The 225,114-nt window shown below is 42.2% G+C and overlaps 21 protein-coding genes and 1 non-coding gene across 45 annotated transcripts; 12 read left to right on the plus strand and 10 right to left on the minus strand.

Moving 5' to 3' along the window:
- The first annotated feature begins 2,275 nt into the window (after positions 1-2,275).
- Positions 2,276-6,497, plus strand: psmg1 (proteasome (prosome, macropain) assembly chaperone 1). Its single transcript, XM_029174377.3, has 7 exons — positions 2,276-2,489; positions 3,219-3,322; positions 3,890-4,035; positions 4,795-4,857; positions 5,167-5,365; positions 5,963-6,093; positions 6,317-6,497. The coding sequence occupies exons 1-7, from the start codon at positions 2,365-2,367 to the stop codon at positions 6,392-6,394; spliced, it is 846 nt and encodes a 281-aa protein (XP_029030210.1). The 5' UTR covers positions 2,276-2,364; the 3' UTR covers positions 6,395-6,497.
- A 142-nt stretch (positions 6,498-6,639) lies between these two features.
- On the plus strand, positions 6,640-10,850 carry ccdc15 (coiled-coil domain containing 15). The gene is made up of 10 exons (XM_029174376.2): positions 6,640-7,239; positions 7,562-7,711; positions 7,966-8,094; positions 8,436-8,552; positions 8,684-8,797; positions 9,124-9,243; positions 9,316-9,419; positions 9,776-9,970; positions 10,058-10,206; positions 10,309-10,850. The coding sequence occupies exons 1-10, from the start codon at positions 7,069-7,071 to the stop codon at positions 10,350-10,352; spliced, it is 1,293 nt and encodes a 430-aa protein (XP_029030209.1). The 5' UTR covers positions 6,640-7,068; the 3' UTR covers positions 10,353-10,850.
- A 351-nt stretch (positions 10,851-11,201) lies between these two features.
- Positions 11,202-18,341, plus strand: slc37a2 (solute carrier family 37 member 2). Its single transcript, XM_029174522.3, has 18 exons — positions 11,202-11,759; positions 12,379-12,460; positions 12,765-12,855; positions 12,941-13,019; positions 13,092-13,227; positions 14,407-14,483; positions 15,395-15,561; positions 15,849-15,886; positions 15,970-16,119; positions 16,380-16,470; positions 16,580-16,642; positions 16,782-16,867; positions 16,948-16,996; positions 17,147-17,220; positions 17,309-17,387; positions 17,500-17,597; positions 17,778-17,877; positions 18,096-18,341. Exons 1-17 carry the CDS (start codon positions 11,701-11,703, stop codon positions 17,838-17,840), a joined length of 1,482 nt encoding a protein of 493 aa, XP_029030355.1. The 5' UTR covers positions 11,202-11,700; the 3' UTR covers positions 17,841-17,877; positions 18,096-18,341.
- Positions 18,342-18,889: 548 nt separating this feature from the next.
- pou2f3 (POU class 2 homeobox 3) lies at positions 18,890-28,679 on the minus strand. 2 transcript variants are annotated; one of them, XM_029174513.3, is made up of 13 exons: positions 28,333-28,679; positions 27,968-28,024; positions 25,030-25,058; positions 24,224-24,325; positions 23,984-24,089; positions 23,296-23,384; positions 23,032-23,208; positions 22,796-22,937; positions 22,486-22,619; positions 22,163-22,327; positions 21,764-21,806; positions 21,452-21,566; positions 18,890-21,293 (listed from the first exon to the last, which is right to left on the minus strand). In XM_029174513.3, the coding sequence occupies exons 2-13, from the start codon at positions 28,014-28,016 to the stop codon at positions 21,254-21,256; spliced, it is 1,191 nt and encodes a 396-aa protein (XP_029030346.1). In that variant the 5' UTR covers positions 28,017-28,024; positions 28,333-28,679; the 3' UTR covers positions 18,890-21,253. The 2 variants fall into 2 exon arrangements, with proteins under 2 accessions (XP_029030346.1, XP_029030347.1); XM_029174514.3 differs by having other exon boundaries at positions 18,891-21,293; positions 22,205-22,327; positions 28,333-28,671.
- A 1,695-nt stretch (positions 28,680-30,374) lies between these two features.
- Positions 30,375-42,385, plus strand: trim37 (tripartite motif containing 37). Of its 5 annotated transcripts, none has more exons than XR_008696622.1 (25): positions 30,375-30,635; positions 31,162-31,232; positions 31,422-31,523; positions 31,727-31,767; positions 31,850-31,966; positions 32,068-32,155; positions 32,284-32,406; positions 32,634-32,757; positions 33,661-33,728; positions 33,875-34,014; positions 34,106-34,156; positions 34,497-34,578; positions 34,919-34,995; positions 35,272-35,451; positions 35,534-35,648; positions 35,736-35,927; positions 36,065-36,198; positions 36,282-36,364; positions 36,961-37,185; positions 37,450-37,752; positions 38,183-38,320; positions 38,456-38,627; positions 38,717-38,802; positions 39,008-39,131; positions 39,206-39,319. XR_008696622.1 is itself a non-coding variant. In XM_029173988.2 (25 exons), exons 2-25 carry the CDS (start codon positions 31,212-31,214, stop codon positions 39,944-39,946), a joined length of 2,820 nt encoding a protein of 939 aa, XP_029029821.1. In that variant the 5' UTR covers positions 30,375-30,635; positions 31,162-31,211; the 3' UTR covers positions 39,947-42,385. The 5 variants fall into 5 exon arrangements, 4 of the variants coding, with proteins under 4 accessions (XP_029029821.1, XP_029029822.1, XP_029029823.1 ...); XM_029173988.2 differs by lacking the exon at positions 39,008-39,131 and adding an exon at positions 39,903-42,385; XM_029173989.2 differs by lacking the exon at positions 39,008-39,131 and adding an exon at positions 39,903-42,385 and having other exon boundaries at positions 39,209-39,319.
- Positions 42,386-47,085: 4,700 nt separating this feature from the next.
- Positions 47,086-70,498, minus strand: ppm1e (protein phosphatase, Mg2+/Mn2+ dependent, 1E). 3 transcript variants are annotated; one of them, XM_029172949.3, is made up of 8 exons: positions 70,163-70,498; positions 69,838-70,031; positions 51,571-51,692; positions 50,052-50,251; positions 49,781-49,969; positions 49,563-49,706; positions 49,385-49,478; positions 47,086-49,296 (listed from the first exon to the last, which is right to left on the minus strand). In XM_029172949.3, the coding sequence occupies exons 2-8, from the start codon at positions 70,020-70,022 to the stop codon at positions 48,368-48,370; spliced, it is 1,863 nt and encodes a 620-aa protein (XP_029028782.1). In that variant the 5' UTR covers positions 70,023-70,031; positions 70,163-70,498; the 3' UTR covers positions 47,086-48,367. The 3 variants fall into 3 exon arrangements, with proteins under 3 accessions (XP_029028782.1, XP_029028783.1, XP_029028781.1); XM_029172950.3 differs by having other exon boundaries at positions 70,144-70,498; XM_029172948.3 differs by having other exon boundaries at positions 69,838-70,498.
- Positions 70,499-71,122: 624 nt separating this feature from the next.
- Positions 71,123-75,580, plus strand: smg8 (SMG8 nonsense mediated mRNA decay factor). The gene is made up of 5 exons (XM_029172947.3): positions 71,123-71,981; positions 72,276-73,179; positions 73,484-73,629; positions 74,139-75,029; positions 75,147-75,580. The coding sequence occupies exons 1-5, from the start codon at positions 71,277-71,279 to the stop codon at positions 75,357-75,359; spliced, it is 2,859 nt and encodes a 952-aa protein (XP_029028780.1). The 5' UTR covers positions 71,123-71,276; the 3' UTR covers positions 75,360-75,580.
- A 1,513-nt stretch (positions 75,581-77,093) lies between these two features.
- On the plus strand, positions 77,094-79,804 carry kcnj15 (potassium inwardly rectifying channel subfamily J member 15). 2 transcript variants are annotated; one of them, XM_029174634.3, is made up of 2 exons: positions 77,094-77,264; positions 77,930-79,804. In XM_029174634.3, exon 2 carries the CDS (start codon positions 77,986-77,988, stop codon positions 79,006-79,008), a length of 1,023 nt encoding a protein of 340 aa, XP_029030467.1. In that variant the 5' UTR covers positions 77,094-77,264; positions 77,930-77,985; the 3' UTR covers positions 79,009-79,804. The 2 variants fall into 2 exon arrangements, with proteins under 2 accessions (XP_029030467.1, XP_029030466.1); XM_029174633.3 differs by having other exon boundaries at positions 77,095-77,264; positions 77,926-79,804.
- A 723-nt stretch (positions 79,805-80,527) lies between these two features.
- vps26c (VPS26 endosomal protein sorting factor C) lies at positions 80,528-84,978 on the plus strand. 5 transcript variants are annotated; one of them, XR_003788145.3, is made up of 9 exons: positions 80,528-80,749; positions 81,215-81,358; positions 81,688-81,837; positions 82,011-82,091; positions 82,614-82,688; positions 82,771-82,921; positions 83,007-83,159; positions 83,297-83,492; positions 84,043-84,978. XR_003788145.3 is itself a non-coding variant. In XM_029173617.3 (9 exons), the coding sequence occupies exons 1-8, from the start codon at positions 80,693-80,695 to the stop codon at positions 83,377-83,379; spliced, it is 894 nt and encodes a 297-aa protein (XP_029029450.1). In that variant the 5' UTR covers positions 80,528-80,692; the 3' UTR covers positions 83,380-83,423; positions 84,043-84,978. The 5 variants fall into 5 exon arrangements, 3 of the variants coding, with proteins under 3 accessions (XP_029029450.1, XP_029029451.1, XP_029029449.1); XR_003788146.3 differs by having other exon boundaries at positions 84,097-84,978; XM_029173617.3 differs by having other exon boundaries at positions 83,297-83,423.
- Positions 83,761-98,496, minus strand: ttc3 (tetratricopeptide repeat domain 3). 3 transcript variants are annotated; one of them, XM_029173614.3, is made up of 46 exons: positions 98,357-98,496; positions 97,481-97,548; positions 97,368-97,386; positions 96,943-97,099; positions 96,750-96,831; positions 95,740-95,793; positions 95,423-95,561; positions 95,226-95,311; positions 94,741-94,835; positions 94,451-94,513; positions 94,289-94,343; positions 94,017-94,179; positions 93,694-93,721; positions 93,513-93,606; positions 93,379-93,409; positions 93,170-93,230; positions 92,771-92,855; positions 92,535-92,678; positions 92,310-92,390; positions 91,798-91,907; positions 91,395-91,521; positions 90,919-91,041; positions 90,733-90,834; positions 90,545-90,637; positions 90,387-90,451; positions 90,126-90,268; positions 89,549-89,869; positions 89,160-89,435; positions 89,031-89,074; positions 88,666-88,722; positions 88,499-88,578; positions 88,253-88,408; positions 87,499-88,048; positions 87,345-87,413; positions 86,965-87,114; positions 86,734-86,873; positions 86,575-86,643; positions 86,402-86,498; positions 85,971-86,074; positions 85,793-85,877; positions 85,568-85,669; positions 85,255-85,463; positions 85,028-85,142; positions 84,760-84,891; positions 84,122-84,214; positions 83,761-83,962 (listed from the first exon to the last, which is right to left on the minus strand). In XM_029173614.3, exons 2-46 carry the CDS (start codon positions 97,535-97,537, stop codon positions 83,852-83,854), a joined length of 5,217 nt encoding a protein of 1,738 aa, XP_029029447.1. In that variant the 5' UTR covers positions 97,538-97,548; positions 98,357-98,496; the 3' UTR covers positions 83,761-83,851. The 3 variants fall into 3 exon arrangements, with proteins under 3 accessions (XP_029029447.1, XP_029029448.1, XP_055370636.1); XM_029173615.3 differs by having other exon boundaries at positions 98,397-98,494; XM_055514661.1 differs by having other exon boundaries at positions 83,761-84,214.
- Positions 98,497-99,341: 845 nt separating this feature from the next.
- Positions 99,342-101,641, minus strand: LOC114869336 (uncharacterized). Its single transcript, XM_029173492.3, has 3 exons — positions 100,867-101,641; positions 100,409-100,711; positions 99,342-100,052 (listed from the first exon to the last, which is right to left on the minus strand). Exons 1-3 carry the CDS (start codon positions 101,176-101,178, stop codon positions 99,468-99,470), a joined length of 1,200 nt encoding a protein of 399 aa, XP_029029325.1. The 5' UTR covers positions 101,179-101,641; the 3' UTR covers positions 99,342-99,467.
- A 245-nt stretch (positions 101,642-101,886) lies between these two features.
- Positions 101,887-106,381, plus strand: rabgef1 (RAB guanine nucleotide exchange factor (GEF) 1). Its single transcript, XM_029173487.2, has 9 exons — positions 101,887-102,228; positions 102,973-103,167; positions 103,388-103,593; positions 103,711-103,877; positions 104,160-104,241; positions 104,453-104,585; positions 104,931-105,022; positions 105,321-105,577; positions 105,662-106,381. The coding sequence occupies exons 2-9, from the start codon at positions 102,986-102,988 to the stop codon at positions 106,079-106,081; spliced, it is 1,539 nt and encodes a 512-aa protein (XP_029029320.1). The 5' UTR covers positions 101,887-102,228; positions 102,973-102,985; the 3' UTR covers positions 106,082-106,381.
- Positions 106,382-107,604: 1,223 nt separating this feature from the next.
- On the minus strand, positions 107,605-119,180 carry kcnj6 (potassium inwardly rectifying channel subfamily J member 6). Of its 3 annotated transcripts, none has more exons than XM_029173490.3 (4): positions 118,930-119,180; positions 112,826-112,907; positions 110,626-111,546; positions 107,605-109,055 (listed from the first exon to the last, which is right to left on the minus strand). In XM_029173490.3, the coding sequence occupies exons 3-4, from the start codon at positions 111,521-111,523 to the stop codon at positions 108,703-108,705; spliced, it is 1,251 nt and encodes a 416-aa protein (XP_029029323.1). In that variant the 5' UTR covers positions 111,524-111,546; positions 112,826-112,907; positions 118,930-119,180; the 3' UTR covers positions 107,605-108,702. The 3 variants fall into 3 exon arrangements, with proteins under 3 accessions (XP_029029323.1, XP_055370650.1, XP_029029321.1); XM_055514675.1 differs by lacking the exon at positions 112,826-112,907 and adding an exon at positions 116,113-116,334; XM_029173488.3 differs by lacking the exon at positions 112,826-112,907 and having other exon boundaries at positions 118,930-119,178.
- Positions 119,181-120,619: 1,439 nt separating this feature from the next.
- kctd7 (potassium channel tetramerization domain containing 7) lies at positions 120,620-129,572 on the minus strand. Of its 2 annotated transcripts, XM_055514627.1 has the most exons (7): positions 129,497-129,572; positions 128,229-128,280; positions 127,621-128,114; positions 125,979-126,148; positions 123,856-124,034; positions 123,064-123,137; positions 120,620-122,315 (listed from the first exon to the last, which is right to left on the minus strand). In XM_055514627.1, the coding sequence occupies exons 2-7, from the start codon at positions 128,257-128,259 to the stop codon at positions 122,208-122,210; spliced, it is 1,056 nt and encodes a 351-aa protein (XP_055370602.1). In that variant the 5' UTR covers positions 128,260-128,280; positions 129,497-129,572; the 3' UTR covers positions 120,620-122,207. The 2 variants fall into 2 exon arrangements, with proteins under 2 accessions (XP_055370602.1, XP_029029892.2); XM_029174059.3 differs by having other exon boundaries at positions 120,620-123,137; positions 129,497-129,565.
- Positions 129,573-134,863: 5,291 nt separating this feature from the next.
- si:dkey-183i3.6 (LAT2 domain-containing protein) lies at positions 134,864-138,477 on the plus strand. Its single transcript, XM_041073762.2, has 12 exons — positions 134,864-134,887; positions 134,976-135,080; positions 135,868-135,910; positions 136,046-136,089; positions 136,180-136,213; positions 136,817-136,845; positions 136,951-136,992; positions 137,122-137,158; positions 137,270-137,325; positions 137,425-137,484; positions 137,568-137,642; positions 137,922-138,477. Exons 2-12 carry the CDS (start codon positions 134,978-134,980, stop codon positions 137,960-137,962), a joined length of 564 nt encoding a protein of 187 aa, XP_040929696.1. The 5' UTR covers positions 134,864-134,887; positions 134,976-134,977; the 3' UTR covers positions 137,963-138,477.
- Positions 138,478-138,667: 190 nt separating this feature from the next.
- On the minus strand, positions 138,668-146,391 carry pgk1 (phosphoglycerate kinase 1). The gene is made up of 11 exons (XM_029173781.3): positions 146,233-146,391; positions 144,200-144,250; positions 143,836-143,991; positions 143,528-143,672; positions 142,424-142,527; positions 142,196-142,315; positions 141,159-141,273; positions 140,057-140,236; positions 139,775-139,952; positions 139,497-139,595; positions 138,668-139,409 (listed from the first exon to the last, which is right to left on the minus strand). The coding sequence occupies exons 1-11, from the start codon at positions 146,295-146,297 to the stop codon at positions 139,369-139,371; spliced, it is 1,254 nt and encodes a 417-aa protein (XP_029029614.1). The 5' UTR covers positions 146,298-146,391; the 3' UTR covers positions 138,668-139,368.
- Positions 146,392-146,950: 559 nt separating this feature from the next.
- On the minus strand, positions 146,951-148,479 carry LOC114869504 (cytochrome c oxidase subunit 7B, mitochondrial). The gene is made up of 3 exons (XM_029173782.3): positions 148,357-148,479; positions 147,697-147,815; positions 146,951-147,164 (listed from the first exon to the last, which is right to left on the minus strand). Exons 1-3 carry the CDS (start codon positions 148,391-148,393, stop codon positions 147,081-147,083), a joined length of 240 nt encoding a protein of 79 aa, XP_029029615.1. The 5' UTR covers positions 148,394-148,479; the 3' UTR covers positions 146,951-147,080.
- Positions 148,480-148,673: 194 nt separating this feature from the next.
- trnal-caa (transfer RNA leucine (anticodon CAA)) lies at positions 148,674-148,784 on the plus strand. The gene is made up of 2 exons: positions 148,674-148,711; positions 148,739-148,784. It is a non-coding gene; the product is annotated as a tRNA-Leu (tRNA).
- A 667-nt stretch (positions 148,785-149,451) lies between these two features.
- On the minus strand, positions 149,452-152,582 carry pgrmc1 (progesterone receptor membrane component 1). The gene is made up of 3 exons (XM_029172773.3): positions 152,190-152,582; positions 151,027-151,182; positions 149,452-150,724 (listed from the first exon to the last, which is right to left on the minus strand). Exons 1-3 carry the CDS (start codon positions 152,482-152,484, stop codon positions 150,630-150,632), a joined length of 546 nt encoding a protein of 181 aa, XP_029028606.1. The 5' UTR covers positions 152,485-152,582; the 3' UTR covers positions 149,452-150,629.
- Positions 152,583-153,072: 490 nt separating this feature from the next.
- On the plus strand, positions 153,073-158,259 carry rab24 (RAB24, member RAS oncogene family). Of its 3 annotated transcripts, XR_008696635.1 has the most exons (10): positions 153,073-153,604; positions 153,820-153,994; positions 154,088-154,156; positions 154,361-154,439; positions 154,759-154,826; positions 155,010-155,109; positions 155,701-155,751; positions 156,052-156,111; positions 156,252-156,401; positions 156,596-158,259. XR_008696635.1 is itself a non-coding variant. In XM_029172770.3 (9 exons), exons 2-9 carry the CDS (start codon positions 153,878-153,880, stop codon positions 156,320-156,322), a joined length of 615 nt encoding a protein of 204 aa, XP_029028603.1. In that variant the 5' UTR covers positions 153,076-153,604; positions 153,820-153,877; the 3' UTR covers positions 156,323-158,259. The 3 variants fall into 3 exon arrangements, 2 of the variants coding, with proteins under 2 accessions (XP_029028603.1, XP_029028604.1); XM_029172770.3 differs by having other exon boundaries at positions 153,076-153,604; positions 156,252-158,259; XM_029172771.3 differs by having other exon boundaries at positions 153,088-153,604; positions 156,255-158,259.
- Positions 158,260-158,959: 700 nt separating this feature from the next.
- Positions 158,960-177,190, minus strand: nsd1b (nuclear receptor binding SET domain protein 1b). Of its 4 annotated transcripts, XM_055514538.1 has the most exons (25): positions 177,176-177,190; positions 175,756-175,846; positions 173,110-174,005; positions 172,227-172,365; positions 171,492-171,664; positions 168,315-171,318; positions 167,246-167,358; positions 166,855-167,110; positions 166,591-166,691; positions 166,375-166,417; positions 165,953-166,248; positions 165,719-165,856; positions 165,452-165,575; positions 165,165-165,365; positions 164,911-165,090; positions 164,636-164,792; positions 164,171-164,376; positions 163,944-164,056; positions 163,510-163,656; positions 163,196-163,318; positions 162,921-163,037; positions 162,517-162,658; positions 162,243-162,349; positions 161,525-161,726; positions 158,960-161,163 (listed from the first exon to the last, which is right to left on the minus strand). In XM_055514538.1, the coding sequence occupies exons 3-25, from the start codon at positions 173,986-173,988 to the stop codon at positions 160,472-160,474; spliced, it is 7,653 nt and encodes a 2,550-aa protein (XP_055370513.1). In that variant the 5' UTR covers positions 173,989-174,005; positions 175,756-175,846; positions 177,176-177,190; the 3' UTR covers positions 158,960-160,471. The 4 variants fall into 4 exon arrangements, with proteins under 4 accessions (XP_055370513.1, XP_055370511.1, XP_029028601.1 ...); XM_055514536.1 differs by lacking the exon at positions 177,176-177,190 and having other exon boundaries at positions 175,756-176,077; XM_029172768.2 differs by lacking the exons at positions 175,756-175,846; positions 177,176-177,190 and adding an exon at positions 174,927-175,444.
- Positions 177,191-209,418: 32,228 nt separating this feature from the next.
- Positions 209,419-223,047, plus strand: fgfr4 (fibroblast growth factor receptor 4). 2 transcript variants are annotated; one of them, XM_029174011.3, is made up of 21 exons: positions 209,419-210,054; positions 211,616-211,821; positions 213,585-213,772; positions 213,861-214,011; positions 214,098-214,148; positions 214,712-214,981; positions 215,074-215,163; positions 215,248-215,414; positions 215,503-215,626; positions 216,240-216,430; positions 216,513-216,651; positions 216,775-216,968; positions 217,052-217,197; positions 217,526-217,647; positions 217,743-217,853; positions 218,108-218,298; positions 219,281-219,403; positions 219,796-219,866; positions 219,945-220,082; positions 220,200-220,305; positions 220,592-223,047. In XM_029174011.3, exons 2-21 carry the CDS (start codon positions 211,737-211,739, stop codon positions 220,766-220,768), a joined length of 2,835 nt encoding a protein of 944 aa, XP_029029844.1. In that variant the 5' UTR covers positions 209,419-210,054; positions 211,616-211,736; the 3' UTR covers positions 220,769-223,047. The 2 variants fall into 2 exon arrangements, with proteins under 2 accessions (XP_029029844.1, XP_055370676.1); XM_055514701.1 differs by lacking the exon at positions 209,419-210,054 and adding an exon at positions 210,303-210,326.
- Positions 223,048-225,114: the final 2,067 nt, after the last annotated feature.

A 225,114-nucleotide genomic window follows, 5' to 3' on the forward strand; every position in this document is an offset into this window, starting at 1 on the left:
TTTCTCTGACGCACCTCAACAGCCTGTTAAAGACTGAAACTACAATTAGCTTTTTACAACACAGAGTGATAATACTAGGCTGTAATTTAATGAGTGGCTTGTCTTGAATTTAAGAACACAAGGCTGTTAAAGCCATCTTTCCCAAACATCAGTATCGTTTCCATGTACTGTACTGTAGATACCATGTAATTACAAAAATACTACCAGTTTGACTAATTGTTTATATTTGTGGTTTATTTTTATATTTACTGAAATAAATCATTTGAACTTTACATTGGAAGATTAAAACTTTATGCTAAGATTGTTAGGGGCAGTAATGCACACAAAAAGCTCTTATTCTAATTGTTAATCATGTTCAGGCAGCATTGCATTGTAGAACTATAGAACATGTGAACCCAGATCTGCCTTAAACCTTAAATCATTTATTTGTTTAAGTGAACAGCTCAGGCAGAAATATATTGGACAGGCAGCAGTCATGCATGTAGTGTCTGACTGATGCTGCACTTCTCTGGCACTTCTCTGTTGGTTTGCGTGTGTGTGTGTGTGTGTGTGTTGCATTTTGCAGCTTAAACCAGTACTCACTTGCCCACATGATATATGATATAGTATTATGATAAATAATACTATAAAACCTACCACATAAGTGCTAGGTTTTATAGTATTATTTCACACATAATTATTGAAAATCTAAATAATCTTGTCTTTCATGCTGTGTGTAAAGTACCTTAATGCATGAAACATATTTACTTTTTACAACGAATAGCTTCATGTTTATGCAAAGCAGGACAGGTGTTGTGGGGAAAAAAAATATTTGGGTACACAAGTTAGTAATGAATGTGCTCAAATTTTAAATGTGCATGCACGAATTAGTAATTACCAGATGTGATGTGCTGTTAATTATTTGAGCGGCCATTAAAATGTCTGCATATCACTGCCAACCACCATGGCGGCCTGGGCTCCAAAGTGTAGGACAGACAGACAGATGGAGGTAGCGTCTCGTCTCACTCCAGCTGCAGACGCTGCTGTTATCAGGGCAGAGCAAAGCTAGACATCCTCAGTCTGAATGCTTTTGTCCTCTGACTGTCCCGCACCCTTTTAACAGTCATATTACAGGATGTGGTGACATCACTTGTTTGTCCTGTTGTTGACATTTCTCCCTTGTTGTATTGAGTCTGGAGGCGTTCCCTCCCTGTCTTGCTCCCTTTCTCCCTCCCTCTACTATCAATTACATTAACAGCAGCCTGAAGCATCCTCCTAGCATGTTGCTCCATTTTGTGACAGGAAACCTTTCTGCTGTTACTTTATGGCTTCTTGCTACATTATTGCACTGCGATGGTAATGGAGCTTACTCTCCATTCTACTCCAGGCTCGACTCTACAATCCAATTTCTATTTCCAACACTAGACACTTTCTGGTGACTATGAAGTATTTTTATGGCTAAGCTGATGTCATCACATTTCCGTTTGTCCCTCATCTCCCAGGGCACAGCTTACAGGAAAATGAATTATACAACACAATGGAAAGGATGGATGCTTTGCAGTCAACTTGAAGCCAATTTGGGCTAACATGACTTGGCTTATGTTCCCAACTATCTATACAACTAAACATGCACTGACTGCCAGGATCTTTTTAAAGTTTTTGCTTTTTTCATTTATTTCAATTATGTATTAAGAAGCAGACAAGTTGACCCTTGATTGGCACAGGGGCCTAAACAGTGCATCAAGTACTCCCGTGCTAATTGTTTGTAATGTTCAAGCTCCTTTGTATTGTTTAACAGCATACCGTGACAATCCACTGGAGAACTGCAGATTTGAATCATTCATTCAGTTATGCAAACAGCTGAGGCAGAAATACATTGGACAGGCGTGTAGTTCTGTGCCTTGAGTTTCTCAGAGACTGCGTTGCATTTTAAATATTTAGTCAGCCTTGATTTGTTTGAATTCTTGTCTTACTAAATTCTGTTTACTGAGAGATTTACGTGTGGTAATCCGCACCATTAATGTCTATAATTAGGAAATTTAAAACGATATCATACATTTCTGTAAATGATGTAACATTACTGAGCTGCAGTGTGGAAATATGAATAGCAGAAGACATGAAGAGCAAGTGGTGCTGTCCTACTTTTACACAATACATGTGGGTGATTATTGAGCTTGCACCAAACAATCTTTAAAGCTATTTAAGTTCATCAATAAATGTCAGCATTTAATATAAAAACGCCAATATTGTCAGATACGAACACACGTTCCCTCAAGTTGATGTTGACTTTTATTCTGAAAGGGTTTTACTGCCGGCGGAAGTAGGACACGGTAACAGCTCTGAATCGTTAGCTGAACTTTCATTTCCCAAGCTAGTACATTGGTTATGGCGACGTTTTTTGGTGAGGTTTTGTCCGTATATTCTCGGGCTGTTGAGGACGATGATGAGGAGGAGGAACTTGATGAAAACGAAGAAGATAAACAAATCCGAAGGGAACTAGAGGAAAAGAGGTAAGTATGACCGATTAGCTTAAAGCAGGAAGTGATAAATCAGAACGCATGGACGTATAGCGGTAGATGAATGAGTTATTATTAAGTTATGCTTATGTTCATGTAAAATTGCGTTTCTGAAGCATTTCTGTAACGTTAATACACACTTTGTTAATGACTGTCTGTTCTTGCTAGCTAACATGACGCATGACATTTCGGAGAGTAACAGCAGCAATGCCCAGCATGACTCTCATACTTTCGTTTTTGCAAGTAGTGGGACGTCAAGCTGAAGCGTTAGGCAGCTCGCCACCTAAATTATGCAGCGGGTTTTAAAATAAACATAGTTTATCAATCAAGCAAAACTGTCCGCTTTTTGTCTTTATTGGGTCGTATATTGAGTTTTGAATCATATTGAAATCAGGATACCTAAACGGTTATGGATTACTTGGAAAAATAGTCAAACTATTACGCTCTGATGAAAATAATTATTAGACTAACGGGATACATTTCCAAACAGATGGAAATTTCATCACAAAACATTTATCACAGAGCATTTGTTAGTGTTAAAAGCTTAAAATTGATCAGTTAGCAGTAAAGGAAAGTAAGAGCACTTAGTTTATTCTTCATAATGATTGAGTTACTATGCTGCTTTCTTTTGCTGCAAGATGATAACAGGAATGTGCAGATTTGCAAATCTTCAAACAATAGTAATGAATTGTGCTCCTCATCTGAAACATCACTCTTCATCAGGGAGGTTCATCTGAACTGGACACCTGAAGTCTCTGAGGTGCTGAGGTCTGGGAACAAGTTGCAGTGTGCAGACTTTATTCTCGCCGTGGGGCACAACGCTGCCAGTAAGTGGCTTCTGTTTGATACATTACCTGTGATTATTCCTTCTGACAGCCAACTCTATATTATTACACATCAAATCAAACTTTAATGATCTTCGTGAAGAACTTTGAGACCTATTGGAGTTCACTAACAGTAGCTGTGCTCAGGAGTAACTGCTTTAAAATCAGATCTTTATATATCGTTTTCTTTGGAGGTGTTGAATGTAGATCACATGATGCGCCCTTGCAACTTCGACTTTCTGTAATTTATTAATGTATCAATGACTTTGTTCTTGAATAAATTCTGAATAGATTAGTTGCCTTTAAAAATCTTCTTTTACATTTCTAGTACAGCAGTTAACATACACTGGTACCTTTCCTTTACTTGTGATATTCTCATGCCTGTTTTTGTCACATGTGCCTTTTCAAATGCATTTCTTTGGATTCTGATTGTTGTTCAGACAAAGTCAAACGTATTAAACCCCTTAAAAATGGGGGGCTTTATATGAGGCATTTGTTTGACTGTGTTTAATATCATCATGTCGAATAAGTTCAGTTTGTAAAAGGTCCTAACAGGTTTGGTCTTTACAGGGTTTTTGTCAGTGTATGTTCTCACCTCTGAAAACTGGGATGTGGTGGGTCGGGCATCATTGTGGAATGAGAGAAGTCGGCCTGCAGCTGGGAAAAGCAGTGAGGACTCAATATGTGTTTTTTACAGAAATAAGGACAACCCTTCAGTGAGTAATGCACACTTTTGGCATTTCACAAACAGCAGTGCAGTAATGATAATTTACTTTAATGGCTTTAAACGTAATCTTATTAATGCTACTAGATGAAGTGATAATAGTATTATCTAGGTTATACTTGGGGTACAAACACATGACAGAATAAAGGAAGTAATGTGGATGGCTCCGCTGACTGATACAGAATAGCTTAAATCTTACCAAAAAAAGCAATGTTTGCTTCTTAATACGTTTCAGGAATAGAACATGCAGACACAGGATTTATGAGTGCTGGTAATCTGACATGTCTTGTGTGAACTATCAGAATACAGAGTTATGTGCAATGTGTCAGTGTGCAAAGCTGTGTGAGGTTAATTTCAGCCTGGTGTCATTTGGGTGTGATTTAATCAAGATAAACATAGTAAATGGCTGTGAGCGATGGCACTTTGGAGTTTGGGACTCGGCACATTTATCACATATTTGTGCCCAGCTTTCTTTAGATGGTTGCAGGAATTTAAAAACTAAATGAAAAGCCTTTTCACTGTGCAAATTCTTGTAGAATATGGATGCTGTGAAGTCATTAAGTTCTTTATAGATTAAAGTTCACAAAAATCACTTACAACAATTATTGAGTTTCATAGGAACATATTTTTAAGCACATCATTGTATCAGTCCGACCCTCTTTTTTACATTTGTGAGCTATGTTTCAGATCAATAGATGTATCACTAACCTTTATTGTATGTCTTCTATTCCTTCCTTTTCTTTCCTTTAAGGTTTTGATTTGCCAAGTCACTTGCTACATTGCAGAAGATCAGCTTTTTCAGTGGGCACAAAAGGTAGATTCTATACACCCAATTGTAATTAAGATATGTTAAATAGCAGATTTATAATTTTTCACACACTTGCTTTCACTTGTTCATGGACCACAAAATTGTAGCCACAGCCTTTGTTGGTTGGCGGACATGCGGTTTTTGACTTGATAACCAAGTTACAACCAAGTGTTATGCAGAATCCAAGTGTTCAAACTACATCTTCCCTATGTTAAAAATGTGTGACAATATAAAGTCCCAATTCAGTCAAACAAACAGGTAGTTTTGTCAGGGTGTCAACATTATAGATGTGTTGTGTGTTTCTCTGTCACATAGGTTTTTGACTGTCTGCAGCACAGAGGGCTGAATGTGACTGTGCTGTCAGACGCCTCTGTGGCTGATTATAAGACAGCAGACTATCTGTGCAGCAGCACAGCTCCGTTCCTTCGCTCTCTGCACACCACTGCTTTCAGTGGGCAGCCTGTCTGCCAGTCTCTGGAGCAACCCAACATAATTACTGGACTTTCAGCTGCAGGTAATACTTTTGTTCAATCATTAATTCAGGCGTCTCAAACTCGCATTACTAAATTTGAACATTTTCAAATTTTTTAAATGGCATCTTCTTTATTTCATCTGTTGACATTCATTGCATGAAAATGTTGCCTATTTCTCATAAGTCTGTGCTCCAGGCTGACTTTGCCTGCGTTTACAGAGTTTTCTGGTGTGACCTTCATTAACCCCTTTTTTTTGGCTGTAAATCTAGCTTTAGATGGGTTTTGATCCTTTGCTCTTTCTGTTGAAATGTCCTTGACAGGGACACTAAATCCCTGATGTGTATGTACGTGTAGAACAACTTGCTTTGGACGAATACATTTGCCAACCTAATGAAATGTAGTGCCATTAGGCGACTCTCCACTTACTCAGCATACATGGTCTTGCATTCTGATTTGGTTTTTAGGTGCATTTCCACTCAAATACATTAAAAGTCAAAATAAACAACAACACGGAGATCTTTATCAGTGAGGGCTGGCAGGGCACACGCCTCATGTAAAACTGAAATCACTGATTCTAATTGTTTCATTATATGGTTGTAAATGACTTTCCATGTTTCTGCCTTGTGCTTTTTCATTAGTACTGAATCACTGCCAGGTCCACCGTATTGCCGCTATTGCTTACAATTGCTACAGTGATATAATTGGCCCCGACTCTGTCACCATGGAGACCTATAAACCCGCACTAACCAGGATTGGCAAGTCCATACAGGTGAGCTGCTTTTCTTTTTATACTTGACAGGCTTTTTTTTATGAGTCAGAGTGGGGAAAGAAAGAACAAGCACTTAAGCAAAATCTGGAATTTTAATCGCAGTGTAAAAGTAAAGAAGGTGATATTAGTGGGGGCTTGATAAATGTCTTATTAATTACTATTATTAATTATTTCCCCTCATTTTTTTAAATTTCATTTCAATCCTCTGCATCTCTTTCTTCAGCTGGACTCATCTCCGAGCACAGACATCCTCCGCAAGTTTGTCAAAACCACTGACATCCAGAGTAATCTTTACATCTGAAAAGACCAGGTTGCACAATGTGCAGTGCAATTTTACTGTATTTTCCTGTGGTAAAATACTCTAGTCATTTTGTATAATAAAGATATTAAACAAATTCCCTGTATAGATTTCTAGAAATCTAATTTGTATTGCGATTTTCATATTGTCTGCATCACACCCTTTATAAAGCTCTGTTCGGATGTGTCTTTCCAGATTTATTTGCTGATGATGTTTACATCCTCTGTCTAATATCATGTGGTCCGAATTCTTGATAAAGAGAATGGAAAGTATGAACTTTTCAGAAAGTTAAACTCTCAACAACTTGTCATACAAGTGACATTCAGAGACACTTGCCTTGTATTAGTTGATTGCCCATCCTTTAGAAATATTCATAAATATACAATCCCATACCCCACAGTTATTTTTGCATGTGTAATGATTTTCCACAATGCCTCCGCTTGTCCAGCTGGGGTCGCTAATGCGCCACTGAGCTGTTTGACAACACCACAAAGTAAAAGAAGATGAAGGGAACCTGAAACAAACCTGTTGCGGGAAAATAACATTCTATATTATTTGGACCATTTTACTTTATACGCCGAAATTATTGCAAGAACTTTATAATATTAGCTAACCACATCAACTGGATATTTTTTCCGTGAGTTAGCAGCGGTTTAGCCTGTTCAACAAGGCTAGCTATGAGCGTTAACAGGGGTAGAACTTGGGCAAACTGCACAAACAAAGCCTCAGCCAGTCGGAGAGCGCACCGAACCTCCAGAGCCCACAAGGTGCTGGCTGAGAGGAACCCGCCCGTGGTGTCGGTCGGTGCCTGGGTGGAGGACGGTCCAGACTTCCTGGAGCACCCGTTTGTGAGTTTAGCATTTACCCAAAGCGAACAGTATTAGCTTGCTCTACGTTGCCTGGCTACTGAAAGACCGTTATTGGATACCAGACAGCTGCAGGGATCGTATTATAAAATAAATGCATAAATAAAGTGCATCACAAAAGCACTCAATTACAGTAGTGTGTTAATGTACTTTCTAATAACAGTTACATATTTTATCGATTCTATTCGTTGGTGTGTCTAAAGTTTGTGTCAAACCTAGCTTATATTCGTACTGCATTGTCACATGGCATTAACTGCTGATTATGCCTCTAGCGAATAAACACGGTTTGTATTTCTTGGTCTAGACTCTTGCTTTGCTAACGGAGGAGCTTCAGACAGAAAGGAGGAGGGAGACTGAAGAGAGCCTGCGACGGTTTCAAGATGAAGTGCGTCACCGTGTGGCGAAGCAAGCTCAAGCCTTTAAGAAGACGCAGCTGCCTCCATCAGAACGAACGGTACAAGACTCCAATGATTAGCTGAGAAACAACTCACTTTAAATTTTGAATTGCTGGGTCTAGTCTGTGCCATTTAATGTTTACTATGATAATGATAATGATTGATGAATAATCATCCAGGTTTTTACACGAAATAAGCCTTTTTTAAGCCTTTTTAATCAGGTTCTGCATGTCCACCAGTGACTGAACCCTCTCCTTTCATTCAGGCTGCTGCTGTTGCTTGATTGTCACTGTGAAACTGTGTTTATGTTTAGGAGAAATGTAACAGGAAAATCCCACAACCACAGTATAGGATCTGGACCCAGCAGATTTCTGCTGGGGAGAAGTTGATGTCTGCTGGACGTGGCACAGAACAGAGGTTAATGGAGGGGAGTTCTCAGGAGGTGAGGGAGTATTACATAGTATTGCATCGCTGGAGAAGCATTCGAACAAAGCTTACTTTTGTTCCATGCAATGCCTTTTTTTGTGCCTGTTTCTGGCAACTGTACTAAAAAATACTTGCTGATCTGGATCTAATTTTTGTTGGTGTGTAACCCAGGATTGTGGTGCTGTCTCAAGCATGTCATTAAATTATATCATGGTCCTTTTTTCAGTTGATAGTGTCAAAATTTCGCCGTAAGTGATGGTTTTGACAGTCAGAATGATTGGATTGTTTCCTTTGTGAGTGATAAAAAATGTGACTGTGATTAATCTGAAAGATTATTTTAATTCCATTATTTTCCAGTCTGGTGATGGCATGAGGCAGGTTCGACTCAGACTGGCAGCCTGTCAGACGATAGCCCATGGGGAAATGATGTCAGACCTTCCTGGAGGTCCATGGAACAACTCTTTAACTAAACATGTGAGCGTCTGTCACATTTGTTCCTCTTTTTCTTGCACACGGTTCCTATTATTGCTTGGCTGTTTTCACATTCTGAACACAAATACGCATATATAAGGTATAATAATTCTATTTTCCTCTACACCCACCAGAAAGATGGAACTCTGATGCTGAGAAGAAAGCATGATATGGAGGAGCCGGAAGACGTTCAAGAAGTAGAGGACGATTACATTTTCACCAGCCAAAACAAATGTCCTTTCATTAAGGTTAATGAGTACCCTATAGCAGTGGCAGCTTTAATCAGTCAGTGTTCCACATTATTATTAATAGTTTTCTTTATATATAGGACATAGGACATTCACAGATTAACCACTACCATGTTAATATATTATCTATGATCATCTTAGTCATTTCACAACAGGTACACATTTTATGTACTGTCTTAACTGTTATATTATTACTGTATAAATTATTTGAATCCACACTGCACAAATCAGAGACTGTGCCACAGTCTCTGATTTGTTTAGATCTAGTTAAAGCAAATTGGGAGGCATTGATTGCAACCTCAAATCTAGTGGTATCCATGTTTCAGGCGAGTGAACATGAGCTGTGGGAAAGTAGCAAATCACAACCTGATGCTGGTTTCAAGTCCATAGTCAGAGTCCCACAGAATCTGTGGCCGCTGACTGACCAAGAAGAGTTAAAAAGACAGGTACACATTAGTTATTTTATATGCATGAAGCTCAGATGTACTTGTTAGATCACATAACAACTCTTTGTGCAGCGCCAGTCTGAGTTCCTGATGCAGCGCCGCCTGTTCATGAACACTGAAAGAGAGCAGGTCAAGGAGAACAATCAACACAGGAGACACCTGAAGAAGACCACAAGGTGACAAGTGCAATTACTCCTAGAGCATTTTTGTTTTTGGCGTGACTGATGTAAGTGATTTTCTGCCTGATTTGTCATTGCAGATATGAAAAACCACTTCTTTCAGTTTCCTAAAATTGATTTAGTTTGTCTTGCAAAGGCTCAGAGAGGAATATTAAATATTACAAAGTAGTAGTAGTATTTTACCAAGAGGTTCAATGCTGCTTTTGTGTGATGCCATCATCTATCTTTGTATTCATGGCTTAAATTAGCTAAACATTTATTTTGTGTTTGGAATAAATTAACCATACCACAGACACAACTGTGTCATTTTTTAACCTTGGCCTTTTTGAAAATCTCTCTGCTACCTCTCACAGGATCAAAGCAGAGAAGGAAAGGATTCGTCTGGAGGAAGAAAGGAAGTTAGAAAGAGCTCGGCAGCTTGCAGAGGCCCAACAGAGGCTGGAGGAGCGAGAACTTCTGATTTTGGAGCGACTTAAACTTGAGAAGGAAGAGAGAGTCGTAGAACTGCAGAGAAGAAAAAGAGAAGAGAAGGGCAAAGAAACTGAAAGGTAATATGAATGGGAAAAAAGGCAGATCAAACAGCAAAATAAAATAATAAGGACAAATAGTAATTCTGTTATCATAACTTTTGTCAGGTTCATTGATGCTCTGAGAGCTCAAATAAAGGAGCGCCTGTGTCAGGAAAAGATGGAGATCCCTCCTCTTTGCTGTTGTGCAGCATCTTTTTGGGACACCCACCCTGACACCTGTGCTAATAACTGCATTTTCCATAACAATCCTAAAGGTATTTGCTGCACAAACACTCTCTACAGGTGCCACTGTTGGGCTTTATTGGATCAATAAAGTATAAATGTCCTGTTAACAGCCCCATTTGTCTTTTCCACAGCCTATTCCCAGGCACTACATTCAGTGATGTTGAGTTTGGATTAGGTGTAACCGAAGCTCGTCAACTACAGTGAGAATTAGCTGTTGAAAAGCGCTTCTTTCTGTCCTTTTAAGGCAGCAACATTTAGGGCGATGCCCAAAGTCGTGAAACTTTCTGCTTTTGTTTTTGTGGAGAATATTTTTGATTTGTTTACCTGTTCATTTAATATATTTAAATCTGTACAACATCAATGTTCTCTGTAATACTTTGCTACTGATTATGAGATTGTATTTTAGGATACTCAATACATGCAAAGGGTGAAGACAGGTTACTCAGTTAGCCAAACATCAGGGAAGTCAGTATGTGTGAAGAGCACAGAAAATTTTATTTTAGGGGTTTGCTGTTTGTGTGTGATATATAAGAATCTGCTGTAATGTGATAAATAACACAACCTGTTATTTGCATCTTACACTGATTTTATTAGGTGCAGGGATGATAATATACAGTCTGTTGAACAACTGTACCTCATTTTCAATAAACCGCTTAAATGCATTTATTTTTAACCCCTGGTCTCCTGTTCATATCTTTGACTTGTGAGTAACTTAGAAAAAACAGCGTTTTACTTGCACTCACCTTCATCTCAATAAACCATGGCTGAATTAAATGAAGATCAGAATAATTATTAACAATAATTTTGATGTAAAATCTATGAAAATGTGTAATAACAAACAAGTATACTCGTAATATAAACACAAAAAATATTCACCAACGAACAATATATTTTACTAATTTTCTGTAACTCGTACTTTTTAAAGTTAGACTACAGTGTAATACACTGCAGTCATGAAACTGAGCGCATAGAAGGTTGCGGCCTCCATTTTGGGAACCCCAGCATCCGCCGCTCCCGTCCAGCTGTTTCCGCCGCCGTCACATTTACAGGGGAGCGGCTCGTTCGGTCGGCACGGCGCTCCGTCTGGAAAGGCGCGTGGAAAAACACGCTTAGTCTAATAATAAGCACGCGTTTGTGCCCGTGACGGACGGTTTGCGCGGCGTTTGGAGGTAGGCTGGCTCCGCTCACCGGCGCGTATATATAAACTCCGCCGTACATAATGGAGAACTCCTGCGCCTTTACGCACCGTAAACCGCTGGCGCGGCTGCTCGTTTACGCTTATAGTAGCTAGCGTTTACTTTTCACGCGTGTCTCCAGTTGGTTTCTCTGCTCCAATACCGGACGAGCGTGTTTTTGCCCGGGGCTGACCGGCTCCCCGTGACTCGCTTACTGTCGTTAATACCGCCTTATAAGCAGCCGGTTATCTCCCGGCGTTACTTCACTGCTCCATTGAAGACATGTCTGCCAACAAGTTGTGAGCCTTTGTTTTGTTTTTGTTACGTGTGGCGAACTTTCCGTCGAAAATGAAATCGTCCCTGGCTCCCGGCATACGACTCATAACATCGTTCTCAAGAGACACCGGGTAAGTTTTCATCGTGGTCTGTTCCCATTGTTTCCACGTATTCAGACGTAAGTGGAGCCTCCGGGTCCAAACAGCGCGTTGGTGTCTCCTTATCTGCGTCTAACAAATGATTAACCGCATCGACGGACACGGATTCTGTGAATGTGGGCCACTTTTCCATGTGCGACAACATGCTGTGGACTGATTTACAGCATGTTGTCGCACGTTTACAGTACTTTATGTTTACTTCTTACTACTGTAGGAATCGACGCACGATAAGCTTTTTAGAGAAAAGGTTTTTTCAATAGCAAGGTATTACAGTGTGATAACGCATCCCCAGTACAGTACCTGACAAATGTTGGGGGGCACAAATTAAGACCCTGGTGATCAAAAAATTTAGTCAGTGATTACGTTTGTAGAACATTATTCACGTAGAACTAAGACACAGCACATCTGTCAGTGGCAAGTGTAGGTTGTTATTAGAAACTCATTCTCACAGAGGCGTGTCTTGTCTCATGTCTGTGTGATAAAAGCTCAGCGAGGACGTATTGTTTCTAGAATTTTCTACTTTTTGGTGAAATAAACACACAAACGCCTGGTTGCTTTCCCGCCTCATGTTTATCTCGACTTTCCTCTGCAGGTTTCGTTATTTCACCCTCTTCCTCACCTTCCTCTTCTACACGGCTTACCATCTCTCTCGGAAACCCATCAGCATCGTTAAGGTGACTCGGACGCTTTCATTCGTCAGACAGTTACTTTCATGGACAAAACACTGATCATAGTGTCATATTTAGAGGGTCATTTTATGTTAACCCATCTGAGCCATTTGTTATGACTCACAGACAAACAGAACACCAACAGCACACATTCACTGGGATCAAATCCTTTGACTTCTGCACTGGGCTGCAGTGACCGAATGACAAATGAATTTGCCACTTTCACTTATTTGTTTGCATCTTATCGTGTGATGTTTGGCTTCATGCATGGCTTCATCCGCTCCCGTCTCTGTTTCGCTTTTCTTTTCAGAGTCAGCTGCACAGAAACTGCTCCAACGTCATTCAACCATCAGGCCTGAACATAACCAATAATGACACGTGGTGTGACTGGGCGCCCTTTGGTAAAACCATTAACGTCTCCTAAAATATATAGAAATAATTCAGTTTCATCTGGGGTACCATAACATTTCTATCTCACGTCTGCAGACAAGGAGAACTACCAGACATTGTTTGGGGTCCTGGATAACTGCTTCCTGGTCGCCTACGCCATTGGCATGTTCATCAGGTGTGTGTTGGTCCTTATGCCTTCAGTTTTTTGTGCCATAGTGAGCCATCATCACTTTCTCATGTTTTCCAGTGGGATGTTTGGGGAGCGCCTGCCTCTCCGGTACTACCTGACTGTCGGGATGCTGAGCAGCGGATTATTTACAGCTCTGTTTGGCCTCGGCTTTTATTGGAACATCCACTCGTTAGGTTACTACGCCTTCATCCAGGTAAACACACAGCACTAGAACCTTTTGATGGGTTGGACTGGTCATGTTGTGGTTGAGAGTAATGTCAAATGATCAGTTAGCCCCTTGGATTTGGAGCAAAAGTCACCAAATTCCACACACACTAATTTAACAGCAGTAGGCTGTAAGTGTTAGCAGTTAGTGTTCCAGCTAAGTAGACAGATCCCGTTTGTTTGAACTGTTATATATTATTTTACACATGAAGTCCAGACAGCGTTGAATCAGGCCCGGACATTGTGCTGAAGCATGAGATTGTCCAAGTCACATGTGATCAAACTCTGCTCGACACATGACACAGTGGAGCCCCCCTCACACACACACACACACACACACACACACACACACACACACACACACACACACACACACACACACACACACACACACACACACACACACACACACACACACACACACACACACACACACACATAACCTCCGGTCTCTGACTTGGCTATCACTCAGGTTGTTGGCAGAGTTATTCAGGCAGAAACGCAGCAGAAACTGCTGCGTCCAAGAGGATAAACAGGGAAGCACAAATAGGGAAGATGAAATGAGCTGACCTGCAGCTTTACACAAATGCATTTGTTTACAGTTTGTTTATTCAGACGCTGTTGCTTTTGAAGTTGTTTCACTGTGTTTCACTCGTTTCTAACTGCGTCAGTGTCACTGGAGCGTCTTCCTCCACGTGACTCACGTGATTTTGCAATGAGATACGCCTATGAGAAACTACTATTGCACCTTACTGAACTTGCTCTCTCTAAATCTGTGAAGAGCCATAATGTCAAGACAGAGATCAAGACCAAAATTTGAATAATTTGTTTTCTAGAAGTCACTGATTTCTTATGTTTGTTAACCATTTTACTCCATTGCGAGATGATTTGGTTCCCATAGTATCGAAACCACTGATTGACTTCTCCCTGTAAAAATGTAGACGCCTCTCCAGGGCTTATTCAGGCTTGACTTACACACATGACTCACAGCTTATTCACAGCTGCATCATATGACTGCTGCTGGCATGTGCAGGATCCTACACAGCTTTCGTGTGGGAATGTTGACAAGGACAAGTCTTTGTTTCTCTTTCTCTTTTATCTGTTATTGCGTAATATATGAATACAGTTATTTAACGTTCTGTTTCCCCGTGTCTGCTTCGCTCTGCAGGTCATGAACGGACTCATGCAGACCACCGGCTGGCCGGCCGTGGTGGCTTGCGTCGGTAATTGGTTTGGAAAGGGGAAGTGAGTACAGATGCTGCTGACGGAGCGGTATCGCATGCCTTTATTTGTACGACTCCTTCACACACCATGCTCCTGATTTGACAGCTCTGTGAAACCAAGCTCCGATTTGTCTTCAAATCCACACTGCAAATCTAAGCCTCCTCTTTGTTTCGTGCCATGGGTTCTTGCAGTCTACAAGTAGCCAAAGTACAAGCTCATCACCCAGACAAAGCTAAGAACATATGCATTAAAACAGCGTCCACGCCCGTCTCAGTGGGTGGCTGCTATTCAGACAGCTCCTAAATTAATCAGGCCTCTCACAGGAATCCGACATATTTTTAAGCCTGTGTTTACATGGAGCTGATCAATACAAAAGTACGAACAGTGATCTTTTTTTAAAGCCGTAAATAGTCAGTTATTGATTGATTGTTAGTGAATAGTTGTGAAATCCATGTCTCTATGAAGAGACAATCATCAGTGTCGTGTTTGTGGGTAACGTGTAGAGCTGAACTCAGGATGTGGTTGAAGAGCTGAAAATCTATGTCAGGAGAAAAGGGCTAACAAACACCCCAGTAATTTAATTTAATGCTTCACAATCAACATGTCATATTTTATACACAACAGAAACAGAAAGTGGTTTCAGGAGGAAGTATGTACTCAAACTATTTCTTGATTAACAGCCAGGTCCAGTGACTGAGCTCAGTCTTGTGAGTCTTGTGCTGAGGTTGCCAGGTTTGCTACTGACTCCAGCTCTAGTTTCACACATATGCCAAACAGCCCAAAAGCTTCTCCTTCACTGTTAATGCTGATGAATTAAAGGAGCTGCTTAGGATTTGCATTTCCATGCATGCTGTCGTAAAATGCAAACACGCTTCTTAGGCAATTGTTGTTCACCGCTTTCTGCCTTTGTCTGCTTGTGTTTTGTCCATCAGGCGTGGCTTCATCATGGGCGTGTGGAACTCCCACACCTCAGTGGGAAACATCTTAGGCTCCCTCATTGCAGGAATCTTTGTCTCGTCAGCCTGGGGGATGTCCTTCATCGTCCCTGGTCTCATCATCGCCTCCACTGGGGTTCTGTGCTTCTTCTTCCTCGTTGAGAGTTAGTTTCTGTTTAATAAAATACACAGTTTCATCTTGAACAAGTTTAGTGTAGTGTCTGATTGATTTTACTTGAACTTAGAACATGTGCGAAATGGTGCAACATCAGTGAGCAGTTGTCTATTGGCTATTAAAGAGAAGTGATAGCGGAAGACAATTTGCAAGAGAAAGTTAGAAAAGCTGGAAGTGAAAGGATTTTGTTTAATGTGCTAAATGTCTTGTAGATGATCGACCTTTTAGATTGCCTGACAAACCTGAATGTGTTTTTTTTCTCTTTCTCATATACAGAACCTGAAGATGTTAACTGCGGCCTTCCTCAGCACCATGTGAGTTGTTACCAGAACAAACATCTGTTTGATGCCTGCATAACAGACCCGCTTGATCCCATGCACATGTGTTCTCGTGTTAGAGTGATGTGGAGAGTAGTGAGACGCAGCCACTCCTGCACAACTCACCCGCTGTTGACCGAACCATCAATGGTTCCATCATCAACGAGCCGCCAGAGATTGTTGAGGAGCATGCTGAGGCAATCAGCTTCTGTGGGGCCCTCAGGATACCTGTGAGTGAAAACTTTATTCATGCTATAAGGTGGGGAATTTAAAACAGTTTCTAAATTGTATAAAAAAGTAGAAGATTTAAATCTATGTAGAGTTTATGATTGGTGACTTTGCACCCTCTGGTGGTCATACCAGGAATGACATGATGGCGCCAACATCACAGTTTGACAGTATAATAAAAACAGTGTCTATTATGAACTTTGTTTGTTAAGTGACATTTAGTCCCAGACATGGTGATCAGGGTGCTTTGTGTTTCACACAGGGAGTGGTGGAATTCTCTCTCTGTCTGCTGTTTGCCAAGCTGGTCAGCTACACCTTCCTGTACTGGCTTCCTCTCTACATTTCAAATGTTGGTCAGTATTTATACAAGTCAAGTCAAAAGGGAAATCATATCTATAAGTATATCTAAGTAAAATGAATTAATTGATAAATATTTTGGTTTAATTTGTTTGTCATATTTAGCACATTTTGAGGCAAAGCAGGCAGGAGACATGTCAACTCTATTTGATGCTGGAGGCATTGTGGGTACGTTTTCATACTGTTGAGCCATTTTACAGCATGTTTTGGATGGATATGGTGTTCCTTTATGTCCTTTGGTAATGTATATAGTATCACATTGTCCTTAGGACACTGTAAACTGACTGAATAGGTTTTGTGCACACAGGAGGCATTTTGGCAGGTCTTGTATCTGACTACACTGGTGGAAGAGCAACAACTTGCTTCATCATGCTGGTTGGTGCTGCCCCCATGGTGAGTGCCACCTCATGAGAAGAGATATGAAGTTAAATGTACAACGTTTCCCTGTACTGATTGTTTTGTTCCTTTTTCAGCTTTTTGTCTACAACAGCATTGGGCAACGGAGCCTTGGTACTACCATCGGTGAGACATCACTACAGATTCACCTTTGTAATTAAAAGCCTGATATGAGTCCCAGGAGTAAACGCTTCACATTCTACTTGACTATTGCAAAACTATGCAAAACACAAGTGGTTTCATCCTCCAGCTGAAGATGTTTTCCTCCACTTGTAGGAATGCTGCTGCTGTGTGGAGGCCTGGTGAATGGACCGTACGCCCTCATTACCACTGCTGTATCTGCTGACCTGGTATGACCTGAAGCATCATGGGAATTTGGCAAACTCGTGTGATGATTGTGCGATGAACAGTAGACGCTGATCTGTTCTTATGTAACAGGGAACTCATGAGAGTCTGAGAGGAAACTCCAGGGCACTGTCAACAGTGACAGCGATTATTGACGGGACTGGCTCAATAGGTGAGCGTGGCCAGCACAGCCTGACAGTTTCATCTGGAATTTATCAATAAATGTGGCTTTTCGGTGGTGTGTAGAGGCGGCCGTCAGTGTGTTTATGCTGCTTTGTGTGCAGGAGCTGCACTGGGTCCTCTGCTAGCTGGTCTCATCTCTCCCACCGGGTGGAACAATGTCTTCTACATGCTCATCTCTGCCGACGTCTTGGCCTGTCTGGTCAGAAACCACTTCACCTTTCGCTCCTTAGTACCTCGTTATACATCAGTCTCAGAATTAACTTTCTATCGTTGCTGAATATTTCTGTGATGTCATGGTCGATTGAACCCTCAGGACTGATGATGCTGATGAAGACGATGCTTTGACATCCTGACTCACATATCGCATGTTTGTCCTCAGTTTCTGTTCAGGCTTGTTTACAAGGAAGCTCAGGGTTGGTGTCGACGGGTCCCCAGAGATTGAATATCACCCTCAGCTGTGAATTTGATTCAACATAAAAGTAAAAAGTGTTTTTTTGTCATTTGCATTTAGATTAAAAGGTTAAGTCAGTTGATCGTTGAACTGTAATCTGCAAACCACTACAATAACCTTCAAACCTAACACAATTTTGGGAACTATTTCTGTCAGTTAACATGGTTAAGTCTCATCCAGCGATCAGCAAGTCAGAAAATAAACTGTTATAAGCAGTGTACTAATAAACTGTAACATTTTTTGCAGGTTGAGAGGAAGCTGAAATACTCACACAATCAAGCTAAAAGAAGGAAACCACTGACCTCACTGTACCGTGGACCACGAAGCTGAAGATCAGAAAAGTTCAAGGCACTAATAAACCTTCTAGCCTTCTACTTATTATACAACACAGAGAAATATGTCTTATAGAATTTTTTTATGACTAATCTACTAATTCTTACACATTGAAATATTCTTATTTCATTAAACTGTATATACTGTCCATTTTCTTAATTTGGTGTTTTTCTGTCTTTTTTATTATAACATTCACACATTTGCCACTATTATTATCATTTAGTAATAATCTAGCCTGTTGTCACCAGATTTGGGTTTCTCCAGTAGAGGACAGTCAAACGTACGTGTTAATACGTTGGACATACTTTTGTTGCGTGAGCCGTCGTCATCGCTCATTAACAGCTGTCTTCTGTCTGAACAAAGCCTTAAGGAGTATTTACTTACTTAACTGACACTTACGCCTGACAGAAAACCATCACATAAATTCTGCAAATGTGACATGTTCACACTCTTAAAGGACCAAAGATTGTTCTGCACTGTTTATATCCAGTTCAGCTTAATTGAACCTTCCGTTTTCACGTGAGAAAGAATGCAACTTACTTCTACATCACTACATACAAAAATATTTTACATTTTATGTGACTTGTTACATGATTTCTTTTACATGACCTTTAAATTCTATTATTGCTATAAAATATTTACACATTATTAGAATAATACCTATATGTGCTGTACAAATATAAATGAAATTCAAACTGACATTCATTTATATCTATTTATCTAAATATCTATTTTAATAGAAGTTTTCAAGTCTCGCTTAAAATGCTGAACAAGTAACCCATCTAAATTATCAAACATGATTATGTGCTTGAACCTGAATAAGGCAGGTGGTTTTTTGTGCTGTGTGCTTCACCTTCCACCTCACAAGTGTCATCTAATCAGGCTGGAGCAGCAGGTATGAACCCGGTGGCGTCATTGGTTCGTTGATTCTTAGATGGGCATCTATGCACAGTGGAGGGTGCTCTAGGTCCTGTTCTGCTGAGGGACATGTCTGTCGTCTAAGGATGAAATGTCTTCAAGACCCAAAAGGTGTTTACTTTCAGTGAACAAAAAAAAAAGGCAAATTATAACTGCATTTAATATGAGAACCAGATGCATTTTCAGAAAGAACAAGTTTAATTTGGTGTGAATTTTAAACTAAGAATCAATTAAGCTTCTCATCTCTTTTCATGGTACATTTACAGGAAAAATACAGTCATTTTTGAATAACACAGAACTTTGAGGTTTTCTGCAGCAGAGCCAAACCCAGGAAATAAATCATCTGCGTATGAGGTTATATACAAGTAAACAACCATCTCTGGAGGTAGAGGTGAATCCCCTCAATCGTTTTAAGCTACGCCAATACAAACTTTAGTTTTTACTTTAAAACGTACCTACTGTACCAAACATTCAGTGACATCATCATGATAGTGGTGATTTTTATTTGCTAAAGACAAGTTACTTACAGTTTTGAACCACTGCAAAGCATTTCTCTAAAATAAAAATAAATGTACAATGAACCTTAAAAACAGAAACAAAATAAGTCCTCAGAAACCAAACAACACTTGAGGTCCGACAGACAGTTTTATAAGTGTTTCTACCACACAGGAGGGCAGCCAGCATAGGAACAAACCACAGCTCGTGGCAACGCTCCAGGTCGGATCGTCAGAGGGCAACGTGTCCCCCAAGGAACAAAGGTCTAAGCTTAGTCTAACATAGTGATTTAGGTGGAATCAGCAGCTTATAGTCATTTGGCTGGAAAAGAATCTTATTGATAAAGTTCAGCCATCAACCAACCAGACCGAGTCTGAGTTTCCATTCACAGTGACACAACTGGTCTCAGCTCCAGTCTTCAATTTTTGCAGATCTACTCAGTTCATTTTGTGCGTAAAGGTGCAAACGTGCCCAGGACAGGTTTCCAAATGTAATGTCCCAGCGCGTGACCCTGCTCACAAGAATAAACAAATGAAATAATGGACACGTTTCTAAATGTTTAACGAAGCATAATGTCGCAGATAAAGACAGTTTACTCTAAGTCAAAAAAACAATTTGATTCGTCACAGAGATCAAAACAAGAAGAGTGTTTCAGGCTTTGGTTTATAGTTGCGTCATTTCCTTTGGTAAATGCCACATTAGAATCCAGATTAATTGCTGAGATTTTGGGACACAACAATATTAATATGAGGAATGAACAATAATGGCATAAAACAAAACTTATGGGAACATTATTATTATTTTTATTATGTACAAACAAGTTTCTGGGTCAATTTCAACAAAATCCTACATTTTTATTATATGAATTATAATTATCCTTCTTTTGGTTTTTAAATTTAAATCTTTTCAATGTTTTTTTTCAACCTGTGTTTTTCTTATGACATTTCTGTTTTGTTGGAATGTCACCACAAGCGACAACTGAACGCTCACTTTGTCTAGTGTTAGAACTGTAGCATTAAAAGAAGTTGTAATAATTCAAAAAGGTAAATGAAACTAAAGCTGGCTGTTTGACTGCTGGTGTAGCCATGAACAGTATGAAATGTATTTTCTTTAGACAGACTAGCAGTATCATCAGCATCACATCACTAAGTATACACACAAGTACAACATGAACATGAAAGCGTAACAGAACATTGCAGCCAACCATGATGATGGCATAAATAACAGCTGGGCACACAATGGGAGTGAATCTGGACTCGGATCCTTCATCATTTAAATACAACATTAGAGTCTTGACATATAAATCCCCCCTAATATCATGGAGGCTTCAACATTAGAATTCCTACCAGTGTTTTTATTAGTGTATTCTTCATCTTTGTAGCTGATCTAAGCAGGATAAAGAGCACATGAAGCCAAATCCCGCAGCTCGAGTCTGCTACGAGTCTGCACGTGAGTCTGAGGGGCGACGGCACTGGTGTGTTGCAGTCCTGGGCTTCTTTCTCTTATGGGTCCGTCTGAATTTCGCCTGTAGCTGCACCCCAGCTCATAACAGGAACATTGTGATACTCTGTCATGTCTTTAGTGTACATCCTTCTAAAAAAAATAATAAAAATAAAAAATTAAATATAAAACCCTTCATGTGACACAGTTCATGTTTCTCAGTGATGGTATGCAGCAGGATTCCATGTGCGGTACCACCTGAAAGAGGAACAGAGGATAACTATTTAATTAACAATAAAGTTCTATGGACCCACATTGATTTAAATCTATCAGCAGCAACAAGACCAAATCAGATAAGGAAGGTGGTTTTAATGGAGCAAGACAGTGTCCAGTGGGTGCAGTTGACTCCATCTCACCCCGGTGTGGTGTAGGAGGCTGGGTTGACCTGAGATGCTAAGGACACAGAGGCTGAAGACAGGCCGTTGGGAGAAGCTTCACGGCTCACGCTGTTCGGGGAGGAATTTGATGAAACTGGAAGAAATCAGATAAAGATCGTATTGGTCACACACCACAAGACCTTTGTATTGTTTGCAGTTAACCTCAAATAATAAAACCGTATTTTCAAAGTCAAATGTTTCCCACTATCTAATGCAAAATGCTAAAACAGACTCATATTGCCACCAGTACAAACAGAAATATGCCAATCCCACAACATCATCAGAACTTGCCTCCGCCTGAAGCCAGAGGACTGTAGGACCTGGATGCAGAGGCCTGAAACAGAGCGAAGAGGGGTGAGATGACAGTTAATTCACATCAGCACCTCAAACTATGACTGTAACCTAAAATTCATAGGTTTTATCACTGCCTTCACGATACATGGATGCTCTAGCACATCTGGCTTGGCCACATGTGATTACTTTTTGGACCGAGGATTGTACATTTTGACTTCCCATCACTTCAGACATTCAACGCCTCTGTCAAACACAAGCTGATTCACAGCAGGTCTAAAACCTGGCCTGTTTGAGCTTCAGCTTCTAAAGCAGTGTTCCTCTTTAGGCCACAGTAGAACCGTGCTGTACGGAACATTAGCATATTTAAAACAAATTAATAAGAGGAAGACAGCTAACCACTCTGGAGTTGTAGCTGTGTGATTTGACAGGTAAACTTGCCACCGGGCAGTAGATCCTCTTCTCCTTCTGACGCCGGTTACAGAACCAAACTCGAACCACCTCTTTTTCCATAGAGAGCTGCTCTGAGATCAGGGTGATCTCCTCAGAGTTGGGCTTTGGGTTCTGAAAACATAAAGGTTCCCAAATTAAATCTAATAAAAATGAAGTCTCAGCAGTAGCTCTGTGTTTTTCTAATTAGTTTTCTATAAAAAAATCTAGAACAAGAAGCACTTTGTTAAAAGTAAAAATCTCATTAAATGTTCATTCAGGTTTGAACTCACATCGAGGAAGCGCTTCTCCAGAGTCAGCTTGATGTTTGTCTCGATGCTCGTCCTCTTTTTCCTTTTGCGCCCGTAGCCCTCCATCAGCGGTGGCAGTGAGGTCGGGTTGCTCATCGAGTCAGACGGAGAGTTCTCTGACGCCAAGTAAACACAACACGGGCGTTCATCAGCACCACTGAACCAAACAGCACAGCTGCAGGCCTCGACTCACTCATGATGATGATGATGATGATGTCAATATCAACATTATTACATTCAATATTTGTTAAGGAACGAGACTAAAATAAAAATGGAGGTCGCTCAGTTGTACCTGCATCACTGAGCCATTTCTCCAGCAGAGGTTTGAGCTTGCACATGTTTTTGAAGCTGAGGTTCAGAGCCTCGAAGCGAGAGATGGTCGTCTGGCTGAAGTCGTTCCCGTACAGTTTCCCCATTGCGAGGCCCACGTCCCCCTGCAATGGAACACGCACACGGCGCTCTAGATAACGCTAGGAGCTAGAACACTCAGCATCGAATCCAAAGCGACTTATTTGTGAATGCTTTTACCTGAGTAAAGCCCAGTTTGATGCGCCGCTGCTTGAAGGCTTTAGCGAACTGCTCCAGCTCCTCCAGGTCACTGGGTTCCTCCTGTGACGGCACCGTCATGTGTTTGGGCATCTGTAGGTGGGACATGTCCATGTGGTTCTCCATAGGCGGTCCTGTCAGACCCGAGCGGCTCATTGCCTGCATGGGGGCAAATGCGATTCAGCTTCAGAGTGGAGAATCGATGGCGTGACAGTTTTGGTGTGTTATTGAGCTGCTTGGCTTCACCTGCGGAGTCAGCGCCAGGCCGGGCTGGTGCTGGAGGAGACCGGTCTGACTCTGGCTGGGAAGCGACAGCAGGTTCTGCTGCAGGAGGGCTGCAAAGACAACCAGCAGGGTTCGGATCGCGTTTTTATGTTTCCATTACTGTTAATGGACAGATTAACCAAAAAGTTTAGATTCATTGTTTTGTCTGTCACAACAATCTCAGGTCTTCTAATGTCTGACAATCAGTGTATAATCAGTAAATATGCTCGGTTTTAGTGTAATAATACTTAAGTACATTCAATATTTACTACTACTTACTACTTGAGTACATGTGCACTAATCTTTGCTCCCACTTCCTAATGATTTTAACTGAGCTGTCTGTGATGTTTCCACGAGCTGTTCAGTCCAGCAGATGTTGTTTGTGGAAGGCAAACAAGAACCTTGCATCAGGTTTGTAAACTCCACCTTTTATCATTAGCCCAAGGGAACAAACACTTTTTCCAACTTGCACTGTGTTTGAGCCATCTATTCAACATTTTCATTAAGCAAAATACAATAGTGGATGATGTTAGCATTTAAATGAAGATGATTTGTTTTGGATTCATTCTATTCACATAAATAACACCTCTGATTCTAGTTTTTTTAGGTTCAAGGACTCTTGAACATAGTTTTAAATCAGTGAAATGCATCACACAGCTCGAGACTCCACCTTGGTGGCTGGTTGGGCTCTGGGACAGCAGGAAGGGGGACGGAGACGACAGGTGGGACGGCGGCATCAGAACCAGCTGCTGCATGGTGTGCAGGGAGGTGAGCTCCTGGAGCGAGACACAGCAAGGCCAGGATGAAGAAAGACACTCTCACGCGGCACAGCAGCCGACGAGTGGTCGTTCGGGTTCCGGGCCTCGGGAGCCCGGACTCATGCGCTGCGCGACGACGTGTTACAACCCACCCCGCTCAGCTGACCTCCGGGCCCCGGGGAGCTCTGCGCCAGGTGGCATGTCTTCAGTGCGGAGGCTGAATGCGGGGACTCGCTGAGGGCTTCTGTTTTTATCTAAGGCGTCGACAGCACAAACAACAATAACTTCACATAAACCTCACAGAGATAAGATGGAAAACACTGATCGCTACATGTCTGTTTTTCTGAGGATGAGCTGAGCAGAGACAGACTCGTGACACACGCACTGCCTCCAGGACCAGTTTGGTCACTGAGCATTAGACAAAGACTCACACACCTTCTCCCTCCTCTTGGGTAAGTCAGTATGCAAATACACCCCCCCCCCCCCAAACCCTTTAGGCCACGGCACTTCCTGAAAGCATGGGAACAAAAACAACACAAAAAATAGATGCCTCCTCTGCCAAAATGAATGTTTGAAGAAGTATCAAAATAGCTTCAAACTATTTGAGTTTGAGTTTTTTAAAGCGATTATAGAGCAGGTCGTTAATCCTCAGGGTGTCAGTCGTCGTCTTAGAGCCATTAAAACAGTGCGTCTTGGGTAAAGGCAGGATCAGAGACATTCACGTGGTTCTGGGCTATTTAAATTCCAACTTAGCGCCGTCAAACAAAGGCCTCAGATATTGTTTTGTGAAGAAACACCGACCAGTTCAGTTTAAGGGACGTTTGCTTGTGACTGTCAGTCAAGTGTTTTGTGTCTCGACGCAAACCTTCTTGCATCTCATGGTGGAAATCTAAGTGCGATGACTGCAACAAACCTCATTCAACAAGCAGCAGGTGTCATGAAGTAATCAGATACTCACTTGTCGGCTGAAGTCGATTCCGTTTTGCTCTATAGGTTGAAAGAGAGAAGGTTCAGGTTAGAACAATAAATTCTATAACGCAAGATAAAAATTTAATTCTAAGTATCACTACATTTTAGAAGTAGCTATGGTACTTTTTTATAGCCTTTATGCATTAAACTACTAATTATAAGTGCAATAAAAGATCATTATTAGTTGAACAGTTTTAACTATTGATTATGTGCCGTTTTTTTGCTTTTTCTTGCTGACAGCTGAACCTATCTGTTCAAGAAGATGCTTTGTTTATCATCTGAATCATTATCGCCCCAGTCGACCCTCATATAACCTATCAAATGCTGGTGGTGTTGACAATTTAACAACTTCTGAGATTAAATTACTTAACTATCAGAGTTAAAACGCAAACGGTAATAAGTTGCTTGTAAATACTGAATGATGTGAATGCCCACAAGCAGAAGAGAAGCATCAGTGATGACACTGACGTCTGAAGTGGCATTTTAATGTAGTCGTGTTTTCCAGGGGGATTAGTACTTTTACTTAGGCAATCTGGACACTTCCTCCAGGACTCCTGACTGTTTACACACAAAGCTGTGTGTACATAAACACACACTTTGGACGGGTACAATACTGTATATATTCAACAAGTGCACTTTCCCTCCTGAATCCTACAGCTGACGGAAAGCTGGTAGGTGAGTCCAAAGGTGTGTTATAGCGAATGGCACATTATTTGAATGTCAAATTGGACTTCTGGGGCTGAGCGTGTGTGTGTGTGTCTGCGTTCGTATGTGTGCGTGTGTGTGTGCGCTTGAGAGCGATTGGCAGTGATCTGTAAGCTGCTGGAGACACACAATGCAAATAGGCCTTTAACCCCCACCCCCCATTCCCCTCACACACACACACACACACACACACACACACACACACACACACACACACACACACACACACACACACACACACACACACACACACACACGCACACTAGCCCTCACTCAGTTAAGCTACTGCCCCCCAGCACAACCAGCTCCGCAGTAAAACTTCCAGTATGGAAATGATCACGACATGCAAATCAGCTCGGAGCACAGGAAGCCTGTATTAGAGCTCTGTGTGTTACTAGACACAAACGTCAGTTGCAGCACACCAGATGTTAACCCTCACATTCAGTAAAGTAAAAATAATTCATCATAATGAATTATGAGCTAACAATGAGTTAGTTCATTCCAACATGTTTTGACTTCCCTTCTCTGTAGTTCCTAGTGAAGCCAGATTTTTTAAAACTGAGCCCCAATATACAGTATATAGTTTTATTTTATAAGCCTCAGCCAGGTGTTGGTCCAACAGGAGTGATGTAGGTTACCCATTGCAGAGTATTTTTAGATTTGATTATTAAGTGTTTGATGTATTAGTGTGTGGGATTCTACCATTACACTCTGTGTGTGTCACAGTGCATTGGTGTGTCAGTGATTAGCATTAAGACACTGGAGCTCAGTGGTTAGAAATAATGTATCAGGGAACCCCTGAAAACCCCCGAACAACGCATTGTCAAACTAAAATACCAGATATTGCTGACATCAATGCACACAACATGTTACTGTTACTATCCCTGAACTTCATCTGCATAATTTCAAGGGAAACACGTTCACATGAAGTGCACAGGTGCAGAACCACCTAAACAGCAGCTGATCCAACTCTGCTGCTTCTAACCGGTATCACCTCAGTAACTGAAGAGGTAAAGTTTCAGTTCAGTGAATAATGAGCCTCCAGATGTCTGCTCACACACGAAGCATCAATGACAACAGTTAAATTGTACAATTATACGTGCATGTCGTTGTAGGTTTTTATTTAGGGACTATTTCTTCAGAGGAAGACAGGTGTGATGTGAAGTGAGGCAAAAACATCTATATAACTGCTTGTATAAATGAAGGTACAAACATCCATGTTATTTAGTTAAACCAAAAAAAACTTTCTCTTTAAGATGAACAACAACATGACCAGTGAAAAAAAACAGAAGCACCAGCACATCCAGTCACAAACGCATAGTGGTCACATATGGACAAAAATACAGACTAAATACAGAGCACTTCCATGAAACAAAGCTGTTTACTTCTCTCACAGCTATTGTCTAAATAAAAGTTCCACATTTTGTGTTGCTGGTTCCTGGTTTTGTTTCATGGCCGGTTGCCGTCCTCAGCCCCCAGGTAGCATTTCTCAGCAAACAGCCTCAGGTGCATCCTGGTACCTCAACCAACTGCCAGTTCGCGAAACGCGCTCACACATTTGGTTTGATCACTTACGAGGACTTTACAGGAAGTCATTTCCCGGGGACTTACCCCAATCCTAAACATAACCTATCTCACCTAATTCACACTTTAAACCAAGTGATCACTGAGAAATGTAATAATCCACATGCTGGGATCAGCTTCTTGTTTCCACCGTGCACACAAACACACTCAATCCAAACATAAAAAAGAAAGCAAAAATATCACAGGGACGGACAAGTATGAGGGATACTTTTGTAATTTAAAGCATGTGTGATGTTAGATGAAGCTGCTGTGAAATGTTTAACGCTGCAGCAACAGGGATGAAAGCAGGAGCCAAAAAGTCAGTATGAACCTAAAATTAAAAAAAAACTAAAAGTTCACTATGATATAGAAAAAATATTTGAGTTAAGTTAAAAACTTAAGACACAGCCTTAAGATAATTATTACATCATTGTAATATTTCTACCGAGGTAATAAAATATGACCATTTAGCAAGAAACCAAACCCCAACAACTGCAGAACTGTTCACCTTCCAGACGCGGAGACAATTCTTTCTGTTGAACTCTATCACCGGCAGTGACAGAGAATAAACACGGCGCAATTTTCTACTGAACTGCTCTGTGTGCTCAGATGATTCAACCGTGTTTACGTGCGCCAAGAGGTAGGTGAAATTTCCTTACCTGTCTGTTCAGCCTGAGTCTCCGACTGCTCCACCGCGTCTGCGCTCATCTTAATATCTGTAATGATAAATATAGCTGATTTTCCTACAGGATTGTAACTTTACCAGGACAATGAAACACTCAGGCCACCCAGGAAAATGATCTTGAGTTTATTCTAATGGGCCCTCCCCTCCACACCACCACACAAACTCCACACACTCCTGTGTGAGCCCTAGTTATAATATTCATAAGCACGGCGCACACATTGCCACAAAGCACGGTGAGCTCTATTCACAGAAACATCTAAACTGTGGTCAGGAGTGCAACATTAAATAGTGCAGGTTTAAAAGAGACACTGAGCAGCCAGTGTTGGAGGAGTGACTCACCTCAGGTAAATAGCTTGTGCTGCTGTGTCTTCTGTATCCTAGATTACTCAACGGAAAGTAGTGCTGTGGGATAAAAAGTTTTTGAAAATTGACGGCTGCCCATTGGCATTTTCCTAAGTGAAGAAACGTTCACCTCTGCAGTACACCCTGCACTGCCTGATTTGCATATGTCTCTCTGTGTCCTATCCAGCTTCAGACTGTTTGCATAAAACAACAATGGGGTTACTGCAAATTGACAGCGTGTGTCCTACAGACGGCCCTCTGAAGATAACAAGATGATGTTTCTAATAGTCCTGCCACCTGATAAAGCTCAGCGTCTGTTGTGATATTCAAGCCTCTGTTGTTCTTCACACTTGCTTTTGCTGAGTTTTTTGCTGAGAAGTAGAGATGACTCTGTATTTAGGATAAACAGCTTAAAACACAAAAAAATGACACATAATGATTCACATATATTTGTAAAATTCATATTTCATTTTTTTTTTCCAGGCAAATATTCAAAGGTTCACATTTGTCCAAGTGTGTCTTATTATAGGCGTAAAATGTTTAACTTGCTTTAATTCATTCCTTCACCAGCCATGAAGAGATAACGTCCTGAAGCCCTTTCAGTGGAAGACACAGGGTCAATATCCATAGTTGTCCTGTGCGAAAACATATTCAAATGTGTATTTAAAACTCATATTGTGAAGTTTCCTCTTTGTGGTTCCCTGGACAGTGTTTTCCTGTTGAGCAGTGACACCATGGTAACGAGACTACAGGATAAATGTATAAACAGGATAAATGTATGCCTTGTATTGACGTTGGATAAACTATATCATGATATCATTGACTCTTAAGCCAAATTTATAATTTAGGGTGATATTGATTCGATTAAATCGATTGGATTACCAATTTTCCATCTCGTTTAGATGCAACCATGTTTTTGGGATTCTGAGCCATTGCCCAATCACAGACCTAGCCTTTATATCATGTTTTTGGTCTAAACTGCCGGCTCCAGTCAACTGGGTCACTTTATTGTTCTGCTGTTCTGTGTGTTTTTTTCATTTTAGTTATTTTTCTCTGTGTCTGTATTACTTTTCATTTACTTGTGTGTGGGAATGCAGACAGGGCTTCTGCTCCGAGGCCCCTCGGTCTTAGGGGTCTTGGGCCACGCCAGCAGCAGCTTTCAACGTGCATGGTGTACAATTCAAGGACATCTAGTGGTAATGTTGCAGACTGCATCCATCTCAATGCCCCAGCCATCCTTTTCAAGCATCAGAATTAACCTTAGAATAAAATCACAAGAATATAGGCACGGATTCTGTCTCACCAGAGACCACACTCAGTCCGTATGCAGGGGTCTCCTCCTGAGCCTTTACCTCTGATTGGTGAAACACACCTGACACAGGTAATCATATCTGTCCAATGCAATTCATTCTGTTACTGGTATGAAATCTATTTTTTTACAATATAATTTTTCAGTGGTTGAGTTGAAACTGTCAGAAAGGTGATAATTCTTCCAAATGAAAATGGTCGCCTTTGATGATATTTTATTACTGAAGTCATTATCATAATGGATGTTAAGACATGGCTGCTTCACTCTCATTAAATGAGAGTAAATGAGAGAAACCTTATAATAATGTAAACTCTAAATATAAAAACTGGAACCATACACAGTGCATCTGTTTATTTTTAAAAATGAATAAAAAAAATACGTTATTACATTTTAGTGATAATTATATTTTGGGTACATTATATGCTTTTACGTGCTTTCCAATGCTAAAATACTTCTCTGATGATGTTTTAGAAAAATTATACACCATGGACGTAGGCTTATATAATTTAGTGCTTTAGAATTCATTCTACATTTTTTGAGAAATGAACTGGTGTATTGTCAACAATCCTAAAATATCACAAAATGCATGTTGGAGTTTTAAGATAACAAAATAGCAAAATTAAGAATAATGTTTTTCACTTCGACAAATACCCTCATCCAGACGGTGGCAGTGTTGCTACCTAAGCTGCGCTGGAACATTAATATCCACAGAAGAAGAAATGGAGCCATTTGATTGGTGATTGCTAGGGGACAAACAGTCTCAGAGGAAGCTCTACCGTTACACCTTAAATTTAGGGCAAATGCTGCCCTTTTCTTGCTGCGTTGACCACAGTGTCAATTCGTTGTGGACGCAGTTGAACCGATCTGTTTTTTTCGTCTCTTTATATAGTTAAACCAGCGGCGAAAACGCAAGTTTGTCCATTACGCTATATGATGTAGCATCCAGCCGTGTGGTTATCAGGTGTGACAGACGAAGCCGAGGCTCTGGAAGGTAAATGAGCTAGAGGGTCCTGCTCGTGGCAGCGTGCTTGCTAGCCTCTCATTTCATTATTTCCAAATGCCATTGTCATTTATGATAAGCATCCCAGCAAATACAACAACTGTCATGACTGCCTGCGGTCAGAGTCGCTGTCAGTGCTGACGCCGGGCCTTTTATCTCAGCTTGCACTGGTTATAAGCTAGCGATGATGACAACACCGCTTTCCAAGCGAAACTGTTCTTTCTGGCTTTTGTGTACATTTGCGTTTTTCTTTAAGTGCCATAGAAATGTTGCAACCTTTCTCCAACTCATTCTATTTACTTAATTTTACCGTCATCGTTGTTTGAGTATTTTAACACCTATTCCTTCATATTATGGTTTTCAAATATTGTTAATAGCAAAGTTTTCTAGTTTCATAGTTTTTTTTTCTGTATCCAAACATGTTACTAATACTTTAGGAAATTGTAAAACACATGATTTATGATGATGCTCAAGGTCAATGCACAGTTAAAAGCAATTAATGTTATTTTTCATTTAGATTACTGGGTACGACTTCTGTGGCTTATCCCTGAGATCAAACTGGCTGAAATGGATGAACAAAGCGTTGAGGTATGTATTACAAATGCCAAATCATTAATTATATATCCACATGTCTTTATTGTTCCAAGTGTTACTAATAAGATTAATTATTATTACACCAACACATCCTCAGCAGGGTAACGCTAGTCATGTTCATGTTTCATGTTGTGGTGATTTCTGCAACTGTATTAAGTCAGTAATGTTTTGTTTCCTGCGCAGAGTATTGCAGAGGTATTTCGCTGCTTTATTTGTATGGAGAAACTGAGGGATGCTCGTCTTTGCCCACACTGCTCAAAACTGTGCTGCTTCAGCTGCATACGAGTAAGTTTGAGTTTGAGGCACTCAATTTATTTGTTGTTGTTTATACATACTTACATACATACGTAAATGCCCTTTTTCACAACTAATATAAACTTTTTTGAGAGTAGAATTAGGTAAAGGTGGAAATAAAATGTCATACTGTGGTAAAGGTTTGTCAGAAGCATTTTGGTTAAAATATTAAATTAAAATCTCTTGTTTGGCAGCGATGGTTGACAGAGCAGAGAGCTCAGTGTCCACATTGTCGGTAAGCCCCCGCTAACACTTGATGTTATGTTGTATCTTTTAAGTTGTATGCAGAAAATGTGTGAATATTCTCCAATATACAGGGCTCCTCTCCAACTAAGGGAGCTGGTCAACTGTCGCTGGGCAGAGGAGGTCACTCAGCAGCTGGACACACTACAGCTCTGCAGCCTCACCAAGCATGAGGACAATGACAAAGACAAGTACGCACCTCTTATTACCTTATGTCCTCACTGTCTCCTGTTATCTAATATCTATTTCTTTAAATTATTCCATTCCATTCCATTTGTCTATTTCCCTGCAGATGTGAGAACCACCATGAAAAGCTGAGTGTTTTCTGTTGGACTTGTAAGAAATGCATCTGTCACCAGTGTGCCTTGTGGGGAGGCATGGTAACTTTACACATTTATATTCTATAACAATTAATGTTCTGACTTAATCTGACTTGCCTTAAATGATTGTCCAAAATAGCCATTTTATGGTCAAAAAGGAGTGTAATGGGTGTTTTTGTTTTATCAAGCATGGAGGCCACACTTTCAAGCCTCTAGTGGAGATCTACGAGCAGCATGTGACCAAGGTGAAGGAGGAGGTTGCCAAGCTCCGTCGCCGCCTTATGGAGCTTATCAGCCTGGTGCAGGAAGTGGTAAGGACTGCTCCGAGGATGAAACCTTTCTATTTTTTACCCTCTTAAGCATTCCTGTAGTGCAGCCCTTTGGCACGCTTGCCGCCTGTGTTTACAGTGTACCTCATTCTATAACAGTTTGTAATTCTGTAGACATCCACTAGATGGCAGTGACATGCTAACTCAACAGTGAGTATAATAAAAAGGTTCAACAATTGTTAATCACTTTGTGTGTTTGTGACTGTTAGGAGAGGAACGTAGAAGCTGTCAGAGGAGCAAAAGACGAGAGGGTGAGAGAGATCAGAAACGCGGTGGAAATGATGATTGCTCGGCTGGACAACCAGCTCAAGAACAAGCTCATCACACTCATGGGTAGGACCCCAGGACACACACTGACAATTTGCAGCTGTGGTGATTCAATTAGCAACACACAAACATGTGTACAGTAATGGTTATATTAAACATTTATTTTGTCACTGGTGACCTTGATGGTATTTTTTATAAAAGATTCACTTACTTCAAAGGTAGATTTGACTGAATAAAAGTTAAGTGGAAAATAACTGATGTACTAGAAGCTGTATCCAATCAATTCAGTAAAAGTGGTCTTGCTTCTTTTTATCAGGTTTTATCATCAATGTTTCAGGACATTGGCAAAGTAACGTTAGAGCTGCAACAGCACAAGGTCAAATACAGAGAATGAGATTGAATGCGCGCCTTGTTTGTCTCATCTCGTTATTAATTTGGCACTCACACTGAGTACTGTCTCATATCTGTATAGGAAAGAGAAGAAATCATTTGCAGTTTTCATTATAGCAAAAGCACTGGATGAACAACCTTGTTCGCACTGTGTCATTAATTAAACTTTACTATCACCGTATTTATTAAAATTCATTGCATTTGCCAGATGTTGTACAAACATCGACCCCATTAACGTAACGTCTGACTGAAGGAATGTTCTTTTAAAAGACATCTATACAAAGAGTGAATGACAAAAAGCCCTTTTTTGTGGAAGACATTCTTACTGGTAAAGATGTGTTTAAGGTTGAGACCTTAGCCAAAAATTTTCAGACTCTCCTCTGAAAACAGTTATTGGCCCCTTTTAAGCCTGTATAAATGTAATGTCCATATAAAATATTAATCTGGACTCAGTGAATGCACGCACTCAGCTCCAATATACACATCCTGCACACCCACCCACTCAAGCTCACCAGCCTCCATCAGGGTTGACCTTCAGCATAAGTACACTGAAAATAGAAATCTGTTCCTCCTTACCAGGCCAGAAGACGTCCTTGACGCAGGAGACAGAGCTGCTGGAGTCTCTTCTGCAGGAAGTGGAGCATCAGGTTGGTCATTCTACTGTGTTGTTATCTTGTTGTGCAATATAACAAGAGAGTTTTGTGCTGCCATGTTTTTGATGAAGTGGTGTGCCATTCTGATATATTAACAATAGCCACACGATTCTGATACTTTGAGTCTGTTTGTTCAACAGCTTCACTCCTGCAGTAAGAGTGAGCTCATCTCAAAGAGCCCAGAGATCCTGCTCATGTTCCAGCAGGTCCATCGTAAACCCATGCAGTCCTTTGTCACTACACCTGTCCCTCCAGACTTCACCAGGTACACTTGTCAGCTGTAAGAAATATCTAATAAGATCTGACTATCACTACAAAGTTCACCTTTTAGTTAGTTTGTGTGTGATCATCTTTCCTCTATGTCCTTGCAGTGAGCTGGTTCCTGCGTATGACTCCAGCACTTTTGTTCTTGTTAACTTCAGGTAAATGCTCATTTGCATTTAGCTATAGCAGATGATAGAGACAATAAGGTTTTTTGACTTCCGCTGGCATCATCTTTTTATGACTAATACTTGTTAAACAGCACTACTTGATCTGATTAGTTTAAGAAACGGTGTAACCGTGTCTCTAGTCAGTGTAAACCTATTTTAAAGGTATTTTCAATTTCAATAAAGGTTGAGACTTGCTAAATAGGGAAGCCCCCAGTTACACATCAAGGTTATATGTGTATAAGCCAAACTTCACAAATAGCAACTTTGACAGTAGTCTAATGTTGTTGCAGCTGCTTGGCTGAATGCAGGATTTGTGTTTTTGTGTTTGTAGCACACTGAGACAGAGGGCTGATCCAGTGTACAGCCCTCCTCTGCAGATATCTGGGCTCTGCTGGAGGCTCAAAGTCTACCCTGTGAGTTCAAAATCATTTCTTGTTCCCTTCCCATAAAAAAATGGGTTGACATTATGAAGTACAAGCACTAACAGATGAGCAGTAAATGTGAAGATCAATATCTTTTTTACACCTGTCTGTTAAATATATGGATACTGCTATTTGAAAAGGCTGTGTAATTCACTTACTTTTCAGTGGTCAGAATGGTGTACACAATAGACAATTTGTATCAAAATACACTTATAGGTGTATTTTGATACAAATTATCTATTGTGTTCTATCAATTCTCTTACTAGTTTGTTCATAGATGTATAAAAGAGTTGCGCAATTCCTTTAAAACACCCGTTATGTGTTTTCTCAGGATGGTAATGGTGTGGTCCGTGGAAACTATTTGTCTGTGTTTTTGGAACTGTCTGCTGGGCTTCCTGAAACATCAAAGTATGAATTATTTATCATTTTATTATTTCTTTACCGCCTCTTTCAGTGAATCATCACGTGTTTGCTGTTCACTTTTTACCTTTTAATTCATTTTTCAAAGTGTTTCTATATAGACAGAGCTCAAATCACATTTAAAACTTTGTATTTGCATGCTTTGAAAACATTTATATGAAAAAGAAAGTCATTACTGTCTGTGTAATCATATCATTGCTATTTTGTTCCTGCATCATCACTGTATATTTTCCTGCATATTGAAGTTATCATGCTTCTGTATAGGTATGAGTATCGTGTAGAAATGGTCCATCAGGCCTCAAGTGACCCGACGAAGAACATTATTCGGGAGTTTGCCTCAGACTTTGAGGTTGGTGAATGCTGGGGTTACAACCGCTTCTTTAGACTGGACCTTCTGGCCAGCGAGGGCTATCTGAACATGCAGACAGACACGCTGGTCCTTCGGTAAGCCCACACACATGCCGGCAGCACAGCAGGTCTGCTGTTGTACAGTGGGGTAATGTTTGTGGTTTTCATGTCTACTCAGCTACCAGGTTCGGTCACCCACGTTCTTCCAGAAGTGCAGAGATCAGTACTGGTACATCAGCCAGCTGGAATCAGCCCAAAGTGGCTACATACAGCAGATCAACAACCTCAAAGAGGTGCTTGTGTGCGCATATAGTGTATAAGTCACTTGTCATTTGTAAAACACACACTAAATGTTACTATTGTATGTATTATTATTCCAGAGACTGGCTATTGAGCTGTTTAGGCGTCAGACCTCACGTAGCTCTTCACCCCCGGACCTGAGGCTTTCTACAGCAACCACATCCTCAGAAAGAGAGCCTCGCTCTGTAAAGAGTGATGATGACATCCAGACGTCTTTGAACAGCATTAAAAAAGGCGAAGAAGAAGAAAGGACACAACATGATGACTCTAATGTAAGACAAATATATATGGATATGTTGTGCTGACTGATGCATGGTTTATTTGTCAAACTGGTTGGAATGTCGTTGGCATGTATCATTACCACAAACTAATTAGCCTGTCGTGGTCCTATTATCACTGCTCTTTCCAGGAGTTATCAGACGGAGACCTGGAGGTGGATTGTCTGACGGAGGAGGAGGTGAACCCACTGGATGGCAGCAGCACTTCAGGGAGCTCAACAGCCACTAGCAACACTGAAGAGAACGATATTGATGAGGAGACAATGTGCGTAACAAATGGAGTGAAGTTCTTGTTCGAAAAGCTGCTGAATACTGTACATCACAATGCCCTCGTCTTTATTTGTACAGGTCAGGAGAGAATGATGTGGATTTCATTGGAAACCTGGAAACGGATGAAGGAGAGCTTCCTGATGACTTGCCTGGAGCCATAGGTATCTAATATCTTTTCATGATTTGTTCCATATAGATTTTTTTGGTGATCTAGTGCTGCTATATGTATTGATGTTTATGTACTGTTCATTATTAATATTTTGTATCTCAAAGTGCTCTCAACAGAATGTATCGATCAGAGGAAATTATGACTTAAATATTTTTCCTAGCTTATAAAGTCAGACTAAACAAGTAAAATAAGGACACCTGAATCTGCAGCTTGTTCTGCCTTCAGTTAAGGTGAATAAAGTCAGATTTGCTATTTGAGCATTTGCTGGCTCAAATATACTGGTGTTGTTTGAGGTCCATCATCAAAGCACATGTAGTTGTACCGCTTCAGGGTGTGTTGGTGTTCATAGGCATAAAGAGGATGAGTCATTGTTGGTGCACTGGACCCCTTGCAGTGTACTGTTACAGAAACACTTGTGTGTGTGCGTGTGTGTGCGCGCATATCTGCTCAGTAAGGGTCAAAGTCCATAAAATGTTGCTTGGTACATTGCTTTATTTTTAACATTTAGAGTTTCTTTATTGTTTTCATGAAACAAATATATAGTCAATGTAGTAAAATATGCATTGTTGTCATCTACCCAATCTGCAGGTGGTCCTAGTTCCAGTGCACGTTCCATACATCGCAGTGCTGGTGCAGCCCGTGCTACAAATAGTAGCGGAGCTGCTGGTGGTGCTGTTGGGCCAGGCAGTAACAGCCTCCTGGAGATTGACCCTGTTATTTTAATCCAGCTGTTGGATCTGAAGGAGCGGAGCAGCGTGGAGTCTCTGTGGGGCCTCCAGCCTCGGCCACCTGTATCTATTCTGCATAGCCAAGGTGTGTAAACACAGCTGCCAACTTGCAAACAACAAGTAGTTTGAGCTAAATTGAGAATCGATACTACTACTCAGACACAGGACAGCATCCAAAACAAAGTGTCTCTGTAGGATCACAGTTCTACAGCAGCTACTATTGAGTATACATCACTCCTACATTTTGATTTATTTCTCACTGGTGGTATTGTCTCACTTTTTGTGTTTTGCTGCCTTTTGTAGTTGCTGATCCACATAAAACTATGCTCTCATTGTTCTTGTTCTTCAGCACATTCCCACTCCAGGAAAGAACGAGAGCGGCGGCCTCAGGTAGTTCGACGGTCAGCTCCAGACTCAGGTGTCCTGATCCGCCTCAAGGCTCAGATGGCTGAGGTCCGCAGCAAAATGTCTGACGTAAAGAGTCAGGTGCTGGAGGCCCGGGGATCTGCGGAGCCCCGACCAGGCCCGTCAGGGACCTTCAGTGTGGAGGAGATACCCTCTCACCATGCTGATTCGGATTCTTGTCGTAAGCCCAGTGAGCTGGACCTGCTGGGCAGAGCAGCTGCATCTCGCTCTAGATCCTGCCGCCCTGGTGAGAGACTGTTATTCCTTTTTGAAAAAGGAAATGTATAAATACATGTATTGAATTCCAGATAATGCTGAACACATACAAGGTCTAGCAGTGTGTGCTGATGAAAGAAGGTCGTCTGCAAAGGCAGCAGAACCAAAGCAGTAACTGAAAAGAGTAGATATTTAAAAATAGAGGTTTGTGTGGGCTGACTTCTTAACAGTCACCTCAGACACTGACGCGCCAAACTTTATTAGTTAGGCAGAACTTTATGTAATAAACTTTAGTTTACCAGTGAGAGCCGTCAGCATCCAGACATCCACACATTTACTGTAGCTCCAGCTGCAGAATAACCCTAACGTGCATTCAGAAAACAGCTGTTTTAATAATTTTAACAGACTTTGTGCAGACTTGAATGCTTGTGTTTGGAATGTTTTCTTGTATGTGTGCACAGCGCGGAAGTCTCTGTCCCCTGTCATGGACATGGTTGTCAAGAGGAGGAGTCCAGAAGAGATGGAGAAAGATCTAAGAGGAGCAGATGCAGCCACAGAGCTCAGTTTGCATCCTAAAGATGGACTAGGAGGTGCAGAGGGTCAGTTTTAACAAATGTTACTATATTAACAAACGTGTAAATTAATGATGATAATGATGTTGTTGGGTTTATTTTGTGGTTTCCAGCTTAACCATGTATTTCTATATTATCACCTTGCTTGTGTCTTTGCTGCAGGAGGGCTGAAGGAAGGCTTACAGGGTCCCCTCCTCTCTCTTGTTAACTCATCACTGGAGCAGGCCTCAGCCTCCAAGCAGTATGGTGCCTCGGGGCCCAGGGATGATGTCTTCTCCTTGGGAGGATCAAGCTACATGTCTGCTAGCAAGAACTGTGGCAGTAGGACCCTAGGGTGCGACTTAGAGACTCGTCTGACACAGGACGAATGTAGCCACAACAAATTTGCTTGTCTTATGTGTTTGCCATTTCTTCCCACCCCAGGGCAGCCATGCTGGACTGTGAATCTGAAGGCCCAGGGAACTCCCATCAGGCCTTGTTGGATGGAGCCTCTGCACAGTCAATAGAGGGTCAGTTCACTCGCTGCTGCGTCTATAGTCTATGTCTATAGTGCTTGTTTAGCAAGAGCAGCAGTAGACACCTGCAAAAAATTGTGGTTAATACTATAATCTTCAAAACAGCACACACTGGTTTTGAGTGCAGCTGTTTGACTGTCTGTGAAGTGTGAGTCACTGGAAGGATATCGCTCTAATTTGAATTTTCTTCTTTCTTTAGAATCCCATCTGTTATATAAAGCTGTCAGTGGACGTTATTAGAATAACACTTGTTACAACCTAGGGTTCACATTCGGTTATGACTGGTACCTACACGACAACACTGCTGCTTCTAGCCGTGGCATGTAGGGTATATTTTTAATCTTTAATGCTTGATGAAAGAATGTTTTTACAGTCTTATCCTGTGTTGCTTGTACAGTAGATCCGCCGTCATCTGTCCTGGTGGCAGCAACGAGCAGTGACAGTGACACAGAGGATGAGGCTCTGCAGAGCAACAACTCTCGCTACGACAATCAAACCCCTCCGTGCACAGGTATCAAACACATATCATGACACACTCTTCTAGCTGAACATGTTCTGAATGCAGTTTTTATCAGACATGAAACCGGAGGTGTAAAAGATTCGGAAGTAATGGAGCTCTAGATTTTGTTTGAATCAAAGTGTTAAGTCGTCTTTGTAAAATTTGCAAAGCAAAGTGCAAATTAATGCGTGTTTATATCATCTACTGTTATATGAACATTGGTTCATCAAGAGATCAGTTGTTACTGGCACAAATTCTCCAATTGAATGATGTAAAATACTGCAGGAGAAAAAGGTGCAATAAGATGATGTAACTAAAGCAGTACCAATATTTATGTTTCATGTAATAATTTTGGGAACGCTACAGTTTCACAGAATGGACATTAAAGCCTTATTTTTTATGATTTATTCAGAGTTTGTGTCCATTTTCACCTCAGCATTTCCACTGAGGGTTGCTTAACCTCTGATGGTGGGGAAATTCAGCCACCAAATGTCACAAACTATTTGATGTAATTGTCTACTAGTGTTTTTATCCATTTACTGGTTTTACTGGTGTTTGTTTGTCAGATGACTGCTTCTTCCCTTGGTTCTTGCAGGAGAGCAGCTCCTGTCCGACGACAGCGTGCCCACTGACAGGTGAATCTGTTTGCTCCTGTCAGACCAGGAAAGCCCTGTTTTCCCCTCAGTGGCTATACAGTGATGCAATAACAGCCAGACACATGCTAGTTACACAGATCTGTAGAATAGAAACTGCTTGTTATGCATGAACTCAAGTAGAAGACAATGCAGCGGCTTACCTGATCTCCAGGAACACTTGTATTTGTGTTAAGATTGTTTAGGAGTTCAGGCAACCAGATGATTAACATACGTCCTCTGTAGAAGAATCACTTCTGCAGTTTGTTACGTTTTGTCTACTAATTACCTGAACAGTTAGATGTTTTTACCCTGACTGCTGCCTTTTACTGGTCAGATGGCAACTATTTCTACTTTCACTTCATTCATAGTTTAGCATGGAGGAAAACATAAATAACACATAAAATACAAACTACTACATTTTACATTTTACTTCTTACTTTATCCAGTCAGTGAGGAATTCACTTAGACTTAATCTGTTACCATTCAGTGTATAAATGCTTTTGTAAATATATATAAAAACAAGTTTACAACATGCTTACAAGCAGTTTGAGATAAACTACAGGAACTGTAGCCTGTTAATTAGGACTGTATTGTTTTATAACTGTGTCTCATCTTCCATTAGTAATGACAGTGCCCCTTCCAGTGGTGGTGCCTGAATAACTAAAAAGTATTCATTCCTCTCAGAATTTATCCAGCTGACAAACAGCATAATGTTACAAACTAAAAGCTGTGTTTCTATTCCTGAATCTGAGCTATGTCTCTATAGGTGAAGCTGTCTCTGTTTGCACTCACAGCATTAACTGCACTATCTTTGTTAATATTTGAGGCTAAACACAATCCCAGAACTTGTAGAATCGTTTTCTGTGGGCTTAAACTTTGAAGCACACTGCAGATCTGTGCATGTCCTCAACATCTACTTAGACACCACTGACAAAATGCTCAAAAGCATCCACCCACACAGAACTTCTGCACTACACAACTGAGAATCCAGCCATTATTACTCATTCTAAGGGCTGATTTAACCACCGCTGTCATATCTGCACTTTAAATTTACAAAAACTGCAGCTTGTATTCGGTTAAGAAATAATTTTGACATGTCCTAATTTAAAACATCTGCTTTCTCAGTCCTTGCATTGTTTACATGAAGGTAGATTTTCTAATAGTGCTGCTCTCCACAGTTAAGAATTTTGGCCCTAGGTGGCAGCTGTCGAATGCAAACTTACATAAATGGCCTTTTCACAGCATTTCACTGTAGGAAAGGCCTTCCTAATGCTGTTAACAGTTGCTCTGGTACGTATGGGCCGGTGTGACCAAAATAGACAACATGCAGCTAATAAATGTTATAAGAAACACCACTGTTTCCCCACTGGGAGCTTTAGTGTGACTAAGACACTCTACGTTGTGTCTAGTGCTTTAAAAAGGCACTGCAAAGTTTCTGTAACTGAAATTGAGGAAAACCATTTTCGCTCTGCTGTAGTCGTGTCTGTCCACACAGTCGTGCATGGAGTCCTGTTTGTGATAAGCTGTGCTTCCTGACCAGCTGTGCAAATCCAAAGGCTTTCTACTCTACTAAGTTTAGAAAGTACTACAATATTTTTGTTTTTTATCAATATCAAAATCATCAAACCCTTTTTTTGGTCTGGTTTGTGGAGTTTGTAAATGTAATATCGTTTAAAAAAGACATTTGGCTTTTAAAAAAAACTTAGTTGTTCTGTGGATTTCCAAAATGCATTTTTTAGTTTTTTCCTTAAACATCACTTTTCAAATGTTTTAAATAACTATGACTGCATAAACTCTTGAAACCCAGTCAAGAACAAACTATGCATGCTAAGCTACCATTCGAGCAGGAAGTCCTTGTTTTTGCTGCTTGTGTGAGGCAGAACCTGACAGCATATCTTAGAAAATGCTTGCACCAAATCAAACAGCAACGGCTGCTGCAATGTTAGAAATTACTGGGAGGGATCAAGTGGGAAACCTCACACTGACATGTTTTCTAGCTGATGTGAACATAGACACTTTCTGCACATTGCAGGACTGATTCACTTGTAAGTGGACCATTTGTTCATCATTCATCTTATTTTGAGCACTATTTTAGATTAGAGCCCTTGATTTCACATTCTACTTGTCATTAGTTTACTTTGTAAATATCCTGACGCAACATCAGAGCTCGCTGTACATATGCAGTGCATGGCTTTAGTGGATGAGTTAGGATGAATGACACTATGAACAAGGTCACACAAAGTTAAACTTTATCCACCCACCAAAGTGAACCTGTTTGTCCTTTTGTTGATTCATTTATGTGTTGTCTATCAGGCTGTCACTGTTGAACTTTTCCCTCTGAGTGCTTGTGTGAAAAGCTGCTTTTATTTTTAATGTTCCAACAATGCACTGTTATGTGACATCTTCCTTTTCCCTAATAATAAAATGTTTATAAAACTGGAAATGATCACATGCTTGTGTCTGTATGATTGTCGAGCATTTGGGTCACATGATCAGACACTAATAGACCTCGGTCTTGAGCCTGGGCCCAGTTCCTCATAATGAGCCCAAGGCTGTGTGACTGAATAAACTATGTACACTAACCATTAACTATTCACACTTAGCTACTGCCAAGAACTGAGACATGTTTGACTCCAGTCTTTTTTTTTTCCAGTTCCTTGTTTCTATAAAAACTCTTCAGCCTTTCCGTCTCTGGAATTTATCAACCTGTCCATTTGCACAAGTCCAAACTGCTGGAAAGCGGAGAATAAAGCCAGATTACGAGTGGGGTGAAATGATCAGTCTTTTTATAGAAAGAATGTGGAGGACTGCTCACTTTTGTAAAGCTGTTTATGTAACTGTAGATAGCACTGTTAATATGAAAGCACTGTTACAGCATCACACGGTGTGGCCACTGGCAATTTAGGCTGCTACATGACAATTTGCTTGTTCATATTTCCTATTATTCAAACCAATCCATTTTCTACCGCTTAGTCCCATGCAGGGTCGCGGGGGTACTGGCGCCTATCCCAGCTATGTATGGGCGAGAGGCGGGGTACACCCTGGACCGATCGCCAGTCCATTGACCGTAGGTGTGAGTGTGTGTTGCCCACTACACACACTCACACCTACGGGCAAGCTACAGTGACCAATGAACCTAATACATGTTTTTGGACTGTGGGAGGAAGCCGGTGAACCCAGGCCCTTCTTGCTGTGAGGCAACATTGCTACCCACTGCATCACCGTGTTGCTTATTCAAATCCATAATAAAAAATACGACTTGTTGATTGTTTCCCTGGAGCCTGCGTGACCAGTGACCTGCAGCTCAGCCCAGAGTACTGTACTGTATGTGTTTCTTCCTGTTAAACAGCACCACTGGGCTGAGACATAAAGTCACTTATGAGCACACTGACGCCTACGAGCAATCAGAGTTACCGATTCATCTTAACTGCATGTCTTTGGACTGAGATGTAGGAGGGAATCAGATCATGCAGGTGCAGGGAGAGCCTGCAGACGTCTCAGCTGGTTTGAACACTGGACTTGCGTGGTTTGAGGCGATAGGTCAAAAAAGGGAAGTCGCATAGTTCACTAAAATAAATAAGTCTCTATTAGCAGACTAAATAAACAGTGTAGTGTTAATAATACACTTTATTACTGCCAGAAAGCCTTTATTTTGAAACTGCTCAAGTCTGACCTCACCACTCAGACGTATCTGAACCCACTTGTGTGTGACTTCATGTAGATGCAGTGATGTCACATGAAAGAAAAGTCATCAATGCAGGACTTGGTCTAATCTTTATATACATTATAATTAGTCACCAGTTACAAGACATATATTTATATACTACAGGAACACAGATAATACAGGTACGCAACAAGTGTTTTACCGTTTGTTGTAGTTTTTTTCTATCTAACCTGCATGTTGAAGAAGAGCCAGTCATGGGGTTTGTCTTCAGGCCTGGAGGGAAAGCAGGGGGCTGCTGGCCTGGACCAAGCCCAGCTCTCTGTGATCATTACCACTCTCATGTTCAAACAGACTGCATAGGATACAACTCAAATGTCCTGCCTTTTTTTATCACTGCTTTTCTTAAGAAGAAACCTTCACATTTATTTTCCCATCAACATGCAGATTGTTTGAGTTTTGGCATTTTATGACTAAGCGAGTCATAACGATCAGGTGAAAATCAGCCTGACGACTTCTTGCAGGAGGCGTAGGAGTGCGTTAGGTGCGCCTCGACCACTGGCAGTGCATTGTGACTCACAATCCTCTCTATGGGGAAAAATGGATGTGAAATTGACTTCACAAACTCAGCATTTATGCTCTGTGACCTTTCAAGTATGGCTGGCAGAACTTCGTCTTGATGCATCCTTCAGCAGAAGACAAACCCTCAGAGAGCCTTTTATGCAACGTCATTATTGCTTACATAGAGAAGGAAAAAGCTTTTTTGTGTACATACTGTAGACACAGTGCAGATTCATGGAGGGCCCTATAGCTAGAGACTATGTGAGAGTGGACCTGAACTTCTGCCTGATGTCATCATCAAGAGAGGAACACATGACTCAGAGGAGCCTTTAGTGCAAGCGGCGGAGCGAGAGCACGGGGGCATGTGTGAGTTTTTCAGGATTAGGTTGAGGATTTACCACAAGTAATGATGGTTTAGCGTTTTTTATTGCTTATACAGCGACAGCTTCTGGAGTAATATCGTACTGTTTCACGAATGGAACCCTGGATCCTTGTTACTAAACACAGTGAATCTCATGACTTAATTCTATGAGATGTTGTTATAGTCTTGCTGAAATAAGCAAAGCTTCCCCATTAAACTATCTGATGCTCAGTATTTTGTGGACTCTACTCCTAACTTCCTGTTTGATATGTCATCATCCTCATTGCATTCAGTTTTTATGTTTGTAATAGTAATCTGTCTCCTTGTAGTCACACTATATTAAGAGCATCCAATTCGATGTCATTATAACAAGATCTGATGAAATATTTGTCCTCTCACAGTTGCACCTCTCTGGAGTCTGAGCAGCTCCGCTTACTCACGCGCCTCATGTTTAATTAACGCCACGCTATCGTTTTACACCGTCAGAGTTGGAGTGAAAACCTACACGCTACTAAGTAATGTCATTGGCAAGATGTCTGTTAAGGCATCGTACACTCATACACTTTTAAATCAAAGCTGCAGATACATTAGGAGATGTTATTCGAAGCGGATAATTAACATATTTATATGCGTTTTACCAAGTTTTTTATTAATGTTGGGTAAGAAAGCAAGGTGAGCCACAATGGGACTTTACGATTCACTGCCACACTGGCTCAGCGCTGGTTTAGCAACTCTTATAGAGTGTTATAGAGACATACTGTGGGGAGCCTCCATGTCAGTGGTGCTGGGACATTTGGACAGTTCTTTATCTCACTGCTAACCATTCATACAGTATCTGATCCATCTGACAGGTTTTATAGAGCATGGATCAAAAACTATTGTTTATGTATGTACACTCCTCCAGCCATCACAAGTCACACACACACACACACACACACACACACACTCATGATCCTGGCCTATGATGGCTTCTATCCACCCAGTGCCCATGGACAGCTGTAAGACTTTTACTTTGCTCGTCCCCTTTGTTATTGACCAACGCTTCTAGAGGCAATGACAATAGTTATGCCATCACATTGAGATCCAGTGGCTTTAGTTTGTTGTGTCTCCGTGGTACATTCCCCATAGCTAGATGCCACCCCCGAAAAAATATAGAAATAAAGTCTGAGGACATTCAGGGACATGAGGTACATTCTGCTCCAGTCTGAAAGATGAAGTGGTGCCAGGGATGACAAACCCGTACCAGTAGCTGGACAAGTCCTCTCTCATTATATCACAGTTGCTGAATGGCTCGGTCAATGCACACTGGGTCTCACTAAGTTTCTGATTTGGAAATTCATTTTGTCACCCAACGAATGGAAAATGTTGGAGCTGTTCAGTAAACCCTGTAACGGATCCGTCTTTGACTCGATGACTAGAACTAGGTGGAACAGTAATGAACCAATGCTGGCAGGTCCAGCCCGATCTATTCCTGAGATAGCATTTGCCAAACACATCGGCTCGTCTTCATCTTCAGTGTCTTAACTCTTGTAACATTCAAGTCAAATACACAAAGCGTAATCTCTGTCCTGCTTTTTAAGGTGTTTTTACACTTCCAGCAAGAAGTAATGGTCTGATCTTACAGTTTCCCTTGTTTCACTATACTGTATGTAACAGTGGTGCTGAGCTCTGCCTCAGTACAGAACCACCAGGCTCCTGTACCACCAGACTCTACGCCTTTCACAAGGCAAAATCACCAACGTGGATGTTCAAAAATGACATTTGTCATTTGCCACTGCATTCATCATCTGCTTCTTAAAATGGACATAAGCATCAGGCTTGTTGCTGGATAAACAATGTGTAACTAAAAAGGGAGCCAGGCATGATAGCATTGACTGGGGGGATGAGGACTTAGCAAACTATTCAACAGATTAAAAGTGAAGCAATATGAGGGTGAGGAGAGTTTGAGTGTGTTAATGGGAACTGGGTCATTTTGCTACTGTGAAAGTGACAGAGTTTTAAAGTGGGTCAGGGTTTACCTATCTTTTTAATAGCCGACTTAATAAATGTCATTTACAGTTATCTAATATGGTTACATACATTATTACTATACTGCAAACAGCACATTCAATGCAACGTGACAGTAGAGTCATTGTACATTCCACCAAGTTAAACTGGATATGAGTGATATTAGCCTTAGTTTAATAGGAATCCAATATGAGGGTTATTATTGAATAGTTATATAGTTGTTGGTTAATTGTGACTATGGGGTTTTTGTTACACACATATACATATATTAAAATCAAGAATAGCAATGGAAAGTGAGTTTTACGTCTTAGACAGATGGATAAAGAGTTTCCTAGCGTGTGTAATCGGGGCAGCTCTAGAAGCGACGCGTTAGGTAGTAGAGGAAGGTGTCTCGGAGTTGTTGATGATGGTGATAATCGCTGTTGTTATTAGCTGAACTCAAAAGAAAGTGCACTAATTCACGTCGTCCTCAGACTCTATAAGTCTTTCCAGTGTATTTCTTAAACTGTCAAAGTGTTTATTTACTATAAATAAGACATGTGGAAGGCACATGTTCTGCATATCCTGACTTTAATATTCATCTGGATGAACATTTTCTTCTGTAAAAGTACTTTAAATACACCTGAAATACTTGCAGTAACTTCGTGGCCCAACAATTTACTTTTAAATGCACAATGACCCTCCCCCCACAAAAAGCCATTAGCTCAGTGTACTCCTTCCCTACATTAAGCATTTATTCAGGTAGTGTGTGTGACTACTTATCTCCTATAATCCACTGTTAAGTGCTTTTATCTGTAAACTATGGCTGGATGACGGCAGACAGCATCCTTTCAGTCCCACAAACCAGGAGCCGCCATTGTTCCGGCCTCCTCTAACTTTTTTTTTTCATCTGTCACTGAAGGATTTTCCAGGGGCACAGAAAGGCAGCCTGAGCCATTAGAGCATAATTTAATGCTCAGCCGCTTGACATTCTCGACAGCTGTCTCAAGATAATTTGTCAGCTCACATTGCATTTCTACCAACATTAAACCGAAGGAAAGACAAAAGGCGCAACTAAGTGACCAAAGTCGGCCTCATTTTTCCGGTGTGGCTGGATTCACAGAAAAATAGGTTTGTATAGGTTGATGATGCACAGCTAATAAGTATACTGTTGGTTTCATTTTGAATGGAGGGGAATCGTACTGCTAATGTACAGCTACAATGGCTTTTTAGACAGAAACCTTTTCCGTTCCAACCTTGTGGAGGCCATTATTTTCAGTGTGTACCTTCGAACAAGTTTGACCTTCAACGCTTCTTCTTCAAAACACGTTTCTGTCTAATGGCACTGCCAAGCGTGTGAAGCGACCAAGCATATAAATTAAAAGTTAAGTGAGTGTTCAGACGGGATTCAAGTGAACCTTTGTCTCGAGAGCTTTGGCTCCAAAACAGAATATTGAACTGTGCATGTGACAGCTTAGAGTCAGTCAGACGGTGCCGTCTGCACGATTCACTTCACGTTCAGTCTGAACTCATCTCATTTTCCTGCCTTCATGTGCAGCTCTGCCTTGTGAATGATTAATGGTCACAATGTAGAGGATGCACTTTTGCGCTTTACCTACAGCATTAACGAGCCGGGCTGTTTAAGGGGCCAGCTCGCATCGGGAAACATTTCGGCTTAGGACGGAAAGCACCACTCTTCTGACAGATTCAACAGTCACATAACAACCGCAGGAGCCACAACTATCTACTATCAAAGAAAGACATGTTGTTGAAGGCAGATGTGGGTGGGAGGGTGGCCTTGGGGGGCAGGATGCGGGGCTGAAGGAATGTAGGTGGTTTGGTTTAGGTTTACTACTTCAGATGGCGGCATCGCGGGGAAGTTGAGGCACTGCCGCTCCGGGCCATTGGTTGGCGTGGCGCTGCATGTGGGGCAGCAAGTGGCCAGATGGCAACAGGCCCAGCATCTCCTTAGATCTTCCAGGCCACCTCCGAACCCTCCGGCGGCTGCCGTAACCAGGCCTGCAGCTTGGCCTCGCTGCCGGGCCCAGCAGCGTGGCTGTCTGCGGCCACAGGGGGTCCGTGAAGCCGGAGATGACGTCCTGACAGGGGACGCGAGCCCGGCGCCGCAGCGGGCGCTCCTCTCGGTAGATGTAGGAGGCCGCAAAGGCGTCGGGGCTCCAGCCGGAGAAGGACGGGGATCCCTGGGTCAGGGAGATGCGATCCTCCAGCGACGGGCCCAGCAGGCTGAGGCTAGTTCTGTCCGTAAACGAGTCTGTTCGGTCTTCATAGGCCAGGTCAGCGGGAGCCGAGCACTGCTGCAGGGGCCAGCCTCCCCGGCCCTTCCCCCCAATGTCCGCAGTGCTGCCTCCCTCGCCGCCCTCGCGCTCCACCCTGACCGCCTCGTCTTCCTCTTCCTCATCCTCCTGCTCCTCCTCATCCACCTCGGCTGCCTCCTCCTCCTCCACCTCTCCCTCCACCACGCCCTCCTCCTCGTCCTCGTTGCTGGTGGGCGGCGGGGAGCGGGGGTCCCGCAAGAAGACCACTATGACAGTGATGTTATCACTCGAGCCTGCGTCACGGGCCGAGGCTACCAGCTTGTGGGCTACCATGGTAGTGTCTCCAGTGTTTTCCTGAAGGTGGTCGCTGACCACTCGCACTGCCTCATCTGGACTCACTGTGTCCCAGAAGCCGTCGCAGGCCAGAATCAAGTAGTCTTCTGAACCATCCAATGGAAAGATACTATGGTCTGCATCTCCACAGATGTAGGGCTTGTGCTCCGAGTCACCTGTCAACACCGATAACAGCTGTCTGTTACAGGTCATATTTTCAAAGGAAACACAGGAAACACAGCAAATACTGAACTTGTGGCTCACCTATTGCTCTGGATACAGAGAGACTACCATTGACCCTCCATGTGCCAAACCAGATCACGCATCCTCCCAGAGCCTCGATCCTCTGCTTTTCATCCTGTAGAAGAAGCACAGCTGGCTTTAGTGGTGGACAGGGCTTGGAGATCTTTCTAGATCATTGTTCAATATGGCGTTGCGTTACCTCTCTGTCTGGTTTATGTGGCTTCATGAGCTCCACAACCTGCCCTCTCCTCACCAGAATGACCTGGGAGTCCCCCAGCCAGGCCACATGTAGCGTCCGGCCTCGTAGGAACGTCACCACACCTGTTGTGCCACAACGCAGGTTCTGCCAAAGACCAGTCACGCGTTACAACATGAACTGAACTGTTCACTCGTACGGATGTCGGGCCGGTTGTTTACCTCACGCGAGGCCTTCTTCACGAAGCGCTCATCGGTGAGTTTGAAGGCTCTGCAGAGGGCCTCGTTGGGGTCCTGGTTGAAGGATTCCTGGCGAACCAAGTTGACGTGAAGGTGGTTGGCTGCGTAGATGGCAGCGTCGACGCCTCCGTGACCATCGAACACGGCAAAGAAGGCCTGTTCCTCTTGATCCTTGAGGCACATATAACACAGTGGTCAGGAAGCAACATTGTGACAATGTTCCTAACCGTGACTTGAAATGAGCTGTATTCACCTGAATCTTGAAGAGTGTGTTGAAGTCAGGGATAATGACATGCTTGTCCTCCATCTTGCGCCTCATGTTTTTAATGGCATGGATAGACGTTTCATAGTATGGCTGTGGGCGACGGCGAAAGGGAAGCTCCTTCAGCCAGAGGCAGCACATCTCAAAGAGCCTGTTGAACACCAGCCGGGCCAACTTTACAGACTCGATCTCTAAAATGCACACAAAGACACATCGACTATGACGCGCAAACACAGGTTCGTCTTCCTCAGTTCACCTTTACTGATTGGCTCCTTGTTTTGAAAGTTTTAAATTCATTTTTCTGTTGTTTTATGTTGAAAAGTCTCCATCCCCAGGAGGAACCCGTGTCCTTGTGCCTAGATAAACTCCCAGGGACCCGTTTTACTTTTTCAGAGAGGCAGATGAAAGAAACCCTCTTTGAGAGACTGCACTGAGTTACAAAAGTTAGTGGAACAGCAGAGAGCCTGGAGGTGGCATCAAAGCCTTGGTTCACTGTAAGACGCAAGCTGTGAGAGTAAATGGGCTTGACCTACTAATGTTAGCTGCAGGTAACAAAGTCCTCACTATATTTGCCTTTGTATTCTCTCTAAGTCTGCTTTTAAATAGGAGGCACAGAGGTTGGAAGACGCTGCGTCCCATTTCCTCACTTCACCCCTCCACCTTCCGAAAGTGCGAGCGCATCACAACAATGTCCCAGTACTAAACTTCACTTCGCGCCCTTTCTCCTCTTGCTCCACATGCGGATGTTTCAGCACTGCTTCTGGAACCGGGGGCCACGCTTGGTGCAGTGCCAAACAGCTGTTTGACACAAGCAGTTGAAGAAGGATTCAGGGATTCAGATTCAAGTCTGTCAGAAAGACAACGATTTTTAAATTCCCACAAGTGAATAGATGATGATGCATTAGCCCTGAAAAGAGACGCCATGCAAGCTGATATGATGAGCGAAGCAGTGGATTGAGGAAAGGTTAGAGTTGAGCCAAAACCAACCTGGACTCCAGCAAGTTAGTGTCTGTTAGGGAGATTTATTTTCTGCACAGACTAAACTTAAACCTCGTGAAGCTCTTCTATTCCTTTGCTACTGCAAATGAAACACATGAAGAAAACAACAGCAACTGCTGCTCGATAACCTCCTCTGTCTTGGTGCCACTGGGCATGGAGTGTTGAGTGGGCACAAAGCGCTTCTACTGTACTCTTGAGTTAGATTACATCTATACTAAAAGTATAGCAGACGTCAATTGCAATAAAACTGTCGGCCATAATGGATGTAGTATATCCTGGCTTTTAGCTGTGAGTTGATTTCCTGCCCTCTAGCGGTCAAATACCACTTAATGCAGCTTTGCGGGGGAGAACTGGGACAAAGCCCTGGTGGTTACATGTATGTGTGTGGGACGACGTGAGAGAGAGACCTAATTTGACTCTGCATCTAAGTATGTGCATGTGTGTGTGTGACAGAGAGAGAGAGCGAGAGGTAGTGAGAAAGTGTGGTCTCGTGGGCTCCCTGAGGACTCACGTGGTAATGGGTCAGCTCCATCTTCTACGGTCTTATTGAGGTGGTGGATGGAGAGGTCAGTCTGCAGGATGCTGTCTGCTGTGGCTCTGGCCAAGGCTGCAGCCAAGGAGCATGGACAGTTACTATGGGGAGAAGAGATGATGCATTTAGGAATGGGTCAGGAATTACAATCATGTCACAGTACTGTAATCCACTAAGGGAATGAAGGGGCTGTTACATTATTTGTCCAGTTCATGAGAATCACAGTGAACTCTGAGGATAAGCAGGAGCTCTAACATCAGCACTATGGATGGATTAGACACCTAACTGATGCTCATGCTATTCTTAGACTAGAAGCACGTTTGTCTTTGCCAGTACAGAACAGACTGTGGCGTTGGCTTGGCAAAAACGATCGTCTGATTTCTGCCGATCACAGATATTGGTATCGTCAAACTACATATGCCTGCTGACATTGTAATGACAAATTCTTCCTGAGGTACACATTAACAGATGACACATTAACAGCGTGGACCAAATAGCGGCTCCACGCGTGGCACAAGCCGGCGCAGGGGAAGCAGCCCCTCGGGGCAGGGAGCAGCAGCCCACCTGCATCTGAAGGACAAATTAGACCCGACTCTGAGGACAGAAGGCTACACATTATGGCCACAGAAGACAAATCCAGCAGGAGGAAAGGAGGCCGGCTACAGCACTTACAAAACAGGGCGACAACCGCCCGGTCGTTTCAAAGAGGACGGTAAATATTTTGGACAAGCCATCAGTCACTTAGACCTGATGGAGACTCTTAGAAGAAAAAACCTCAAGCATGTTGTGTTGCCGTCACCAGCTTGTCAGAGTCCTGAATAAACATCTCATTATCGGCCTTGAAACGTGATACCTGTCACGCTATAATGCACAACTGGTCATCGAATCATCGAAGTCACGAAGCGCCAGTCAGACTTAATAGAGATGGGATGAGATGACTGCATTATACAACAGCATTATCTTAAAAACACCCTGAACTTTCAGACAAAACGTTCCTCTGACATTTCAAGAGAAAACAGCCCTTTATATACAAGCATCAATAACTACTGACAGACCCAAAAAGTAACTTCCTAATTAAGCTTTGTACCTTGAAGAACCTTACAATGATGTAACAGCTCTGTTTGAGTGCAGGCGTGCATCTGGCTGCCACATCTGGCCAGAGTTTTGCTGGAGGAGGTGTGTCTCCACTTAAGGTTAAGGACAGAGAAGCGAAGAGGAGGGGGTCATTTGAAGGACTAAAGACTTGCAGTACATGAATCACTAAGTTAACTAGGCCACCTCCAGATGGAGGTAACCATGGTAACCTAACTTCAGCATACTCTTCGTCACGCTCAAGTTGGAAATAAACTGAACTGACATTATTTTAACAGCTCATTAATTAAGGGGTGAAGGCCAAGACTTGCTTCAGCGCCGTGGAAGAGGATGATTAACGCAAGTATCAATTTTATTTTTATTCAAATAATTTATATATTCAACTGATTAACTGCACCGACAAATAAGAAAACCGCAGCAAGAAGTGATGACGACTTTGGGAGTCTGGCAGTGTGGGAACACCAGAGCCAGATTTAAGTAGTGGTCTGAAGAGCAGAACAGAAGAACAGGCATTCAGAGCCTCATCACCATGTTCTGAGCTGAGTTCAGCCCACATGAACAAAAAGGATACGCACATGTTAGTTAGTTTAGCACTTTACCATAGTAGTATCTTTGGACTACATTTATTCAATTCTGCAGTTATTTTCATACATGGAGAGAAAATTGTCTAATTACTAAGTTATGTGTAAAGTCAAATCATTACTATTGATTACAATACACAATTAAAAGCGGACATAAACATTTAAGCCAAATCTCATTAGAAGCCACCCAACAATTACAGAGACGTCTCACAAATGTCAGACTTGTAGTTAGAGTAGAGGAAATGTCAGAGAATCTCCACAGTCATTAGCATTAAGAATCTGGAAACCATAACTGTCTGTGACTACACGGCATGACATGTCAGCCTGTAGGACAGCGCCCATGTATTGAACTAAACATTCTCTAAAAGTTGTTCTGGTTTTAGTGTTGTCATTCAGACAAGAATAAATGGACTGCATTTTATTACACAAAGTGGAGACTTATTCTACACTGAACTGTTTCTACTAATTGTGATAAGGTGTCTGTGGCTGATGACAGGTTTATGAGGGCAACCCCGAGTCTCAAGATCTCTTCACTAACACAACAGCTATGCAAGCTCACTTTAATGTATACGTACAACAAATCTGTCTAAATTCTAAAACTACAAACTTCAAGTTCATAAACCTACAGTTTTGTGTTGCATAGAGAATGAGTCTTCATGCAGAAGAACTGCATTGCATGTCACCATTAACTTGTGCATTGGACAAATCATGTAAATCTGTAGTTTCCCAGAAAGAAGAGTTTTTCTCCTCAGTACATTTTAGTTCAGGCAATTTTTTAAATGTAAAAGTTAAACACAAAGAAGACTATCTTTTCTCCATGGCAACCAAAGAAGCTAGAAATAACTTCACTGACATTCAACAAAAAAATGCCACATGAATTACTCACTTCAATCCTGTTACTGGACAGAATATACTCAGACAAAAAGCAAAACTTTTTCCCATTTTTCTCTGAATATTGTAACAATAAAAAGTCAGACATTGGATGACGATACTGAAATAAAACTTGATATCTATAAACATGTGTGGTGGAAACTCACACATGAAAAGGCAGATGAAAAGGCAGATGAGAGAGGTGTCCTTTTGTCTAATTTATTGAAATAATAAAGAAAATAAAAATAATGAGGGAAGCAAATTCAAAAGCCAGCTGGGGAGATCAGAAAGTACACTGCGGTGGTATAATCCTGAAATCACAGCCGTTCTCAGGTTGCCTTTTAACCGTTCTCCCTGGTTCCGGTGGAATGTCTCTCTAGACCAATCAAATTGCTCGCGTCACCTTATCTCGCCGTGAGTGAGAATGTTTGCATTCTCACTTCTGCATCATTGGTGTTTTGTTATCAGGAAGGAAGGAATACCAAGCTTCAAAGACAAGATGCACTAGGTTCTACGGCCTTGGGTCTGGTGGGAGCCAGAGACCGGGGTGTAAAAGGCAGAAGCAGACCATAAACAACTAGTCAGTCAAAAAGAACATCAGATGTCAACACTTGATGTACGACAGGGCAATTGAGGGTGAGATTCTTTGTATAAGAATGTTCAGAGCTGAGCCTAATCAGTTACAGAGCACATGATTAATGTGCAGAATAAGAAAAGCACAAGAAAAGCACAAAGGCACAATGTTTCCCAATTACACAAGTAAGTGAGATGGAAGTTGGTGGAGCCAGCTTTGAGCTAGTCACGGAGAGAAAGTGGTGGGATGCATACACTGGAGTCTCCAGGAAGGTGGAGGGCAGCTTTGGTGGACGGAACAGAAGCAAGTGAAGCCTTTTGATGGTTTATGGCTTTGGGTTGACACTGTATCCAATTCTGAGATCATGTAACACTACTCAACAGCCACTTCTGCAAAGTGTGTCCTACAGGTGCTATTTACTTGTTTTTCTGACTCAGTTACTGTAAGTGCTAATTGTTCTATTATGTACAGTAGCTGCTGTTGACTGGGTTTAAAGGTGAAAGGTGTTCTATGGTCTAAAACTGTAATGTGCTTCCATTACTTAAAATCGTCTTTCATTTTGTTCTCAAACTGGGTCAAGGGCTAGAAACACCAGTAACAGTAACAGTGGTTAAAGAATGTCCCCATAAAGAAGTAACCATAGGAACCTCTTCGGTAAGAACCTCTCCTTGAAAATGTGGCCGCTGTATCTGTGACTTGTCCTGCTCTCCTTTTTAAAGGGCATAACAACTTCCGTCAACAGCGGCTATTTATAAAATCCAGCTAATAACTCACAGTTTCCGTTTCTTTGTTGTCAGTCTGCTGCGTCCATCGGGTCAGAGTTAGGCCTCAAAAGAGCTGATGTAGTACTGGCTTAACTGCATTGCTGCTGGAAGTCTACATACAACAAGCTCAAGCTTTAACGCCACAATTACATTATGTTCAACAGCTGTTCAATCAGCTGAGATTTTTATTATTACCTATGCATGTTCTGAATATATACATGTATATACCACTATATCCCAGTTTCATTTTTAATTACATGCTTTAATGATGAGGTGGCACGGCCTTGATAATTTTATTCAGAGGAGAACAGATGAGCTGAACATGCAAAGTGTGAAACGCGTCTGCAAACAAGTCTGAAAAATTACATTAATGAGTAGTAAATATACTGAGGAGTTCAATTTTAAAATGTAAAATCGCCTGTAAGTGTAGAGTTTCTTATTTGTTGAAGATTTTGTGAGATAAATCTGCTCAAATTGGAATGTGCTCCAGATTTTGTTACGTTCCACCGGTGGCTACTACTGTGGATTCAGCTACATGCTATTAAAGAACTAAGGATGAATGTTGAACAGCTGTGCACTAGATAAAAGGAGAAATAAAGAAATAGAGGTCAAGAGAAGAGAACTGTATTTAGGTTGATTCATCACCAGCGTCCTCTCCTTCATGTTTCAATTCATAGAAACCCACTCCATTTCCCCCCGTCTCTCCCCTCTTGTTCCACCACTGGCTGCCCTGTGGGGGTGGATGCTGAGCTCAGGAGCCCTGATTGGCTGCAGGTTGCACAGGAGAACACCCGTGCACCAATGATGGCTCCAGGTGGCTTTTGCATCACAGTGAGGTCATGTGGAGCGGAGGAGGATTAAAGGAGAGTTTAATCCCAGTTCACACCATCGCACTGCAACAACACGACTGATTCCATACACTACTGTTGAACTGGTTAAACTGGTAAGACTGGCCAGCTATAAATGCAGAGTAATGTGGGAGCAATACTACTTCCACACATCATTCAGTCTATGTGTAAATGCATTTTACAGTGCGTTTTGGGAATTTTGCTGCAAAGTTTAAATATGAAAATAACACATACTGTATGGTGAGAGACACCCACATGAACACAACATTTAGCTAATCAACTCCCCACTGACTTGCCACAAACTGAGCAATAGTTGCTTTGTTAAGGAGGCATTAAGGTTGAAATGTTATCGGTTTATTATAACAAGAAACACAAGTGTGGTGGTGAACCAGCCGGTTGGAATTTAGAAAGCACCGTATGTTTACCAGCAACAAAGAAAAGTTCAATAATCTGGAGCAAACTCACCAAAGGAACATATACTGTAGGAACAAATTTACAGTATGTTACAGGACTCACAACCATTGAGTGCCAGAACGCAGGAAGCAATAAAAACAAAAATCTTCTCATTCTCTGCAGAAACTATGCTTTTTTGCATTTGGTTAAAAGCTGACTGAAGATTAACACAACAGCTGACAATTAAGTGACTTTTTGTTTCAGCTTTATTTGTAACATCATCCCTTGTCTTCTTACAGGCTAACCCCCACACCTGCTGTTGGACCTCAGTTAAGACATTTTCATAGCATAGGCATCAGGCTCAAGGCACAGGTGATTACGGCCTCATGCTGCTTTTGTTCTTTGCGGTGGTCTTCTTCTGCGGCCGTGCTTAGCCTCAATCATGCGGGGAGCTCTGACAGGCTGCCTGCAGTGATAAAGCTGGATAGCCCTGAGTGTATGTGTTAGCAGATGACTCATGCATGCAGCCATGTTTTTTTTTTTGTTACCAATGCTTTCTACAAGCTTGTTCTATTCTACAGAATTAGCCCCGGAGTCGAGCAACAAGGTTGTTTCCATGGCAACACAGAAGCGAGTGACTGACAGTCTGTGGTGTCAGTCGTCCTGCTGCCAATTCCACAGAACAAGCTCCCACTTCATTCTTTTAAATATTGAGCCTTTCTGTGCCAAGTGGAGGTGAGAGCGTGCATCCACTCTGTTGATATGCTCTGTTTCCACCAGGCATTCCTCATAGCAAACCTGGAAGACAGCACAGGCTTTTCTGGGAACACAGAAAATCCTCCGCCTATTTCCAGCCAAACGTTTTTACTCAGTCTTCCAAAATGTGGTAAAAAACTGGTCTGTTTCTAGCAACTACAGTTATGTGAACACTGTATCCTCAAGAGATTCTAACAAGATTACATAACCCTTAAATCTCAGTGATTTACTGCTCTGTCTCCCTTAAGATGGCTTTCAAATGACTTTGATGAATTAATTTGTCTCCTCAGTCCACACACACCATGTGGTGCTTTAGTCTGTTGCCGGGCTCTCTGGCATCAAATGCTAAGAGGCAGGAATCCACTGATGTGGCATCTACACTACTGGAAATCAAAGAGTGAGCCTTCATTACATCTTTTACCACAGGACCAGGGGGGTAATTGTATTGTTCTGTTTCCACCCAGACTGTGTTACTGTCTGAGCAAAAGAAAAATAAAAGAACCTGTGGATCGAAATATGTAGAGTTACTTTGACTATATGTTGACTATAGGCACATCTTTGTCACATTTTACATATTCAATAAGCAGCTTTGGGCAGATGTACTGGGGACTACTGGATCTTAAACACCATTATTTCAATGTTTCCAAAAAAAGACAGCTGTTATTCTGCATTTTCATTATTGTCAAACAAATCCCATAAAAATCCTAAACTATCGTTAGTGTGAGTTCGTCTCTAATCCTGTCTGTGGCTCTCAGCATAAACCCATTGGTTCCTGCGGGGGATGGAAATCTTTGAAAACAGGTCAAAAATATTTAGACGTATTCGCTACAGAATTTTACAGAAACAGCTGGTTGCTTTCATTTATAGCAAATGTAAATCTGAGTAAATGCAGAATTGTTTGGAGATTATTCTCAGCCATGGATAAAATGGGTGCATGAGCATTTACAGCAGCAGTCTATTAGCGATGCACACACCAGTTCCCATATGTGTTGTTAGGCCTCTGTATACATATTAATGTTTTCTGATGCTGAAACAGTTTGCCTGAGGTTCTGAGTTAAAAGCTTGTTCTTTATTCCTACATGGATTAAAATGTTTGGCCACCATCTAAATCATTCATTTCACTTTGAAGTCAGTACATGTTGCATGTTCATTATTATGCACAATAATCTGATTTAGTTTTGCGACATTCATTACTTAATAGTTTGATAGATAGAGCAATTAAAAGATAACATGGTGATTATACAGTATGTGCTTTGTGATCCAATAATGCTATTAAGAGGATGATTCCATTCACCAGAACAATTGATCTGCATCACACAAGCTCCTGACTTTGCTAAAGACAACAATCATAGCTATTGAAGCTGCTAGAGGGTATTGTGCCTCATTTCAGTCCATTAAAAGCAATGTGGTCATTACTGCCCGAGTGGGGACAGCAGGGAGAGAGAGATATATGGGGAGATAGAGAGAGAGAGAGAGAGAGATAGAGAGAGAGATAGAGAGAGAGAGAGAGAGAGAGAGAGGAGAAGGAAGAGAGAGATAGAGAGAGAGAGAGATATATACACACACACACACACACACACACACACACACACACACACACACACACACACACCACACACACACACACACACACACACACACACACACACACACACACACACACTTATATCAGAACAATGAGACAAAACAACTTCACTAGCTATCTGATGACACATCAGTGATCATTTTGTGAGCTTTAACTATGTGGCAGCAGTAATGATTTAGAATAAAGCAGAGTGTGTGTCAAGGAGAATGAACGGGCAACAGTACATCAATGTGATTTTGGCACAGAGGAATCAGGTTTTGGCTGAGACATTGAGACATTGTCATTAATTCATTGTTAAATTTATTCTTACTTAAATATCCTTTTGTGAGAACATCTACAATAACCTCAGTAGAGCTGTAGTTGTTTAAGGAAAAACACTCTGTGAGTAATCATGAAACCATAACCATGATGAGCCTTAATGACTCTTAGGGTTTGACTGTGGGATAACAGTCGGTTCTATACAGATGTGTTGTCTTACTCTCAGGCCATCTGTAGTAAACAGTTAAATCTTGAGAGTGCAGCAGTGCAAAAGAAGCAGATGTCAACAGAACCTGTGCTGTGTTTTGCCCTCTCAGCAGTTCTACCTAAAGTACACCTCTGGATGATTTCTGCTCTCTGCTGATGTAACGCCGTGCACTTCAAACAGCGTGGAAATGATGGAGCAACTGTGACTACAGACGTCACTGAGTGCCGCTCTACGCACTTGCAGTGCCGCGTTCTACTTACGTTGAAGTGCACAATGCTGGCTGCGGAGAGGCGTGTCTAATCTGTCATAAAATTAGAAAAACCGCCACGGCTTACAGTACATATGGGACTGTGTGTAGGCAGCGTGTGTGCTCTCTCAATACGATATGACAGTAACTGGAGACTTAAAGGTGACGCAAGGCAACGGGGAGAACGAGGCGTGAAGCTTTGCATGTGTCATGCATTTGAAGTGGCTGTGTATTTGTTGTCGCTAAGTGTAGTCAGTTTCCAGATAAGCCCCCGGCCTCTGACCAGCCTCCCGAGATGCACGGGGAAACAGGCATGTAATTCCCTGTGAGGTCTGAGCAGGCCCAGTGCTTCTCTGCACAAAGCCTTAAGGCAGTATTATGTAATGCACCAGCTGGATCATTGGTAGATTGGTGAAGGCCTGGGGGAACCACATCGTGTCCTGACCTGAACTATCTCTGGAAGCTCCTTTTAGTAGAATTTCACAAGTATTGTTTCGGTTGTTTCTATGACAGTGTCATCACTGCAGTCTGCAACTGTCATCTTTAAACCTGACAGTGAACTAGTACATTGGTGATCGTTGCTGTCATCTATGAAAACATTGGTCTGTTTTCCATTTTGCTACATATTTGCTTTTCTTCCTGGCGACACAGGTTAACTTTGGACAATAACGTGAGCTGTGCTCGTGGCATCAGGTTCATCTGCCAAAACTGTAAACACCTGGCGCAGCAGCAGACTGGGAAAGTGTCTGTGCTTACAGCTTGTAAGCAGCGAAAAGAGGACGCTGAACACTTTTGAAGGTCACTGCGCGTCCAAAAATGGGGCCTCTCCAGAGCTGAAATTAATTAAGGAGCCTGTTTTAGAGATGCCAGTGGGTGGTTCTCCATTCCTTACAGTCCACAACTCAGGAACCAACAATGTGGTAAAACAGTAACATTACAATAGGTAACAGGTTATCAAGACGGTTCTTTGTTTTATTAATGTTGACTAAGTTATTTTTATTATTTTTCAGCCTATTAGTTGATTTTTGAAGACATCTTTGATATTTCTAGGCTGCTGCTTATTCATCTGTCACACAGAGATGACTGGACACTGTGGACAAATGTCTTTACATGCTGACGTGAATATAAACTCAGAGGTGTGTCTGTCCCTTACTGAAAAAAGCCACGCGCATCTTGTTGTAGCAACAGAATGGCCTTTGGCACATGACAAAGGGGCTGTAGTTCCCAGCCAATGTGTTCCCTGTGTGGAGTTTGCATATTCTCTCAGTATTTGCATGGTTTCCCTTTGGGTGCTCGGCTTTCCTCCCACAGCTCTGGTGAAGAGGAGACGCCGGTTTTGCCTTACGGCCATTCAGCACAGTATTATGTATGTGTGTCTATGTGTATGTGTTTCACATCTCACCCTTTGATAGTTGTTGAAATATTTCAGTCTAGCTTATAATGGACAAACCACAAATCTGGCTAAAACATACCTCTACACAAAAAGCTGAACATGTCAAGTGAGAAAAAAAGAGCTACTGTAGTCATGGACAATGAACACCTTTAGCCCAAAAGAACAGAAATGTAAAACAAACAAGCAAAAAGACAATGAATTGTGAAAAATAATGCTCATTTATGCTTTGGTCAAGTTTAACAATAGATGCCGCAAAACCTAATTCATTTAAATGATAATTATGTTAAAATACTTTAAACTGAAGATGGCTAGAAATGCTGAACCTGTTTTAGTTCAAAAACAGCAAATATTTAGTGATGAGGAAGAAATGTAGACAATCCATATAATAGAAAAGCTGAAACAAACAAATAAATACAAATAATAATAAATAAATCATTGATTAAAAAATAAATATTTTATGAGTGATTGATTACTTGGATTGAATATTCGCCCCCGCGACCCCGCATGGGACTAAGCGGTACAAAATGGATGGATGGATTGAATATTCTTCAGTGAACACAATTATTTGACATTACAAGTGCATGATTTATTCTAAAGCATTTGGGGCACAATGTTCACGTTATTACTGCTGAAGAGAGAAAGATCACATTGGCACATACTGTATGTCCTGTTTGCATCTCTTCTTCTAGTTGGGAGAATGCTGGGTGAATCAAATAAAGCAGGCGCCTCAATTGCCAGTGGTGGTGGACAGCAGTAATCTCAGCGAGACACTCTGATTAAGGGATTACTCCTGCAACAAATTTTAAAGACTGGGATAGACCAGACCAGATCTCCGAGGCACCGAGGAGAGTGAATTGTATGGATGACAGATTGAGCACACAGCCAAGGTCTGTTCCATGAGAATGGATGACGATATAGAGATAGAGACGAAGACACACAATCTCATTCTGCTTTACTTACGCTGTGACAGAATACCTCAAAAGTCACAGAAAAAAATCTTTTGAGGAGAAACAGAGGCTGATGAAGAGAGGGAGATGAAATGAAAGAGAGAGAGAGAGAGAGAGAGAGAGAGAGAGACAGAGGCCTGAAACAGTTTCAATTTTCAGAAGTGCTCTAGAAAGCCACACAGTTACTTCCCAGGAGCCCCAGAGGAGGTATGTCTCCAGAGAGATCAAATCTCCTGGCTTTACATTGCTCTGATTAAACAGTGAACAGCCAGATGGTAGCAAATGCACTTTCTGTGCTTGAGCGTATGTTGACTTTCATTGAAAGCTCAGTCTGCTCACATTAATGCTCCTTCATGGGGAAAGGCAGCTATCACACGAGACCGGCCGTCTGACGCTGTTGTTTCATATACATCGGATGTGATGAAAGCCGCATTCATCGTCTTTGAAACTAGTTCAGCTCAAAAGGAGGTCGCTTCATTCTGAGACAGTCCATGTGGGACTTCGGTGGATGGTCTGATTCGTCTGCGGTAAAAGTGAGGAAATCATCCAACATTTGCTCACAGCGGTTCCCTGAGCGCTGGAGTGCAGCTTCATTGTGTGTTCATTGCTGTGGTAACACACAGTGCATTCCTCTATCACATAACACCTTGCTATTGAAGGCTCTGCTGAGGGTCTGACCTATGCTGTTCTAATTAAGCAAAAAGAGGAACATATTGCCAGAAGTGGGTTCTTCACAAATGCAGCTTTTACCAAACGTTTGAAGCATAAAAGAGCTCCTTAATGAAACAAAAACTAATATCAATGCCTAATTATTTTTAATATAAAATCGATCCATCCAACATCTCCATTTGGAAGTCTGGAGTTGAAACGGGGACTAACTTCTGTCCAGAGACCGCAAAATCCACCATCTAGGAATAAAGCTCCCCACCAACACTGTATCTAGTTAATGACATTCATACATAATTATGCTGCTTCCTCGTCTTTGTGCTAAACTGAGTTCCTCACGGTAACATAGCATTTAGCAGACAAATATGACAGCAGTATCACTCTTGGTTAGCTCAGATGTGGGCAGCAGGACAGACTGTGGGTGTTGCACAGCTCTTTTCACACTTCATTTGGTGCTGCCATAAGTGCATGCTTTTAACACATAACTGCCACACTTGTCAACACCACATAGTCCTAATTGTGTGTAGGCCCCGTGCAGTCGAGACATTTGTACAGATATATAAGGGATATATCTGTACAGATACCTACACATATATCCCGTCCACAGTCACTTAGTAGATTAGTGCTCTGTACAACTGCAGTGGCCATTTGTGATCACAACACAATCATAAATAATGGCAATTTTAAGTGGGACATGGGGCGTGATTAGAATTCCAGTGGGATGTGAGTGATAAAACGCATTCCTCTTCAAGTGAGGCATGTTGGCCAACTTCACACTACAGAAGATGGTTCATAAGAGGCGGTGCTCAGCATATTACCAAACCAAAACCAAGAAATTGAGGTAACCTCCACCAAACCACCTGACAACATATCAAGATAAAGGGAGAAAAACCATAAATAATAATTTAAATTGTATCCAAATTCCCTTAATTATTAGTCATCTGTCAGCATTAACATTAACTAAAATAACATTGTCATTTGTCATCATTCCACATTACTGCTTACATTGATTTTATTACCTATTAATTAAACTCTCTCTATTCTGTACAAATTGCTCCATTTTACTACAGCAGAAAAGGTCACAAATTTCTGATAAGTACTATTTGCATGTGAAACCAGCCCCTGGAGAGTGGAAGCGATAAGAGCGCGTGGGCGGGCGGACATTAGCGCTGCTATACTCTTCTGCATCGGCCGTGTTTCCTCTCTCCTGTGCAGCATCCTACTTCTGCTTGATGGCCTGAGGGAAGTCCTGGTTAATAAAGCCCCTGAGAGGTTTGCTTGTTCCCAACAAAGCAAGCCCGTCCTTGAACCAGAGTAGACGACGTGACTCATAATTGTGGAGGTCTGTCCCGCCAAGAGCGGGGAAAACCACCGAATGTGATAGGGTGGTGGAACCAGCCTCAACCCATGATCACCTAGTGTATCAGTCAAACATGCTGTCGAGGTGATTTAAACTTAAATTATTATTACATTTTATGGCGGGGCTGGAACTTTTTTTAAATGATGCATAACAAATGCTCCTAGATTTAGTTTGAACTGGCGCTAACTGGTTCTAATAACTAGAAGTTCCTGTGCTCCACTGTTCAGTTTCAGCTGTGTAACGCTCACAGGTCCAGACGATCAACGCCGATTTTGTCACATTGCGATCTGTTCTGCGAGGCGCATGAAGTTGCACAGCTCAGCGGTCTTTTTTTATGAATACAATCGTCTCTGTGGCTTTCACAGCGTTTTCATGCTTTTACCGAGGAAGTAGCACGCTGTGAATGTTAGCTGATCTTACTCAGCGCTGAGCTACGCTGCTAAAAGCTACTGATTCAGTCACTGACACCGCTGACTTTGTATGATTAGTCCACTGGGCATTTGACATTAGTGAAGTCCTTTTGCTTATTTATCTAACAGGCTCTGTTGCAACATTAAACATGCTTTTTAATAAGAAGGAAACACAGTATAAGTATATACTATACCACAGTATAAGTCCACTTATACTGTATAAGTCCACTTATACTGTCATAAATTCACATCTAACTGAGGCTTTTCACCAGAAAATACCTGGACAATAAGACGAAACCACCCTAATAAAAACAAGTGTAGGAGTACATGCAAAACCAGAGGCAATGATGCTGCTGCAGTTGTCCAGTCTGTGGTTTATCCTATAATACACCTGTCACAAGCAGCTCCTCTAGGACAGCCCACTCTTCTAATGGTGCCTGTGTGTGTGTACATACTTGAGCTGTGGGAGACATCTCTGTTTAATGAGGTCTAGGAAGGCTCTCCCCTCAATTACTATCTATCAGCCCTCAGTGTGTGTGTGTGTGTGTGTGTGTGTGTGTGTGTGTGTGTGTGTGTGTGTGTGTGTGTGTGTGTGTGTGTGTGTGTGTGTGGGTGTGGTGGGTGTGGGTGTGTGTGTGTGTGTGTGTGTGTGTGTGTGTGTGTGTGTGTGTGTGTGTGTGTGTGTGTGTGTGTGTGTGTGTACTCCTCTTCAAGTCATGATCAGTTCATCAGCAGTCAGTACCACAGTGATATCAGACGACTGCCAGGTTTAAGCCATTGCAGTAACACTGTCCAAAATTAACTTTTACTTCGATGTGTCTCACAAAAACATGTTGTGTCTATTGCCTAACAACACAGTGACTGTTGTTGATTGACCGCTTTTGTTGGCACATCAATGCCACTAATGGTCAATACAGAAATAGCTGACACCCTCTGTTCTGACATGTCCTACTGTAGCTCCAAAGCGTTTAGCTTTGGTGCTACTGTAACTTTGTAATCTCACCAGATAAAGACTTACAAACAGTATACGGCTCCTACACTCATTTAAACACATCAAATTGTATTGGTGTTAGTGAAAACTGTAGTTTTGAAGTAGCTGCCAGCAGAGGTGAATTCGCAGCTATGTTGTTCTGCCAACATTTGGCGACAGTACTTCTCTCTTCAGGTGGAACTAACTGGAGATTTCTCACTGGCGTGAGCATTTTTCCCACTCATCTGCTCATCAGAGGTTAAGGTCATATTTGTTAAGCTTAAATGTTAAAGCTATTCCACACTGTGGTACTATGGAAACTCCTATATGTCATCTTGTTTGAGTTCAACAGCGACATCAATTTAAATCACATGGTCCTTTGGTGTAAACCCTCCACACACTCACACCAAATCACAGTGTTTAGGAGGGAGTAGACCGAATCCTCTTCTTTTCAGATGTGACTCCCAGCTGCCTGGGGGAAAATGGATTAAAACCTAATTGGTGTAATATTAACACACACACACACACACACACACACACACACACACACACACACACACACACACACACACACACACACACACACACACACAAACCTTGTCCACACCCCCAAACTCGTTCTAGCACACCAAGTGCTTCACCCACCCCCTATTAACAAACACTCACACACAGAGGGGATCTCTCCTCTTGCAGAAGTCTATTATTAGCTGTTCAACCCAGAGACAAACTAATGACACGTTGGGATGAATCACCAGAGCTGCAGCCTCCAACTATCATTACACTCACAGCACAGCTACAGTAGACAGACATGTAGGATGTTGGCTACCACACTAACACGCACACATCAGGCTGCCTCAAGACCTGCAGCAAGGGTTCTCCTCCAGGGAGCAGTCAGGTCCTGGCGTCTGTAGGTGTGTGTGTGTGTGTGTGTGTGTGTGTGTGTGTGTGTGTGTGTGTGTGTGTGTGTGTGTGTGTGTGTGTGTGTGTGTGTGTGTGCGTGTTTATAAAAAAAGTCTGACTGAAAGATTCCTGCTGTATTCAGACCGATTATAAAAACCAATTATTACTTCGTGCAAGGACGCCTGGCTTGTTACCATGACGACTGATGTATATGATGCAAGGACGTGTCAAACAACACATCAGATCTCCTTAGACTGTACAGTTTAACTAGGTCCTGTGTGCCTGCATGCACGGCAGGCAGCAGTACTGTTAATGTAGGAATAAGTGATACATTAGACTTTTTCTGCTCTGAATGAGAGTAAATGCATGATCTGTGTCCCCTGTAACTGTTATAGCAGAGAAGGAGTCTGCAAGCTTCTCTCAGATACTGTAGCAGCTCCTTTTACACAGTAAAACACTTGAAACACGACACAAATCTGTCCGTCTGACAGATCAGCTGCTAAAGCGATGATATCAAATACTGCAGATTTTTTCATAAAAGTAGTTCTTTGACTGTTAATGTCAACTGTAGGCTAGATGGTTAAATTAAATGTACAGTGAACACATCAGAACAGTTCTCCAATTAGTTACTGCAGATTTAGGGAAACGAAACAGAATATATATATATAAACGGTATATATATATATATATATATACCCAACATTTGCTTACTGCTAACTATGTTGACTAGCTTCTGCAGAGAAAACATGTGTATGCTGTGACAAAGCCTCTGCTATGACAGTGAGAGAGTGAATTAAACAGTCAAAAGCAATCAAACAATGGGCTGTTTTCATAATTTCATACATTGAAATACCACAAAAAATAAATATAGCCACTAATAATAATTACCTTACCTTACGATAATTAACACCTTACTCAGTATGTATGGTTCAAAGAAACTCTTACCCGGGTTTGTTTTCCATTTGGCTGCAAATGGAAAATAATGGCCTCCCATTTTGACACTTGAGGCTTTGCTGACGAATCCGTTCACCTTGAACTGTGCACATACTCAACACACATACATGTGACTCATAACATTTATCGTATTTGTTCTCTTTTGCTCTCAACAAGTCAGAAATTCTGCCGCTTGCTCACACGCACCTACATATGCTTTACACCCTTTACTGAAATAGCCGTCTGGAATATTCATGTTGCCAAGAAGATGATCCCTTGTGGGTTTGATGACACGCTGACCTCTACTAGCACATCACAATTCACCAGCTAGAAACGCTGTTGGCGCTGCACATAGAGAAACAAAATGTGTGAACCGATGGGAGACGAGCTCCTTTGCATGGTTTCATTTTGTATGATAAACTGCTACATGTAGAGTAGAGGAGCCAATGTGATTCATCAGCTCCAACAAGTCAAATGTACTGTATAAGACACCACCTCAGCCAGAAAACAGAGACAGAGGGATCATTTACAAAGCAAGCTTTGGCGGCGAACTGCAGATATTTTGGTTCGTTCGGCTAATGGCTGTTTCACGAAGCCAGATTGGATGGACTCCATCTGAGCGACTGTGGCAACTTCAGTATCTGGCCAAACTTGGTCACACTAGCAATAGGAATCACACACCAACATGGCTGGTCTCATGTGCTTTGGAAAGCAGGCCACTAATAATTTGCAAACACCCCATCGTTGTGCACGTCGGCGGCTTGTTTTAGCTTTGTTCAACATCAGAAGGCGTGTAGTTGTCAGGAAGCCCAGAGAGTTGTTAAAAACTCTATTTTTGAACTTCTTGTATTTTCCAGTCACAAGAGAAATACTGAGATCTGTTACTAGTGTAAAAGCAGAACACAGAAAATGTACACTTCATTACAAGTACAGATCTAGCATGCAAATTTTACTTCAAGTATTAGCAGTATCAGTATCAGAGCGAAAGTATTTACTGTGGTATTATCATACTAATTGATTAATGTCCATACTTTAACATGTGCACATATGCCTTTTACTGTTACAGTCATGGGGCGGATGCAACATTACAATCAGTAACTATAAATGTTGGATAACTGCATAGTATCTATCCAACATTTATACTTATAGAAGCACAAATTGAGACAGAAACTCTTTGACTTTTAATGATGAAAAAAACATGAAATCAGTGAAATGTAAGATGTAATAAATGTGGTCTGTGGCATTGTTATATGTGTATTATTTGCTATTAAGGCCACAGTTTTTGTCATGGGAGGACAAGATTGATATAATTTATTCTCTCACGAATAACTATTTCCCCTTTACCCTTCACAGCTTCATTATTCAGACACTCTGTCCGCAAATGCGTGAACACTTACAATAGCAGTCATCGTGTTCTCCAGCTTAGCACAACCACTGGCTGCTGTATCACTGCTGGAGGGCACCCTGACCTTCTGAGAACTACAGAGCCTATAGGGTCTCTGTGCGAAGTCAGTTACAGACGTATGCATGCAGCAGTCCCCTTGCTACTCAGTGCCCTAGATGAGTCCTTCCACTAAGTTCTTCCCAGCACAGTTTCTGCACCTATTTTGGATTCAAAACCAGGGCAGGCAGCAGAGCTCAGGGCAGAGCTCATCTCAGTTCTAGCGTTTCTGCCAAGTTTTTCTATGCCTCAAAACCAGAGTTTGGGGAATCTAATGTGTGTCTATTAAATTAATGTAATTACTTGTGATTACTGTGTACGTTCTTCGGCGGTGAACGCGCATATAGCGTCTGGTTTTCGAATAAATAAATAAAATAAAGTAGGAGAAGCACAGCCTTGATCTGCGAAATGCCATTATAAGGTTTGCGTAATTCCATAAAGTGACACAAAACTGATTTTGCCTCTGTGCGGACTGACGGGTTATCATGGATTTTGCACTGTAAAGACCGGTCCAACGATCGAGGCTAATAACGTAACCGGTGAGGCTATTTTTAGCCTGCATGGAGACGCGCTCAGCAGTGATGGCGTCCTCCTCCTCCTACACCATCGTGACGTCGTGCTGTTACGCAAACCAGGGGTTCACCTTTTGTAGACCTCCAGCTCCGTCACCGCTGGGGTGAACGTGTGGCACGAAATGCCAGCGACCGGCCGCGCGCGTGTACATTCACATACGTAGGTATAACACAGTGTAATACGTGCGTAATACGCGCGCCCGCGTTTAACTTCTCCTTTTGCTTCAGTTTCACATAAGCCGTGAATAAAGACTCTGTGCTGGACACACCCAGCGCGGCGTGGGGCAGGTTGCAGGCATCCCGGTACTGAACGGACCCGGACCCGGTTAGGGTCGCAGTGCGCGCACCTCCGCTCCCCGCAACACACTGGCGATCAAACACGACAATTTAACCGCTACAGTTGCTTCGAGCGAAGCGGTGGCCGTGGGTACACGGAAATAACAACATGCCATGACAAAAAAAAAAGTGGACACTTAACTATTTGTAGAGGTGCTGGAGACACAGGTCGAGGCATTCCCCCTCCACCTCCTCCTCAGACACCAGGTCCGTCAAGGGGCGCATCGGGAGCGGGTCGCTCTCCTGCAGAGGCATCCTCATCTCCCGAACAAAGAGCTCCAGGAACCGTCGGAAGGTTTTCTCCTCTGCTGCAGAGCCGGCCATCATTTCTCATTCCTGGACAGACAGAGACAGCTCCGCCCGTCAGAACACTAAGTTGCCGGGCTAAGAAGAGAAGAGTCAGAACACTAACGGAACTAGTTGGACTGTCAGCACGCTACCAGACTACCTGAATAAATGTGTACTACCGGAGGAGCGGGGCCGTTGGCTACTGAGTGTGAACGCAGCGGACCCGACCGGGTGAGTGGACCGTGGCGCCTATGATAATACTACTGGACGAGCTGTCAGAAGCTGGACTGAGCCCCCCCATTCAGTGCCGACAGGGAGCGCGCGGAGCGTTATCAGGGATTTCAGGTGATAAGAGGGCGGTGACGTCAGAGAGAACGTAGCGCAACGAGCGCGCACGTAGCACTGCGCCCCGTCGTCTGACGTCTAAGACCTTTGTAGAAAGGTTAATATTAGATCCCAGGACTTTTTCCTTTTAGCAAAATAAGGCTCCCCGAACTTAACGCTGTTGTAGAGATGCAGTAGAATTTGCTCCAACCAATGTTCTATTTCAACAAGCAATGCCTTTATTGTAGACTATATTTATCATCTGGCTTTTCTAAAAAATGATTAACATATTTGTGTATATTAAAATGTATATTCTGTATTGGTAAACGACTAGTCTACTTCATTGTATTGTATTACGTTATTGCAGTGATTGTATTTAGATGTAAGGTTATAGTATATCATTTTTAGCAATATACACAGTCAAATTTTTATCTGATATGCCAGTATATAACGATATTGTAAACTCTGCTTGTCTGCGAATAATATTTCTGAGTGTATTTCTATATTCTTAGAACAACAAACCCTGTATATGATGTCAACTGTTCTGGTGTCATTGTACAATGGATAAATCTTTCATAGTCTTGCCATACTCCCTGTCCTTAAAAAAGAGTTTGCCAACCACATTAAGATCAATCTCATTAAATAAATATTATTGATCGTAGAGTTGTAGATGGTGTCTGCATTTTGTATTTTTCTCTTCTCTCAAATCGGTTTTGTTACTTACATTGTGTGAGCTGTATGTATCACTTAATCAGTTAACATATTAATTGATTATTATTAAAGCACCAACTGAAAGGCACAGACTGTGCTTTTTTGCAAACACATTTATTTGACAGCAATAATTAATATTAGGTCACAAAAAAAAACATTTTAATAAATATGATACATTAATGTAGAACAATTCTTAACATAGCACCAAATACGACAGCATTTACCAACAAAAAAACAAAAAAACAAAAAGGAACTTTAATGCGAATGTTGTGCCTACTCGGACATAGTTCAAAAACCGGATATTGGTGTATCGTTGTTAGTAGTCCCCTGAGTTCCACCATGAAGGAAGCAAACATGGCTCTCCCTGTGAGTATGGGGGTTTTGCTTCAGTCAGATATTATCGAGGACGCTGCCTACCGGGACGAAGGTTTATGTGTTGTCGGTATTTTCGGCAAAAGCATTATGCAGTCGGCGCCGCTAAAGGAGTCGCTCATCAACACGCTGGCGGACAAACACATCTTCCCGCTGTTCGGGGAATCGGAGGACGGCGACACAGCGGACAGCCACATCCAGTCGTTCTACAACCAGGAGAATCGAGTTCTTTACCTGGTCCTGTCCTCCGTCTGCGACAGCCGACAGCTGCTGCGGGCCTGTCAGTCCCTGAGCTCCAGCACCAGTCACTCCGACGCCCACGACTTCTGGAAAGGCCTCGACAGACAACACTGTCTGCACCTTCTCTACATGTTCTCCGTGTGCCACGTTCTCCTGCTCGTCCACCCCAACCAGACCTTCGACGTGACTTACGACCGGCTTTTCCGAGCTCTGGACGCCTTGCGGCAGAAGCTCCTGCCGCTGATCCGAGCTGCCATCAAAGAGTGCTCGGTGTCCAAAGAGTGGAAGGTGAACTGTCGGCCGTGTCCTCCACGCCTGCTCTTCGTCTTCCAGATGAACGACACTCTCAAGGTTTTGTATTTTTTATTATAACCAGCTGCTTTTAATGTGACGTTATATATTAAATAAAATGACAAAACAATAAAACAACTGCATGTGATAAACACAGATGCTACAAATGCAGAGCGAACCCAAATTATAATATTATAGTTATTCCCATTACAGACTAGTGGTATTTGAGGGCCATTTACATATCTCTGTCTCCCATAAATATTATGGCATGAACTGAGTTGAGTGCTGTAATAATAACAAATCCCATGATTTTTGTATGTGTTTTATTTACACATTGTTCGATTTTATTCCAAGGTTTCTGGAAACACCTCAGACTCTGGAGCAAATGCTGACAAACCCAAAAAGCACTCTCCCAGGAGACGGCTGCAGCATGCCCTGGAGGACCAAATTTACCGCATCTTCCGTAAAAGTAGGGTCCTGACCAACCAAAGCAGCAACTGCTTATTCACGGTGCCTGCCAACCAAGCATTTGTCTACGTGATACCCGCAGCAGACGAGGACCCTGTGGGGACCTTGCTTGCTCAGTTGCGATCCAACTGCGTCCTGTGCGATCAAGACTCCACCCCTGTAGTGTCAGGGCCAAGGCGTTATCAGCAGATAAGACGTTCAGCTCGGCGGTCAAGCTGCAGTAGGGACTCGAGCAGTTTCTCCATGAGCGGTCAACTTGTGGACTGTAATTTAAAAGAATTTCTCTGGCAGCATGTAGAGCTGGTGCTAACTAAGAAAGGCTTTGACGACAGCGTCGGACGCAACCCACAACCTTCACACTTTGAGCTGCCGACCTACTCGAAATGGGTCCAGGTCGCCTCCCGACTTTACCAAGTTTTAATTACTAACACAGAAGAAGAAATAGCTGAGTTAGCCACTAAAGCGCAAAGCCAGCTGAAGGTTTTGGAAGGATTTCTTGAGGCAGATGCTAAGTTCTCTGAGAACAGGTGTCAGAAAGCCCTGCCACTGGCTCACAGTGCTTACCAGTCCAACCTTCCCCATAACTACACCACCACGGTACACAAAAATCAGCTGGCGCAGGGTCTGCGGGTGTACAGCCAGCATGCTCGCGGTGTGGCTTTCCAGCGCTACGCACTGCAGCTTCATGAGGACTGCTATAAGTTCTGGAGCAACGGCCATCAGCTGTGTGAGGAGCGAAGCCTGACAGACCAACACTGTGTTCACAAGTTCCACCTGCTGCCACAGCCCGGTGAGCCCGCTCTTCTACTTTCTTGTCCTTCGCTACACCTCATCTGGGTTACAGACAGTTACACAGCATAATCCACCATGGAGTTTATATTAAGAGTGACGTTTCAGTCAGCTTCACACACATGCTAAGTGACCAGGGACAAGAGGAAGACATTTTTTGAGTAGCTGCAAAAAATTGTAACATCTTTAGAAACACGTTTTGTCTGTGTTATTATACATGTATTTACCTGTGTATTTGTTTATTTAATTTGTGTATATTTTAGAGGAATCTGTTCAAAACCAGTTACACAACATTCTTGTTGTAGGAGAGAAGTCTGACATGGATCACAACCCACCCATCATGAATCACAACAGCAGGGGGCGCTCCACCAGCTCCTGCAACTGTGGCAGGAAACAGGCTCCCCGCGAGGATCCCTTCGACATCCAAGCTGCCAATTATGATTTCTATCAGGTCAGGATGCTCTTCACACCCCGTTTCTCTCAGCTAGTTGTCAAATATTACAACTGCAGCTCTGATTGTGCTTATCTGTATTTAGTGTGCTGGTAACGATCTTATGTGGGTTGTCTTATTCTGTACTTTATAGGGATCAGCTGTCAGTCAAACTGCCTGATGTGTTTCTTCTTGATTAAGTGCTTTTCTGTGGGTGGAATTATTCTCTTTGTCCCACAGACTCTCACTCCCATTGATGCAAAATCATCGCTGTGATTTGCAATGTTGCCTACACTGACTTACTATTACACTAAATAGTGTTTAAATAATCCAAAGGCCTATTGTGTCAAAAGAAATGTGATATTGACAGTGAAATAGTTTGTTAAATTTTAATTGACAAAGGGAAAGTTTCACTGTATGGATGTTAGTGTTGTTCCAAGATTCAAATGTAAATTTCACTCTAAGTCAAATATTAGAATAGTCATAACTTCTCTTTTACAAGTATTTGATATTTCTGTTTTTATCAACAGATCCTGGACGAGAAATGCTGTGGGAAGCTGGAGAGGATTGAGTTTCCTGTTTTCCAGGCCAGCACTCCAGACCCAGCCCCAGCCCCAGCTTCTAACCAACCTCAGCGACAGCAATGTGAGACCTCGGGTTCTGGTGAGCCAGAGAGGCTGAAGGAACCAAGTACTGCACAGAGCCACACTCCTGGAGACACCAGCCTCAGTCTGGCTCTTAGTCTGGGCCAGTCCACAGACAGTTTGGGGCCCTATGGCGATGGAGACGGCACAGAAGCCCAAGTCCAGCAAAAGAGGCCAAGCCTTGTAGATCGCCAGCCCTCCACAGTGGAATACCTCCCTGGTATGATGCACTCTGGCTGCCCTAAAGGCCTGTTACCCAAATTCTCCAGTTGGTCACTGGTCAAACTGGGCCCAGCAAAGTCATACAACTGTCACACGGGCTTGGAACAGCCAGGCTTTCTCCCCGGCTCCTCCTTCCTTTTGCCGTGGGAGTTGGTAATTCGTTCTCGATCAGAGGACGATACAGGACTGACAGAGCCTTTGAACGGTAGCAACTCCTCGTGGCCAGTCCCTAACAAGACACTGGTGGGAAAGAGAGGGAGCACTGGAGGATTGGGTAGAAGTCGCCGGAGGGATGACATGGCTCGGGTTTTTGTGGGGTTTGAGTATGAAGACAGCAGGGGAAGACGTTTCATTAGCTCTGGGCCTGATAAAATAGTAAAGGTGATGGGACCAGGAGGCGCCAAAGATCCTGCCACCAGGGTGCTCAACACAGACATGCCCCTTTATATCGCTTCCCCGTCCCAGGGCCGTGGCCTGAAGCCTCACTTTGCCCAGCTAGCTCGCCTTTTCATTGTGGTGCCTGATGGCCCTCTGGAAGTTACCCTCAACCCACAGGTAAAGTCCTGCTCTCTCCAGAACACTTTGTATATGTTAAATTCTGTTGATAGTTCATGTGTTTAATATATTTTTGACACAAATGTCATTAATGGCCTTTTTTCTGTGGGCTTTTAGGTGCAGCCTGGTCCTCCTCCATGTCCAGTTTTTCATCCAGAGCAGACAGACATCGTGTTGCCCCCTGATGGTCTTTGGGTCCTGAGGTTCCCTTATTCATACTCAACGGATCGCGGACCCTGTTACCCCCCTAAAGAAAACCAACCACTTAACAATTACAAGGTGCTACGAGGCATCCTGAAAGCCACCACTGCAAACACTGCACCACAGTGAACATCAGACTTCTCCTAAACTTTTTCAGGTTCGGAACTTGAACTAATTTATACACGCAGTTCGGGGAAAATGACCCGATCAACATGAAATGAGCTGTGCACATGTTATTCACTGGCCTGAAAGATACTTCTATTACCATGCTCCTTGTATACCTAGGTAAACATTGTCTAAAACACTGGGTACTGGAGAGTTGTTTTTGTAAATAAAAGCAATTACTGGTCTTTTTTGTGTCAGATGTTATTCTGTGAAACTGTATCATGGGTATTGAAGAAGATATGAACTCTGGGTGCAGCGATTTAAACATTGGTCACTAGATGGCGCTGGGCTGTTTGGCCTTTGTCTAATTTATATTTGAGAGTAACACTGCTTTTATTTTTTAATAACAACATACCTGCCTGCAAAAACACTAATTTTTAGATCTAGTGATTCCTTAATGTACTTGTTGTAACATGTTTGCACTCAGACCTGTTTGCTCAGGCACAACATCCACAGGCAAACAGAGTGACAGGAGAAGTGCAGCCAGAACTGACCACCTTTTGTACAGGTTATCAGCTCCTGTAATGGAAAAGGGGTTTTATTAACGCACGTCTACCGTTCAGGAATGTGGGCAATAATAATGTTAATAACAAATCTCTGGAGTGTGATTCAAGGTCATAACGTAATTGCAGAGACTTAACAAAACAGCATATGACAAACTGGAGACAGATTCAACTTAGTGACTAAGTGACCAGTGCACTTTAAATGATGTTTGCTTCATTCAATACTTACATTTATTGTATTATTCATTTCCATTTTAACTTAATTGGATTATTGTATTTTACAGGTCAGTGAATTTGCTGAGTGTTTTCACTACAGCTGACCTTTCAGGCTTTGTTTAGCTATCACACTTTATGTATTACTTTCTCTCCACTATCTCCTTTCACCTTTTTACATTCTAGATGCATTATCCCTTGTGGAACTTCACATTTGTCCCTTCAGACTTGGGTCGACTTCCAGCCTATTTGCCGTTACACTAATTTTTTACACTCTACTTTTACTCTGCATTAAAAAAACTGCTAGGCATCAAAAATTAAAATTACATGTTGACTGAGCATCCAAAGAATGGTAATTTTTTTACTGTTTGCCCCCACATGATACATTTCGTAAGACATTAAATCCCCTCTGTTAACCCCAGTTGTATAAGTCTGCGTTTAAATATTAAAAACATTTTGTTACCAGATAAGATAATAAACATATTACAGGCTTCCTGTTTGTCATTGTCTCATTGGCACTGAGTAATAAAGAAAAGTGCTTCTACTGAGCCAAGTCCAGCCTCCACACGTGGGTTACAAGTCTGCTCATTTATTTCTTCCCCCAGGCCTTTTCAACCACACTAGGTCAAAGTTAAAATCTGTTCTCAATAAAAACTTCAAAACATAAATTACATTTAAGCCTTATTTGTTTGAATTAAAACACATAATGCTCATGTTTCAATTGCACATTTTCCGCTGAATGCACACTTTTGTAACTTTTGTAGTTATGATTTCCAATATTGGACCGGAATAGAGACGAAACACCACTTATTTGTATGACACCAAGAAGTTCCTAGGAATTCATGATGCCCTTCAAAGAATTATTGGTAGATCTGAGGCAGTGTCTGAAGCAATAGCAAACACAAAAGGAGCTGCTGTCCTCACCTGTCCACAGGTAGGGGAGGTGGCACATAAAGGCCAACCCACATGTAGAACGGCATTTACAGCTTAGCTTTGTCTTTCATCTCGGTTTTAGCCTGAATAGAGCTGTGCCAAAGTTCAGCCCGCAAATCTCAGAACCACAGAAGGAAACAAGACACTGAACTATCTTCAATTTACACACTGCGTGACAAGTGAAGGCATTTGAGATTAATCAACAACCCTGCAACAGAACGTGAGTATAATCCATCCTGCATAATTATTAATGAAGCAACAATTGATTTTACACCAGATGAAGTTATGTCTTGCTCTTCGAACAGTTTGCTAAAAAGTTAACTTTCAGCTTGTTTTAAATGTAAGGCGTTAACGTAATCTGTGACAGTGATGTGTCATTAAGACACTTTGTTCTGTTTACATGAAATACTGTAAAGTATTTTACCATTCATTGCCATCTGTTCCTCTTTTTATCTTTATGTTTACTCTTCATGACTTTTAGATCAAAAATCAATTAATTACAAATGCCTGATTAAATTCCGTTTACTGGGGCCTTTATGTTTTCGACGAAATATGATTTTGTGATGGCTTGAATAATAGCGTGACGTGGTGAATCTGTGGGAGCAGCTCAGCTGAACAATGTGAACTGTTTCCCGAGGGACAATTCTGTTGTTAGTAAGTAACTATTTCACTGTTCCTGGAACGTTCAGCGCTGCATATTATATTTCATGCTATTATACTGGGGTCAAGGATAACTAAACAATCAGGTGGATCTATTTTAAGGCGTTGTTTTGATTTCTAATACAATGTAGTTCAGTTTTATGTGTAAAAAGATCATATTATTAGAATGTGCAATTAATAAAGCTAAGTTATTAATTCAGTCTGTTTTGGTGTTTTGTCAGTCAGGCAATGCAAAAATAAACCCTCAGAAGAGACAAAGCTTTAGTCAGCTCCACCAGATCATGGCCAACAGGAAGGCGGCGGTCAAGCGAAGGATCATCTCCAAAGACGGCCACAACAATGTGCGAATTGACAACGTCGAAGGTATGGTCCGGCTGTACCTGCACGACATCTGGACCACCGTGGTGGACATGAAATGGCGCTACAAACTCACTCTGTTCGCCTCCACCTTCGTCATGACTTGGTTCCTCTTCGGAGTCATCTTCTACTTCATTAGCTTGGGCAACGGAGACTTTGAGACCGGCTCAAACTCCAGCCACACGCCGTGCTTGATGAACGTGCAGAGCCTCACTGGGGCCTTCCTCTTCTCCCTGGAGTCCCAGACCACCATTGGCTACGGCTTCCGCTACATCACAGAGGAGTGTCCTCTGGCCATCTTCACTCTGGTGGCTCAGCTCGTCATCACCGGCCTGGCTGAAATCTTTGTCACGGGGGCCTTTTTAGCCAAACTGGCTCGGCCGAAGAAGCGAGCAGAGACCATCAAGTTCAGCCAGTTGGCAGTGATCTGCCGGCACCATGGCAAGCTGTGTCTGATGGTGAGGGTGGCGAACATGAGGAAAAGCCCCCTGATCCAGTGCCAGCTGACTGGAAAGCTCCTCCACTCCAATGTGACGGAGGAGGGCGAGAAGACACAAGTATATCAGCGCTCTGTTGATTTCCACGTGGACTCCAGCAGCGAGTGCCCCTTCCTCATCCTGCCCATCACCTTCTACCATATCCTGGATGAGCACAGCCCGCTGGCAGGGCTGAACGTGGAGAACCTTCACACAAGAGAGTTCGAGCTGCTGGTCACCCTCAATGCCACGATGGAGTCGACAGCGGCCATGTGTCAGAGCCGCACCTCCTACACGCCTCAGGAGATCCTCTGGGGCTACGACTTCCAGCCGGTGCTGTTCAGCAGCACGGGTGGACGTTATGTTGCAGACTTCAAGTTCTTTGACAAGGTCCAAGTCATAAACAACCCAGCCCTGGTCAGTAGCAACACAGAGAAGCAAAAACTCGAGGAGAACTATAAAAATGAATAGACGACAGATGCTCCTGTTTCATGAAAATGTCATATGTTGGTCATCAGTTATTCTCTCAGCTCTGACCAAACACGACCTATATGAGCATTATAATATACCTAAAACTCAGAAAAACTCTTTCAATCCAATTTTTCACAACAATACTTGTGACATTTTGTTGTTGTTCATCACATTTCACTGCAAACTACATTTTAATACATTCTTTAGATACATTTTTCACTTTGTAAAAAAGCTTTTTTTAATCAGTGGTTACTAAATTTGTGATCAGGCAATTGTCATTTAACCTTAACTAAAAAAGTTATAATAACCTTTAGCATTATTGTTCCTTCTAGGTATGACACACTGTAACATTATTAATAGAAAATAGATTTACCTTGTTTTCTGAATTGATCTAGTAATCGATATTGGGCATGGTGATATATATTTAATGGTATCTAATGGTGGAATATTTGCATGTGATGTAGAGGTTAATAGAAACTAGTACTACATTGTAAGTGAATAACTGTGATGTTTAAAGTTTTATGGAAGTTGAGATAAATGTAGAACACGTGGTGGTGGAGAACAATGTACAATGTTGTGTACAATGTACTCAGATACTAGAATTAGTACAATTGGGTTTTTGTAAATTAACTTAAAACATCTGTAATAATAAATTAATATGTCATTTATTGTAGTATAATACCCTGTATGGACACAGTCTGGGATGATACATTTGATACTTTTACTACAGTTTGCTGATACATTTATTTAAGTGTTAATTACGAATTGAATAAAGGAGAAAAGATGAATGAATCAAGGCCTTTGATGGATAAAATATGTTCAGCCAACAGACCGACTGTCTCTCTGGCTTCCCAGGTCGTGTTATGGCAACACTGAGGAGCTTGATCTGGCTGCCGGTGATTGTATCTGGGCAAAACAATCAAACCAAAGCACTGATCTTTTACTTTCAGAGACACATCAGTAAAAGTGTTCTCTACACAAGCAAGCTACTTATAATAAAAATATTATTTTCTTAAAATTAGAAAACATATATGTCATAGATGTGAGTTAACACAACATCAGTTAGCATCAAAGTGTCACCACTTAGACAACAAAATGCTGTCTTACGTTTTTGGGTAAGGAGCACTTTGACATTTAGGTGGTTTATTAACAAACAATGAGAATTTATGGAGTAAATATTTTGATAATTAAGTGTCACCATTGCATATTATGTGTTTTTTTTTATTCTGGTCTAAAAATACAAAACACACCAACACAATTACTTTGTCTTTAATCATTTGAATTTTTTCCACAAACAAACAATTTTACCTCTGAAATCAGAACTCCTAAAGATACTGTACCCAAATGTGTGATCTGTTTGTTCTACTGCATAAAAGGTAAGTTGGATATATATTTAGTATATACTACTTATAATGTTAAAATAAAATGTGATTACTTTTCTTGTTTAATTTGTAAAGTGCTCCTTTCATCTGTAACTGAAATGAAGCGTTTACTTTGAAGGATTTGGACCGGAAGCTTGTTTGACTTCCTGTTTTTTTACAGGAAGTTGTGGCGTTTCTGCTGCTATCGACATACAGAGCAATGCTGGCAAATTCAAACATTTTAAGCAATTTTTCTGTTGTTTTACCAAGGACGAGTCCGGAACCAGTTCTCTAAATATCTGTCTTCTGGTCCATGTGCAGCCATGAGCGCCACTTTGGACATACGACTAAAAAGAGCCAATAAAGTTTATCGTGAAGGGGTAAGTATCTAACTATGTTGAGCACAATTAGCTTGTGTGAACTAACAAACCTCATCTGTAACATGTTTAGCTCAAGTGTGCCTTTCTGTCTTTAATTTCATAGTAACATTAAGTATCAGCAAAGTGTTGGTACTAAGGTGTCACATGACCAGCAGCTCACGAGCTACAGCTAAAAGCTGTGACCCGTCACACTACAGGAAAACACTGACATATATTCACAAGAGAACGTGTTGGTGCTGTAGAAAAGTAAATCTATAACCTGGCTGTCACTTGTAATGTAATCACCCCCCTCCTCGCTTAATTTAACCAAATTGGTAACAACAGATGCTAGTTTACGTGGATTGCTGCTGTACTAAACGAATCTCCAAACGAACATAAACATGCAAAGGCGATGGCATCCGTGCTTAATGGTCTGTTTTAGCAGACTTTTCGCGATTAAAGCCATGGCTGTAATCGAATCCACAGGAGGTGGTGGCCGGTGTCATCGTGCTGGCGTCTAAAGAGCCGCTGCAGCATCATGGCATCACTCTCAGCATGGAGGGACTGGTGAACCTGCAGCTGAGCTCCAAGAGCGTCGGCGTCTTTGAGGCGTTCTACAACTCTGTCAAGGTGAACTACGAGCCTCATGGTGTTTCTGTCTTCATGATAATTCAAACGTCACTGATTCCTGTAGGCCGGTAGGATTAGTGAATAATGAATACAGGTAAAGATTACTGGTATAAGCCCGTCCTGTCTGGTTCTGCAACTTTGTATTCATCCAGGTTCATACAAACCTTTGTTTGTTGCTTGGCAAGTGGTCAACAGAATATTTACGATTATTATTAAAAATATGTGTTGCATTACCCTGCTTAAACTGAGGGGAAGGATCAGATTGATGTTTTTATGTTTAGAGTTAGCTTAACATGAAATGTTATTGACATTCCTGTTTTATGTTACAGCCCATCCAGCTGATCAGCACCAACATTGAGGTGGCCAAGGCAGGAAAGATCCCAGGAGGCAAGACTGAGATCCCGTTCGAGTTCCCTCTGCACGCAAAAGGCAACAAGGTCCTGTACGAGACCTACCACGGGGTGTTCGTCAACATTCAGGTGAGAGAGAATCGAAAACAGGATATATAATAGCACCTAAAGGGCTGCTTTTATTTGCCTACATTAAATTAAAATACAGACTGCAAAATCCTATACAGTAAAAAAGAAAAACGTTAATCTGTGTTTTAGTAGGTTATTATTCTTTTTACACCATCTTGCCTGTGTCTCCTCAGTACACGCTCCGCTGTGACTTGAAGCGCTCCCTGCTGGCCAAGGACCTGAGCAGGAACTGTGAGTTCATTGTGCACTGTCAGGTCAGTGTGACAGATTTGATGTCTGTAAACTACCATGATGTGGTTAATGTGACATCTGTTAATTTATTGTCAAATAGGCTGCAGGATTTTAAGTCTGTGACCATATTTAAAACCAGACCATTGTCAGTTATTTCTATAAAGATGTGGTTAGCTTGATTATTTTCATCCAGCTGTGTTCTCCTTTTGCTTATGACACCAATTTATTTTAAAGTGTGTAAACTAGATCCAACTTATTGTTAACCATTAACTAGCTAACTGTAATCCAAATCATGTCTTTTTTTTAATACAATCATTAAGTATTTGGGACACAATGCTCTTACCTTTTATAGTGATGTCTCCTATGATCTCAAAATATCACATTTACTTGATTCAGTCTTGAAATAATCATTTTAAATGACATGTATAGTATATGAAATGGTCAATAAAACAGCAGTTGTTACCAAAAATGTCTTTAAAGTAGCTTTATAGCTGACGCTTTCTAAACTCTGATGTCAGCCCTTTATTATTTGTGTTTATGTTTAGCCACAGAAATCCAGAGTTGTCCCAACACCAGTAAACTTTACCATCACACCAGACACCCTGCAAAACACCCGTGAGGTGAGGAAACCAAGTCATGTCCTAAATTCATTTCACAGCTGCATGTTGATACTTGACCACTATGAACTTCCTTTGTTTTCAGAGGAGTTTACTGCCAAAGTTTCTAATCAGAGGTCACTTAGACGCCACCAACTGTGTGATCAGCCAGCCTCTAACTGGAGAGGTGGTGGTGGAGCACTCAGACGTTCCCATCAAGAGTATCGAGCTGCAGCTTGTGCGAGTGGAGACCTGCGGTAAGTTGCTGCTGTGATGTTCCTGGACCCCTCTTGGCTTTGCAGCAGCAAAGCCTCTTGTTTTCTAAACGCCTGCCGTGTTCAGGTTGTGCTGAAGGCTACGCCAGAGATGCCACAGAGATCCAGAACATCCAGATCGCTGAAGGAGACGTCTGCCATGGCCTCTCTATTCCCATCTATATGATCTTCCCCAGACTGTTCACCTGCCCCACATTAGAGACCACCAACTTTAAAGTCGGTGAGTAAATAAAAAAATTATATGTATATACATGGAGTAGAAATGGAGTTCGAGAAAACTATCTAGATAAGCCTAAAAGTTATGCATACCTTTAAAATCTAAAGAAAATTAAAAATTATTGCTCTCATGTCTTTCAGAGTTTGAAGTCAACATTGTGGTTGTGCTTCATGATGACCATCTGATCACAGAGAACTTCCCTCTGAAGCTGTGCAGAATCTGAACCTATAGAAGACCCATCAGCACACAGGCCTGCTGCCGCTCTCGGTAGACAACCCACTACACTATTTTTCCCCAAACACCAACATGTCCACTGCAGAAGACATGATGCCCCAGGTTTGTTTAGAAATGTAAGCAAAATAAATGCAGACAGGTTCTTCTGATAATGAGTTGTGACTTTAATAGGACAGTTGCCTTTCTAAATATAACCTAAATAGACACTATACGGACTTGTGTGATGTCATAATTAGTGAAGTTCAAATCTCTTACTGTACCACAATGTTTAGTAAACTTGAACAGCATTAGATGCTTAAACAAACATGACTGGTTTAGTGACATTTAATGGTGAAATTTTTGCTGAAGAGCAGTAGAAATGGCAACATGCTACAGACATATTTTGAAGAGTTTAATAAAACAATTAGTAATAAAAAAAACAAGCCATTTAGGTAGTATAGAAGAGGATGCAAATCTAGGCATTATGGGACTTGCCGTCTCCTGCCAGTCAGCACAGGGAAATCTTCAGGCAGCAAGGCATGATCTCTGCAAGTGGGACAAGTGCTCTGCTCCTTGAGCCACGACCTGATACACTGAACACAAGTGGTACACATTAAAACCAGCTGATGCTGAATGCACATTCATGTTTTTATGGTTAATTCTGTTTTGCTAGTGTGAATGTCCTGTGAAGGTAGGAAGATCTAATAAAAAATCCTCCACTGCTCAGCCACCAGTTGAAACTTCGTCCTCACCTCGTTGTGGAAGCTGTGTCTGCACTCAAGCACACAGATGTCGTCTGCAGTCATGTCTTCATGGCAGATGATGCAGGGATCCTCCATGTTTAGCTGCAATAAAGACAGACATTGATTACTGACTGGTAACCCAGAAGAACTGTAGGATGATAATTCTGCTCTGTGTTCTTTTTTCTTCAGGTTATTCTTTAATGAGTGAAGGATTATGTTATGTTTAATGTATTATCAGGTCAATAATGAGTGTAAATTGCTGTGGTAATACATTACACCTGCTACATATTGGCATAACAAAGGCTCCCTTTGTTTACATTTACTTAAACTAAATTAACAGTTTGCTAATTTGTCCTAAGGCAGTTCCGGCTTATAAAAAGACAACAGTAAATATTTAATATAGAATTTCTGCCTTAAATACACATTCCCTCCTTAATTATGCATTTATGGATTAAATTTTTTTTAATTGAAGCATTCAGCTGTTTAAAATGTGGAATTAAAACAATTTGTAAATATTAATTTTATTTATCTATTTTTTTCATTGTAACAAAATGTGAAAAATCTAAGAGTGTGTGAGACCAACACGGTTACCTCGCAGAGTTTTGTAATGTCAGTCCACTTAATAGCTTTAGATAGTTTAGACTTACTGCACTGGAATGTGTTGTTCTTTGGTGTCCAACTGACTGCCAGACTGGAGCTGGGGTCACCAAAGGAGGAGTAGCGCTGTGAGCAGGATCCCCATTTCCTGCAGCGTTGGAGCTGCTGGAATTAATATTGTCCTGAAAGAGAGGATAAGACCATCAGTGGAATTACTCTTAGCAAACACATTGGTTTTCACAACTGCAAATAAAGAACCTTGGCCACAATGTTCTAGGTAATTTTGCATCTGCTAAAACCTTTAAAAAGTAGAGTTACCTGATGATCCAGGATTAGCTGGGTTACTCCACTAACGACACTCTCCACTGTCATGTTGGTAAGACTTCCACCACAGAAAGAACGGAACTCCTGAACAAACCTCATCAAATCTGATCTGTGAAAGAAAAAAAAAGGTACATTGTACCCAGGACATTTGTGGAAACTGCTGCCAGGCTTCTTTAGGTCACTTCTAGTCTGGAAGTGTTTGACTTAGTGGTTCATGTTACCTTTTGTAGCCAGGGAAAATGGTAGCAAGGCGCTCCATCGCTTTGTCAAACACGGTGGCATGTGCAGGCGCCAGTGGCCTATTGGGTTTGTGCTGTGGCTGAGCTGCAGCAACCGGTGCCTCTGCTGCAGAGAGATGCACGGGTGATGGAGCTTTGTGTGGCATCTGGCCTGAAGCCTGAGAAGTAAATTCTTTGGCTGCTACAGAGAGCTGCAACACACAGAACAGGAAACTTAACACTTAAATCAGATTTTTCCTATTTACTTACATGTTAAGTGTAAAAAGGAAGTTCATTAACATGTGAGGAGACTTACTGGTGCTGCTGAAGGTTCGGGCTGGTTTTTGATATTGACTGGAATCAACCCACTGAGTCTTATCCCGTTCTTCACTTGGTCGATCCGCTGCTGATACTGTGTCTGCCCAACAGAACAAACAGGAACAGTGGCTTCAGCAAATACATTATAGGTTCTTTTCCACAATGCAAATGCAGACATACTACATAAAAATGAAACACTTATTTAAGGATATAAGTCATCTACCTGAGCAACAGAGATTTTCTCTTCAACTTCCTGGACAGTGGCCCTCCAGATGCTTTTAGTCTTTTCCAAGTCTGGGTTTGTGTATCTGAAAATATGAAGGCATCACTCAGAAACCATCTGGTCCAGTTTTAGTCCATTCGGTACAGAGTAATGTACATCTGTGGTTTGTCTCCTTTACCTATTAGTGACATCATTGAGTTTGCTCAGCAAAGCCTTGGCATCTGCCAGCTCTGTGTGGAAGCCGTACAAAGTCTGATCCCGGGTGCTCTCCAACAACGACAACTAAAAGAACAAATCAAACAGGATTTTGATATTGTTGTTATTGAATAAAAAGTAACCTGCAACAGATATACCATGCACAGGAACCTCACAATGCTCAATAATGAGCAACCTACCTATTATAAAACAAAACCTCCTTTGTACAATACTTTTCAATTAATATGCTGCTGAACTCTCAAATAGGCATCAGTCAAAGTTATGTCTATTAGGTGGCCAAGCCTTTCTCCTTCCGTCTCCAGCACAAACTCAACAGCAAGCATTTTCTACACTAGTCAGGGCCATTTAAACAGATTTATAGCAACATCCTTATTATATTGACTTAGATGTTACCTGAGCAGTGTGTGACCTCCTTTTAGCTGAGGCCAACAAGGCCTTACAGCGCTTGATCTCATCTTCCAGACTCATCTTCTCAGCCGCTGACTGATTTCTGTGTAACAAGAAGTGAATAAATGTCTGGTACATTTGAGTTTAGGCGTCGTCATTTCTGCCATCTCTGGTCTTACCCCAGCTCCAGGAAATCATTCAGCATTGCTTGATATTGTTTCTTCTTCTCTCGGATGTTTCTGACCAGGCTAAACAAATACACAATCAATGTAAACATGGCATTGCTAAAATAAACTAAAGAACAGCCCAGAAGCCTCACCGCAATCCTTCAGTCTTACCTTCCCTGTTCCTCCACCAACTTTTCTGTGTCCAGCTTGAGGGATTTCAGGGCTTCCTGGTTGGCCTTCTTCTCCTTCTGATCTTTCTTTACCTCCTCTTCCAGCTTCTGCTGGAACAGCATCAGCTCTGTATTGGTCACCTTGAGAGAAATGAAAGCCAATGCTTATAGTCCTTCAAATTCATCGCCTTCACTTAGAATTCAATTTCACGGCAACTGGTCATCCAATCACTTGTATATTGGTGGTGATGTTCTGTATTTCTTCCTCAAGGCTGGCAGTTTCTTCTTTTTGCTTTACATTGATTTCGTCACAGCCGTTCGCCATCATCTTCATCTGCTGCTCCAACTCCTGGTTGTGTTTTGCCTTTTTGTTGAGGTCTCCCTGGAAGAAGGTCAAAAGAATAAATCAACAAGAAATCCAGTTAAACACACCCTCTGTAATAAATAAATAAATAGACATACAGTAGACATATTGTATGTGTTTGTTTCACGTAATGCCAGTTGGGCAACTGTGCAATTTGGCCTCTAATGTTAACAGATTTGTTTTACATTCTAAAAGGTAGGAAGAAAATGCAGTACCTGCTAAGCTCTATTTAAAAATAATCAACTCACCGAGCAGATTTCAAAAGGCTCATAAAGTTCTGTATTCACTGCTACACTCCTCATTGTATCTTGACATGTCTGTGAAGAATAAAAACGAACTGAAATAATGTATTTTTACATTACATCTATTTTTATTAAAAGACAGCAAAATGTTGGCATTAACCTGAACTGCTGCATGTTTGAACAAAATGTTTTCCTCAGGCATCAAGGAGTCTTTTTGCCAGCCATCTTCACATGTATAAAGATCCATAAGATCCGAAAAATCAATGTTCCCATAGTCAATATTGGAAAAGTAAGGCTCTTGCAGTTGATCGTCACCATTGCTCCAGTGAGAGTAAAGATTGGGCCCAGACTCATACGCATATAGATGAGGATTTGGGAGATACACTTCAGCCTCTGCAGATAAATAATTGTCCAGACAGTTTGAATAAGCAGCTTTAGTAAATTCAGGGTTTGTGTCAGGATCCTCTAGATCATCCAGCTCATCGAGAAGGCTTCCATGTCCAGCCTGCTGCAGTGACACAGCATGCTTAGCCAGACCAATACACCTCCCCATCTTTATGAATCGAAGGGAATTCAGGAGGAAGGCCTCAATGCCGCCTGCCTCCTGGATGTTCAACTGGGCCACCGAAGGAAAATGTTCCAATTCACCCACCAACAGAGGGTCCTCAGCAACCAGAGGGCCATGCTCTTCCAAGATTTGGGCAAAGTAGCTGCAGTAGTAGAAAGGTAATCATTTCAACTTATATGAAGAAGAGTAAGGGTTATGTGTAGATACATCATGAATTAATGATTTTAGGAAAGAACATTATACATGTTTGGATTTAAACGTGTAAATCATCATAGGGCAGCGCGTTACTCAGGCCTATCAAAACACTTATCTACCACATGAATGACCTGATATATTTTGCACTTACTCATACAAAGTCTCTTTTGTTGGGTCGGGGTTGTTGTCCAAAATGTTATTACACTGACTTCTGCTTCTGGCGCCGTTGTACTGGCGCTCAAAATCAGCCACTTGATCTCGAAGGTGGCTCGGCACACTGAAAGGTTCAGCAGGATCTAGGAATAATCTGTTAATAACAAGGAGGCTGATTAGAACCAGTTACAAAATTATAACTGCAGCAACAATCTATGTACAATATGTTGTTTGTGCTACTTACAAAGAATCATCTTCAAAATAGTCTTGGTCCCAGTCATCTCTTGGAGTTACACCCCTCCCCCCAGATAAAATAATAACACCCTAAAGAGAGAACCGGAAATGTGTCAATGTGATGCTACACTACTGCGTTTCTCTCTGCAGCCAACAACTACTAATCCAGCCCCTCACCTTTGGCTCTTTCTGTTTCTTTTTTCGGCCTCGATTCTTAGTTTTCATAAGAGAATTCTGAAACACAAACAAACACATTGTACTGTTAAAAAGATTCCGACAAATCTATATAATCATATTAAGCAGAGCATTAAGCTGTGTCAACATTTTTAGAAGCTGCACCACTTTGCCAAAGTGTAGAAGAAGAAGTAGTGATTAACAGGAGGGTGAGTTTGATTTGTAGCCATTTTTACATTATCATTAAGATACCATGATTTTATCACTAAACACTGGACCTGTGCAGGGGACAGTGTACAAAACTACTGCTGGTTAAGTCCAATTATTTATCAGTATAGCTACATAACTACTACACTAAATAGACTCACGTTATCACTTTCATCAGACTTTTTTAAGACTGAACAATGTCCATCTGAAAAACAAAAGTTAACATGTGAGGTCAGGGCAAAGATTATACAGGTCTTAATAGCAAATATTGATTAAATGAACATGCTCACCCATCATATCAAAATATTCATCGAGTATAGTGTGGCAGGAAGGATACTGATCCCTGTGCTCCTCCAAAGCCCAGATAAAAAGTCTTGTGTCATGCGGCGGGGCCCGTTTCAGGTATTCAGTCACAGTCAAGCTGATGTTTGATAAAAGCTCGGGCGTAGTACTAAGTTTCTCCATTATTAAATCCTCCACTGGACCAAATCTGAGCAGAAGATTCAAGTCCAGCTGCTCCAAGTGCTCTGCATATCGCTCAATGAAAGATTTTGCAGCAGTCAGGCCTGAGTAAAAAAAGTAAATCAAAATTGAGGTTAAACCTGACCAATAATGTTTAGGCACATATTTGGGTGTGTTTTCTATCACAGCTCGGAACAACATCATGCTAAATAATGACCTGCATTGTTGAGCTTGCACGCCCAGGTGTTCAGTTTGGGGTTCACATCCTCACAGCTACTGAGCTCCTGGATGAAGACGCGAGCCCAGACCCGGTTCTTCCTCTCTAGAAGCAGCTCGAACACCTGACCAACAGTCTGCAGAGCCTCCTGCTGCCAGTTCAGCATCCTCTGAGCCAACCGGTTCCCTCGTGACAAGTCCAGCTCCAGCCAGGGTTTGAGACTGGTGGTCAGGGCAGACACCTGGAGGCCCTTCTCCTCCCTCAGGAGCTCCATGTTCTGGCTGATCTGAAGAAGAACCCGATCCCTGTACAACAACCAAGCTAAAACAGAGGGGAGGGAACAATAAGAACCAAAAACAAAGTTAGCATGCAGCTCTAAGCAATAGATACTCTAAATTAATTTTTAAAACTGCAGATGTCAACATCATACCACAAACTGATTACACCAAGATATTAGATGTAAGAGATTACGAAAACCAAAAAATGAAAAAAGAGAAACACCATAAATGCAGAAATGTTTGAAATCACTAATGCCTCTGACAGTTGTGTGTTTCAGACGTGTCGGTAGATATATCACCTTTTTGCTGAATCTGACTTGCCGTGTCTTCTTTTTTTGGCAGAATGTCATCATGATTGACAACCGTCTCCTTTTCTTGAAATGACAACTTATGCTGCTTTCTCTTATGCCTGCGTTCTTCTTTTGATTTCAATTTCTTTAGACTAAAACAGAGAAAAGATGAAATTTTAATTTTTTTTTTAACTGAGAATGGGTTTGGTTTGTATTTAATTTCAGTTTAAAGCATGTGGGTAATTTCTTCAAGCATTATTGCCGTCTTACCTTGTACATTTCTGATTTACTTTTGGCTTCTTCTCAGTCTGTGGTCTGACAATGCCAGCTTCAAACTAAGAGAAAGAAAGATCAGGTCAACATTAATCCTGTAACGTATAAATTGGCATTGACTCATTTCTCATTTTACCTCCAAATAATTTCCCTACCTTGCACTTCAGGAGGCCTGTTTGACCATAGATTTGGATATTACAGATTTTGCCAACACAGTCAGGAGTCAAACACATTTCTAGAAGAAAATCCTGCAAGACATTTACCAGAGTTTAGACTTGAAGCATGGAGCAACCAGCCTGGATGGGTCCTAGGAATTCTAGAAAATTGCAAGATCTTAACTTACCTTATCATTCTTATCAGACGAAGATGATGTCTTAAATGTCTTCCAACAGGTGATGTGATACTCAACAATGCAGTTGTGACAGCAACTTAGTCGAATGAAGCCCTGCATAAAAAGGAATCACAAATCTTTGAAAATCGACCATTTTTATGGTTTACACATTTTAAATGATAATATTAGGCCAGTTACCTTAAAATCTGGATCAGTGAAGTAGATTTCAGCTTTGAACGGGACCAGGCAGTTCTCTAGTCGGCAAATAGCATCGGGAATAGGAGGAAATTTGCACAGTTCTATAGCGCTTTCTAAAATTTCCTGAACAGAAAACACACACCAAAAACAATCTGATGATAATTTGTAACCTGCACTCCTAAATTACAAGATAAAAACTCTTTAATCAAATGTGAGCCATTGATTCACACATTATACACACTTTCCAAGATCCAAAGCGCTTTACAGTAGTTTCTCATTCACCCATGCACTCTCACATTTATACACAGATATAATGCATGGCGCTCGCTTGAAACAACAACAACAACTTGGGGTTCAATGTTTTGCCCAACACTTCGACATATTCTCTAACCACAGGTCCTCCCTACCAACCATGCCATAAAAAGATATTTTCTATATACACACACTGAAGAACAACACTCTTCCAACACACTTACCTTAAAATAGTCTAATTCTGTTTCTTTGACAATCTCTTTTGTTAAAGGCCAGGTGAGTTTGCCAGGAGTTATTTTGTTTTTGACCATCTGCAATGAATCTAAAAACCGCTGCAGAGCAACTGCAAACCTGTTAGAGGAAGAGGAAATTTTGCATGTGCATTAGTAAATATTAGTATTGACATGTGTATATATAATTAACTTGTAGGGAATGTGTGTGTATATTTTTATATATGCTGGTTGTGTCTGCTATTCTGTTGTTTTTTCCTTTCTTTTCTATCTGTGAGAGCAATCAAGTCTGGACAAAGCAATTTCCCTCTAAGATCAGTAAAGTGATATGAATAGTTTGACACAGGAGATGGTGGGAATCAGTGACATCACATTGTTGTAACTGGAGGTACAGTACCTGTTCTCTTTGAGATACACCCTGCCAGTGGCATAGTACACCAGACAATGAAAGGTCCTCTCCTCAGCTGATTTGATCTTCTCCAGATGGAAGTGTGCTTTTGCCAACTCCTGTTTCATATGTTACATATATGTTAAAACTGCAACCATGAAATTTACTCAGTGCTCCAAGCTTCTGAGTTGATCTAATTTGTATGATCACTTACACATGAAACATTGAGCTTATACTGAATGTAGGGGAAATGTAACACTATACAGTATGCACTTACGACGCAGCTTTGGAGCATTAACTACTTATATCATGTATTTATGTTTAATTGGGGTCTCAGAAAAAAAACATCCTATTACATACAGAACATGTGAAGCTTTCCTTTTCTGTAATGCTACTCAAATACTCTACAACACAATGATGGAAGCAAAAACGTTACTTCCCCAAAATCTGATATAGTGCATGTAAATGATGTGATGTAATGTGATGTCTCTATTGAAACTCAGCTATCAGTCAGTAGTTACCTCAGGCTGGCCGACGTCTGTTAAAGCACATACAAGACCATAAGATAACAGCAGTACATCCACTGTGGAAAGTCCAAGTTCCTGAAAGGAAACAAGTATTTTTTTCACCACAAATTCACTAATTTGACTTAAAAGTTAAACTTTATTTGGCTAAGAAACATTTTAGAAAGGAAAGATATCAGTTTTGTTGTTAGGTTGCAGCACTGTTTCCAGAGGTGTGATTACCTCAGGTGTATTGCTTTCCACTATAAACACTGCCTGGGTGAAGGCTTGAACTGCATTCCGGCTGCGGAGGTCTGTCAGGGCAGTGTGAGCATCCTGCACTATGGATCGCAACTCTTTACACACTGCTTTACTATCGACCACTTTCTGGTTTTAAACAGAGCACAGATACACAAAGATGCTGACAAAAATCTAGCAGTGTTTGCAGCTGCAGACATGACACATGTGCACAGTCTTACCTCTTCTTTGGACTGAAAACATGCGTTCTTTTTCTTTCTCACCGCAGTACTAGACTCGTCTTTTCCATTCTTTGATGAAAAATCACTGGAAGTGCATGATTAAAAAAATGTACTTATTGTTAATGATGATTATATCATAAATTTACATACTGCTACTTATTTTTTTGCTCATTTTCTTTGTCTTTTTTTTTAGACATTTTGAGCTGTTTCTTTTTATTGTGGTCACTGTTAAAACTGATGTATAGACACTGACTATAAAATTAAGAGGAATCAACTAATTTAACTGTCACTGAAGTTTTGAATACAGCCCCTCACCTGAGTCATGTTTTTCCTCAATGGACTAAATTGGAAGTGGACACCATGGAGCAAAATCGAAGAGATAAGAGCAACATTACTAACCTTTTTGACGGTTTAGAGTCTTTGGTGCTGCTGTCTGCCTGTGTGGATCGTTCACTTTTCACTGGACAGAGAATATATGTGAGAGATGTATACATTGTTTTGTTTTTAAATATGATTTGTTAATAGCTGCAAAGAAAAACACATGCAAGCAATTTATTACTAAATTGATATAAAAAACCCTGGTTAAAAAGAGTAGGGTTTAAACTCACCGGGTTGTTTGCTTTGTTTAACAGCTGAGACCTGCCAACACACAATTCGTGTTATCCCTGAAATGGATCTAACAAGGCTTCATTGTGCAAACTTTTATGGTCCCAAGAGTAAATAACTAGAACCATATACTGACCTTAGTCTGTGGCGCTTTGCTTGCATCACCAGCTTTATAATTAGCTTTTGCAGACTGTGACTCCACTGTGCCTGGTCTGTTAGCACTGCCCGATCTACATAAACCCAAAAAATATCATCCTCCATAAGTTTAAGAGAACTTGTTATCCATGTTTGTACAATATGTATAGGTTCATACACACCTTTTATTCTTACTCTTCAGTTGACCAGCTAAAATCAAAACAAACAGTTTAGAGAGACACCAACTACAAAAACTAATCAGGACCTAATTAGACCTGAAAAAAATGTAAATTTATGTGCATTTTATTGTAACATGTAAGTGCAAATAAAAAAGGTTTTGAAATTGGGCAGAAATTGTAGTGTGACAGTGTAGTACACATATAAAGTATCTAGAGTGTTTGACATTTTATAATCCTTACAAACCAAGATAAGCATTTCAGGCATATTTATAGTTTCAGGTGGATGAAAAAATCCAAATGTGATTAAATGTCTGGAGGAAAAACACCTTTGGGATTTGAGGTTTCAATGATGAACTTTTGTTGCTGCTGTTCCAGGTCTTTCAGTCCATCATGGTCACTCTTACACTCTTTCTGCGCCATTAGGTTGGCTTTAACAGCCATTTTTACCTCACCCAGTAAAAACAAAGCTTCACAGTAGCGGTAGTGACCCTGCAAACAAACAATGACCAATTAGCAATGAGTTTAAACCATTTTACTCATGTAATAAAAATCAAAGCTAAGGAAGAATTGGTGCAGTACGTGTCTAGTGTAGCAGTACCTTTGCCCAGTGTGGTTTTATTAGAGTAGCACGTTTTCCATCAACAACTGCTTTTCTGTAATCATCAAAACAGGGTAGTGATGATGATTGCAATAGCGAACATCATTCATTTTGATGATGTCAAACAACCTTAGTACTTACACCAGAATGAATAGTACTTACAAATAGTTTTTGCATCTGATATAACACAAGGCTCTGTTCCCATAAATTATGTGGTTTTCAGGGCTGCATGAGAAGCAGGTACAAAAAGACAGCAGTTACAGGATTATACAGATTTACCAAGTTATTACCGTATCCAATGTTATTAACTCTACTGCCACTATCAAGGAGGCAAGCTGTTAGTCTTGTATGTTGGGATGCTGCTGTTACAATATTCACCTATTTCATGTGTATGTTAAACATCTAAATAAACTAGAAAAAAGACAAGAATTCTGACGCAAGATGTTACTTACTAATGACGGATGGCTCTGGAATAATACTTTAAAGCATCTTCATACTCCTGTTTCTGATACTTCTCATTTCCTCTCCTTTTCATTTCTTCGCATTTCTGAATAAGGAACAAGGCAAAGCCAGTTTGTATTTGGAGTAAACAGGGTTCAAGCTTGCAAAGACTGTAGTGAAAAGTCACTAATGTCAAGCTTGGAGCCAACTGCCTCCAACAGATAAGTTTAGGCTTAGCTTAAACTTGACAAATACATGTATGTTCCTCTGAAGTACCTCAAGGAGATGATCTTAGTTGTATAGTATGCAAGTATAGTATCTACTGAGAACAATACATCACACAAGTAATACAGATGACCACCTTTAGATGGCCATGGTCCCTGTCAAAGTGTTGGTAAATACACAGCAATGTATTTATTCAAAAACACGATTGACCAACATGTTTAATTATACAACAGGGACAGGGACAGAGACAGTAAGTGCTGTTGTTTCTTACCTCCATGAGATATTCTTGTGGTCGGGCCATCAGTGCTTTCATAGTCCTTTCTGTGTTGCTAGCCATTTCCTGAATGTACTTTGCAACTGATCAAAAGCAAAAGACGTACAATGTGAAAAAACGATCCAATGCACACAACTGCTGTAAAGTGTCCAATATGTTTAATTTAAAAATGATAAATGTTTCTGTACTCTTACACTCTGTGAAGACAACCTGTAGAATTGCCACGGTTGTAGCTCTGTCGCCAAGTTCCGCTATCTGCTGGACAATGCCAGATCCTTCTATTCTTGCCAACCAGTCTACTGCCACACGCAGAACCCCATAGTGATCTGGATCCTGACACAATGACATATGCATATACAGTAAAAGCAGGCAACCCTTTGCTGACTACATTTGCTGACTACATGTCCACCTTCTTTTTTTGTATGTTGCATTATCTTTTTAGTAGTCTGTATCTTGGCATTTAGATTATTTCTGCTACATATACACAAACATACACAGTATTAGTACTCACAGAGGTTAGCCCATTGCTTAACAGGAAGATTTGTCTTGTTGGCTCGATTTTTAACTGCAACAAAAGAAGTAGACATCAGTTTCAGATTTTGTTCTGCAGAGCTAAATAAAGTATGTGCTATGCACCATCTCAGGTAACATGTAAACGACCATTGAATACATGGACCACTACAGATAAAGTGTAATGGGAAAAATTGTGCCTTTGTGCTTTTTCTTTTTTTTTCAGTCATTATGTGCTGGTTAGGTGCAATACTGAACATTTTTACACAAACAACTAATCTCTTCTACCCTGTCATACATCAAGTTTAAACATCTGATGTTCTGTTTGACTGACTAATAGTTTATTGTCTGTGTTTGTCTTTTACACCCTGGTCTCTGGCTCCATCTTATCTGACTCCCCACCAGACCCAATGCTGTAAAACCTAATGCATCTTGTCTTTGAAGCTTGATGTTACTTCCTTTTGATAACAAGACACCAATGCACCAATGCAAAAGTGAGAATGTAAACATTCTCACTCACAGCCGGATTAGGTGGCACAAACAATTCTATTGGTCCAGAGAGACATTCCACCAGAGCCAGAGAAAGGGGTTAAAGGCAGAGACAACCTAAAGATTACTGGCTCTTCGTATCACACCTTCGTGGTGTGTGCACTGATCTCCCCAGCTGGTTTTTGGTTTGTTGATGTGCATGATCAGCAACCATGTTTTTTATTTATTTTTATGTTTCTTTTATTTTTATAATAAATCACACAAGACAAAATCTCTCATCTGCCTCTTAATGAGAGCTTTCCACCGAATTGGAGTCACTGTATAAAATATGTTAAATTAGTAAAAGTGTCTGTGGCCTTAAATCAATTAATCTAGTCAGATCAAGTCATGTATTTGTTTACACAAATGTGACAGCAAACTAACAAATGATGTCTGTAGGTTTGATACAGTTAAATCATTTTATTTTCTTTCTACAGTTTAGCATTATGACAAACTGAACAAATGTATTACTCAATGACTTACACTTCCTTTCTCCATGGCTTTAAGGATCGTTTCCAAAATTTCTATCTTGCACAGATGCTTTAGGCTTAGATCATCGTTGCCCCTATGAGAACAAAATTTTAAACTTTCAGATTCTAAACAATGAAGGATAAAATGTGTATTTATTATGTGGTGTAAATAAATATGCTTAAATTGCAATCATAACTGAAATTACCTGTGGCTGATGAGTCCTACATCTGCAGCCCAGAAAGCAATATTGCTGGACTCTGGCTGCAGCAGAATGGGATGCCAGAAAGCACAAACTTTCATTCGCTCTGCAGCATCTTTTTTGGTTTCAACAGGAATGCGACCCCATTGCTCAAACATCTCAGCTTAATGACATAAAATTAAAATACAGGGTTTAACTCGACTGACTTACTCAATTTCAACTGTCAGCATGTTTAGGGCTTATTACATGTAATCTCTAGGTGTGTAAATTCAGAAATCTCTGGTTTCCCAAAAAAAGGTCAGTTACAACTGTGATTGTAGGCAATCTGTAATGTCATAAAAATGACATTGACAAAAATTTGCTTTACTGGTGTGCAGCATTGTAATGAGTATTAATCTGAATGTAAAAATGAAAAATTAATTACACCTTACCTGGTGGACAGCGGGGCAGCTAAGGGTAAAAAGGAAAGAGAACAGTTGAAGTAACATACAAAAAACAACGTGATTAAATCCTACCCTTTTTATTATTTATTTTAGAAACTTACATATGAATAGGTGTCATCTTCAAAGTCATACCCGTATTCAGGACCTGAATCAAACATTTTGTCCAAAGCTGTAAAAATACAAAACAGGCATATACAGTTTTCAAAGACTGCTTGATGTGCATAACCTTTCATTTGTCCTTTCTGTCTATAAGATATAGTCACAAACAGATTTTCAGTTTTCTATTAGCAACAATGTTTGCTAATACATTTTTAAAACTAGTCGAACTTAAACTAAAACAGTAAAATACAATTTTGAAAGAGGTAAATCACAACCCACAAAACATATAAATAAGTAGTTTGTTTTAATGAATTACATTTCAGAGAGAAGCTCTTAATATACATATGTTTCGGTGTGACAGAGCGCCAGTTTTACACACCCTTCTTCGGTTTTCTTTTTCCTGTTTCTTTTCCGTGTAAACTAAAGGTCACATAAGCAGCTTTTAAAACAATCTAACCACTGGCGAACCGGGAAGGTCACAGTGTAGTTACTTTTCCACGGGCGCGCCTATTTTTAATAATTTAAAAGCATTTTATGCACTCTCGGAAATTAGATCACCTTTATGTGGCTAACGTGGCACTCCCAAACGTTAGCATGGAGCCACCCAATAATTACAGTAATGTTGTTGTTTGCCAGAGAACAAAGAGGTCAACTGGAAAACTACAGTTTTACAGACACCACATTTACGGTCGCTGTTCGATAATAAAGTGGCTGAGCGTATTTGGTATTAAATAACACTAGAAACAGTAGGATTCATTCTTCCTACTTTTGTTTATTTAGTGCGACACAGCAACACGAAAAATGTTAGGATAATAATGTAAGCAGAGGAACTGAGCCTAAACCACGATATATTACACTAATGACCCAAACATACTTACCTTGAAATAACTATCGTGTAAATGATTACCAGTAACTTGCCTAGATCATATTAGTGTCCAGAAGCAAAACTGAAGCGCTGTACACATCCGTAATTCGTCAACACGAATGGGACTGGTTCTTCTTCTTCTTCGTGGTCTATATCTTGCCTTGTTCTTCTTCTACGTCTGCACAACACGGTGCTTTAGCGCCGCCTACCGCGTGGAGTGTGCCGTGTCACGTGGGGCTGACTGACCCCAGAGCGCATGACTAAAAAGCTGTGCGGCTCAAACAAACTTGAATTACGAAAAATGAAATTCAATTGTGTTTACTTAATTTTTCGAGCTTGTAATATTCAACTTGAATACTGTCTTAATTATCACATCTTAGAATTTCATTGGTGAATGTTACTTTTATGCTAGTTTCTTTATGTTTTGTGTCTTTTAATTATTTTACATTTATTGTTGGGATTTTTCCACCAAAGATAATAAAAGTGAATACAGGACCTTTAACTTTACATTATTGCAGTTGAACCACTAGAGGGTAATGTTACACAGTTTTATCACTGAGGCAGCAGACGTCATTATTGTTGTAACATACTGTATCTGCCACTGTTCCTCTCTCCATTCAGCTACTAGGTGATATCTTACTTCTGATTCACTTTTAAATTTCAGTTAGGTTGAATAAAAAATTAGGTTGACCCGGTTTTCTGTTACAGTTAGTTCAGTTATTTATTATAACCATATGTATATTCAAGAAAGACCTAATAATTTACAAATTGAGAAAACTTCTATTATCTTTCATAATTCAGTGCTAATGTCTCTCTTGTCTCCGTCTGATGTGGTGCTGTCATAGCTGCTCTTCAGTCCCTGTGTGTGTCTTAGTTTTATGCAAATACAGTATAAAATAAATTAGCCTGGTAATATGCTGTGGTTTTCTCCTTTACAAGCACTTTTATACCAGGTATACAGTCTACAGCTCTATACAATCTGAAAATAAACATTCCTCCATGTTCATTTCAGTTTAATTCAACTTCATATTTAATCCACAGACACAGTCTTTCAAATAGAAATGAAAAAAAAATCGATACAAATAAAGTTTAAAAAGATTTATTTGCATACTATTCATGTCAGTCTAATTCCTTTTCAACTCAAAGTCATCCCTCTGTCTGAGCAGGCTGTGGAAGACTCTCTCAGGGTACAGGAAAAACTTTCTGCTCTGATCCAGGTCCTGAGAATTTATAATCCGGGCCACCAGAGCTTGCTGTATGGCTGGAGACTCACAGGGACGATGCTGCACACTGTGACTCACATTGCTCCATGGCTCAATGATTAACAGACCCAGTGCCCCAGCTTCCTCCTCTGTGCTATTCCTCGTTGAATTGTTGAGTGTGTTTCTGTTGATCAAACCTTTACAACAAATTTCAGCAGCTGAATTGGGTGCAGGGGTCTCATTATATCTCTCAGTTGAGTTCTTAGAACTAAGCAGGCTAATGTTAAAAGGGTGGTAGCTCATGGGATTGCTGATCCTAGATGTGTTTGTTTGTCTTATTAGTCCACCGGCTGTGCTGGTCTTGGCCTTATTTGGACCTGGAGCTTCAGTTTCCCTAATGTGTTTGCGTAGATAGGCTTTGTAGCCCTGAACCAGCCGATTTAACCCGCTTTTATAAGAGAGACGCAATGACTCAACAGATCCTGGTGGCACTGAATGCAACCGGACCTGGAACAAATAAAAAATATGACATCACTCTTTTATGCTTGGCAGACACGCCTCATGATTAGTGGATGGATTTGTACTTGCATGTTTTGAGAAAGGAAACTGAAACTAGTGTAAAAGCTCTTTTGCACACTCAGCAAACACAACTTGTGAACACCAAACTGACATAATTTAGTTAATATTGTTCATTTGCTTGCAAAAACAGCTGCCTCATGCTGTGAAAGCAGCAAGAGTGAGCTAATCAGCTACTGTTACTTGCCAGATTTTCAATAATTGGCAAAAAAAAAAAAATTGTTTGGCTAAAATTCATTTTCATTATCAAAGAATGATGTTGATGTTGAAACAATGAATTTCCTGACCTGATGGATTCTCATGTGCAGATGAATTGCAGCTCCGGCCAGCCACTGCTGCATGGCCACCGAACTCATTCTCTTCTTCGTGGTCATTCTCTCGTAATGGTCAAGAAGCTCGAGTTTCAGCCACTGGTCATAGAGCTCTGTGGTCTCAGCCATTTTCTCCTCATCGTTGGCAATGCCAGGGATTACCTGGAGGTAGCTCATAATGATCCACCCAATTCTAGAGGAAGTGCTGATGCCAAACATCTTTTTAGGCTGGGATCTGTGGGTTGAAAGCCAAACCTGCGCTGATCCTTGCGCCCGAACCTGGTGAGGAATGAACAAGTTAACAATTCATTTACCATCAGGTAAAGATGAGGGATAAGAGATCAGATAGCTAAGGACATATTTATATTGTTTATGTTGAAGCACTAAGCTTAAAGATCCTAGTTAATTAGTTGGTGACCTAAAGTTATTCCTACCTGTTGAGCGACCTGATCGAACAGCACAGACAAAGCCAGAGCAATAACCCCGACCCCTCCATAGGTGACACTGCTGCCTCCCAGCTCTTCAGTCAGATTGAAGCTGAATTTATCCTGCTGCTCGCTGCTCATGCTCCGCTGTAAGAAAGCATACTGATGCTGCAGAGCTGCAGAGGAGTCCAGCGAGAGGAAGGTGGTGAGGACCGGATCCAAGGAAATATCAGGTATGATGTTGGCATCTCGAGCCACGGAGAACAATTCCTGAACAGTGGATGGAGAGGGAATGCACAGACTCTGACCCACCAGGATCATGGCTGTGTATGTGTGTGTGTGTGTACGTGCGCATGAAACAGCTTTGCTTGTTATCTGTGCTTCTGACCCACTGTGTTTATTTGCCCTCGCGAGAATGACGTTATCAGCATGTCCTGTCCACTAAGTATAGAAATAAAAATCCTAAATAGGTTTATTAATAATTCTTCAATTGTCCAACGCCTAGTTTGGTTTAACAAATTTTCCTAAATTGTTCCTCATGTCATTTTACTTGTCTCTTGTCTGCAGAATCACGACAGAAGATCTGAAAGTCTGTTTACATTATAAAAACAAATTCACTTTCGCCTGCCAAATGTTGAAAGTTCAGGATTTATTTGATGTGTGGTTAAAGGTATAAAACCCGGTCTCATGTCTTCAGAAGGACTCTACATCTTATACTTTCAGGTCAATAAAGACAAAAAACCACTAATATTACTACTGTGAAAAAGCACCATCTCCATTATTAAAAACGTTAGCTTCTTTGTGTATTAAAATTAAAATTAATACATAAATAAACATTATTCTCAATGCCAGTAAAACAGGTTCGTCTAATGAAGAGATTTACTCAACGCGTTCACACAGTCTGGTATAAAGAGTCAAGACCATTTAAGAAAAAACAAAATAATTTATTTGTTAAATCTGATTTGTTATGAAAGTCTGATCATAGTTCATGAATCCGCGTGAGAGAACACCAGACTACTTAGTATCTGATTACTGTACGTCGTGAATTTTGTTTTTGAATCTATTTCCGCGTTTGTCACGTGACTCTTGCCTCCGCTCATGACAACATGTGGCGATCCTCGTAGCCTAGTCCCAGATGCGGAAGTACACAAACCACTAACCTAATGAGCAGTCCCGGAAAATATCTCACAGCTCTTGAAACAGCTAGTTCTTCTTTTGTGATCAGAAGTGGAATCCGCCTGTCACGTCATTGTAATCGTGTTTAATCGCCAGGTGAAGGCGCGTCACTGTCTTCACCTCCACAGCCTGGCCGCCACACACGGAGGAGGCAGCAGGTCTGTTTCTGCACCATCATCGGTGAAAACACAACAGGTAGGTCCCCAGCCTACCAGCGTTATGACACGTTAGAGTGAAACGTCAGTGATCAGACTAGGACACCGATTTTTAGACTAACGTCCCTTCTGTTACAGCCACATGAACTGTGGCTATAGCTTCGGCTAGCTGACCTGTAGGCGACCAAACAAACACGGAATAGAGACACAGCAGTAAGAGAGAAAAGGCGTCACTGAGCGATCTGATGGTTCCTTACATTATGTCAGTTATACAGTCATATTCTGATCATTGCAGCACAGCATGAGGAAGCATCTCCCATAGGAACTGATTATGTAAACAGCTTTCAGCTAAATATGTGTGTTAGGTTTGTATTAGTGATTGTTATGATCAATGTACAATTACATTATTATTACATTACAACACAATGTTGGTGTTGTGGAGTAAACAAATCTAGGTTTAAGCACCTCACAGAAAACATTGTGATCATGCAAGAATTTCTGCAGCCAGTAATAAATGGAGATCATCATGGTTTGCAGATGCCTTGACATGTTCACATAGCTTTTGTTGTCTATGGTGGTGTTTATTTTAAATTTTGATCAACCCATTACTTTTTTAAGTGTGTTACTGTCCTGAAAAACATCTAAGGTTTGTTTGTGTAAAACTTACATCATAATCACAGTGCATGTCAAGTATGTAATAATTACTGTGGAGACTGGGGAGATCAGTTTGTACAGCAGCACATGCAAATCCACTAATCAATCAGTGACAAAATTTTGATTCCAGCTGGCCGAGCGTCATGAGTCAGCGGACAGAGCGACGGCGGGGGATCCATGTGGACCAATCAGACCTGCTGTGCAAAAAGGGATGCGGTTACTACGGCAACGCAGCATGGCAGGGTTTGTGCTCCAAGTGCTGGAGGGAGGAGTACCAGCGGGTACGACAGAAGCAGATCCAGGACGACTGGGCCTTGGCTGAGAAGTGAGGCCATTACTATTTAACACATTCATGAGCTTGTCTCTCAGATTTTTGTGGAAGTGAAACAAAGTTACTCACAGTTTACTATGAAATACTCACATTTACCTCTTCTTGTAATTAATGCTTATCAGCTGTACTTGTAACTTCATACTGTAACTAAACTATGATTTTTGCTGATATAATCAATTGCTGCCGTATCCCGTTCTAACATCCTTGACCTCAGGTTGCAACGAGAGGAGGAGGCAGCGTATGCCAGTAGTCAGGGAGCGCAGACCCAGTCCCACTCCCAGTCCACTCCACCCCAGACAGGACATGCGTCTCTGGGGCCTTTTTCCAAGTTTGAGGAGAAGAAGACTAATGAGAAGACACGGAAAGTAACCACTGTTAAAAAGTTTTTCAGCCCGTCGTCACGTACTCCTCCCAAGAAAGGTAGAACGTTAAAACAGCCTGCAAAACAGTGCTCAGGTTCTTTTATCTTGTAAATGTGTTGGAACTTTATGCAATTTGGCTTTTTTTCCTTTAATGTTTCTCTCTTTGTTTAATCAGAAACTCAGGAGGCCAAGACACCCAGTCCTTCCGTCAGCCGTCACGCCAGCTTCGAAACAGAACAAGTGTCCAAGGACTTTGTGGACTTCCTGAAAAATCTTCAGAAGCCTGGTCGGGAGATCCACAAGCAGTGCCGAGCGTTCATCGTAAACATGTCCAGCAAGAAGGTCTGTGGTGCTCTGATATAGGCTTTAATTGGATGATTCCAAAATGCATTGTGATTAAATGTACATGATCATGAAGATGCTTATCGTTGGTCAAAGAAGAAGTGCATTTGTGAAACTTAAATCAACCACTGATTGATTTTAGCTTCAATGTTAGTTTAGAATGTTCTGCACTGATAAAAAGCAGATTCAGGAAACTTTACCTCAAATTTCAGAGAAAGATTTAAATTGATCATTTTAAGAATTGCTGATTGCATATGTATGTATATAAACTTGTCTTGACAGGAACTTGGTGCCGATGAACTGTCAGAGTGTGTCCAAGATTTCTACCAGAACATGTCTGATCGACTGATGAGTCATTTTAAAGGTTAGTTCAGAAAATATACACACTTAAATATAATCTTCAATTTAAGGGAATAGGGCTCAAATTAGGCATCTACACCACCACAACACTTGATTAGTGGGGTGGCATGATTCGGGGCTTGTGATAGAATGAAACTCAATGAAACATCAGATTAAACGTTGTCTCTGAATCTCCTCTGCAGCTCTAAATGATGTTTCTAATCATTGTTAACCAGGTTCTTCGGACTCTGTGGAGCAGGTGATGGATCAAGTGGAAAAATACATTATGACTCGTCTGTATAAGAGCGTGTTCTGCCCAGAAATCACCGATGATGAGAAGAAGGACTTGGCCACACAGGACAGGATAAGGTGGGCATCACACAGAGCAGCTGCTGTTCGGAGGAGAGGTTGCCAGTTTTAGACGTATCATGGATTTAAGGCCCCTCTTTAGTTTTGAACTCTCTGTTAAAACTGCATGACTCCCGTCAGTCTGTTTGTGTAGCCGATTACACAATAGCCACCATTTAGCAGTGTTCTCTGAGCCTTTTCTTACATGTGAATGCACAGTGGCAGCTGTTGTCTGCTTGTTGTGTTCTTGTGTTTGTCACCTACGGAGGAACTGACTGTAACAAATGTGCTGGGTTACGTCATAGCCAAAAAAACAAAGCTTTTTGCCTACTCTAACAGACACGACTGTGGTCTTGTGTGTTGCAGGGCCCTACACTGGGTGACCATCCAGATGCTGTGTGTGTCTATGGATGAAGAAATCCCTGAAGTCTCTGATAATGTGCTCAAAGCAATAACAAGTCAGAGACTTTGCTTGAAGTACTCACATTAAAATGGAAAGAAAAGTGGTTTTATTATGTTTTGGTTTCATTAGATTATGTTACTGATGAGTTTCTAGAATTTATTACTGTGGTTCATTATAAATGGCTCAATCAATTAAAATGCTTTGGTTTGTTCAAATCTCCAAGGTCAATTAAAATATTAAAATGAAGGCAAATCCTCATTTAACCATTTCAGATGATTTTATCTTTACTTGTCCTTCTACTTCCTCATTGATACATTTGTAAGTGATCAGTCTATAAACTATGTCTGTTCCAGATATTATTGAGATGGACTCGAAGAGGGTTCCTCGGGACAAACTTGCCTGCATCACGCGCTGCAGCAAACACATCTTCAGTGCCATCAGGATCACCAAGAAGGAGCCGGCTTCTGCTGACGACTTCCTCCCGTCGCTCATTTACATTGTGCTCAAGGCTAACCCTCCACGAATCCAGTCCAACATCCAGTACATCACCCGGTTCTGCAACCCCAGCAGACTGATGACCGGAGAGGACGGATACTACTTCACCAACCTGGTACTGTGCATCTATATTCTATGTCACAGAAATGCATTCTGGGGCTTTTATACCAAATCTGTGTTGTGTGTCACCTGTTTTCAGTGCTGTGCAGTGGCCTTCATAGAAAAGCTGGACGCCCAGTCTCTCAACCTGTCTGCAGAGGAGTTTGAGCGCTACATGTCAGGCCAAGCTTCACCACGAATCAGCAGCTCGGAGGCAGACTGGCCCCACGCTGGCCCCACGCCTGCCGTGACGGCCACCAACCCCGTGCTGACTCAGCTCAACCACAACCTGGAGCTGTTGTCGGGCCTCAGCAGTCGGCAGGAGTCGCTGATGGCGGCCGCGCGGAGCCTGCAGGCCGACCTCCAGGCGTGGCCGGAGCGGGTGCAGAGGGAGGTGCACAGTATCCTGGAAAAGTACCCACTGGAGGTGATGTCATGCACAGCGTCTGCCATTGATGCCAACAACATGGACAATGACAACCTGCCATCACCCCTCACGCCTCAGGTGTTTGCCGGGTAGTGGAGTCTACGAAGGGAGGAGAAACACGTCAAACCCAGCCGCGGCACTCCTGCTTTTAAAAGTCAGCCTGTATCTGTGTCTTGAGCTCGGTGGTAACGTACTAAACGCACAAATCTCACCTGTCTTACTGCACCTTAAAGGTCCAGGTCACTAAATTTTGTGCACATTGCTGCACACTCCATTATCCTGAGCCTCCACATCAACCCCACAACAGAACAGAAATGTAGTAGTAGCAATATATGTTCAATACAACAGTCACTGAGTGAATTCTCATTTATCCAGTCAAGTGCTTTTATTTATCCTGCTGAATAATCTAATAATATAAACTCTAAAATAATGAAAATTAAGTTCCAAGGTTATGGTTAAATATTAGTACTAACTTGGTCCTAAATGTTAAATTACTAATGCTCTGAACATCATGGAGACATAGTTTTAGAATTCTGTCTATTTAAATATTTATGACATGTGAAGGTTCAGCTGCCATTGCTCACGTTTTAAAATAAAACTTCTATTGTAGCTGGTTTTACTTAACTTTTAAGGTACTGTAGCTCACATCTGGCATTAAATCTAAGACTGTGATGTACTGTGTAATATTACTGTAAGTAAAACCTGTCTGCCGTTAACTACTTCCTGTTGAACATTGCTTTAACACTGTTAAACTGAGCGATGTCATCATACTATTTACTAGAGCTGGAAACGTCATGTGCATTTAAACACAGCTTGATGCTGTATTCTGCAATTTCAAAATGAATTGATCTGAAAGACCATTTCATTCATACAATAATTCAAACAATCAATAGTCAATTTGTTTTCTGTTTTAAAGACAAACTAAATAAAATTTCCTAAAATTTCAGTCTACTGAAGAAATGTGAACAATTAAATTTCATATAAATTTGTATAAGGTGCTTTTAATTATAAATCTATAACATTTCATGAAAAGTCCATTAAATTGTTGTGATTTTTTTTAAATTTTGATGTGATCACCAAATTATTTTTTTGTTTACTGCAAGAAAACAAATAAAACTATTCATTGCATTAATTCATCCTCACTTTACTTTTATTGGCTCACACCTTTGGACACTATTGTCTCTGTTTTATCATATTCACTCAATGAGGACGTTGCTGGAGACCATAGAAAAACAAAATGACACAGTTGCTGATTTTCCCACAGTTGCCTACACTGTGTTTCAAAAGCTAGGTGCCACTTAATACGTCGTTGTTTTCAGTGCAGCTGAATTGATAACATCAGACTGATCAGAAATACCACAATGGCATCGATAATGTTGTAATGTATTATGGGATGTCTACACAAAAAGAGATTCAGTTCTCTTTTGTTCAGTAATAGGTTGCATTTAATCTGCTGATCAGCCCTTTTGTAATTATGTTGGCACAGCTGGAAACAAGATATCGTGAGGCTCATGTAAGTTAACATTTCACATAAAATAAGGTTTTTAACAAGCACAATTACAAAGAGACGTGAGTGACACTCAAACTGATTTGATAGACATGATCCTTTATCGTGATAAATGGGACTTTAGTGTTTATTAAAAATGAATTGTTTACAAACTTGAAAAGAAAAATGTAATATGGCTCTCAACCTTTTAAAGATCCCATAAAAGGCCTTTATTTAATCCTCTGATGGCATTTGATTTGAATGGCTTGTCAAGTATTATACCATGTAAATACTGAAACTTAAATAAAGGGTCTAACTTCATGTGCCATAAAAATATTTTCAATCTAATAATGCTTTAAAAAAATTCTACATGCACAAAGAAGAAAACGTCATAATCTGCAATTTACTGTTTGTTTATTTATTGTCGATACTGTTAGGTGACATGTGAGGGATATCTGGAGAGTGAAATAGGAACTACTTTTCTCCAGCAGAGGCCTCCAATGTGCAAAAGTGACAAAATGCAGTTTTAAAGGGCCATTGTCTGAAGTCACTCAGCTTTAAACAGCAAGTCATGGCTTCTCGAGGAAATGTACGGTACCGCCTCAAACAAACAAACATCATGGGGAAGAATTTGTCATTGGTTTAAACTAGAGTTTGCATCCATTGAGACGTTTATCTTACATTATCATCGTACAGTATATACACAATACAAGATAAATGAATTGCTGATAATGTTTATACATGCTTATATATTTCTGAAAAACAAATAATGAAAGCTTTATACAAACAGTAAGGCATAGAATATATATATACAGAACTAACCTAAAGGAATTAGTATCAAACATCTGTCAAGTATTCACACCGCAACAAAACCAAAAACATTTTATAGTATATACAAAAATACTTATGCAAATGCCCCTAGGAATATTTTAATAGAAAAAATAATAGGAATCTCATCGGGAGGACATCACATTATATTTGAAACATGCACTGGCCGCCAAGGGTTTTCAGTCCTGCGATGTCTAGATGTTTAGTTGTCGTTTTTGGGGTAACTGTGACTCACTGAGAAAAGTGGTTCTTGGTGCAGGGATACTTGGTCTACTGTGCTGATAGATCCTTGTTCACTACCTCGGGTTCTCGTGTGGTCGTCTCCAGGGGGGGAGAGGCACAGGACAGTTCAGTAATCTCATACGGACCTCGAACGTCTCTCCCTACGCGGCCGCACTCGCTACACTTTGGACTCACTCTCCAAGTTGGCGATGTCCCCGTTCCTCTCGGTCTGCTGGCTCTTCCCTTCGTCGTCCGGGCTGGTCTTGCTCTCCTGACCTTCCTGCTCGGACTCCGGGAGGCCCTGCTGACTCAGCTTGCTGGCCAGGGACCAGGTCAGGGGCAAGCGGGCACGGTTGGTCATGTCAGCGAGCTCTTTGGCACTGCAGGTGGGAGTGTTGGTTTCGTAGATGTCGTGGAAACTGTTGTAGTCCACCTCGTAGAAGCCGTCCTCCAGAGTCAGGACCGGTGTGAAGCGGTAGCCCCACTTGATCTCGCTGCTGATGTATGAACTCCGGGCCTGGCACGTCATCCCTGCAGACACAGTCAACGGTCAGCGAGCTCTGCTGCTGGACCTCAGCCCTGTTTGTTCTCATTAAGGCCAACTGGCTCCGTTAAAACCACACAGGAAAGATGGATTCACTTCTTACAGGGTGCATCTGTTTTTCTGTGAGTGCTAATTGTTTTTATGGGCGTTCACTCGGAGATTAGAGATAATGATGACCCCGGGGAGTGGAATTTAAAAAAAAAATCTGTGAATCATGAGTGTGTGATGTAACTGAAATGTGCTTCTGACAGAAGGATTGTTGACGCTAATTGCAACAGTTGGTTGATAATGGTTCAAATTTGCCTTGATGAGGTACGTGTCAATCAGCGGCTCAGGCTGTCTCCAGAACAGCTGGACCGATCACTCTGCTCACCACATTTGCCTCACGGAGCTACAACCTATGACTGTTTTGATTATGGATCATTTTGGTCAACAGTTTCTTAATATAATTTCAGCTACCATTGAGTTTACTGTATTCTAAAACACTGTTTGATAACCAGGCATTATAGCTAATAGTACAATACTCACTAGATTGTGATGGAGTGTGAAACATGAAAAGAAAAGGCATTTAAGACCCTCCACAGTATGTGAGCGTATGCACTCGTTTCCACTCCTTCAGCTCCGTACGTCTCGCTGTGCTCTTCGGCTCAGCTGTCTGCGGCGTCCTCTGAGCTTCCAGCAGCTGCTTCAGAACACGCCACGCAGGCGTTATGCAATCGCTTCATTTTATTATAGCGAACGGTGAGACAAATGATCACACACCAGTTCGGCAGCCATCAGGCGCCTTCGCGTACTCACACGCGTCTTGACGTGGGTATTTTAGGGGCTCTGTGAGGTAGCCGGTGTAGTCAGGCACCGGAACCTGCAGCTGCTGGAGTCTCAACACGAGGAGTTACATCTTTCTTTATGATTATGTTCAGGTATTGCTCAAACAGTAACTACAGTATATGCATTTAACCAGTGAAAGCTTTCCTTATTGTACTGCTTTATTCTTTTAAAGACTACACTCAAAATGTTCCAATACTACAAAAACCCTCAGGAGGTAAAACGCTCCCACAGTACGACAGGGACGCCTGTTGACAATGTGAACGTGATGCTGGAAACCTAGTGGACATAGTAGCAAGCTGATGAAACCCAGTGTGTGAAGTAAAATAAACTGAATTAAACGATTGGAGTGGTGTTATGCAATAAGAAGTGGCACCACACAGTGAAGCAGGAGACGGCGAAACGCACTGCACCATGATATCATCTGACAGTGTATCCGTGTTTTGGCCGACTGGAACCTCATACAGTTGCTGCTTTAGTGACTTCATGAAAACTGTAACTGGATTATACAACCTTGTCTCTGAATATTACAAACCACTGTGCAGGGCTTGGGCATCTAACCCTAATCTAATATTTTACTCATATAACCCGTGCCATTGAATTAGTCTGATCATATTCCCCATCTCCCTTATACTGTATGTGAAGCCTCCTCCTCTGTCTGAACGGTGCTGACTCGGTTCTAGTGGTGGTGATTGAGTGGAACCTGCTGCTGTGACCTGACTCGCGACTCACCTGTGGCCTCGACCATCCCCTCCAGGATCACAACAATTTCCAGCTCCTCCTTGGCCAGGTGGGCTTGCGAGATCTCCCAGAAGGGGCTGTTCTGGTTGATCTCATGGCAGATGATGAGGGGCGACACGAGGAAGAGCCGGTCGTCTCCCGTGTTGTAACCCACATTTATGTCCGTCTGGTTCAAGGGGATGAACTCCCCCTCCTTGGTCTGCTTAGACTTGATAAGCTTGGCTCTGATTGAAGCCTCCACAATGTGCGAGTTTCTGAGGTCTCCAACTCTGAACATCAGGCACAGGCGCCCATCTCTCATGGAGATGACGGCATTGGTGGAAAACACTAGTGTCTCAGCTCGTTTCTTGGGCTGTGAGATTTTAACAAACATGCAACCCACCATGAAAGCATTCACGATAGATCCCAGCACTGACTGCACTAAAAGCAGAACTATCCCCTCGGGACATTTGTCTGTGATGACTCTGTATCCGTAGCCAATAGTGGTCTCTGTCTCAATGGAGAACAGGAACGCCGATACAAACCCGTTGAGGTTATTGACACATGGAGTCCAGTGGCCGTCTGCTATATGGTCCAGATCACCTCGCAGGTACGCGATAAGCCACCACATGAAGCCGAAGAAGAGCCACGTCACCGTGTAGACCAGGACGAAGATGAAGAGGTTGAACCTCCACTTGAGATCCACCAGCGTGGTGAAAATGTCCGTCAGGTAGCGGTACGTCTCCCGCACGTTCCCGTGGTGGACGTTGCACTTCCCGTCCTTCTGCACGTAGCGCTGGACCTTCTTGGCCCGGTCGGTCTCCGCCAGCTGTTTGGGCAGGTCCTCGCGGGCCTGCTTGGGCAACTTGGGCTGTCTGACGATGGCTGGGCTCTCCACATCCTGCTCCATGGGGTTTCTAGGTGGATTCAAACCTGGAAGAGAGGACAAGCGCTCGTACAGGTCACGGAGGCAGTTTTGGAGGTACTTCTACTTCACCCAAGTACTTGCATTCACCCTAGATGTCAGAGGAAATATTGAACTTTTCACTGTATATTTATCTGACAGCCAATCACCAGTCATTTTCCAGCCGCTGCGCTTCAGAGACACAATCGTTATTTAAATGCACGGTCCGCTGAGTTCAGCCCTGCTGCGCACGACTGGCATTTCACACGCCTAATCGCCGAGGAAATGATGATTCTGCAGCCGCGCAGTTTCCCAAACTTACCGGGCGTTTCGCGTCACGATCGTTTTGCTAAAGGTCAGTTTACGCGGAAACACTAAAGGGATGTTTTCCGTTTTCTGAAGGTCAAATTGCAGAAGCCCCGTTTCAGGAGGAAAAGGCTGCTTCGCCTCCATCGCAAGGCTGAAACAGAAGACGCTATTACAAACGGAGACTGCCTTGTGTGGACATGATTGAGTGGCAGCTACACAAACAAGACGTGCACGCTAATCATATCAACCACACTAGGCCTCCTACTCCGCCATCATTCCCAGCAACAGCACAACGTGAGCTGAAGGGAGTCCGGGGTGCACGTTCGCCACTAGCACTGAACTGTTGCAGCATGAAAGTAGGTGCATCGAGGCCGAGGGAACGCGTGCCACCACCCACTCTGCCAAAAGCAAGCAACACTTTGTCACAGCAACTCCAGCAGTGTGGAGCGAGTAACACTGAATTAAGTTTGTGTTAGTTTGCGCGCGTTTGGGAGCTTCTCAGCAACCACAGGGAAATCACACCCGTCTGATCAAAATAAGATAATTACCAAGTGAAGGTAAATAGATGAATAAATGTCCGTTTCAGCTTTCTCTGTATCCTGACGGGCAATTTTGCATTCAGACTATTTTATTCTGAAGTGCTAACAAAAGCCCAGCGTCATTAGTTTTATGTTTTCCTTCACGCTCTATGTGAAGGATTTACATCCTTCTTTCACACCTTCTGCATCTTTTCCTCTCCACTTCCAAACCCAGTGAACTGAACTAACTTCTTCAAAAATAAATACATTTCAACCACCCCTGCACTTTAACTGGCTGAACAAGTGACTGAAGTGACAGACTGAATGACTTGGTCACTGACCTGGAGATTCGCTGTTGTTTGTTACCCTGTAATCCCCAAAACAAGAGATCAGCTCAGCCTCACACCTCCCCAGTCACATTAAAGTGGTTACTTGATGTAAACCGCTGATGTATTGATGTATAACAGTAAAGGTTTCTAACTTAGGCTGGAGCGAAGGAATTCATTCTGTTGATTCACGACTTTAAATCCTCATGTCCACCCGGCTTCACACTCAATCAGCACCTGAAGATTACAGATACCAAGGTGTTAGTGAGTGAGTTACAGCAGCTTCCTTCTATGTTGTTATGGTTGCTGGAACTAGTTTCTGTGATAAGTAGACTTTTTCCATGCAGGATTTGTTTATTCCTGGGTCTGGTTTAAACCTTCATCAGCCTGACTTACGCCAACGAGGAGAGGCTATGACCTCATTACAAGAAACTCTTATTTAGATGAAATAAAGGAGAGGAAGCTGTTACTTTAACTGTAAAGTTGTGTTTTTATTCGGCAAAAAGCAAAAGCAACACTAAATGATAAAAATGAATAAATCAAAACTCAATTAAATTTTCAAAATCACAATGTAATCATTAAAAATCATCTAATTTAGATCTGAACTGGTGCTTCCTGAGTATGAAGAGGCTGAGCTGCCCTGAGTAGCCGTCTTTCCTATTGAAAGCATCTTTCTTTCTCCGTTCTCCAGTTTCCGTCCAGACTGACAGATGTTTCCCCGGTCTGGGCGTCTTCTCCCCAACCAGCCAAAACCTGGGGTGTTTATATTCATATGTTATGCTCAATTTGGTCTCTAGCATTAGCATACATGTATATCAGCATTCTCATTGGTCCGTTTACAGCGTGATCAGCTTGTTTCAACCAATAACTGCACAGCATGTACACGTAAACAGGCATGATCTAAGTCTTGCTTCACCCCGATTAAAAATGCAGCTCGTTGGCAATTTCAATTTGTGTATTTCCCAGCTGGCCGCTTTGGCGCTTTCTACTTGTCCCTCTAGTTTTTCCAAAAATTTAGCTTGAGTGTATAGAATTAGAATTAGAATAGACCTGCAGACGACTCGCCCTGGACATTTAACTTTATTTCACCCTAATCACAAGTTTCACAATGTGAATTAGAGGACATATTATATTATTATAACTCATCATTAAACATAATCATTGAAATACATGAAAATCAACATACCACTAAGGTAAAGACAATAATGACATAGACAATTTATACCACACATACATTTTAGCATTAAGAGCTTTGGCCATTTGCGTTCTGTGGGTCCTAAAAACTCTAGCACAAAAAAATAGAGTAACCCCTTATTCATGTAAACACACAGAACCAGACTAAATGATACAGGCATCTAATCTTTGAACAAATGTGCATTCAGTCTCATCTCGAGAATGAAGATTGAAGATGTAGTAAGTAGAAAAGCAGCAAGTGCAAACAAAAAGCTGGCGACCTCAGAAGTGACCTGCGCCTCAATGCTGACCATCCAGCCATAAGTACAGCTGCCTGCTGTTTCACCTGCAACCAAGACAAACACGATTTAAACATGAAACATTTACGGATTAGTCCTAAATAATCATATTCATAATATGTTATTATACAGTAAAGTGGAAGAAGGACAAGGTTCAAGACGTGAGTTTAAACTTGTCGTATAATTTGCAAAATGACCAGAAAAAAAGTCAGTGCCAGTTTGCAATGTCACAATGTCCTCCCTAAAGTGCTTTTGCCTTTTAGCAGTTGTAAAGATCTGAACCTGTCATGCAAAATACGACTTGCTTGGTAATGTCATGTTCTGGTATGTTACTAATGCCAGCAAGCAGAAGAAAAGCCACTTACCTTCAAACTGACAGATGAAAGATGGTTTGAAGTTCAAACTGCATGTGGGCTCACCAGTTGCTTATGTTCCCATGATGCATTGCAAAAAATATTGTAAAGGGTTTTCTCTCCTCAAAGTAGCAATACTGTACAAATACAGTATTACTACTCTAGTACGGAAGTATACTGTGAAGTAAGTAAGTTAAAAGTAAAATCTAAGACTGTCTATATGTATAGAGTATAAAAATTAACATTTACTTATATAGCATCTTCAGTTCAGGCCTTTTATTATTTTTTAAGCACTGTATTACTACTTTTATTTAAGAAAGCATCGGAACTCTTGCTCTAAACTGCTCGGATCACGTTCCTCCAGGAGCTAAGTCAGACACCACAAGGATAAAAATAAATCCTTGCAGCGCTTGTGAGTAGAATTACGACGTGATCCCTCTGATGTTGCTGTCACATCAAGAGCATTTTTTCTTCTGCTGTGCTGTGGACTGTCAGATCAGAGCATCCTAAGCCACCATCAGTGTTTTTACCACTGGAACAAATGGCTGCGTTGAAGACGATCTGCTCTCCATTCACATGGGAATATTATGAGCTTGAGCCGCGCTGGTTTCCGTGGCAACACACAGCTCGCTCTACCAAGTGCTCACAATACAGCAGGAATGTAGTGGATGAGGCCACGGCGTTGGATAACATTTGTCTGTTTCATCGTGTTTCACAGGGCCTGAGGAAGAACAATGCTCTGCAGCTGCTTCGTACATAAAACCGTCAGTCAAGTGATGTCTGTTGTTTCAGATCTAACATATGAATATCTGGGATCAAAACGTGATGGTACGTGTTTAAAATGCAGATTTTAGTGAAGTGACATGAGAAAACTATAGTTTACTGTTACTAGTGATAAAGTGTACTGTAAAGTAATGTTTTTTTTTTATTTTCTAGTACTTATTTATATTTGTAAATTAAATTGAATTAATAATAAGTCGTGCACAGATAAAGTTGTAGTCAAAACATCGTCTTCCTCTTGGTTTCTGTATGAGCGTTTATCTAATGAATGTTTCATTGTTTATTATTATCTTCATAAAAGATGCAACACTGTTGCTGCAAATTTTCACCTGCTGAATTGTTAAACTGAATGATGACACATAGCTTCAAGCAGACGAGTTGCCAGACAGATCACATCAGGAAGGCATTTCACAGAATACATTTACAAAATAAAAATGGTTTAATGACGCAGTTTGAGTCTCTACCATCAACCTGACCTTTAGATCTTGGTTGGAACTGGCCCTGTTTTCAGGGTTATGTTGCTAATCACTAGAGCTGAAGGATGCAGAATTGGAACCAGCCCAACAATCACTATATGCTCATGTCTGGGAACATCAACTATGTTTGGAAGGAGCTGAGCTGAACAGTGAGACTTAAATGTTCATGGCTTGTGAGCCATGTAAGTTACACTGACATCAAAACATTAAAAAAAAATTAAAAGAAATAGCACAAAATGACCCTTTCATTGTTTAGAAAGTTTAGGTTTTAATTTCTGAATTCATGAATTGAAATTATTTAATTTGACCTTGTTTAAAGGCTAGCATGCATACTTTTTGGCTTGAACCAGAAAGAACTTACTTTCGCTGGAGTGGCTGCTGTGTTGTAGTCTGGTGTCAGTTCTTCCTATTAACAGCTTTGGTCTAAATACAGCAGAACAGACTGTTCATAGGCCCAAACCAGAACGAACCGTAGTCAAATCACCAGGCTGCAGCTTTTCTAGTTTTCTCAACACTGTCATCTTTGCCTTCAGCAGTTACAGAATAAAACAGGATTTAAAGTCTCATTCACATCATGGTCCTGCTGCAGAAAGGAAGGGAAAAACAAGCAAACATGGATATATCCTGTCAGTCCCTTGTTAAAGGTAGCAGTAATTGAACTGTAAAGGTTACTGCAACGTAACAGAGACTGTAAATCCATATATTGAACAAGCACATTTGAAGGTGTGGTACATGGGGAAGTGTGTCAACATGAAGACACGGCGACAACACATCAGACATGTTTTCCAATTATCGTTCCTTTTTCTCTCCTTTTCATTATCTCTGCTAACCATATATCCAAATCCAGATGTGGCCAAAATCGAGCTGGGGCCACTTGGGGACACGAGCTATTTTTAGACGTAGAAACAGCTGAGCACAAGCTGTATAGACGTCACAAATCATTTTCAAATCTCACCACACTTTTCCTACGCTTTACTACGATGCATGAAGCCCAACGGCCCCTCCAGCTAGCTGCAGTTCATGCGAGATCCTAAAATACAGTAGAGGTAACCCAGCACAGTCTGCCACGAAAGCTGAAATAAATCCAGTGTTTAATCTTGGGGAGTCCTGCTGCGTTTTACCAGCCTACATGTTAAGGCAGGTTCTATTAGCTTCTATCAGGATTCAGTCATTAAACTTCAGTCGTAGAAAGCTACAGATTAACTGGACTTGCAGCCGAGTTATATGGATTTTATTAGGGATCTATCTGTAATTATACAGAGAGGTAAATACCAACAGCAAATAGGGCTAAACGTTAGTTACACTCACCACCTTCCTATTCACATAATATTTTTTGTGATTTTAAAACTGCTATTAGTTATTACGTTTAGGTAACTGTACAGGATACAGCTCGTCTCTCAAAAGATACATAGAAAGTACATAATTACTTGTGTACTGGTTTCAGGTATATGCATCTAATCTGATGTCTGATCAGCAAAGTGGCTTTAAAAAAGATTCTCTCTTTCACACTTGAGAGTTGAAAGCCTTATTTTCTGAGGTTTAACATAATTCTTGGTTGGCCATGGCTGACAAACTGAATTATGAGTAAATAAATTATAATTCATTAAATTTGTTTATGCTCTAAAGTATAAATCAAATAAACATTTGTCAAAATCATAAAATACTTGAGGGCTACTCTGTCTGTGTTGTTTTTATGCAAAAAGTTTATGCGTTGTAATTAATGCTTCTGAAGCTGTTAATAAGTAATTGCTTTATGTATTAGTTCCTCGTTGCCAGGTTGTGGAAAATCCTCCTCCAGCATAATATGTATTTTTAGCTCTTTAATTCATCAGGGAGACTCCTCCAATGGACTGTGTGACCTCCTATGTTCTGGAGAAGAGCTCCAGGACATCTGGATCGAAATCCATTTATGAAATGCTTATTGTAATAATGTTTTACAGTACAGTAAACATATACAGGTACACAGTGTTGGGTTTGCTGTTTATGTGTAAGCTAAGAGGATACCAATACCCTAAATGTGAAATACTGATGCTGCTTTTAACAACAAGTTCACAGTCGTGTGGCCTTTTAAAATATTTTGATCACTGTGTTTGTCATTTTTTTTACAACACATTGCTAAATGTCAATCAGCAGCTTTCAATCTAAAAACATGATTGAAATCCTCTGTTCTACCATCCACAATCGATATTTGCATCTTAATTAGCAGGTAACAAATGTATTTTGGTGCAGATGTGCTGCGGCTCTTTTCCACATGATGGGCTGTTAACAGTGCACAGCACCAGCCTCTACAATGAATTAAGCAGCTCGCTCAGAAGACAAGTAAAGCATGATGCTTTACTTGTGTTAAGTATATGTATAACATTAAGTATAATGTTAAGTATATATAGTAAATAGTATACAATAATAGCATCTTGTAAACGTTTTGTAATCTTACATATTAGAAAGTGGAAACAATAGATCTACAGTTTGCAGTGATTATTAATCTATAATTTTTTCATGCAATGCAGATCTAGTAAAATACCAATGACTTCTCCCATTAGCTATATATCAAAAGTTATTTTTAGGTTAATAGAACCCACTGCCATAAGCGGAATCTCTTTATGAACGTTAACTGTTACTTGTGGTCACAATAAGAGTTAAAGTCCTGTTGAGCTTAGCACGAGATTCATATTGCACGACAGGCTAAAAGATTTCCGCAGGTGTATCGGCAGGAAGCAGAGAGCAAACTAGCAGGCTGGAGATTTCGTGTTGTCATGGAGATGAAGGGGATCCAGAAAATAATAATAGCCTCCTAATGTTGGTTCGTTGTGTGTCTGTGTATGATCCGGTAGGGCTCTATCTGTGCTGTAGTCCTGGGGTGATGTGAGGCCCGGGCCTGCAGGCGTCCACAGCCTGGAACATTTTCTTCAACACCTTCCAGTTTCTTCCATCTAACGGGCTGCTTTGCCTTCACCATGTCAGGGGAGAAAGCCGCTATCGAGATGCTTCATACTTAATATTGCTACGCAGACGCGCGGCAATACTGATACTGCATACTGATACATAGTGATTATTCCTTTAATTAATCTATGATTCGTCTTGCACTGTTATGTAACTATCCACCCCCCACCGTCCCCCTTATAACAGACATTTAACAAGCTATCATCGCTACAAGAGACAGCGGAGGGCAGGTGCATACCTTGTGCAGCAGATCAATGTTCACTCCCCGGGTCATTTTAAATCGTTTTGTTCCCATAAGATGCTCCGCTGAGGCAGTGGTCGTTGATTATCAAGTCGCTGTGCGAAAACCGACTGAAGAATAGCTACTACTTCCCCCTTTCCTCCATCCTCTCCACAGAAAAAGGCATCGGCCGTCAGCCCCCACCCCTCAGCTGGGAGAGAGACATAGGTGGACGACGAGGGAGAGAGAGAGCGAGAGAGAGGCAGGGAAACACCGAGGAGAGCGAGCGGCGAGAGAGAGACAGAGAGAGAGAGAGTGCGAGAGAGAGAGAGAGAGAGAAAGCGAGAGAGAGCGAGCGAGCGAGAGAGAGAGAGAGAGAGAGAGAGCGAGCGAGCGAGCGAGAGAGAGAGAGAGAGAGAGCGAGAGCGAGAGCGAGAGAGAGAGAGAGAGAGAGAGAGAGAGAGAGAGCGAGAGAGCGAGAGCGAGAGAGAGAGAGAGAGAGAGAGAGAGAGAGAGAGAGGGAGAGAGAGGGAGAGAGAAAGAGAGCGAGAGGCGGAGAAACAGCAATAAGCAAGGATGAATTACCTAAAGGCAATGCGGGTACCGGCCTCGAGATCCGCCTCCTGAGGGGGGCTCAGAAACCTCAGGTGGTCCAATTCGAATCGTTTAGGTCTAATTAATGTTGCGTTTACAGTAAAAGAAACACAGAGACTCTAAATAAATCTTATAGAGGTTCCAGTGATTTTGAACCAATGTGGCTTAGAAATATTGAAATAATTGCTGTAATAGTGAAGTAAAACCATTAACAACAAAAACACAAAAAATCTCAAAATGACATTAATTGGCTAAATAACAGCAATCTAATTTACATCTGTGATCAAACGCTCTTCATATTTACTCAGGCTTGTGCGATATTAAACTACATTTATCCACTTAGTCACTTCAGTCTCTACTCTGCTACAGCTGCAATGAGCAACATAATTTTATTTGCAACTAAATAATGTAACAGCTTTAAAAAACGTATTCATTTCATGTTTGAATACAAGACACATGAGGGGTTTATAAAATGTGGTTGTTAGACTAGGCTACAATACACTACTTAGTCATAGGGAGCTGTCCATGGTGCTGATCCTGGGCTCGCTCATGTCACTCCACTGAAAACCAAAAATATCATGCCGCTCGTGGGATGACAGCACAAGACAGAGGATCCCCTGGTAGGAGTCATCCTGTCAAAGGTGACTTGTAAAGTGTCATGACTGATGACTTAGTCTAGAGAAGTTGACCAATCATAAATAACACTTCATATTTAAACCCCATTGTTTAATAACTATTAATAGATCAGCAATCAATTCTCCACTGGAAGTGGTCTGATTAGGATGTGATGGTCACAATCATTAAAGCATCAGAGCTTTTACTTTGCATTTACTCAAGATCTCACCACCAGTGTGTGGAGCCAAAATCTACTGATTCAGTACCCTTGGAGCCCTGGGTGACATCACATGACACAGGAATCCACAAGTAGCACATGACGGGTCAGGGGACCTGGTGCAATTACATTCAGTAGCTGTCACAGTTTGTAGCCGTGAAGGTGTTTGCAGACTCCTCCACAGAAAGCATGTCACATGTAGTTCATTACTCAGGTAATGATTCAGTAACATCATGAAGCTGTAATGTCTTGTTTTATTTTCAAGACATATAATTAACACTGTTGTAAATAAGAGGGAAACAGTTTTTTATTTTTTATTTTATGACAATTTATCAACTTCAGTACACACAAACGTAATCAGAATAGAACTACACTGTGGAACAATAGCTTCCTAGAAGCTAACAGAAATAGTAAATAATACATTAAGACAATGCAAACACCCAATAGTATAAATCAACATTAGTGCCCAAAATGATGAATGTACTGTAGCAGCTCTCCCACATCATCAGAACAACATCAACTAAATAAATAAGCATGTTGGCTCACTTATATAAGTAAGATAAGTAACCTGCTGCGTTTTAGAGCTGTTCACTGTTGTCAGTTGGCTGATACTGTACCGTCAACAGAGTTAGAAAAATATGTGTACATCACACATTTTATCAAGAACAGCACGAGATCCCTTTAGCAAACATCTGATGCTGTATGTGTTGCACAATTAGCATGGAAGTTGACAACAAACAGCTGAAATTTAGATTCTTTCTGTACCGATTACAACTGGTTACATTTTTCATTCAGAGACTTGTGTTACATATTTGCAATTTTGCATTAGTGTGGGAATAATTAACTTCTTTCAGCCATGTGAAACATCAATAGAAAGCCAACTAAAATATGAAGACTATTGAGAAACATAACACAAAGACAAAATCGAAACCACTCAACTCTGTAAAACTTTAAAAAACACTCATCTGAAAGTTGCATAATTAAAATATACTGTTTATCAAAAAGGAACAGTTCATTTGTATTCTTAAATAAAATGTAGTGCTAAAATACATATATGTCTTAAGTTTACTTACATTGCTTACAATATTAATAATCATTTCTTTCAATATTAGCTCTGGAAATATGACAACAGGTCCTGAACCCAATCACTTAACAATTGGGGCAAAGCTACAAATACAATAATGAGTAATTCACAAATAAACACCATAATAAACACATAAGAATTTAACTCAAAAAGGGCAGAACTGCCTATAAAATGAAACGTCATTACACCTTGTGACGCACAAGGTCAGGCTTCACGTCTTTACACCTTGTCAACATCGGCTGCACAAGGAGAGGAGCTTGACAGCTACAGCTTCAGTCCTTCGTCAGAGTCTACACTGGATCAATCATGTGAAAGGGGAAGACCTCATAGCCCTACAGAGTCACTTAACTAGGCTGAATGAAAATAAATTGAAAACTCTATGGGTCTCAAAGCAGTACTGGTTTACTTCAATTCACATTTTAAAAAATATGCAACAGAATTTCACAGCTACATCCAAACATAGTCTGACATTGTGGTCAGCTTATGATAGTTTAATATTAGACGGTTACCAATTTACATCACTTTGAGCTGCAGTGGATAGTGTTTTTCCGTTGCATCGCAAACCGACGTAAATGCTTAACATTAGTGTACACTGATCCACTAACCATATCACATAGAAGTTAATCTGGTGGCAAACACATTCTTATAATATTTTAAGAACAAAAGCATCCTGGCTCAAAATAAAAATGTGTCCTAAAAGTCAAATAAATTAATGGCCAATAGTCCTTTAAATGTTATTTAATGAAGAAATGGACAACAGCGTTTCTGTCCTATCCAATAAAAGCCTTATTTCTGGTCCACGTCTGGTGTGACTCTGACACACGTAGCCCTGGAGGTAACCTGCAGATCTGCACTGGAAGTCTGCCACACCAGGACTTTAGAGGTTGTTACATCCTGCAGCAGTAGTAAGGTTTTTATTAAACTAGATTTCACTGACAGGATCACGTTCACAGTCAGTGAGAAAGTTTATTACACAGCCCAAGCTAAAGCTACAAGAACAGTCCAGTTATTAACACTTCCCCGATAAAGGTGTTAATGTTCAGTTGTATGTTCAGCTTAATGTTAAATTTAAAGATACAGGTTGTGGTTCTGTTCAATTGCTTTGTTTATGCACTGTGTTTATTACTTTGACCTTTGATGAGGCCAAACAACAACCTCTCTGCACTGTGATACAGCAAGGAAAAATATTTTACATAGATTTCCTTATGCTGTGAGTTTAAGACGTCAGCACAAAATATTGGCAAATTACAAAATCCAATATTCGCTGAGTTACAGTAAAACTAGAGCAACCACCCTTCGTCTTTCTGGTCCATTCAGCCACGACTGTCTCCCTGCAGCTTCACCACCACGTGATCTTAAACTCATAGATGGGCCTCTTGCAGTAGTAATGGTTAATAAGGTGCTTGTCACAAACACCGATGCACTGCTGCTCAGCAGCAATGCCTCGCTCTGCCAGGTCACTGACAATGCAGTGAAGAAGGTCATACACATCTGCCACTGCCTCCCAAGGTCCAAAGGAAACATCCACCTCGCAGTGGTGCTCAAAGAGCTTGGCCTCACTGTCTGAGCGTTCAAAGCGCAGAGAGTTAAAAAGCGGACGCTCATATGGCGTGATAGGCATCTCTTCTTTGTAGACACAGACCTTCAACTTGGCAAAGCGTGCTTTTTTCTGCATGGCCCTGAGTTTGGCAATTTCCACAATACGCTCCAGATTGTCTGAAATGATACCAGTTAAATTATGAATGTCATTTAAAAAATTCAAACACATATTGCAACATATGTGAATTAATATATATTGCAATTTTTACGTTATTTCACTTTCGAACAAAAGTATCAAAAAATGCTTGTCTTGTCTTATGAGACCACAGTTAAGGAATCAAGATAATCTCATCTCAGAACATTGTCATATCATTGTTGTTGTTTTCTCTGTACTGTAACTTCCGTCCCTAAGTCATAGTGATGAACAGTGTGTATGTATTGTGTAGGTGGTCAAACCACACCTCAATCAGATCATTGCTTGCCTGCAGTACATTACGTGTGCCTCTCATCGTCACTTAAGGTCACAACACATTTCAACCAATCCTGTTGTTACCAAACTTAAATGTTTGTTGCTGTTTTTAAAGGCAATTTGATTGGATGGACGTTGGTTATGTTTTTCTCCACATCAACGTCTTTGCAGTTCATCAGTGTCAAGAGTTTTGAATCTACCTGAGACAACAGCAATTAGTTTGCCACTCGTGTGGCAGCCTAATAATCCATGTATGGAGTGAACATCATAGGCTAAATTACATGTACTGCTAAAAAATAAAATAAAAAAACAGTCTGCTCATCACTGGCTGTGAAGAATGGCTTGTATGGACAGGTTAACATTTTATCATTATTTATTTTCTAAAATGTAAATAAATTATCTTAAGCATTAGTATACTAAAATTACCTTTGTAGTAGGGCATCAGATCCAGGAAAGCTTGTCTGACTTTCTCTCCTGTGAGAGGCTGAATGTCCTCTAGGCTGTCCAGCAGCGGGCCGATGGAGTAGTACTGAGCCTCTCTATGCACCGCTCGCACACGGTCTCTCTGAGGAAGCTCACCTTCTCTGAGGAAATTCAGGATGTCCCTTGGGATGGAAACCGTATAATTACAACATGCCCACAAAAAACATATTCTGAATTCTTCCAAGAGCTGTTTTTTTCTCAACCAAGTGGGCAATATAAAACAAATAAAAGGTAGTACATTGGCTATTATACTACCTGGTAGAAAACAGTTTCAGTTTAGAAACAGCTCGCTCACATCACTGTGTTTAAAAATGTTTTAGGATACCAGTAATTGGTTTAACACAGAATAATAATAATAATACTTGCACAATAAAGGTAATTTAAATTCTGCTCCTCTGCAGCAGAATGTGGCAGCTTTGTGAACAGTGACTACAAAAAAATGCAGAGCAAAGAAGGTAAAGGTGCCGCAGTGTACAACATCAGGAGGATTGGGAATTTATTTTCCAATAAAACCATAGCCCCAGAAACGCCAGTATGTTCCAAATTAAAAGACTCCTTTTACAAGTGTCCATCCACGTGTACATCTGCAGGGAGCTGCATCCTCTACATGTTTAATTTTTTATATCCTTATGTAGTCCCACATCAATCATCTTGCATTTTGCTAGCTCCTTGTCTTTAAATCTTTAATACACACCTCCTCACACAGACACACACTGGGGCATTTCAGCAGAACTGACCTTACTCAACTCACTACTTACACAAGTCCAACATCTTGCCTCTGCTTGTTATCACATCCATATTTAAAGTAATTTGTTTTTCCTTTTTAGTCATGCTGGTGGTGTGGCTCTAGGGATGCCGGTCCACTTTGGTCCAGACTAAAATATCTTGTTAAATTCTGTGCACACTTTTTGGTCCCCAGAGTATGAATCCAACTGAATTTGATAAACTTTCCAGCTTCTATAAAGCACCACCATAAACTCAGCATCTGTGGCTGATGCATTTATATCAGTTACTGGTGGGCAGATAACATTTTTTGTACAAAATAGACCTTCATGACTTTCATGATTCTCTTGGAGGCATGACAGGCCGACCCCTGTAATAATTTTTTAAACTTTGCACCCTGAATATTTATGCCTGTTAATCTCTAATCCTTACACTTGACATTGTGGCAAATTCAAGTCTTTTCTGTTTATTTATGTATTGTGTAATATGTTACATCTGTTTATATGTCCTGCTGCTGATGCTGAGCTATACTGACAAAATGTTCCACTCACTAGGGCTGCTTGATTGTATTCAGAGACAGGCTCTGGATCTAGAACCTTAATTTCTAAACGTATTGTCTGTTTTAATGTATTTTTATCACTGTACAAATTTTGCTGTGTCATTGCCTCAGTTGAAAATAATATAATTTGTTTTGTCAGGAGACTACTATGGATCTAAAAGCTAAATAAAAAAATTACAGCTGTAAGTTAAGATTTGTCAACAGGCACAACCCACACAATATTTTATCACCCGTAAGTTCTCAAACATATTCTACTGGTTGTGCTTACGCTCAATCTTTACTCCTCCACAGTGCAGAACAACCTGTTACTAAAGGCCAAAGGGCATTGTAGCCTTTATTGCTTTCTTTGCAAGCAGATTAAACACTTAAGACGCAGTATAGACTTTTCACAACCGGTAGGAACAGCAGCACAGACCAGACATGTAAAGCAGTCTAAACCTTTTGATCTAACAAACACTCTGGTGTTGCCATTACAGTGCCTCTCGGTTGCTGTATGCACTCTTCTAGCATGACCTGTTTCAGTTTAAGGTTTGATGTTTGATGTGGTGAGAGAAATGTCAGTCACTGCTGACGTTTGTGTATTTTCACATTTTAATAATACAATCAAAATTAAATATTGTTGCATTTAGTAAACACATTCATATTATTAAAATATGCCTAAAAGATAAATCGTCTATATAAAGTAACATAATAGTAATCATTTTGTAACAATTGTTGTATCTTCAGTGAATCTATTGGACTTAACAACCAGGTTACAACACAGTCACAGTGCAGTGCAACTCACCCAAAATATGTTCCATCCCGATCAATGAAGAAGCGTCCCTCTGAATCACGGGGAATGTAGTGACGCCCACTGAACATTGCAGCTAACATGTTGTCCTCATATCGCCGCAGTGTAGAAAGCCGCGTGGTGAAGTGCATTCCCCCAACGTTCAGACAGATGACTTCTGGAAACTTCAGATGAAAATGGGTAAAAAAACAGGTAAAGGACAAATGTCTAAGGACACTATACTGGCTTTTGAGAAACTTAAAACTATTTTTCTATTAATATTATTTGAGGTGAAGACAAAAAATCTTGACAAACAAGAATGTTCAAAAGGATACTGTCTAAATCTTTGCTAATAAGATAAAATATATCATGTAATTATATTTGTTTGTACCAGATTTATTTATATATTACTTTATATTGCATTCAACATTTATAGAATTAAAAACGCCATTTACTAAATGTCAGCAATACAATCCACACTACATTTATTTTGTGATGAAAATTTGAAAAAATTTGAAAAATTAATATACATTTACGCATAAGCCTGAGACTGATTAATATACATTAATCTTACTGTAAGGCTAAATAAACTCAAATATACAGGACTGCAGGGTTTGAATGTGCTAGTTGCTATTGACACTATGACTGAAAACACTGAGGTTGCATCCATGATAGTGCCTGTTCAAACTTGTATGGTTGTCTACAAGAATTTAGTTGTTTAGTACATGCTGTATTTGTATCCATTTACAGGTAGTATTAACCTGTCTAATATGTTCAACCCATTTCACTTCAAAAATATATTTTAGCCATTAACTTTAAGTGAGTGTGAGCCTGTCTCTCACTCAGTGCTTCCACAACTTCCACAGCTGGAATTGGCTCCAGAACCCCCTTGCCTCTTAGGGACAAAAGTAGTTATACACGCTTTTATAATTTTAGTCAAAGCTCCTCTATAACAACCCCTGCTGAACAGTATCTAATGTATCTGCCTGGCTTTTAAGATAGTTTGTTTACAGCTGGAAGATGCAACTAACTTCAACCTGAAGGTAAGCCAGGCCAGTAACAGTGGATTAGCATGAACACAGATTTGCACAGTGTTCTGACTGCATATGGAATCTTAATAAAAACAGTGTTTAATACCTGTTTAAACAGCTGTGGATAGTGTGTGTGACGAGCTACTGTACAAGCTCTAAGCATCAAGCTACATAAGAGGATTATTGTGCTGTAGCCATGTTTAGATCCATCAGAAGTGTTGCACAGTCCAAGCAGGTCATGAGATAACAGAGCAACTAAGTCACGTGACAACTTCAGCCAACCGAACCCAAACAATAATGTGTTGATAATATAAGCTACTATACCATATATACTATTACCACGGTATATACAGTATATTGTGTAAATTATTCATATGTTACAACTTGGTTGTAACCCTATATATTTGAGTTGCTTTCTTATTGTTGTTTTATTTCAAAGTAAAAGTTTGACAAGGTAAACGTTCATTACTTACACTATATCAGCCGTAATTTAACATATACTCTACGTACGGGCCACACGGTATTTACACTTATGTGGCTTTCCGTGCTGGGCGTGTTTCCTCTCTTGCTAGTACTTCAGTGTTTTACGAGCAGCTCAACGTGGGCTTCCCCGTGAAGCGGCCTACCTCCTGGCAGGAGTCCTGCTCCTGGCTGTCCAGTGGGGCGCGGAGCGGTTTGCTAACGGTGAGGGTCGGTGTGGGGCAGGCCGACTTTCGGAAGTCTTCCTCCGCAGCGTCCGAGCTGGACATGGCATCGCTCGGTTTGTCAGTGTCCCCTGCGGCCGAGAACACCACCATCACTCTGGGCAAAGGCAGAGTCCGCCTCTCCTGAATGAAGCGTCTCACCCGCGTAGTAGCGGCGGCTGGCAACGGGCTGAAGGACAGAGTCTGTCGCTCCCTACTGCCGCCATCAGAACCGTTGGAGCCGCTCGAGCCATTCTGCTGCATGCGCGCGACGAGCCAGGTCTCGGCGGTAATCAGAGGACGATGGCACGAGCCACGGCGCGCGACTGCTGGAGAAAATGACAACAACAACAGCGCGCGGGCAGTGGGTGGGGCCGCAGCAGCTGCAGGGACACAGCCCGCCGTTGAGCAGAGCTCCAGCAGTTGTAGGGGAATTCCTGCAATCAAACGATGAAAGCGACAAGGAGGAAATGTGGGATATTTAGTCTGAAGTGGTAACGGCCAGGAATGGGCCCGTGCTGCCTGTCATACGTGAAAATGTGATGTCTTACGTGGTGGGACGTGCCAGGTGGATGTCGTCATTACGCACAGTCAGTGGGCGCTCTGTAGAACAAGGGACGAAGTCAACCAACTCTGTTCCCAGTTTAAGCGAATCAACGTCCCCTGCGTACTAATGAAATAAATCAGTTGTTCAACAAAAAATAAAATAAAATTAGGTGTTTAATTTAGCTAAATCTTTTTATAGCCTTTTCCCACGGGACAGATGTGGCTGGTATCAGTTGCCTAGCTTTTGCTGCATGTACAGTATGGCAAAATAGTTTCAAAATCATTTTTTACAGTTACAAGCTTTAAATAATAACTCAAATACATTGTTATTTCCATATTCCTGTTGCTTAAATGACTGCATGTAGGCCATAGGCAGTTATTATACGCACCTCACTGATGCTACCTGTACTTTGCACCAGTTTGGACACACCTGAGTCACTCGTTTATATAATAATATTCCCTATAGGCCATAACAATGGAACATATGTTTTTTTGTCTGCTGGCTTTCAATGTATATTTCTATATCTTTCAATATATCTTTTAAGTCAAAGGACCTATGTTGGGTCTCCAAAAAGAGCAGGACTACTATTAATTAGAATTCATAAACATCAATTTGGCCAAATTAGATTAATAAAATTTTAAAATAAATAGCACGTGAGAGCAGGCGAAATGTCAGAGTGTGAGACACTGCAGGTTTGTCGCGAGAGCATGACAAGATGGATGACTTTGTTACTGTCAAGCTCAGGGGCTAAAAGCTGGCACCTCTGTCGCTGAGTCACACATCTGACAAAATGGTGGTTACAGTTAATGTTAGTAGACTGTTCAACTGAAACAAGATAAACCATGCAAAAAGGTCACCCTAAATGATGACACACTTGAACAACACACAACAAAGCTTGAGAACTGTGATGGACAAAGCACATACAAGTTCTGAATTGTATTTTACTTGAACAGGAAGTGTTCAAGACGTGCATGATGCAAAACCCAATAATGTTTATATACAATACATACGCATATAACACATATATGGTGCCCAAAAAACATCAATGCAGCACTGATAAATAAGATGTAGACTGCACCTCTAAAGCATGTGTTCTTGGCTTGTCATTAAACCAAAATTTGCCCCTGCTGCGTATTATTCTGTATTTTTTAATAAAATAAGAAAACCAGTATTTCTCATTATGTTTTTCTTTGCAGATTAAAGTAAATCAGTCCTAAAATTACCTGTCAATCATGTGGCTTCCACACTCTTTACGTTGTTTTAACAGCTTACCTTTCACGCTGTAAGCATCCCGTGGGTTGAGCTGGTTGGTATTGTATGATCTGTGTCTCCTGCCCACTGGTTTGAAAGACTGACACACATTTGCCTGATGCTCTATTATCAGATATAATCTGCTGCATTAGGGGAAACAACCAGGTACACAGTGAGAGGTACATCTTGACCCAAACACACAGACAGAGCTGTGACAGATATATTAGCTATAGCTCAGTTTAAATTGACATTGTCCCCTGTCAGTAGTGGACACAGTATTCAGAACCACTGTGGAGTTGAAAGTGCAAGAGATAATAATTAGTTACAATTACATGTCATTTAAAATCTTACTTATTTGTTTTTAAAAAATAAAACAAACAAAATATAAACAGCACATTTCAATATTCTATGAAACATTTATGTTGTGAATGGTAGTTTATACAATGTAATGTTAAACCTTTAATGAAGTAACAATATTAACCATATAAGAGAAGGATAAGCTGTCTGGCTATTTTCACTTTAGATTAGAACATAGTTACTGTACTATTATTGTAGTCAGTGACTAGAAATTGTGTACAAAAATTATACCCTTTAGGTTTTGCCTTTTTTTTTAACTACAAACTGCTTTTAGTTTTTTTTTGGAGAGATAAGAGACACAACAGGTAAAAATTAACTAGAATACACTGGTTACAGTATTCAGGCTTTTTAAGTCATTTCGACACTAAACCTACACCAGCATGAAAGAGGCAAGCAGCTTATCAGTGTCCACCTCAGACGCCCGCCGACAGCAGATGTGCACCTGCAGGAGGTCGCGTCTGTCTAGAGCATGACGGATGTGGGGAGACATTGAAAGAGGAAGCAGTTGCTGTTCCGTTGCCACTGCAGAATGAAGGCAGCCGGACCACTGAAGGTAAAATGCCAACATAACTCATAAAAAATCTGAGGTTTGGTATTTGTCTTTAGAGCATTGTGTTCACTGGCAGTTAGGTGAAAGTGAAATGTGTTTGTGTTTGAATGGACTTGATTTGCTAATAATAGGTTTAAAGTGATCTAATGCAAATTCATGAGCGGACCACTTTTGGAAGTTAGCATAGCACATTAGCATCTGTCCATGAACCAAAAAGAAATGATTTTAAACCATAAACACAGAGACTCAGTGTACAAACTAGCTAACTTATATGTATGAACTTTTAGATGTTACTCTACACTTTCATCTACTACATGTCAGAAGCTGATACAGCTTCATTATACGTTTCTACATGTGACAGCTGCAGGTATTCTGAAAAGGTAAATATTTTACACTTAAAACATCCAGCATGTCATCAATGTAATAGGTTAGCAATCTACTTAATTTATAAGATGATAAGATGGTAATTAGCAGCTTTAATATAACAAATAGATCATTGAGTACTTTTGTTATTATTGTTGTAGTAGTTGTAGTGATTGACAAATTACAAAAATGAACATAATGCTGTAATATGCTGACTCAGATCTTAAAATGATTACAAAGCACAGACAGACAGGACAACAACAACAAGGAGAAAGCATTAATAACATAATTAATTTGCAAACATGATGTGTAAAATGGGCTGCACATACTGTAAGAAAGAAAAGAATAATACCTAAGTACAATAAATGCAGTGTCATTTTTTTCACACAGGACGTTCATCAAAATTGTGCTTTTATCGTTTGATCATTCGCAAGTTGGTGGATTGTGAACTGAGTAATGTAAAAAGAGTGAGCCTACATTATAGCTCATGTTTGGGAAACATTTACTTTCATATCCCATGTTTTATTCCCGCGTCAGCTTTTAGTTTAAGCATGAGCTCAGGCCTTTTGCATTTCTCCTTTTCGCTGCTCGACCGTTTCTTTAGTGTAGTTATTATCAGATATGTTTCATCAAGATCCTACCCTAACATAAACCGTACTGTTGTTGTTTATGCAAAACCGGTTATTTTACTACGCATAATTAAGGACTTTACAGTTGTTATAGTTAATATCTCTCGCTTTTATAGCTATAGTTATAGTTGTGCAACTGGTCGTCTGGCCTGTCTGTCAGAAGCTCAGGCTTTTCGAATCTCAACAACATGTGGGAGTGAGGTTGAACTTTTCAGCCATGTTGTGAGTATAGCACGAATTCAGCATGACACACAAGGGTCATGGAAACCTGCAAACCACTGGAAACAGTTGTTTTCTTGTTTGAAACATTTACTTTCCAGTGTTACACTCCAACCACAAACAACAACGATATTGTCCTGAAGCGGCCAATCAGCGTCCGCTCTAACCAGAAAATGTCTGATTATACTTTGGTGGTTATTTGTCATGGCTAAATTTACAACCAACATAAGTGGCAGAAGACCTGAATCAAATGCATGAATTACTGTGGCAACAGTAACGCTTACATTTTTATATTCAACTAAGACGTGTCAAAGTATCGTTATATATGCAGATGTTTAGACCTACAATATGTGACTAGTTAGTTGACATCGTCCAGGATTATTGCAGATTTGATCTTAACTCATATATAACTACATATAACAAACATTTCCAGTCCAGGTCTACCGATATTTCAGGTACAACTAGAGAAACGGACCATGTGGGGAACGTAATTATTCATTTAACCCGTTAATCCACCCTGCCTCATTTTTTGTACATTTTCGGCGTTGTGTTTTTTAAGTCACCAGTAACTAGTTTTGGCCCTAGAAGACCGTGTGTTGATCAGGGTGTGTGTTGTGTTTTTTGGAACAGTACGTCTCCATTTTTGGTTACTCCAGCTCTCTGAACATAAGGAGTACTGGTATATTTTACTAGTAGGTTTTCCAGTCAACCTCAGCAGTGTTAGAAATTGGTGGTGAGGCTGCTGAGCATACTGCAGGCGAAACTGACTGTAGAGTGAATTGAGGGTAGAGTGTTCAGGTAGGAAGGCGCCCCTGACCTCAACGTTCTGTGGACACGTGTCAGAGCTCTGAACGTGATGCACACGGCGTCTCAAAGAGGGCATAGATACAGACGTTGTGTGATGTCTTCTTTTTCCTTCGCTTACATTAGTGTAGTTACCTACTACACTAATGTGTTTACTACTGTATAAGAATAAACCCTTAGAGTAGTTGCTCCTGTGCTGTGGCCAATGGGATCAAAACAAAACAAACTGCTTCAGCACTTATGCACTTATCTCAAATAAAGGATTGTTTGTAGAAGACACATGTACGCACAACACGGCATCTTTTCCTCATCCTTCAAAAGACAGTTCAACCTCGTCTTACCTCCATCTTTTACATATTTAACTGTAGTTTGGATTCCTGATTCTACACGAGGATTTTGCATCACTTAAGTTGCTTTCTTGTAGCAATATTTATAATAATTTAGTTTAACTCCTATGCCGTCCTCCGAAAATCTCCTTTTTGAGACCCTCATGGTAAAGGAGGTCATGAGGGTGAAATTCTGCAATGTCAGCATTTCATCCTGACATCTGTGTGTGTGTGTGTGTGTGTGTGTGTGTGTGTGTGTGTGTGTGTGTGTGTGTGTGTGTGTGTGTGTGTGTGTGTGTGTGAGAGAGAGAGAGAGAGAGAGACAGAGACAGAGACAGAGAGAAACTGTGTGTGAATCAATAAGAAATCACTGATCATTTCAGGGGTCATAAAAAAAAGTAAATAAATGGTCTCTTGACTTTGTTGTACACGTATACAGATATAACTGTTAGTGTTTGCATATGCAAACCTGGACATTTTTGTTTCAAAATGTTTCGTATATTTCATATGTTCTTTTGTGTTCTCTTTTTTGGTGATGTTGCAGTTTGCACAATTCTCACTTATGAATCAGTTGTTTTAAAAATTATTCAACACGTACACCCAAACAAAATACTTAGATTGATAGGTAGTCACACTTCTTCATAATATAACAAATACAAGAATTTCATGCATCACCCAACAATAGGAAAGGTGCTGAATATGGTGAAATAAGGTCAAAATGTCAAATATCACTACTTTTATACAAATACACAAAGACCATTTATTTACAGTACTCAAGCACCTTGTGATCAGACATCAGACAAAATATATTGATTTTTATGACCCTTGAAAGATTAATTGCTTACCAGGTAGTCAAACACTTCATAATATAACAGGCGAAAAGTTCACAAATTTCATGTATCAACCTACATGAATGTCAAAAAATGTCAAATATAACTACTTTTCTTCAAGATAAAATGCTGACATTGCAGAATGTGTGGTTCTATGATGTAAGTGAGACTTTATTGATTCCCTTGGGGAAATTATTTCCCTGCATTGAACTCATACACACACAAGGAGTAGCAGCGAGCAGCCACATGCTCGGAGAGCTAGTGTGATGTGACTTGCTGAAGGCCACATCTGGTGGGATCAGCTAGGTTTGAACAGGAAGCCTCCTGCTTCCCAGAACAACACTCTACTCCCTGAGCCACCAGGTCACAAATAGTAATGAGAGAGATTAAAACAGATTGTTTACATTGAGGTCTATGGGGCACCTTTGGCCATGAGGGTCTCCAGAGGGGGTATCTAAAAATTCTAATGCAATCAAATCAATTTTGATGTTAATCTTTGACATATCCAAGTCTCTAATCACCACCAAAACTCCACAATGTCAACAATGAGTTTATTTTGGAATAATCTACTGGTGTAGTGTTAAGGTAATGGAGTGCTTGACAGAACTTGTATAACTTACTGCCTTAATTAAACCAATAATAAGATGCCTGTGGAATACAGTCTAAAAGATTATGTGCACTTAATGATCAGCGTCTGTACTGTTTGTTTTCAAAAATGACTGCCTCCATATGTTTAATGGTATAAGTTGTACTAGAAACGAACTAAACCTGATCCACTTCATTTATCTAACTCATATATAATGCGGATTATGTGTCCTTCTTCCCGATCGCTTACATTGGCAGCGAGTTATGAGGGACGGGTGTTTTATTGGCCACAATAATAATGAGATGATTGCAGTGAATTGCATCAGAGCTTCGATGGGCATCTTTCAAGGCAGACCACACAGAGGAAGGCTATTTACTGCCTTTTGCATCAAGTCCATCACAAAAACATATGAGATGTTCAAGAGTATTTAACTGAATTGAGTGAACTAAAAAGCCAGCGTGTGAGAAACAGGTAATTCAGCACGTGGTCTGAGGAATATGAGCGTTCTTCTTCTGGTGTGTGGTGCTTCTTAAACAGCAGCTTATGTGGGTGTAATACAAGACGCAAACTTGTGTTTCAGTTTTGTTTCGGCCAACCACATCCTGTGATTCACACTGCCTTGTTAACAGGAAACCAGTAGCTACTTTAACCATGAAAGAGTGAACGCTTGCCGATTGCTGACCAGGGATGACCAGGTTGATTTAATCTGCACAGAAACGCCACTTAAAAACAAATGAGACAGGAGCTGGTTGGTACTCATCAGCCAAGCACTACGACAACTGTTGTTACCGCTGAGACTCACTGTCGTGTAACACATGGTCATTTGTGTTGTTTAGGCATGATTGGAAACTCCAGTCTGCTGGCTGCAGTCCTGACTGTTGCATCAGTGGTGTCAATAAGTCTGCTGTCGCTTCTGTGTCTACGCTGCAAACGGAAATCCAGTAAGTCTATCGGGGAGATAAGAACAACTGAGGCGTGTGTTTTCTTTTGTGATCTTAGCTACTACAGTGTTTTTAAATCTTAGCATGAGAAATACAGTTAGTCGCGGAAGAAACCCAAAAGGACCAGTTCCACCTTTCTCTTATTTCACTCACCAGTAGTTTGATGCCACATGTCTGACCTAAATATGAAAACACCATCAGCAGCCGTCTAAGTTAGCACAAGGAGAGTTTTCCCTATTACACATGGCTTTCTACATTTTAAATAGATAATATAGTACCACTCGTGATTTTACTATGATTTTATGTAATTCCAAATAGTCATAAATGAATAGGACGTTGCAGGGCTGTGACATCAGTCCCCATAAATGATTTTCTCTGGATAACTGGTTGGATTAAAATGGTTTTACCTAATGATCAGTGTCTGTACTGCGTTCAACCACATTTATGCTTGAAATCACTATAAATATGGTTATATTATAGTTAATGTATTTTAAATGATTATTTATCAAGTAATTATTGAAGAAGCCTGTTCATCACATACAGTGACAATAATCATGGCTGGCAGCATTATAGGAAAACCTGTCTGAAGCTTGGAAACAATAAAGCTTGAGGAATCGTAATACGGATAATGATTATGTACATGTGAAAGATGAATCATGCAGAGAGTAACAGGAGCATGGATGATGCTTATCAACTCTTAAGTTTGTCATCATTGTGAACCAAAACTTTTCAATGTGATAAACTGGTCGTTTCGGACAATATATAAAGCTCTGTTTCTTTCTTGCAGAGATCATACATGAGGAAACTCAGATATACGACCCTCAGACATTGTGAGTACTCTACTACTACTACACCTCTGTTTGAGAGGACAACACTGTACTCCTCGATTTGCTGTAACTCCCGAACTCTGTGACAAAGGTGAAATATGCAAATAAATAAATAACAGCGCACCATTCTGTTGACAGCCAACGTGGGGGAAGTGTGTTTGCTGTGATGCAATCAAAAACAGGTAAAATAAGACCCCATCTTTTGTTCATCACAGGCTTAGTACATTCAGCATTTACTTTATATTTAACTAACTTGGAACCTTTATTTTCAGTCACCAGATCCAATCACATAACTTCAACCACAATGTATGTATATAACATTAAACATTCGTTTGTCTTATGTAATTTCATCCTAGAATTACAGTACAGTACAATTAACTGTACTGTACTAAAGAGGAAGGAAGGAATTTCTGGTAGAAAACATAAACTATAAAATGAATCATCTTTATTTATTTATGAGGCCTTTAAGACTTTTACCAGGGCAGAAACAAATAATTCTTCTTTAATTGCATAGTGGTACAGAGAGAGAGGATCACTACTAATTAACCCTCATTTAGATGCTCAGTAGCTATAAAATGTAAATTAGCTTCTAGTCTCTGGGTCATCTTCATATAATGACAGGCAGTGGAACAGTTCTTATTAAAATATATTAGTGGCTAAGTTAATATAAAGATACATCATAGGTCATACACAATGTGAATATGGAGTTCAGGAACCAGAGTAAACCTTAAATATAAGTCCACAGTGTAGTTCTCATGAGTCATTGTTGCTAATACTGATATGTGTGTATGTATGTCTCAAACTATTTTCGAGGTGTTAATTTCATAGTCAGAACAGAGCAAGTTACTGACAACCCATACACAAACAAATACAAACTAAATAATACTGCTATAATACTGTGTTTTACAGTGAAACATATGAGGAGGAATTTTCACCAAGTAAGCGCTTTTTATTTCTTGCAGGTTTTCAGTCAGAATAAAAGATGACGTATTAAACAGCAAAGGTTCCTGTTAGGGTTTATATTTAACCACCATGTGTTACAGGTCCCACTGATGAGCAGTCAGATTATGAAAATATCACAGATGGTGGGTATATGCATAACACACATCCAAAAATATGAATTACATTATTTAATAACTTTTGGCGAAATATATTTGAAAAGTACAAAGAACTGCATGAATTCTGTCACTGGTCTTTCACATCCTGTGTTGCAGCAGCTGAAATAGAAACAAATGCAGAACATACATATGTGTAAGTGTTACTGCCCTCCTTGTTCTTTTCCTCACGACATATCATCAAATAAAAAGCCATGTAATCATCCGTTCATTTACATCTAGCTAACAAACGTGTACTGTTTTACAGAGACCCACTGCCTGCTCAACTGTATGTAAATGAAGAAACCCCAGAGAGAATAACTGGTGAGCATTTTACTGGTTCATCTCTACTATGTTTACTATATTTTATTGATCTCTCCCGCTTTATCTGGTTTGATCTTAATTCATTGTGTTTTTACATAGGTGATGAACAGAATACAGACGTCTATGCCAATATTTTCACGTCACTGTCAATAAAAGAAGGTATGTCTGGCGATTTGTATCAAAGCAACTCATGTTTATGATGCATCACACACTGATGCTGAAATCACTGTTTCACCAAACAGATGACGACGACTATGAGAACTCAGAGTTCTGGGAACAGTGTGTACAGAAGCCAGAAAAAGAACAAGACGAGGATGGTTAGTGACTGTTCACGATGGATCTATCTGTTAAAAAACATGTTGAGAGTGCATTCTTATAGGTTAGTTATAGGGTGGTTGGTTGTATAACAAGATGTTGGTCTGTGGTCAAGTGTTTGGTTTAACAAGGCGCTTCCTTCTGTGTGTGCACTGAGCAGAAGAAAATGTAGAGCTGTTCAGGAGCCACGGTTTATCAGAGCAGTGCAGCGTATCCATACTATACCACTGATTTATAACCTGTTCTGCATGTGTCTAATCATCTGCATTGTTTGTCTACAGATGAGCCAGATTACGTGAATGAGAATGGGGAGTGCGCCTGACGAGGCCCAACAGAGAACATCAGTGAACGGCCAGGACACTGTGGCATCGGTTGTGCTGAACTGAAGTACCAACGGTTTATTTCTGTTATGTGTGATGTGCAAATGATGTGGACAGCTGCGTGAATAAATACTGGTAGACCTTGAATGTGTTGTATCTATGATGCCATCTAGTGGTAAAATGTGCAGGACAATTGCAGCAGTTGTGTTAGCGCTTGGGAGAAATACTAGAAAATGTTGAGATTTAAGCAATCAGATATTCTCTAATTTAAATACTGTGCAAAAGGTATTGGTGGCATCTACCAGAGATCTTCTACAGCTTACACACAGACATATTATTGTAGTGCAGTATAAAATCTTATGCATCAATAGCCACTAAATCCATTCCCACTTCTGGATCTCTGTACTTTGCAACTCTGGAGATGTAACAGGTCATTTTGACTCTGTCTACTAGACACAGATCAGCAGTAAGTGGGTGATTTTGTTGTCTGAATAAATGCATGTGAATGAGTTTAAAACTGATGTGAATATATAACTGATTACATTCATACTTCATTAATTTATTCTACACACCTCAGCACCTGCGCAAACATTGAGTAATTAAAATGGTTCATTTAAAGCGTGTCCTGTGATTTGATAGGGGACTACTTTATTACACAAAATGAGTAATACAAACTCCAAACAACATAAAAACTGTAAGAGAAACAGTTTACACTGGAAGAATTTTATTAACCTGAACAGATCAACTGACGCCGACTTGTCAGTCTGACGCTGCTCAGAGTCCACCAGCCAGAGAACACAGATGACCAGTCGATGTAAGTGTGGACAGACAAAACATAAACCGTTACACACACACACACACCACGTTAACCGTTTCTAAATATATATATATATTTAATATGTACTGTATGTAGACACATTATCGAGGGTTGTGTAGTAACATTCCCAGGATAGTTATGCAAAGAGGACAACACAAATTCACCCACATCCACACGAGCCAGCGCTTAAATTTTTTCAGAGGTTGATGCCAACGACTGCTCTTACATAAAAGGGAGAAAACAAGAAAGTGAATGACAGCATTTACACTTGCAGCTCGCGGTTAGGAGATGTTAAGGCTGTAACTTTGGCCGTGTACCAACCATCCAGTGAAAGAAATGCATGATTTGCGCCAAAAATCACCTCCACAAAGCATTTCGTCTTTGCTTGTTGTCAAGTAACGTGTCCCATTGTCAGCACTTCGACCTGACTGGTTTCATCTGCATGTTGAAATAAGGCAGAAGGCTCCATGTTGCACAGACATGTCTGATAAGCAGGTGTGTTTCTTTGCAGGTAAAACAGGGGTCTGGTTGCGATGCTACCCTCCTCCTCTCATACTCTCACACACAGACAAACAGAAGCTGATGGGAGGTTTAGACACTGCTGAGAGCATCCACGCCAGGCAGGACTTTACCTATGGACACAAATGGAAGCATGAAGTCAGCCTTGAAATAAATTGATGAATTTTTTTATCTGTCGTTTTTCTTTTTCTGTCACTCACCCTCCAGCAGCTCCAGGCTGGCACCACCCCCTGTGCTAACATGGCTGACTTTGTCTTCTGTGTCCCACTTGGCGCAGCAGGTGGCAGTGTCACCTCCACCTAGTTACAAACAGGCGCCAATGATACATGATTAGAGGATTAAAAAAAAAAAAAAAAAAAAAAAAAGGTGTCTGTGTTACTGAAATTTAAACAAGAAAGTCTTAAGCATCCCAACAGTAACACACTTGACTGAATCATAGGAAAACAAATTTAGTTCCTCTCCATCCTGTTTTTCTTACCAATGATTGTAATGCAGCCTGACTTGGTCACCTCCACCACTTTATCCATCAGGGTCTTTGTCCCTTTGGCAAAGTTGTCCCATTCAAACACACCAACTGGACCGTTCCATACGATCTGCTTGGCCCTAGCCACCGCATCTGTGTTGGCCTTAGAGCTTTCTGGTCCGCAGTCCAAGCCCTGCAGGAAAGGTTAATGAAAAATTCTAAACAACAGAGGCAACAATTCAAGAAACCTTCACGTTAGTGTGTTCATTTGATGATTTATTCAGTGTCTTTTCTCACCATCCAGCCAGAGGGGATTCCATCAGCAACGGTTGCAGTGCCAGTAGCAGCTTTCTCATCAAACTTTTCAGCAGTGATAAAGTCGACAGGCAGTGTGATCTTGACGCCGTTCTTCTCAGCTTTGGCCATCAGGTCTTTGACGATGCCTGCTCCCTCCTCGTCAAACAGGGAGTTACCGATCTAAAACAAGGGAAAAGTGAAACTACTGTAAATGGATGTTCAAACCTACACAGCAAAGCACAGAAATGTTCAACCTATTCTTTCGCAATATACTGTGACTGAGATCAATTGTATCACGCCAAGCTCCTGCTTCCACTTGTTCTAGAATGTTCACAATGTGAAGTGATGCAAAAACATATTTTGCCTGGCTCTTCAAATGTATCTTAGTTCCAACATCCACCAGCTAAATCTAAATCAGACAGATGAACACTTTGTGTGATGAGGCAACTGAGAGTTACTGAATGTCGGTGCTGTTCAAACAAACTTGCAAAACAGATTGAGAAGAATAGGCACGACCAAAGATTGACCCTGGATAAATTTTTGTGAGTAACAGCCTAGTCTACTAACGTCAGGTAGAGATATCTGTGTCCACAAAGAATAGTGGATTTAGTCTGGATACTCACACGCTTAAAGATTCATAGTTAAATATTATTTAAAAAGGAAGGCTTCGTCCGCTTTTCTCCAGCCCCAACTCTGAGCTAAGGTACCTCAAGCCGTTCACATTTAACCTGTTATTCATGTACAATTTGAAAACTCTTGATCCAGACTAGTGAAAAAGTTAAAGAGGAAAAAAAACAGATTTAGTGTTGTGTGTCCAGTGTTTCAAATCATAGCACGAGTTCAGACTCCGTTTAAACTTTTGGTCATGAACTTGATTCTGAATCTTGGGGCTGTGACGCAAAACAAAGCAGTTTCACAAGTATTTAAACAGCGTCCTCATTCAACAAAAAGTCTAGCAGCTCGATGAGGAGAACACACAGAGCAGCAACTACAATGAACTTGTGAAACACTTGAAATTCAATACTACAGTCTACTGGTTATGCATAAGTTACTATAAGATGATTAATTCATTAGGTGCATTAAGTTCTGTCATCTTCCTCACCTCCATGTTGTTGAGGACTTTGAGGAAGGTGAAGGCCATGCCGCCACCAATGATCATCTCATCGACCTTATCCAGCAGGTTGTTGATCAACTGGATCTTATCTTTCACCTTTGCTCTGAAGCACAGACAGAGAAAAACTACTCAGGGGAGACACAAAGAAGTGGGCTCGCACACGATAGAACAGAAGGGTTTAGCGATATAATTCTAAATCACATTTTGGCTCAAGCATTTCTGATACTTTGCCCTTATTGAGGCTGCATGTAAAGGTAACAATGTCCTGTGTAAAATGCCACAGCTCCTTTGTTCTTCTGATTCCATCAACACAGACAGTACAACAAGACAGTGTGGAAAGAAAAAGCAAACGTGAAAAATTATTTACCACAGTTCCTTAGGATCAAAAGGTGTCAAATTATTAGTCCATTTGAATATAAAGCTATAGTCTTCAGATGTGATTTAGGAGTTTCACAGCTGTCTGAACTCAATCATATTTTTAATACTTATATTTTAGACGCTTCAGCCTTGGTTATCTTTTTATTCTTCCAACTGTGGTGCCAGAGTGTAAATCACTCAGGAAACGATTTGGTGAGCGTCTTATCTACTCTGGCACCAGCTTATTACTCCTATGTCCTGCATCATTACCATAAAACAAACTTTATTTTTTCCATGTAACTCCAGGTATAAAGGCAATACTTCTCTATTTAGATTAAACCAAACAGGTTTACGTGTATGATGATGATTTAAAAAAAAAAAAAAAAAACAATCAACAAACTTGAAAATCTGAAAATGTTCAGGTAATTATTTACTAGGCGGTGGACTAACACCAGATGACATAAGGAGCTTATCTTCTCTCTTCTTTGATTATCAGCTGAATATTTTTAAAAGATGCTCCAGTCTGATGACATGTAAACAATTTTCTAGCCTAATTTCATCTGGAAACCGAGCACTATCCTCTTGTTTTGAATGGTGAAGTATTCAATCAGGTTTTAGTATGGTATATAGCATCAGCTCATACAATTAATGTGATAATTGGTCCTCACCCTCCAAGGATTGCCAAGAAGGGCCTCTGAGGTTTCTCCAGAGCCATGGCAAAGTAGTCAAGTTCCTTCTTCATGAGGAAACCAGCTGCCTTCTGAGGCAGGTTCACGCCCACCATGGAGCTAGGAGAAAGGGATAGGAGGATACACATTAACAAAATCTTGCCACCTGTGAAGGGCTTAGAGATATTTAAGTTCATAACCACCATTGTGTCAGGATGTCCTACTCACCTGTGAGCTCTGTGAGCTGTCCCAAAGGCATCATTTACATATATATCACCCAGTTTGGACAAAGACGCCCTGAAGGAGTCAATCTCTTGCTGGGAGGCCTTGGTCTAAGAGGATAATAAACAAGTAATAGATCAGTGGCTATAATCTACTGTATACAGTATTTTTCTCCTAAATCCTCACATCAAGCTTTTCTGGTTTAGCATTAGTTTGTTGTGAATTAGTTAATAACATAAGAGTCAAAGGTTGTGACTGAGAGACCTAAGTGCAGTAAAAGGTTAAAGTTTATTGTAATCTAAATGTCAGCGACAAGGAGGCTCAGGTTACAGTTTCCTACATTTAGTCTTTGTCCTTTCTGACTTTTTCTATTTGTGCCATCTGTCATGTAGCTTTAGTGTGTTTGTGTTTCTACTACATCTACTAATAAAACATCATTTAATGTCCCTTGCACACTTGGAACTGAAACATTGTTTTTGATTAAACTAAAATAAAGTTGCATGTGTGATATGGTACAGTAAAAAAACCTACACAGGCTGCATACCAAGCAGGGCTCCCAGGACAGGAAAAGAAACAAGTACAGCCTGGGCACCCACTGACCTTCAGGGTAAATGTCAAGCAGGGTCAAAGTAGCAGATCCACTGCAGGCCCCATGACTATTTAGTTGTAAGGAGAAGGATTGGGTGACCTGAATATCAGTGGATAAGTCACACACTGACAACAGACAAAGCCAAATAAAACTAAGTTTGATCCAGCATGCTGAAATGCTTTATATTGTATCATAGTATTTGCAATAGACTGTGTCTATCACAGAACCCACTGCTATGCCATGCCCCTAGTGTTAAACGTTCAGCATGCTGCAACAGTATGCAAAAAGTTCATAAGCGTCCTCTAAAAAGGTGGTGTATGTTAATAATGGCATATTGTAGGACACAGTAATGCTGCGTTACTACTGCACTACTTGACCATGATGTCATACAGTAGGACAGTGATGCAGCTTCTTCAGTGAATGCTGCAGCAGGAGTGACTCTGCATTTTCCAACTCATTACAGGGTGGTTCAACAAAGACGAAGCCCTGACAATGAGTGTCCTCTATTAAAACAGACTCACTTTGTTTCCAGATAGGTCTTTGCCCTTTCCCTCCTCAGCAACATGGAAACGGAGATTCTCCAGCAGGATGACAGATCCAGCAGCAGGGTCGGCACAGGCAGCTTCCACCTCTGCACCCACACAGTCCTTCAAGAAGGTGACTGGCCTAAAGATAATCAGTGAGGAGGTTTATTGATGCTTTGAAATCCTGAGCAATATCCACAGGTATAACTAAATCAACAAGGACACCCTATTACATATTTGAATTTGTAGAAAAAAAAACAACAGGTTAACAGAAAACAAACCAGTCCCTCAGTTCACAAACTCACTTTCCCAAGAGGGTTTGGAGCTCAGCAGCGACAGGCTCTAGGGAATATTTCTCAGGCATGGCATTTCCATCAGGGCGGCCCAGGTGGCTCATCAGAACAACAGCCTTGGCTCCGTTGTCCAGACAGTACTGGATGGTGGGAACTGCTGCCTTAATCCTGAAGAAGAGCAAGCAAGAAGCTGTATATTGAATCCATTTTACCGCAGAGACTACTTTTGAGGACACTAAATACTAAATCATTAGAATATATTACCAATTTGGCTTATTAAAAACATGAAGGTTTTTAGATTATTTATTAATTAATTTATTTATTAGATTATTTTATAACAAACAGAAAATATGGAAATAAAAGAGAGACAGTTTACCTCTGGTTGTTTGTGATCTGCTTGCCCTTCATTGGAACATTGAAGTCAACCCTAAAAAAGGAAAAACTTAATTATTGCAAAAAATAATTACCTAAATAATAAAAAAGAAAAGGTATCTTGTTCATTATCAAGGGTTTTATTGACTTTTCAACCCACATCTACTCCGCAGATGTGAATAAGGTTGACAGCATCCGTGTATAATGATATTATTATTCAAATGTAAAAAGTAAAGCTACATTTCAAATTGATTGTTCTTGCGTCATGGTGTCTGTATGATTACTGGACATCCAGCACATAAGGAGAGAAAATAAAAACAGCCTGCATATGCCTCATACAGTAAACTTGCAAATACGTAAAACAGCTACAGCCATGCGATGAATATTCCTTGATCATTGAAACGCTCAGGTTTGTCTGGTGACTGGTTCTTTCAATAATTAAACTGTTCAACTCATTCAGACCACAGCCCTTTGTGTGTGTGCACCCCGGCAGCTTATAGGTCCACACTGCATCCCTCTTATCAGTTACATAATACCTCCTCTCTCTGTCTGAACACCTGGCAAGACACGTGGTTACATGCTACAACAGCAACAATCCACTGTCCCATTATAGCCCAGCTGTCAGCATTTCACAGGATCACTGAGGGATGTTGATAAAGTAGAAACAAAACTGCAGCACAAAAATATGAATAATAAAAAAGGTCAGCTCACTTACACTGAGGGTCAGGATACTAATGAAGATTACCGAGTGTGGCTAGACCACGTGGCGAGCTTACACAATCTTCCTCCTGTCATTTTCACCATTTCATTTTCAACCTTAAAATAAACTAAGCAACTTCTGTCTTTAGAAAGTGTTTGCAATACTTTAAGGTTGCAACAGTGAGTAACTAAACAATTAAAAGTCTAACTATGGAAGCTGCCACTACAGGAAGTCAGTTTGTGGTCTCTTCTGAACTTGATTTCAGAGGCGAAGTACTGCTCTGGGTCCTCCCCTTTTTCTAGGTTCCGGCAAGCAGGGTCTACCCTGCATGCTGCTTTCATATGGAAGTTTGCAGTCACTAAATGGCATGCTATGACAAGCCCTGGGTATGATAAAAGTAGGCCTCATATCAGTTGTAACAGCTTAGCTCACTTATAGTTTATACTGAAATTAAAATGTGACCTTTTAACAATCAGAAATGCAGGCTAGTGGCTCCTGCAACAGATGAACCTTGTCCTTAGCTGCCTGCTGTGGCACCACTAGGCAGAGCAAACCAAAATGGCCCTCTGACATTTCCAGAGGGTGTCAGTTTCATGCGTACGTCTGTCTCCAGTGGTCTTTGGTCAGTTTGCAGAAAAATCTGGTGAGTAAATTGCACAATTGCAACAGCACTGTTGAAAAAATTAAAACCTGAATTTCTTTGGGTCAAAATGAGCCTTTTATTAATGAAAAATGTCCCAAAGCATTGTCATCCATCTTCTAGTTTTATAAGCTTTATTGTTTTACTATATATTCGCAGGGTTTGGGCATATACTACTTTTTAAACCTTGGTCAAGGTCGCTTTATTCCATCACAGGAGAGCAATTATTATTATTATAATTTCTACGTTTATTGTCATTAAAACCCATTAATTGACACATAAAAATATTAATTCAAACGATGATTTTGTTAAAATGGCCATTTATTAGATTTTTACTTACTTACTCGCTTACTTGTTACTGTAATATATTCTAACGGAGTCATTTCAACATCATGCTATGATGCAGAGGGCTTCATCCATGTAGCATCGCCTCACAGGCACGTACTGTAACAGGGATGGGGGAACGTGACTAACATTTCACTTCCTGCTCTCATTTCAGTGCTCTGAACTGATTGAAACACCGTTAACCACCACTTCAATGCCTCTATATTGGTACAGCTGTCCTACCTGACATTTTGTTACGACTGAAAGGACATAGGGGCCATAAAACGTCACAGAGCCAGCTGACGAAAAATACTCCGATTTCCGATTAGCTGTCTACGACGAGCGATGCTAATGTTAGGCGATAAACGCTCACCTCATAATTACCCGCTTCCCCTTGACGTCCACCTTGTCCAGGGTAAGTTTGTTAGACAGAGACATGTTGCTGGGTTTGCTGCTTGGTTCTTGCGCCTTCCTGGATGAATCTCCTCCGCCTCCTCTGGCTGACGGCTAGTGAATGTCAGCAGTGACCTTAGCGCAGCACTGAATGACAGCCTATGGGCGGGGTCAAAAGCACTTACCCGCTGTTGATTGGCTAAAGCTGCACACGAACATTTTTTTAATTGGGTTGTTATACTGTCTGTTCATTGACGTCACCAGCTTTAATAAAACTTTATTCAAACTAACCAAAGAAAACAACCATTACATCCTATATTGTAGCGCGTTTTTTCAGACGTAGGATTCTGTTATAAATGGAATACCAGTATACTTCCAGCGTAGATGCTGAAAGTATTTATTATACATCGATTTCATCTTACTTACTACAGTACAAGCACCAGAAAGTAAGTCACCTAACAGATTTATTTACGTTTTAGTTAGAAGTAAAATTTGATATTGACATTTACTCTGTGCATAAGAGGTAAAAAATCAAAAATAAGCTTCAATACTTGTAGAAAGCAACTTAAAATGTAAATGTGTAGCAGAGGTTACGACTCTTAAATTAAAATTTATTTTTTTAATTGATGTGATAATCATCCCATCATACACATCCATTTCTGATAATTTATTGTAAAATAAAAAAAGAAAAGTAAAAGTCAGTGGAATCACTTAATTTATTTGGACAAAGTAACACAGGCATTCGCTGTCTGAACACATGGATATGCACTGATCCGTACAACCAGAGGGTTTATTAGATGCAATGGTGGGGTCTGTCATGGAAGCTCTTTACTCATCATCCTGTCTCCACGGTTTGGGCATGACCCTACCAACTGGTGACAGATTCCAGGTAATGCCAGTCTGAGTCACTACCTGCAGGTTTGGGAGAATTACCAGAATTTAAACATTTACATCAACATTAACCTTACTGACTTAATTTAAAACAAGCCTGAAAAAATTCTTTTGGCAAAAAAGGCACCTAAAACTTAAAATTCATTATCAAGGAAATGTAATTAATAGCAATTACATTTTTTGAACCAGATATTGTTCTTTTTGTCTTTATTGCTTTGGTATTTACTGTTGTAACTAACAACCACTAGCAATAACAAACCAATGAAAACAAACCTTGCGCATGAAAAACTTAAAAGGTGCTGCACAATAGAAGAGTTCATTGCCCTCCAGTGGTTATAACTAGTAGATACTATTTGGCATTTGTTATTTACTTACAAAATCAAGATTCTGTCCTACAGGCAAATATAGAGGCAATATAGAGGCACAATTCATGGAAGCAAAGCAATTATAGGCATTTGTCTTAATATGTTGCCTGGTTTTGGAAAGCAAGTCACTTATTGTTTATTGTAAGATGTACCCTATTCAGTGGGAAATGAAAGATTTGTACACTTACATATGCCCACACAACTGTGCAGAAGGCCGCTCCACCTAGCAACAAACCAGTACCGTACTTAGCGTGGAAGTCCTCTTGGCGGGCAGACGATCCATGCCTCACCTGCCGCATGGCCTGACCTACAAATAAACAAAACTTAAATGTCTGGCAATACAAAATTATGCACCAATTGATGCAAGTTTAAATTCAGGGCCAAAAAACAACACTAATATTTATCTCACGCTAGGGAGAAGATTCATTGAAATCATTGTGTCCCGGTGGTTCGTGTTAGTAATATCACAAATAATAGTGTTGGAATATAAACAATACACATCACTTTACACGGAAACAATCACAAGCAGGTGAGGTACGTGACTTAACATAGGTCAACGCGTTAAACACAGACATCAGGGAAAACATTGCATTTAATAGAGGACCTTTAAATTCAATAGGCCTATTGCTATAGAAAACGACTTACTGCCAAGTTACTATATAAGTTGTACTATAACGCGTTCTTTGAGATATCCTAATGCTAGAGGGATAGCAGGGAACTGCTAGCATGCTGAACACGGTCATCGACTAGAAAAGCTTGTCAAACATGCAGACAACTTATATTAATTGGTCCTTAGACTTGAACAAATACAAACAAGACACATATATGTAAAAAAGCATTTTGCTCACCAGTAACGCTCACTGCAGCTTTAGCAAAGCGGTACATGTTGACTAGCCTGATATCTTCAGATACCCTTGAAGCGCGGAAGTGTAATATGGCCGCTGCACGTACACACACCGGAAATGACGACACTTAAATGCGCATGCTTTAATAAAACGTGAAATTTGAAATGTTCGCAAAATACAAATTTTCCATTGTATTTTCAGAAAAGCATAGGGACCTTTTGCTTTTTTGATATATTTGTGATTATTCTAGAAAATTACTATTTCTATTACTATGTAAAGACGTCTATAAAAGAAACGTCTTCGCCGCTGCTCAATGCCGTGTCAGGATGGCCGAGTGGTCTAAGGCGCCAGACTCAAGGATAAACTCCTTCCGCTGAAACGGGACTTCTGGTCTCCGAATGGAGGCGTGGGTTCGAATCCCACTTCTGACACATGTACTTTTTAAATCAATCACATACGAACACGTTTCTGATTTTATGTATTGCTACTTACGGAAATACCACCTACACAACTGGCAGCATGTATATACTTTGATATTATAATGTCAGTTTTTATATTGCACACTTGTAATACCAGATATATTAACCTATAATTATACATGTATAATCAAAACCATTAGCTTTTTCAAACGTTAAATAAATTAAAAGGTTTGTAATTAGTTTTTTTAAAATTGAGTTAGCCTTTTTCTTGGCCTAACTATTTGCACATAATCATCAATTTTTCCTTCCTCTGTCAAATGTAATTTTACAGTATACAAAAATCTTCTGAACATAATAAAATAAACAGACTGTAAGCATTTGTTTTAGAACTTCCTTTATTTAATCCAAAATATTTAGGATCATAATCATATGACAGTAAGATAACATTATATTTTTATACTGTACATAATGATAAACTGAAATATTTCCCACACTGAATGTGTTTTTGAGGCATGGGGTCTAGTCTTCATAACAATAACGGTTACTGAAATCAGCAAATTTCCAAATATAAGAAGAAAACACTAATTTCAAGATTAAAAATTAACAGTAATAGTTATAATAATGTTTCTGTAGGAATACACACATTTATAAAAAAAATTACAGGTTAACAGTCAGGAGATTAAGATAAGAAAACCTTTAATAGACCCACAGTGGGGAAATTACTTCACACAACAGCAAAGTACAGAGCAGAGAATACCGTGACAGAATAAAAGACAGTTAAAAAATAAAAATAAAAAAGAAATCTGGAATTTAAATCAATGCTTTTCATCTTCACCTGAAATCATTCACTTCTTTCTTTAGCGGAGATTGGAAACAAATCATCAGACTGTTCAGAAAAAAAATCTGTTGTTTCCTTAGCTCGGCAATATTCAAAAATCACGGACTGTGTAGGGGAATTAACAAAGCACTGTCAGAAGGACTGCTATTCAATAATAGAATATGATTTTGCCATGAGCGGTTTAGTGTCCAAGAAAAAGACATTAATTTTCTAAAACTGCCTTTCCTAGAGTTTTAAGTGCAGCAATGGTTTTTGCATCACATAATAAACGATATTTAACCTACATTTTAGATGTATCAAATTAAATGATCTTAACTCTTGTAAGTGTTTGTGATGATAAAAAAATGTTAATTAGCTCATCAGTGCTTGGTCCAGAAAACCATGAGCTTATGTCTTTTCCACCTTCGTGTCCCACCCCTGGTCTTGGTTTGCCGCGGTTGGAAGAGCTTAACAAATTGAACAGAAACCATCTGAGGCCGTTTAATATGTCTGGTTCAAAAAAAGCTCTTAACAGCACATTTTTCACATTAGTTTACGCTTAAAGCATATTTTCCACAAAGATAGCTGAAAAACTTATATAATGTAGCTTTTCATTTTGAATTAATGCGAGGTAATCAATGGTGTCTAAAAGGAATGTGTACAGCCTGTAATAAAACAGCAATAGGGGAATATTTTGATAACAAGCCTATAAGACAATTAGTCAAAAACATTTTTGTAAAGAGATGGAACTAAAGTGTTTTTACAACTTTCACATCATTGTCACATAACTGCCCTATACCCCCACCTACAGCTGCTGTCACTGCTACTCACACTACATTTTTACTTAATATATAACCGTGTGGTTGAATCCAAGGGTGTTGTGCCCTATTTAAGTCACATCCAAGATCGTGATGATTCAAACATACTAGAATGTGTACAGAATATGGTAATGTTGTCTCCTAACAGTCATTGAATTGGCATTGAAATGCAAACAAATATTAAGGCATCTATTATTTTCCATCTTGGTCAGTTTTCACTCTCTAGTCTGTCTTCTTGTCCTTTCCCTCATCATCGTCTGTGTACTCTGTGGGCTCTTCTCCTGGCTTCAGAAGCTTGCCGATGTAGTCATACTTCACTGTGAAAATAGAAAATCAAATCTCACATTGCTGAAACAGACATTCTCAGATAACTTTAATCGTTTACCAATTGAGTCCAATCAAAAAGTTAGGCAATTTTACTACAGCTTTGATAACAGTGCTTCAGAAAGTTACATTATCATAACTGATAAAAACTTTACCATAATTTACAGTTATGTTCAATCAATCAAATACTTTATTGATTGAAATTACTTTCGTCGCCGATGCTCCATGCAAAGATTAAAAAAAAATCAAACCATACAAAAAAATCTGACATACACATACTCTCTACTCTACTCACAAGTAAACTGGGACTCCCACTCAGAGAGGCTCTCCTGCTGCATGGCGTTCAGGTCAGACAGGTCGTCATATTCGTCTTTCAGGGCCTCCTTCTCTAGACAGAACGTAGCCAAACCTCTGGACGCATCTCTGCCGGCAAACACTCCATACGGCCCACCTTCCAGAGGGGAAAATGCAGCAAGCACACTGTGAGGTGACTGTTCAACAAGGGTGAAACCTGATCGCTGAGAGTTCAATTTACACTTCATTCTAGCAAGCTCCAGCTGGACAAGAAGCAGTGAATGGTGGCCACTGGCAACGTCATCCTTCATGAACATGAATCTGGTTATTTTAGTGCATTTTGTGGTCCATGGCCCCTGAAGATCCTAGTTCTGGACTCATTTTTAATGAGCCCTATCAGATTTTCTCTAACTGTAACGCTGAGTGTATGATGCAGGGAAAAGTTTGCATGATTGCATGTTGGTCAGAGGTTACACGCAACAGAGGTTACCATTTGGGATAAGATAATAGCAGCGAGGTCTAACTCTGAGCACTATTTTATTCCAGAGACGTGGATAAACTGTACAACACTGTGAAATCCTATTACTGTAATTAGTACTATTGTTAACACAGTTCGCTATACAGTATTTACTGCTCATTTCATTTTACTCTTATTTGCAAAGAATTGAGAAACTAATACAAATGTTTTACCAGCAGGTGTCACTCAAGTTGTATGATGTTTATTATTGTATTAATGCATGCTTTTCTTTGGGGATGAGTTGCATTAAAAGAGAAGTCGCTTTCTCTATTACGAATAATAAATAAATTCCCTATTATGGACGATCACCTAACGTCGCCTTCTTGCTGCACTTTGGAAACATGGCGGCTGTGTCGGTAACGTTTTCCTTTGGAGAGTAACTCAAGTCCTTCATAGACGATCTCTGTTTTCAAGGCTACAGCAGTTTTACCAATGTGAAAGGCGAGCTCAGTTAACCAACTACTGGGGGACGTTAGCTCCAGTAATAGAAGTTAACTTTTACACTCAAAGTACTTCTTATATTCTGTAATTGTGTCCAGTGAGTGGAATCCACGTAAATGCAGCGGCTACTGGGCGCTAGCTACCGTTAGCGACGGGAGTTAGCCAGAGTTTAAGGTCCCGATCACCGTGGAGCTCGCTGACCTCACCTGGTCCGTAAAACTTCTTTCCTCGGGTCACGTCGAACACTTTGCCGTTCACGCCCATCAGGATCCTGGGATCCTGTTCCCCATCGTAGAGCTTCAAGTCTGCGAGGGTGAAGTCCCTCTTTTTCATCTTGGGCAGCGGCTTTTCGACCTCGCCGAAATCTGGTTGTTTGTCCCCGCGGAAGATTTTGTAGAGGAGGAACAGGCAGAGGCTGAGCAGGGTCAGGTTGAGCGGAGACGTGAAGATCTCCTGAAAGATTCCGCCAGAAGTTACCTCGCTTGCCTCGGACTCAGCCATGTTGGTCTGTACTGCCTGTGGCTCGTGTGTGTGTATGTGAGTGCAGGGTGGGACGGGTGGATGACAGGGAGCCTGCACCAATCACTGCTGCGGCCTCGCACACTAAAACCAAGTGCCCGCACCAATCACGCTTTTATAACAGTGTCCAAAGCTAATGTAGCGTCCCAGTTTACTCCCAGTTAGCTGCAGACTGAGGAAAAGATTGCTTACGGATAGATTCACAACAGTGTTCAGACTCCCACATAATCAGTTAACCGCATTGTTCAAACTTTCATTAAAACATCTCTTTCCCATAAGTGATAAAGAACACATTCATTTTATTGCAATTTTTCTAAAGTCAGCTTTATTGTCAGTACAACCCTATGTTCCAGACATACAGTGTACCGAAATTACGTTACTGTCAAACCCGTAACAGATTATATTGTATAAGTCTATTTGTGACTGTTATTATTTATTTACACAAACGCGTCATCAGGATTTACAATGCGTCAAAATATAATTTATATAATTTTTTATTTGTTTTTTTAATATTTAAGAACTCTATGTTTATGTATATTTGCTATATGCTTATAGTTGCTATATGCTGTTGATGAACTAACACAGAAACACGTGCGGCTCGGTAACCAACCTGTGAACGTGTAGTGACGTCAGATGGAACTTCTAGTCCCCTGCGGCTCGTGCCAGTTTTCTCAACATCCGGTCATTGTCTCCGGCAATTCGGGCACTTCCTCCTCCTGGAAACCGCCTCTGCCGCCTATTTGGTTCCCACCCAGCAAACAAAGCTCAGCTGGTTGTTTTGCGCCAGAGCCGCTGGCTAGTCCTTCCCTGCCGGAGGTCTGGGCTTGTTTTCACGCAGCCGAGGTGATGACAGACGTCCAGTGTCTGCGGCTGTAACGTGTGACCCGACGACCCGTTGTGATTGCAACCATTGCGCCACAGTCAGTAACCGAGCTAGCGGCCGTTAGCTAGTGTACAAACAGCGAGGCTGGCCAGAGATGACAAGCGGTTTGGCTGTGACTGACATCGAGCCTGCTGCAGTAGACACGGGGCGCCCGAGGAAGCTGCTGATCGGGAAGGATCCGGCGGTGACAAGGATTTGTTGAGTCAAGCTAGCTTCCAGGTGAGTTCCACTGTGATGTGCTGTAGTAGCTAGGTTAGCGATCCAACCTGTCCACCGGGGCTTTAATAGCCGTTTGTACACAACCAATGCACACGTTCGGTTTATCGAGCAGCCTTAGATTAAAAACATCAATATATTTCAAGTAGGTATAAATATGCTTATGAACTCACGGTTACGGTCAGTAATGGGTCATGTTTTGTTTTGGTCTTCCACAGCACTGTAAATTAGCACGCCTGTTTACTCAGCACCCTTCCTTTTCCAAACCCTGGTACTATGAGCGCAATGCGTGTGGATGCTAAGGTGGTGATGCTAGGAAAGGAGAGTGTCGGGAAGACCAGCCTGGTGGAAAGATACGTTCATCATCGGTTCTTGGTCGGCCCGTACCAGAACGTGAGTGTTTTCATCATTTCCCTTGATGGTTTGTTGCTTATTGCCTTTGTGCCTGCTGTCATTGTGAAAGGCAAGGTTTTTTCTCACACACAGACAATCGGTGCTGCTTTTGTTGCCAAACCAATCCAGTTGGGAGACAAAGTGATCACCCTGGGGATATGGGTGAGTTAGCGGCTACTTCAGGCAACAGGATCCTTCCTATTATTTAAATTTTCCTTAGCTCAATCAAATGAGCTGTGTAGGTTTTCATGCTAAGGATTGCATAAGGGTTCAAGCCTGCACGTGGATTGTAGGAATGTTAACTGTATACTTTTGTAACATCACATCTGACTATACAACAGTCAACAGTCTCACTTATTCCCCCAGGACACAGCTGGATCAGAGCGCTACGAAGCTATGAGCAGAATATACTACAGAGGAGCCCGAGCAGCCATAGTTTGCTATGGTAAATACTCACTACTGTACATCATGCATGATAGTGCTGTTGTATTGTTGCCATACAGCCTTTTCAACAAACCCACTGTATAGTACCACATTTTCTTGATCATGACTTACCATACAGACTTGACAAACTTGCTACTGCTCATTACTGGAATAGATTTCCTCTTTGCCTCGTTCCACATTGAGGAACTTTGGCACTTGGAAACTAGCTGATGGTATTTCCCACTAGGTTACTCACACTGCTGTCACGGTTTATGTTACATATTTTTTGCTGCATGCACCTTCCGACTACGTACAACAGGTTTGTAACTTGTGGCTTCCAGATCTGACTGACAGCAGCAGCTTCCAGAGAGCTCGGTTCTGGGTGAAAGAGCTACAGAACTGTGAGGAGGTGAGAGAGCTTTTCTACATGACAAGTACATATCAAAAAGAAAACAACAAAGAAATTCTTCCCAATAAATGATAGTGAATTTGATCAGTTATTTGATGTGAGTGGAAACATGCAGGCTACGTCACTTGCAACTTGTTAAACTATCTAGGTGTTGGTGTTTACGGTTCTTTTTGTATCATCTAGCACTGTAAGATTTACCTGTGTGGCACTAAGAATGACCTGATTGAAGAAGATCGCAGCCTGCGTCAAATCGACTACCATGATGCTCAGGACTTTGCTGAAGGTAACTGCAGTGTCACGGTTAAACCCGTCATCATCGGTTCTCCCACCCTTTTATTATACACCTTTAAATACACAGACGTTGTAAAATTTTCATTTGGTTACCACACAATAGGAAAACGGACACACTGCAAAATCTGATTGCATTTTTATATTGTCTATTTCTACTATCTACTATAATTTGGACTTCTGCTTTGTTGAAAGAGACATGTCCATGTTAGGGAGTGGGACCTGGTATAACTACCATCCTGACCTCTATGGAAAAGTGACCATGGAGCTCATTGAGACCTGAGGCCAACATGCCAGATTAACAGGAATTGCTGCATGTCTAAAAATAGCTTTACTGACAAGCAAGTGTCTTGTTTACTCTTTCCTCTCGGGTCATGGTTTACATGACAGATGGTTAAACTTCTGAAACAGATTGGTTGACCTCTTGTTTCCATGGCTGATACCACAATCTGAATGTAAATGTGTCTGATGATGACCTTAATGTTAGCTTAACTTTAGTTCTAGAATGGTGCACAACTTTTTTTTCAGACAAACTAATATATTAAACCTAAGTTTGTTTGTTTTTTTGTTTGTTTGTTTTTTGCAGAGATTGGTGCACAACATTTTGAAACGTCTAGTAAAACGGGAAACAATGTTGGTGAGTCTCAACCTTATCAAAGATTTTTACGTTTAGCATTGATCTGATTTTGCTGTTGCAACATGGCAATTTTCCAATCATGGGATAATGAAGGTATTCTATTCTATTTTTGATCTAATAAAACCTAAATTGATCATACAATGCTCAGCTAGATTATAGGAGCAAGATTCTTGCCAGACTAATTATAGTTATTGAGTTATTGTTTGCATCCTGGGTTGTTCAAAGGGTGTATATCTTGTTTTTATCACCTTGTGCTGTTAACGGTTTGAAAGTGAAGTGTCTTGTTCTTCTGCTTCTCAGATGACTTGTTCCACAAAGTAGCTGAGGATTACAACAACACTGCCTTGCAGTACATGACAGGTGTGTGTTGTAAACAGCTTCAACTGTTGCAGTAATTTGGAATTTATACACAGTTAGTGTAGATTCTGAGGGCTGAGGTCTGAAACTGCTCTCAAAGCTACTAAATGTCAGACCTAAACCACAAAATCCTTTACTTCCAGCAGAAGAAACAGGCGTTGACTTGGGCCAGAAGAAGGACTCATATTTCTACTCCTGTTGCCATAACAACTGATACAGAGCACAGAAAGGAAACCAAATGTGGTCGGCTTCCCTTGGCTGAAGTCAGACCAGGATTTGCTGATGGGTCTCTGGTAATTCTGGATCTGGTATCCAAATCACAGAAAGAGAAAACAAACTGTTTATATCGTGTTACATATGTTTATATTTTGTGCCATAAAGAACTGAGGGCTGCAGGACTTTATGGAAAAAGATCCACTACTGCTGCAACTATTTCTGGAAGGAATGACCTTTCACCCAGTTATGTCTTATATTTTATCATACATAGGCTGGTCACTATTGGGTAGCTGTGGACTGATCCATCACCTGGAAGTTAACAGAGGACCTGTGGTGACCATCAAAATTAAACAGTAGTGATGGAAAGGAAAGATCAACTAAACCTGGACTATCAGGAAAAAAAACTGCTTGAAGTGATTTGGCATTGTGAAGTTCTTCAAAGTGGTGAAGGGTTTGTTTACACTAGTTAGTATTTCTTTACCGTCAACCATAACCTTGCTGAGGAAACCAAGCTTTTAAGCCTGCACGAATGGAGTGAAACCAATGTAGAATAAGCAAAGCAACCTTATTGTTTGTCTGACTGAAATATCATTTGCAAAATAATACTAATGATCTTTATGAAGGCCGTTAAATCTGCAGGAAACCTCATAGGTTTGTGTGTGTCTACAATCTTTAGCGCTGCTGCTCAGCCGTGCAGCAAATTTATACCCATAGCAACAGTTGAGACTGTTTAAAAAAGCTTGCACAGACCACTTTTATAAATTAGACCTGTGTCAAGCTGTTGACAGAACACAACCACCTGCAACCAAGGTCAAGTTGTTATGTTATGTATGAATAAACATATGAATGTCTAGTAATTATGAAAGCTGTGGTTCAGCAGGAGAAACACTAATGCACTACAAACCAGAGAGCACACCGTGTTGTTTGCTGTTTGGCTGTTACAGGTCAACCAAGCTGATAATGATGATTATGATCCAACAATGCAGAGATCAGTAAAGTTAGAAGCCCCAAAACCTGACTTTTTTTTCTTAAAAACTGTTTTCAATTTAGTATTTCTAAATGCACAATCAAATCATTACGTCATTCTAGCACTGAAATATTTCCTCCCGCTTCTGGAAAACTCCCCTTGTGCAGAAATGATGGAAGTTCCTCTCAGCTGTGTTGAGAAGCTACAGATTTCACCAACACAGGAAAAAGCTGCATGTTGAAATATGGTACGCAGTTCTCTCAGCATCTTCAGGCGTATTTAAGACTCCAGTCACCCGTTTGTTGCCTGTTGCGTTGCGCTACCACTTGGACTTGGATGTTGCTGCTTTGATGTTTCGATGCACTGTTTTTACTGGTGTAACACAAATCCATTCTGTGCATTAAAAAGCCTACTGAAGGAATGTTTCAAAGCTCTGGTACGCCTGGCATTTTGACTGACTCATTATTTTCTGCTCTTGTGTGTCATACCAGAGCTTTCAATGCATTTGTGTGGGTTCAATACAAAATACTGGCAGTATGTGTTCAGCTGTAAAAGTGTACTGCATCAAGTCTGATTTGGTAGTAGTGATTGCTATGTAGTTGTGTCTTCACTGTGGTGTCACGTCATCTGTCCTCAGCCTGAAACAAACATGACTGTGCCTTGAAAAGAGATGTTAACTCAGACCAAATAAAATGAAGTGAATGACTCAACAGATATCTGTGAAAAGCGCAAACAGGCTGAACAGTTGAATCCATACTGTTGTCTAGCACGGTTAACCCCATAATCTGATGAGATGAACCATGTGGTTGACTTTATTGCAGAGTCTGTGGACGCGTCGCTACATGTTTACACTCATTTTAACAGCCCAGCGCTTGACCTCTGTGTTCCATCTTTTATTTTTCTGTATGGATGTGGTCACTTTGTACAACCTTATTTAAATCTTTCAATACATTGACACTGAAGTTTCACCTGATAGGCTCAGAGTCTGACTGGAAACATGTCTGTTGACTCGCCATGGTTTGGGCTGACACTGTCAAGAACATTAGCTCACGAAGTGATGCTCATGTAAAAAGAGGAAGTCTAGAGATATATTTTATCCTGTATTTACATTCAGGCATTCGGTGAAACCTGAATGACACCCAACGATTCTTCCCTCATGTCAGAATATAAGTGAAATCCTACTTGTGGGCTTTGCCCAGAGGAGCACACTGGGTTTTGTTATATTCAGTTTTGTTGACATAATTATCCCATATTCAACGTGTCTTTTGCAAACACTTGGCTTGGACTTTGTCCATTTCTATTTATCTAATGTTAACCAAGCAAAACATTCGTTATCATTAAACAGCTTACTCATCAACACAACCAGTCCATTGTACAACCAGGATTCACTACAGCTAAAGTAAGAATAATAAAAAACACTTTAGCCTCTGAAAGGGAAAATAATTGAATTTGATGGTGTGAAATTTACCTGGAACATTGGCTTCTGTTTTAATGTATTCAAATAAGTGAATGTAAACCAATACAAATAGGATTTAAAAATGTCTGACCAACCAAAATAATTTAATAGATGCTATAAAAGATTATATATTGTACAATGTGGCTTAATTTTAGAAATGCACAGATAAACAGTATGTTGTGTGAAAAATGATTGAGGCCAGTACAAAGTGCTTATTTTGACTTATTCTTATATATTTATATAGCAGTTGTTTGAACAGGTCAATGGCTGATATCTAACAGGTCATAATTAAACTGGAATGAAACACGTCTTATTGGGCAACTGTAAAAAGGCATCACTAGGGAAATGTTCTCTCTCACGGGCACCAAACCATTCCTTAAAAATATCTCCAATGAAATACACTAAGGCCTTGGCAGATAACACACAGACAATAATATAGGCGTGAAGACAGCGAAACACACATGGCAAAAAACACATACTGAAGTGCAAGCATCATGGCAGGGGTCCTTCATTTTCATTGTTCAGTTGAAGACTCGTTCCCCCTCAATAGATAGAGGAGAGGGAATGCGATGACCCCAACTCTCCACCACCGTCATCGTTTGTGCGTAACAGAGAAGAATATAAACAGCATAAACACTAGAGAAAACATTGTAGTCGCTCTGCATCCAGACTCATAGCAGCCACAGGGGAAACACTGAGTGTTTAGTGTTGCTCTTTTTACTGCACCAGCTTCAGGCGCTTAGACAGTTTTTCCACTGATGGCCAATACTTCCTTTCTGTCTTTCCCACCCTGACATGATTATTCTGAGCCCAACACTAAATATATCAGTTTGCAAAACAGTTAGTTTGTGTTTGACTGCATCCATTTAAACATCTGTATGATAACCACAAAGTTGTAGTGATGGGTTACGCCAGGTAGCCAATCATCTGGCGCATTCACATTTTCATAGATGGTCTGATCCTGAAGAATTCAGATGTCGACGCACCATCTAATGATCGGAGGCGTGAAGAACTGGAGATGGAGGCAAGACTGGAGTAAGTGGATGGAACAACTCCTGTGCGTCAGGCAATCAGGACTGGATAAAGCTGATTTCAGTTGTGTCACATTGAATCTTTCATGTCTGAAAGGACAACCAAACCCTGGAGAGGTTTAAGTGGGGTAATGTGTCTCACGGAGGAGTGTAGCCCCACTCTAACAGGAAGCGTCAGTGTAGAAACACAATAAAAGGTCTCCAACTTGCTGGTGCACCATATATGACACTGAACTACTACCAAAAAATACCAAAACAAAGTAGCAGGCAAAAATGGCCAAAATGTCAAACATGAATGAAACTGGTGTGTAAATAACGAGCTTTATGTTGCAGTCCTAGACAGTTTTGTCACATTTGTTATGAAAGTCCGACCAGTGTGGGTAAAGTGACCGTCTCTAAAGCAGGCGCTGCCGAGGTCCGTTAATATGGAATGATCAATAGTACAAATGTAAATCAATAATAAATAGTGTAATGTCTGTTTATGTACATGTTAGTCCATACAGTATTTATGCTGTTTATTTTTTAATTTATAAACTTCTATACTGATTTAGTTTTGTCCTGCAAATTCTTCCACACATCCATTCGCTCACTGGACAAGCTGAATCACCTGTGTAGTGTGATTATTGTTTAGTTTTTACATGATTTGTTCTGCCTCCATATCCAGTGTCACTGTAAATAATAATGCACTGTATGTCACTCGTCGTCCTCCTCCTCAGTTTCATCTTCCTCCTCTTCTTTGATCTCCAAGTATTCCAGCCCTGTCTCATCTGTTGATGCTTCTCCATCCTCTTTGTGACGATCTGATTTGTGCCTATCCACCTCACCTTCTTCTACTAAATCCTCCTCCTCTTCTGCCAACAGCTCCTCTTCCTCCTCCTCCTCCTCATCATCATCTAAGATATCCCTTTCCTCCTCATATGAGGAGATGGGTGAGTAGTGTGGAAGGTCGAACATATGTGGGCTGCTGGGAGGATCAGAGCTGGTGCGAGGAGGCGATGCAGCAGGAATGGTGATAGGTACCGGGATGGAAAAGGCAGGAAATGACTCAGAAGCACACATGCCAGCGCCAGCGCTGATATCCTGCCCCGTCCTGGTGGCTGGGTTTAAACTGGTGGTAGTGTTAGAAGCAGAAGGCGGGATGATTGCCATGCCCAGTCCTGACGTCATGGAGCTGGGTTCGGGTGTGTACTCCCGGATTTCACCTGGCTCCAGTGGTTCAGGCCCACAGGGGTCGTGTTCACTGCAGGACAGCTTCCCGTCCAGCTTGGAGATGAAGAGCAGGCCGTCGCGGTGCTGGCAACAGTAGGAACTGGGACACATCTCGCAGAAAGACGCTGCTTCCTTACCACATATGTCACATTGGTGCCATGGACATTCCCAACGACCTACAACAATTAGCATAGTAGGCGTGAAAATGTGTCCGCATTAAGAATTTGGACAGAGCAAAACTACTGGGGCCAAACCTTAACTCCCTATTTGGCTCCAAGAGAAAATCATTTGCAACACAGAGATGAAAAGACAAACAAGAATTCACACTCACACCTATTCAGAGTCACTAATTAACCTGACTGTATGTCTGACTTTGGACTATGAGGGAGCTGGAGCACCCATAGTCCAAGCACACATGAAAACTCCACAGAGAAAGATGCTTGGCCCAGTCCAGAATCAGCATTATAAAAAACAGCACTTACATCCACACAGGTTGGACAACAGACTCACCAATAAACCAGCCTGGTTTGTACTGACCTGCAGGCCTCTTGGTAAGGTTCAGACAATCAGCATGGTAAACCTTAGGACATCCAGGTCTTTTACAAGAAACCATCTGTCCTCCATCGCCACAGCTGAAACACTCGTCCTCTCTTTCTTTGGTGACAACCACCTTTTTCTTCCGCTTGCCGTGGCCTCTTCTCTTCGACTTCCGACCTTTGTCTTCGGATGGAGGGTTGTTCTGGTTGAATGAACAAGCAATGAACAAATGTTAATTAATAGCCATAAGACAAATATACATTGAGTTTGATGAAAAAGGCTTTTACCAAATTTTATATGTTAATGGATCAAAGAAAATTAAATTCCCAACACTTTAACTCAAAAACTGCACCACAGGTTTTCAGCACTGTATCAGTACAATTACATGCACCCAGGTTTCCCAGAAGAACCAGGTTGCTTGGGGAACTGAGCAATGCATTAAATAGACTCAAGTAACCAGATTATTGGTGTTCTGGGTGGATAATCAAGGAGAGAGATGCAGTGCTCCTCGCTGTGCAAACTGTCTTCATTAATGAAAACACAGTGAAAACTGACTTATTTACACATCAATAGGAAACTCTCCATCACGTAATCCATGAAATGATCTCCTTGGAGCCATGGATTGTGGAAACGAGATTTCCTGTTTACATGACATTTAAATAATCTGTAACTTTGATTCCTAAGTAGGAGAATTGTACTTCTTCTGTTTAATTCCTACCTTTGGCCTGACGCCCAGGAAGCCACTGCAGTTTGATGCTCCACACTTACAGACTGTTTTTCCATTTCCTAAACACTCTAGGTTGTAGTTGAAGGTGAGCTCCGTGCCTGAAGAGAGACACACAAAGAACTGATAAAACTTGATCTGACTAATTCAAAGGGGGGGGTTAGAATCAACTTGGAGACTGGCAGAACACCTGAAAGTAGAAATGGAGGATTATGGAGGAATTTTACATATCCATGTAGGCAAGCAAGCTGTAAGAGATGTAAGGTACCTGCAGGAATGTCGATGAGCGCAAACAGTCCCACTCGGGTGTCCCCGCTCACAGTCCACTTCTGGGTCTCACAGTTTGGCTGACAGCTGTGGTTCATAAAGCGAGCCTCGTTCCCCTTTGGTCCAGCATCAATGATCCGGTCCTGACACACACAAACAAAACAAAAAAAGTAAAAAAAAATATTTAATCATATATAATCATTTTTTAACATCAGATTTTTCATTTACACAATTGAAGATCTGAAAAGAAATACAGAGCATGTAAAACAGTCATTCACAGTGTAGACAACTATTTAAGGAATCTGAGGCAGGGGAGGATCAATATGGGAACAATTAAGAAATGCTGCCCCACCCCCACTGAAATGTTAACTAGAACATTAACAACACCTCAGATTCAAACTTTACCTTGTCCAGAGTTAGCATGTAGAAGTTACAGATGTCATGTTCCTGTGCGTGTCTGATCCTTGACCTGCAGTCCTCCTCATCGATCACCTCCCCAACATACTCACTCACAAAATGACCCTGTTAGGAAAGCACAAGAGACAAGACATTAATTAATCTAGAGCCACTAAAAACCTGCACCATCTGATGGTAACCACAGCAACTAGTGACAAACAGCAGTGGTAGTAGCACAATAAGTACTAGTTCCAGTATCAGCAGCAGTATGAATCATGGGTTACCTTCTTGATGTCATGGACACATCTAAGGCCCCAGCCTCGGGACAGGGTCCTGAATATTTCCACCTGGCTGTACTGACGCTTGGTGAATGCCTGGTTGAGGCACCGTTCACCCGCCGGGCAAACCTGTAAGTTCAGACTTATTATCACATCAGACTGTACCACACACTGTAGGAACCTACTGTATTCATGCCACACTGTAGAAATAATGTACTTTACACTTAATTAAGGACCACATAGAGGATCTGTTTGCGTTTTACATGTCCTGTAAAGAATACTTTCACAATTACATTTAGTATATTTCTATTTTTCTGTACCTGTGGATGACATTCGTAAAGCAGCATGCGATTGATGCACTCTGAGTCCATCCCACACGGGCTCTCATCTGTCGCCTTACAGTTACAGCGTGGGATCTCTGATAGGTCAGCTGTAAAGATCTGAACCTTTCCAATTGGTCTATTCATCTGAACAAATCACAGGAACACAAACAAGCATGAAGACTTCCCTCTGTCTGAAATTATGTATTTAGCTCTTCTCAACTTATTTAAGTCAATATATCAAGTCATTGTTAATGTAATATAAAAATATTATAACAAATTGCAGTGCAAATATTAGGCAGGAAATTTATTCAAATGAACTCAAATTCAAAATAAAAAGAAAGCTTTTGCTGTATTGTATCATGTTTAGCTCAAATTATCAGCATAATGCAACATTTTAGACTCAATACAGACTTTAAATTGTATTGCAAGACCTTGATATGTTTGTATGGAGGAGGCTTCCTGTCATTCTTCCTGTCCTCCTGAAGTTGTCGAAGCTCCTTCTCTGCTTGCAGCTCACGAAACCGCACGGCTGCCTCCTCCAATGCTGAGGAGTAAGGTCAACAGGTACAGAAGTCATGGAAATGAAGTTAGTGAAGCAAACCTGTAGTAATCTAATATATATATATATAAGCAAGCCTTTGCTGAACACATTGGATACCTTTTTTGTAGATGGCATCGACGCCTTTTCCCATCTTCTCTTTGCTGTTGGCATCCACATCCATATAAGGGAAAACTCTGGCCTGGTAGGTCCACAGGTAGTCGTTGGAGCCAAAGAAGTGAACAGGGAACTCCCCAACATCGTGCCTCATCCGCTGAATGTTCTCTGGGATTGTTTTGGGATGGCTGACCTCTGCTGGCCACCACCTTCGCAGAGGTGTGGAAAAGCACACAACCACAACAAACATACACAAATAACAGGGTCAGGGACACTTAGCCAATTTCCCTAGCATATACAACATCCTATTTTCTCTGAGCCAAAAAGATGTTCAGCTGACAATCACATAAGAATGTATAACCAGAAAATAATCCCATCAAAGAGCTGACTATGCTGAAAAAAGGAGAAAAAAACTGATATAACAAAACGCTGAGCAAATGTCAACAGTTCCCCCAGGACTCCACTGACCTGTAGCGCCCAACCTTCACCCAGAGGATGTCCTTGTAGCGAGGTTTCTTCCCAGCCTTGCAGTCGTTGCAGTACCAGCTGCCTTTAGGCATCTCAATGTTCAGACACTCTCGGTGAAAGGCAGCAGGACAGGACTCACAGCACAGCAGACTTCCCCCTGGATCACAGGAGCAAGTGGAGCATTGTGCTAACTGTTTAATTTCTTGGGGTGAATTTTTTTATTGCTTGTCACTTTGGGATCGTGCAGTTGAGTAAATGAAATTGCTCCATGTTACCTTCTGTGCAGACAAAGCACCAGCTGACATTGACGTGTTCGTGGTTCTTGACGCCACGTCGAGGGGTGAAGTGATTGGGACAGATAATGCTGTTGTTGGAGAGGATAACGCTGCCTGCTGCCATGCACAGGTCTGTAGCATGATAGGCTACAGGGCAGCGCACACACCGCACCAGGCGACCTAGACAGAAGAACACAAAACTAGTGAATGTGGGTTCAGAAGGTGTAGAAGGAGACGTCATACTGTCCTTTTACCTTTAGAGATGGATGAGCTGTTGGGGTTGGCGATGAAGCAGGTGAGACAGACGTGGATGGAGCAGCGGAAGCTTCGGTTCACAGGTGCAGTAGGGGCATAGTTGGTGATGCACTCCCCATGGTAAAACTTACCACACACAGGGATCATGCAGCGTCGCACATCCTCACTGCGTTTTTTACATACGAAGCAGGTATGGATGCCTGGAAACCAATATGGAGTTATTACAAATGTTTTTGAAAATTAAAATTTTAAATTGTAAACTTGTGAAGCTTAGACTCAGACATACCTGATTTACACTCGGGACAGACAAACTTTCCTTTTGGAGCCTCAGCCAGAGAGATGCAGGGAAGATGAAAGGCTCCACAGCACTGACCCTCACAGAGCAGCAGCTCCCCTGTCTTCTCACACACCTAAGTAAATATTTAAAAAAAGGCATGAGATGAATGAATTTGAATTAATTAGAGTGATTCTATTCAGAGTGAAGGTTATGGCTATCAAGTTTAAACTAAAATTATTTTCCATCAGTGAATTAGGCCATAATGAGGAAACATACCTGACATATGTTCTCCTTCATAGATGCAGGACCTCCTCGGTCCCCTATGATCTTCCTTGCAGGTGAAAGTGCATCATCACAAAGCGACACGTCATCCTTAACGGAGGGGAAGCTGGGATCCAAGCTAGATGGGTCACCCTTCAAAGACAAACACTTATGACATTATAAACTAATAAGTGTAAATGTCAAAATCAACAGTGCTGCTTGTTTTATGTGTAAGTAAACAAGGCTGACCTCTAGCTCTGATGTGTCCTTCTGGAGCTCATGACTCTTGCTGTCCTCTGGTTCAGGGGCATTTACATCTTTTGACTCTGTCTCCACCTGCTCAGGTTCAGGTGGAGCTGGTACAGGAGTGGTGGTGACAGGAGAGCTGGGACCGGTGTCATTGTGAGGATGTGCGGTGGCCGTGGCGGTACAAGTTAGAACCTCCGGGGCTGTCGGCTTGGAGGCGGATGCTGTGAGGTGCTTACTCCTCGACTTTAAAGATGGCTGCCCTAACTCTGGATTCAAGACGGATGTTTTGGCAGCAGCTAGCAAAAATAAAGAGAGTAATGTTAAAATAGGCTAATCGGCATATATACAGTGACAAGAGATGTTATATTATCAGGAGGTTCACTATGATTTGAGGTAAAATATTAATTAGATAGTTTACGAACCTGCTTGAGGAGCAGGATTTAAATTGCTCTTCAGTGTTTTGACCTAAGAGGATTGTTATGATATAATTAAAAGTGCCAAAGAAAGGATTGTTACAGATTTCATTCTTATTTTAATAATTATACAAAATACAACAAATATTGAAAACACATCAAAAACACTTCAGAATTCATTGTTCAGCTACTGTATCAGACAGATTGTTTTGTACTATGCTGTACCTTCTTCTTGGGGGCTGATGAAGCCTCTGCCTCCAGACAGTACTCCAGGATCTTCTGAGTGGGTTTCCTCTTCCGTTTCTTCTCCAGCTGTGGAGCATTTCCTGTGAATGACAATAGAATTTAACAACAGAATCTTTTTATAGGACCTCATTCCTTTGTTGTTAAGGGTTTTATTAATCTGAAACCTTTTCTTAACTACAAAGACTGAATTCCACCTAAACACCTACTGAAGTATACACACTATACTAATACATGCTTTCTCACCGTTGTCTCTGATGAAGCTTTCTGACAGCGAAAGCTCAACTTCAGGAGGAGGAGTTAGTGTGTCTATGGAAAGCGCTGGTGCATCTTGGGGAGATGTGTTTTCAGTGCTAGAAACGTTGAGTTCAGAGGGTATTGTGGGAACAGCAATGTGATCAGGCGGCGGCGTCTGTACTTCGGGAAGCAGGTTCAAGGTTGAGTGTTCGTGGATGTTCTGGTCTGGCCCCAGGGGAGGCAGAGAGGTAATGGGTTGGGCTGCCTGAGAGAAACAAAAAACAGAATTTCACAATTTGACACAAATTTTCCACAATGTGTCTAAAATTGATATAAAATAAACAACAACCAAAATAAAAAAGACAAAGTTAAAACAGATCTTACTTTGTCTGATTTTTACCTTTCCAATCGACTGGAGAGGCTTTTTGGATTTCTTCCTTGTGGAGAAAATTTGATCGTACTCTTCAGTCCATTCAATCAGCCTCTTGCTTGGTTTTCTTATTCGTTTATGTGCTTAAAAAGATATACAACAAAACATTTTTCTCTGTTATGCATGACTGCATAAAATATTAACACTTCACTCTAATATTTTACAATAGTCAAATTAATAAATAATAATTCTCAACAAAGAGTCAATTGGTCAATTGCAGCTTTGAGTATGGCAAATTAGCCTGCTGGTTACTTGAGCGCATCTATTGTATTATGAGCTTTTAGGTTTGTATCTTGTCATCATTTGAGGTTAGTGATTCCTCCCTGTACTGTACAGACACACAAAACACCTCACTAGTCATGATTCTAGAGAGCTAGTTTAATATTTAATCTAGTAAGAATGAGGTGTTGGGTTACACAGCACAGTGTGTACAGGCATATCTGTACTGTAATGGTCATCATTGGATAGCTTGTGCACATACAGTACAGTACATACAGTAGATCAGTGAGTAGAACCAACATTTACTCTAAACCCATCAGCAAGGAGAGCAGCAGCATGTCTAAGCCTTAAGAGTGGCCACCTGCACTGAATGTAAGTGATGATACAGCAGGACACCCCACTCCCTTGGTTCAGTCGTCTCCTGAATACTTAAACCTTAACCCTTATTTTTAGCCTATGTTAGCTTTGTTCCCTTTTTACATTGTACCCATTAATGCATAGATGGATGCAGACATGCTCTCAAGTTCTGGAGTTACAGTGGGCATTTACTATATGTGTATGTGTTTATGTGTTTATGTGTATATAAGTATGTGTTCAGACAGTCACAGAATGTAAAATGTGTAGATCATAACTGTGTGTTAAGTATTTAATGCACACTTCAACTAAATTTTAGTATTTGGTCTTATTTCCTCTCTGCTGCATAATGATAATGCTCTTCAATTCATCTACAAATATGTAACTAAAAAGTCAATTTTTGACAGGCTCTCATTAACTTTTAGAGCATGTTTGTGTTGCAGATCTTAAACTACTCAGTTCTTACTTGTTTGAGTTTTGTCTCCTTCAGTGTTGTGCATCGAGCTTGGGTTATTCTCGGTGCAGTTTTTAACAAGACCATTTGGCTGTCCCAGGTGTAGTCTAGTGTCGGACCCCCGCTGCTCCAAGGACACAGCTTTTTGAAGATCCTCATGTAGTCTGCTCCACCTGCCTTCCTCCTCTTCCCAAACCACGCTGTCACCACCAGCCGGCCTTTCCCAGATTCCAGCCTGCATATCCAAAAGGGACTGTACTCCTGATGAGCAATCCACTCCTGAGGAAGAATCCACTATTGGTAGGGATGCAGCTTCGGGCAAAAACTCCATTCCTGGGAAGCCAGGTCCAGACCGGGCGGGACGAGAAGGCACTTTGCGGTTGACTTTCTTTTTCACCCCAGTAGAGCTCCCTCTTCTGCTATAGGACCTTTTTGAGATCTTATTTGGACTGTTTACATTTTTTGGGATTATGATTTTGTCCATACTTGAATTTGAAATACTAACAGGTTCATCTTGTTCATTTTGGATTGCAGGTTCAGTTTCTCCAGGCATCACTAAAGGCTCCTCCTTTACATGTGCACTTGGTGGCCCAATCTCCAGCTCCAAAGGGGCCCCCTCTCGTTCCCTAGTGTCATGCAAGTCTTTTAGAATCATAAGAAAGGTGCTGAATTTGTAGTTTGTGTCTGGTTTGAAAGACATTGGTTTACCATTGCCCTCATTTGTCAGGGATTGGAAGGATACCTCTTTGACATTTTTAAAGGCATTCATAAAAGAAAAAGGTGCTGAAAGAGAAGAAGTGGAGCACATATCAGCAAGTGGATCATTCTTTGCCATGACCTTGGACGTAAGCGGTATAAAGTCCATCGGTGGAGTTGAGGATATTGAGAGGTCTTCGTCTTCGCTCTTGACAACAATTTCAATGTCAGCTGAATCAGACTGCATCAAAGAGGGGGTGCTACAGTTGGACAAGGTGTTCGGATCATTCTCACCACCAGTATTTTGAGGTTTAAAGGATTTTGATTTAGTGCAGTCCGGTTTGTTAGGTGCAGAGTGACAAACAGCATCCTCTTCTTTTCTTAATGGATTTAATACTTTTGGCTTGGACTCCTTTTTTTTCTTTTTTTCCTGCTTCCTCTGCTCTGCCTCCTTCATGGCCTTCAAGGCTCTGGTCATCAGCCGACTGCTTGCAGGGAGGTGGGCTGGCTGATGAAGTAACATTTGATTTGAAATTTGCTTATACTTGCCTATTTTCTTAGGTTTCCGAGAGGAAACATGGGCATTCCTAGAAATTGAATGTCTGTGTCCAGAAGAAGACTGAGTTGTATTCAAAGCTGTGTTAGAGGCAGAAGTATCTCTCTGCTCTGAGCTGCCTAACAGATCAGAAGACATTCTTGTTTGTAAAGAGGATGGGGTCTTCTTAACTTCGGACGTGTCTGAGTGATCCAACGGTGAGCAAGTTACATTTGAGACTGGTGTTTTCTCTGTTTCTTGGCTACCTAGTTCATCAGTGGAAGCCGTTTTACTTTCTGTAGATTTAGACGTGAGAAGAAGTATTCCAGGCCGACTGTTTGCCTTTAAATTTTTAACTGAGACCTTTATGGATTCTGCCTGATCTTTCGACACACCTGTCTTGCCAGCCACACAGTGTGACTGCTTAGACGACGTTTCATTTGATTTTTTGTCTTTTCTTTTCTTTTCATTCTTTGTAAAACCAGGTTTTGAAATGGGACTAATAGTTGCACTAGAGTTAACAACTTTCTTTCTTTTTATGTCTTTGCGTGACAGTTTGACAAAAGAAAGCTGACTTTCAGAAACTAAACTTGTCTGCTTTTCTAGTTTTGATAATGCATCACTAGTGTCAGAAATTAAATTTGACAATTGAGTCATGTTATTTTCTTCTTCTGCATGGTCAGACAACCTGTCAACTACATTGACCTTTTTATTAGAAATCACATGAGGATCGTCTGTTTGTATGAGACTTTTAACTTTATCTGGGTTGGTCATGGATTGGTTATTGAAACCATCTTCCAGACTGGCCTCTAACGTCGTTTTAACATCTAAGCTACCACACTGTTCGGATGGCATACCAGTAACAGTGTCCGTTGTATCGCTGTGGATCTGCCCATGCTTTGAGGGTTGACACTTGTCAGGAAGCACAGAAGTCTCAACCAAGACCAAGGGCCTCTGCTTGTCTGGCAACTCAGACTGGTCAGCAAGACTGACAGGGGTACCGAAAGGTCTAATAGCTACCAGGGTGCTTTTGCATGTCACTTGTCCCGGATCTTCAAGGGATAGATTTGCTTCAGCGGGTACCACAGTTTTATGTTTGTCCAACATTTCTGGTTGGTCGCTGGGTCCACCATTAGTGGAGACATTGGGAACCATAATCTTTTTACTAAGGGATGAGCTCTTTTTCTTACAGGGCACTTTACTAAAGAGAGTACGGTCCGGCATTGGACTGGTTGTTTTCGGTCGCCTCTCTTTGCTTGATTTACTGAACCAAAGGCCGCTCTGAAACTCTGGTGGCTGCTTCTTCACTTCCTTTACAACTGCAGCAGACGGCTGATTCAGAACTAGCTTAGTCTGGCGCTCAAGTGCTTTAGGACACAGAATCTTAGGCACTGTGTCCAGGTCAGAATATGGGCACTCCCCATTGTCCCTATTTGACTGGTCAGGGCTATTCTTTTTAGAGTTTTTACTACTCTTTTCCTTTGATGATTTATTTGGCTTCTTCTTGCCAGATGGTTTCTTTAAAGTGCTTGGTTTTGTTGGAGTTTTTATTGGGGTTGAAATAGCTGGGGATAAAATAGATCCATTTGTCAGGTGCGTTGTCTCTGGTGAAGTGGAGGAAGGAAATGTTGGTTGGGCCTTGATCTCGCTCTCTGGTGTGCAACTGTTATGGAAGGTATCATTTAAGGAAGAATAAATGGAGGAAGCGGTTTTTAGTCTGTCTCGGAGAACAGATTCAGCTTCTGCCACACTGGATTCCCAAGGGCCCTGAAAACGTTTAGCAATCTGCAGGTAAAGGTAATGGAAAATACTACTTAATCATACAGAAATGGCGCTGTCTCATATTCTTCTGCATGAAACATTACCTAATCTAATTATGTCCCAGAAATGAAGATGATTTAGACCAACACATTTAATACAAGCAATGAAATAATAATGATGAATAAAAGAGTAATTACAGTGTGTTTGCAGCTCTGCTCCCGTTGCTTCCCCCTCCCACGCCTTAGGGGGAGCTGTTCAAATTCTGCTCCTCCATGAAAAATATGAGTGGCTTTTTCCTCCACCCACACAAACTCCATGGGTTCCCCAAAGGTCCTGACATAGTAGAGGCGACATGGACGATCGCTGGGCTCTAAGACAATAACAATACATAAGACTCCTTGTCATTACACACAAATTAAAGATGCATCATTCTACCAAGAAATTCAGAGTGCATCCAGGTGTGCATATTGATGTGAAAGGTTTGAACATAAAAAACTATCATTAGTAGGGAAAAAAGACAGTGAAATTCATTTATTCTTATTGGTAAAATAATTGTCAGACAGCAGAAATAAAAGGAAGCTGGATCCTCAAAACTCAGCAAAAACTTTTTATAGAATGCAAAGAAACGACATTAAGTGAATAAGCACTTTGACAGTATAAAGTCAAAGTACTTATGACTGCATGCATGTACTTAATGGGTGATAAAGGTATAATGTAGTTTTCTCTATATTTAGTGTTTTGTATTCATGTTTTCTATCCATATCTATCTATATCCAAATTATACCATACTGTAAGACAGTCCTAAGAAATATAATTATACATTTCTGAAAGTGTTTACAGAAACTCTGTATCCAAGATTTACTCAGATAAACACGAATGACGATCCATACAGTATACAGTAGCTAATTTACACCAAGTCAACAAAGGCCCACCTTTCACTTTGTGATACATTCCCTGTACAGGGTCGGTGATCACCTCACAGGGCCACCACGGTCTTCGGCCGAACTTTGCCCAAACAACTTCACCCTCTAAAAACTTCACAGGTGGCAAAGCCCTTTTCTTCTGGCTGTTCTGTTATTTAAAACATGAAAATGCAAATGGAAGTTAGCTGCTTGCAAATAAGTTTGTAGTTTCAGAGCTACAGGCCTGCCCATCATTCTTTACATATAAGCGTACTGATGTAAAGTGCATCGCAAACAACAAGCACAAGTTTAAAAATGTAATTTTAACCTATATTTAACTGACCATGAACAATATCTCTCACTGTAAGGGGATTTGTTTACCTTGGCTGACCTGTCTAGGCCTCTTTAACTCTTCCCTAGATTGAACTCGTCACTTCGTGTTTAATAATAGGTTTATACCACAAAACAAACCACAGTAGAAAAACTGTTGCAACATGACTGCTATATCCACCTTACTGTGAAGTGGAGTAACTTCTGAAGGCAGTGGATTAAATAGACTGGTGGGGTACACAAAGCAGGTGTGAGTTATGGCTGGCATGTAGCAGGACTGGCCAGAGGGCCAATACTGCCTGTTGCTCTGATGTAATCCCAACTGGAGCCTTTAGAAGAACAGCTCAACATTTAGGAAATGCTTCAACAGTCAACCTAAATTCCCTAAATGTTTGTCACATTTTGTTTTAAAGTTGAGGTTAGTAACTTTATAGGTGGATGGGTTTATACAAAAAAACTTGCATAATGACAAGAGGTAGCATTTAAATTAGCACTGTTATCCCAGATAGCTTTTTTTTCATTATAAAATTTGCAAGCAGGTTGTTTCGTCTAGCTTACTTAAGGTAAAAAGGTTAAAACTTGCCATTGAATGTCGTGATGGACTATCCCCAAACAAGAACAGCTCTGTATCACTCTCCCACTCATCATCCGAACAATCCCAGTATCTCCTGCGTTGACCCGAGGACTGAGACCGTGTAATGACCTTGGCCGACAACATGTTTGCATCCTTAGGGTTTGAATTTAAGTCTTGAGGAGCAGACTGAAGGACATTGCCAGTACTCTGATGTTTATCCTGCGAGTCCTTCATAGGTGATCTGACTTCTCGCACTTCTTCATTGTCATCATCTTCAAATAAAGAGGATTCAAAGTGGAGGAAGCCATTGGTGAAAGGGCTGTTGCTATCGAGGGAAAAGGCTGGGCTAGGTGGGCCTGAGAAACAACCTTCTGCCTTTTTTTCTGAGCCAACATGTTCGCTATTATTGCCTTCTGGTGCATCTCTACATCCAGTTTGGACTTCGGCTTGTTTTTGTCCAGCAGAAGAATTACCGACATTCTCCTCCCGGTTCATATTCTGGCTGCCAGAATAACCTCTACTAGTGCAATCAGCATGGAGGTCCCTCTCCATCGTTTCTCTGTCCTTTTTCAGTGTCCCCCATTCCCAGCTTCTCTCTGGCTCCCTCACTGGCAGGACCAGGTCAGGCTGGCTCACCATGGTGGTGAGATGTTGAAGCCTCCTGAGAGGACTATAGGATGAGGGAGGGGAGGAGGAGGGGTGGTCCCTTTGAGAAAATCCATAGACTGGAGCATGTTTAAGGGAGGAGGCAGCAGCAGACATGGTTAGGCCGATCTTGTGGTCATGGTGTCTTGAGGAACAAGAGTGGGTAGACTGGTCATAAACAGGGGTCAAAGGGCAACTGGACTGATGGGTCCTCCTCCTAGGGCCTGGATGAGGCCCACTCATGCTGGCATCGTATCCTCCTGAAACAAAAATTAAGAATTAGTGAAAATCTTGTAGCAATGGCACTTGAAGCATCACCATCAGTTTAGATAACATGAAAACATTAAATTTATTTTTTATGCAAATATTTTCCCTATGCATTACTAACAGTTCACGTGTGTTCTTAGAAGCAAAAAACTTTAGATTTTATTTGTACATCACAGTATGTTTCTAAAATCCGTCTTTTATTCATTACCGTCTCATAACATTGAATTGGCTAATATAAAGTTAACCGAGACAGCTCGCAATGACATATTTTTGAATGGATACAGGACAGCCACAGCCCAGACATCACATCCGACAACACAACGTGCCTTCGTATTACATCAAAATAAACGCGTAAACACACTCACTGTCGACGAGCGGATCGACCTAACGTGACATTTTAGAAGAGATCGTGCGCAAACACCACAGCCCCACTGAAAGCGCTTTAAGGAAAATTATCGCGATATGATAAACATGACATCAAGCACAATAAGGTCAGCAGCCTATAAACTCACAGCCTACGTACAGTATCCACACACTGTAAACCTGTAATGTTATTAAACCGCGTCACACTAACACGCCGGCGCTGAAACCGCGACCTGGAAATAAAATGGACCCGCTCGCGCGCGCGTCACTGTGCGCGCGGGTGTGTATAGGTGTGTGCAGCTACACGTGTGTGTTTGTGCGTGTGTGTTCGTCGGCGTGTGTCGTCCGTGGCTCGCAGTGGCTCTGTGGCTGCACGACACAAACACGGACGCCCCATAGCATGCAACGGCGTCGACGCACAACAAGTTCACCTCCACATACACACACTTCCACGGGCTCCCCCCCCCCTGACAGATGCGGGCTATGTGCATCAAACAGCAAAATCACGGAGAAAACGGCAAATGACACGCGCTCTGCCGCGAGAATCTTACCATTCCGTTGTCGGCCACCGCAAAGCTGACCCCCAACCCGTTCATTTTGGCGTCTAAATGTGCTAATTTCCGATTTTTTGAAAGCGGATGAGGAGAGTCCCGGCGGCAGTACTACTAGGCCTGGATCCTGTGAAACGTACTCGCTCACTCCCCCTCCACCTCCCTCCTCCTCCTCCTCCCTCCTCCTCTACATGCGCTAAAGCCTGGTCCAGCGGCCCCTGGAATAGAAATCCAGGCGCGTCTCGCTCCACCAGCGACACTCCCCCTTTTGTTTGTGATAAACTACAACTTTACAATTCCCAGGCTTTGCATTTGGGCTCTGTTGAAGAACTGTTTCCTGCCCGCAGACTCTGCCTGCCCCTTGAAAGTCAGCCTCTCTCTGCTGTGCGCACTGCCAGTCGTCACCGCTACCTCCCTCCCCAGCCGGTCCACGGCGTCAGGCGCAGAAGGGGCCGTAAATCTCCCTTAACGGAAATAAGAAAGACAGATCTGCGCTGACAGACACCCAACGCACCCCGGTCCGTCGCGCGGCGCCCCCCCCTACTCCCCCAAAAAAGTCGCCCCGCCCCTCCCCTAATTACAAGCGCCAATTATTAACCTAAACCAGGCTGCCGTCGCCATCACCAATGACATGTCACGTGCCAAACTTGTGCCAACAACTGGCATCTTCTACACCATCACCACCCCGACACGCACTTGGGCAGCACGCACGCGCCTGGAGATTACAAAAAAACAAAGTCAGTAAAAAAAAAAAAATAATAAAATGACTGAAGGAAGAAAAATGTCCACCAACACGCCTGAAAAGCAGGGAGATGGTGCGGCAGGCTACCCGGAAAAACAGATGGGCTTCCTTTCCTGAGACGAGTTGCTGTGCAGTCTCTGGCTGCTCACCCGGTCCCTTCAAAATGGAGTCCTCCTGCCTTGGAGGAGAAAAAAAAACAGGCCACAAAGTGTTAATATATGCTCGATATAAAGTTCATCCAGCCACCGAGAAACGGAGCCACAAAGCGCCCCTCTCTCGGGCTCTGGACGGGTTTCTGTAGGTTCAGACCCGAATCACCCATGCCACGATATGGACGTTTTCACTACACGTGCCTCCCAAAGTCACTCTCCTACAGCACGAGCGCTTCTGCCTCGACCGGGCGACCGGGACTCGTTCATCCCTGGGTGTGTGTGTGCCAAACGCATGTCTCACGGCAAAAGCGGCGTTTCACGGCGCTGGCCGGGCTCACTTGCGTGCTGTTTGTGTGCTTATAAAGACAAAACACGCGAACGGCTCTGTTTTTTTCCCCCCTTTTAGTGACGGAGGAGTGAAAGCAGAAGAAGTGCAGCTTTCGGCCGGCGAGGCTGCGCTGGGATGGAAGACGTGCGAGATTTTTTGCCTGTGTGTGTTTCATTCCGTGGGGGGACAATGTATAGGTCTGTGGGATTAGAGAACCCACGTCATGTGACACACGGCGGAGGACAGAGGTGCTGCGGGGCTGTAAAAATGCCCCCCCCACGCACACTCACTAAGCACTTGTCACGGGTGCCGACGTGGGAAACGTGCTTATGACCGACACGGCCGTAAGGCAGCAGACACCTTTATCCCCTGAGTGAGACTGCGAAGATATTATGGTTCGATTCGACCGGGTCATCGCCCAGCCCAGAGACAGGAACACGTCTCTCAAAGGCTGATCTGAGAAAAGCATTTTGCGTTCTCCCCAGAAAACGCTGGAAATCCCCGGGGTTTGCTTGCGTATTACACCGAGAAGGAAACACGGACGGGGTTTGGGTGGATTTCAGGTTTAATCCTCGATCTTCGCAGGGTGAGTTTGGTGAGAAACGTAGGGAGAGAGAGAGAGACTCGCGGAGACAGACAGGAGAGAAGAGGTGAGACAGACAGGCACACATGACCGGGCCTGCTTCGGCTTTGCGCAGCGCAGAACAGCGCCGCGGGTCGGCGGCGTGGCGCATGACAGGTCCATGCGTCATCAATAGGCTCCTAATACGTGGTTTTATTTAGTCTAATCACTTTCCTCTTGATGAAACACGATTTTGTACGACTTAGAACTTTAATAAATATACAGTTATAGTGTAAGTGCCCCAGTAATACTTACAATATATATATATATTTATTGGACAGCTGTTTTTACTGCAGTATTTTACATTTAATCTGACATGAGTTCATGGCCATTCGAACAGGAAAACATTAATGTATCGGCACTATTATGAGATAATCTTGTGACTAAACTGTTGCATTTTTTTACCTGTACAGCAGTTACAGAGCAGCATAATCATCCATTTGGATCTTCATCCTGTTGCGGTTGCCAAAACTTTGTCTGTTATTCAAAGTCCAATGTTTGTTTTACCAAATTCTGACTAATATCACTTACATGTGGATGCATGGTTCTGGGTTCCACTTTACAGTGGGACTGTCCCACCGTAGCTGGTCCTCATCATCATTTTTGTGTTTGAGTATGCTGAATATGCAGTACATGCAAAAATAACATCGATGAGTAATTTAAGTTACTAAAGTCATACAAGGAACTGATTATAACTGCTTTTTTTCTCTCTGGCCTCTCCTCTGGTAACATTAGAGTCAGAGAGCTCACAGTCATTACAGGACTAGACATTTCTCACATGCCCAGTTCTGGTTAATGACTGTTCAACATGAGAAATAAAAAGCTAATGACTGCATGTTAAATCCAGAGCAGGCAATTTCTCATAAAAGCTTTGAGTGGGAAGGGCTTCGGTCCTTCATGTGTAAACACACGCACTGATTTCCTAAGGTTCTGAACATTTTAGTGTTGTGCTGTTGAAGTGGAGCACCATCTGCATGTGCTGCTCGTTCTTCCTGTTTTTCTGCTTCTCACCCACATCATGTTCTGTTATTCTCTCCCTCCATACTCTCTTCTTTGCCTCTTTGTGCTGTCAACCAAATGTATAATTATTCATATATGTAGTTGTGTAGTAGGTATAGTATACACATAGCTTGTATCAACTTTAGCTTGTGGTCAAATTAGCTAGGGTTAGCTAAAGAAGCAATTACTAGCCGATAAGCTAGCTAACCAGAGTTCTAGGAGCAGTCATACCACAGAGCTATAACCACACACGTTGAGTCGCAGTGCATTCTTCTACAGACTAAAATTAATAAACCCAAGTTTTAACGTTTATCAGAACATTCACCACCACCATTTTGTAAACCTGTGCAACCTACTTGTGTTTTTGATGTATGTGGTGTATAATGACTAGAAGGAGATATAAGCACCACAGAAGAAGACTACGATCATTTAAATTGACACGTGCCAGAAAAAAGATTGGGGCGAACAGTTTTGGTGTATTTTGTAAACAAATATTTGAACAGGATGAGATATGTGAGCTCAGGAAACATAATGCTACAGCCAAACCACTTGCTAAGCTCTGTTCAAAGATACATACTGCATATTTGAACCTACTATGTTGAATATTCTCTATTTTTTCATGTGTGTGCACTGGTCAGCTGTCCTTCCCTCGCACTGAACATATTTTACCCCAAAAAGAAGAGGTGGTGCGTGTTGTGATCTGGCCTTTCGGAGCATTGCTGCCACCTCCTGGTTCGGGGTGTGCGCTGTTCGGCTGCTTTTACGTTCAGGACATGTGCGCTCAGGACTCCAGGATTACTGATGTGCAGCTCAGACCTTGTCTAACAACCGATAACCGAACCAGTGTTCTTTTCTTAACTGGATTGGTTTAGTTCAGTGTGAACTAACCGCGGTACGTATAGTGGCTAATGCGTCCATAATAAAAATATATAGCTCAATAGAAATTGGACGATGCCAGACTGTGTGAGGCCAAACCTAACGAACCTAAGGCTTTTTTGAATTAAAATCTCTAAAATAAATCTATGTGAAAAAATACTACTAAAGGTTTCCCAGTCCGTGTCTAGAACTGACAAACCACCAAGTGCACAGCTGTGGTAGAAACTCATTGAGTCCACTAGAGGGCGGCACAACACACGCTATGAACTAGAAACTGAACATTAAAAAAAGGAAAAAGGAACAAAGTACTACAATATAATCATCTTTGTCACACATGTTTACAGGTTTTTCAATCGCAAATGAGTTTTTTAGGGATTATATTGATGACCCTCTTCTGGAAGAAACTATTGCTACTATATAAAATTTAGCAACTTAAACTACATGGATCCATAAGATAGACGTCAGATAACTGCATACAGAACAACAGTGTGTGTGTGTTTGTATTTTTGGTTCTATAGAGTATTGGTTATCACGTCTGCACTGGGTTCAGTCACTAGTGGAACCAACACTGATTGTGTATCCTGGATCATGTATGATTGTGACATTTACAGTACTGACTCTTACAAGAGTTATATAGCATGTGTTACAGTTGCTTTTGGCATTTTTCCTTTATAAAAATTAAAAAGTGATTGGCAGAAAAATAAAACAGCCTCTGCAGTGCTTGCAGGGCTTGCTGTGCTGCAGGCTTGCACGCACGCTCAACTGGCTAAATTTGTGGGAGGAAGCATTGAGTCCACCGGTGCTTTAGTCACCAGTCTGTCGCTGGAGAGTGTGAAACATCCGGAGGCCTACTCTCAACCCCTCTACCGGAACTGTATGCATGCGTGTGTGTGTGTGTGTGTGTGTGTGTGTGTGTGTGTGTGTGTGTGTGTGTGTGTGTGTGTGTGTGTGTGTGTGTGTGTGTGTGTGTGTGTGTTTGTCTTCCTGTTGTTTTGGATTCCACTTCACTCTCCCACTGCTGCCAATCTATGACCTCTGACCCCCGCTGAACCCAGCTGTCAGCTGTCCTGGCCTGAATGAGACATCTCTCTTTCGCTCTCCTTCTGTTTCCATCTCTCACTTGTATTGTTTTTTTATTATTATTTTAATTCCCCTTTCTCCTTCACAATAAAACATTGCTGAAGTGAACAACAGCAAAACATATCAAATCCTGTAACAATCAATGATCTATAGGATCATTCTGTAGCCTGTGAACATTATGTGAGACTGCAGATAATATAATTAGAAAAAAGCTCTTATTATTAAGTTGTTAACTTGCAAATTATAAATGGTTTTTGTATACAGATTTTTTGGGAACATGGAGCAGATATAGACCTCTGTGGGAAATCCATTTATTTTTCTGGTGATTGTCTGCAGACTGCGTTGATGAGCTCATTCTGTAATTTATATTTATCTATTTACTTCTGCGAACTATGTCCTAAAAAGGAGAACATTTCTTTATCTCTCAGCTTGCTGTCAGAGTCGAAATGAGCTCTAACCCAGCAACACGTAGCGAGGACAAAACGAGGACACGCCACCAGAGAAAACACATTTTAGGGGATACAAAGAGCCAGAAATCCCAGCACCTGGAGCTCAGGCTCTGATGACCAACATCCCCAGATGCTGAATCATTGTATCATCATCAGGCCTTTAAGGTCATCACCCTCCCTGTCCTTCTGATCGCCACTGATAGCCTCTCAATGGGCAGATGAGCCTATAGAGATGTTCTCCTGCAGGACATATTGATAGAGTCGTGATAATAAGCCTCATTATACAAAAACTTAATATTATTTTTAGGTTGATTGAGAAGAGTGATTTCAGACTGACTGCAAAATAAAACAAGGAAAAGTCACAAGCAGCTGTTGCTCCTGACTTGCTGAGATGTTTTGAAAATCTTACACTAAATATCCTCTCTACACTCATCAAAACTCATTACCTCCCCTCATATACATAATCCTCATTAATCCTACTTGTACTCGAGAACAACGTGTGAAAAAAAAACGCTCTTTGAAATAAGAGTCCGCTTCGTTCCAACTTTGGCGCCTCCGGACAAAAATATCTCAGGATACCATTAAAAAATGTCAAATTCAATTATGCCTTTCTCTCTTTTTGGATCTCATAAGACATCACACACAGACACATTCATACACACCACACACTTATGTAAAAACGGACTGAAAGAAAGTGGAAGTCCTGAGGGCTTTGAAAGCATGATTGGGAGAAAGCTCTTGTGTGAGTGAGAAAGGAAAAGGTGAATAACAGGCCCTGGTAGCCGGCAGTCAGCACAAAGTGGAGTGGAGGCTCTATTCTCCCTGCCAGAGAGGGAGACCCCTCACGAGGGGTGGGCGAGGGCCCAGAGGGCCCTCAGCAGCTCGGGACCTATGCTTAATGAGAAATTCCTGGGGATTTAGAGAGGTGCAGAGGTCTTCATTTTCTCACTGCGCCCACGGGCCCCCACTAGCTGGGGAGCGAGGGCTCCCTTTCAGCCCTGAAACGTCCCCAGAGGAAGAGAGAGTCCCCCATTCAACAGGAGCAGGGGCCCGCCTGCCTGCTGGATTATGCATATGAGATGTGGGTAGTAGGATCACAACCTGCCACCTTCCGCACACTGCAAAAAATGTCAACAAGTCATTTAAAGCTGCACCTGCCCTCGCAAAGTGGGGCTGGAGCGGCCCATCCTCGCTCATTAGGATGCGGCGCATTCACGGTGATGAGGGTCAGGCAGGAAGGTCAGTGGAAAAATGTCATTGAGGGAAAAACAAACAGTTGTGCCGAGATTCAGATTTGAACAAACAACACAGCAAATAAGTGAAGTTTAATGCAAATCATTAGCGCAGTGACATCAGTATGTCCACTGTGACACACTTGTATGAAACGCGTTGAAGGCCTCTTCCTGCTGCTCAAGTCATCTCTTCTGATAATCCAGTCAGGCTAAATGAGGTTTGTTGAGGTTTGATGAGTACCTGTGTATGCTTAGATGACATAATGTTTGGGTTCAGGACTTTGGGACGGTTCAGCAGATAGTGGGATCACTGTGACCCTGCCCTGTGACGTGAGAGGCTGTGGGGCGACTCCACTCGTTCCATCACATTAAACAGACACAACCCGACCATGTGCAAATAGAGCTGATTATGCGCTCTGCTCCAGGAGAATGAAGCTCCCCATCTTAACCTGCTCATCACCGCAGAACCCATCTTTCCTCCGGTCCCCTGTCTTTTGTCTGAGGTGGAACCGAGGCAGATCTTGCTCCTGCAGAGCTCATTCTCCATGTGTCTAGTTAGAAGAATGAGTGGGCGTAGAGGGGCCGCTGGGATGCAGCTGCCCCGGTCGGAGCCTCCCAGCACTCGGCCTTTAGACCCGCTCCAGCCCGTGGACATTGTGTTGCTGAGGCTGGGCCCAGCTGCAGCGGCGGCAGCCTGATGACCTCACAGGTACGCAGAGCATCCTGCGCCCGGGCTCCTCTGGAACCCAGCATTCACGGCGGCCTGGTGGGGAGCGCTGCTGCTTTCAACAACGCTTCCCCATTTCTGTCTGCTTTCAAATATGACTTGATTTACTGACAACCATGTCCAAAGCGATTACAGTGGGTGTGAGATTGGACATAAACGTTAAATTTACTTCATGAAAACACACACACACACACACACACACACACACACACACACACACACACACACACACACACACACACACACACACACACACACACACACACACACACACACACACACACGGTGGTGTTGGTCAACGCCGCCTCAGAGCCAAACAACCCTCCTTTTTAAACCCAAAGCACAGCCGGAGGCTTTGGCAGAAGAAAGGATCTCCACTTGGGCTCCCTGTGTGAGCACTGGACCCTCTGTGGCCACAGCATAACTTGGAATCATATTGCTTCTATTCTGGAAATGAAAGCTAAGCATTCACTCAACAGGAACGGCAGCACTTCACAACGTCTCACTTCCATTTGGCTGAAACCTACACCTACAGCCGTTAAAGACAAGGCTGCAGGAGTTTTATTTTCAGCAAAACACTCATGTATTACATGATGTTTTCTTAAGGAGTTGGAAAAACAGATTTCTGTCAAAACAAAGGCACCAAAGTCTATGAATAACAGCTTTTAAAGCCTAATTACAGCATAAATCCAGCCTGATGTGGCACAAGAATTCAGCTGAGTGTTATTAAAGTCTATTCATCTTTGTCAGATTTGGTATGTTTGAATGTGAGGTTGAGCAACAACCAGTGGGTTTGTTCCTGTTCTGTGGTCACTGTGCAACACTGTCTCACAGAAAAGCTGATTATGAACAACCCAGTGATGAACAGAGCAGCAGATTTACAACAAAAACACCAATGCCAAACGTTTATTGTTAAAACTACAATATCCACATATTTAGCACTTGCCCAATGCATGAGTTACATAAATGTCCTTGAGCAGATACATCATCACTCCAGCATCAAAGAACATTTGGAGATCCAAATCCAGGACACACACAAACGAGCCCGTTTTTTCCCCGAGGCTCAAAATGAAACGTCCGGGAGCCGCTTGTTCGCTATTTAGCCCCGGAGTAAAAAAGTCGCCTTTGCAGGAGAAATGTCCGGCTAATTGGTTTGTTAAGACGAGAGAGGGTGTGAGAGGAGAGACAGGGAGAGAAATGTCCCCTTTCTTTCAGTCCAGACAGGTTAAATGTGCAGTTAGGCCCAGACAATGGGGCCGTCCTTTCACATGCAAAGATGAGGTATATGGAGCGAGCCGGGTTTTGTGGCCGGTGTTCAGACTCCAATTGAGAGGCAGCAAAGCGTGACGGTGTCCCCTCCCATTCATGCCTCCCACTTTCCCTCCTTTCCTCGTTTCTTCTCGCCTCCCTCTCTTATTCTGCCGCACCTCACGCGTTTTCCTGCTTCGCTCCTTTTATGCAGGTTCACGCGCACCTGTCGGGGTGGAGGGCGAAGGTGTGGAGGTGGTGGCTGTGTAGCATGTATTATTGTTTGTCCACTTCTACTCCAGATCTGCATTAAGTATTTTTTTCAAACACAAACTAATGTTTATAGCACAACAACAGCCACATCCCAAATCTAAAAGCAGCCGCGGCAATAGTTCAGCCTGAAGCAATGTTTCTGACTCATTCATTTTAATCCTAAGTCATTTATTTATTTATTTTTCAAAGACTACAAAGGCCGAACAGGACAGTGATAGCACAGGTTGTAGTGTAAAGAAAAGAAATGAGGAAAGGGAGAAAAATGAGGTTGGTGAGTTGTCTTCCAAAGACTGAAGCCGTGAAATGGTGCTCATAAAAGGCCGACGCTGGCGCCTCATTGAGTTGTCAATCTGCTCGGCAGGTCCCTTGTATGATGAGACCTGTCAGAGCGGCGCAGAGAGCGCGAGGGAGGGGCGGGATGACCTAATGCTGGCTAAACTCCCTCTCTCTTTCTTCTCCTGAGAGGTTTGAGTGACACCCCCGCCGGCCCGCGACACCACCTCCCGCGGTCCGGACCGATGGGGCCGCTGGCTGCTCAGAGGAGCATCCTCAGAGGAGGCAGGTGTGTGCGTGTGCGTGTGTGTGTGTGTGTGTGTGTGTGTGTGTGTGTGTGTGTGTGTGTGTGTGTGTGGGACAAACATATGATGCAGTTTGATATGGAACCATACTGAGACTGGATTTGTTTTACATGTAGAAATAAATAAACAGAAACAAAACAGGAGCATGAATGATTCACTATAAACACAATTTGCTTGGATTTGATTGATTGACAGCAGAGCTGAACCTGTTTTGTTGAACAGGAAGCTCTGAGAGCCCTTCATTCACCCATCAGCCCTCCTCCTCTGTAATCACAGGCTCTGGGAGAAGCGCGTGCGCTGGCGGTAACACCTCGGCTCGTGTTTGTCCTGGCCAACCACATAACAATGACGTGACACAAACCAAACACAACAAACTGTAAAACTGGAGCTCCCAAAAAGAAAAACAGCTGATCGCGTCTTCAGACGTCGCTGCCGGAGCTGCGGTTCATCCGACGGGATTTACTTCTCCATCACGTTTCACGCCACCGCTTTGTGTGACGCCTGGAGGTCGACTGTGAGGCCGACGCATTGTTGCGTTTGATGACTTGACGTCTCTGTCCGTCACGGCGACGCAGACACAAAGACGCGCACACACACAGTAACACAGTCGCAGTCTGACAGGGCTTCTTTCAAAGGTTACGTGTCAATCTGACTCGACAGCCGTGATGAAGACTTGAAGCTCAGAACACAAGCAGGAATTCAGCCTCAGAAAATGCATTATGTCAGGGTCACTGGTACCTGATGCTTGTCATGTAGAGGAATGACTTTTTAGAGGGTTTGTATCCACTGCTCACATGCATCTATGGTGAGGTTTGATGTCATCACATGCATTTTACAGTTTTTATCAGTCGCTTTGACGCAGCCGTTCAGTGAAACAACACATTCTGTGTATGTAATATGAGTCAAAAAATATTTTTTTCCTTTAAACAATACAACTTTCTACCAAGTACATGAACATGTCCAATCAGTCATAACAGTGGACAGAAAAATACAAAACACTGATCTCAGTGTGAATCAGTGCTTCATTGACTGTCATTGGAGCCTGTTGCTATTTGTTTATGTCAGATTGACCTTTTATGCAAAGAATTGGATCCAGATAAAAAAATGCTTAGTGAATCCATGACATTCATGTTTCAAACTGTGGCGGAAAACTGAAATATTGTAAATATTACAGAAAATACATGTACACAAACTAAACTACAGTCAAATCTATTGGAGGTTGAGCCACAGCCACTGTTTATACCCAGTCTCTGCTTTAGACCTCTTTCATCCATGCTGTTACTGTAAGAACAACACAGACCTAGGACCATTTTTAAGGTCTAAGGACTGATAGCTAATTGAAGATTTTTACGGAGGAGTGTCAAATAGGTGCTATGATGAGTTCATACTGGTCTTACTGGTTTCTAATAGTTAGGAACAGAAGGTTTCTCTTTGGTCACCAAATGACATTCGTGTTAACTGTTTTACAAAAGGGAGGAGAAAATGTGTCAGTCCAATGAGAACATTTGCTACATGTGTCTGATGCTCTGTAATTAATGGATGCTGTGTGTTGCTGGTTGGCTGTCATCGTCGTTCCCAGAGTCATCGTCTGGTGTGTGTTTGTTCGTGTGGCTCCATGTAAATGGCCGTCATTTGTTTAAGATGTAAACGTCAGTCTTTATATTTGAGATTCAAAGTTGAAAGGAGCTACTGGAGGGACTGGGAGGAAGGAAGATGGGGGGGGGGGGGGGGGGGGGGGGGGGGGGGGGGGGGCATTTGCATGCGGTTGGTTAGTTTGGACTGTACAAAAACAAACAGGTGACTTCAACAGGAATCCACTGTGACATAAAACGCCAGCGACGCATTAACAAGTGATAACAGGCAAGAAAAGGCTTTTTTAATCCAGACTCAGTGCTGCTGCCTTGGTCTGATCACTGTGGCCTGTGTTGTTTTAATAGTAAATGACCACATTAGTTCACTCTCAATTAAGGTTGTTCTGTTATCTATGTCTAAGTGACTTTAAACCTTTGTAACTTAGACTTTATTAAATAACATCACTGAATTGATCATCAGCCATTCATGGAACTTCCCTCCCACACAGGAACAAAGACAAACAAACACAGTCTGTCTTTATTCACACTTGTGGCTTTAAAATACATCGGCGGTTTTAAACGCTAGTGCTCATCAGCTCAGCTTTGACTGTTCATGGAAGTGTTGCACCAAACCGCTGCACAGCTACGTCCCCGTATGATTATTTCAGAGAAATGACTGTGTTCGAGGAACACACACCGAGTCATAAGTGTGACATCTGGATCAACATGAAAACAACAACAGGCCGGGCCACAACATGTGGAAGGACTTTGTTTCTGACAGAAAACGCTACTTGTTCTTGGACTTAAAATGGAAGACTCTACTATTTTCGACTGAGAGGTGGGTGGTTTGTCCTGGCTTGGCTTGGCACCGCTCGGGTCGGCCCAGGAGGCCCTCTGGGACCGGCCCCAGTTGTTTGGACAGCAGGCAGTAATGTGGCCGGCTTCAACCCGGGAGACTGACCAGGAATGTGGCTGAAGGTCTCATCTGGCCTCATCAAAAGGCGGCCGTGAGCCTCTCTCGTGTCTCGTCTCCAAAAGCCCAAAGCATCAACACTGAGATCACGGCTGGATCAGTCAGACCTCACGCCGTACGGAGTCCGGCAACGGCCTCACTCATGCTTAAAGGAGGCAGGTTTCAATAAAAACCATCACATTCATCATCATTTGTCCTTAACAGCATCTCATAGATGGCTCGTTTACAGTCACCTCTGTCTGTGTGTTGTAGAGGCCTCGTTAACCTCAGCATGAACAAAACCCGAGCTTTCAACCCACAGCAGCAATTTAGAGGATGGAAATAGACACAGGACGTCTGTCGCTCACGGGCATCGTATAATTCTTTTAAATCAGTGTTTTGAAATGCAGGAAAATATCTGTATCGGCTGCTGATTACATATTATCTAGGAATATAATCTGAACGGCCGCTGCCAGATCTGGGTCCCACTGTGGGCAGTAGGTAAGTTAAAATACAGATCAACAGATGTAAATAGACCCAGCGTGTGTTACAAGCAGTTGGGCTGTTGTACAGTGCTCTCTCTCTCTCTCTCTCTCTCTCTCTCTCTCTCTCTCTCTCTCTCTCTCTTTCTCTCTCTCTCTCTCTCTCTCTCTCTCTCTCTCTCTCTCTCTCTCTCTCTCTGTCACACAAAGGCCTCTGTCTGCTTAGTGTCTGGGAAGCAGCTTACCTGCTCCTTCACACTATGGGCTGCAGGCGTTTAAATGTTAGCACTGTAGTAGACATGTGTGGAAAAGTATGTTTCACACCTTTGTCTGCAGCTTTTACCTCTTTCCTGTATTTCAGCCCAATAAATAAACCTTGGCAGTCACAGTGTGCAGACGTGAAGCGCTCCTCGTCCCCCGGTCCCGAGCCGTGACAGCGTGTGGACGTGTAATTAATGTGTTGAGCCGGAGTCCCCGGCCGCCGTCTCCCTGTCTGCCTGTGCAGACTGACCCGTAGCTGTGTTGTCAGACGTCGGTCACAGTTTGAGCCTCCCGGTCACTGGGCCTCTCGCCAGACTGTCTCACTCCCACAGCGCCGTCCACAGCTCGCAGACAGACAGATGCCTGCAGCTCACGCTTTATTTCAGAAACCCATGTTTGGACGTGAGGCCTGAGCGGTCACACGCGTTAAACCCCTCCAGCTTTACCGGAAACATTATGGTCGAAGCGAGATGCAGCGAATAGTTCAGTTCCATTCGTTATGAAAACAGTGAAGATGTGCAGGCTGAACCCACCTTTTAGAGTCTTATCTCCAATCTATTAGATTTGGAGTCTGTGGACCAAACACATGGGTGACCTCTGACCTCTGGGTGAGATCACAGGGTCACTTTCTCTGCCCCCCAGATGGTCCTTGTACTGTCGGATTGTAGATGAAAGCGAAACGCTGCCAAACAAGCAGAGGGAGGAGAGCCAATTTGTCATCACTGGCCCAAACACCGTGATCAGTGACACACCAAAGAGCCCGGAGCTCACAAACACCCTAACAAAATAAGGTGATCCGGTCCCACTCTTTGCTTTCAGGGTTGCTTCACCTCTTGACTCACTCAGCTGAGGTTGATCCATCTGCAATGAAAGACAAGTCCGATACAACATGTTTTATTGTGTTGTCTCAGGTATGAGGTTATCTGTCCTCCACTCTCTACGCTCTATAAAACCTGTAAGTGCATCCGCTTCATTGCAGACTGTGCCTTGTTGATGCTGGTGAAGTTATTTAACTTGGTGGGCTCAGTGTTGCCATAGTGGTTATTTTGCCGACATCTAGAACAGCACTGCCAGTTTGTTTTAATTAACCTCCCGCTGGGATCACTGGTCTCGGATGTGGGAGCTGCTGGTGCCCGCCGAGGAGCGACGGGGGGATGGGGGTCACTGCCCCCCCCCCTCCCCGTCAGGAAAACATGGCCCGCGTTGAACTTCGTGGACTGGTCATTTTCTCGGTGCTCCCTTCGGGGCCCGGCAGGAGACGGGAGTCTGAGGGAAGACCTTTATCTGCTGGATGCCAGATCACACGTGACTGGGCTACAGCACGTTTAACTTAGTGGGGGCGTGTAAACAAAATGTTGATTGGACGCCTCGACATTAAACGAGGAGAACTGTTGACTCTGCCTGACAAGCAAACATGTTTAAAGAGTTTCCCGTGAGTCCTTTTAGAATGTAGAATCTTCATTGCTATTCAGATAAAAGGGTTATACAAGGCTCTATTCAGAGTGTTGTATTTCTGTTTCAGCTACTTAGTGTGATAACAAGGCATGGACCACTTTTACACGGTCTCCTTAATGCATGTGTGAGTCGCTCCGGCCAATTCCAGATGTGGCCTGGCAGAAGCTGGATCTCATCCAGGTGTGAATCCGACCTGTGCCCTGGAGATTCCACTCTGACATCCTTACAGTGCTCGTACGCTTTGGAGTTTACACGCACAGCTGGCAGGTTAACACACGCATACGTGGGCAAACGACCATTTTATACATGCATACAACAATCAATTTTGTGAGCTTTCTTAATTCTGTTCATTGTCCTTGGCGTCCGTTTATGAAGTCGTGTTCAGGTTTTAGGGCGGCTGAGAAAACAAACAGTCACACGTTCACAGAGCAAGGATCACAATATAAACAGCATGAGGAGGACTCTGCTCTTCCGGACAGATAATTACATATTTTACTGGTGGATGAAAAAGCGAGTAATAACATCCGTATTCTTCTTCTGTGGTTTTTCTTTGGATTTTGTCTTATTTTTTCATGAGCTTCACAGCGATTTTCTGAGGCTTATACGTTTTTTTTCCTCTCACGACTCTCCCAGTGTTCGACCCAACTAATAAAAACCATTTGCTCCAGTCTTTTGAGTTATGAGAACATGTTGTTATTCTTTGGTATGAAATTCAGTTTAAGTGAGTGCTCTTGTCTGTACTGGATGTAAAATCACTTAAAATTATTACAAAATGAATTGATGCATAAAAAGAAATGGGACCTGGAACACGATTTATAAATCCTGCATTAAAATGTTATCAGGTGAAAGTAAAAGCCTGATATGACAAATGTTTTCCTGTAATGTTGCAGACCTGTAAATTATATGATCTACAACATTTTAAAACAGCATCAGAGCCAATAAATAACACAAATGGACTAGAATTCATAAATCTGAGCTCTCAGTAGCATCAATCTAATGACTCATGTTGACTCATTTTCACATTCTTTAGATTAATTACCACGCTTGGTTTGACTTGGACCCAGCTCATCCATCACAATGAACACCTCGACAGTGTTATGTTTCCTTCAGAGTTGTGTAAGTCATTTTGGGTTTAGCGTTGGTTCTTTTGAGAATCCAAAGTCAAATCAATGAATTTACAATAACAAGTGTGTGTTTTCTATTTGAATAAGGGCAAAACACCCCACAAAGCATGAGAGCTCATTGTCCTGGTGTCTGCCTGGACTTCCTGTCGTGTGCTAGTCCCGACCTGTCTTCCGTTGCTTGTCTGGCAGTGTTTTTCATAATTGCCCAATTCGTCTTCGTCCCGTTTCCTCATCTGCTGGTACAGTAGTGTCTTCATCCTTATTGATGATCCAAGAGCTTTTAAGCCGTTAATGACGATTTGCGCCCTGATGTGAATTGTTTTTGTCTCATGTGTTTGTGATTTCTTTATCATTTTGGTTTGTTGATTATTTTTGCCATTTTGTGCGGTTTAAGCAATGTTTCAAGAGCTGCTAGCGTCACTGCGCACATAAAGTGTTGTTACAAGTTAATATATAGAGACAGTGGTAAAACAGACACAAAGGCTTTGTTGCATTTCTGGGGTCTGTGTGAAGCAAAATCATAGGTCTTTGTTGTGTTTTCAGTCCAGCCGTAAAATCTGACTGTCTTTGAACACGTTTTTATTTCAAAGAGGCACCAACACGACAGATAAGCCACAGACACGACCACAAAGCCCCTCACCTCCCAAACAACAGCAAACTATGAGCACGGAGGGGCTGCTGACCTTCAACACAGACGCGTCCTGATCTGTGGTCGACTGCGACGTCAAAATAATAAAACCGCTGCATATGCTGTGATGTCGTGGGCCGGAGTCTCGCGGCCGTTTTCACGCGCTACCAGAGTCTGTTCGAGGCCTTTTCGCAGCGTGAGAACCACATTTTGCGCACGGCTGCGTGAAATCAGCCGCCACAATCTGCCCGACGATCCCGTAACCGCTCTGATTCTGGCTGATGCAAAGGGCTGCGTGGTGATTTTATCCGACGTGTATGTTCAACCACCCTGAGGCACTAGAGCAGGCTTAAATTACAGCACCATTAATGCCAGTGGTAAAGATAAAACGATCTCCCTGCTGCTGGATGATAAACTGACTGTTACTGTCCTCGTCATGTGTGTGTGTGTGTAAACTCGTACCTCTCAGTAGGAAGCATTTAAAACTTAACAGTCATAAATTGCGACCTGGACCGTGTGGGCCATTAGCTGCAGTCTGCAGAGAAAGTCTAGGGTTGCAGGAGTTTGACTATAATACACTCACTACACGTCCAATGACGCACTTTGGGCTTAATGACGTCCAATCAGTCGCAGCCTCAAGGCTCCACACACGGACAATTACAGGCCTGCTTGGCTACAGTGGATGGCAATCATTCACATCAGCTGACTAATGATTCTTTAAAGGCCCAGACAACCTGTTGTTTTCAAATGACCCATCTGTGTATTATTTACAGATGTGGCTGTTTGTAAACTCAGTATACAACCTAATGCTGCTCTTACAGTAATGCTCCTCAAGACCTTTTAGCCGTTGATGGTTTTGTTTCTTCCAGTTAAGTTCAGTTGTTTTTTGTTTGTGTTGATTTTTCATCACCAAAATCATCAATATATGTAGTGTTAATTGTGTTTTTATTGGAATCACCTGCCATTTTGGTGCTTGATGTAAAACAAAGTGCTGAACACCCGACAGTCTCTGTTTTCTCTCTTTTAAATATAGTAGGAGATTGATTAAACGCCCATCTCTTTCCTAAGGAAGAATTATTCTCCTGCCCTGTTATTGCTGTGTGCGGTGGTCTCGGGGGGAAGTGGTTGGTGTTGTTAAAAGAGGGGGGTGAGTGGTGCGTTTTAAAAAAAATGTGATTTATGAGACCTCTGGATTCCTATTTTGTCTTTATGGCCGCAGCTTCCTCGCGACTGTCTTTCAGTGGGCACATTCTTAACAGCCCGCATCCTTTGTTTTTGTCCTTGAGGATGTCAAAGACTTGAACCTGCTGATCCAGTAGCACAGACAGCAACACTGAGCAGATCCTACGATGCTGCACATCCTCACACATCACTTCCAAATAGAAAGCAATTTAGTGGCACAAACTCACATTTTGGACCACGGACAGTCATTAGCAGCGTGAATGTATTTCTATTGATGAATTTTTAACTATAGTAAATAGAAGAGATACAAAATTGAATTTGTAATAATTGCAAAAATTACTTAACTTCCTTGGACAAACTTGAATGGTACTTTAAAATAAGTTAACTTCTCTGTGGCTGTAAGTAATTAAAAAGAAATGTCATCGTGTTGGCACCACCCTCAATCTTAGCATCAACATGAAAACATGTTTTTGTGCTGTTGTGTTGCAGATACAGTAAATTATCACATACAACAAAGTTTCTACTGTCACTTTCATTGATTTTGGGCAAAAACAATTTGACGCAGTGATTGTTTTTTTTATTGTTCCCCTGTGGGAGGTTCAGCGTGTCTGAAACGAGTTATCACCACAGCCAGGCGACATAAATATACTCTGACACGAGCACTTTGCCAGCCAGGAAACAAGTCGGTCAGTGAGTCCAGTGAGTCAGCCAGGCTGACGGCGAGCCAGACAGGTTGGCCAGTCAGGCGGCAGGACTCAGGACGCCGGCCCGGCGGCCGCTCGGGCGGCGCTGCTGTCCGTCACAAGAATAGCAAGCGGGGGAGTCATGCAGACCAGACAGTCAGGAGGCCTGGAGGTGTCAGCACCTCCACCATGAAGTGAGAATATTGCTACAGTGGAGGTTTCTCTTCAAAGAGCCAGTATGGAGAAGTATAGAAGGTCCATTGTGTCGTAACTGGACCATGAGTCACTCAAACAACAGGATCTCCAGAAATAAAATTAAACTCCTGGATCTGTGACTTTGTTCTAGTTATAAAAACAGTGTTATGTGTGACAGGCAACAAGGCATTTTCAGTTCCATCCCATTAGTAAGACTGGAGCTGGGGTAAATCACTATAGGGCCTCTGTAAGTCATCTGACACACAGCTCACAGACCGGACGGTCTCACTGAATGACTGCTCCACTGGCCGTCTGGCCGATGGGGCATTTAAGTGATTACCAGGACGCCGTTTGGTTTTACAGGAGAATAACATGGTCAGTGTTCAGTCTCGTTCTTTCCTTTATTGGCCCACGAGGGTATAGAGGAGGCCAGCGGGGGAGTGATTAAGGTTTCAGGGAGCTGCTTGGCTGCTTCAGGGGTTAGAGGGTAAAGAGTAGGGATTTATTTGGGCCATAAATTTGAGGCAGACCCCCCCACAACACACACACACACCTCTTACTCTAAAAGCCACTTATTTAAAATCATTAGATAGATAGATAGATAGATAGATAGATAGATAGATAGATAGATAGATAGATAGATAGATAGATAGATAGATAGATAGATAGATAGATAGATAGATAGATAGATAGATAGATAGATAGATAGATAGATAGATAGATAGATAGATAGATAGATAGATAGATAGATAGATAGATAGATAGATAGATAGATAGATAGATAGATAGATAGATAGATAGATAGATAGATAGATAGATAGATAGATAGATAGATAGATAGATAGATAGATAGATAGATAGGTAGATATAGCTACATATACAGCACTTCACACTTTACTCACCTACAAATCTTCCTGTAATGTTTGTGGATGTCTCAGCTACAGAGATTCCACTGTACTCGGTGCTTAACGACCCCTGACACCTCCTGAGTTTGCTTTTGAAGGAACAGGGACAGTCAGTAAACACACAGATCTTGTCTCACACACAGAAACTGTGTCAACAAGATGCTCTGTTGACTTGACACGATAATGTTAATGAAGCTGACTGCACCTGTTTTTTGGATAATAATTAAATATAGTGCATTCGTAGTGTTTCACTTTTCTTCTTTGGTAGCGCATCATCTACCAGTGGCTCTATTTATCAGAACCAAACTCAGACCTTCACATCTGACCTAAAGCAAATATTTCAGGGTTCCACTGTTTGACTAAATGGGCCCCAGAAAACGCAGCTTCAGAGCTCGTCCACTTTTTTCTCTCCTCAGACTATTTTGGTCATTAAAGGTTCAGGCAGGGAGTGATGTGGGTGGACGGTATGTGGGTCCCAGATTAAAGGGCATCCAGTGAGCAGTATGTGTTTGGTGGTCTGAACCAACAGCATTAAGCCGCTGTAGGGTTTGGACGGATGGAGCTGCAACACAGATTAAGGTGAGTGTGGTAAAGGAGGGGTGGGTTGGGAGTTATAGGAGGGAGGCATTAAAGCATTTGGGTTAAACATACGAATAACTGTAAAGAATTGACAGCAGTTCTATATATACTGTTGTGTGTGTGTATATGCTCTGTTTGTCTGATATGGACTTTATTTTCTTTGTAAATGGAAAATGTAATGCTGCCCATTTTCATCATTGGACATCAGCTCACAGACTCTCAGCTCTGGGGGGGTGTTGTTATATCGTCCTGCTCCATCAGTGAACCAGCAACTACCAACACAGCATCAAAGCTCTGGTATGTGAAGCGTCCACTGACCCCTGGAGACGGTTTGGAACCCAAGTAGCAGTAGTGGCTCAGTCAGTTTGGACTAAAGTAAAGACAAATTCATAATAATACCGGATCTTTTAAAACAAATGTGAAGCAGAAACAATGAATTTGAATGTTGTTATTTTCTGGGACAGCGCTTTAGACTAAAAGCTGTTGGCAAAGTTACCCCTGATTTCTCCATCCCACCGTCCCTTTCCCCCTCTGAGGGCTCCATTGACATCTCAAGTACTTCTTTCAGCATTTCCTCAGGTCTGTGGCTCTTTTTAAGCGAGTGTGGCCTGACAGAGGACGTTTTCAAACTTGTCCTGACATTGATGAAACACCTCCGGTGGACTCCAGGATCCACACTTAAACACACAGGTGAGAGTGTTCACTAAGAACATGAGTCTGCGAGTGTGTGTGTGTGTGTGTGTGTGTGTGTGTGTGTGCGTGTGTGCGTGCGTGTGTGTGTGTGTGTGCGTGCGTGTGTGTGCGTGCGTGCGTGCGTGCGTGCGTGTGTGTGGAGCTATTTTCTAAAGGCCAAACAACAAACAGAGACGGATTTAATGAATGGAACCTGAATGTCCTCAGACGTCTGGAACAAACTTCGTTACTGTCTGTGTTACTGTGTTTCACTGTTTTCACCAGCTGAACTGAATCTAGTGCTTGGTGTTAATGAGCTGTGCATTATTAGACATATGTTGATCCAGATGTGCACGGGGTGATGCTACTACGGGCTTCAGGGTTTCTTTAAAGACACCTCCACGTACGATGGACAGGAAGTGAGAGAGTCAGCTGCTAATTCTGGGGTTTATGAAGAACATCCCACCATGTGATGCACAGCAACCTACACTGGCCTCACCGATAATACAGCTGGACGTACTGGAGGATGCGTGTAGAGAAGGAGGGAGGAGATGCAGAGGAGGCTCGATGGGTGAAGAACAGGAGGAGGTGGTTTACTGTAACAGGTCTCATTAAGAGCTCAGGAAGAACGTGAGGCACAGGAAGTGAGGCTCTCGTGTCCTGCTCTGCCCTGCTGGTTATGGTCTGCTCTGTCTCAGCGTGAGTGTGTGTGTGTGTGTGTGTGTGTGTGTGTGTGTGTGTGTGTGTGTGTGTGTGTGTGTGTGTGTGTGTGTGTGTGTGAGTGTGTGTGAGCGTGTTGGGAGGACAGACCGGAGCGCCGAACCCTGGACCCACACGCAAAAAAAAAAAAAAAAAATCCCCGCATATATTTACACAGCGAGTCCACAGTCAGAGTTTCCCGGTCGTGGAAGTGAATGTGACTATTACGGAGGTATTAATGTCTCCAGATTGCAGGCCTGTTCCTGCCCCCGCATCCGCCGGCACTCCTCCGTCCACAACTGTGAAATTGGGACCATGTGTTGCTGCTGCGCTCGCTCTTCCTCCAGCACCGGCCCCGCGCCGCCGTCCTCCACCCCTCAGCCGACCAAAAGTATGTTTGCGAGCCTTCCCCTCCTGCCCCTACAGTAGCAAAGGCCAAGGCCTCCTCTTCTCTCCAGTTTTACGCCTCCACACTTCTTTACCCGTGTGCAGGAAGCATATACTCTGATTACATGTGACCAGGTTTGTTCAGGCAATTAGAAGCTGGAAGGGCAGCTGATATAAAACAAGTCGACTGCACAGAGTTTACTTTAACCAAGTGACTGTTCAGGCAATTCATCCGGTGTCATGACCCTCTTCACACCTTTCACCCTGAAAGTCTTATTGTTTACGGTGTCTGTCCAGCTTCAGAGGATCTGATCATCGATCTGGATGGAGGAGGGTGAGGCCTCCTCTTTGAATCATGACTCTGGTTCTGCAGATGGAGGGAGAGGGAAGGAGGGCCGTCATGTGTAGGTGAGGAGGTCACATCTTGCCAGCACACAGGGGTCAAGTTTGTTTTCCTGCAGGGAAAAACAGCGAACTATGGAGACGTTGAGTTAAGGCTGCTAAGAAGGTACTATTTCTATTCGGAAGCTAAAATTGTTGGTGAAAAGACAACAGAATCAGTGAGCAGTGTAATCAGTAACACACTGTGTGACACACTCGCACACACTTAAACATAGCTGGAATTGAGGATGCTGGTCCAGACTTTTAACACACACACAGACTCATCGTATTAGTGTCAGGAATCACTGAAGAGGCTCCACACTCAAGAACTCAAGCCAGGTTCATCCTCAGAGGTCACAGCACAACATCCTACAGGAAGTGGACACACACCTTCCACCCTTTTCTTCCTCCTCCTCTTCCTCATGTCATGCTCAGGTTTCACAGCATAACATCCTGCAGGAAGGGGTGTGTGTGTGTGTGTGTGTGTGTGTGTGTGTGTGTGTGTGTGTCTGTGTGTGTGTGTGTGTGTGTGTGTGTGTGTGTTTGTGTGTGTGTGTGTGCGTGCTTGCGTGTGCGTGCGTGCGTGCGTGTGTGTGTGTGTGTGTGTGTGTGTGTGTGTGTGTGTGTGTGTGTGTGTGTGTGTGTGTGTGGAGCTGCTACTCATCCAAGCCCAGGTTTTGAGAAAGAAACTGACCCATTAATGATAAACGTGACAGTAGTTTTTAATTAAATGGTAACATTATGGCAACTGAGCCAAAGCTACATAACAGCTCAGTGCAAGTAGATGAATCAGAAAAAAATATTACAATTTAAAATGGGAGACCTGTGGTTTCTGTTACTCAAATCAACAGATCAGCCTTATTCACCAGCAATGTTGGTAAAGAATACTGAAAGTTCAAGAATCATTGGGTGCAACTTTGCAAATTGAAATTTTTGACAAAAACTAGATAACCAGATAAAGAGATCTCAGGGTTTTGCATATTTTAGAGCAATTTAAAAAACAAAAGGTTCTCACCCAGTTGATATCTACATATTTGCATGGCTGCTAACATTTCTACCCTACACTCCGTTTTAGAGACCTAATGATTTTTTATCTCTTGCAGACTTCCCCCCTAAAAGGCAGAAGATGAAGGTGGACTGATAAGGATTAAATTGGAAGATATGCGCTTGTGTGTGTGTGAGACTGACGGGTCTGTAACACGGCACAAAACAACACGCCTGAAGCTATTCCTGTAATCTCTCCGAATTTCCCGCCCTCTCAGTCACTCTTTTCTCTTTTCCTTTTTAATCGCTCTTTATCCCTCCAGGAGCAACATCAAAGGGCGAAGTGCTGATATCAGTGCTCGGAGCAGCGACTGTGTGTGTGTGTTTGTGTGTGTGTGTGTGTGTGTGTGTGTGTGTGTGTGTGTGTGTGTGTGTGTGTGTGTGTGTGTGTGTGTGTGTGTGTGTGTGTGTGTAGCTGACCTCCACGTTTATCACTCAATGCTTTTTGAAATGTATCAAAAGAAAACATGAAACGAAAAATCACCAGAATTTAAACATCTGGAGTCAGGAAAACTAAATAATTAACAAAACAGTTTATGTCCAGGTGTTTGTAGGAAATCCAGTGGCAAAAAGTGTTTCAGTGATCTAAACATCCCATTTAGTAACTTGTGTGTTGAATGTTGTTTTTTTATCAGGTACAAACTGAAGTTTTATTTTAAAAAATGAGCTTAGGAAGTGGACGATGTGTAAAAAGAGGCTTGTTACTCAAAGTAACACTTTTTAGCTCCTTCAAACAAACCTCAAACCCGACTGGCTCCACGTCTCCCTCCCTTCAGCGACGCCTCCCCCCCCTGTGATAAAGCCGCCGGCCTAAGGGGCAGCTCGGCTGGCGGCCGGGGGTCGGCTCTGCTCCGGTGATACCGGCCTGAAGGCCACATCACAGCGACACATGCCCCCTTTGATACGGGGGCCTGTTCTAGCAGCTGCAGACAATCACTGACCACAGGCGCGGCTGATAGCTGCCTGCTGCTACGCCGCTAAAACAACACCGGGGCACAGGGAGCGCCCTGAACGCATCGCAAACATGTTGATTGTGGGCATCTCCAAGATCCGGAAAGAACAGAAGGCTCTTTGTGGTTTTAGGTGACGTTTTGGTGTATTGACTGAAATAATATAAATATAATATACAGAGCCACAGTGAGTGTCTAAGAATTTCACATTTACTACGTTCCAGATATAATTTCTCTCTGATTTATTATTAAATTTTGATCTTAATCAAAAATTATTTGTGCTGCAGTTTAACTGAATAAGAACACGATCACAAGACATTGTGGCAAATGAACTAGTTTAGACATTTGACACACTACTTTTTAAAATTGTGTGTTGTACAAAACAAAAGAAGTATTGGCACAAATCTGTCTGAAGTGGGAGGGGAGGATGTGTGATGCAGGCAGGAAAGTGAGGGATACATGCAGACAGACACTAGTGGACCGTAACAAATTCCTTCATCCCGGAGAGGGAGCCGTGAGAGGTGGAGGTGAGACGTAAGACAAGGTGGACAGAGAAGCGAGTGAATGGGAGAGAGTGGAGCGTCTCTTGGAGGAACACAAAGTACTTTGATTGGACGTGTCAGTCAGCGAAGGTGAAAGAAGGATGGAGAAAGAGGCCAAAGAGGCTCCTGCTGTCTGGGCGGCAGGAGAGGAGGTGGGATTCAGCCAGAGCCTGTCAAGGTCAGTTTGCAATGAATGGGCCTCTTTGACTGAAATGATTGAAGGAGTGGCACTTCGCTGCACCGCATCATGAGAGGCGCTCGTCCACCGCCGCTCAGAGAATGAGGTCCCATTTTCATTTGTGCCACTCTCTCTCTGCATTCGCCGGGACTCGATTTCATGTATGACTGAACCCAGCGATCCTCATCCGTGTGTTTTGCCCAGGAGGTTGTCGAGTCATTTAGCCTGAACCTGAATATGTTGAAGCTGCATTTCTTTCCTCGGGATCAACGAGCCGGCCTCCGACGAGGAAGGTTCCTGGGTCCTGAGTTGAACTAAACCTGAATGAATTAAAAAAAAAATCCTTTTTTCTCTTTGCACATGATGCATATTCTGAGCTTTCGTGGTCACACGCGGGTTCTTCCCCACTGGCCCTCACTCTGAATCAACGCGGGTTACGTGCTAATGGGTTCAAATATAAAGTCCAAACATGTATGCGTGCGTTGTGCTGAATATTTTGCCCGGTGGCTCGATGCCAAGGCAAATGGCCCGCTGGCAGCCTGAATGAAGCGCTCCTGGCCTCTGCCTGAGAACCATTTCACAGGTAATTAATGGACATAATGACCACAGACAGAGGCGGCGTGTGTAGCGCTCAGAAACGCATGAAGGCTGTAATTCATGCATGAGGCCGAGATGCATTGAGCAACAGTCCGCTGCCTGTGCTCCCGTATCACCCGCGCCCGTTTCCTCAGATGGGAAGAAAATAACCGCGAGAGCGCGCCGCTAGCTTGCACACGTCGAAAAAAAAAAACCTGCCACGGCGATGGCACAGAGTGAGGCTTCGGCCGCACAAGCGAGCGCCTGTGTGACGGGCTCTGCGTCACGCGGGCCTGGAATCACTTATGCCGCCACACGTGCACGAAGCGGGACGGGAAGGACGCGCGTGATCCATTTTAGATTTTGTTGGGAAGGACACTGCGTTTTTAGATGTTGTCTGTGGACGACACAAACAGCCTGTTGTTGTCCTGCATGATGTTTTCCTGAGTCTCTCACAGACTGGAGGCTCATAAAGCTCATTAGAGCGGTACACGCTTACATGCATGACTTTAACTCTCCAGCTGATACATAGTCTATATATTAGGTATGTATTAGACAGAAAGCATATTTTATGTCTAAGTTGATTGTGTATCAGCTGATGACCACGGCCTCTAGAAAACCTGCCACAGAGCAACAGGACGAGTTTCAGGTGTCGGTTCGACATGTCCCAGATCGTAACCCAGACCCAAACCGGGCAGGATTTTTTAGGCTAATCAGAATCTGTTAAACGAATCATGCCTGTTAAACTGGACCTTGCACAAAGTGCGCATTAGCTTATATACATGGACGAAAACAGCCTCTGCTGAATGAACTACCACCCGTAGCCGGAACCAACCACACCTGTAATTTAGCTGCTCCTTTCATTTGCCCCACGCTGTGTGTGTGTTTGTGAGACAGACAGAGAGAGAAACATGCAGGAAGCACCACAAACATGCATTGCAACCGACAAACACACCCATCGGGGTTTAATATACGTTTCATTGTCTTTGCGGGCGTCACTCAAGCTCAGACCCGTCTCCTGCGTCTGCAGAGCCCAGCAGCTACGTAGCCTCTTGCCATAAACCAGCGACAAAATAGCAGCTCCTAATTGTTGAGTTTAACGCCTGGTGATTACAAGGGCTCATAAAACTCCCTTCTGTCAAGGACCCCCCCCCCCCCCCCCCCCTCCCCCCAACTACCACCACCTTCCTTCCCTCCTTCAAGGCCACACAGGGCGCCAGTGCCAATCAGCAAGTCTCCGTTTCTAGCACCATTTTTTCATTTTACAGCCCAAAGAGGGAGGGGGGGTCTACGCTCATTTAGCTAACGGAGGCCAATAAACGCTGAAAGATTTAGATTAATTGACCATTTACAATGGGGGGGGGGGGTGTAGCTGGGTAAACTCTGAATATCAGCTGGCTTGACTTTGAGCTTGCCTGTTGTTTATAGACAATGCATTTTATATGCAAAGTATTGTAAATCAAGAGATGCAGTCAAATACAAGTAAAACATAAAAATAATCAAGTCTTAACGCCTTAAAGATGTCAGTTTGGTTTTAGGAAAAAATACTTCATCACAATCTTTTCGGTTTACAGTCTGATCTATAAGAAAACGCCTCTGCTACAGAAAATAAATCTAAATGCCAGTTGAGTAGCAGTTACACACCAGGAAAAGCTTCTTTGAGCCAGAGTTGAACCAGCAACCTGAGGATACCTGCTTTGTAAAGGAAAGTGCTACAACAGTGTTCAACTGACTGAAGGAAGAGATCAATACATAAACCAATAACGAGCTATGATTAAAACCTACAGCTGGAAAAGCTGAAAGGTGTTTCAGGTCGTAAGTTACTGGATCTCAGTTTCCTTTTAGGAGAGTGACCGTTACATGAAGGACTCAGAAAAACAGAGCAAATCCCAAACCAACATTACATGAGGATGAACAGCAAAACGCAGGAGTGTTTGCACAACCTTTCTGCACACCGGTGTTGAATTTAGCTACAAACCATTTATCACGTAAAAAAAAAGGAAAACGACAGAGAAGAGCAGCAGAACCGGGAACGTAAACATCACCACATCTGCGTGTTTGTGCCTTTGCATCTACTGTGTAATTTTATTTTACATTTACACAAAGACATTCTCAGACTCTCAGGGAGGCGACGTTAACAACAGAGGGCACAGATGGGAAAGTTTTTTGGTAATTTTGTTTCATAAAAACAGAGCATCACATGTTGCTGTTTAAATGAATAGATCAGTGGTGGCAGATTGTTGAGCCAGGTTTCCCTCTAATTTTGGCAGTGGGTGATGTTTTCATTTACTTTTTGTTCCACGTCCGGCCCCATTTTATTTTCCAGTTTACATTCTTGCGCGGGTCGCAACACAAAGACCCATTTTTCTGGACACAAGAATCACTGCTTGTCTAATATTTTTAGGATCCTTCGCAGAGGTGGAAAGTTTCAGCCTAATGGAGCTGGAGGAAAACACTTGAGCCGTGGTTGTATAGCGTCTTTGTCAGCGGGGTCCTCGAGCTGAGGCTGAAGATGCCTTCTCATTAGGTTGGGGGTGCTGGGCCTCATTGTTGTGCTAATCAGGCACAGATGTGGACACCCCGACTCCGGAAAATCATCCAAGCATTCTTGACAGCAGACGCCTCTAAAGGGGGAGGGGGGGGGGGTGAAATCCTTGGGGGACCATTGTAATTGTTTTTGACAGGGATCCAAACCAAATATGTACATGCGTGAAAATGAATCAAGCTTGAGCTGTCAACCTCTGAACTGAGATATTTATGGCGACAGTGCAGGAGGAGACGTGTCCGCTTCGTCAGGGATGGGAGCGATATGACGGATTTCACACTGGGAACTCCTGGTCAGAGGGGAATGACTGTGTTTGACTGTAAAGCTGAGCGCTGATTGAAATTTCATCTGTCCTCCCGTGTCCCACGGAGACGATGAGGAGGTAGAGGCGAAGCAGCAAAACGGGACAAATTAAAGCCAATATTCACTCTGTGCTTCTCTTCTCCATTAACACCGAGGTTCTTTACTCATAAGCAGTGAATGAGGTGAATCTGAACGTACTTCCTGGTGGCCTGATGGAGGTGCTGATGCTCACACAGGTGTTTTTTAAGCATAACTCAAACATGTGCTCTCACACATCATGGAAACATTCATCTGTAACCTCACAGGAACTACATGTAACTAGGATATCATGTCTGGTTCCAGCAAAAAATAAAAACATGGAACAACAGCCTCCATCAAATCATTTCCATTTCACTTCGTCTCTAATTAGTGGCCCAATTTTAAGCCATGTGTCAGGACAATGATCCTGAATATGCAAACAAGGCGGCCAATTAGTCTTAGGGCCACGTAGTGGAACATTCTCTGCTTGGCCAAGTTTGTCTCCTGACGTGAACCCGGGATCGTGTCTCTACCTGCTGAAGGCAGCAATAAATCTCTAACAAAGAGAATCACCTGTTGAGAGGATCATCATGAATTAGTCTAAGTCTAGTGAAACCAAGTTCTCATCTAGAGCACAAGCATATTCCTGGGGCGTTTCTTTGAGCTCTATCTGCAGCAGAATGCAGATTTCTCCGATGCCTGGCAAATAAAGCATCTATGGTAAACAAAGCCACGCCACACATTCCAGCTTCACCACTTTTAATTAACCCTTTGTGTATCTGGTGAGGCTCGTGTGGAGGAATGAATTGGCCGATGCCGCAGAGACTGTGGGATTAAGAGCGTCCCCCTGGAGGATGGTGGGACATGAAGGAAAGTTTGTTGAGATTAACGCCTCTGTTGGCTTTTCAGGCTGCCAGCACGTTAGAATATGATCCTACATCTGAACAGTGTCCTAGGTTTGCTTCATTTTGTTTTTTATACGACAGTGACAAAGCAATGGTGTGGAATTTCTACATATGCATGCGTCATGTTGTGAAGATCACACGGCCTTTGTCAGCTAGTGAAACATCCGGCCTTTAAGCTTTAAAATTTAAATGTGAATACACATATGTGTATATATTTTGAAAATGAAATATTTCTGTCTGTATGTACACAAATTAAAACAAATAAGTCTTGCTTTGTGAATTACACCATGCCTGTCAAAGCACTGACATAATCAGGTTTTATTGAGTTGTTTTGATACTCATTTATACTGAGGTGCTGCCTTCACTGTCTCCAAAGCAGCTCCCTTCTTATCTGCTGGACTGGGACATCGCCCAGCAGTGGCCAACTGGACGGCCACAGGCCTTTAAAGGTTTGAGTTTAAGATTAAAATCCGTCATCGTCTGACATCCTATTGTCTGTTAAATCCAGCCAACCTTTAAAAGAAGCCTCTCTGAACTCTGCAACAATGTGGCTCATAAGACCCCCCAGACAAAAAAAAGAAAGATCCTCTTTCTTTCTTACCCCCAGCTCTCTCTCCTTCACTCTCTGTAAAAGCCTGATCCTCCAGTGTGAGAAGCTCTTAATCAGGGGCCAAACAATGAGGCCCCAGATCCCTGGCTTTTGACAGAGGATCTGATCTAATAAGCAGAGGAGGACCAGGATGGGGGGGTTGATCCAAGGGATTACTGGGAGAGATCCACCCTGGAGAGATGACCTCCTCACGTGGTGGAAGAGGAAGAGAGAGGGAAGGAAAGAAGGAAAGGCATCAATAAGGAAGCATATTATAATGTACAGACCAATCTGAGCTTGATGACCCCTTACATGAGTAGAAGAGAAGGACTGAGTGAAGGGTTTTAACATCTGACTAAGAAAACCAGGAGACTCTCACATTGTCATGAAGGTAGCAGAACACAGGAGAAACATGAAACCCACGGGAAGAGAGATGGACCGAGAAAATGAAGAAACCTAAGCATTTAATTCTCACCTGAGATTTATATAGAGAATGACTTAACAACGGACAGGAAAGAGCAGTCCACCTATTCTGCGACCAGCCTCTCCGTCCCAAAGCCTTCCATCATCCACAGCTCATCCAGCTCTTAACCCAACCATCACCTTCAGGCCCCGTCTCTCCGGTCCACTAACACCACCATTCCCTTGGTTTTTCCCTGCACCTATAACTCACATGATCACATTTATTCCTGCATCACCAAGCAGGTCTAAAACAAGACGCGGTGGAATAGAATTCATTTAACCTAACGGTTAAAGCAGCTTTAAGGTAATGGGACCAGAGGAGCTACATGGTGTGTGAGGGTCATTCATATGAGGCCAGAGGTAACGTGAAGCAGGGAGGGGTCTCACTTCCTGCTCCAAAGGAGCGGGTGGATCCATTAGCAAAAGCAACTGTGACACCGGGCGCTGGAGACCTTTGGTGTGTCCATAGCTACAGGCGGCAGGGGAACGGGAACCCTGAGGGCTTTCAAAGAGGAGAGCCGCTGGGGTCTCCATCCATTCACCGTCGCCTATTGACCAGGGGTTTTAGTTCCTGCTGCATGAAAACAATGTACTGTCAGATTTCAGCGTCTTTTCTGATGCTTTTTCCACAAAGAGGGGAGACATCAGAGAGTAGGATAAAGGGAAATTACCTTATGTTTGCTAAAAGGAACCGCGGTAGACGGACAAGACAACGCAGCGTCATGAAGGACAGAGCAGATCAAAGGTAGGAAAGTCTGTAGGGGACGGTTGCTAAGACGTATTACAGTGTTTGATACAACACGAGGCTGCATCAGATTGCAGCGCACTGTTTCAGGTACCAGTGTAAACAGTCTGGAGAGAAGGCCGGAGATTCCCAGCGAAGCCGGGACAGAAGGAAGAGTTAGACCGCAGATCTGTTTCCACCGTCTCGTTCTGTTTATTGGACTCTAATCATGAATAATGCCCCCCATATGCAGCACGTTACCGTATTTCCTCCACAACACTGCAGCCAGGAGTCTGCGTTCGCTCAGGCCCCAGCGTGGAGGTTAACTAAACACGCCGCTGCATCCGCATCCTGGGTCCATCACAGCGTGAGTGCGGATGGCGGCGGATGCCCGGTGCCAGCAAACAGAAATGAACTGCCCGGAAATGTCCTGTTATGGCATAACACAGACTAAACATTATCTTAAAACGCCGAAACGTGATGTCACCGAGAACAACTCCCGGCGGGTCCTCGTCCTCCCGAGGTTATCAGCGCCGAGCCAGCGGGCGTGCGGCCCGCAGACATCAAAGGGGGGACGCGTCCGTGCACGCACACACGCACCCGGGCGCTCGGCCAGCCAATAATAATTAACAAAGTCAGTAAGATTAATTAAAGCAGCGGGGTTCAGATAGGGTTCAGCCTTCTGTGTGTGAGGGGGGGGGGACTGCCCTGCTGGATATGATTAAAGAAGCAAAGAAGAAAGGGAGAAGAGGCGAGAGAAAACAGTGGCTGTCACTGATATCCATCTTCATGTAAACAGCTGTGTGTGTGTGTGTGGGGGGGCAAAGTTCTAGTGAGTAGCCTCATCAATACTCATTTTCCATAAATAGGCATTTTCATATGTTGTGTAGCTAATCTGATTGCTGAACAGCAGCCACAGAGCAGCTGTGGGTTCCTCGCCGTTACTACACCAGGCGTATGTTGTGTTTGCTCAACAGCACGCCGTGCCAGGGTCCTGGCGGTGGGACCCCTCCCCGGCCCCCACAGCGCTGCCTGTCTTTTAGCTCCGTGTTTTGGCAGCAACGCTCCCCTGCATCACAAAGCCTGTACTCTCAGCTTGAGCCATTGTGTTGCGTACATCGCAGGTAATGATTAACACAAACACACAACAATGGGAGCTCCAGCGCCCCAGCCGGCGTGGGAGTGCGTGTCCTTGAGGTCTCCAGCCTACGTCGCCGGGCCGAGGTTTACAGCCGCAGGCTTCACAGCCGAAGGTGACGAGCCTGATGCTCGAGCGTTGGCTTATTAAACACATACAGCAGATTCAAAGCAAAATACAAAGTAAAGGCTGCACTGAAAGTTTGCAGGCCGCCAACAAAATGCTTTTAGATGCTGCAACCTACAGCATCGGAGGGTCAGAGGCCATGAAAACCAGTTCAATGCATTGCAGGAGTCACTTTATTACTGGAACTGTCAGTGGAAGTGACTAAACTCGTGCGCGGACGTCTTCTGACGTCTTGCGTCAACACTTTACATCTGCTGTAAAATCCTCGACCCGCTTCCAAACCTGACAAAAGCTCCAGCTTAACGATTATGATCCCGAGGTGCCGAAAACAAAGCCAACGATCTTCTCACACACAGATAGAAGGAGTATTAGCTGAGAGCGTGTAATTTAAATGTAAATGAGACCTGATGTTTCTGTAATGTGTCCCTGTTGTGAGATGGACTAATGAGCGACTGACCACACCTTGGACATTCATCCTGACCTTTATTCCACCTCACTCACCCCCCCCCCCCACACACACACACACACACACACACCACGATTATCATTCACCCCAACCTCACCCCTCCTCCTCTCCAATCTGTTATCAGCTGTCAGGCACCAAGCAGCCCTGGTATTCAGCATTAGCATTAACATCAGTATGCAGCAGGCTATCAATGCTATCTGCACCTGGGGGCGCTGGGAGGGCTCGACCATATCAGTGATGTCATCAGATAAAGAGGTGGGATGCAGAGTCTGGTTCTGGTCAGCGGTCATTTTAAGTTGAGGTATTTTGAAGAATGCAGAAATGGGGGGGTTTGGTTATGACTGCAGAGAGGTATGTGACGCATTGTTCTTGAGCTTATTGATTCATTTAATGATTTATTTTTGCCTGAACATCTGGTTTGTGGTGATAAAGAAGGCACCAAAAAAGTGAACCATCCTTAGTTAATAATTACCCATGTCTATAAATTCAAAAACATTTCTTTTGGGAAATTTAAAAAGAAGATCAAAAAGAAAATTCTGTTTTGGTAATTTGGAACATTAGTTAGTTGTAAATAAATCAGCTCCAAAGTACGTGTGTGTGTGTGTGTGTGTGTGTGTGTGTGTGTGTGTGTGTGTGTGTGTGTGTGTGTGTGTGTGTGTGTGTGTGTGTGTGTGTGTGTGTGGTGTGTCTGTGTGTCTGTGTGTCTGTGTGCATGTGTGCATCTTTGCATTCAGGCCAATCAGAAGATTTCCCCTCGTTGTTGATGAGCGGCCGCCTCACACACACCTGACTGTGTTATTGATTGACGGGGTCTCAGCGGCTCCCGCTGCACTGAACCGGCGGTGACACACACACGCAAACGCTCCGCCGTGACACACACATCACGCAGCGCCGCCCGGCATCAGCTCGCCTCTTATCTGCTTTATGACTTCCACTCGGCCTCGTTTATTTGTGTACTTTGACTTTCGCTGTAAAGCTGCGTCTGACCTGAGGTAGCGCTGTGCGGGGTTCAAAGGTCAAACCTGGAATTTATTTCGACACATAAATTTCAGCTAAACGCACTCAGGCTGCCGTAAACACGGCGTGCCGCTAGCTTCGCTTCCTCCTCTGTGATTCATTTTGGGGGTGGCTCTCTAGAAGGCACTGAGCGTCCTGATACAGTAGCTCAGTCGGCTGAAGCAGATATTATATAACAGCGCTGACTCCCTCACTGCTCAATAAAACCTCAGACGTACACAGTTAAATTAAGGGAATTAAACCTGCTTCATCCAGTTCTGCTCAACTGGTTCCACTATTTTAAGGGGGTGAAGGCAGAAAAACGTGATCGGGATGGACAACTGGTTTTGACTGATAAACGTCAACCAGACGAAACTAGAAAAACATTCCTTCATGAAAACCTCTCCAACGCTGTGCAGTAGGTGTGGATCGGTTTCGGAGTCTATCTCTGCATCTTCATTCATTTTGCTGCTGGCAAAATTCCTATCCCACCTTCACGGTGTGTTTTCCAATTTTCCCGTCTTGAACGTGGTTTGACCTGCTGCCACATGCATTTCCATTTCACCCAGAGTTCATGATGATTGTCTTTTATTTTTATGATTTTCTCTCTTTCCCTGCTTTTACTCTCTTCTTTGGTTGCTCCTGTGACTGACGGCATAGAGGGAAACCAGAGTACAGGTTAATAAGTTGGTGAGAGTGTTCATGTGACGTCTTGGTCACATCTTTATCAGGTGTTGTCTTTAATCCTCTTGTATTCTGAGCTCACGCTGATGTCAGGAGTACCCTGTCCAGTTAAAATATCTTTCTGTTCCCGAACTGAAACGAAACCAGCGTTTCTTTAGATTTTTGCTGCATGTATGATTTAACATCCCAGGGTAAAAACATAGATCTCAATTTGCTGAGTAAAGCTCTCACGCAAGAGTAAACATAAGGCTCAAAGTGTTGATTCTCTGCTGCAGCTAATGGGATTACTGGGCCTTGTTCTTTTACTGATGCAATTAAAACCTGGAAGCAATTCACATGCATTCACTCAGCAACATAATTGAATGCGCCTTCTAAAGACCCCTAATGCTGTGTTTGCTGAAAGGTCAATTAAGCAGCAATAAATTATGAGACGTCATAAAAACGTTAATAACGTGATTTATGTGTTTACTTTCTGGCACCAGAAGTCATGTGCTAAGTGCAAAGTGCTCACCAAGAATAAACGTCAGGCACTAGACGAGCTGCGCGGCGGCGGAGGAGGGAGAGGGTCTTGGGTTTTATTTGCCAGCTCCTCGGAGGGAGTGGGGGTGTTTTTGTGTGCGAGGGGGGTAACAGAAGTGCACCCTCCCTCCTCCCCCCTCCTCCCCCGCTTGCTCGGTCGCTCTCAGACCATTGTTGTGGCTGCCGTCCCGAGAGCAGCAGTGTTGTAGGTGGGCTGATGTGTGGAGCCCAGTCTCTCTCTCTCTCTCTCTCTCTCTCTCTCTCTCTCTCGCTCGCTCGCTCGCTCGCTCTCTCTCCGCGCCGTAAGAGTCGCGAGCTCCACATTTTAGCATCAGTGCTCAGATCTTGCGAGCGTAAAGTGGCGAGATCCCACAGAAGCGCCGCGTAAAGACGCACGCAAAGACTTTTTTTTTTTTTTCAAATTTAAATCCAAGACGCTTCAAGTCAGCTGCGCGTGGACTGTGAGCCGCGGGACACGTTTTTATTTTTTTCTCCCAGTCTCGCGCGACACCTAATGTTTTAAAAGCTTTTCGCGAGCGCAAAAAAACCCACGATCTCGCTCGTTGTTTGGTTTTTCTCGCCCTGTATGGATTTAGCGCCGTGATCGGCCGGTTGCGGTGGACTTTGCCCACGGGAACACGGCTACTTTCTTGGGACACCAGCAGAAACAGGCAGCTGCTGTTCCCGTTTTATTGGACTGGTATTAATGGATTTATAAGCTCAACCTTGTGTCCGGCAGGATACAAATCTGCTGCTCACAGGCTGCTTTGGGAAGAGATTGGCTTCAGAGGGAATACTAGGGCTCCAAATGAGGATTTCAATATTCCCTCGTATCGACCGGGACAAGGAGTGATTTCCCTTGGTGGCAGTCATCACAGCGAGGACGGGCCGAGGGCGAAAGGTGGGTGAAAACAGACGGAGACAGCTGGAGATTCTTGGGGAATTGTTTCATTCATTTTCAACGTGCGCGGAGGAGCGAGGCTCAGATTACGAAAAAATGAGAAAAATCCAAGAAAGTCTCACATTCAATTACTCCAAACCCGAAAGTGTCTGGGATCTTTTATTTGTTTCCAGCGACTGTCTAACACAATGTATTTCTTGTAATGAGGCAGGTACGAAGTGTTTGGACACTGAGCAGCCAGAACAGCTCATTTGCAAAGTAAACGAGAGAAGGTCGGTAACTCTAAACCGGGGGCTCCGTTCAAATACGCTGATTTTAATACAAGACTACTTTTAACTTAACTAAGTTTCTGTTTCTGTGTCTCAGAGCGGAGTTTGATCGTTGTTAGATCACTGAATTCCCTCAATAATGTAAAAGTGATATTACATCAATATCGTCAAATACATGCATATAATAAAATGACGCTCGTGGTGACATTCCTGGCCAGTGCAAGAAAATCCTCTCTTTAATGGGTTTAGCGTTGGCTGAAAGTATAAATATGAAAGCATGTGTATATATTACAAATCCAGTGAAGTGCCTGATGCTGCTGAGCTGATCTAATTGGTTTACTTATGGTCGGGCACACGTGCGAACTTAAAACCAAGTAATAAAAAACTGAAAAAATATTGAGAATAAATAATAACAGGTCTAGTATGATTTCTGGAAAATGTTAGATTCCTTGTAATATTAATAGACTGCTTGAGGCTTTTTTGGAAATGCGAGACGGTTTTTATTAAGTGTCAGTTATGTGAACGTGTAGAAAAATGATAAACTACTTAAAAACACTGTTTTATTAGGGTAAAATCCGAGCCCAGGGGAGAGCAGCATCAGCCAAGTGCCAGCGGAATTAGCAGCAGCAGAAAGAAAAAAAAAGTTTTCCAGTCCTTAATTGAGAAAGAATACGTTTCATTCAGTAAGCTGGTTCTTTAAAACGGTGTGTGCGCGTGCGCGCGCGTGTGGGCGCCGCCTGCCTGCGTGGAGCGCACACACCGGGGTCTGGCGCCTGTGCGCAGTTGGCTCCGCTCGCAGGGGAGAAACAACTGCATTAATACTGTTCTTATAGGCTGTCACCGCTTCTAGCTGTGGCGAAGAACGGGACATCGTGTAGCTCATGAGGTCCAGAAAGTCATTTAATTCCCGAGCCCTTTGTATTTTCCAGGTCCTAGAATTAGAATGTCATCTAATGAATTTGGCAAGTTAAAAAAACAAAAACAAAACGTCCCGTGACAGACTGAGCACCATCCATTGGCAAACAACAGGCGGTAACAGTCCTGCTCCTTATTCATGATGCAGGAGCGCCTGGACAATGTGAGCCTGAGCAGGACAGTTAACAGGACATCTGGTTAAAAATGCAGCTGCTCACAGTCAAAACAGCCTCTATTTAGCTGAACAATTGTTTGTGTTTTTGCCCCCTGCTTTAAACTTCAACAGAGCCGTCTGTGTCTGCGGCCGCGTCTCTGGGGAGAATCCGGTTTTCACTCGACAGATAACTGTTGGTGGTGTGTTTGTTTGTCCCCCACAGGGTCCGGATTTAGAAACGGTGCTTCTCTGAGTTTGCCAATGCTGAAGACCAGAGCGTGAGGCCCGCTTCAGGCTTCCAGCACACATTTCTGCCGTTCATCAGCGAGAGGCGCATCCGAAAGATGGTGAGGGTCTGTGCGTTCATCCTCCTGCTCTGTTTAACGGACGGAGTCTCGGCCAGAGCTGTCGACGGGGGAAGAACCAAAGGTGAGATCACAGTAGTTTTACTGCGTTACTCCCAAACTGTGTTCTGCTACAGGCACTGAAGGCATCATAAGCTTTGGGCAGTAGTTTTTCTCAATTTGTGAAAGTTTCATTCACTTTGTTTCTTGGCGGCCATTCCCGCAGAGGAAGTCAAGGTGACAGAAAAACTGACAGAGAGGCTGCTGCCGCGTCTCGGAGGGGCTAACGAAGGGGGGGAAGCTCTCGGTGTTTTTGCTGCCGTAAAAAGTGCTACCTGATCTATCCGAGGCCCTGGGGGTCGGAAGTGTAAATCTGCCTGGCTGTGCTCCAGCTGTAGAGGATGGAGGGGGGGGGTGCAGGGGCTTTTCTCATTGATACTTCATAAACAGAAGCCAAGGCTTTTTTGCTATTGCTAGAATTGTGATTTCCCCTTGGGTTGATGCATTTAGATAGCAGAGAAAACTGTACATTTTCCCCAAAGATGGCGGATTATGGGAACTGAAAGGAGCGTGAGGCGTCAGAACTCGGCTTTGATGTCCGCTGAAAGAGTCTCTCCATCGCCCCTCTAAAGATGACTTGCATGGGTCACAGGAGCCCACAATGAACTGGCATTTATCCTCTGAAATGGACCGCCTTTTCCATTAAACTCGCCGAGAAACAAAACAAACAAAAAAAAATGCTGTTAATTGTGTCGTTTCACAATGACAGGGAGCCATTTATAACATTAAGGAGAAGCGAGTGTGCCAAAGAATGCCATCATAATTGGGCTGGGATTTTTTAGGAGTGCATCTGCTGGTCAGGCAGCGTTCTGGGACCACTGGGGTTTCAAAGTTCACAGCCACTTCATGGAGTTTGTTAAGTTACAATCTTTGATATGTTTTTTTTTTTTATAATGGTCTCCCATTTAATTTAAAAATGCATATATACATAGCTGCACAGTGAGTCACATTAAAGGTCTGTGTAGAGGCCTAAGCAGGTATGTACACAGCGTTGGTGTGCGGTTCTGCTGCGGTTCTGGTTCCTGGTTCTGGTTCCTGCCAACCACGCCCGCTGACTGGCCGTCTCGCGCCAGTCCGACCGTTTGTTTGTGGTGCGTTGTGTTTTGTTTGCCCCCTCGCCTCTGGGTGACAATTCACACTCAGTCGCAAGTTCAACTCCGGGGCACTGCCCCGTCTCTGCGAGTTCATTAGCACGGCAGCGAGTGTGTGCGCTCATCTCAGCGCTTTGCCGCACACCGCTAGGTCCACCGCGTCCGGAGTTTAGCTCAGGACACACGTTACATGATCGTTAACGTTCTATTAATACTTCTTATGTTTTGGAGTTTTTTTAACCGCTTTGAGAAATCTGTCGCTTAAAAGATCTCAATAAGTGAAGATGGCAGCACTTCACTTGTCACTAAACACTTGGACAAAGCAGTCAGTCAGAAAATTGCACGGGAAAGTTGCTGGTTCTGAGTGAGCGATCACTGGGCCGGGTCCCGAGCGAGGGCGCACATATGCTGAGCAGCTAAACCAGCGAGTGACACGCTAGGAGAAGGTTATCGGGGCACTCTATCATCGGTTCCTGGGAGCATTAAATGACAGCGGGTGTTTAGAAACATGGTGTTCTGTTGCTGCACCTTTCACAGGTAAACTGAAACCACCAGGATGTGTTTAGACGTCTTTTGTCCTACAGACCACATCTGTTTTCAGATTTGGACTTAAGATGAAATAATACACATTTAGTTACAGTTTCTCATCCGTTGCAAAGGCTGAGTTCTTCTCTTTGTCTAACTTCCCATTCTATAGATCTGAGGGTCTCCAGGCCCCTGATTGTGCCAGGTTACCCTGAGAACGCCACAGCGGTGGTGGGAGGTCAGGCCAAGCTGGTGTGTAAAGTCCACAGGCCAGCATCCACTAAAGTGCAGTGGCTGAAGACAGAGTTGGGCTCCGCAGGACAAGGCCAGGGGGGAGCAGCAGGCCTCAGAGCGCTGACGGTGAGCTCTGCTTTTCATGCCCTACTGAGACCGGGCCCCGGGAGTTTTTGAATTGATCATCATTTAACATGACCTTTCCTCCACGCAGGCTCTGCAGAGCAACGTGTCCAAGCTGCACACGCTGCATCTGACCAACATCACTCTGCAGGATGCGGGAGAGTACGTCTGCATGGCGGAGAGCAGCCACGCGGGGCAGACGGTGCAGGCCATGCAGTCGGCCTGGCTGGACGTTCTGCCTGGTGAGGCTTCCGTTCCTCGGCTTTTAGGAGAATTTCAGGTGTAACATGTTGGAAAGCTGTCCAAACTCAACTTCTCTGTTTCACAGGCACCATCATTTCCAAAGCTGTGGACCTGGCCGCTGCTGAATTCTCCCCAGGTATTGCTCCATGTAAACTGATCAGGCTGTAGAAGGTGCTGTAGCAGCCATCTGTGTGGGGGCTCAAACACTGGGGCCATTCTCCACCAGCCGGGGCGCGTTTCGCTCCTGCCTTCGCTCACTTAGATCTCCAGTGAACCTTTACCGCCCCTCACATCGGCTGTCCGTCCACTGTCATGCTGCGACATGTTCATTAGCTTCAGCCTCATCGTCTTGGCTTCCTTTAGTCTTGTTTTGAGTTGGTCTGGGAGGGAAGGAGTTCTTCAGTGTGAGCTAGCTCGCCCTCAGTCCCACCATAATCCACAGAGGAACAATAGATGAAGAGGAGGGTGTGTGTGAAGGAGGGCTGGGTGGGTTAGGCCTCCTGATCTCCATGGTAACATCATTGTGAGTGTGTCTGGTGATAGGAGATAATGGGGTTGGGGAGTTGAAGGTCATGGCTGATGGCGTGGCTACTCTTTCGGCAATGCATTTAAAAATAAATAGAAAGAAAACATGTTGGAAAGAAGTTGAAGCGAAACGATCCAAACCCTGAAGCTGTTTCTACTGTTTGGCTTTGACAGACGTTCTCGAGGACCTTAGTGAGGACACATCAGAGCATCTCCTGCTGGAGCTGGGCAACGTGCTGAAGCTGCGCTGTGACACGAACGCTCGGCCGGGCATGGCAGTGAACTGGTACAAGGAGGGCGTTCGGGTTCTGCCGACCCCCCGCATCCAGATGCGAGGCGTCGTCATGGAGATCACAGACGTGACATACGAGGACTCGGGTATTTACGTTTGCGTTCTGAGAGGAACCAAAGAGCCCGTGAGAAACTTCACCATCACTGTAGCTGGTAAGTTTTAAAAGCATAAATATATCAGTGTTCAAAATGTTTTGATTGAACCGTCAGAATGTTTCATGTGTCATTATTTGTCATATGTCTAGACTCAATGGGGTCAGGAGACGATGATGAAGACAACGGCCTGGAGGACTCATCGGCTGAGATTGAAAACGACCAGGTGTACTTCTCCAAAGGTGCGTTGACGCTTCACTGGTCCCTTTTAGTATTTAGTACGATGCAACAAACACCAGGCTTCATTGAAATCTACGTGTTTTCAGGTCCCTACTGGACCCACACGCAGCGCATGGAGAAGAAGCTGTACGCAGTCCCCGCTGGCAACACCGTGAAGTTCCGTTGCCCTGCGATGGGCAACCCCATGCCGAGCATCCGCTGGCTGAAGAACGGGCGTGAGTTCCGAGGAGAGCACCGCATCGGGGGCATCAAGGTGAGAACCGCAGCAGAGGCTTGCGTTTTATGGCTGTGGGGTCTCTAGGTGTTTATCAGGTGTCGTTACGTCATCTTTTTCTGCTTAGCTGAGACACCAGCACTGGAGCCTGGTGATGGAGAGTGTTGTTCCATCAGACAGAGGAAACTACACCTGCATGGTGGAGAATAAATACGGCTCCATCTCACACAGCTACGTCCTTGATGTCTTAGGTAAGTTCACGAATATGCATCATAATTATATCTTTAAAGCTAAAATTCAGTACGTGGCTCTGAAATGGCAGCTAGAGCAACAGTTTAGTTCTCAGCTATTATAGAGCATCATGGTTGCCAGTCTGGGGAAGCAGGCGACCAGAGGGGTGAGCAGAAGGTGACGGGGCGCCTGGTGTCGGTGTTGACTATCAGGCTGTGGACCATCAGGCGTCTACACCAGTTTTTCTAACTGACCTCTGACAGGACATGGAGGAAACTGTGGTTTATTTGTTCGCTGTCCGTCCAGCACACGGTCACTTTCTGTCCCCATCAACGGGGAGAGAGGACTAACGAGACAACTAACGAGATCAAAGAGCGAAAATGCTTGAAGATCAAAGCAACCGGCCGACAAAGAGCTGATTTCCATTCCCAAATGACATTTTCTGCTCTTTTGCCACAATACAAAGGCATCACAATGTCACAGTTACAGCTACTTCATATTAAGAATTTTTAGGCCATATTTATGAAACTGTGTCAGATCTGTTGCCCTTCAACGCGCAGACTGGATTCTCTAGATCGCCGTTTGGAGTTGAAGCATTTTGCTGACGTTTCCTCCTTTCCCGTCCCCAAACAGAGCGCTCCCCCCACAGGCCCATCCTGCAGGCCGGTCTGCCGGCCAACACCACAGCCGTGGTGGGCAGTGACGTCCAGTTCCACTGTAAGGTCTACAGTGATGCCCAGCCTCACATCCAGTGGCTCAAACACATCGAAAGGAACGGGAGCCGCTACGGCCCCGACGGGGTCCCCTACGTCCAGGTCCTCAAGGTGGGTGACGCGTGTCCACAGGCAGAAAGAAAAGGCGCCTTAGAATCAGATGAGGACGACTATGCACTTTTATGTCTTGCAGACTGGCAGCTTGAACATGTCAGAGGTGGAGGTGCTCTACCTGTCCAAGGTCACCATGGAGGACGCAGGAGAGTACACATGTCTGGCAGGAAATTCGATTGGTTATGCCTACCAGTCCGCTTGGCTCACTGTTCTCTCAGGTAACAAGTCTACTAAAGAATGATTAAGACCTGTCCAGTTTGAATTTGCTTGCATTGTCTTTGTGCTCTTTCTGGGGAGCATTATTCAGTGGCTGATGGTTTTGTCTGTCTTTGTTTATACAGAGGAGGAAGCGGCCGATGCTGTGGAAACCATGGAGACCAAGTACACCGACATCATCATCTACGTGTGCGGGTTCCTGGCTCTGATCATGGCCATCATCATCGTGGTGCTCTGTCGAATGCAGGTCCATCCTAGAAGAGAGCCATTTGATGCGCTTCCCGTGCAGAAGCTCTCCAAGTTCCCTCTTCGCAGACAGGTACAGGAGTGTACGATAGGATGATAGTCGCATTGATAGACAGTCGATGATTGCGCTCTCATTCTCTGCACCTCCTTCTTCAGTACTCTGTGGAATCCAACTCATCCGGGAAGTCCAGCGCGTCTCTGATGAGGGTGGCTCGCCTGTCCTCCAGCTGCTCGCCCATGCTGGCTGGAGTCATGGAGTTTGAGTTGCCCTACGACCCCGACTGGGAATTCCCAAGGGAGAAGTAAGTTGGCTCATCGTCAGCAAAGATGTGGATGATTCATTTGTAAATGGAATCACACTTACTGTTACTTTACACTTATGAGACACATCTGCTATGAAATGTAGAGGTCACTCAAAGGTTTCCTTCTCTGAGTTTAGTTTGGCTGCTGGATCCAGACTCTCCAGCAGCTCTCGTATCATGTGGGGACCTAAAAAGAAACAAGCCCGCAGCCTATTTTGACTCTGCCCAACCTATGTTTTAGAAAGCCAGAGCCCAAAATTATGGATTTGTATAGTTTTCATTTGGACGCACTTATTTTAAAGTAACTCCTCTTGCTTTCTCTCTCTAGTTTAACTCTCGGCAAACCTCTGGGAGAAGGCTGCTTTGGCCAGGTAGTCAGAGCTGAGGCCTACGGCATCAACAAGGACTCCCCCGACCAGGCCTCCACTGTGGCAGTCAAGATGCTCAAAGGTATGAAGAAATGTTACACATGAAAAAGGGATATTAGCAAAGGTCTGCCGTCTGTGAAGACGCGCTCGTCTAAAATGCAAGGTTTCTTCCCTCAGATGATGCCACAGACAAGGATCTTGCAGATCTTATCTCAGAGATGGAGCTGATGAAGGTGATGGACAAGCACAAGAACATCATCAATCTGCTGGGAGTCTGCACACAGGAAGGTGAGTGTCTGACCTTAAGAAACCTTAACTGAGGTTTGATTTTTTTCTGTATGCTCTCATTTGATTCAAATTCAATACAATCACTGACTCCGGTCTTTAAACTCCTCCCAAACCACATTGCTATTGTATCTTTATTGTAAATTGTAATCTAAATTAGTGAACGTTTCTGCTAAGTGGTCTTAGCCTCTAGGCTGGAACAACAAAAGCAACAATCCCGTAGTCCTGTCCTTCATCCTGTTGGTGTTTCCACCCAGGCCCTCTGTATGTGCTGGTGGAGTATGCCTCCAAAGGCAGTCTGAGGGAGTACCTGCGGGCCCGGCGGCCTCCAGGCATGGACTACACCTTTGATGTGACCAAAGTGCCCGAGGAGCAGCTCACCTTCAAAGACCTCCTGTCCTGTGCCTACCAGGTGGCCAGAGGGATGGAGTACCTGGCCTCTAAGAGGGTGAGTTCACTTTGATAGGTGAGGGGAATTTGTAGCACAGCATGAAACAAGTCGAATCTATCGTGGGCATAAACAGCTCAATATCAGCCCAAACAAAACTCCCAAAGTTTCAAAGCTGTTTCACTCTTTAAAGTAAGAAGATTTTTCTTTTCTTTATGTTTCATGTCATCATTTTCTCATCGCGTGTGCTCATCAACGCGTCTCTTTGTCTGCTAGCCTGTGTCTCACACAGACATTCCTCAACAGAAAGAAAGCTGCTGAGGCTTCAGTGGTGTTTACTCTCCTCCGTCCCTCTGTCTGTCCCTCCGCTTGGCTTTGTCCTTTTTAGTGCTGCCATAAATCTGTTAGCAAACAGACAGCGTCTGGGTGTAGGCATCAGGTTTCTGGCTCTACGGCCTCCTAAGAATGCAGGATCCTGAAACTAACCCTCCATTATGGGGAGACCCACTAACCACGACTGGGTCATTTTGCACGTCCCCACAATTCCCACATCTATTTCGAATAAAAACCGAACTAAACTTAATGACATCTATTCCGTGTGGGCTAACAGTGCCTTTCTTTTTCCTCCCTAGACTTGTGTTTTTTTCTTTAAACCCCTGGGATTCTATATAAAGATGTTGTAATTTTGTAACGTTCACTAAAATGAGGCACTATGTGTTGACTTTGGTCCACTGAGCCTTTTCATTTTCATAGACATTTTGCAGCAAATATATTCCAGCTTTTCTGACATGATGTCTCTAAGCCACAGCATCTAAAACACAGATGCATGAAGCGTCACAGTGCTAAGTATGAAATCTTGTGTATTAAGGTTAAATTCAACTTATACAAGGAACAAAATACTTAGACCCTTGTTCCAACTTGGAGCTTAACCCTTTACACCATTTAAATTTCTTCCTAATCTTCTAATCTGGAAACCCAGCAGTTGGCCCAAAGCTCATTTAAAGGGTTTGACTTTAATTCTCTCTCTCTTCTTTGTTTCCAGTGTATCCACAGAGACTTGGCAGCCAGAAATGTCCTGGTGACAGAAGACAATGTGATGAAGATCGCTGACTTCGGCCTGGCTAGAGGCGTCCACCAGATCGACTACTACAAGAAAACCACCAACGTGAGTGACACTCAGAACAGCATATTTTCAGGAATTACCTTTGGCTCTTGTAAACTCTGGTTTAAAATAGTTTAAAAGTGGGGTAGAACCAATTACTACTTGCTCTGTACTTTTCCACAGATGAGAAGTTCAGATTACTGTAGTGGACTTAAATGCACACATCTGCTCCTCACGCAGGCTCCTCCTGCCACGGTTTTAATGCTTCTCAAGACAGATGTCTGATGTTTTCCTCTGATTGGCAGCAGGCTTAATGGAACTTAATTAGACAAAAGGGGAGATGCGGAGGGAGGAGGGGGGGCCCTGTGTGACAGAGATGGCAGTGCATGAAAAAAAAACGTATTTACAGTGAAGCAAAATGAAAACCGGGCTCTGTGATTTCCGCGTCTCTGCAGGGGCGACTGCCGGTGAAGTGGATGGCACCAGAAGCCCTGTTTGACCGAGTCTACACGCACCAAAGTGACGTGTAAGTTCAGACGCGAGCACAGCACAGATCGAAGCGCGCTAAACGTCAGCGTGCTAAACGTTAGCGCTCTGTCCCCAGGTGGTCGTTCGGCGTGCTCATGTGGGAGATCTTCACCCTCGGCGGCTCCCCGTACCCCGGCATCCCTGTGGAGGAGCTGTTCAAGCTGCTGAAAGAAGGCCACCGAATGGATAAACCCTCCAACTGCACACATGAACTGTAAGCGGGACACTGTTGTGTGCATCCCTTTAGTTGTTTGTGCTATAGTGCATTGGTTTTGTTACAGTAAAAATGACTCGACTCGACTCGAATGACACGACTCATTGTGTGTTTTAGCTACATGATGATGCGTGAGTGCTGGCAGGCTGTTCCCACCCAGAGGCCGACCTTCAAACAGCTGGTGGAGGAGCTGGACCGAGTGCTGCTGTCCATCTCTGACGAGGTAGGCTTCAGACACGCACGCATGTCGACATATGCTCTTGAAGCTGCTGGCCAGATGTCGACAGTGGGATCCGGGGATCAGAACTACGACCGTGTTCAGCTGCGACTGTCTCAGATGCTAAACAGGGATATTTCTGACAAATAGGCTGCAAAACCAGGAACTGATACACTTTTCACTGAACAGCGGGTCTAATGTGGATGCCCAATTGTTATCATTACTTAAAATCTATTTTTTTTCTTTTTGTCTTCTGCTTCTGCTAATTTCTGAATCTCCTTCCTCCCCTCAGTACTTGGACCTGTCAACGCCCTTTGAGCAGTACTCCCCGTCGTGTGAGGACACGTCTAGCTCCTGTTCCTCTGACAACGACTCTGTTTTTACCCACGATGCTTTGTCCTCGGACCCCTGTCTCCTGGGATACCAGGATGTGCGCTCCCGGATAGACATGAAGACGGCGCTCCGATAGGCACCCAAACACACACACACACACTCACACACACACGCATATGAACGCTACGTAGGGAACGAGACTCTGGGCCTTCGAATGGAGCCCCCATCAGCTGGCAGCATTTCTGAAGTCAATGTTTTTATTCCTATAACATTTTACAGTAGACCTCCAACCTGGCAACTCAGATGAATGGGCATTTTTTAAGACACATACAGGTAAATACCAACATGTGTGGATGCGGAGCACTAAGACCAGTGGGCTTCATTACACGGTGGAGTTCTGATAGGGAGAAGAGACGACAAACAGAACACGGTACTTTATGAGCTCTGGCACTGTGCCCGAGAACAGATGTAATGTTGGGAAGTTGGCACTAAACTCAAGAAGAGACCCAGGTACTCAAAATGATCCACTCTCCTTCAGAGAGACACGGACAATTCAGCCCAGAACCAGGACCTGTGTCCTCAGTGAAAAAGACATAAAAAAAAACAAAGATTTATTTTGCTATGATAAACAAAAGAAGAAATTGATTGTTAAATATAAATCTTTCTATATAAAATTATTTTACTTTGTGTTGCTTATTTAAAAAGAAGAAAAGTCTTAAATCTCAGGAGCTCTCATGCTAAGAAGTTGTTGTAGTGGCAGCGAAGTGCCTGAATTTAGGATTTCCTGTGAATATATTAGAGTATTAAAATATTGTATGTACATATGAACAACAATTGCCTTTCATAAATTATTCTGTATGACACAAAAATGAAGGTTATGGGAAGTGGAAGGAGAGAAGGATTTACTCAGTCATTTACAAGTGCCAAACCTGTCACAGCTTTCAAACTGTCTTCATGTCCAGGTTTCATTCCAAAGGACCATCATGTACCATTTAGTATAAAACCATTGGACCTATGATCTCCGTTTAACACACACTCTGACACAGATGAATCAGACCAGTATGAGAAACATATATTTGTCATATTGACTATTCTGAGCTTTTTAATTAGGCTTAGACGTGGGAATCATTTGGAATGAAACCTCCTTTTGTCTTTTTTTTTAACTGCTGCAGTGTCCAACCCAAGGAAACACTTGTGGTTAAATACCAGTGGGAACGCAGTTATTGTTGCTGTTGCTGAAAGAAAACCACAAATCACACAATTGTCTGGGAGAAATACTGTGTCAAAGGGTTCGGCTGCGTTGCCTAAGTCTTGAAACACCAAACCCCCAAAGGTCACAAGACAGGCTCATTTACAAGCAGGAACAGCCATGTACACTGGGAGACAACATCTTGTGGTTTTCCTCCAGCAGCAGCTTCACTCGTTCGGCCTCTTGCCTGCACGGCTGCTTTGTTTGAGACGGTGTTGAGGGTGGGACTCACTGTAAAGAGAGGACTGAAGATTCAGCATGAGGACTCTGTGGGGAGCTGGCCCAAGCCCACTGTCACTGGAGGCGAGGGGGGGGGGGTCACTGAATGTGAAAACCAGTGTGATTGATTTCAAATAGAGGAGGAGGGGGAGGATCCTCCTTTGTCTGGCTGTAACCCTTCACCCAGCCCAATCTGCTGGTGAGGGGTCCTCAGGTCTGCAGCCTGGCTGGACAATGGGGGCTTTGCAGGCTTAATGGGTGTGACCACGGACCAGAGGGAATTCTGGGGGTATTGGTGTGGGGATGGCTTGGGCCTGTGTGCAAATGAAGAGAGCGACTCTTATTATGGTAATGTGTGCTCCTCTCTCCCGAACGCCCCTATCTTTATCCGCGGCCACCATCTTTTAAATTACAAATCTTAACTCAGATCCACCACTGCCACCGGCACCAGCTGCAGAAAACTCCCCCGTGGGGTAAAATGTCAAATGTGTGTAACCTGAATCCGATCGCGGACGAGAAACCGGGGGAGAGAGAGAAAACAGCTTTTACAGCTGTTAGAAATCACATAGTGTGTCTGCAGGTTTTAGATGAGCTGTGTCCACATTGTTAGTTATAGGATTCTCTGATCTCTCCTCCCTGCAGACATGGCGCTCGTCCTCCTCCACCCATGCGTTATGTATCTACTCTCCTCATTTGTTTGCATTGCGTGTTGCCAGTCTCTCTGTGACAGCTGGTGCCACGGACTGATGTCTCATTTTGGAATGAAGCTCTTATTTTTACATAAAGTGTCCGGATACATTTGCATCTTTACATTCCAGTTATCTTCTCTTCTCCTAGATACAATCACAGCATTTTAAGCATTTCTTCAAAGAATTATTTTAGAAATATCTAATTTATTTGTTTATTGTTTTGTTTTTATATGAAATAAAGTATAATTTAAAATAAAATACTGCTGTGTGAGTTTCTCTCTTCTCATTTACATTAACAACATCTGGCAATAGGAACAGACTTAATAAATACAGTATGTGGCGTAAATGTCTAATAAAGCTCACATTCACCACCTGTGAGAAAGATACAACACAGACCAGGATCGGAGAAAAAGAAACGCCGAGACAAAAGGACTAAAGATGAAGCTTTAAGGTCAAGAGAGGGAGGAGAGGGTAGCGGTGATCCCAGCCAGCCCCGGCTTTGGAAGTGTGTGTCTGAGTACATGATTATGTGTCCGTCTGTGTTTTATCTCCATGTACACAGTGTGTGGTCTGTATATGCGTCTTATCTGTCATGTTGGGTAGGTCTCATTACATTTAGAGCGTCTGAGATCCCGTATTGTTTGAAGTGATAATGGTCTGAGTCTGCCCACAGGCTCTGTAACATGTGTAACATTAATAGTAAGGCATCAAGAATAGTAATAAGAGAAGTAAAATGTTGGAAAAACAATGCAGAGAAGCAGAGAGAAGAACAAAACCCTGGGTTCCTGCTTCTCCCAGCAGACAGACAAGACCTGAGCTGGTTGGGCCTTCACAGTCACATACTTCACATTTTGGTCACTTTCCCCTCCACAAGTTTAAAATTGATTTTGAAAGAGCATCTAGTTTACGCGTACGCGATAAAAAGCCCAGAGCTACACGTGTTCTGCTTGGATCTCTAAAGTTCAGTCTGCTCCATCCGTGATTGATTGCCTAACTCCACATAGAAAGTAGGTTGAGTAGAGACCTGGCACTGCTTTATGCCAGTGAAGTGTCTCGTACACATGACTCTAACATGCAATAAAGATTTACTGTCGTCTAAAGGATACACCTGGGCATAAAACTGGACATCACTTGCTTTATTGGACATATGCTCATCAAAAATCTGATCAGTAACTGGAGTGAAGAGACTGATATGGTGCAGCTTCTGTGTTTACCACAGTTTAAAGTTTAACTGACACGATACAGCAAACTGAACCCTGGACCACACACACACACACACACACACACACACACACACACACACACACACACGCAGTGTATGTGTGTGATCAAGTGCGATGTTTGTTGGTCTTTATCTACTGACCTCCGGAAGTATTAGCAATTCAGTCTGTGTGATAAGGCCAGGAAGAGAGTGTGGACACAGGATGTTGGGTTAACACTGGGGAAACATAAGAGACGCTTATCACACAGAGGACGACATAGCACAACACGCAGCCACGTGGCTCCACACTGGCGTCCTCTGATACACACATCCTGACAGAGAGAGGCTCATGATTGAGCCTAGACACTGTTCTAGAAATAGCTGTGGATATTAAATACATTTTAATCATCAGAAATCGAGGCAGGAAGGAAGGATGAGAGAGGGTTTAAGTTAGTATTTGTCACAAAACGAGAGACTGTTACAACACGTCAGATCAGGGAACATGACCAACACAACAACGCACAATCATGAAAAACATCCTTTATTGACTCTCCTTGTGAAACTGTTGCAGCACAGTTCATGCATTTAAAAGCAGCACACTAAAAAGAACAACTGTTTGAATAAGTGAAACATTTAAACCGTCCCCAAAGCACTTTTTAAAAAATGATCGGGAATTCAAATTAAACACTAAGTACGTATAATCAGTAGTAATTGAGGTAATACATGCAAAGTACAGCCCTTTACGCCAAACTATGCAGCATTTTGGCTTGGACATTAGGTCAGCATTAGATTTCTGCTAAGTGGTTTCAGGTTAGAAAGCGGGAGACACACAATTACATTATTCCCCAGACAACACTTAGCAAAGCTCAGTCGCCTGCTGAGCTCAGCCTATTTAATGTAAAAAGCATCGGCGGCAGCTGGTGAGGAGACACTGTCCCGGTGCAAAGTGGACGAGGCACCAACGGCCCAGAACCAAGGTTCTGCTGTACGGCACCACGGCTCCACTGGTTGAGTTGTCTCTGCTCGAACTAGAAGAGGCTCCAGGACTTTGGAACGCGCCACCGGGGGTGAGCGGCCTGCGAGGCACGCGCTGACAGGTCAGGGAAACATTTGACTTGGTGAAT

The sequence above is a fragment of the Betta splendens genome, chromosome 14 (assembly GCF_900634795.4).
Source record: "Betta splendens chromosome 14, fBetSpl5.4, whole genome shotgun sequence".
Classification (NCBI taxonomy): Eukaryota; Metazoa; Chordata; class Actinopteri; order Anabantiformes; family Osphronemidae; genus Betta; species Betta splendens.

Coding starts and splice junctions, on each gene's coding strand:
- LOC114869336 (XM_029173492.3), bottom strand. CDS start 101,178: ATGATCCTGGTGGGTCAGAGTCTGTGCATTCCCTCTCCATCCACTGTT. Junction 100,712..100,866: donor TCGATCAGGTCGCTCAACAG/GTAGGAATAACT, acceptor ATTCCTCACCAG/GTTCGGGCGCAAGGATCAGC. Junction 100,053..100,408: donor TGCACATGAGAATCCATCAG/GTCAGGAAATTC, acceptor TATTTGTTCCAG/GTCCGGTTGCATTCAGTGCC.
- pgrmc1 (XM_029172773.3), bottom strand. CDS start 152,484: ATGGCTGAGTCCGAGGCAAGCGAGGTAACTTCTGGCGGAATCTTTCAG. Junction 151,183..152,189: donor AAAGAAGTTTTACGGACCAG/GTGAGGTCAGCG, acceptor CCCCTCTGGAAG/GTGGGCCGTATGGAGTGTTT. Junction 150,725..151,026: donor GTGGGAGTCCCAGTTTACTT/GTGAGTAGAGTA, acceptor CTATTTTCACAG/TGAAGTATGACTACATCGGC.
- pgk1 (XM_029173781.3), bottom strand. CDS start 146,297: ATGTCTCTGTCTAACAAACTTACCCTGGACAAGGTGGACGTCAAGGGG. Junction 143,992..144,199: donor CAGATCACAAACAACCAGAG/GTAAACTGTCTC, acceptor GCTCTTCTTCAG/GATTAAGGCAGCAGTTCCCA. Junction 140,237..141,158: donor AAGTCCTCAACAACATGGAG/GTGAGGAAGATG, acceptor CCCTTGTTTTAG/ATCGGTAACTCCCTGTTTGA.
- nsd1b (XM_055514538.1), bottom strand. CDS start 173,988: ATGAGTGGGCCTCATCCAGGCCCTAGGAGGAGGACCCATCAGTCCAGT. Junction 164,793..164,910: donor GTGCTTTGTCTGCACAGAAG/GTAACATGGAGC, acceptor CCTGTGATCCAG/GGGGAAGTCTGCTGTGCTGT. Junction 161,727..162,242: donor TCCTGGGCGTCAGGCCAAAG/GTAGGAATTAAA, acceptor TCATTCAACCAG/AACAACCCTCCATCCGAAGA.
- kctd7 (XM_029174059.3), bottom strand. CDS start 128,259: ATGACGACATCCACCTGGCACGTCCCACCAC. Junction 126,149..127,620: donor AGCAGGACTCCTGCCAGGAG/GTAGGCCGCTTC, acceptor TTTCATCTGAAG/TTTCCAGAAGTCATCTGTCT. Junction 123,138..123,855: donor TCTGATGCCCTACTACAAAG/GTAATTTTAGTA, acceptor GTATCATTTCAG/ACAATCTGGAGCGTATTGTG.
- vps26c (XM_029173616.3), top strand. CDS start 80,693: ATGAGCGCCACTTTGGACATACGACTAAAAAGAGCCAATAAAGTTTAT. Junction 81,838..82,010: donor GGGTGTTCGTCAACATTCAG/GTGAGAGAGAAT, acceptor GTGTCTCCTCAG/TACACGCTCCGCTGTGACTT. Junction 82,092..82,613: donor AGTTCATTGTGCACTGTCAG/GTCAGTGTGACA, acceptor GTTTATGTTTAG/CCACAGAAATCCAGAGTTGT.
- slc37a2 (XM_029174522.3), top strand. CDS start 11,701: ATGAAATCGTCCCTGGCTCCCGGCATACGACTCATAACATCGTTCTCA. Junction 16,471..16,579: donor TCTCTACATTTCAAATGTTG/GTCAGTATTTAT, acceptor TGTCATATTTAG/CACATTTTGAGGCAAAGCAG. Junction 17,221..17,308: donor CTGCTGTATCTGCTGACCTG/GTATGACCTGAA, acceptor CTTATGTAACAG/GGAACTCATGAGAGTCTGAG.
- smg8 (XM_029172947.3), top strand. CDS start 71,277: ATGCGAATGTTGTGCCTACTCGGACATAGTTCAAAAACCGGATATTGG. Junction 71,982..72,275: donor AGATGAACGACACTCTCAAG/GTTTTGTATTTT, acceptor TTTTATTCCAAG/GTTTCTGGAAACACCTCAGA. Junction 73,630..74,138: donor CCAATTATGATTTCTATCAG/GTCAGGATGCTC, acceptor TTTTATCAACAG/ATCCTGGACGAGAAATGCTG.
- LOC114869504 (XM_029173782.3), bottom strand. CDS start 148,393: ATGTACCGCTTTGCTAAAGCTGCAGTGAGCGTTACTG. Junction 147,816..148,356: donor AGCTGCAGTGAGCGTTACTG/GTGAGCAAAATG, acceptor GTTTATTTGTAG/GTCAGGCCATGCGGCAGGTG. Junction 147,165..147,696: donor GCACAGTTGTGTGGGCATAT/GTAAGTGTACAA, acceptor CCAAACCTGCAG/GTAGTGACTCAGACTGGCAT.
- rab24 (XM_029172770.3), top strand. CDS start 153,878: ATGAGCGCAATGCGTGTGGATGCTAAGGTGGTGATGCTAGGAAAGGAG. Junction 154,827..155,009: donor AGCTACAGAACTGTGAGGAG/GTGAGAGAGCTT, acceptor TGTATCATCTAG/CACTGTAAGATTTACCTGTG. Junction 155,110..155,700: donor TGCTCAGGACTTTGCTGAAG/GTAACTGCAGTG, acceptor TGTTTTTTGCAG/AGATTGGTGCACAACATTTT.
- rabgef1 (XM_029173487.2), top strand. CDS start 102,986: ATGAGTCAGCGGACAGAGCGACGGCGGGGGATCCATGTGGACCAATCA. Junction 103,594..103,710: donor ACGTACTCCTCCCAAGAAAG/GTAGAACGTTAA, acceptor TTGTTTAATCAG/AAACTCAGGAGGCCAAGACA. Junction 105,578..105,661: donor GATACTACTTCACCAACCTG/GTACTGTGCATC, acceptor ACCTGTTTTCAG/TGCTGTGCAGTGGCCTTCAT.
- ccdc15 (XM_029174376.2), top strand. CDS start 7,069: ATGAGCGTTAACAGGGGTAGAACTTGGGCAAACTGCACAAACAAAGCC. Junction 8,095..8,435: donor TGGAGGGGAGTTCTCAGGAG/GTGAGGGAGTAT, acceptor ATTATTTTCCAG/TCTGGTGATGGCATGAGGCA. Junction 8,798..9,123: donor ACAAATGTCCTTTCATTAAG/GTTAATGAGTAC, acceptor TCCATGTTTCAG/GCGAGTGAACATGAGCTGTG.
- pou2f3 (XM_029174513.3), bottom strand. CDS start 28,016: ATGAGCGCAGACGCGGTGGAGCAGTCGGAGACTCAGGCTGAACAGACA. Junction 23,209..23,295: donor GCCTGGCGCTGACTCCGCAG/GTGAAGCCAAGC, acceptor GCCCCCATGCAG/GCAATGAGCCGCTCGGGTCT. Junction 22,328..22,485: donor TGGAGAAGCGCTTCCTCGAT/GTGAGTTCAAAC, acceptor TTATGTTTTCAG/AACCCAAAGCCCAACTCTGA.
- psmg1 (XM_029174377.3), top strand. CDS start 2,365: ATGGCGACGTTTTTTGGTGAGGTTTTGTCCGTATATTCTCGGGCTGTT. Junction 2,490..3,218: donor AGGGAACTAGAGGAAAAGAG/GTAAGTATGACC, acceptor ACTCTTCATCAG/GGAGGTTCATCTGAACTGGA. Junction 4,036..4,794: donor GAAATAAGGACAACCCTTCA/GTGAGTAATGCA, acceptor CTTTCCTTTAAG/GTTTTGATTTGCCAAGTCAC.
- fgfr4 (XM_029174011.3), top strand. CDS start 211,737: ATGGTGAGGGTCTGTGCGTTCATCCTCCTGCTCTGTTTAACGGACGGA. Junction 213,773..213,860: donor CAGGCCTCAGAGCGCTGACG/GTGAGCTCTGCT, acceptor TCCTCCACGCAG/GCTCTGCAGAGCAACGTGTC. Junction 215,627..216,239: donor CTACGTCCTTGATGTCTTAG/GTAAGTTCACGA, acceptor GTCCCCAAACAG/AGCGCTCCCCCCACAGGCCC.
- kcnj6 (XM_029173490.3), bottom strand. CDS start 111,523: ATGGAGCAGGATGTGGAGAGCCCAGCCATCGTCAGACAGCCCAAGTTG. Junction 109,056..110,625: donor GGGGATGGTCGAGGCCACAG/GTGAGTCGCGAG, acceptor CTGTGTCTGCAG/GGATGACGTGCCAGGCCCGG.
- kcnj15 (XM_029174634.3), top strand. CDS start 77,986: ATGGCCAACAGGAAGGCGGCGGTCAAGCGAAGGATCATCTCCAAAGAC.
- si:dkey-183i3.6 (XM_041073762.2), top strand. CDS start 134,978: ATGATTGGAAACTCCAGTCTGCTGGCTGCAGTCCTGACTGTTGCATCA. Junction 136,090..136,179: donor TGTGATGCAATCAAAAACAG/GTAAAATAAGAC, acceptor CTTTATTTTCAG/TCACCAGATCCAATCACATA. Junction 137,643..137,921: donor AAAAGAACAAGACGAGGATG/GTTAGTGACTGT, acceptor GTTTGTCTACAG/ATGAGCCAGATTACGTGAAT.
- trim37 (XM_029173988.2), top strand. CDS start 31,212: ATGGATGAACAAAGCGTTGAG. Junction 38,321..38,455: donor TGGACTAGGAGGTGCAGAGG/GTCAGTTTTAAC, acceptor TCTTTGCTGCAG/GAGGGCTGAAGGAAGGCTTA. Junction 39,320..39,902: donor TCAAACCCCTCCGTGCACAG/GTATCAAACACA, acceptor TGGTTCTTGCAG/GAGAGCAGCTCCTGTCCGAC.
- ppm1e (XM_029172949.3), bottom strand. CDS start 70,022: ATGATGGCCGGCTCTGCAGCAGAGGAGAAAACCTTCCGACGGTTCCTG. Junction 49,970..50,051: donor ACACACTCTTCAAGATTCAG/GTGAATACAGCT, acceptor ATGTGCCTCAAG/GATCAAGAGGAACAGGCCTT. Junction 49,707..49,780: donor TGAAGAAGGCCTCGCGTGAG/GTAAACAACCGG, acceptor GGTCTTTGGCAG/AACCTGCGTTGTGGCACAAC.
- ttc3 (XM_029173614.3), bottom strand. CDS start 97,537: ATGTTTGATTCAGGTCCTGAATACGGGTATGACTTTGAAGATGACACC. Junction 89,436..89,548: donor GTGCAAGCTCAACAATGCAG/GTCATTATTTAG, acceptor TTTTTTACTCAG/GCCTGACTGCTGCAAAATCT. Junction 88,049..88,252: donor ACAAAAGAGACTTTGTATGA/GTAAGTGCAAAA, acceptor CTACTACTGCAG/CTACTTTGCCCAAATCTTGG.